Source organism: Ochotona curzoniae, unplaced genomic scaffold, assembly GCF_017591425.1.
Source record: "Ochotona curzoniae isolate NIBS_2020 unplaced genomic scaffold, NIBS_Ocur_1.0 contig_46, whole genome shotgun sequence".
NCBI classification, from domain to species: Eukaryota; Metazoa; Chordata; class Mammalia; order Lagomorpha; family Ochotonidae; genus Ochotona; species Ochotona curzoniae.
This window is the reverse complement of record NW_024466340.1, coordinates 4,853,200-5,090,618: the sequence shown is the minus strand read 5'-3', so window position 1 is coordinate 5,090,618 and position 237,419 is coordinate 4,853,200. Positions and strand designations below refer to the sequence as shown.

Below are 237,419 nucleotides of genomic sequence, written 5' to 3'. Positions count from 1 at the left end.
ATTGGGGAGACTTTCTTGTTGTCACCTGAGTAAGATTTGGGGGTGGGCATTCTAACAAAACACAGGATATGCAAGCAAGGACTATGGAGGGATGCTCCCTGGCCTTTACCGCCTTTCCACCCTCTCAGCCTATGCCTTCAGACTGCCAGCTGCTGGCACCACATGTCATTGCAAGGTTACCTGTGTCTGCTGGTCTTGCCCCCTCACCCACAGACATCTGGGAGGGCTAGGGATTTTATACCCTCTAGCACAGCAGTTGGCACACAAATGCCCAACTCGCTCATTCCTTGGATGTATTAACACTGAGTACCTGGCCTGCAAGGGTTTTTCCATATAGTAAACTCCAGTTTGATTGCATGTGGTGGTGAATGGGTTGATAAGTCATTTTTTAAAAATTGTTTGTTTTTATTGGAAAAGTAGAAGAGAGAAGGAGAGACAGAAAGATCTTCCATCTGCTGGTTCACTCCCCAAGTGGCCACAACGGCTGACCAGGAGTTTCTTCTAAGTCTACCATGCAGCTGATGGCTTTGGGCCATCCTCTATTTCCTTCTCAGGCCACAAGCAGAGAGCTGGATTGGAAGTGGAGCAGCTGAGACATGAACTGGTGCCCATATGGGATGCTGGCATTTAAAAGTGGAGTATTAGCCAGTTGAGCTAAAGTGCTGGCCCCAGTAAGTGATTTTTAAATGGGCTTTTCCCCCCACTACTTTTCTTAAGTCTCCTAAGAACAAACTACTTGCATTTGAATCCTCTTTTGGGCTTTGCTAGTTGGGATTTTCAAACTGGAGACAGTAGGTGAGGATGGCCTGCTGCAGAGTGAAGATGGAGGAGGAGAGAGAGGTAAGGAAAAGTGGGAGTGCAGAGAAGGAGAAAAAGGAGAGAGGCAGGACCCTGTGTCCTGTTCATCTCCACGTCCCCTTCTCATGAGGCTGACCTAGACCCACAGCACATTACCTGCAATTCCCAAATCCTCATATCATTGGAGTTAGAGGGATTTTGTTTTGTGTTTGACAGGAAGGCTGACTGGGCCTGGTACAGTGTACAGACTTATTTAAAGCCCTGCTTGATGTAAGCAATGGCACACTTGTGACAGAAACATAAGAATGCTACCCAATCCCTTCACACCTCACACAGTTCACAATCTCCCAGAAATCTAGACTGTTCCGGATCCTTAAAAGCATCTGGTCCCAGGAGTTCTGGGTAAAGTGGGTGATGATTGTTGTCACTCCATTTTACAATTTCTCAGGAAGATGAGACTCAGGTAAGGCAGGTGGCTTGTCCAAGTTTCTGTGGAGAGAATGGCAGGGATCTCAACTTCATGTCAAAGCCAAGGCCACTGCCCAACACAGTCCTCCAATTCTCCCACCACTGCCAACTCCAGGTGTTGTTTCTGCTATTGTTCACTTAGCTTTTTCTCTAACGTGGCTCATTCTTTACTATTACACATGCATATTTTGGTAGAAGCACACTTTCTGTGGTCTTGCTAAGCAGGGAAATATATCCCTTGCCAGGAACAAAAGGAGCTGAGGCGGAAATCTGCTGTTTGTTTAAGAAAATATTTGAGAGCTCAAGAAGCATGGCTGCACTAGCACTTACCTTAACCTTGTGATTGGGTACGATTAAGATAATTTAAAGACACTTGAGATATGGCTGTAGGAAGTGGGGGCATCAGACTAGTTGCCATCAAATGGCCCATCATTCCACAGAGTGTGAAGTGGAAATCCCACTGGTTTAAGGTTGTACCTCTTGTACACCTGGTCTGTGGGCTGAGATTTAGACCTACTTTTTTTTTTTTTTTTTTTTTTTTTTGCACTAAAATAAACTTACTTTTTAGCTCCCTTTTCCATGGACATTTTAAAGTCCCCTGGCAAACAAAGAACATACAGCTTGCAGGCAGGTTTCTGCATCCACTTTAGATCTGACCAGTCTTGCTCCAAGGAGTCCCTTGGCAGTCCCTTGGCAGGAGGCTCCAGTCAGCAAAGAACAGGACCCACCCTTTCTCCAGACTGTCCCTGCCTGAGGACGGGAGGACTTCCAGAAAGGTCTGCATGTGTTGACACCCTAAGAATTTCTTTAATCAAGGACTTCTGTGCTTGTGAAGAGCAGGCGAATTGCTGATCTTATCCTGACTTAACTATCAGGCTCATGCAAGCAGCCACCATCCCAGAGCTCAGGCTGGTGTTAGGGATGCCAGCTTCCATGTCCTCCCAGCCCTGCTCCAGTGTATGGTGGGAAGGGACTCATGTCCCTGAGGCTGGGTGTGCCTGGGACACCTGCTCTGGTCGAGGCGTCAGAGATGCCAGCCTCCGTGTCTTCCCCAGGTATGATCTGCTGTGGCTGATGAGACATGAGGGAGTGAGCTGTGCCCTTTCTACTGTGCTCCTGTTTGTCTTGCCATGACACCTTGGGGTGATGGCTCTGTCTTCCGGGGGGCCTCAGTGAGCTGATGGGACAGAGCTTCTCTCATTGAGCACCAGCCATCCTCAGATACTTTCATGCATCTGCCACTCATGGGACATGTTCACTGTGAGATTTCAGAACTTCTGGGCTCTATAAGGAACCTGAGGTCCACAAGCACTGCATGACTCCTGCATTTCCATTTCCGTGAGAGACAGCAACTTTCCTATTCTCCTGGAGCATTTTGACGTTTCTTTTATTCCTCTCATGGGTGAGAAGACAAAGAATAACAGCATTTGAATAACTGCCACCCAGCTTCAGAATGAAACCCGCAACAAGGTCCCACTTCCTCCTGTCCCAGCTCTGTCTCCCCCATACCTGGCCGGCCCTTTTCATTCCCATTTTCCGTATTCACCATCTCTGTAGATCTGCCTTGGATTGAGTCTTAGGAACACATTTCCAAACATCATACAGTGCGGTGCTACCTCCTTTCAGGGTCATTATAAACAATGTTACCTCCCTGGTGCTCTTCTGCAGCTTTTGTATTTCACCCAGCAACACAGGTTAATACTGCTTCATGTGGACCTGGGTAGTTCCACCTCACTTACATCATCCTCTTAGAAAACCCTATTGTGTGAATACGGAAGAAATTATTTATCCAGTTTGCAGTTGGTGGACATTCACACTGTTGTGAATAGTTCTTTACAAACACCTTTATGTCTCCCATCCAAGTACTAACCAGGCTTGACCCTGCTTAGCCTCCAAGATCAGGCACATTCAGGGTGGTATGGCCGTAGACACAAACACCTGTATGTCAAGATACCAATCGTCTTCTGCCCTGGGACTGGGTGTACTCTAAGGAGTAGACTGCTTGAGCATACAGCAGGACCTGTATTACGTGGCTGGATCACACCCAGGTGCTTCCTAAGGGGGTTGTGCTAGTTGCATTCCCACCAGTGGCATTTGAGGATCTGGTTGCTCCAGCTACTTGCCAATGCTTGGTGTTATTAGGCTTTAAACTGGTGAGTGGAAAAAGATAGCTCGTTTTGGTTTCGGTTTGAATCATTCCCAATTACGAGTGAGGCTGAACCACCCTCTCCCAATGGTTTTGGTCCATTTGTTTCTGTGTTTGTAGATTGCCTGCTCATGGCCATGCTGTGAAGTTCTAGGGAGGGGCACTCTTCGCATTTGCGAGCCTTTGCTGCTTTGATTCATCCCAGTTTTCAAGAAAGAGAACAGAAGTGGGACAAAAGAATTGGGGGGACAAAGGCAGCAGGACTGTCCCCCTAGTTGTCCGATCTCCAACACCTCCCATTTCTGGAGAATCCCTTCGTTTCAAAGGTAGAACTCTTTAAGCCACCAGATATGGGCCAAGCAGGCCACAACACCACCCTTACAGATGTGAAAACTTAGGTCTCAGAGGGCTCAGCTGCTAGGGGACTTGGTCAAGGCTACGTGGCATTGTGACTCTAGCAGGCTGTGTGTAAGACTGGCAGGGAGCCCTGAGCCCAGAGCTGTGGGTGGGGCACCAGGAAGAAGGGCAGGAGCCCCAGAGAGCCTTACTCCCAGGCTGAGGCAGGTCCTGGCAGCACATTCAGATGGTACAAGGAAGGACTCAAGGAAAGAAGGGTTTCATGGCAAGGAGCCTGCCGACATGATGGTCAGGCTGTACGTCCCCCCAGACTACATCAGAAATGAAACTTCCTGCCCCCTAGGCAACTCAGGAGAAGGTGTGAGGTCCAGCTGCTGGCCACGGCTCAAGAGCCAATGGCTTCAGTGACAGGCCACAGCACAGAATGGCTCAGTACAAAACACGGGAGCTTCTCAGCCTCAGGGTAGATCTCAGCAGCCCATCCTGGCTGGCAGGGGTGTTCAGGAGCCCACACCCTTCCTTCCCTTGGGACTTGTCTCCTTCTGTGGGCCCAGTGGGTTAGACAAGGGCCTGTCCTTCAGGGCTCAGAATGGGCAGAGAGCACTTGGTCCTCATTCTGTTGACCAGAGCAAGTCACATGGTCTGGCTCAAGGTTGAGCGGCAGGAAAGGATGCTGTACCCACTGTGGGATGATCTGAGCATGAGCAGAGGGAGGATGCAGAGCGGAGCCAACAGCACTGTCGACACCAGGTGGGGGTCGTTCTTCCCATTTTCTTAAGGGGGAAGCTGATGTCTAGTAAGGTGAAGCAGCTGCGTTTAGAAGCCAGAGCCAGGTAGCTGCAGATTCAGGACTCAAACCCAGTAACTGTTGGAGCTACCAGGCCACATCAGCATGAGCCCATGGTGGCTGGCAGCACTGGGCAGCGATTTCCCAGTGACCGGCTGTTGAGTGAAGTTTGTAATGCAGTTTCCCATGCCTCGTCTCTCTTTTGCATTCGCCTCTTGTCTGAGCTGCCATCTGTCCCCTGCTCTGCAGTGTCACTTCAGCAGCGGGGTGAGGCCTCATCTCCAGGTTCCCTCTACTTCGGTGCCACTTGGCGACATCCAGCAGATGCACACTTTCTGACGCAGGCCCCCAAGATTAGCAGATGCTCTTTAATGAATGTAATTTTCATCACATTTATTGCCTTCCTGAGATTATCTTAATTCCATAGCCCTCTGGGACATACATGGTACTTATGTGGCCATTTGCCTCCTCCAGGATTGGCAGGAAGAGTGAGCCTGCCAGGGGAACTTGCGGCTGGGGGCTCACTTCTAAACCCGGACCTTGGCCCTAGAGAAGATTCCAGACTTAGAGAAGTTGAGAGATCAAAGCCAGCAGGACACTGCTGTGGGAGGAGGGAAAAGGAGAAATTCAGAGGACTCTGGAATTATCCTGCCTGGATTTTAATCTCCTGTATAGTTCCATATCCCCTCTGTGCCTCATGTCCTCCCCTGTAAAGCGGGCATAGGAACAGCGCCTGCCCAGGGTTGCTGTGCAGTTCAGTGAGTCGATCTTTAGTGCTTAGGGCAGTGCCTGGTACAGAGGGAGTCAGTTATGATTCTGAAGTTATCTTATTGGGCTCCTAAGGGTCAGCTCCCACCCACCCCTGCAGGTATCACTCATCCCCCAAACATCAGTCCTAACCCGGAAGCACTCCCTACTGCCGGGCTCTTTGCATGCATTGACTCAATTAATTCGCAGCACAGCCCTGAGATGGCCCTGCAGTGCAGGTAGGGGAACCTCGGTCAGAGAGGCAGGTGACTAAAAGGTAATAAGAGCCCAGATTCAAAGTGGAATTCCAACCAGGTGCTTCGGATGCCAGCCCTGCTTTCTGTCACCCTTACCCTGACTCTCAGTCCTCTTTATGGAAGTCCAGGCCCATGTTACAGTTGGTAATACCAGGTCTGGGAGACTTGTCCAGGATCACAGATGTGGGGAAAAGCAGAACCAGGCATCCTCACCGGAGGGAAGGGATAGGAGGAAAGGGGTATCCCAAAGTCTACTGTTGGGCCCTGCTCAGTGATCACCAGCCATTCTAGGGCTGCCCAGTAGCCACTCTGATCCCCGCAGCAGTGCTTAGAGCAGGATTGACATATACCCTGAGTGTCCACCAGGTGGGGCTTTCGCCCAAGGCCAGGCTTTGGAACGCCCCTAGAGAGGCCTAGCTGCCTCACCTGGGGAAGGTACACCTTGGCAGTCCCACTCCCCCTACACTGCACTTTCAATCTATGTGCTCACCCATGTACATTTGCAGGCTGTGTAGACATGTGTGAGAGCACGCAGGCATGTTTCAGAGAGCCTGCTTCAGATTTAGGTGCAAGCATGCAGAAAGGCAGGAGGGAGAGTATGCCTGTGTGTGTAAACGCACAAGTAGGTACACATGTCTGTAACTGCAGGTGGGAACAAGCCTAGTCAGGAGTGTGTGTGTGTGTGTGTGTGTATGTGTGTGTACTTGTGAGAGCAGATGTGTGGATTAGACACTAGCTTTGGGCCCTGAGGTTTGTTTTGCTCTCTTGTCCAAGGTGTAGGGGAATAGAACAGATGACCTGTTGAAGGAAGCCAAGGATGTGGAGCAAGAGGGTTCATGGTTGGAGATAGAGTGGATTCGCTTCTTGTGCCTGGGAGAGGTTGGATGTGCAGCTGTGCCCCCCTACACACTGAATTCTTTTTAAATATTTTATTTATTTTTATTTGAAAGGTATATTTTACAGAGAGAAGGAAAGAGAGATAGAGTGAGATTTTCCATTTGCTGATTCACTCCCCAAATGACTGCAATGGCCAGAGCTGAGCTGATCTAAAGCCAGGAACTTCTTCTGTGTTTCTTATGTGGGTGCAGAGTTCCAAGACCTTGGGTCATCCTCCACTGCTTTCTCAGGCCACAAGCAGGGAGTCTGAAGGGAAGTAGACTAGCTGGGACACAAATCGGCGCCCATATGAGATGCTGGTGCTTCAAGGATTAGCCTGCTGAGCCCTAACACACGTTGCGGTCTCACTCAGAGGTTTCTGAAGTGAGAAGAATGGAGACCCAAGAAAGCTTCTGGGACCTGCCTCCTGGATCTTCCAAGCTCTGGAGAGTGTGGCTGGACACTGTGGATGCAAGGGCCAGTTCTGGTACCAATCATGACTCAGCCCCTCCCAGGCTGTGAAGTGGCTTCCGTGCCCCAGGGAGGAGTTGGGGGCAGGCAAGAAAGTGAAGGCAGTGGAGTTAAAAGTCAGGAACATAAGCCTGGCACCAAACACCACAAGATTGGATCCATTCTGCTGCCTACAGGCTGGATGAATGGGCACATCAACTGTCCTCTCTGAAACCCATTTCCCGAGCTATTCAAGGGAGGTGATGGCAAGGTATACCTCCATGTGCTGTCACAAGAAGGACTCTGAGCCGTGGGCAAAGCGAGCCCACCTGTGCCTAGCAGGCCCTAAACTGTGCTCTTTTTCTGGTTTGTGGGAGTCAAGAGCTGGGAAGCCAGAAGCTTCAAGAAGACTGCAGGCAGCAGAGCCTCATCTGATGTGCCTGTTGGCATCCTTGTCCCCTTGCCTGCTGTGCCAGCCTGGCATTCCTTGTCCCCTCACCTGATGTGCCCACCTGGCATCCTTGATGTGAGAGGCAAGAAGAATGCTGGTGAAGTTCTGCTGCATTGGAGGCACCGTGATGACATTGTCAGGGACGAAGACAGTGATGATGACTGGACAGGGACAGGCAAGCAGGAGCTTTCGTGTCCTCCCCTCTCCCCAAAGAAGTAAAGGCATAGTTTCTTTCTGTTGGGCTTTGGCTCCTGACCCATGCTAGCTGACTCGATTAAATAGGAGAAGTTCAGGTTTGCAGAGGGAAGAGGAGAAGTGAGAAGGGAAGAAGCTAACAAATAAAGGGAGAGGGAGACACAGAGAAGGAGCTGGGGAGAAAATGGAAGTGAGCACTGGGTGAGAAGATGGACGAACAGTTTGTAGGGAGAGAAATTAAAAAGAGAGGCCTGAGTGGCCACTTCAATGAAGGGAATTTTGGGGAAAGAGAGTAGGCTGAGGCAGCAAGCCACAGTGCCCTGCCCCTCTGGAAAACCTGCTCTCCGTGGGGAATTGAGGGACGTGTGTGTGTGTGTGTGTTTGTGTGTGTGTGTGTGTGTGTGTGTGTGTGTGTGTGTGTGTGTGTGTGTAGGAGGTGGGGGGCTGGGAGGCTCAGTTCTCAGAGTGGAGAAAGTACCCACAGCTACTCTGGGGGCTCGGGTGCGGAGGCTTACAGAGGAATGGGTGGCCGCTGGGTCCATATGTGTGTAGTAATAATGGAGGAATGGGTGGGCACTGAGCCCAGATGTGCACATTACAGGTGAGATGGAGATGGATGCTCTGAAGCCCCTGGCGGCTGCTGAGGACTTGGGTCTCTTCTTACTGTGCACACTCAACTGCTACAGTAGACATGCAGAACTGGAGATGGGTCCCTGCCCCAGGACGGGCACCACTGGGACTGGGAAATCCTTGTGTTGGAGCAAAGGCATGTGCCAGAGCCCAGCGGAAACTCTTCTCCAGCTGGGGTTCCTGTGTCTTCCAGGAATTGCCAAGTGCCGAGTGATATTTCGTCCTGGGATGCTCAGAGAATATCCAGCTGGTTCTGGCTGCAGAGCTAGCGCTGGGAGGGTTCCTGGGCCATTGCATGGCCAGAGCACTCAGCTTGCTTTTTAAGAAACAGACAGGACAGAGTCAGCTTGCAAAGGCTATAGACGGTTTTCAGACTGAATGGTTGTGCTGTTGGAAGAAGGAATAAGTTGTTTCCTTTTCTGAACTGTGGGATGCAGACCCCTCACCTAAAGTTGCTTTGTGTGTGGTGGGAGGTGGTGATCTGAGCGTGTTTTTTTCCCAGATGGATGGACAGTTGGCCCAGTGTCACACCGCAAGTGAAATTCAGTCCTTTCTTATGAATTTATAATGTCAGCACTGCCATCTCTGAGGCCGTGTCAGAGAGCTCATGGAAAAAAGCACCAAAAAGATACACTTGGAAGGTTTTTTTTTTTTTTTTTTTTAAGATTTGTTTATTTTGGGCCCAGTGCGGTGGCACAAGTGGTTAAAGTCCTCACCTTGCACACCAGGGATCCCATATGGGCGCCGGTTCTAATCCCCGCAGCCCCGCTTCCCTTCCAGCTCCCTGCCTGTGGCCCGGGAAAGCAGTCGAGGACAGCCCAAACTTTGGGACCCTGCACCCGCGAGGGAGACCCGGAAGAGGCTCCTGGCTTCGGATCGGCATAGCATTGGCCATTGTGCTCACTTGGGGAGTGAATCACCAGATGGAAGACCTTCGTCTCTGTCTCTCCTTTCTGTATATCTGCCTTTCCAATAAAAAAAATAATAAAAATAAATCTAAAAAAAAAAGATTTGTTTATTTTGTTTGAAAGGCAGAGTTACAGAAAGGGAGTGAGAGAGAGAATAAGATTTTCCATTTGCTAATATACTGTCAGATCTCTCACGTGGGTGGCAAAGGCCCAAGCACTTGGGTCATCTTGTGCTGGTCTTCCAGATGTGTAAGCAGGAAGCCGGATTAGAAGTGGAGCAGCTGGTACTCAACCAATACTCCTACACTGGTGTCACAGGCAGCAGGTTAACCTACTGTACCACAGCACAGCCCCAAGATACCCTTTGCAAAAGATTATTTTGGTGCCAGAATACTTAGAACTCTATGCGTGCCTTTTCCCATACCACACGTTTTCTGCAACTTTCTGATTTTCGGCCCCTTTCTTGGCGTATTTCCTCTGTTCTTTGGCCTTGCTGTCCTTGTCACGAGTCGTGACCTCTGACAAAGTTCTCCCACCTGTGGTTCTTCACACTTGCCTCAGCTGTTGCATCTTCATAAAACTTTTGAAATGGGCTTGTCCGGTTCTGTGAACAGCCTGCCTGGGATTTTGACCGGAATGCCTCTAGAGGTGTGGATTGACACGAACAGAGGTGACGCCATCACCTTTCCTCCTCCTCCTACCTGTCAGTGTGGACTCTGGCTCTTCAGACCTTTTCTAGGCGTGGTGGGCTTTGGTCCCACCCCTGCGCTGTGCTGGTCTCAATGGGCTATAATATACAGATGGCATTGGTGGCCACAAGACTAGACATCCGGGCCTCTTGCAGCCCCAGAAAGAGGCCCGTAGATAGAGACTACCCCTTTGTAGACATTTCATGCTGAACAATACACCAGCTTTGGATTTAGGATGGCTACAGGCCCGGGCATCCTGTAGGGAAGTGGACTTGTGGCAAGCCTCAACTCACAGCGCCATCTAGTGGTGAGATGGTCAAAGTATCCATGGTCTCAGAGAGCACCAGCAGGCTGCTTAGAATTCCTGGGAAGATGTCCACGGACAGAGATTGTGAAGACTGGAACGAGACCACTAACCCTCAGGTACACAGAACATGTTGTGTACCAGAAGTCACTAGGAGTTTTCAGGGAGCTCTGAGCTCACCCAGTGAGCAAAACAGGTTGCCAGAACCCAGCTGGCTAGGAACTGACATTTACAAATGTTTGGATGAAGAATTCAAAATAGGTGTTTAAGGAAAAAGCTCAGCGTACTTCAAGAGCGCACAGAGAAACACTTTAATACCCTGCCAGAGAAACTCAAACTAGGGATGGAATTCATTTTAAAATATCGAATGGAAATCCTTTAACTGGAAGGTGTGATAAGTAAAACCACCAACAGAATGAAACAGAAGTGTCGAACAGAAGGGAAATTGAATAGGATATCTGAAAATACAGTTGAAGGAGAAACAAGAATGAAGGGAAAGAATAAGCTTACAAGAACCACGAAATAGCACCACAACGGCAAGTACTCTGCGGAGTTCCAGAGGGACTTGAGAATGCCAGGTGAGCAAACAGCATATTCAACGATACAGGAAGGAAAAGTCTCAAGTTCTAAAGACAGGTAAGGGAGGTCAGAGGTCACCCAGTCAGATTCAACTCAATCAAGACTACCTCAAATCATAATCAAACTCTGCAAGGCTAAATGTAAAGGGAGGATTCTCAGAGCTGCGGGAGAAAAGAAACAGACGACACATCCAGTGTCCCAACTTGCCTGGCTGCAGGCTTCTCTTACAAGTATTACAGACTAGGAGAGAGTGGGCTGAGACTTGCGCAGTACCCGCCAGGCTACTGCACCCAGAGAAGCTGTCCTCTACACAGACATGCCCAAAGATGAGAGAGGTTATCAACACCAGCCTTGTGTTACAAGAAATGCTGACAGGAATTCTTCAAACAGCAACAAAGAGATTTTTTAAAAAGATTTATTTATTTTTATTGTAAAGTCAGATATACTGAGAGGGGGAGAGACAGAGAGAAAGATCTTCCGTCCGATGATTCACTCCCAAAGTTACCACAATGGCCGATGCTGCACTGATCCGAAGTCAAGAGCCAGGAGCTTCTTCTGGGTCTCCCACGTGGGTGCAGGGTCCAGGCGTGGTCAAGGCAAGGACTTTAGCCACTAGGCCATGGTGTCAGGCCCAATAAGGAGATTTTTTTAACAAGAAACTATGACAAGGTATGAGGCCCAGCGCAGTAGCCTAGTGACTCAAGTCCTCGCCTTGCATGCGCCGTGATCTGATGTGACCGCTGGTTCTAGTCCCACTTCCTATCCAGCTCCCTGCCTGTGGCCTGGGAAAGCAGTAGAGGATGGCCCAAACTTTGGCACCCTGTGCCCATGTGGGGGACCTGGAAGAAGCTCCTGGCTTCAGATAGGCTCAGCTCCAGCCATTGCGGCCACTTGGGGAGTGAATCATCGGATGGAAGATCTTCCTCTCTGTCTCTCCTCCTCTCTGTATACCTGACTTTCCAAGAAAAAAATAAATAAATCTTGAAAAGAAATTATCACAAGGTAGAAAACCCCACTGGTAGGAGTACCAGCACTTCAGAATGCTCTAGTATTGTAAGTGTGGCACATAAGCCACTCTTATCTTCTGTATCAAAACAAAAACAGAAGCAGTTTTAATGTCAGAACTACATTAGCATGTTAAGAAATAGGCACTATAGAAAGAAGTCAAATGAGGCATCAACGATTCAAACTGGGGGATGTAGAATTCTACACAAGGTAGGGATCCGAACAGGGATAGATAGAAGGAATGTATAAAGGAACTCAGATAACTCAATAGCAAATAACCAAACAATCCAATTCAAAATTTGTTTTTTAATTCCTCCCCCATCTTTTTACCAATGTCAAGTTTCTGTCATTTCAAAAATAGCATGTTATAATGAAATGTATTTTTGTATGCCTCATGGTAGCCATAAAGCAAAAATATATGATAGCCTCATCAAAAATAAAAGAAAGGCGTCAAAACACTACTGGAGAAAAAGCACTAAACTACAAAGAAAGATTAAGAGAAGGAAAAAGAAAAAAAAAAAAGGAAGGAAATACATTAAAACTAGAAAATAAGTGTCACAGGGCCAGTAGTGAGACTATAACTATTTTAAATGTAAAAAGGTTGAATTCTTCTTCAACTAAAAGTCACAAACTGACTGAGTAATCACAGAATAATAATAGTAAAAAAAAAAAAAAAAGGAGAGCAAGGCCCAACTATTTTCTGCTTATGAGAAACTTGCTTCACCTCTGACAACATGTACAGGCTAGAAATGAAACGAAGGAATAAGATATTTTATGAAAATGGAACCTAAAAGAAAACAGGGGTAGCCATACTTCTGTCAGAAATAAATAAATCTTTAAGATAAGTAGGATTTTGTTCACCTAAAGAGGTCCTGCACGGCAAACAGTCAACAGAGTGAAGAGGCAGCCTAAAAAATGGGAGAAAATATCTGCAAGTTAGGCATCTGAGAAGGGGTTGATACAACGAGTACATAAAGGGACTCAAACAACTCGCTAGCAAATAACCAAGTAATCTAATTTACAAATGGGCTGAACTAAAGAGACGTTTCTGGAAGACATAGAGATACTCAGCGTGTCATGGAAATACAAAGCCACAAGTAGGTGTCACGTCATGGCAGTCAGATAAAAGGTGACAAGCACCGACGAGGGCGTGGAGGAAAAGGGACTCCTGCAGAGTTGGCCACTGTTGGTGGGACTGTGGATTGGTACAGTTGTGGAAAACAGCGCAGAGGCACCTCACAGGACTCAAAGTTGCTGCAGAACCCAGCAGTCCCACGACTGGGGACATACCCAATGGAAATGAAACCCCTCTGTTGAAGAGAAATGTGCGTTTCCCCAGTTATCATAGCACTGTTCACACAGCCAAGCAGTGGAAACATTTTTTGAGTGTCCATCAGTGATGAATGGGTGAAGAATGTGGGTTATTGGGCCAAGCCTGATTGCTCAACTGGCTTATCCTTTCTTTGCAAGCTCTGGGATCCCATATGGGCACTGGTTCATATTGTAACTGCTCTACTTCCCATCTTGCTCCCTGCTTGTGGCCTGGAAAAGCAGCAGAGGATGGCCCAGATCCTTGGGACTCTGCAGCCATGCGGGAGACTGGGAAGAAGCTCCTGGTTCCTTTACAATAAAAATAAATAAATCTTTAAAAAATGGGGTACATATGCATAATGGAATACTATTCAGCCAAATCAAAGGATGAATGTTTTTGTTATTTGCACTAAAAAGGATAGAAGTGGAGATCATTTTTAAGTGAAATAAGCCAAGCACAGAAAGACAAAAGAGCAGGTGATTTTACATATGGAATGGAAAAAGGCTAATCTCATGAAACTCAGGAGTGTAGTGAGGGTTACCAGAGGTGGGGAGGAGAGCAGGGAAGAGGCTCCTTAATGGGACAAAGTTACAGTTAGGGAGAAGGAAGAAGTTCTGGGGTTCTGCAGCACCGTAGACCAAGTAACGACAGTATGCTGTGTATTTCTCTAAAAAAACCAACAGGTGAGTTTGATTGTTTTCACCAAAAATAAATATTATATGTTAGTGGAATGGCATTATGTTTACCCTGAGTGAACAGTACACGCTGTTATACATGCATTGTAGCATGTGTACAGTTTTATGTAGAAGCTAATTTTTAAAACTTTAAGATTTTAATGTGGAGTTCTATAAACCCATTTTTCAGAATTAGTGTTCATTAAAGATTTGATGGAAACATGCTACAGTGATATCTGAGGATTCTTAGAACAAAACTGGCTTTGTGGCTGGGATGGAGGCACTACTGCAGAGGGGTGAGCAGAGAAATGTTGAGGCATGTCAGTGTTAGCAAGAAGGGGGAACCATTTGCAGCCCACACCTGAAGGGGCAAGGATCCAGTCAGAGCAAGAGAGAAGCAGCTGGTGGTACTGTGACTGTACCAGTGCCCACTCGCTGCGACAGCAGCCGGGAACTAGGGAAGGAGCCAGGGAATAGATGTCCTGATGATGCTTCTCCGCTCTCACCTCTCACGGCCTCCCCATTGGCCGAAGCAGGTGCAAGTCAGAGGACAAGGGGACCTGGGAGATGTAGTCCGTGGAGGTTAGCATCCTGGAGGTCTTGAGCAGGTGGAAGGAGAATGGGAGAAAGGAAGCAAAGGAACACACAGCACAGTCTGTCCAGCTGGAAGGGTCGGCCCAGGACAGCACACTCCTTTTGTGTTGTTCCTCTGGGCTTGGTTGTCCACTGCCCATGATTAAGACAGCAGCTGTGGCTTCCGGGCAGTTTACTTTCCCATCGGCTTTTCCTCCCCAGGAGGGGCTCAAGTGCAAAGAGCCTTAGCTTGCTCTGACTCACCCTGGGTGTCAGTTCTGGTCCTGTATCTTGGCAACCGTGTGGCCATGGATAAGCCATTTCTTTTAGGGTCTCAGTCTTTCCAGCCGCAGTGTGGGAATACCCATTCCTGCCCTGTCCACCGGGAGGCCAATGACAATGAAACCCTAAAGCAGAGTTGCTGTGGCATTTACCAATGATGACTGGGCAAAGCACTGGGTAAATGCTCTGACTCACCCACGTTGTCTAGTTAAGTAGCACCTTGTGCTGGCAAAGAAAGCCAGGCATAAAGAGGTAAATTGCTCGGCCAGGGTGGCAGAGCTTATAAGCAGCAAAGTTGAAACCCATGCCCAGACCTTGTGGCTCCAGAGGACCCCCATTCCCTAACCGCTGTGTTATGCTAATGGCTTATTTATAAAGCATTCAACAAGGAGTAGGTGCTTAATAATGGTAATGGTTGACCGTGTTGGGTGTAGGAGCCTGCCAGCTTGGTCCCTGAGGCATCATTCCAGCCACTGGAACCTGGACCTGACCCTGGGTCAGCCTCTTGGATCCTAGCCTGTAGGTGTCCAAGACATCCTAGAACCACTGCTGTTGTACTTCCCGTTGAACTGGGAGTCTGCCCTCGTTTTTCCCACCTGCCTGGCAGCTGCAATGCAATACTGAGCTGCCAAGGGACATTTTCTTTTGTTTCTGCTTTGTTGGTGGATTTTGTGTATCATTATGTTGGTGCCTGAGGACCTGCCATGTTCTTCCTTGAGATTCTCGCGTCCTCATTTCTGAAGTTCCTAACGGATCCTGGCTCTTGGACTGCTTCTGCTGTCAGGGCAGGCGGCCTAAGCTACGTTCTGCTTCCTCTGGTCTTGTTTCCATTATGTGTGTGTGTGTGTTTAAATATACACCGTGATGTGTGAGTCTTTGGGAATCAGGAATAAATCAGGAAGCTGTTTAAGTTTTTGTTATCAGTGTGTTTATGGCAGAGTGAGTGTGATAAGAACATGAGAAACAGCTTTATTCAAAAATATTTAAAATTTTAGTGCTGTAGTTCCAAATCCAAGGCTGTTGTCTGTGGAGAAGTCTGAATTTCCTGGCTCACCATCTTGTATTAAGGACCACCTATAATAACATTTCCCCAGCTAAATCTGTTTAGGAGGTAAATATTTAACTGCCTGCTAATTCATTTTTGTGGAGCCTGAGACGGCCACAGGTGCCTTTGGAAAATAAGCCCCCCACGACCAAGGAGGGCCGGGCTCATGATGCGCTGGGAATACGGTGGGGAGAGACAGCTGAAATTTATTTTGTGAATAAAGCAATAAGCCACTAAGCAAAGCTAATATGTTTCAGCCAAGACAGAGAGACACCATCATTCAGTATTTATGTAGCAGCCTGTTCCTCAGTGGGACTGCAAGTTTCTAGCATTAAAATTGTCGGAATTCTTCAGAGACCTACTGCATTAAGTCATTTAAAAATATCACAGACTTAAAACAATCTGAATTATTGGATTTTCTTGCTGCTCCTCGGTAAGCATGTTTGCTGTGGTAATTTCCCGCTCGGTCAAAGGTGCCGTCTGCCTCCATCAGGAAGGTAGGAAAGCTCTGTGCAGAATATTTATTTGGAACCCAAACAAAATCTGACCTTGATTTAGTGGATTTTATTTGTCTTTTAATCTTGGCCTAAGTTCTGATCGCCAGACCGGCTGCAAGGGAAACACAAAGACTTTGTATACCCCTCAGCCGGAGTCCCCCAGTGTTAACAGTTCGCTACATTTGCTTATCATTCTCTCTGCATAAAGATAAATAAATAAATACATATTACTTTCATCTACATCGTTTGAGAGTCAGTTGCAGACATGCTGTCTGCCAGTCAGTCTCTAAATATTTCTGTGGGTTCTCTGAAAACAAGGATATTTTGTTACATAGCCACAATGTCGTGATCAAAATCAGGAAATTACCATTGATACAATACTGTTACTTAATGGGTTTTTTTTTTTGTTGTTGTTGTTGTTGTTGTTGTTACCTAATGTATTGACTTAATTCTAAGTTTGCCGGTGGCTCCAATTAATACACTTTGTAGTCAGACATCATCCCGATCCTAAGTCCCTGGCCAAGTCTCTTTAGCTTCCTTTAAAGTGGAATAGCTCCTGAGTCTTCCTGCACTTCATGCAACACTGACACTTTAGAAAGAGAACAGGCTGTGTATTCTGCAGGCTGGCCCCTCTGTTTGGGGTTGTCTGGAATTTTTCACAGATGAGGCTGCGTGCTTTGGTTAGGACGACTGCGTAAATGGCTTGTACTTCTCGGTACATTACATCAGGCAGGGTACACTGTAGTGTGCAAAGTCAGACATAACCTTAGAATTATCTTTTGTCCAAACCTGGCTTGGAAGGGTTTCTCACTCAAGCCAGATTTTTTTTTCCCCTTCAGTCGGCACTTCCTGTCAGTGATTGCATCACAGCAAAAGACTTTTTAAAATTATTATAACAGACCTTTTATAAACAGAGACCAACTTTATAGCTATGCAGGAGAAAATGTATCGATTAAAAAAATTGTAGTGAGATAGTTATGAAATTTCCTTAAGTTCATTTTGCAGAGTGAGAGCTGTAATTTACATGTGATGTTGTCCAGAGCTGAGATAAACCACACCTCTCATGCAATTTAATCTGGCAGGGAACCAGGCCCCTCAGAATGGCTAACCAGGCCTAATTCATTACGTCTTGGTGAACACTGTACTTTTGATCTTTTGAGTTGCTCGGCTGCTGCATTAATAGATTACCCAGACCTCATGGAAAATGTATGGGGATGTTAACAGAAATACTGTATCCTTGTTTAAATCACATTAAATTTTTTAAACAGCTTGAATGATTGCTCAGAAAGATCACACCTTCTTCCGAAGCATTTATGGAACGATTATTTACATTACATTAAAAACTTTAATTGCCTTGGAGCACGTGCTCTGAGACACAAATATTGGAAAATCATCAAAAATATTCATCATGGTTCTCTCTCCTTTACAACTCTTCTAAACTTTATCTTTTTTATAACCCACTGTATTGATCTATTGTCCCAGACCAAGAGTGATGTCAGAAGTCCAAGCTGGGTTATAAAAAGCGAATATAATTTCCATTTGCTCTGTGTAAAAGCAAATCTTTTAGTCTGAGAAGTAGGTGGGAAATACCCCTTTTCTTATTGTACGGGGAAGAGAGTGGGTTGGTGTGTGGCAAGGGTCATGCAAGGCTGGGAAGATGCCCTCAAGAATGGTGGGAAGGCCGGATGGATGACAGATTGGGAGAGGGGCTGGGAGAAATCTGCCCCTCCCTGTTCAGATCTGAGGAATTTCAAAAGACCAGAAGCTCCCTCTGACCAGGCTAAAGACCCGTTCCCACAAGACAGTCCCAATAAAGGAAGCGTACACGGGAAAGTCAGGGCGGCGGTGACAGTAGTGCAAACCTCCACAGCGCTTGAACTGGACCACTCCCTGCAGCCCCCCACCCCACCACACCCCACCCCACCCCGGTTTCTCCACAGATCATAAAAATAACACCAGCTCTGCTGGAAAGGGCCAGTGCAGGGGTCTATCTAAGAATCCACTCCCAAAATAACCATAACAGTAAAAGGGCCTTGCATGGCTAAGTTGTGGGGAGACCCTGAAATCGATTTAAAATTACTCTCAATGTTGACAATAAGGAGTTCCCCTTGCAAAGGACTTAAACGTTGCGTCCAGGCCGGTAAGGCTGAATTACAGCTAAGACGAGTGCTCGCTGCTATCCCCCGCCCCCCGCCCAATAACAGCATTTAACGGCGTGAAACCCGCGCGACGTGACATGTTGCACTACTCAGTGGCGCCCCCAGGCGGCTCCCACCCGCCCGCTGCCAGGAGCCTCTGAGCAGCCCCAAGTGCGGGTTGTGACCCCCAATCCCAAGCATCGTGGGCGGAGGAGCGGCGGAAACCGAAGGCACGTGTTGTGTGTATGCCTATTGCAAAAGGGAAAAAAATGCATCGCAAACTATTAACTTTTCTTTTTAAGTATGCAATGTTGAGAGCAGGTATTAGGCAGGTGCAGGGGGAGGGGTGGGGCTGGCGCCCCGCATGTCCGCCTCTTGCAGCGCCCCCCAAACTTCCCTTTGCATTGATCAGCACGTTACGTCAGTATTGATAAGTTTGCAAAAAAGCCAAAGTCAAGTGCAATCGCGCGGCACACCGACCCCAGACTTGGGGGGTGGGGGGAGATGCGGCGAGTGTTCCGCGGGCCCAGGAGCCGGCTGCAGGCAGGGCAGCGGCGGCGCCGGCGCCTCTCGGAGAACCTGCCTCCCCCCCACCCCCCTCCCACCTCATCCCCGGCCGCCTCCCCCGGGCGGGCGCCGAGCTCCCAGCCCGGCGCGCTCCGCCCGCGCCCTCCGGGGGTCGGGGGGACGCACGGCTCCCGGGCCCGGCGGCGGCTGCGGCGGCGCGGCGGCGCCGAGGGGCAGCCGGTGGCGGGAGGCTGGGGGCATCCGAGGGGCCCCGGGCGGCTGCGCGCAGGGCCCGGGCGGCCAGAGGCGGCCCCGGGGCTGGGGGGAGTCCAGCCCGGATATTGAGTGCAGCCATTGAGAAAAGCCAAACTCTTGTGTGTGTGCGTCTCGAATAGCCCCCAAGATGGCCGCCAATGTGGGATCGATGTTTCAATATTGGAAGCGATTTGATCTACGGCGACTCCAGGTTAGTGCGGGCAGCGCCGGCCCCGCGACCGTGGGGAGCCCCCGGGCGCGCCCTAGGCGCATTGGGGAGGTCCCGGGGCAGGCGGGCGGGCATCCCGGGGCGGCGGGCGGCGGCTACCGGGGCTCACTGGGGCTCGGCTGCCCGCTGCCCATCGATAGGTATTAGGAATTGATCTCGCCGCTGCTCTTTGTTCGGTTCAATCATCGATTAGCCGACGCGACCATGGAGAAGCGCTAGTGAGCCCGTGGCCGGGGCAGCAAGCCGGCGGGCGAGGCGCGGGGAAGGAAGGCACAGCGGCCCCGAGCCAGGGGTGCGGGCAGGACCCCCGGGGCCCCCCTCGTGCCACACTTTGCGCGCCTCCCAACTTCGCGGCGCCGGGGGAGGCCGCGGAGCGCGCCGCGTGCCTGTCCGCGCCCGGCTGGGGCTCGGGCAAGGGAGGGAGGGAGGGAACTGGCGGGCAGGGAGGAGGAGGCGAGAGGAGGAGGCAGCCGGGGTTGGCGAAGAGGCAGCTCCGCGCCCGGCCGCTCGCCGGCACCTCTGCCGCCGCTCGCCTGGCTGTGTAACCCGGACACGCCACCACCCGGGGGCCACCGCTGTCACCGAGCCTCCGCCGCCGGACTGGCCACCTGCGCCGGGAGACCTTGCCTTCTCGGGCAGGGGTCTTGGGGTTCGTCTTTGCTTCTTGTCTTTCCCCTTTCCCACCCCTTCCCTAGCCTGGATGCAGGCGAGTGGCGGTGCCGGCCGGGCGCGCGCAAGTTTGCGCTTCTGCCTCCGGGGCCGTGAGGAGCCGGGAGCAACGCGAAGCAGGTGACTCGCGGCTCTGGGCCCAGGGGAACTTTTAAATGGGAGATTGCCTTGCTCCGTTCTGCTCCAGCGTTCCCTCCCTGCCACCCCCTGCTTCTCACCTCTCTCCCATCTTCCCTCGAAAAGCCTCTTCCTCTCCTTCGCGACGGCGACTCTCTCCCAGACCCCTGGCCCTTTCTCTCCACTGGGTCTTTCTGGGAGTCTCTGTCCCCCGCCCGGATTTTGGGTGTTATGTGCCGACTCCTTAGGCGCCAGGGGCAGGAATCTCAGGGTTATGGTGCACAGCTCAGCCTCTGATCTTTCCTGGGTGCCCATGAAGCCCCTCGACAAGACCCTAAGCCCTGGCGCCTGGCAAAGTGGCTGCCCGTGTGGCAGGAATAGGGGCGGAGAAATGATGCGGATAACGGGTTGATTAGAACATCCTGCCTGGGCCGCTCACCCTCTGGGTAGAGAGGGCATCAGTCCAGGGTTAAGGAGACCCACTTAAAAATATATATTAAAACCTGACAGCAGATCTCGTTAAGTTTGTTCTGATAAGTGGTGCCGCTGGCACCTGCCTCCTTTGGCGGCTTCCCAGTACCCCTCCTTCTTAGCTCCCTACTCTTTCTCCCCTCCTCCCCCCAAAGCCACTGAGCTGGAGAGAAAATCGGGGCACTCAGGCATGCTGTTAATAACTGCCAGTGCCCTGCAATTCCAGGTCCTCACTCGAGTTGGGGCTACAGTTTGGTGGCCGGCTGTGGCAGGCAGGCTGTGAGCTGTGCTTGCTGATTTAAATGGTGCTCAAGTGGCCTCTCTCTAAGAGTGGGGGTTGTGTGTGTGTGTGTGTGTGTGGAGGGGGGGGAGTTGGGCAGCCACATTGGGCTTGGCACGAAGGCCAATGGTAATCGTATTCCCTGCTAATGTTTGTAAATGAGACCGGAGCACGGCTGGGGGACAGCGTCTTTATTTATGATTGATGTTCTGTAACATAAGGAATGACAAGAACGTGGCAGACAAGAGGAGAGGAACCAGAAGGGCCAGTGAGGGCCCTGTGCACGGTCCTATTGTTATTCTGGGCTGGAGGAAATTTCCGCGGCGAGATTTACAGCACTGGTATTTGCTCCCAGTCGGCGGGAGAATGTCCGTTAACACAATTTTCATTAGATAACTCGTTTTCCATCCAGGCAGCTCCGGCTGCTGTAAGGAGCTGTTGGGCTGGGTGTAGTGTCCCGGGGGGGCTGATTTCTGACTGGGGGGCCATGGACCCTCACTCTCTTCATTCTCCTGCTCAGGGTCTTTTGTGGAGCTGCTGAGGTCACCCAAATCCTGATTCCAGCTGGACTCCCGTGGAGCCAGGAACCCTTTGTTAGGGCCTTCCATGATGCTGAGATGGAAAAGCAGATTGAGTCCAGAGAGGCTGAAGGTGGGGGTGGTGGAGTGGCTGGTCCAGGTGACCAGGATCTGGGGCCAAGGCCTCTCCCCCTGCAGGGGGCTGAGGTGGGGCTCGATCATGAAGACAATGGCAGTATGTCTGGCACAGAACTAGAAAGCTCTCAGGGAAGGGGGTGAGCTCATTTACATCGATATTAAGTGGAAGGGGTGTCCCCGAGGGAGTTTGAAAGGCTGCACACTTGCAGAGAGCAGAGACGTAAACGTGGCAGAGGCAGCATATAGATGTTCAGGTCCACATAGCTGCCGTGGTCCCCAGCCCCGGCCTGACGTCGTCCCTTGCCCCCTGCCCGTGGGCACTCACCTCTTCCCACCTCCTCATTTGCACCCGTGGCGGTTTTTGTTGGAAATGGATTGTGCCCTGGGATTTTCTCTGACCCATGATGCTAATGACTGTGCCGTACTTTCATTTTCTCTCACCGCTTCCCTCTTTGGGGGAAATAAGCAGAAAGGAAAACTTGTGAGATACAGGTGGGAGAGGCAGGAGCCCACCCCCAGGGCTTGAGCTGGTGCTGTGGCAGCTTTGGCCCACTGGCCCCCTGGAGCAACTGAACTGCCTGTGCCTGAGTGTGCTGCTTCTGTTCTGGGCTGTTCAGGTTGAGTGTTTTTTCGCAGCTTGGTTGCTGAGTATTCAAGTGGCTGGGGCAGCAAAGACAACCCCCTGTCCCCAGACCATACCATTCCATTGCGGCCACTCCAATCCTGGATAGAAAGGTGACCTTGTGCCAGCCGGCTGGGGCCCTCAGGAGTCTGTGGTCCCCCCAACGCACACACACAGAAGCAGTCCCTCTCATTGCCCCAGCTCGAGCTCCAAGCACAGCAGGAGCTGTCTCCTCACAGATGCCAGTGAGTCTGCAGCCTTCAGGACTGGGGTTGACAATGGAGGGACGGCCCAGGGTCTTCCACTCTAGCCCCATGGCCATGGCTTCTTCCTCCTTTCCTTTCTTCCTCTGCTGCTGGAAGCTCAGGAAACAAAATCAAATTCCATCCGAAGATAATGCTGGGCATATTTCACTTGGTTATAAGATTGCTTTATGGCGAACATTACTAATGCAGTATTTTTTTATGGCTTTTCAGTGTATAATCGTCGTAGCCGGATTCATACCTTTATGATTTTCTTTTTCTCCGGTACCTTGCCACTGTGTTTTTAAACGATGCTGTGGGTCCAATCTCCCAGGCTTTTTTCTCCCTCACCATGAGGAAGGTTAATTAAGCTAACGAGAGTTCAGAGCACCTGGTCCGAAGGAGGGCGCTCGGCCCAAACGCACAGCTGTGTTTGGGTGGGATGTAGAGAGGCTGGCTGACAGGGTGTCCATCCCGGAGGAAGAGGCAAAACCTGCCAGAGCCGGAGCTGGAGGCATCAGCTTTAGGGTTGGGGATCTGACGGGCGAGCAGGAGCAGCTGGGCTCTTCCAGGGAGTGTCTAGAAACTTCCATCAAGCTCAGTCTCTTGGCATAGGCGATTGAGGTGGAGCTTGATGGAATGTTTTTACCTACTCAAAGTTTAGAAAAGAGCGTGGATGTGATTAAAATATTATAACCTTATGATATTCTGAAGTGCATAAATTTTACATATCAGCCACAGAGAGTTTAGACATCCATTAGAGCCTCTGACAGCTTGACTTACCTAAATGTGCTATCATTTAACAATGTGTCAAAATTCCTCTTTCTATGGATGACAGCAGTAAATAACTATCAGCCTTGTTGGCGGATTCCTAACTTCGGAAACTTTGCTGTGATAGAGTCGCTGCGGGAATGGGTACCATGAGTGGCTGAGGCGTGGAGATAGCCTGTGAGATGGGTGCTCTGTGGGAGGGTCACAGAGGAGCTCGGGGAAGGGAGAGGGTGGGGTGGAGAAGACTTCTCGTAGCTTCTTCGTAGAATAAGACCAAGTAGTTGTCTCCACCTTTGTCTGGCAGTCCAGCCAGCAGGTGACCCCATTCCGTGTGCATCCCACTCTCTTAGAAACACACCCCCAGGGCCTTCTCGGCGGCAGGAGCTGGGAACAGGTGCGCAGCGTTCATGTGAAGGGTGCAGCACTCTTTCGGGGCAGATCCGCCGTTCTCACTCCCCCCACCCCCATTCTTCCTGTGGATGGGCACCACCCCCACCCTCACCCCATGGCTGGAAGGAAAGTGGGCAGTGCCTTATTCTTCACCGGTTTTGCTGCTGGCAATCTTGAAATTTCTCTTATTAGAACCTGAATTCTCCGTAGAGAATCGAGATGCCATGGACAAGCCTAAGGAAGTGAACTGGCATCTCGGCGGGTTGTTTCAGATGAGTGCAGTGCTATTTTGACTCCAGGGAACAGCTTTTCTGATGCTGCTGCTGACTTTTTTTTTTCCCCCTCTCCCCCTCTTTTCTTTCTTTTTCTTATTTTAAAAAACCCTCCTGTTAAAAAGAGAATTCTATCTTCAAACTTGACATTCCTTCGCGGTAACCTTTCTCACGGCAGATGGATTTCAAACGTGAGCACCTTCACTGCTGCTAAATTTGGTCCCGACTGATGGTGGACGGGGCTGCCCAGGCCCTGTGGTTTGTTGTGCTGCTTTTGGAAAGAGCTGCATTTCCAGCAGCTTTCTGGGTATCTGATTCCAAGGCCAGCCTGGCAGAGGTCCCAGGAGATTCCTCCTTTGACTCCTGACTTAAGAGTGGGGGTCTGGGCCCGGTGTGATAGCCTAGCAGCTCAAGGCCTCTCCTTGCACGTGCCGGGATCTCATATGAATGCCAGTTCTAATCCTGGCAGCCTCACTTCCCATCCAGCTCCCTCCCTGCTTGTAGCCTGGGAAAGCAGTTGAGGATGGGCCAAAGCCTTGGGACCCTGCATGCACGTGGGAGACCCAGAAGAGGCTCCTGGCTCCTGGCATCGGATTGGTGCAGCTCTGGCCATTGTGGTTGCTTGGGGAGTGAATCAACGGATAGAATATCTTCCTCTTTGTCTCTCTTTTCTGTGTATCTGATTTAACAACAACAAAAAAAAGAGTGGGGGTCCGACCGTAGGGTACATTTTTCTCTGTAGGGAGGCTGTTCTTTGTGATCAAGGCTTGTGTTGAAGGTGTCAGGTGAGGTGGAGGTGTTTGGTGGGGGCAGCACCCCGAGGGCTGTGGCTTTCCACACTCCAGGTGAGACATCTCCTGGCCCAGGCCTTTTGTGTCTTAGCCCATCACCTTGGCTGACGTGTTGCCTCGCGGTAAAGGTGAGGGATGTTGAAGTACTTTGTAGGTCATTTCAGTGTGTTGTCTTCTGGTGACCTTGGTACAAGCCCCGATCCCGCACGGTTGGTGGGCCTTTTAAAAAGGCCTTTCAGAAGACTTCTTAAAAAGCATGAGGGCCATACTATATCATATGCCTACCCTGAAGTCGCTTGTTTCTTAAGCTTTATTGAGCCCTTTACAAACAAAACAAAAACCAACTTGAAGTTTGTAGGATGTGGACTCTTTCTCTGTCTTGCACAAAAACCCCCAGTGTCTCCGCACTGACTTTCCCCCCCTCACCTGCTTCCCTGTCATTTCTCTGGCTCCTTCTCCAACCTCTCTCCCCTGTCCCAGCTGCACAGCCTTCTCTCTGTCCCTCCAACTCAGGGCACACTGGCAGTCACCCCTGCCTGGGATGAGTTCCCTCCAGGTTTTCCTGACTGGCCATTCAGCTCCTCCTTCTGTGCCAGTCTGCCTGTGGTGGCCACTCTGCCCTGGGGAAGCTGAGGACGCCTCCCTCGTTCTTCCCCTCTGGGCTGCTCACACATGCTGCCGCATCATGAAGGACACGGCGGTGTTTCCAGGGGGCTGGACCTTGGAACCCTCCCTTGGGTGTGGCGCCTCCCTGGACGTGCCAGGCGATGTTGGCCCCATCCCTCCCAGTTGTGGCACGTTCTTTCTGTGAAGAGTCACAGACTTTGTAGACCAGCCAGCCTCCACGTTGCCATCACACCGCTGTCACAGCTGGGAGGCAGCCATAGGCTGTGTAAGGATGAGTGAGTGTGGCTGTACCCCAATAAATATTTATTTATAAAAACATACTGAGGGCTGGATATGGCCTGAGTGCCATAGTTTGTTGTCCCTGGTTTACAGGTCATTGTCATGGTTGTCACGCACAACATGGAGTAACTCAGTGTCCGCTTGGCAGTGTGAACGCTCGGGGGCTCAGACTCGGTTGCAGAGATGCGTTCTTGACGGCTTCCCACAAGAGGAAAGCGCAAAGAACCAGGACGGGGAGGCTCTTTTCTGGCTCCACCCTCTGCCAGGCATGTGACCCAGGATGGATCGTTTAACCTCTCTGAACCTCACTTTCCTGGTCTTTAAGGGGAGCACTGGTGATAGCCTCCACCTTCTATTTGTTCAAGAAGGTTAAACCACTTCACGGTGTGTGACAGACTGCTAATGCTCGGTATGTACCTTACCTCCCAGTGCTTTGAAAGCGTGGGTGGGGGAGGGCACAAGCATCGTAGTGCAGTGAGCTAAGCTATTTGCGCCGTCAGCAAATAGCAGTCCCTTGGAGTGTTGGTTTGAGTCTCGGCTGCTCCTCTTCTCATTCAGCTGGCTGCTTGTGTGCCGAAGGCAGCGGCAGGTGGCTCATGTGTGACACCATGTGTGGGAGACATCGGTGGAGCCTCAGGCTCCTGGCTTCTGCCTGGCCCTGCTCTCTTTGTTGTAGTTGTTTGGGGGCTGAGCCCAAAGATTTGTCTTTCTGTTGCTCTTCAGATAAGCAAACAAATAAGCACATTTTAGAAATAAAAAAAAAAAAAAGAAAGAAAGAAGAAGGGAATGAGAAAGCCAAAGGAACAGCAGCAGCCGCACCCTGCAGGCCATGCAGTTGGTTTTGGAGACTGCACAAGTATTCTCCCTCTTCCTGCGCTGGTGCTGCACTCTGTTCGCACACTGCTGGCAGTGATGTCACCACCTGGGGTTTGGGAACCCTGAGCACAGGAGTTACAGACGGGGAGCTCTGTCTGCCCATGGATGTGTCCGGATGTGTCTGTCACAGTCGAAACTGTTTTTGTGTAAGTTGTCAGTATTTAAAAACATGAGAGATTTTACTTAGGAAGTCCAGATATTCAGAGTCCCTTACAAATCAGGAGCTCTGGAGACTGGGAACGGCATTGCAAAGAGAGAGCAGCCCCTGCAGAGGTCCCCACTGCCAGGGTGCCAGGGACGGCTCAGCTCTTTTTCTGAAGCCATCAAGGTTACTGGCTGGCCTTCTCCAAGTACCCACCTGCAGAAGAGATTGGATTTCTGGAACAGGAAGGGCCTGACCAGTTCCACAAAGCAATATAGCTCAGAGGGCACAATGCTTACTGCCCTCCCCGCTAGCAGCTTGCTCATACCTGTCCCCACCCCCAATCCCGAGCCTCAGCCATCCTTCAGTTTGACCCAGTGAAACGACAGTTCCCAGATATGCATTTATCATTAAAAAGAAAGAAAAACAGAAGAAAAATCAATTCTTCCCCCTCCTGGCCTGAGCTGGTCATCTGCCTGAGCTGCCTGGAGGCCAGTGGTGCTTAAGGCTTTGCATGTTGCCACTGCTCTAGCCAGATGGGCTGGATGGCTCCCCAGCAGCCATTATTGTGGTCAAATTGACTTGTCCAGTCGCCTGCTTGGAGGTGGGTGCTATAGACAGGGAGACCACAGGGGTCACTGGGGCCGCCTGCTGGAGGTAGGGTTCACTGAGCGGGGAAGTGGCTAAGAGGCTGGACACTGCCGGGGACCCTCTGGGGTGCCGGTGGTCTCTATGAGCATTACTCACCCACCCACCATGGGTCTGGGTGTGTGCCAGGTGTGATGTGGACTGCAGAATCAAGCATCACCAGAATGTTTGGTTGGACTCTGGAACCTGGTGGCCTAAGTTCAAGCCACAGCTCTGCCACTTGCCAGCTGTGACCTTGGTGGAGTCACTTAACCTCTGAGCAGTGACCTTCTCTTATGTAAAACGGGAATAACGATAGCAACCACCTCTTCAGAAAGCTTATGGAAAATTAGGATTAAAAGAAAAGGGTTGTTTTTTTGTGCAGATTTTTTTTAAAACCAACGCTATAAAATGTTATATATATTGCAAATATACACAATATTGTATTTTTAAATGTACATATATTTTAGAATATATATATTACAATATGTATTTCCATGGGCTTTTAAAAATAATAAGATCATTTTAGTTTTGATGATATTTACATGGTTGTATAGCATAGATGCATGCCCTTGTGGGCCACTGATTTGGGTGGGGAAGGTCGAGGAATGGGAGAAGTGGATGAGACAACTGCCTCCAATCTCCTTTTTTCTTCCTGCATCTGGGGAAAGTGGGGAGAGAAGGAGAGAGGTCTGTTCCAAGTAGCCCAGTCTCATCAATACTTGGGAATGGGGGATGGCCACCCCATGTGGAGCACGTTCTGAGGATACTGCTTAAAGTGGTTTTGATAGTTCTGAGGGGTTGTTGATTTCATTGCTCCAAGGTTGAGGAAATCCTTCCATTTGCTGATATAGTCACCTCAGAGTCTCAATTCACCCAGATGCTTGTCCAGGAGAGCTGTCCAATTTGTTCTGCCCTCCATGGTACTAGATGTCCTCTGTAGGTCTCAATGAACTGGTTGTCATTTCCCCCATGAGCATCTAGGCGTGCCGTCCACTGGCTAGGCCTCAACAACTGTGGAGACTGGATTCTGACTCATGCACTCCATGATCAGACCACAGATCCTGTGATTTTTTTTTACTGTGGTTGGAGTTCTGAGTCCAGTGATTCACTTGGGAGGTCCCCAAAGAAACCTTGTTAGAGGTGACCCCAACCTAGCTCTTGTGTGTACCAGCTAGTGCAAGATCCGGCTCAGTTCATCACCCACATCAGCCTTTACACACATTGGAGGCTGTAATTACCTGCCCCATCTCATATGCAAACCGATGGACGCTCTGGCCCAGTCTAATCCTGCTCACCACACTCATCTTCACTCACACGGGCAGGAACAACAGCTTTGTTGGAGTGACCCTCAATAACCCTACACGGCTCACCCTCAGCCCTGGTTCCTGCACACGCCGGTATGTGCAGCAGACTGATCCTGTCTGTTCTGCATCCCATTTGGCTATTGTAACATCAGTGGGCATTGGAGCCTGTCTCTGCTATACCAACCCCATTATGCAGCCCACACTCATGCCATCGGATGGCACCACCTGTCCAGCCAGTCCCGCCCCCAGCCTTAGTTCTCATGCTCACCAGTGGAAGCTATTGCCCCTCAGAGGGATGCCCACAATTTCCCATCTAAGCCCACTCCTAGCCTTGGATCTTGCATTTCCAGGTGGTTCTATGGTTTAGCTTGACAGGACTTGCCCCCAGTCCCAGCACCTGCCAGCTGATGCTGTGGCAAAGCCCAGCCAGCCTGCACTTACTCTGGCTCATGCATGCACCAGTAGTTATCGTTGCTTAGTCTAACCTGGCTTTCCCTTAACCCAGCTCATATACAGGCCAGTGGGCTTTATAGCCCTGGCCAGCCTGGTCTTCCCGCAGTCCCAGCTCTCAGGCTCACCAGTGGGAGCAGTGGCCCAGCAGGGGAGACCTGCAGCTCCCTTACTGGGCTTATCCCCCATCCCAGGTCTCACATGTGCTGGTGGGAGCTGCAACCCAGGCTGGCATGTCTTGCTGTCATCTCAACATTCACCAATAGGTGCTAAAGCTTGGCTCAGCCTGGCCTGCTCCTAGTTCTAGCTCATGCTAGTAAGTGCTGCAGCCCAGTTCAGCCCATTCAGCTCCCAGTCCCGGCCCTAATGCGAACTGGTTGGTGTTGTAGCTCAGCCTGGCCTGTCTTTCACCTGTCCTGATTCTCAGGTCTTCCAGGGGGTGTTATGAACTGTCCCAGCCTGGCCTGCCCCTATACCTGTGCCACATGTGTGCTGGTAGATAACTGTAACCTGATTTGGTCTGGGCTGTTCCATGGACTTTTAAAAGTACCCTTGTAAAATGCAGCTGTTTAACCAACCCCTCACCTCACTGTCATACATGTGAACTGCAAGCACAGATAAAGGATCAAACAGAATGTCACATGCTTGGCTCTGACTGAAGGCCTCTTTATGAGCACTCTGTTAATGGTCAAACTCTATAAAGGCCTTAAAGAGGAAAAAAAAAAAAGGTGAAGAAAGCTGAAGAAGCAGCAGCAGCTACAGCCTCACAGGCCGCACCTCGCAGGCTTTGCAGGTGGTTTCGGAGAGACCGAGCAGGTGTTCTCCCTCTTCCTGCACTCTGTTCGCACACTGCTGGCAGTGATGTCACCACGTGGGTTTTTGGAACTCTGACCACAGGAGTTGCAGATGGGGATGTATCTGCCTAGTTTAGTGCACTGTGTCACCTAGGGAGTTGATCTGTTGGAAAATGCCTTTCCCCCATTCCTCGTTCCTGTCCTGTGGCTGTGCACAAATCCTAGTTCTGCTCCGTCCCAGTCATGTGGCCTTGAGCAGGCTATGTCCCTCTTGGAGTCTCGGTGCCCTCGTCTGAAAGGTGGCCGTGATGATGTCTGAGGATGTTTTCCCTGCAGAGTGCCAGGCCCTGCAGGCTCAGCCCCCAAACTCACTCCTCAGCTGCCCCAGCCAGGGACTGAGTGCAGCAGGGATCCTATGCAGGGCCAGCTCTTGGGGCATTTGGAACGCCTCTGCCAGCTCCACAGTCTAGAGGCTTTCTCCGCTGCCTCCCTCCGTCCTTCTCTGTCTTGCTCCTGCAGGCTAACTCTGCGGGGTGCATGTGTTGACCCTGATAAGTCTCTGCCTGCAGACCCGTGCTCTGCTTTCCAGAGAAGCATGCTCTCCCATAGGAAAGGTGAAATGAGGTTCAGACTTCTGCATAAGTTGCCTGTTAAATGCTTGCTTGGGGTGCCCATCATGCCATTGCTGAGAGGTTGGGGAACTGTCACCCCAAGCAGCCCTCTTCCTTGGTGGCCTTGCTTACTTGGTCTCTGGGTCTTGTGTGATTAGACGTCCCTTCCCTTTACTATACCCCCTGTCTTTATCCCTCTCATCTCCTACCATTCTGTATCCCTGTTGAAGCCGTTCTGGCCTCCTCACTGTTCCTCAGACACTCCAAGCACACTCCCATCCAGGGCCTTTGCACTTACTGCATGTTGCCTGGTTCACTCCTCTAGATATCTCAGTACTTGCCTCAGTGCGTCCAGTCCTCACCTCTCAGAGGGGTTCTCCCTGAATAGCCTCCCTTCTGCTCCTGACCCTGCTTTGGTTAATGGGATGTTGTATTTATTCCTTCAGTCCTTGGTTTACTGTCTGCTTCCCTCCCTGGGGAGAGCAAGGACATGGTAAGTCCTCAGAACATGGTTCCATGATGGAGTGATACATGCCACAGCAAGGAGATCCCCTGCACTGTACCTTGGAAGGTGGCCTTGGGGGCTCCTGGACCCCCAGCAGCTTCACCCCCCCTTGGCCCTCAAAAGTCCCTCACCCCATGCTTGAGAATCAGGCCCAGGCCCCAGGCCTTTGGCGAATGAGGGTTTATCTTTAGCTCTGTCAGTCTTGCTTTAGAAACTGGTGACCCCAATTCCAGCCAGGGAGGTGGCTCCCATCCTAATTAATAAATCCGTTAATTAATTGCTGGCAGGCTGCAAACCATTAGCAATGGTTTGGTGGCTGCAGCAGAGAGCTGGTCCTTGCAGTCTGTGGGGACAACTGTCGTGGGGGACACAGCCAGGGAGCATTTTCAAACCAGATGACCCTCCTGTGTTTCTTGGGCCCACCGGAGCAGCTCAGCACGAGGGAGAAAGGGTCTGGGTGCTGCGCCCTGTTCACCATCAAGTAGAGACCAGATTGTGGTTTTGATGTTCTTTTACAGTTTGCATTTATTTATTTTTAGTGACTTGAAGGGCAGGGGAAGGGGATGCAGAGAGATATCTTCTGTCCTCTATTCACCTCTCAAATGGCAGCAATAGCTGAGGCTGAATTGGGCTGAAGCCAGGAGCCAGGAGCTCCATCATGGGCTCCTATGTGGAGGCTGGGACTCAAGTACTGGAGCCATCTGCTGCCTGCCAGGGTGCATGTTACTGGAGTCCTGAGTGAGCTGGAACTCCACCCCAGGCTCTTCAGTTGGGATGCGGGGGTCCTACGTAACATCTTAACCACAATGCCAGATGCGGGCCCTGAGATCAGGATTTAAGCCCTGACTTGCTTTTGTGCAGGGTGCTTCCCTGGCTTGCTTTTCTGTCCAAAGTGTAGCCTCCCTGGTAGTGAAATCGACTTGCTCGTTTGAATATTGAGCATGGTAGACGCTGCTTGGGGCTCTGAGAGAGCAGCTGCCGGCGAGCCCAGAGGGCTGTCCATCCTCAGAAAGCTTTTGTTTCTTGTGGTTTGAAGATTAGTTGAGGGGGCAGTGGGTCCAGAAAGTTTCAGTGGGATTAAAAGATAAGTGTATTGTGTTGCAAAAAAAAAAGATGTTGGAGCACCACACATGGGAGGGTCTTCAAAAAATATGTGGAAAATATATGCTATGAGGAAACTGTATGTAATAGATTTTTTTTCTTTTTTTGGCACCAGAATGCACTTACCTTTCAAATCCACTTCAGGTCCCCTTTATGGAATACATTTCAGAGTTGCAGGGAGTACAGAGTGCCAGCCCAATGTGGACCCTGGGCCTGGGCCGGGCACCCTGGAAGCCTGCTGCACCCAGCGACCAGCAGTGTTGCTTCTCAGCGTCCTGCACGGTAACTTGTGATGTTCTCAGTGCAATGGAAGCATGCTTCCTGGAGAACCCCAGGTCCTCGGGCCCAGCCTGTGAGATACCGCGAGCAGGCACCCGTGGCACATCCGCTTCCTACCTGCGAGGTTTGGGGCTGTCTACTGCCCTCTCCCAGGGTTCGGTTTCCTCATCTGTGAAATGGGGATTCGATACAGCACATGCCTCCCAGAAGCATGTTGAGGATGGTGAGACACGGAGAGCTCTAAGCATGCAGTCAGGAACCTGTCATGCCCAGTCACCTAGGGCCACTGTTACCAGCTTTGTTTCTGTCATCTGTGCTGCTGATTCTCCCTCGCTGTTTGCGCCTCCTGGCAGCTTGGAGGTGAAGCTGGTTGGAGCCTGCTGTGATTGCATGGATGAGAGAATCTCTCCTGAACGTCTCGGTACCCCGCAAACACAAGACTCTTCCCCACTGGCCTTCCCTAGGAGGTGCCAGAGGCTGCCAGCTCTGTATGCCAGGGGCCAGCAGCCAGATGGGCCAGCTCTGTGCTCAGGAGCTCAGAACAGGAGGTCAGGCATGCTTTTGCAGGTTGAGCCTGTATTCTGTTCCAAACGGAGTGCAGAGCCAATCAGAGACCATCTCTAATTTGAACAACACTGGGAAGACTGCTAGTGTGCCTGTCTTACAAATGAGTAGACTGAGGCACAGCGGCTACACTGCCTGGACTTGAACACAGGATCAGGTCTGTGGGCCACTCTTTTTCTTTTTAATTTAATTTTTAAAATTCTGTTTTTTTATAATTGTTTACATAGTTGAGAGGGATATATGCCCATGAGGACCACAGATTAGGGTGGGGAGGGTAGAAGCATGGGGGAAGGTGGGTGGGACCAATGCTTCCAATTTTTTTTTCCTTTTCTCCTATATCTGGAGGGAGAGAGGAGGCTGTTTCTAGCTGCCAAACTACATCAGCTCCCCGGGATGGGGGATGACCACTTGATGTCATCTTAGAAACACCGACGTGAAGAAAAATGTCCCAAGGTTATTACTTGAGTGGTTTTGATAGTTCTGAGATGCCATTGGTTTTGTTGTTCCAGGGTTGAAAAAAATTTTTCCAAGGTCTCTTGGCTGACAGAGTCCACCTTAGCGCCCAGTCCTGATACATGCACCCCGTGGTCAGACCACAGATGTAGTGATTTTCCCTGTGGTTGGAGTTTTGAGTCCAGTAGTCCAGGTTGAGGGTCCCCCAGGAAATCTCGCCCAGGGTGACTTCAGACCTGATTATTGTAAGCACCAACTAGTGAGGGGTCTGGTTCAGTCCATCACCAGCATTGGCTTACACAAGTACTGGTGATTGCATTGCCTGGTCAGTTCTGTCCCTGGCCCTATGTCCTATGAAAACAATGAATATTGTGGCCAAGGCCAACGCAGCCTGCCACAAACTTGACCTTTATGCACACCAACAGGAGCCTAGTTGGGGTGACCCCTAATAACCACTACCAGCCAGGCCTATCCCAACTCCGGTTCCTGCACATGCTGGTATGTGCAGCAAACTAGTCTGGTCTGTCCTGTATCCCATCTGGCTCTTGTACACATCCATGGCTGCTACAGCTTAGCTGAGTCCACCCCAACCCATGACCCAGCTTAGATATATGCCAACAGGTGCTGCTACCTTGTCCAGTCCTGGCTTTCTCACCAGCAGGAGCTGCAGCCCAGCAGAGGGGTACCTGCAGCTTCCCTACTAAGCCCACTCCCAGCCCTGGATTTTACGTTTTCTAGGGAGAACTGCCATCTAGCCTGATGTGACTTATACCCAGTCCTGGCACTTGCCAGTGGATGCTGTGGTAAAGCCCAGCCAACATGCACTTATCCTGACTCTTGCATGTGCCAGTGGATGCTATGGCCTGGCCTATCCCATCCCTCCTCCAAACCCAACCCACATAGCAGTTGTTGCAACACTGCCCAGCTTGGCCAGCCTCCAGTCCCAGGTCTCACGCTCACCAGTAGGGGCAGTGGCCCTGCAGGGCAGGCCCTGAAGTCCCTTTACCAGGTTCACCTCTGACCTGTGGTCTTGTGTGTGCTGGTGGGTGCTGCAACTCAGACTGGCCTAGCCTGCCTTACCTCGACATTCAGCATCAGATGCTTCAATCTAGCTCCTTTTGGCCTGCCCCCCAGTCCCAGCTCAAGCTGGTGGGTGCCGCAGCATAACCCAGCTTGGCCAGCCCCCAGTCCTGGCGCTTATGTGAACTGGCAGGTATTATAGCCCAACTCTGCCTCATCTGCACTGTCATGGTTCTCATACCTGCCAGTGGGTGCTGTGGACTAGCCCAGCCTGGCCTACCATTAGGCCTGATATACATGTGTGCTAATGGGCACTGTAGCCCAGTCTGGCCCGGGCTGCCCTCAGCCTTGACTTTTGCACCCACCAGCAGGGGCTGTGTCCTAACAGGGAACTTCCCCAAGCTCCCCTGTCATACTATCATACTAGCTCCCAGTCTTGGATTTTGTGCACACCACTGGGTGCTTGACCTAGCTTGACTTGCCCTGTATCCAGGCCTGGCATTCATTGGCAAGTACTGAGGCTTTGAGTAGACCACCCTTGACCCTGCCTCTTGAGCCACTAGTGATGTGAGGGACCTCTTCTAGGGGTGTTGTCACCATGCTTGGTCCTCTGGGTTTTCCTCGCTAGTCTCTGTAATTGGATATTTCCCTTCATTTTTTTTTTTAAAGCCTCTTTTGACATCTCACTTACCCATGAAACTGAACCCAGGCCTAAGAGCCTGAGCAGCAAGGGGCAGGTGAAGTTTATTCATGACAAGGAAGGATTCCTGTCTCAGCCTGGAGAATGGGTGCCACCTGCCCATCCATCTCTGGCCCGCCCGATTGCAGAGCCACGTGGCGCGCCCTGTCGTTGGGCCCGTGTTCCGCAAGATGGAATTCTCGGCTTGGACTGATAATAAGCAGGTATTGATTGCTGCTGTGGTCATTATCAAGATTTATTTAGTCAATATGGCCTCCCTGGTCAATAAATCGTGTCGTTGATAAAGAAGGAAGGAGATAGACTTGTAGGCTTTATTAAAAAGTTTTTTAGGTTTTTTTTTAAACATCCAAGTTCACCCTTCCATGGCTGCACCAGCCACACTGTACATTTTGTGATTCGCCTTGTAAGCTCTTTCCTTTCATAGCACGGTTTTGCTCCGGCTTATGGGAACAAAAAGACTGGTGGGCAGGGCTGGGTCTGGAACAACCTCTGGGTCTTGATATCTTCTCATTTTTCTGTACTGCCCACTCCTCCCACACAGGGCTGGAAGTCCCCACCTGTCATATCACGTTCCCGCCTTTAATTCACACGGTGACCCTTCGGGGCAGGCGTGGACATGAGTCTACCTTGCAGATGTGGAAGCAGAGACCCCCCCTGTCATCCAGTCTGGCTGGTGGCTCAGCTCTGACTCTGGCCTTCACTCAGCAGACAGCGTGTGTTTACTGAGCACGGGCCGGGGATGTAGAGGGGCAAGCTAAATACATAAGTGGGCATTGACAGAACCAGAAGACAGGTGCTGAGACTGGGATGGAGGGGCACCCATTGATGTACTGGGCTCACACAAGGTCACCCTAAGTAGGTGACAAGCTGTAAGAGCTGGACTGTGAGAAGGAGCCACTCAGATAAGTTCAGGCCAAAGAGAGTTTGTAGCCATAGGAACAACTTGTGTGAAGGCCCTGAAGTGAGACTTGGTTTGGCACGTGAAGGAACTGTGGGGGAAGCCAGTGTGGCTAGGTAGGATGGGCAGGCAGAGGAGGTAAGGGGATGAGGTCAGGATGGAAGGTAGGGTGTCATGGCCCCGGCCCTTGCAGACCACAGGAGCCATCAGTCAGTTGGGTCCTGGTCTCGGAGAAATGGGAAGACATCGAGAGTTTGAAGCAGAGGTGAAGCCAAGATCCAGTTGATGTTTGGGTTGTGGTGGGTTCAGCCTGGCAGGAGGGGTCGTTTGGAGAAACAGGTGAAAAGGAGCTACTGTGAAGAACTGGGTAGTGTCTGCCCAGAGAGGGCCCTTAGTTGAGGGGAAGTCTTGGACCCATAGTGTTTATGACCAGTGTCTTTTGGTCTGGGCAGGTAGAGGGGTGTCCATGACAACATACTGAGTGACCCCAGCAGGGTGACCAGAGGGTCCCCTTGCAAGAGTCATCTGGGTTGCATGTGGAAGCCGACAGCTGCAGGTGGGCAAGGGGTACTGTGTCCCCTCTGCTGAAGACTAGTGGAGTGCAGGGTTAAGTTCTGAGAAGGGCTCTGGACCCAGTGGTTTCCAGTGTGTACTTAGGTGCTACGTGTCACCTAGCACATGAATAGATGGTGGGCAAGATGGTGCGACTGTTGGGACCCAGACCGCATGGGGGTGCTGTGCCCTGGGACCACGTCCTGGATTCATAGGTGGGGCTGATGCTGGGCCTCAGAGTGGTTAGATGGTGGCTGATGGGGGAGGGGGAGGTCCAGATGAGGTGGGCAGGAGCGAAGAATGAAGAAATTTTTCTCCCTTGAGTTGGTCCAGGCTGTGAGCGCTCATGGACTGCAAGTGCAGCAGGGGCTGAATGCTTTCCTATCTACCCAGGCATTCGATGAGCCTTCATCTGTTCAATTGTAAATCTGCCCTCTCCTCTACTTCTTGTTATTTTAAAGATTTATTTACTTATTTTGAAAGAGTTCCAGAGAGAGAGGGAGAAACAGAGAAAGAGAGAGGCCTTCTGTTCACTGGAAACTGGCTGCAAATGCCGGCGCCAGGTCGCTCCTAGGCGCCAAGAGCCTCTTCTGGACAAGGGTACTTGGACCATCCTCTCATCCTCTCCCAGGTGCATTAGTAGGGAGCTGGATCAGAAGTGAAGCAACCGGGGCATGAACCAGTGCCCATAAAGGAGACTGGCATCGTAGGTGACAATTTTGTCTGTTGGGTCACAATGCTGGCCCAGATCCACTTTTCAAATTATGGTCTATGTTTTTACTTACTGAAAAGCAGAGATAAAGAGCACCTATCTGCTGGTTTGCTTCCAGATTCACACAATAGCCAGAACTGGTTAAGTGGAAGCCAGGGACTCAGTCTGAGTCTCCCACATGGCAACCTAACTACTTGAACCATCACCACTGCCTCCAGGTACTGCACTAGCAGGAAGCTGGAATCCAGCGTGGGGACTCAGACCAGGGGCTGTGATGTGGACATGACCCCAGCTGCATCTTAATCATTGTGCCTGACACCAGCTCCTCATTTCTGCATCTTGATATCCGTATGCTCCGCAATTCCCCTACATGTCTACTTCCCCATTCCTGCAGACTTGAACGATCCCTTGGCGTGTGCGTTCACGTGTCAGCCCATCCATCCACTCAGCCACCCCGCAGTCTCCTGCATACTCATACACCCAATGTCCATCTCTTCATCTGTGCATGCGTATGTCCAGCACCTATCTGGACAACACCACGATTTCTGGGCGCTAATTCCTGGGGATTCTGCAGAATGGCAAGAGCTGACTCCACCCAGTGTCTTCAGCACAGTAATCAAACGGGGAGAGCTACTGGTCCTAGAGGCCTGTGAGCTTAATGGAGGGCTACTGGTGAGGGTGCAGAGCTCAGGGCATGTGGATCTATGGTCTAGATTCGGGATGTCCTCTTCCCAGCCTTTGGCAGTCTCCCTTCAGGGAGACAGAGAATCCGCTGTCACCAGACCTCTGAGTGGGCCCCAGAGGGGACAAGCTCTGTTCTGTAACAAGTTGGCGCCCAGCAAGTCTTTGAGAAAGTTTAGGAGGAGGGTAGTCTGTGGCCAATAGATGGACAAGACTGGTTGCCAGGTCTATTGCTTGAGTAGGTGGGGGCACAGCATCCTGGTTTCACTGGTCACCGTAGACGGGCTACACTTTACCCTACGTGGTACAGTTGTGTTTTTTTTTAAGATTTATTTTTATTATTTTTTTATTGGAAAGGCGGATATACAGAGAGGAGAGACAGAGAGGAAGATCTTCCATCCGATGATTCACTCCCCAAGTGAGCACAACAGTCAATGCTATGCCGATCCAAAGCCAGGAGCCTCTTCTGGGTCTCCCATGCGGGTGCAGGGTCCCAAGGCTTTGGGCCGTCCTCGACTGCTTTCCCAGGCCACAGGCAGGGAGCTGGAGGGGATGTGGAGCTGCCGGGATTAGAACTGGAACCCATAGGGATCATGGCACGTGCAAGGCGGGGCTTTAACCGCTAGGCTATTGTGTTGGGCCCCTACCTGGCCTCCTCCTTATTGATGACTCCACTTGAGTGTTCAGGATGGAAATTTGGGAACCATCCTATTTGTCTCTCTCTCCCCTAAAACCCCTCATGCTGAATCCATCATGAAACCCTAAGGAATTTTCCTCAGGATACCTCCTGCACCCTATGTCCGTTCCCATCTCGCCACCATTACATGTGGTCCGATGCTGACATCACCTTTTCCCTTCCTGTACTGACTCTGGCCTCTCCCACCCTGATGAGCATATTAAAATGTCTTCGGGGTAGCGGTTATCATAGCAGTTCAGGTGCCGGTGGGTGTGCCTGTGTCCTGCGTTTGCACCCAGCTTGGCGTCTGACTCCAGCTTTATGTCAGTGCAGACCCTGCGAAGCAGCACTGATGGCTCAAGAATTTCCTGCCATCACGTGGGAAGCCTGCATTGAGTTCCAGGCTCCTGGCTTCCGCCTGGCCCTGTCCTGGCTGTTGTGGACATCTGGAGAGGAGGCTGGCAGATGAGAGCTAGCACTTGTACTCCCCCTCTCTCTCTGCTTTTCAAATAAATACATGAAAAAGTTTTTTTTTTTTTTTTAAATCTGGGGCCTGGTGCTATAGCCTAGCAGTTAAAGCCCTTGCTCTGCACGCACCAGGATCCCCTATGGGCGCCGGTTCTAATCTCAACGGCCCCACTTCCCATCCAGCTCCCTGCCTGTGGCCTGGGGAAGCAGTCGAGAACAGCTCAGATCCTTGGGATCCTGCATCCGTGTGGGAGACCCGGAAGAGGCTTCTGGCTCCTGGTTTTGGAACAGCTCAGCTCTGGCCATTGCAGTCATTTGCGGGGTGAATCATCGGACCAAAGATCTTCCTCTCTGTCTCTCCTCCTCTCTGTACATCCGACCTTCCAATAAACATTTTAAAAATAAATCTTTTTTTAAAAAATTCCATTTACCGTTTCTAATGGCTCTTTGTGGACTTTGAGGCAGAAGCCCCAGCGTGATCTTCCGGGCTCAGACTGCGTGCTGTGCAGTGTTCAAGTTCCTCTGTTCACTGATGGAAGACATTAAGTCTTGATTGTTAGATTGTTGGTTTCTCCCTTCATTCCTATTGGTTTTTGCCTCATGTGTTAATCCTTATAAGGTGCGTGTATGTTTGTAATTGTTGTATCGTCCTGGTGGATTGGCCTTTGCCTCATATCTTTCTCCAGTAATATGGTTTTATCTTAAGGCCTATTTTGTTTGATATTTGCATAGCCAGCCTTACTTTCTATGTTTGTTGTTTCCATGATACAACTTTTTCCATCCTTTTGCAGTTAATCTATTTGTGTCTTTGAATCCAAAATATGTCTCTTGTATTTGAACCAGATGTTTTAAAAAATTACTTATCTGGGGTTCGGTGCAGTAGCCAGGCAGCTCAAGGCTTCGCCTTGTACATGCCAGGATCCCATATTGGCACCGGTTCTAATCCTGGCAGCTCTACTTCCCATCCAGCTCCCTGCTTGTGGCCTGGGAAAGCAGTCGAGGATGGCCCAAAGCCTTGGGAACCCACACCCACGTGGGAGACCTGGAGGGGGCTCCTGGCTTCTGGCTCCTGGCTTCGAATCGGCTCCAAAAAAAAAAACAAATCTTTAAAAAAATTACTTATTTGAAAGGAACATACAGAGAGACAGAGATAGGAATCTTCCATCTGCTGGTTCACTTCCCAGATGCTTGTAACAGCTGGTGCCAGGCCAGGCCAAAGCTACAAAGCTGGAATTCCATCTGGGTCTCCAACGGGGGTGGCAGGGATGCATGTGCCACAGCCATCATTAGCTTCCCTGGAATACACATCGAAGAAGCAGAGGTGGGACTTGAACCTAAGTACTCTGCTGTGACATGCAGGTGTCTGAATACCTGTCCCACCCTGCCCTTCGATTAGATTATTTATTGTTATTTACACTTTAAATATGTGATTGATGTAGTATTTATAGCTGTCATTTTTATTCTTGCTTCTGTATGTTTGTTATCATTTTTGTTCCTCTGTTCCTCCTTCACTGGTTTCTTTTGCATTGAGTGAATATTTTCCAATGTAACACCTTGTTTTCACAAGAATTTTTAAATTGTGTTTTTTTGAGTTTTTTTTTCTCAGTGGCTGTTCTAGGGTTTTGCCAGAGCCATGTGCATACTTATTTGATTCTAGTGTGCCCTCTGCATTTATTTATTTATGCATTTTTAAGAGGCAGAGTGACAGCTTACATCAACTGTTTCATACCCCACATGCCTAGGGCTGCACTGGGCTAAAGCTGGGGACGGTGAACTCCATCCAGGACTCCCACAGCGCCCTTCTTGGGTGGCAGGACCCCAACTCCATGATTTGAATCCAGCAGCTCCGATATGGGACAAGGGTGACTGAAGCACTTGACCAAACATCTGCTCCCTGCCTTCTGTTGCTGGTCTTGGGTTACACTCCCCGTGCCCTCCAATTCCAGCCATACACCTTGCTTCCGTTCTTCCCCTGCCACCGCTAGTGCATGTCCTGCTCCCTTAGTCAGAGTCTTCCCACACCTCCTCAGCTCCTTGTCAGCTCTCATAGTCAGCTCAGTGTCCCTTCCACCAGGTACTGCTGCACACCTGCTCTGGCCAAACAGCCTCCCCTGGGCAGGTCAGGCCCCTGCGGACTGTGAGCCAGCACCCTTGCTCCTTCTACGGACCTGAGGTTTTTGGTCCCCATCTCCATAGCACTGACCGCCATTTTTGTCCCATGTAGCCCTCAGGGTTACTGATTATTGCGTGCCTCCTTCTGTGGACTGCAGATTCCAGGAGAACACACAGCAGCTTGTCCCCAGTGTGTGCACACATAGTAGGACTTCAAAAATGAATACTCAAATGAATGATCCAACTGAGATGGGTGTGAGAGTAGTGCAGCTGCATCTTTGTGTCCCTGGGTAAACGCCCGTGTCACGTGTCCGCCTCTCTGAGTGTGTCTTTGTCCTTGTGTGTGTGCGTGTCTGTGTGTAGACTTTATGTGTTTCTGCAGGCATGTGTGTTGGCATCCACACAAGCATGTCCACGTGTTTCTGAGTGCATTGTGGTGTGGCTGTGTGGTTGCTGCAGGGTGCTCATGCTCCCAGGCACAGCTCCTTTCATTGTCTCCCTGCCATGCAATTATTTCTTGACCAGTTTGGTGTAGTGTTTAATGATTTCCCCAAAGCTAAGCACAGCCCCCCCGAGTATTGATCTTGCTGCAGTGGAGGTGACACAGGCTAATGCAGGGCCAGCCTACCACAATGCTTCCCCAGAATTTGCTGCTGCATCTCCCCCAGCCCAGGCTTGATCCCTGAGGGGGGCCCCTTGCCGAGGTTGGTAGCTCCTTCCAGATGAACCAGCTCCACTCCTGGCAGATGGGTGAGGCAGCCTTGTTTAGTGCCTCGGTTTTATAGTCTGTGATATGGGGGTGGCAGTCATAATCGGGCAGGGTCTCAGCATGGGGGAGCAGAAGGTGCTCCCTGCACAGGGCCCCCCGGGTGCCCCGTGGATGCTCTTCAGTCACTGCTTTTGCACTTGGCTTCTACTACTTGTTTCTTGGGCCTTGGGAGCAATGAGTGTAGGCTGTGTGGCATGGAGAGAAATGACCCCAAAGTTTCTCCTTCCTGGGGTCGTTATTACCCAAAGATTGCACCCCAGCTCTGGCCAGAGTAGCATTCCCAGACAACATTGGGCTTCCTATTGACACAGCATTGCTCCAACCCAGACACAGGACTTGAGTCCAAGTTCCATGGCCTCCACCCTCACTGCTACATAGCTACCCCTCACACTTCCCAGCCCTTGCACTATCTGTTCCCAGTGGACAGCACACTGTTCTTGTTTTGGTAAGCGTAGCTCCTTCCTCGCCAACCCTGTGCTGATTGGGTATCTCCTTCTACCTCCTACTTAGGCATCCCTGGCCTGAGCGGCTTTCCTGCTGCCAGATGATTCCCTGGTTCCTTGTTGGTCAGCAGATGGTGAACTCATCACTTTACATCAAATCTGCAGTATTTGGTGTGGTGGCTGGTGACCTGATCAGACATTCGGATTCCTGGCTTTCTCTCTTGTGGGAGAGTTGGCAACCATATACCTGCCCTTCTCACAGGCATCTTTTGTCCCCCCTCTCCCATGCTCCTCTCCGCACACGGGGCTTGGCTGTCCCTATGTGGCTCCCCAGGTGGCCCCTGTAATCCTGAGTGAGCAGCAGCCTCATGCCAGGGATCAGCCATGCCCTCTTTGTAACTGGCAAAAGGGGTGATTTGGATGTTTCTGTCGCCAGTGTAGTCAACTTCTGAAAACAGGCAGAATTGACATGCCCATTCAGAGCTGAGAACCGTGCTGATGTTTTCTTTTTAGATTTATTTACTATTCTTGTAACAAACACTTAGCAAGGGAAGCTGTGTGCTAGGCATGGGTCCAAGTACTGCCTAAATACCATCATTTAAATAATTCACCCCGCCCTCCTACCAACTCTCCTCATTTTTGGAGGAAGAAGATGAGGCACCGAGAGGCTTCAGATTTACCCAGTGTCTCAGCAGAGCTGGCCAGCCTGACCCTCCCTGTCAGGGCCTCTTCTGCCTCTTGTTCCTGCTGTTCTTAGTCAAATCTAAAACCCTGTGTGCTGATCCCCCACTTCTCCCTTCACACCCAAGAAGCCACTGGGCACAGGTTTGCCTCCCAGCAGTCTTAGGTGATGACTCTGGGTGGCTGGTAGGAATGGTGTAGACTGACAGAAGTGGGATTGGGGCCAGATTCTTGGCAGTGGGCCCTGGCAAGCAGCTAGCATGTCAGGGTTCCAGATGCCAAGGCCAGAGCCTTTCCGCACAGTGGGAGAGAGGAGCAAGGTTTATTTCCTCCTGTTCTTGTCCTGGGGTAGCTGGACCCTGGGCCTCTTGGGCCAGCACGTTGGGGAGCCTCTCAGCCAGTCGTGTTCCTCTCAGCGTGTCCTCTGCTGCCTCCACAGCAAGGGGCTTAGTCCCGCAGCCCGTGGCCTACTTTGTAAAACTCATCTCCAGCACGAAAACGATTCTGCGAGCAGTGTCTTGGCAGCTCGTGGTGGTGGCAGCCGGGAGAAGGGGAGGAGGACCCTCTAAGGTCTTTTGCCTCTCCAGAGCAGGAAGGAGAGAAACACAGGCCCAGCTCCTACTTTCTGCTTGGCTGCCCAGGCAGGGCGACCTGCGGCAGGCAGCCCCTGGTCCCAGGGTTGCAAATTAGCCCAGCTGCCTCTGTTGGCCGCTCTGTGCACATTTCCGGTTCCTTGCTCTGAATGGGCCCCTTCAGAGGCCTGGGTTGGCCCAGTGCCAGCAGGTGCAGAGCTGGGTCCAGAGCATCAGTTCTTGCTGGGAGAGGTTTTGACAAGCTGCCCTAGTGACAATCCAGCCACTTTACCGGGGGTCTGGATCCAAGCCACAGTCCTGGGTGGGCTACTCAGCTGCCTTAGCATGTTTTGTCTTCCACAGTGGGGGCTTGCAGAGTCCCCCTGTGTTGTCTGTGGAGTGTGTGCACGCTGAGGGGGAGTCTGAGTGGGCTCTTGGCCATTCTTTTGTCAGGCCCACCTCTTCCAAGGGGCTGAGAGGCACAAGGGACAATTCTCAGAAGGCAGGATCTCATGACGGGCCCTCAAAGAGTGTGGGAGGTGCATGGGTGCCCCAAAATTTCAGCACCAGGGTCTAAATATGTTTTAATCCCATTTCCATGAATTTTTGTTAGTCTCCTGGCATTGCCAAGTAGCAGAGCATTCCCAGCTTCATGGTGAGAAATGACGCAGTGATTCCTGAGTCAGGAACAGGATAGCCCAGCTGATGCAAATGGCCTACCCTCGGTAATGGCTGAGCTTCAGCTGGGGACTCTCCCAGTAGAGGATCTCAACATTTTTGCATGTGTTGTGGTGGGCATTCATTCCAGTTGCCTGTGCTCTTGTGGGCCACTCCGGGCTTCCTCACAGCTTGGCAGCATGTATCCCTAGGGAACAGGTGGCAAAGGTAGACACAGGTTCAAAGGGGAGGGCTGTCCATGCTGCCAATCATTGGCTGGGAGGAGCATCATCTCATGTGACATAAAAGAGTCCAAGCACATGGGGAGATGTAGTGGTACCCATCTTTGGGGAAGACCCTTAATGGCAAGAAGGGTGGGGACGTGGGCTGAGGGTGGTGGAGGTTGTGTGTGGGTGTACCTATGACAAGGGCGTATCTGCACAGGGTAAGTGGATATGACAAGGGGAAGTTAAGCAGGGCTCTCTCTGACTTTGCGTCGGCCCTGATGGGTGTGGACCCAACTGCAGCAATGACAGTACTCAAAATGCATCTGTTTTTGTTTTCCAAGCTGGACTGCTTGAGGGCCTTGGAATGATCAGATTGATTCCGCCACAGGGACCGGGCTTCAGCCAGGCCTGCACCCCGTTCCCTGCCCCAGCCTCCGCCATGTCTCTCTTGCGGGGGGGGGCACACTCCCCACTCCTGCCAGCAGCCTCCTCTTCTTCCAGAAACAGCGGCTCCCTCTTCCCCAGCCTGGAAGCATTCCAGCTACCGTACTTTTCTTCAAATAAAAGCAGCTAATTAACATTATTCTTTAATTATTGCCTTTATCAACAAGGGGTCTGATTTGTACCAGCAGGATAGTCGCTTTCCCTGAAACTACCCAAGTGAATGCTTCAGTTCCTGGTGCTTTTGAAATGAATTTGATGTCAGCTGCCCGGAGTCACTTAATGGGGACGCCTGGGTAATGACTGAGCGCGCTGGCTCCGTTAGCAGCCCTGGAAGCATGTAATTTGGCCCCTCAGGCAACAGCACTTTTGAAATCTCTGGATAGTTTTGAACTCTCTGTTCTTAATTAAATATGCAATTTTTCACGGTAACCAGGTTAATTCTTTTGTGTTGTGTTGTAATACTGTTAGGAATTTTCATAGTTCTTATTAAACATTATTCAGGCATTGTGAATTCCATAATTAAAAAAAATGAAAAGAACAAAGCTTGATTCACTCCTTTCTTTTCCCTGGCTAATTTATCAAATGAATTTTGCAAATTTTTCTCTCCGTCCCCAGACAGTGTGGCAAGTGTTTTAAAGGGGAAGGATTTAATTGCCCTGTAGGGATTGGCTGGTTATGAAGGATTTGCCTGTTTGATTAGTAAACCCAGTTGGGAACGGCCTAATGCGCCGTGATCTTAAAAAGTGTCTGATTGTGCCCTCTCCAAGGAGGCCTCTCTGTTCGCTCCAGAGAGCGTCCGCTTCACACGAGTGTGATTAGTAGGTAGTGAGGAAGGCAAAGAAAAGGATCTGACTCCGCTCCAAACTGGAGGTCTGGGGAGATTTGTACCCCCGATTCCCTGGCTGGGGAGCAAGGGAGAAGAGACACAGAGCATCAGTCAGAGGCAGGGTGATGCAGCGAGATAGTGAGAGACACCGGCACGCAGGGATGGAGATGGGCGGACAGATAAGCTGGGTCGAGAAAAGCAGAGATGGCAGCTCTCAGAGCTCAGGAGAAGGTGGAGGGCGGCCGAGCACGTGGGACTCTGAGGACTGCAGTTCGGCCTCTGTGCAGATTGTGTCACCTGTCCATAGTGCTGCTTGTAAGTCGAGGACACCCCACTTTGCAAGGATTCTGCGGCAGCGGGAGGAGAGAAGGGACCTGTCTCCTTTCTGGAATCGGACCTGAACTCCGCAGAATGTGTAGCTGCCCCAAGCCCTGGAGCATGCTGGGTGGTGGGCTAAGGGGGCTGTATCTCCCAAATAGCCTTGAGAAGGCCACAGCCTCCGTGTTAAGGCTGTGCTGGACCCTCCCAGTGAGGGGAGCAGGAGCCCTGCCAAATGTTAGACTTTTTTGCTTCCCCATTTCTCAAATGGGGCAAGTGATTTCCAACCTCTCTCTTGGGCTGTCACAGTCTTAGCTTTATGTATCCTGGGGGTGGGGATGTGGGGCATGAAGCAGAAGGGAGCAGGGCCAGGTCATGCAGGGTTGTTCATGGCTGTGGTGAGGAGCTGGTACAAAGCTCCCCAGACACTGAGGAAAAGGAGAGTGATTTTGGAGACAGGGTGTTTGGGGGCCCTCAGGTCTGGTTGGGGACAAGCAAGCAGAGGCCTGGGTGCCAGAGGGTGGGCTTTGCCCGGTGGCCCACTACCTCCCTGCCTGGCCCTGCCAGGCTGAGCATATGTATAGCTCTGGGCTCAGAAGCGCTTCTCCCACCTGGAATCCTGGTTGGTTCAGCCTTCCCAAGCCTCACTGCCTCTCTGGGAGTCAGGGCAGGAAGTTGGCTGTGACTTACATTAGCTTAAGCGGCAGCACCTCTGCTTCCTCCTGTGGTTGAAGTCGAGTCTCTGCCCCTGCACTGTGCTGAGTCAGGTCACCACACTGTGTCGCCCTGTCACTCACGGCCAGAGGTTGTGACTTGTACCTTGGTTCATGAGGCCTGTGCGGTCACCCCTTTTCCTCATTCGCCTCTATCCCTCATCTCTCCTCTACCTCCTTTCTGCCCGATCCCACAAGTACCCACCCTGCTTTACTTCCATGCCTTTCCATATGTTGGTTTCCTGCCGGAATTCCCTTCCTCGCTCCACATGGCAAACATTTTTCTTCCTCCATAGCTTAGCTGGAAGGCTATCTGGAACTCCCTGGTGGGTTAGAGTCTCCCGGTATCCCCTCCTGGTTGGGGCTGATGGCCGTGCCTCTCCGAGACTCATGAGGGCAGTGTTGGTGTCTGGATGACTTATACCACAGAGTTTGTTGGCATGTGTGAGAGTATCTGTTGATGACTTCTCACTTCCTGCTGCTCCCAGGGTTTTGGGAAAGCAAGGATCTTGTTCCTGAACTTCGTGGGGCCCAGCAGGAAGCAGAGATTTGGTTGAAGATTCTGTGGAGCAAATTCCATGTCCCTCAGGCCTGACCTAGCCCAGTCTACTAGGTGATGGGCTGACGATCGTGATCCCCAAATATGCACTTGTCACTGTCCCTCTAGAAGGTTCTGTGGAACTGACAGCCACCATGAAGTGATGGCAAGACAGAGAAGGTTTCTAAGAACCATGGAAGAACTTGGGCTGCTGTGGCTGCCCTTAGAAGCCGCAGGAGGAGAGACTTGGCCCTCTTCCCTCTGTTCTCCATATTATCAGTTGAATGATCTTCATGGTCAGGTGCAGGAGTGTGAGGCCTTTAGGAAAGACGCCAGCGTCAACTTGACACTTCCCGTCCTCGAGACACCAGGAGTTTGGGTACACTGCAGCCTCTCCCTGGAATTGGCCATGAGAAGTTTCCCAGCTATGGCAGTGGCCATCTGGATGCTGGCCCCTGACTGGTGAGGCTTGGTGATCCACAAGTCCTAAGCATCCTTGGGCTTACACACACACACACACACACACACACACACACACACGAGTGAGGGTGGGGTGTTCCCAGGATCCCTGCACACAGCCACACGCAGCGTCCTTTGCCTGCCCTACTCTGTTTTTTTTTCTGTTTTTATTCTTGCTTGAGTTGTTGGGGGATAAAGAGGCCCCCAGGAAGGGGTGGGGAGGTGCAGGTCACAGAAGGATTTGGGAGGAAGCTCAAGACTTCCAGGGAAAGAAGGGATTTGGGAAATCAAGTGCTGTCTTATACAAGGTTCTGTTGCCATGCAAATAGAGCAGAGGGAGCCCTGTTGTTTCAGGAGGCATTTCTGTCTCTTTCTTCTCCGCCCCATCAAGGCAGCCACTCACCTCCCAGTCTTTCCTTTTCACCACCCTGCCAGCCCCTTCTGTGTTCATTACGCTGACTAGAACAGGCATTTACTTGGGACATTAGAGTGCTTGTGTTCATGTCTCAACTCTTATTCAGCTCTATTTCTGAGTCCAGATTCCTGCTAATGCACTTAGGAGACCAAGTGATGGCTCAGATGTCTAGGTTATGGGCATCCATGTGTGAGACCCATGATGAGTTTTGGATCCTGGCTTCAGCCTGACCAGACCTGGTTATTGGGGGATTCTGGGGGGTGAGCCAGTGGATGAAAGGTCCTTATCTCTGTCTCTCTCTTCCGTTTAAATAAAAAAATGAAGATAAATACATTAAAAATGTCAATGAGTGGGTTTTTTTTTTTTTTTTGGTTTGTTTGTTTTGTCAATGAATGTTTTGTCAATGAGGGCAGAGTGGATCTGTTCCCCCTCAGCCTAGCCCCATCCCTGGGCATCTCTGGAATTTTTCTTTGTTTGCTTTCATAACTTTAAACACTGCTCTGATGGAAGTGCTATGCTTTTGGCTGTGTGTACTTGGCCCCATGCTCAGCAGGGAAGGCTTCATAGGCAAGAACCTAGAAGGAGAGTCAGGCCCACCTGGACTACATTCTGCCCCAGTCAGTGAGCCTTGGGCAGGTGCACCTGCTCTGTGCCTCAGGTTGCCTGTCTGTGAGGTGGGTGTCCTTGCAGTGTTGTAGGCCTGAATGAGTGAATTCTTTCGAGGTGTCTGACTCAGGATTTATACACATTGTAGGGGCCAAGTTAGCACTGGCGCCTCTTCTGTGGCCCAGGGTGATGTTTGCTCCACTTCCCCCAGGCGTGTTTCTCATCAGTAGCAGGTGCTCTCTTAGCCCAGGAATGCATGTGGATGGCATGAGTGCTTTCCTGTTAGGGACTCTTCTGTAGAGGAGCTAGTGTGTGTACGCACATACACACACGCACAGCTAACCCAACAGGAGTGCGCAGAGCTGTCATGGCTGAAGGTGCACGAGCATTTTACTATGATTAAATATTTATCTGGGGCTTGTAGTTGAGTATGGCACTTTGCAGCAGATAAAATGATGTTATGTTAACACACACACACACACACACACACACACACACACACACACACACACACACACACACACACACACAAAAGCCTGAAAAGCTCTGGGGCCAACCCAGTCTGGAAGCAGTGGGCACAAAGGATGCAGAAGGGAGAGGCCTCGGGTGAGAGATGCATTCATTCCATCTGTCCATCATCTACCCAAGAAGTGTTTTTCTAGCAGTTTCCCCATGCCAGTCCCAGGCCAGGTGGTGGGGAATGCCCTGGTGATCAAAACCGACATGCTCTCTGTCTTAACATGCTGTAGGTCTCCATGGTTTTAAAAGCAAAGTCCCTTAGGAAACTGTCTTTAATCAAATAATGACACACATTAGAAACTGCAGATCCTGCAGAGGAAACAAGTCAGGAATGATGAGTTTGTATAGCAGGGATAGGCTGAGTTTGGAAGTCAGGGAAGGCCTCCAGGGTTGCCAAGTGAAAAGGGGTTGTGGCAGTGCAGTCAGAGTGGAAACTGCATGGGCAAAGGCCCTGGGGTCAGAGAGCACGTCTCTGATTCTTGGAAGTGGCAGTTGGCCAATGCATCTGGAGCACACGGGGAGGCAGAGAGTGGTGTGGCTGGGAGGGCAACCAAGTGACTCGAGCAGGGATCGTTGGCATTGCTCACAGTTTTTATCATGAATAGAGGGGAGCCATGGCCGTTGGATGAGGGAGCGGGATGAGCGAGAAGGAGGATTGAAGGTATTTGAGGGCGTAGGGCCCAGGGTGGGTGGGACAAGCAGCCAGACAAGGAGGTTTAGCTTCTCCTGCCACCGTCTTATGGCTGGACATGAGATGCCTGGCTTCTCCAAGCATCTGGAATGTTCAGCCATCTATGGGTTGCAGCAGGTGAGGAAGGAACAGGAGTAAAGCCATTTCCCTGGGCAGATGGGGAGGGGTTGCGGTGTTCAAATGTTTCTGCCATTTCCTATTTACCTAGAGGCTTTTGAAAAAGAGAAAGAGCCAAAAAAAAAAAAAAAAAAAAACAGCAATCAAAAACTAGCCCAAATCCAACATTGCTGCAGGCGGCGCAAAGCCTGAGGGAACAAGCATTTTCTCCTCTTGTGTGTGTGTGTGTATGTATGTATGTATGAGAGAGAGACAGACACAGAGAGAAATGCTGCACCCACATCCAGGCCCCACCAACACAGCAGGCTCAGGGGAGGAGAGTGGGGAGGTGAGCAGCATACCCCAACACCCACAGAGAAAGTCGATCACAGGACCTGTGGTAGAGTGGGGGGCTCCTGCTCCTGCTCTGTGTTCCTCACATGCCTCAAGCGTGGCCTGTGTTGGTGTCTCTGGCAGGCTGGAGCCTGGAATGGTGAGACTCCCAGCTGGGAGGTTGGAATCCTGGGAGTCCAGGGGATTTGGCGGCCGCCCCTGCACAGCGATCTTCTGTGCCTCACACATTCTTATTAGCATCGTAATCGCTCCAAAATACTGATTCATTATCGCGCTCGAGCTGCAGACTGAAGCAATGGGGTTTAATAGTTCCATATGAGCCATTCTGGGTTGTTGAGTAAATATTGCTCATTCTGAAAAAATTGGGTAAATGTGTGTTTACGCTGTCGATAAGTGAAGCACCAGCCAAGTAGGTAGTTGATATCTGGGTCTGTGTCGGGAGAGGTGGGGGGATAGGCAGATGCAGCTGTCTGAGACATGTCCAGTTCTTGCGTTGCTGGCCCGAAAGACCCTTCTGCACATAGAGGCTGGGATTAGGAAAGTGGTGTCACCCTAAAGCTGGAATCAAATGAACCTCGTATTTCTTAAGCACATGGAAATGACTGTGGTAGGCAAGCAGCATACCCCAACATGGTGCCTTCTCACAGTGCGCAGACCAGTGACTGAACTCTGAACTGAAGCACTGGTTACCTGGGCTTTAGGAGGCAGAGTGATGCTGGTAGGTGTAATGTGAAACGATCCCTTTTCTTCCAGCTACTGAATGTGAGACCCTGGGAAGTTACCTGGCCCCTCTGCTACCTCAGTTTATTGTCTGTAAAGTGGGGATGATAAAAGCACTTGCATGTGCTGGTTGCTAGCCTCGGTTGGAGAGAAGACTTGCATTTGATCCGCCTATGTCAGGGGCTCCTGGACTTTGGGGATCTGACAAAAGCTGGGGGTCCTCTCCTCAGAGGGCAGATGGCAGTTTTCACATAACTGTCAGGGATGTCTGATCCCCAGGCTAGCCATGTCCCCTGAGCTAGGGCTCTTAATTTCTGTCTTGATCACCTTGTTCTGGAGGTGAAAGGGAAACAAGGGGTTTGGGACTTTCTAGAACTGGTTTTGAGCCCAAAGTCTGGATTTCCTCCTTGTTCTTCCTTGTGTTCACCATGTAAATTTGGCCAGCTGAACCCTACCTCTGAGGTCTAGTCTCAGGCCTCGTGTTGAGTGCTTCACTTGGAAAGGATCTGGCCTGCATGAAGCACTGGGCACACTGGCTGGCACGCAGTAGGCACACAGGATTGTCATTTTCATCATCACCCTGGGTTGGAGCCCCACGAATTCCCCATTGGAATCTCTTTATTGCCTTTATGGTGTGTGTCCGGTCATTCTCTGAACAGAAGTCCTGGGGCCTGCTGCTGTGCCTGTAGAGGCTTGGGTTTGGTAGACCAGTTCTGCATATGTTTTGTAATTTTAGGTTGAGCAAAGCCTTGGTAGGGTTATACTACTGTGTATTCTCTGTGACCTGGTGGAGCCAGGAGCAGAAGTCAGTCAGATGATAAACATTTTTGGCCGCACAGACTACAGGCTCTACCACAGTATTGTGCAAACGCAGCCATGAATGTACACAGAGTAATGGGAGAGGCTTGACTTGGCCCACGGCAAAAGGGATTTCACCTGAAGGTCATAGTTTGCTTACCCCTGTGCTAGAGAAAATTTGTATTTGCTTTTTGCTTCATTCCACCATTCCACGACCCCCGCCCCCCCGCCAGCGGTTCTCATTTCCAAGTGGGAATGATTTTTTTAAAGTTTGTTTCTTCTCTGGCAATGGGGAGGGGGAGGTGGTTCTCAAAGTGTGGTCCCTGGATTAACAGTACAGCACTCTGTGGAAATTTATTAGGCATGCAAGTTCCTGGGTTCCACCCAGATGAACTGAATCAGGAATCTTGGGGCTGGGTTGCCACCATCCCTGACTGAACACCATTTTAGTGATTCTGAAGTGCAGCTCTCTAGACCCATGGTGATAAATGCTTAGCCAGGGCTACTTCTTACAACCCTCTCTGGACAGTGACCCAAATGGTTGGGCCGCTACCACTCATGTGGGAGATCCAGATGAGGTTCCTGGCTTCAACCTGACCCAGCCCTGGCCATTGAAGCCATCTGTTTCTCAAATATTAAGGAAAACAAAACAAAAGGTAGGGCCCAATAAAAGGCAAGTTACTAGTCCTCCCATAACCCCTCCCTCCTGCAGGCTCTTATACCATGATGCCATATCCCATTATGTTGGGATGCAGATGGGGGCCCTCGCTTGAGCCAGTGCTATATGTTGCTTGAACTTTGTGAGCCAACCAAACCTCTTTTCTTTATGAAGTACGCAGCCCCCGGAGGAAACTAACTAATGCCCTCCCTCTGTCAGCCCTCCGCCAGTGGGAGAACAACAAATATTGTCTGAACTGGACTCAGGCTGTGGGCCGTGGAAAGGTGAACAGACCCCCGGGAGATGTTCAGCTCGGGTCTCTGTGAGTGACAAATGGGGTCCTGACCTCAGAGCATGTCACATGGCAAAGTTACAGAGAGTGGGAGTGACCAGACATGGTGAAGAAGCATTACAACAACCCACCCAGAGGGATGAGATCAAGTGTACCACCATCCCTTCAAACAAACAGCTGAGTGCCGTGAGAAAGGAACAGAAATGCTCAGGGACCAAAACCAGGACATGGATGGCAGTGCCATGCTCACCCTGGTGTTCACAAACACTAAAAGACATTTCTTTTCTGTGTGGGTCTCACCCACACAGATATCATCTGCATCTTGTCATGGCAGATGGTAGCATGGTGCAAGAGCCTGCAGGAGGGAGGGGTCACAGGACAGCCAGTAACCACCTCTGTTGGGGCCTGGTTCTTTCTGTTTTTGTTGTTTTGAAAGATTTATTTATTTATTTATTTGAAAGTCAAAGTTACAGATAGAGAGGAAGAAATAGAAAGAGATCTTCTATCTGCTGGTTCACTCCACAGGTGGTTGCAATGGCCAGGGCTGGTCCAGATTGAAGCCAGAAGCCATGAATTTTATCTGGGTCTCTCACATGGGTGCAGGGACCCAAATGCTTGGGCCATCTTCCGGTTGCTTTCCCAGGCACATAAGCAGGAAGCTGGATTGAAAGAGTGGAGAAGTAGGGACTTGAATCAGCGGTGTCTATATGGGATGTAGCCAGTAGCTTTACCTGTGCTGCCACAGTTCCAGTCCCTGGCCCACCTCTTAAGGTCTCACCACCTCTCAGCATTGACACGCTGAGGCCAGACTCCCAGCTCTAAGACAGTCCCCAAGCCAGAGTAGAAAGTTCACTGTGGACAGAGACACTGTGCCCAGTATTCCCAGACGTGTGCCTCCAAGCCACTCAGAGGCAATTTAAGCCTCATGAAGGGCTTTTTGCTTGAATTCACTGGGATTAGTTTTAACTTCCAGCTCTGCCTCTTACAAACTGAGTGATCCTGGATGAGTCCCATGCTTCTCTAAGTCTCTGCTTTTCTAACTGTGAGATGGGAAGGCAGGGCTGCTGTTAGGATCCAATGAGATCCTTCCTGAAAGTATTTGGCATGGCCTGCAGGTCATCATGCATGCTCAGTGCATGTGCCTGTTTGTGTCCAGGTGGCCGTGTGTGTCTGCCTCTGATGGTATGTTCCTGCTCATGGAATGAAGAAAGCAGACCAGTGTATTGCAATACATCTTGGCTGTCAGCCCTATAACTCCCATTTCTGTAGTGATTTTCTTAATACTTCCTATGCCTCTGCCCAGACATGTGACTCAGTCAGTGAGACATGGTCATAGTATCCCAACCCTTGGCTATACTTGTTCCTAAGGAAGTTATGTGACTCCAACTGGGTGAATCAGAGACTTCCCTGGGATGTTTGAGCTGGAACAGAGAGGAGAATATTTTTTCTCTGTAGCAGAGGTGCTGGAAGGATGGAAGCTCCGAGCTGCTCCCAGTCATAATTACAGACAGATTCATGGGGGACAGGGCAGGACCAAGCCTGCAGAGACAAGGCCAAGAGACAGAGAGCTCTGGCTTGAATCATCCATTGAGCCTCTTCCTCCTCCATATCCACAGCTTGCTTATTGGGGCCTACCGGATTTTTTTGTTTGATTAAATTTCTACCGCTCGTGATCAGAACACCACCCACAACATCTCCCCATGGAAAGTTCTGGGAACTATTGGCCACTTCATTCAGCCCATCCACATATCTGCAGAGGTGAGCCAGATATACGTCACATCTGCCACTGGCCGATGTTGACCCACTCGGAGGTGGTGCAGGATGTGCTTTGTTGTTTGAAGAACACGATGTTGCGCACGAGGGGACAGAGGGAGGCCACACGGCATGTCAGGACACAGCCCGGGCAGGAGCCTGTTTCACGGGACCCTTCGGACCATGACTCAGCCGCGGCCAGAGAAAGAAGGTCCAGTGCGGAGCTTCTGCCAGATCGATGCGTTGGCGCTTAAATGTTGGATTCTCCTCAGAGGAGCCCATGAGGACCCTCTAACTGGGGGTCCCTGGCTCCTCCCTGTCCCGTGCCAGCTCTGCCAGGTCCGATTCTCTGGGATGGATCCTGTCCATTTTGTAAGAGTGGTTCTTGAGCCCAGGCAAGGCTCTCCCGACTCCCTGGGCTGACCACACCTGTTCATGTTCAGCACAACTCTTCCCTCTGCACCACAGATGGCAAAAAGATCATCTTGGAAAAGGTTATTCTGTGTGCAGTTCATCTAAAGGCCGCCTTTTCCAGTTTTGTCAGGGTTGTGCTTCCCCTGCCTGCCCCCACCCCATCCTAGCTTCCGCTTCTTTCTTTATTGGGTTTGCATTGGGCTTCCTTTGCTTGAACCAAAATAACTATCACAATGTGCGGGGGAAAGTGCTTCCTGCACTTGAGTGACATGTGTATGAACAGCCAGCAAGCTGGCGAGTTCTGTCCTTTGAAGACGCTTGTCAGCGAGTGCCATGGCGAAGTGTCAGGCGTCACCCTGGGTGACTGGAGAGGCACCTGCCACACTGAGCCTTTTTCCAAAAAGCCTGCAGCCAAAACTTGGGGCTCTCCAGGGATGCAGCAGTTTCCAGATTCTGCAGAGATGAAAGGTGAGGTGAGTTTGAGCAGCTGGTACTTGTGACTGTGTTCCCAGCAGGCCCCTGCAGCAGCTCTGCTCTCCCAGGGCCACAAGCTCCCTTTCTGAGAGTACTGTACCTACTCCAGGATCTGCCAGCTCTGAACTGCTCCCTGGGAGGAGGCGGGGTTCTGGCAGTGCCCTTGTAGCTCTCCTTGGGAAGCGAGGGGGGAAATCTCATGGTTAAAAATGTGGCTGTGGGGCCATATGCAGTCTGAGTTCAGGATCGCTGCTCTGCCATCCTCACTGAGTCAGAGTCCTATCACTGGTGAGCCTCAGTTTCCCCATTTGCAGAACAGGTATATTGGGGCTAGTGGATTTGGCACAGGTAAAGCCTTTGTTTTGCTTGTGTGCTCAGTGAACTTGAGCTGCTGTGTTACCTCTACAGGAGTTTGACAGTGCATTTATTAGAAAGAAAGATGACAGCTTTCCCAGTCACTGGTTCACTCCCCGGATGGTCACAACAGCATGGGCTGGGCCATGTTAAAGCCAGAAACTTTCTGTGTCCATGAAGCCATCACTTCTGGTCCCCAGTGTATGCATTAGCAGGAAGCTGGGATGGAGCCAAGAGTCAAACTCAGGCCTTCCTGATATGGGAATCACGCATCTCAAGTAACATCCTAACCAACCAGGGCAAATGCCCACCCACTTTTGCAAAATTCTGTAAAGGGTTTGCATTTTATGCTTATGTCTGAACCACTGAGGTAGTTTTTGTAAAGGCCCTGTCTAGATTGTTCTGGATGTGGATGTCCAGGCAATCCAGCTCCGTTTGTTGGAGAAACGGGTATCTTGGCTTCTTTGTGCTGCCTTGGCTCTTTTTAGAGACTAGCTGACTCTATTTATGTGGAGCCATTTCTGAGCTCTCTGTTCTGTTGCATGGATCAATTTGTCCTTTCCCCAGTCATCACACTTGTCTTCATTACTGTAGCCCCAGAGTCTTGAAGTCTGGTAGTAAAAGTCCATTGCCTATTGCAGATCTTGTGTCTCTCTAAACACAGTTTAAAATCCATTGATCAGTATCCAGAATTCTAGTTAGGACCTTATTGAATCTATAGCTCAAGTTTAGGAGAATAGACATCTCGACAATATTGAGCTTTTATATCCATGAACATGGACTGCCTCCATCTTTGTTGTTTGTCCTTGATTTCATTCATTAGCATTTTATGATTTTTCTTACGTAGATCTTGTACATATCTTGTTAGAGTCAGCCTTGTTTTATTAATCAAGTGGTGTTTCATTCAAATCTTCATGTTCCTGTCATGAGAATGTCCCAGCCCTCCCTGGACCTCTTCACCCCACACAGGTTTGCTCTCTCCGAGTGTCTAACCCTGTGTCCATCTCTCACACAATCCATTATGGTCTGCAGTACCTAATTCAGGTATGGCAAATTCCCACAAGCACAAAGCAGGCAAGTAACCTTAGTGGTGGATCTGGCTCTGGGTAGAATAGGAGGAAGCTTGGGTATGAGAGGGCGTTGACACCAGACAACTGGGCAGACCTGGCCCTGCCAAAAAGGGAAATAAAACTGATTAAAACGCTGGGCTGTGTGACTGAATCTCCCACTGCTCAGTGGCTGGGATTCTTAGGCCTGCTTCTTTACGGCCCTGAGTTGTGTTTGCCTCCACAAATAGCTCTCTAGAACCATCCAGCATATGCTCTTGTGTATGACTTCTTTGACCCATCAGCATGTCCTCAAGATTCCTACATGTCATGGGGAGCTGCCATTCATGCATTCTCATGGCTGGCTGTTATACTGTCATGTGTACACACCACAATTCATTTACCTGTTCCCCTGTCAGTGGACATCTGGGTGGCCTCTAGTTTGCGGCTCTGATCAGAAGGACTGTCGGGAACAATGATGCATGACCAACTCTGGCTGCACACAGGCAAGCAGTTCTCTTGCATCTAAGTCACGGTTTCTTTTTTTCAAATATGTTTTTATTTTGAATTTTGAATTATGTGGTACAATTTTGTATAGGCTGGGATTCCCTCCCAAATTCCCACCCCCGACAGATTTTCCCCATTATACTACAATGGTGTAGTCCTTCTTATGGAATCATAATTCTATCAGTCTCTTATATAAGTGAAACCCGACATTGTTGGTACAGACAATGTCAAACAGTCCAGCATCCCATTGTCTACACATGTCCAACGGTTTCATTGGGAATCCATCTTTCATCTGAAAGCAGGGATGCGTGTTCCATTGTTCCCCCACATCTGTATATGATAGATCCCAGTACTACATCACTGCATTTCCATAATTGAGAAGCCATGAAACAAGGTCAACAACTTGTGACATTATTGACATTAAAGGTTGGATAATTCATTGTGGGAAGAGATGCCCTGTGCATGGTAGGATGCTTAGCAGCATCCCGGGTCTCTGCCCACCAGATACCAGTTATGACCATCAGAAGTGTTTTTAGGGATTTCCACAAATCTTCTAGGAGGTGGGCAGGTGCCCCTAACTAAGAATCACTGATGACAACTGGGAAATGATATTGCTGGGCTACAGGGAAGCAGGTGTTGTGTGTTAGTAAAAAATGTTGCCAGGTGGTTTCCCAAAGCCATGTGCCCCTTCCACTGGCTGGATGCCACCTTTCTAGTTCGGTTGTTTTTTTTTTAACTACTCTATGATTTATATCAGTTAAATTTTTTTTTAGTTTTAAAATTAGTTTTCATTTTCCTAAAAAGACAGAGAAAAACAGGGACAGAGTTCCCTACATGCCCACAACAACTGGGACAGAGCCAAACTGAAGACAAGAGCCAGGAACTCAACCCCGAGAGTGGCAGGGATCTAAGTCCCTGAGCCATCCCCTCAGCCTTCCAAGGTGTGTATTAGCAAGAAGGTAGAGTGAAAGCAGAGTTGAAACCTCAGCTTAGGCTCTGCCATGGGATGTGGGCACCCATGGCAGCATCTTCAGCACTGTGCCAAATGCCTGTACCCTGTTATATGAAGGTGACAGAGCGGAACTGTGCTGTGACAAGAGTCTGTGTGACTCCACAGTCAGCCTTCCTCACTTTCCTACCTGCTTCTGCCACCTCCTGGCTGTGTGTAGGTCAAGGCCTGGTGAAGACCTAGTGCTCTGTTGACCGTGTTGCCGCTTTTGGTGATTGTAGAGTCCTCCTGCGGCCATGAACTAGAGTTTAGTTCATAGCCGTTTGGTGCAGGGTGGCACGGGGCTTTCCAGTTATGCTGCCAGGTTTTGCCATAAATAAATAAATGAACAGTAATAATAGTAGAGGATGCTGTAATCAGGAACTGGTTCTCCAATTCCTGAGATGTCTCAGCCCCACAGTATGCTGCCTGCAGGAAGTGGGCATACCCCTGGCTGGAGGTCTTCCCTGAGGGGTGCTTTCTTAAGTCGCAGTCAGTCCAGCCACTGACTCTGCTCCTAGCTTGCTCTTGTCAGCCTTCCCCTGCCTTGGCCTGCCTAGCCGCTGACCTGGTCAGACTCCAGGCCAGTGGGGTTGCCTGGTTGTGAGTCATGAACCTCCAAGGCCACGGGCTGAAGTAGACCTTCTTCTGCCACTTTCCTGGTGACAGAAAACTAATGCAGATGCGCAGTTGAGTAGAAGTTGCAGCTAGCAATGCATAACCTCAGTGTAAGCACGTCCCCTGCGCCACGGGGATGTGCTCACACTGAAGCTTCATACCACTGCCTCTCAGGGCATGCAGGATGGTAGCTTGCAGTCCGGGATGGTAGCTTCCAGCCCTGAGCCCCGCCATGATGAGCAGCCCAGGAGCTAAGTCTTCGCACTCAAACTGTTCCTAAGCATGGTTTCTCATTTCAGCCACCTGGGGGATTTAGTGCCGCACAGAATCTCAGCCCCACCCAGTTCTCTTAAGATCCACCCTGGAGTCTGGCTTCAGACTGAACATATAACCAAGGTTCCATGTGACTGAAAGCCCAAACTCAAGGAAAATACTAGCTGTCACCCCTTGCCCTGCTGCCGCCTGGTTCCTGCTGCCTTATGTGGGAGTTGGGGTCAGGAAAATTTGACAGTTGTCACCTGTCTGCATTCTGCTGAGGTAACCCTTCTCCCTGAGATTTTGAGCTTGGACGGGGGCTGTGGACACCCCCACCCCCGACTGCCCCTCGACTCTACACAGCACATGCCTGGCCTTAACAGGAAGCAGCCGCTGAACTTTGGCAGCAGGAGGCAAGGGTGGGAGGTGTGGGCACCGGAGTCGGCTGCATTGATTTCTGCTTGCAGTTCTTGGAAGGCCTGTCGACAGATGAGCAAGGCAGGCAGCAGATCAGCAGTAGACAGCTGCTCAGCAGCCAAGAGGAGCCCATCTCCCCTCAAGACACCAGCCAGTTCTGGCCGCTGCAGTGGGGATACAGTACCCCATGGGCCTGAGCCTGAGGCTTCCTGGGACTTGCTGTATGGCAAGGTAAGCTTGGGTCTATACTTTTGGTTCATTTGATCCCTGCCCTGGGCCTTCTCGGGACCAGGCGGGCCGAGGCATTGTGGACAGTGGGGATGTCCTGCAGCGGCTTGCACCCTGCCCAGGGGCAGCCAGCCCTCCCAGCCTGGAAGGACAGCCCTGATCTCCGTTTTAGCCCCATTCCTGCCAGGCTGGAGCCGCCAGACCACAGGCAGCCGCAAAATTACAGCTCAGACAGGATCAATGGGACCAGGCCAGGGGCCTTCGATGGATGGTTTTGCTCTGAAGAGAGGTCAGACAGCTTCAGACTTGGAAATGCAGTATTACATAAGAGAGGACTCCCAGTGGGCTATAAGGCTTTGCAGGATGGGAAGTCTGGGCCCCTCTCTGGCCTCTGCAGTGCCCTCGAAGCCAGAGCCAGGGTCTGGGTGTTATAACTGGTGCCCAAGGGGTGTGCAGGTTGCGTCTGGGTGGTGAGAGGGAACTGTCCACTGGCCTGGAGTTTGTTGGCTGCCTGTGACTTATGCTGGATGTACGTGCTTTCTGCAGTGAACAAGTCATGTGGGGTGCCTTATTTCTTTGAGTGCACTTCATGGGCCAAGTCTAACAGGAGCCCCACAAGGCTGTGAGAATATTGGGTCTGGTCTTTGAATTGAGGTAGACATTTAGCAGGCTGATTTCTCTAAGTTGATCATTTTGTTTGCCCCTGGAATAGAGTCATAAATGCCCAAATAGTGACCAACAGGAAAAAAGTTCTCTACTCCTGGTAAACTGAGGGAGTTGATTTGTGACCAAGCTGGACACTTAGAGACTTCATTCTTTGCCCTCACTGGAGATGAGCACGGCCTCACAGAGGCCCCTGTGAGGCTCAACTCTGATTGCGGAGTGAACACAATCATGTCCGGTGGTTTGAGTGGGCAGCGGAGTCTGACCAGTAAGGGATATGCTGAAGGAGGCATCAGAGAGCTCATGTGTGTCAGGGACAGCTGGGATTCTTGAGCTTGTTCTACTTTAATATTGGGGCTCAAAGTGGTAAATTCACTTTCTTGGGATCTCACAGGTAGCTAGTGCAGAGCTGGGATTTGAACCCAGGACTTTGGCTGGCACTAGGATCTTTCCCTGAGGTCCCAGGTGCTAGAGAGGCACAGCAGAGCCCTCTTTCTACAGAGGGCTGTGCTTAGGCTGGAATTTGCCACTGGGGAGGCTGTCACAGTGGTAACCATGCCAACAGGGGCTGGCTGCTGAACGTTTGAGCAATTCCAAGTGCTTCTCACCTACAGACAGCCGAGAGAACTTAGAATACAGGCCGTTGTACCAATCCCATTTGATGAAGGAGAAAACCAAGCCTGGGAGAAGCTGAGCCACGTCTCTGAGCTGAAGTCACCTCTGCCTCTGTGGCTCACGGAGCGTGACTCTCCCAGCAGCTGTTTGAGGGGCTCACTATGGGATCTGCCCTCCTTCTGGGGTCTCCCACAGCATGGGCCAGTCAGAGGGAGGGACCGCCTTCAAGGTATAGGCTCATTCCAACCCTGCCTGGGACTCTGTGTTTTCCCTTCTGAATCTTTGCTAATCAGGTCAGCCGCCTGGTACGTCTGGCCCCAAATCCCCAAAGCGGAGTGCAGCCTGCCTTGTCTCTGAGTTTCCTGCTTGCTTATCGGGATGCGAGTGAGGGTGTGAGTGCATCTTTACAAACAAACAAACAAGCAAAAAACCCTATATTTACTCTGGTCTTGTTTTTATTAGATATGACTTTATAAGATAAGGCTTTAATTCAAGGTCAAAGAATCTAGAAGTTGGTGAGACAGTATGGCCCCGTGGGTCCTGCCAGGCACAGCCATAGCCAACGGATGGCTGTTCTCATCCCCTGCTTTCAACAGTCCCCTTGCAATAGAGCTGTGCCTTGAACGAGGAGGAAAAAAGATTTGAGCTGACTGTATTGTCTGTTCTTAACCATTTACAAAATGCAGCTGTGCCCCCTTGGTTTTATGTATCCCTTTCTTCTCTGTAGTTCAAGGGAAATAATTTATTAACTTAGGAATTTGAGATTTCATCTTGCCAAGACTTCACCCCTCCCAGGGTCGGAGCCAGGCCGTCTCCCATGCACAGGGAGTGGTGGAAGGCCCTGTCAGCAAAGGCGCAGCCTGGGCCGAGCCCAGGCAGCCGCGGGTAATGTATGCACAGTCATGACATGCATACCCCGAGTGTCTTGAACCCCAGCCTCCGGGGACTGGCAGGGCCATGCCATCGACCTGAACCCCCTGGACCGCTGCCCTCGTCTAAATCCATCAGGTTCACGGGCCCCAGTCGTGGCCCACTGAATAATTTACGGCCCCTCAGAGCAGCCAGGAGCGGGTCACTGGAGTTCATGGGTTAATAACAGGTTTGGTTTTCGATGTCAGCAGCTCTCTTGATAACGTATGAAAGAATCCTATTCTGTTGATTAGATTTTGAAATGGATCAATTTTTAATCAGCCAAACACCTGACTCACTCAATAAGAGTTGCATTGTGGAGACAGGATGGAGGCCGGCTTTATTTACAAGAGTGTTTGTTTTTTGGGGGCCGTACGCAAATTTTCATCCAGGTCCCTCCTCCTAGAAGAAATTGACCAGATTATCTCCCCCCATCCCTACAAAGGCCATGTTTGATTCGCCTTCTGATTAGTTGGGAAATCCATGGGTCTGTTTAAGAGATAAGAACAGCAGCTAAAGGTTTGATTTAGTCATCTGTGGTTATTGATGGGGAAAGCATTTATTTGCCAATGAAGAAATTTTGCTTAATATAGCAGCAGGGAGGAAATTAGGAGACAAAGGCCATTAGAGCAGTATCTGGGGGTGGCCAAGGCACTTCTGTCTTGGAGGTGGCCAGGCTTTCTTGTCCTGGGCCCCGACGTGGCCAGAACCTTGCTGTATGGATGATGGCTGGTGAGTCTGCTGCATCAGTAGGTTCATGGTAGCCAGTCCTGTATGTGTGTTCCTTCTGATTGTTCTGTTTATCCAACTCACAGATGGTTGAGCCTGCTCTGTGTGCCAGGTACTATGCTAGGCAGCAGGGATGAGGCAGTTCCTGAGAGAGAAAGAGAGAGGCCTCACCTCACCTCATACAGCTTCCATTCTGGTCAGGGAGCCATGCAGTAAGGAAAGGATGACGTGTCATCATGAAGCTTCTGAGTGTTGGGAGGAAGTGAGAGGCAGCTGGGAGGGCGAGGGTCCAGCGAGGGCTTGCTGAGTGTACAGCACTGCAGAGAGGCACTGGCTGAAGGGGCAGCAAATGTGAGGCCAGGAGGCCGGGGTGCTGGGCAAAAGAATAGGTATCTGTGTGCCTCAGGGGTGAGGAAGAACAGGCTAAAATGGGAAAGGGGGACAGGATTAGGTGAGAGAAGGAACCCTGGTTTTACAGATGGTGTTGTAAGGAGGCCCACCAAGGTGTGGAATAGGTGAGTGGCTTGTTAGGTCAATTGAGAAAGAGTGGGCTGGAGTGCTGGGAGATCACCGAGAGGCCCAGTGAGGAGGCTTGGGCCAGGGATGGCATGCGAAGGGCGAAGGGACAGACTCTGCAGTTCTGGGTCCATGGCCAAGCAGCTGTAGAGCACTAAGAGCATGTGGCTCTGCTTGGGGATAGCTGGGGTCCTGTGTAGGAGCAGAACCTGCTTCCCTGTGGACTCGCCTAAGAGTTCCTGCGACCAGAGCCAGTGGCCCTGCCTGGGATTGGACGCTGGGCTGTGGGAGCTTAGAATTTCAGCCCTGCCTTTTACAGCTGGGAACTTCAGACAATACTGTTTGGTATGGATGAGCAGATTAAAATAATTTTTGGTATATAACTTTCCAGAAAGAGTCATATGAGACTACCAACAGCCTTGAAGTAGGTCAGAGATTCCTTGCTGCTTTGTGCTGTATTTGTGCCGTAAGCTCGTGTGGTTGGATTGGTTTTGTCCACACCAGTTGTGACACACAGTGGCACACACCACTTCAATGTGTGGTGTTTGGAGAAGACTGATGTCCCCTACCTCTAGCCTGCCCCAGTTCATTTCATAGCCAAGACTCGGAGAGAGGCAATCGCCTGCCTGCAGTCACACAGCCTTATCTGCAGGGCTCTGACCCCTTCCTGGGCTCTGACCGCAGCCTCTCTTCCCTGCTCAGCCTGTTTTCTTCATTGCTGGTTGCTGAGGTCGTGGACTTGCTGCTGCTTGGACGAGCAGTGCTTTCCCCAGCTTCAGTAGCGATTTCTCATTCCCCGGTGCTCTGCTCCAAGAACCATCGATTGGGCCACTTTATTTATTAGCTTAATCTCTGCACATCCCTCTGCGACGCTGTTCTCTCACCTGCTTGATTGTGGGGCAGAAAGGCCTGGGTGCACACCTGTGTGTGGCTGTGTGGATTTGTGCAGATGATGGCCTGCCTGAGCCTGCCTTGGGGGTGGGGTGGAGGAGGGCTCACTCAGTGTAGCTCTCCTGTGGGACAAGCTGGGGAATAAGTGGGCTGCCCAGGCCTCTAATCCAGACATGCTCCCTGACTCTCTCCTGCCCCGAGCACTGCCAGGAAGGAACCTCAGTGGAAAGAGCTGTTGGATCTCCTACCAAGTCCCAGGTTCTTTTTCCAGTCTGTGGATTCATTTGTCGTGGGACCTGAGCCTCCATGTCTTGTCTGCAGAATGGGAATGATGGTAGTGTCCAGCCTTGCTCTTGAACAGGCTGAGCACACTGCAGTCTCAGGAGCCAGGACATGCGGGTCCCTCTTTCCTCACACATTGGCCTCCCCTACTCCTTCCGTTGGTCTGGTGCTTCCTGTTAAGTTACCTGCTCAGGGAAGCCTTCTGTGGCCACTGTGTCACAAAAATTTCATCACACTCACGAATCCACCACCCCTGCCCTTACCTGTATTCTTTTTTCTTCCTTAACAGTTAACCTGATTGAAATGGGCGTATTTTACCTGTTGGTCTTGCTCAGGAATTACTTCCATTGAAGCGTCCGCTGCAGTGGGGCAGGGACTTGCAGGTGCTTTGTTTAGCAACACTCAACAAATATGGAAGAAGGACTAAATTCCAGTGCAGGTATCCTAAGGTGGTTTAATCCTCTGAGCCATAGTGCCATCTCTGGTTTTGTAGGAAGTTTTTGTTTTCCGAGTGTAAGAGATTGTTTGGTATTTCTTGTCCCAAGGGAACGCCCCAGTGTGTGCTGTCGATTGGAGCCACTGCCAGGCTCAGTGCATTTTCTCCCCGTGAGGAGAACTCCCTGGCGCTTGGGGCGCTTGGGGCGCTTGGGGCGCTTGGGGTCCTAGGCCTGGTTCACAAGCCTCACTGCTCAAATGGGAGAGAAGGCACCTGTGGGGTTTCCATTGCAAACACTGGAAACAGACTCAGTGCAAGAAACTGAATGGAAAGCATGACCGCTGATCATGATAGTTGGAAGTGGCTGGTCGGGCACGAGTTTTAGTGCCCCCAACCCCTTCTCCCCTGAGTGGAGGGATTCTGAGGTGTGCTTTGTTTTTTGTTTAGGTTCTGGAGCTTATAATTTGCTTTTGGCTTTCTTTTGGAGGATTGATTTTAATGGAAGGCAGTTACAGTGAGAGACGGGAGGGGAAGGGAAGAAAGGAGAGGGATCTTTCTTCCATTAGTTCAGCTCCCCATATGGCCATGATGGCTGGGAGGCAGGGCTGAGCTGAACCCAGAAACCTGGAACTCCACCTGGGTCTCCTGCATGGTTGTCAGGGACCCAGGCACTTCGACCGTCTTCCTTTGCTTTCCCGAGTGTGCTAGCAGGCAGCTGGGGCAGGCAAGCCTCAGGATACAGTGTCACAGGTCACTCTGCCCCGGGCTTTTGGCTTTCTTAATTAAGAAGATTTTACTTTTTCAGCATTTGAAGTCAATCCACTACAAAAGGGTAGGAGTGTCCCCAGGAAGGTGATGGATGTCTGTGTGGGACAGCAAGGCAGCATGGTCACTTCTGGGTCTGTTCATATGATGCGTAGAACAGTTCAGGTTTCTTCACTGAGCCAAAGTGAAGAGGAAGGCGAAAAATAACCAGCCAGGCAGTGTTCCTCAACTCCAGATCCTGAATCCGAGTGCTCCTGAATCTTTTTGCAGGACAGCAGGAAACCTTCTAGTTTTTCAGCATTTGAGATGAGGGATGCTCAGCCAGCGAAGTCCACAGATCAACAATGGAGATCTGAAACGCTTCTGGTTGTGAGTGATGCCAGCTGTGCCGTGTGAGGTGAAGCTAAAGGAATTGGAGTCAAGGCACATTATTAGGTGGATGGCCTGAAGTGTTTTTGCATTGTTTTCTGGATTCAAACCCAGACTTGAATGAATTCTGCATCCCTTGGAACACCTGCTGTGTGCCAGGTGCTGTGCTGGGTAGTGGGGATATAGGGGGATAAAAGAGCCCAAGAGAACCATTTCAGAGCAGTAGCCCTGGTTGAGCAGAGGAGGCAAGTGACTGGCGCAGACTAAAGCCAGGATGTGTGAGCAAAAGGACAGTAGTGCGGTCAGTTAGGGAACTGGGAGAGGGGACTGGGCATTGGAAGCAGGCCTGGAAACCTGTCCTGATGCCCTCTTGGACGTTCAGGTGCCTCCTGTGGTGGGGCCGTCCCGTGCATTACAGGAAGCTGGGCAGCGTCTCCTGCTGTTGCCTACTGAGTAGCCTCCCCCAAAGTTGCAACAACCAAGAGATGGGGGCTTTATGCCGAGAACCACTGCATTAGGCTGTGTGGGAGCAGAGAGGCTAGCCAGTGGGCGGCCAGCACGAAGGTAACCCGTGGCACCATCCAGAGCCCAGGCAGGATTAGGGAGAAGGACACAGGTGCCAGGGGCCTTGCAGAATGAGCAGAGGACAGAGAGGGCCAACAGGACCTTGGAGGGCAGGAGTGCTGAGGCCACTCTGCCAGGGGTTCTTGGGGCCGGGACAGAGGGGAAAATGGAGAAACCATTTGGGTTTAGGGACCTAGGACACTGTGGTTGTTGCATCCTGACACAAAATGGTGTGATACAAAATAGGTCTTGGTGACAGGGAAGACGTTGATTGAATGACTGCATGAGTACCTGAGCCAGTAAGGCACTTAGGGGAAAGACCAAGGCTCAGGAGAGAATAGTGCTTTTGATGTCATTTAGTGAGCACCTACTATGTGCACCACACTGAAGCGGAAGACAGCAAAGCAGTTTCGTAGCATTTAGGGGTGGATAGTCAGGGAAAACCTTCCTGCAGAGATGACAGAAGAGTGAGTAGCTGTCTGCAGGGGGAAAGGCGAGGGAAGAGCCTGTGTAGACACTTCATAGCTGTGTTTGTCAGGGTCTAAAGTTTATCACGGCAGACCGAGCCTCAGCTTGCCTTCTTGAGCCTTATGGGTAAATGGGATTTTGTTGCTGCCCCTCCACAGCAAGGCCTGAACCAACAGGGGTGGAGAGGCTTGGAGGCCCCGGGGTGGCAAGTGCTCTCAGCACTACAAAGAGAGCAAATTTTCTGCCCCCTTTGTTGCCCCTTCCTGCCTAACACCGTTTGTGTTTGCAGGGGAGCAGATGGAGGGCCCCAGATATGCCCCCTGGCAGCTGACAACCTGCAGATATTCTGGGAGTGGCTTTCCGCGGCTTCATAAACCAGGAAAAACAACCGAACTTCTTTTTTAAAAAAAAGCTGATTCAAATGGGAAAAAGAATTGCTGCTTTGCAGCACAGGCCACCGGCTATTACAGAAATAGGAAACAGGAGTCAGAGTCTAAGTGGTCCGTTTTAATTAGAACATTAAAGTATTTTAACGCTTACACTTTATATTTTTGCGAACTTGATTATATAGCATTTTAAATACCTGTGAACGTTTTAAGGACTCTCAGCGATGAATTATTTGCAGTTTCACAGGAAACTTCTATTTTAAAAGCAAAGCGGTATGAGAGTGGCTGCAAAGGCTGACGGTGGCTGTGCTGTGTACCAAGGAGCCACGTGTTGTGGCTGGCAGACAGCCAGCCGTGCCATAACCACCCTGCTTCTGCAGAGACTCCGCGGGGCACAGGAGGATTGGGGTGGTCTTGAGGACAGCTAGAGACCCTAGCTCCTCCCCCCACATCCCTCCAAAATCTGATGATTCCCTTCCTTGAGTGGGAAGCTGCCTCCTGGGGCTCCCAGCTTCCATGTTTGCCTGCCCAGCACCCTCAGAGGTCTTCTGCAAAATGCAAATCTGTCTCCTGGTTCAGAAACCTCATGAGGTGGAGGGCACTTGGAAGCTGTCATGAGGGTCCCCCAGGCCTTGAGTATGTTCTGTCGCTGTCAGAAGAGACCAGTAGCCAGGCCCTGTACAAAGAAGAGAGCTTTGTTGCTCTCACGGTTTTGGATGCTGCAGTTCCAGGGTCAAGCAGCGAATCGGGTTGGCCTGCGGTGAGGGCCTTGTGGTGGAGTGGCTCACAGAGGCCTGAGTATGTGCAGGGGAGGTTGGGTGCGAAGCAGGGAGCCAGAGACAGCAGGGCCTGGCTTGCTCTTCTTATAGCTGTTCTTGAAAGAACTCACCAGGGTCCCGTGAGGATGGCATGAATCTGCTTTCTGAGGGCTGTGTGTGCCTGGTGACCTGAGCACATCCCGCTACCTCCCAGCGCCCTGGGGAGGCCTTGGGGGGCAAACCCGTCCAGTACTGGCCTCCCCTCAGCTCCGTCTCCTGCTCATCTCCCGCATGGACGCCCCCGTCTTCTTTTCCTCTCAGTGTTGATTAACAGCTACTATGTGGTTCTAGGTGCTGGTGAATCAGCAGGGAGTGAGCTCACAGACTCACCTGCCTTCATGGCAGGGGACAGGCAGTGAAGAAGACGAACAGACCTCGCATGTAATCGAGGAGGCAGAAAGTGGAAACGGGGCCAGGCTGGGATGAATGTGCTGTTTTGATGGTGGATTAGGAGATTTCTCTGAGGAGGTGACCTCTGAAACCCAAATGAAGTGAGGAAGTCAGCCAATAGCATGCCAGAGCTGGCTTGCATCAGCCAACCAGGCCAATTTGGTAAGTTGAAATCAGCTGTAATGGAAGGAATTCCACAAGGAGAAATTGTCAATTGCCCCAACTCAGGCCCTTGTCCCCATACAGTCCCTTGTTTAAAACTGTACCACTACACGGCTGGATCAAATCCCGTGGAAATCTCAGAGTGGCTGGGAAGGGTGCCCCAGGCATTCCCTGGGGTGGGAATGTATTCCTAGGGTTTGAGGAATATCATGGGAGCCAGAGTGCGTGGTGCAGAGTGAGTGAAGGAGGGAGTAGGAGACACGACCAGACCGGCACCTTGACAGACCCTCTGAGATTTGTGCCTCAGGGTCTTTGCACATGCTCTGTCTGCTCCCTGCACACTCGCTTCCTGCCTGCTGCCGAAAGCCCTGCCTGCCACAGAAAGGCTATCTCTGTCCATTGTTTCTGTCCCCAGTATTTGTATCAATTTGGGTTGGTGCTGGGTTGCTTCAGGCTAGAATCTGTCTCCCTCATGACAGTAGAAGTTCTGAGAGATCTTGTTCCCATTGTGCCCACACCTTCCAGCCAGGGCAGACCCCTGGTGTCTTGTCACGTCAGTGCTGGCGGGAGAGCTTATCCCATCTTCCTACTGGCTGTACAGAGATCGGAGACAAGCCTGGTCCATGCAACTTCTAGTGGCATAAAGCCCAGTCCCTCTGGTTAAGCTCCAGGCAGGGCAGTAGCAAGGTGCAGCTTCTCCTGGAACTCCCATCTCTGTCTACAGGAAGTGCTCCATCCAGTTCTGTCAGCTGCCCTGGAAATGCTAGGCAGCCTTCATGTGGCAGCTGCACTTGTACTGCCCCAAGAGCGGTGACCATGAGGAGTTGAGGCTCACAGCAGAGAAGGCCCCGGATGCCTTGAGGAGGCAAACATTGAATCAGAGAATGGCTCGCTGCCTGATTACTTTTTATATAACGAAGAGAGCTTACAACATATCGACTGAGGTGATCAGCATTTAGATCTTTCATAGTTAATGAGGAACTGTCTGATTGATATCGGACACAGTCAGTTCCCAGGCCTTTAATGAGGCATGCTGTGCCGGGGAGAGAAGGATGCTTTAACATCACAGCACTGGCTACCGAGTGGGAGAGGAAGGGTGCTTCATTTTCTGCCATCAGATCTACTTTCTCTGTCCTTGAAGGTTCAAATCCCAGCCACATGGCCTGTAGCCAGGTGCAGCCTCAGTGCCTTACTCTGTGAAATGGGGCTATGGTGCAGAGAGCTCAGCGAGTGCTTTGTGGATTGTGAGGTTTGTGGATTGTCAGGAGTCGAGCACAACCTGTTTGTGTGGCGCTGCATGCAGCAGACATGGGGCTGTGGGGTAAGGAGACTACATGAGGCCAGTTAGATGAGAACGCAGTCGGCTTGTGCCAATGAAACAAGAACGTCCTAAAGACCCTGGCTAAGAAATCCTCAGGGAGTTGGTGATTGGCAACTGGTTACTTCATCTGGAGACAACGAATGCTGGACCCCCAGGTGATGCTTCTCCATTAGTATCTGTAGCCAGGCACACGGCACTTGCCCTGGCCCATTGGTGCCTCTGCAATCCATGACATCAACGGGGACCTCTGCCTGGTTGTGTTCATTGCTGTCCAGTGGGCTTTGCCCTAACTTGTCCATCCAGTTTATTCATTCTTCTGTGTCATCTAAGAGCCAGAGGCTGTGTCTGCCTCATTAGCTGCTATATCCTGAGTCCCTGGAAGAGCTTCTGCACATAGGATTTACCCAGGCAGTGTCTGTCAAGCGAGTGAGGCAATGTGTCCACAGGGGTTAAGAATGAAAGGCCAGGGCCTGGAGAAGTGCAATGTGAAGGTCACACCAAAGCCTGCACATGAACATGCTCTGTGACTTGTTTCACCACAGTCAAAAAGGAGAAACAGCCCAGACGCTCTGCCCCAGGCCTGCTCTCATCCCGGGAACACTGCTCAGCTGGGACAAAGCCAGTCCTGGAAGCGTTCCAGGCCATGAAATGCCATTCACTGAGGTCTTGAACAAAGCCTGGTCCTCCTAGCCCAGCATCCTGTGGCTCTTGGATCTGTTGATTTGTCTCTTGGAGCTGCTATTCTCCGGGCAGCTTCTGGCCCCCGGCAGTGGTCATGGGCACTGGGCCTGGAGGCAGAGATCGCTGGAGACAGTGTTGGTGTTGAACCTTTGCTTTGTGGATGACCATCGGACCTGGGCCAAGTGCTTTCTCATCTTTAAGCTCTGACTTCCTCATTAGAGAAATGAGGATAAGAATGAGGATAGAATCAGAGAAAATTCACAGCACTAGCAACATCTGGATTTTGGACTAGGAACTCTGGTTCCTCTGCCTGTGGCCTGGGCTTGGGGCAGGAGCTGCTAAGAGCACGGGGCCTCCCCTGACCACAGTTGTCTTCCCTGGTGTGACTGCTTTGGCCTGTGCTTGGACCCAAGCTTCTCTTGTGTGATGGCTTCTTGCGTGGAGTGGCCTGTGTTGTGACAGGGATCGACCCAAGGGCCTGGGAGGCTTCACAAAGAAGGCAATACTATTGCTAGGATATGATAGATGACTGGACATGGCCAGATGATGGGAGGAAGGAGGAGGAAGGGACATTTGAAGAAGGAGCTGCAGGACAGAGACTCAGAGGTGAACCGGTGCAAGTATCCATAGGGAAGTGTTGGCTGGTGGTAGATTTGGGCAATAAACCACTACCAGGCAGAGCCAAGTCCCTTGGGCCCTGAGGCTAGAAGGGTTTCTCAGAGCTCATGGCCAGAAAATGCATTTGACCTTCATTTTGAGAGAGTAGGGAGCCTTGAAGGGTTTAGAGCAGAAGCATGCCACGGGTGAACCTGGGTGCCGTCAGACACTGACCATGCAGGCCGGAGAGAGCAGAGGTGAACCCATGGGGAGGAGGGGGACTGAGTTGCTGCAGCACATTGGAGAACCATGGCAGGGGACCCGGCCAGGGCTGTGGGAATGTGTCGGGCAGCAGGGCATGTGTTGGTATGGAACTGACAGAACATCTTGGAGGCAGTGCAGAAGAGGGAGCTTCTGGTGTGAGCTGGGCTTGGGACCAGCCAGAAGGGGAGCACCCTTTGCTTCTCTGTCCTTGCTGTCATCTGTAGGACAGGAGTGCTGCTCTGGACCCCCATCTGCTGACATCCTCCACTAGACAGGAGCCTCAGGACTTGCTCCCGAAGCCAGGACCTTGCAGTAAGCAGCAAGGAACAGCAGCCCCACCCAGAGGCCTTGAGAAAGCCTGGGGCACAGTGCTAAAGCCACTGACTCTCTCCTCTTGTGCAGTGCCGTCCGGTGTGCTGCACCTAACCAGGTCACCAAGGGCCCAGCTGTTTCTGCTCTCCCCTTTTTTAAGCATCAAGACTGGTTTGGGGCTGTCCTCCCTTCTGCTGCTTGTCTCAGGAGAAGTACTCAGAGGCCAGCAAGAATTCACATTCCTGTGACACCTGCCATATGCCCGAGATTCCCTGTGTTACCTTCTCGGTCTCCAGGATGGAGCATGAATGATGGACTTGAGTGCGTGTGTGGATGTGCCACGTGCTGGCTAAGTGGAACCCTAGGTGAGGACCCCCACCCCTTTTAGCCTGGGTTAGTGCATTTGTGTAAGGCATTGGCTCACTGAAGGTGTGTAGAAGGCATGAGCGAGGCAGTGGTGAGCAGGCTTGAGAGGTCAGCTTCCTTCCACCTGTCTGGAGAGAGGCACAGCCCCAGAGCTGCCCACTGCATTGCCTGACCCAGCCTTGCCCTTTCTGCAAAAGCCTGGAGACAGCAGCTGAGTTTGTGCTGGTGAATGTCAAATGTAACCTGGATGCTGTGGCGTTTCCCCATTCAGACTCCTCAGGATAGAGCAAACCTTAATGGAGCCATTGCGGGCTGTGGAATTGGACCACCATGTCCTGATGCCCAGCCTGGCCTGGAATCTTCTGAAAGTTTTAGCTCTGCACGCTTTTCATAAGACTGTTGTAAGACTGTTGTGTCCATTTCCCGAGGCTGCCATCACAAAATACCACAAACAGGGTGGCTGAGGATGAGGAGGTCAGAAATGCCCCAGTTAAGGGATCAGCAGGGCCCAGCCCCTCCGAAAGCTGCAGGGGAAGTTCTGCCTTGCCAGACTGTGGCAGCTCCCTTGGCTCGCAGCAGCCTTACAGCATTCTGCCACACCATCTCACAGGGCCGCCTTCCCTCACACGGCTGCCTTCCCGTGCAGGGCCGCCTTCCCTCACACGGCTGCCTTCCCGTGCAGGGCCGCCTTCCCTCACACGGCCGCCTTCCCTTGTGGCACATCAGGGGCTCCTGCCTCTGCACAGGGACAGCAGTGCTCACTCAGATTGAGGGGCCACCTTCATCCAGCATGATCTCGATGGATTCCCTGGATGAAGTCGCCCCAATTTCTGATTTCCCATAAGGTCACGCTCGAAGGTTGTGATGGAAATGCATCTCTAGAGCCACAGTTCTGCCCAGTATGAGCAGCTGTGGAAAAGGTCGGAGCAGGCTTGCGTGCTGAACTCACCCCCACCTGGGGATGTGTGGAGAAGACTGGCAGGAGGTGGGAGTGTGGGATGTGTGGCGGGGGTGCCCCAGTCCTGGGCAGGTGGAAGGGCTCAGGCATTTCCCCCTAAATGTGTCACTGCCCGGGAGCCCGACTTGCTGTTTTTTGGACAGAGGCAGAGGGATCGCTTCTCGGCCTTTTGGCTAAGATCAAGTGAACAGAGGCAGAGGTTTCTCTGCAAGGTGTCTTCGGTCTTCACTGCTTGCTTTTCCCAGGGCCTTGGTTCTCTCTGTGTGCCAGGGATAATAATGGCCCATTCCCCCTTAGCAGGTCGGAAGCCATCACCATGGACCTTGATGCCACAGGCTGCCTGGCCTGAGCTCATGGTTTGCACCAAGACTCTGAGGCTGGGGGAGGAGCTGTGAGTTGAAGTCATGGCTGAGAACCCGAGCTGATCTGCTTCTAAACCGATGGTCCTTCTTCTCCTCAGGTGTAGCCCTGGTCCTGTCCACAGCTGACCAAGAGGCTCCCAAGCCCTTTATCGTAAAGTGAAGGCTTGTCCTCAGAGCTCCCCAGAAGCTGTCGTTGTCCCCAGTTTACAGACATGGGAACTGAAGTTTCCAACCCCAATCTCCAGAGAGGTGATCACAGAGTTAGGATCCCAGTGCCACTACCTCCAAGTCCTCTGTGGGTTCGTTAGGCTCCTCTGTGCCTCGATTTCCCGATCTGTGCCCAGCTTCCAGAACCCTGCTCCATCAGAGCCCTGTAGTCCAGGGCTTACATAACCCTCAGCTTCCCCATTATCTATCCCTCACACCATGGCGGCTTGAGATCTTTACACAGACAGGAACTGGGTGGGGCAGGGGAGGGCAGGAGAGGGAGAGAGAGTATGTGTGTGTGTGTTTGCAACAAATATTTTATAATAGACAAGCTTGGTCTGTCACCTCTAAAAGTAGTGGGAAAAAAAAAAAAAACCTCACTTTGAGAAAAATAAAAATAACCCGAGGCCAAGTCACTGAAGTCAGTGAACCCGACTGGAACTGCCTGCTCCGGGCTGTGGCTGCGTTGGCTGACCCTGAGTGGGCTGGTGCAGGTGCTGGTCCAGGCTTCTGGGCGCAGACACCCAGGCTTTGAGGGGCGGGGCCAAGGGATTGGTCTGCAAGGGCAGCGACTGTGTGTGTACCTCTGCTTCTGGAAGCTGCCAGAGGAAGCATCACCCTGATGTGCCCTGTCTTCTTTCTCTTTGAAAAGTGTCTTGACAATTGATAATTCTGCCCTGGCGACGGACACCTTAGAGCTTTTATTTCTTGGAGGCCAAACATTGATGTTGTGTGAAATGGGAGCTTGGCGGAGCCTTTGTGCAGATCTCAAGCTTCCTGAAAAATTTATTTACTGTGACTGTGATCCGCAGGAGTGAATTGATGTTTATCTATAGCCGTGTGCACAGGCACGGAGGGCAAAACTGCATCGCTGCACTTTCTGCAGGAGCCTGTGAGGCTGTTTAAAGGAGTATCTAACAGTGAACTTTCAGCAGCAGACAGGAGGCTTGACAGACAAGGGGACAGCGTGTTATTAACTATGAGCCGGCTCAGGCCTTCCCCCACGCCTGCAAGGAAGCTTTATAATCTGGCCAAGGAATTCACGAGAACAGGTACATGAGGCTAAGCAAAATCATCTCAGCGGTTCCAGTGGCGGAATCGATTACTCATGGTGCCACCGGAGGGGAAGGGGGGAGAGAAGGCAGCAGAGGCTGTGGCTGAGTCTTGCGCAGGCCACCTCAGCATGGCCAAGGAGAAGTTAGCCAGGACTGGAGCTGGCAGCCAGAAGAGGGTTACCTGGGAGACGGTCTTTCTCCTGTGCGGGTGGCTTCTGCTGTCGCCTGAGCCCAAAGGGTCAGTGGGCATGTGCATTTTCCCTCTGTGCAGTAGTCCCCCAAACCTGGGACATCTATCTGGCAAAACCATGGAAACGGTGGATGTGGTTGCCCTGTGAGGAGTTGCCGTGCGGACCACACGCTGTGCACAGCAGGGAGCTACCTGGCTTCCTTGGTCTCCAGGACTCTCTTGGCTACAGGCACCATAGTTGCCTCTCTGATCATCATCACGCTCAGAAAGATGGAGACTTTAGCATGTGTGTCACCTTCTGTAAGATCAGCTGCAAGAGCCCTTCACCATGGTTCCCTGCCCTGAATATCCGTGGCACCTTTTGTGGGCTCTGTCAGCATTTTGTGGATTGATTGCCCCAGGTTCTCCCAGGCAGGAAACAGCTGTGGTTAAAACATGAAGGTCAAAGGAACTTGGAACCAAGTTCTGATCTGTTCCCTGCTGTGCATGCTCACACAAGTGACCTACCCTCTCTGAATCTTTGTGACCAGGTGTCTAAGACAGGAGGAAAGAAGTGACCTCACCTTGTTGAGGCTCAGTTTCCTCAGCAAGCCTTCCTGCCTCAGGTGGATCAACTAGAGGATGCTGTTGAGGCCTCAGCCTCGGACCAGCCCAGGGCTGGGACGCAGCGAGTCAGTTCAGCCCAGGGCTGGGACGCAGCGAGTCACTGCAGTTAGGAGGGACACCATTGCTGTCACTGGCGTTACCACTGTCCCTGTATGCTGGCCATAGCTTCTGTCCTTTTTGTCTGCTTCGGACACAGTCTTCTCCTTGCGTTGTGACAGGGACGTGCGTCACAGAAGCCAGGCAGGCACTCTGCGGTCCAGAAACCCTGAATCGGAGCGTATGACACAAGGGCTGCCCCAGGGCAAATGCCTGCACACAGGGCAGCTTTCGCGGGTCTGCTCGAAGCCTGCATGGATGCTGACCCAAGCCCAGGCCTCCTCTTCCTGCCCAGCTACAAGGTGCATTTGTCAGCGACCTTGGCCAAAGGAGGCTGGCTGAATGCAGCCGAGAGAAAAAGCCTGAAAGTGGCTCTCGCCAGCACATGGGGCAGAGCCCAACACGCCCAGGGCCCACCCAGGGCCCTCCCATCTCCACAGTCTAACCCTGTCTGGCTGTAGTTGGGAGCTTTGTCCAGGTGCACCCAGGGGGATGCTGGGGAGCCAAGGGAAATGTGAATGCTGCCTGAGACCACCAGGCATAGCCTTACAGTGAAGACCCCCCTGGGTTCTAAGCTTGGCACAGGGGTCTCAAGTTCTCAAGTACCTGTACTGGGGTGAAGCACCCTGCCACTCTCCACTTCCTGTTTAATTTCAAGGGCTCCCCTGCTGCTCACCCAGCAGTCTTTAAGCCCTGTCCTTCCAGCCTGCAGTGTGGGGAGTTGGGGAGGAAGCGCAGGAGCCTGGGTCTGGCTGGCTGTATTTATTAGCAACAAACTAATGTGAACACTTAGAGCAAGGCACCAGCAGCAGAGGGAGCTTAAAAATGATATTAATTACAGCCACAGTAACAGATACATATTCATATGTCTGCTCTGGACCAGATCTGGGGACCTTAGTTGAAGACGAGGGGCTCCTGCCATCTGGAGGGTCCTGAGGGGGAGAGAAGACCACCAAGGTGGTGGTTTCCACAGCAGTGAGTGCCTCCCTCGGCAAGTGCTGGGAGCTGGGAGCCGACACAGAGCCGCAGAGACCATGCGGCAGCAACCGTGGGGATGAGTTTGCCAGGCAGGGAGTTGGGGCTGCCGTCTTATACCCGGAATAGCATTGGCCACAGGGAATTGTTTGGGCATTGGCACAAAGGGTGAGAACCAGGATGTTGGGAGTCATTTTGTTGGGATTTGAGTAAGCCTGGAGTGGCCAGTTGGGTGTCAGACCTGAGACTTCCTGTGCCACTGGGTGGCACTTGGGCTCTTCCCTGAGACTCAGAGTCAAGATTGGGGATTAATTCCATGCATTCCAGGAAGCCATGTGGCCCTGAACAAGGGCCATGGAAGCAGGTCTGCTTACCTTCTGCAGAAAGCTCCTGGTTCACCAAGAGGAAGAAGGATTGTGGGAGTGATAGTTGGGAAGACAGGGCAGAGCAGTGCTGTTGGTCGGGCCTGAATTGGGGGTCGGGGGGCCTGTGTGGCCCTGGAGAGGTCTAGGAGGGTGCAGGGGCAGGGCTGGTTCAAGAGGCTGAAAGCAGGATATGAAGCTGCCGTATGCCATGCACTTTCGTCTCTTCTGTTCCCTGGCACAACCCTCATGGGTGATCCTATAGTGCATTGCTGGTTGGGAGCAGCTTGCAGGGGCCCACACCCCCAGCACAGCTCTGGTAGGAGCAGGGAGTCAGTGCCAGCCCCTTTGCTCCAGCAGGGACTCTCTTGACTCTCCATGCAAGTGTGGCTGTGCTGGAGGGATTTGCTTGCACCGGCACCAGCTGGCTGTTCATTTATTCATTGCTTTGGCAGCGGCCTGTTGGGCTGATGCTGTGCCCCGTGCAGGGCAGACAGGAAACACCACAGACTGCTGCTTCGCCTTGGGGAGCCTGTGGGCAGGGACAGACCTGGAATATTGCAGACAGACCCAGGCTGTTCCCAAAGTAGGAGCCCAGGCAGCTTGCAGGGCTAAAGAGATGAGCATCAGTCTAGCCTGGAAGGCCAGGGGAGCTTCCTGGAGGAGGCTGTCCTATTCCGCGAGGGATCCCAGGCCCCCCAGCACATGTGGTGAAGGGATTAGGAACTCAGGCCCAGAGGGTGAGCAGGCACAACTGTAGCAAAATGCAGGAGAGAGCGGAGGAAAACAGTGTGTGCAAAGGTGGAGGTAGGCTCCCTGCTCAGAGCACCTGAGACCTCCAGGACAAATAGGAAGTGGGAAGAGCTGAGGCTGCGGGCTCCAGGCAGTGCTGGACTCGTCTGGGGTGCAGACCTGAGCTTGCCCCACCTTCCCCAACAGTTGAGTGTTTTCCTGTTCCAGTCCTGAACTCCTTGTTGAGCCCAGAAACCCAGCTTGGGTCACTTACTGCTGGAAGTGAGAACTGAGAGTAGTAAGAGGCCCTCTGTTTCACACCCAAGCCATCCCTTGCCGGAGGTAGGCCTGCCGCTTGGAAGCCGCCTTCCTGGTATGCAGTGCTCACACCAGAGAGCAGCCAGACCACTATAGGTCGTGACGAGGTGGGATGGACTCTCCAGGGCAAGTTGAAGAGGATCTCTGCCGGGTTTGGGACTCCCAGACTCTCTTACCACGTGCCTGCTTTACCAGGTACTAAAACTGGGGAGTGTAGAATCAGGGCAGGTGGCCGGTGGTTCCCTGGGCCAATGCCCATCATGTAAGGTGTCCCTGCATCCCCTCCCTGCCCGGTGCAGCCGAGGGGAAGTCAAGGCGCAAAACCGACTGCCTGGTTGGGGAGGTAATGCTAATGTCTTTTAAAATTAGAATGAAAATGTTTATTGCCGAGCAGAACCTGCGTCAGCTCGGAGTCCTGTGGGAAGGGGACGGCGTTGTCGCCGCCTTTCGTTTGTATTTTTGCACATTTGCTTTTTCTTCGCCCGCGGAGCTGCTGCTGGGTCTCCGGAGCAGACTCTGTGGCCAGGCCGGGGTTGAGTCTGGACACGCCCAAGAGCCTCCTACAGCCCTGGACAGAGGCCAGGAGCTGCCCACAGTGAGTGAGGGGGGAATGAGAGTCAGAGGCTGTGGTCCTGTGTGTATGTCCTTGTCTCTGTGTGTGTGTCCAGCCTGGTGTGTGTGTTGCGTGTGGCTATCCAAGTGTCGTTTGTGGAGCTTGTCATGACCGTGAGAGTCAACCATGTGTGAAACTGGGTGTGGATCTTGTGTGTGTGTATGTGTAATTGCGAGTTGAGTGTGTCTCTCCATGTTCAGCCTGTGCTTGTCGTTGGAAGGTGGCCCTGGACATGCCTGAGTGTGAGTCTGGGAGTGTTTTTCTATGTGTAGATGGCTGTAGGGAGATGCACAGGTACAAATACCCATGTGCATGTGTGAGTGCATGTTAGAAGCCCGTGAGGATATGAGCATGTGTGTGCACTCGTGGGTGTGTGAGTGTGCTTTGAGACGCGTGAACATGCCCGGGGCGGGAAGTTTTGTGGGGAGCCATGTGCGGATCTGTTGCATGTGTGTGTGATGCAAGAGAGTGTGAGGCAGGAGCACACATTGTACCTGAGCTGGAACGGCGCTGTGTGTGTGCGTGCACACATCCGCTCGCCCAGTGCTCACGTGGGGAGCCCCCTGGATGGGCAGCCTGTCATAGAGCCCTGTGGCCAAGAGCATAGCTCAGACACTGTAGAAAGATGAGCAGCCTCCCCCATGCACACCCTGCCCTGGCCCCTGCAGATCCCTCTGGGGAGCCCACACCTGCCTGATCAAAAAAAATTTTGTCAAGGTTTGCTTTCTGTAGCTTGGGTGATAAAAGCAATGGGCGTTTAAGTTTTGGAGGGGGTGTTGCTTTCCAAATATAAAATTATTGTAGAATATAGAAAGTGCTTTGTCACACTCTGCCTGCCCCAGTAGTTGGAACTCCATTTGACATTTGCTATTGTGAGCGAAGAGGGCCAGAGCCCCTGGATTAACTGTTACAATGATCTCGCCTGCCTCTGGTTTTGGGGAAGGAGGGGGTCTGGCACCAGCCCTGGAGATGGCAGCATTACCTCCAAACTGCCACATCACAGCCCTGTGGTGGGACCCATCCCAGTGTTTTCCCCATGGTGGACAGCCACATCCTGCAGGAACCCTGGTGGTCCACGGGGCTCCTCCCTAGAGTCAAGGAACCTCTTGATCGTTGTACCTGTTAATTCACTGCACCTGTCATGTTGTGGCGTCAGCCTCAGCAGAACAGGGCTCTTGGGCTGGGGAGTCACGTTTTGCCAAAGAGAAACCAACGCCGTGCACAATATGGCACCATCAGGCCAGTGCCAAATGTAGGGGCAGAGCCTGCCTTGAAATGCTGTGTGTCTGTGAGCATGTAAGTCAAATTCTTTAAGCCTTGTCTGTTGTAAGATGGAGCTCAGGGCTGTGCCGGGCTCAGTCTGTCCCTTCTTACTGTGGATCTTGCTTGAACCATAGCCAGGTGGCCTGGGTTCTGTATGCCCTAGCTACAGGTCCTTTCTGCTGGATTATTCTATTTGTGCATCAATTTCTTGACTTGTAAAATTCAACTAATAGTAATAATACCTGTTGCAAGGCGATATTGTCAGGGTTAAATCCCTTACTTCATACAAAAGGTTATAGTGAGTGCTGTGGAGCCTGAGCTGTTATTGGTATTTCTGAAATGCCTGAACCCAGATTAAAACATCTGTCAGCACAAAAGAGCCTCCTTTCTCAAAGATATGATGTGTAACTCTCTTTGTGCAGTTTTGCCCACTCTGCCGTCAGGCATCTGCAGACTGCCCAGGGCACCATGACGGAGGTTATGGGGTGGCTTGCCTGCAAGGGTGGACCTTGTTGAATGTTGTCTGCCTGCTTCTCCTCCAGCCATCTGGCAAGATGGGTGGAGACTTGGGTGCAGACAGCCTGGGCAGCAGCCAGGGGCAGAAGCCAGCCGACAGGGGAACCACCTAGCAAACCTCTCTGCCCAGGGTGAGCCCTGGTGGCAGGTGGCAGAGTGGGGAGGTGTAGTGTTTCCTCATGTCGTGAGCCCACCCCACCTTACACCGTGGCATAACTGCTGGAGAGAAAGGACTCAGGCGTGCCCAGTGAAGCACTCTGTGTGGGCCTGGCTGGCACCCAAGCTTGTTGCATACAGTGTCTGGTCTAGTCTTCATAGAAACCTTCCAGAGTAACACCTGCTTCTTCCTGTTCACGTGGAGAAAGTGGAGGATTGGAGACATTTTGTGATCATCCAAAGCTGCGCAGAAATCCTAGTTCTTTGTTTTGCTGGGTGACTTTGGGCCAGACACTTAACCTCTCTGAGCCTCTGTTTACGCACTTCGTAAGATTATAGCAGAGAATTAATGCAGCTGACATTGTTAGTAATCAAAAAAGCAGTTCCTATTATTCCTGCTGTTACAGAATTGTGTTTTTGCAAGTACACATTCCATATCAGTTTAACAGAATACTGACAAGATTCAAAGTGAATGCCTTGATGTTTACAGAAAGCAAATGTCTTTTGGAGAAAAACATCCTACTGTTACTGGCAGCAGGTAGACTTGTAGGTTTTCTGTTGAGGAAGTCCCTGCGCTCATCTCGAAAGTATCACTGGAGAGCCAGCACTGTTGGTGCCGCCGATTAAGCCACCACTCGCAACATTGGCATCCCGTATGAGAGTACTGGTTCAAGTCTCAGCTGCTGCTCTACTTCTGAGCAAACTCCCTGACAGAGAATCTGGGAAAGCAGTGCAACATAGCCCAAGTGCTTGGGCCCCTGCCACCCATGTGGGTGACCTGGACAGCTTTGCAGATGCTCAGCTGCTTAAGCCATTCAAGGATTGGTCAGTTGATGGGAGGTGTGTGTGTGTGTGTGTGTGTGTATGTGTGTGTGTGTGTGTGTGTGTGTGAGAGAGAGAGAGAGAGAGAGAGAGAGAGAGGCTGACTCTACCTTTCAAGAAATAAGTTAGTCTTTTTAAAACATGGGTCTCATTGACTTATTAGTGGCAGTGCTCATCTACCTGATGAGAAAGGAATGTACCCTGGGTCCTAGTTCTTTAAGCAGGCTCACTCAGATTCTGTGAGTAGAAGGTCTGATATATCCATGGGCAGGCAAACAGTTGCTTCCCAGGTGATGGATGGATTGTGCTCCCAAGTTCACTGTTACTGAGGGGGTAAGTGGGTTCCAGAATAACCTGGCAGCTTCCAGGTCCACAACTCCCAACCCTGCAGAGCCGGTGGGTGCTAGGAACATTTCAGGGAGCTGGTCTCCCATTATGATTGTGGTGGCCGGAAGTAGAGAAATTGCTGGAAACTGAGACACTTACCACAGGACTCAAAGATGTGATAATACGTCACAGACATCAAGCATGACTTAGAGAGGCATGCACTGGCTGTGGGGGGACCTCACTCACTTACTGTGTGAATACTCCTATGCTCAATGCCCAGATACAAGGAGATAAAGTGTGGGACCCATGGAGAGAGAACCGGGTTGCCATCATGAATCAGATGGATGTTCCAGATACTGGGCAGGACTTTTAGGAGTCCGAGAGAGAAGCTTATCTTGAACCAACTTAAAGAGGATTTTTGTTGACTTATGTGACCCGAAATTTCCAAGTTAATATCTTTAGGCATGGCTATATCCAGCTGCGCAAATGATGTCATTTTATCCCATTTGTCTTCTGCTTGTGGGTGTGCTTTGTTCTCAGCCAAACTGTTTCATCAGCTTGGCAGTTCTCTCACTAGCTGTTCTCTGTGCAGACTGGGGTGCTGTTTTGACCAACTGGGGCAGGACTGGGGAACGCCTGGTTCATGGGCCCTGTAAGGCCTATGAGAGCATTTGTTCTGGCCCTGCCAAGGGCTGCCAGCCAGAGGCAGGACTTGAAATTTAATACATCTACAGCAGGCTAATCTTTAAGTTGGTAAATTTTGTGTAACCCATGAATGATATTATGAATATCAAAAGGGCCCTGGGCAGAAAAAAAAAAAGATGTGCCCCACACTAACATCCCCTCCTCCTGCGGCCCCAGACCTTCCTGCATATGGAGCACTGCTTGTGATCCATAGCTGCCACATGGCTTCTTTGCTTCTTGCCTCTCTTTTGTAGTTCTCTCTTGGGGCACACTCATTAAAAAAAAAATATTTATTTATTGACTTGGAAATCAGAGAGAGAATCTTCCATCTGCTAGTTCACTCTCCAGATGGGCTCTGTGGCCAGAACAGGACCAGGCTGAAGCCAGGAGCTTCGTCTGGGTCTCCCAGTGGGTGGTAGGTGCCCAGGCACTTGGACCTTCTTCCACTGCTTATCCCAGGCCATTAGCAGGAAACTGGATTGGAAATGGAGGAGCCAGGACACAAAGTGGCAACTGTGTAGAATTCCAGCATTGCAGGTGGCAGCTTTGCATGCTACACCACAATGTCAGCCCCATGATTGTCTCTTTTATGACTTACAGCCCATCTGCCATGTCTTGCTGGGCTGTGTTTGTAGCACCCAGTGACACGATAATCCTGAGCTTCATTTTTCCCTCCATGTGCAGAATAAAAGACATGGTAGGTGCTTATTGAGTGAGTATTGATGGATGTGGAGTGTTAAGAAGGATTTAATCTAGAAGTCAAATCTTAACACTGCCCAGGGAGGACCATGGACCAAAAGTCCAGAGCAGGTGCAAGGCATTCTCCTGCAGAGCCCCCTCAGAGATGGCTCACATAGTCTCCTTATGTGGCCTTTCCCGGGCTCAACCCCAACTCCTTCCTGACTGTGTGACATGGGGCAAGTAGCTGCAGCTGTCAGGGCCACCAGCTTCTCTGCTGTAAAATGACATCATTCACAGGACACATTTAAGTGCCTCTGAGCTGCTAGCCATTGTCCTGACTGCTGGGAGGCGGCACTGTGCCGAGGCACGTGAGTGATACCCGCGAGGACACAACCTGTCTGGACCCCCAGCTCAGCTCTTGCTTTCCACCTTGGCTGTCTTTTTTGGGACCACCTGTGCTTGCAGCCCACTGTGGCTCTCCGAGAAGGCTGCTTTTGAGGAAAAGACGGGGTGGGTGGGGTACTGCCATGGCTTCTTCATAGGATAAATAGGATAGCTGCCTTCCAGCTATGTTTTTTTTTTTTTTTTGGTTGTTTGTTTTTTGCTGCCAGGTCCTAGGGCCTGCCCACCTCTAAGCAACCTTCCTTGACTGATCCATTTGGTAAGCAATGCCCACCACTGCCCCCTGGAATAGATGTAGGAGCTGTGCCAGGCACTGGGCAAGGGCCATTGCCCTGCTCGCTGAGCCTGTGTCCTTCAGGAAAAAGATACAACGTCCAGCTTGCTCCCTGGGCAGTTACACTTATTTTTCCCTCCTCAGACGTGTTGGAGGGTGACTGAAAGGAAGTGTTCTTTGAACTGAAATGAAATGAGTTTTGGGTGTTTGGGAATGGCCGGCCCTGCCTCAGGGCCCAATACCCATCAATTTGATAGCTGAGTTGATAGGCAATGAGTATTGATTCCTCCTGCTCCCAGGAAGGGGATGGCCGAGACGGTGACTCAGCACAGGGAGATGATTGGAAATTCAGGAGAGGGCTGCTATGGGCATGCGCACTGGGCCCCTGCCTCCAGAACCTATCACTTGGACTCCAGGACATGATGGGGTGTGGATTCCTACCTCTTCAACTCCCTTTTCTTTCTTGGCATACATCCAAGAAGAGAAAGACCTTCAAAGCTTCACAGGAGCCTGACTCTGTCACTTGCAGCTTGATGTCCTTGTGCAAATGTCCTTGTGTTTGCTTGTCTGTAAAGTGGGTAAGCAGTAGCCCCTGAGAGGGTTAGTTGAATCTCTGTCTTACTGCTCCTCAGCAGCAGCTCTGCAGGGATCTCAACCACTTTCTGTGGCTTTCCAAGGTGCATTAGCAGGATGCTGGTATCACAGACAGCAGCTTAACGTGCTGTACTGCAGCTCTGGCCCCTAAAGTCTCACTTTTCCCACCACTTATAATTGAGAAAATTTCTTCGAAGATATATGTAGCTGGACCCGGCGCGATACCGTAGTGTTTAAAGTCCTCGCTTTGCACACCCCAGGATCCCATATGGTCGCCGGTTCGAATCCCGGAGGCCCCACTTCCCATCAAGTTCCCTGCTTTTGGCCTGGGAAAGCAGTGTAAGACGGCCCAAAGCCTTGGGACTCTGCGCCTGTGTGGGAGACTTGGAAGAGCTCCTGGCTTCGGATTGGCTCAGCTCCAGCCATTGCTGCCACTTGGGGAGTGAATCATCAGATGGAGGATCTTCCTCTCTGTACATCTGCCTTTCCAAATAAATAAATGAATCTTTTTTTAAAAAGAAATATTTAGTTTTATTAGAAAGGCAGATCAGATTTATGGAGAGGAGAGGCAAAGAGAGAAAGATATTCCATCTACTGGTTCACTCCACAAATGGCTGCAATAACTGGAGTTGAGCTGATCTGAAGCCAGGAGCTTCTTCTGGGTCTCCCACACAGGTGCAGGATCCCAAGGCCTTGGGCCATCTTCCACTGCTTTCCCAGGCCACAATCAGGGACCTGCAAGGGAAGTGAAGCAGTCAGGACATGAACTGACACCCATATAGGATCCTGGTACGTGCAAGGCGAGGTTTTAGCTACTGAGCCATTGTGCTGCGACCTGAGATAATTTCAAAAATATTTTTAAGAAATTACAAAAAAAAGTTATAAAGATTTCTTCAGATGCCTTAGTTGAGAAAATTTCAAAAAGATTTATTAAAAATTGCAAAAAAGAGTTATAAAGAATTCTGCAGAAAAGTCGCAAAATTAACATGTACCAGTTATGTAGTGGACTGATTAGCTTACTCCGATTTTGCCAGCTGTCCCACCAGTGTGCGTTTTTGTAGTCCAGGTCCAATTCTAGGTTTTGCATCGTATTAGTTTTCATGGCATTGGAACAGCTCTTGGCTCTTCCTTTGTCCTTCATGACCTTGCCATATTTGTGGAGAACTCAGTAAGACTGTCATGAACTTGCTTTAGAGAATACCCCTTCATTTGAGAATGCAGGATGATCACTTGCGGTCAGACTTGGGCTGGGCATTATTGGCAGAAATGCTGGGATGGCGATGCTGTGTCCTTGGTGCCTGGTATGACAGGTGTTATCTTTGGCTACTGGCTCAAGGTGATGTCTAAGGGGACCCTCTGCTGTGAGTGGGGCAATGTTCCAAGATAGTGTAACACTCTGTTCCCCCATCATACTTTTCCGTCCCCTATTTTAGCATTGTTCAGGGCTTCTTGCCTGAAATGTTGCTATCATGTTTACCAAACGGTGGCTTCCTGTTCCCACCGTTATCTTTTCTTGGTTGAAGAGCTTTTTCTTACCTACTGTTGATCATTTGGTTATTTATTTACATCGCTGCAGACTCATACCCTGGCTTCCTCTCTTGTCCTCTCCCTCGTCTCTGCACCGTCTCCTTTCTCCCTCTGCTTTTCCCTGTCCCTCTCAGCTCTGTGCCCTACCTCCCCTTCTCCCTCCCATTTCTCCTTAGACTTATTTTTTTTTCCTGCCAGAGAAGCCAGACTGTTTGTCCTGTACAGTTTCCCTGTATTGGCTTTGGGCAAGTACCTCGCTGTGTTGCCATTTAACGCCTTCCTCCATGCCTTGGGCTTCTCATATGCTGGCAGTAGACCCCCCAGTGCTTGATCACATGCCGGCTGGATCAATATTTTTGGCAAGACCACTTGGCAGGTGGCTGTGTGCCCTTCCGGGAGGAGGCACATTAGGGTCTGGCGGTCTCCCTGTCTTCATGTTGTGATTGATTAGTGGGTTCAGGATCCACCAGCCAGGTTCGTCCGTTGTCAGCTTCCCTGTCGGCTTCCCCTCTGCTGGGTGTTTAAAAATGGGGATATATGTAATATGTATTTTAATTAGGGGGATGATAAGCGATGATGAGCGCGCGCTAGGTTTATATATATATGAAATGATTGTATGATATGTGTTTGAAAAAAGATCTTGGGTGGGATGTAAAATAAAGAAATGTGTGTAATGGTTTTTTTGGTTTGGTTGGAAGGTTTGAAGGATTTGATTTGGTTATGAGGGATGTGGGAGGATTTTGGAATTGTGAGGGTTTGAAGAGTGTTGTAGTTGAAGTATTATATGAAAAATTTTTGGGGTGGAGGTGTGGTGATAAAGGGGATTGGAGAGGAGTCTGTTTGGATGTAGAATTGTATATTTGAAAAGGGATGTAAGAGGTGTGAGTAGGAATTTATAAGGAGATAGGAGAAATAGAAGAAAGAAAGGGTTAAGGTTATGGGAGGATTGAATATGGAATCAATTGTTATATATATATATATAAAATTATTTTTAGTTGGGGGGGAGGGTGTTGGATTTTGATTGTGTAGGGTTGGGTTGGAATGAGGGATATAATGGTGATAAATAGTGGTAGACGGAAAATTAGGTAGAGATAATTTTTATTGGAAAGGAAAATTAGGATAAGAATGAAGGGTTTGAAAGGTTTATATGATTTAATTGAATAGGAGACAGAGTTGCTGTATGGATGCAGCCCTGCTCTGTTTGGCTGTTCTGTGCCATCAGTTCTGAAGGGGGCGGGCGCTCATCCCTGCCCCTTGCCTCTTTCCTTCTTTAGGGTTAGGAGCAGCCCAAGAGTCCCCAGGGCCTCCAGCTCCCCTCTCAGCTCCAGGCCTGACAAATGATGGATAATGTCCCTTCACCAGAGCAACTTAAAAATTCATACTGGTCTCTGTGTGCTACCCGCCTTTATCTGAGCAGTCTGCATTCTACATTTGAGATTAAAACTCACATTTCATTTTTATATGCTGTGCTTAATCCAATAATGATTTCATGTTACAAACAGCAATAATATCTTTCAGCATAGTTAATCAGAATAGACTTAATGCTGTCACTATTTATTAACCTTTGTTGAAAAGCAAGAAGTTTCTTTCTAATCTGTGATTGTTGGTCTTGTCAGGCTCCATCAGCGAAGAAATGGTTTTGGCATTCATTAAAACGGTGCAAATCCTGAAATGACAATTGGAGCCAGATGGTATTTGGTGCATGAAATCTTCATCGTGTTCACCAGGATAACCGAGAAGGCCAGGGAGGTGCAGACGGGAACCCACAGGTTCACTAGGCTTAGTGTCCCATCCCTGAGATGCCACTGGATGAGGAAGCTGCCCTTAGGAACTAGGAAAGGGGAGTCTGAGGGGTGAGCCACTTGGTGCCTCTTGCCAAAGAGCCAGCCTTAGCTCTAGGCAGTGGCCTTGAACTTGGATCTCAGATGCCTCACCTCCTTACCAACCCCTTTGCAGGTTAGTGACGCCCAGGGAATCACTTCCTCCTCATTTAGAAAACAAGATGGATCTCCCCTATCTCCAGCACTCCTGTAGCCAGCTAAAAGGAATCCATCCCAACAACGTGGTTGACATCAAATGGCCAAATGGCAGATTTCCCCGTGGCAGAATTCCTGTCCTCAGACTTTGTCATGCAGAAATCCCCTCCCTTTGGAGAATCTTCTGATTCCTGGGAGCGTAGAGGCCCTGGAATATCTTGGGAGTGTGTGTCCCTTCCCGGTTTCCAGGCACTGCTGATGTAATCAGTGTGGGGACACCCAGTGTTTAGTAGTTCAGGGGTTTCTGAATCATGCTGGGACATCATTGCTGGCCCAGTGGCAGATTCTGTAAACAGGTATATGGTGGCTCTTGGGGTGGCAAATCTGGGGGGATCCCAGTTTGGGGCTTCCAAACAGAAAGTGTCCTTGTCATTCTCCCAGGGGAGATGCGAGAGATTTCATTTAAATGGGGATTTTGATTGTTTGGGACTGGGTGACACCCAACACTGCATTCTAGCAGACTTCCTAGCTGTGCTGGTGCTGCCTCCAGAGGCCGCTGAGTGGCGAAGCTTTGTTGAGTAGCAGGAGAGCCCGGCAGGACAGCTGGCCTATTGCCGGACCTTCTGGGACTGGAATGACAATGCTAGAGCCTTGCTGACTGCTTCGACCCCCCTCAAGGGGAATTTGTCTTTAAAATAATCATGAGAGGTCTCAGCTTCTCCCAAGGGCTCGACCCCTCCCTCACTTGCCTCACAGCCTTTAGGCTGAGTCTCAGGAAGTCCCAGGTGGGTCTTCACCTGCAAAGGCGATTCAGGGAACTCCAGTAAAGGAGTCCCTGTGCTAAGACAGGAAAAGGACCCTGGGCAGGATAAGTGCTTGTGGGAGTGGGGTGGGGTGGCTTGGCAGTGGCCAGTTGATCTTTGTTCGCTCGAGGAGGGTCCAGCAGGGCGGTGAGTAAACGGGGAGGTGAGCAGGTGCTGTTAATTATTTAGGAAGAATTAAGCAGTCTGGGTGGGTGGGTTTTATGCTCTGTTTGGTAATAAAGGTTGCTGTGGAAGGGAATTTTAAAATTCAGTATTCTCATTTGCCTCATATTGCAAAGAAGCCCGGCCTGGGTTTGACTGGTGGGAGCATCTGGAATTAATGAACCGGCTTCTTACAGAGCAGAAATCAATGTTTGCTGCATTAATTGCATGACGCCAAAACCCCTCTTTTTATTTCTGACTCGCAGAGCCGCGGCCTAAGAAATCTCTCTTAAGCAGTGTTCTGGGGCCTCGATACTGCCTTAATCCGGCTGGGCGTGGGGAAGGAATTGCTCCTTCATCACAGAGGTGTGATTTAGGAAGCCTTGTGGAGGTCTCAAGACAAGCTGTGTGCCACGCAGGGCCTAAAGGCCAGACCTTCGGATTGGTGCCATCTTCAGTGGCTATGTTGTAGTCTGACTTCCATCTCCTGCCAGCTTCTTTGGGTTAAAATAAGCCTTATTAAGGAAGTACATGTTTTTCTGCTGGACATACATCCCTTGCCTCTCCTGCGTTTTCCACCAAATCCTTCCTGTGGAATGTGGATACTGACACTGGAGACGTAGCTGGGGCACTATGTCCTCAAATGATGGAACATTGGACGGTGTCAGCCTCCTCCTCTCCAACACCTGGGAACCATTGACCTGTTGCCTGTCCCACGAGCTTTGCCTTTTCCCAGGCATCATGGGAAATAGAATAATACAGTATGCCGGATATTGCTTGGTGTGCCCAGCTTCTTTACCGCAGTGTGACTGAGACACACTGTTGAGTTCATGCATAGCCTGCTCCTTTTTACTGCTGAGTCATATTCCATGTCCTTTCTTACTGCTGAGTTGTATTCCATTGTGGGGTGAGATCACTGTTTACCCTTTCACCCATCCCAGAGGCCCTTGAATTGTTGGCAGTTTTTAGCACTTATGTTGAAAGCTGCTTTAGGCCTTTGTACACAGGCTCATCTGTGACTGCAGCTTCTTTTTTTTTTTTTAAGGTTTATTTATTTTCTAATTTGAAAGATTATACAGAGAGAAGGAGAAATAAAGGGATGGATCTTCCACCTGCTGTTTCAGTCTCCAGATAACCGCAACAGCTGGAGCTGGACTGTTCAGAAGCCTGGAGCCTGGAACTTTTGGGTCTCTCACATGTGTGCCGTGGCCCAGGGACTTCAGCCATCCTGCCACTGTTTTCCAAGGCATGTTAGTAGGGAGCCGCTTGGAAGTAGAGCAAGCAGAACTTGAAGTTGGTGCCTGCTCCAGCTTTTATTTTTCTGGAGAAAATACCCAGGAGTGAGCCATTTGATAAGTGCATCATCAATATTTCAAGAAACTTCTTTCTTCTTGTTGAGTTTGGAGAGCTCTTTGTATATGCTTGGGATTAATCCTGTGCCCAGATAATGTAATTTGAAAGTGTCTCCTCCTGGTCTGTGACACATCTTCATTCTCTTAGAATACAGATTTTTTTTTATAAAATCCCTGTAGCAGTCAGTGTCGGATTCTACCACTCCCTTCTGCACTTACTACACTCCCTCCGGAGTGGATTTCTTTTAGTACCTCACAAACTGTCAGATCCTTCTCCAGAGCCTTTGCCCATATTATTGCCATGTTATGCTCAAATACTCTTACCCTGGTCTTTGGTTTTAAGAAACCTTTTCCTGCCCCTCAAATCATGAATTTTTTTTTTCAAGAGCTGTGGTGTTTAGGTCTGTGGTCTGTCTCAGTTAATATTTGTCTTTGGTGTGAGGTAAGAATTTGAGGATAATTTTGCTCTATATGAGTATCCAGTGCCATTAGTTTAAAATTTTTTTTCCTTTTAGATTGCTTTGTTTTCTTAACTCAAAACTCAAATGAACATATATGTATGGGTCTATTTCTGCAGTCTTCATTGTTATTCGTTGATCACTGTGTGTATCCTTACCACAATACCACTCTGTATTGATTACTATATCTTCTCATTAGATTTTGAATTTAAATAGGTTAAATAACTCCTGGGATTTTGATTTGGATTGCACATGACTTACGGGTCAATTTGGAGAGAATACAATGTTTTCAATGATAGTCTTCTAATCCATGGACATTGTATATCTCCATTTATTTTCCCTCCACTCTTCCCTTTAGTCCATTCTCGGGTACAGCTAAAGTATTAGCTCTTCAAGGAGGTGTTGGTTGCCCTCAGACTAGATTATGTGGCGCCTCTTATACTCTCAGGTGCCCCTCTTTTTCTTTCTGGCACCAATCCCATGGTGAAAGTTACGTAGGCGATTATCTCTTATATTTGTCTCCCCTCCCCCCACCCCCGGACTATATTTCTGTAAGGGCAAGGACCAGGTCTGCCTTACTCACTAGCAGCACACAGCAAGTTCTCGGCGAGGACTGTCACGTGAGTGAAGGAGCATGCTCCCGCTCCTTTGGATAGCTCTGCAGGTGCTGGTTGCTTCTCGCAGTCTGATGAACGCCTTGATCACTGCTTGCTGATGGAGGAACCAAGGCCTCATCCTCCTTCCCCTTTCTTGGCCTCTGCCTGGTGCTTAGCTCCTGCTGACATACATTATATGTTGAAAATTCCTATTCATTTGACAGGTAGATGTGTGTAATTATGACTTTAAAAAGCAAAAATTGTGCATCTACAGAGAATTCTTAGATAATGATTATAATACAGAGGTTTAATTTATTTGGAGGGGGAAAAGGTGTTGCTTTCATATCACCAGTCAGAGCATTAGAGAAAACCAGTGGTGGAATCTTGACTGAATTAGGCTGTGCTCATAATTAGGGAATGCCAAGGCCTGCAAAATGTTGAGAAGCAGTGAGGACAGAGTGATGAAATTAGTCTCTCTCTCTCTCTCTCTCTCTTCCTCTCTCTGGTTTTGGGAGTTAGCAGTTTAGGACATTTTGTTGTTAACTAATTGGTTTGTGGAAGCTACTTGACTATATAGATTTAATTCTATATTTTGATCCTCAGTCAATATGTAGGTCCCAGTGTTAATTAAATCCCCAGGGTAGGTATTTCTAAGAAAGACTATAGGAAGAACTTTTTGAGAAGGAGAAATTGTTGGAACAAGTTGTCAAGGTGTCCTGCAGGACACTGGGGATTCAGAATGAGATGAGAGGAAAAAAGGAGGGTATGCTGAGTGGGTGGGGCAAGGATGGGGCGAGAGAGACTGTTGACTCTGAATGACCTAGAGCTGGTTACTATGCACAAAACAAAACTCAACCAGAATTTCTAGGGGAATGAGATGAAGAGCAATGGACAGAACCGCAGTTTTCTCACATCCAGAGAACCCCATTTCTCTAAACAATTATGACCTGTGTTTCTTAAAGCATAGGCTCTCATCTGAGCTACAGAGCAGCCTGGTGAAGACGAGCACATCTGTTCAACATTTTTATTCCCATGTCACAGATCAACACACTGAAGTTCAGGGAACTGAGTTTACGGAGCTAGCAAGTAGAACATTCAAGTACGGATCTCTGGACAGGAAATGCCATGTTCAGTTTCCTGTACCTTGCCAGGGAGTCCAAACTAAAGTTTCTTCTAACTGGTGAGAAGAAATGCCATGTGCTTGGCAATGTAACAGTATAGGACATGCCATCTGCAGTAACAAAAGACCTCTAGGTTTCCATGGCTGAACACAGCAAAGGTATATTTCTCACTCACATGACATGTCTAACTCTATGTGTCCATCATGCGTGAAGGGTGGCCTCTGTCCATCATAGTTACTTGGGGTCCCAGGCGGATGGAACCACTACCAGTTCTACTATGGCATTCACCAGGCTAGAAATGCAGAGATCTCTGGAGGATCTTGTCCCAGCAACAAAATGCTCCATCCCAAAAGTGACCCATCACTTTGGCTTTTGGTGCTCACATGGTCTCACTCAAGCACAAAGAAGCAGGAAGTGCTAAGCTGCCTCATGCGTGGCAGTGAGAAAGCCAGGAATATTTGACACATAGTTCATCCTACCACAGACCTATAAGATAATAGCAAGAGTGTGAGGCATTGGTCATTTACCACCTTGCACATGCTGTTATTCACCGATAGCAGCCACATCAGGCAGATTCTGTAATTATTTCCATTTTACAGATGAAAAAGCCAGGGTTCAGAGAGGTGAAGGTGCTTGCCACAGGTTACAAGGCTAGGAAGTGATGGAGACAGTGTTTGAACCCAGGCCGTCTTGCCTGAAAAGCCCATATTATAACTACCCTATTAACAGTTGGGGAGTCAGAGTCACAGGGAGGCATTTACACACAGCCGAAGGCACAGAACCTCGAAGGAGGAAGCCCCACTTCCTCAGCAGTGTTTCCCATGCGGAGGTTTGGTTTGGCTGGTAACTGTATCCATCCCCTCTCTGTTCCTCCCTGGGCCTTTGAGTCCCTGATGTGAGTACCATTGCCAGACCCAGCTCATAACAGCTAACAGGAGCCAAATGTTCCATTTCCAGGACTCGTGCAAACCAGTTGTTAAACATAGACATTATTAAAAATTAAATTATGCAGTTACTACAGTTAAATAAATTATATTTCAAACCAAGATAATAAATACTCAGAAGTCATCACTGCCTAATTATTTTATCGTTGTACACTCTTGAGGTCATTGACATCTACCCCGTCTGTCCTGAGGGGGAAGTACTGCATGCTGTGTGCGTCTGCGCAGCTCCCCCAGCGCCGTGTTCACTGACAGTCGGCTGGTGGGTGGAAGGTGACTGGGGTGGGAGTATTGGTAAGCACCACCCATCAGGGCATTTTCCCCCAAGAACCAGCACACCGTTGCCTAAGGCTGCCACCGTTGGGCTGTCCCATCAGTCTCGATTCAGTACCAGCTGCTCTCCTTAAAGACCCAGTTGACTACGTGGTCAGCTTCCCTGAGGCAGCTCCGCTGGACTAACAGCCTGCACTCATCTTTGAAGCCATAATGCCGGAATGATGCCCTTCCTGTAAACCACTGGTCTTCCACCTTGGCCGCCCACACAACTGCCTAAGAGGGCTTAAAAATATTAAATTGTTTATGGGACCCACCACCAGAGGTTCTGACTTACCTGATTTGAGGTGTGGTCTGGACATCCAGGTTTTCTCCAGCATTGCAGCTGTAATTCCAGGCAAACTCCATGTGTGAGAAACCTGAGCTCTACCAAAGAAGGTGGAAGGAAGGACTGGTGATCTCCACAGCAAACTTTCTCAGTTCCCCTGTGATACTAGTGGTCTTCCAGAAGTTTATGAAAGGCATGTGTTATGAAAAGCAATGCATAAGCTTTCACTTTTTTTTTTTTACCAAAATAAATGTATGTTTGAATTCTATTTTCCATGAACTTGTTGAAGTCCCCTCTGTAGAGAAATACTGAGATTCAGATAGTGCTGCTGTTTGGCATTGGGGGCTACCTGGTCTCCGTTGCAGGCACTCAGTTCTGCCATGGCCATGCAAAAGCGACCACAGATGTGCCTCAAGGAATACACAGAACTGGATTCTAATAAGTCTTTATTTACAGGCTGAGGTAGACTGGCTTTGGCTGGTTTACCAGTCCCTATCTATGGTATTCCTTTAAATGGTGGCCATGCCTGCCAGAGATTATTCTTAAAAGTTTATGCATATGATCACCCTAACCGTTCCCAGGAGGCTGACAGATTGGGTGGTCTGTGGAGACCTCTTCCCACCACCAGACTCTTGAGACAGTTTTAACTGTTCTCATTTTTGCAAGGCAAAAGTGCTGACTTGAGCCTAAATAGCCAGGAAGCTCCTTGAAGGTAGTGGAGCCCCTTGGCCTTGTCCTCTCCAGACCTTCCCACTGCTCCCACCACACACACAATTCCACAGGATGTTGGCCTTTGGACCTCACTTAACAAATATGTGTTAGATGAATAGACTAACAAATCATATTTGCTGATTTTTGAAAGAAGCTTCATCCTGGAGGCAGAGGGTGTCACCACTTGAAATGCTCACATCCCGTACATGCACGCCTAGGATCAGATCCCACCTCAGCTTCCGGTCCAGCTTCCTGCTAATGCCTATCATGGGAAACAGCAGATAATCCAGGTATTTGGGTCACTGTTACCCAGGACTGAGACCTGGCTCCTGGCTTTGGACTAGCCCAGCCATGCTGTTGTGGGTATTTGGGTTGGGAACCAGCAGGTGGAAGGTTTCACTTCTGTTCTTGCTCTGCCTTTCAAACAAATAAAAATAAACATTTCTAAACACCTTGATTATGGGAGAGTTTCAGAGGGTCACATGGTAGGAATGGCATGGAGAATCTCCGTGGACTGCCACCCAGCTCCAGCACTGAATGGAGCCACTTGTCTAGGTGTGTTTCTCTGAATTTTCCAAGGACAGGGTCTCTGTGTGATACCTCACAGTAGGTGCTCATGAGTAGGGCATGTAATAGGTGCTTGGTAAGCCTGTGTTGGAACGTGAAAGAACAAGTCAGTGAGAAGCTGGTGCACTGAGCGCTGATTAGCAAACCTCCTGGAGGGTTCACTGGCTGCTCAGAGAGATTTGGGACCATTGTGGGTTGAGTCTGTGATCCTGCCATGCGTAGGCATGTGCCATGGGTGGCTCACTCCCTGAGAACCTTTAGCCCCAGGTTGGTCCCCAGGCTCGTTCCTCCCTGGAGCTGGGCTATGTGGGAGCCAGGATGAAGGAAGGCATGGCTGTGCAGGGTGAGAAGGATGCTGTGGCCCTGACCGCCTTGGACATTTTCTCTCTGGAGTCCTAGTGAGGAAGGAGGGGGAGTGGCCACACACACACACACACACAAAATCTGGTCTGATTTAAACCCCTTTAAAGTTACCAGGCTGCTGGAGATTAGTTTTAGAAAGTATGTCGGAGGCTGCTTTGATTTGCAATTTGAGATAAATGCGGGAAACGTGTTTCGGCTTCCGAGGAGAGGATTATGTTGCCTTGTGAGTTGGGTCATTGTCACTTTTGATTTTAGAACACTTACTTGTGCCTCCAGTAATGAACAAAAGCCAAACCACCCTGAAACGAGCCTGGAAGCCCTGCTGTCTCCAAAGCCCAGTGTGTGCTGGTTCCCCTGAGTGCGTGCCTACTCCAGACCCCTGCCTGGCTCTCGCCAGAATCCAGAGGGCCCTGCCCACGGGCTGCATCTGCACTGCTGCCTTGCTCCGGACATGAACTTTTCCCGGCAGAGCTGTTAGCCCCCATCCACAAGAATTAAGCAGGCATTTTATATTTTGGGGTGATTACACTATCCTTCCCCACACTGGTTTCATGTGTAATTAAAGGCCCTCTGCCACATTACCTTGACACACCACCTATTCATCCCCAACCACGGTAGCTGTGAATTCACATCCATTTGACCTAATTTATTCTTTGTAATTTGGAATTTGTTTGAGAAGCAGAGAGAGACAGAATGAGGACTTGCATCCACTGACTCGGTCCCCAAACACTGGCAACATTCTAGTCCGAGCCAAGACTGAAGCTAGGAGCCAGAAATGCTTTCCAGGTCCCAGTTGGATGTCAGAGACTCAACTACCTGAGCCATCTCAACAGCCTCCCAGCGTCTGCCAAAGCTGGAGTCCACAGCCAGAAACTAAATCTACAAATTCTAACACGAGGATGCAGGTGTCCTACACTAGGCAAATGCGTGGTAACACAGCCAAATGTTAGATGCATTAAATTTGATCATGGAGCTTAAATTGGGAGGCAGACAAAGAAACAAAATTTCCTATAAATAGTACCTTGCTTTCCTTTATCTGCTAATTGATATAAGAAAGGCAGCATTTTAGCATAATTTTTCTGATTCCAAAAAAGACTGTAAGTCAGAAGCCATAGGTGCCTTCATGGAAGGTGTCATTATAAGCGTGAATCTTATTGTTCTTGCATGGGAGGGGCTTTGGGATAAGGTCCTGCTTTCCCAAACTCTTAGGATTACTTAACCCTCTTGCCCTGATACGTAAAATGCAAGGATACTTCAGTGTGTTTGTGGGGAAAACAGAATTTGTGTGAGTTTATTTTGGTGCAAAAATGTTTTGAAATCTAGGGCAGGCATTTAGTGAAGGCAGTTCAGCTGCAGTTTTCCTGTTTGCCTGGGTTCAAATCCCACCTCTGCTTCCTCTCCACTTTCCTCCTGAGGCATACCCTGGTAGGTACCAGGTAACAGTGGCTCAAGTACCTGGAGACCCAGATAAACTTTCTAGCTTTTACCTTTGGCCTGGCCCAGGCCCCACTGTCTGAGGCGTTTGAAGAACGAACTAGTGGATAGACAATATCTCTCTCTCCTTTTTTTTTTTTTCTATTCTCTCTCTCTCCTCCCCACCCCCAGCCCTTTCAAATAAGGGCTTTGAAACCATGCCTAGTATGTATTTCCCATGAACTTTTTGAAGACTGTCCCAAAGTAAACTTTGATTCCACTTTCCATGATTTTTGTTGAAGCACCCGGGCACGTGTGCTCTTTGCAGGTGCTCTAAGTTCCTCAAAAACAAATCACCTCTAGGAGGCTCAGTTCCCTGTGCATGGCCAGTATCCAGACACCCTCCCCATCCTCCCGCAGTCCCCTGCTGGAAGTTTCTGGTTGGAATGGCTGAGTGCTCTGTGGTCTAAATATAGCCATTTAAAAAGAAGATTACAACCCGTCCACTTGGGACTGCTAAAAAGCCTTTCACGATAACTCTTGAAAGCCTGATGCCTTTAATCCTTAACTTTAATTTAAAATAAAGAAATCTGCTCAGCTCATGTTCCATTCTCTACAATCTCCCCCCTCCTCCCCACCCCACCTTACGTTCTTGAGGAAATAAGACGCTTGCCAAGTAGCTTCTGGAGCGAGGCTGGGCTAAGCTGTTTTAATTTCTTGCAAGGATGTTTTGAGAGAAGAAAATCAAGTCAACACTCGAGAGTATACACGGCCCTTCATGAGGATGGGAGAATTAATCAGGCCAGAAAGTTCGGGGTGTGAAGGGGGAGGGGGAGGGGAAGGACGTTTCATCAAACCGACTGCTCTGGGAGATGCCGAGATAAAAGGATTTCCCTCTCCCCGCGCCTGAAATATTGGCAGGCACTAGGGTCAAGATTTCTCCTTTTGTTGTTCTGGAAAGCCATACAGATAATTAATGCTGTTGAAAGAAGATTGTTCTGTTGGCGTCTGTGAGGCTGGCCCCCAGTCTGGGACCTTCTAGAAAGAAACAAGTCTGGGGGGGAAAAAGTTATGCACTGGGTGGGGGGGGGGGGTACAGGGGAAGATCCTGCTCGTTCATGCACGCAGTAAATAATGGCCGGAGAGCAGCCATCCACCAGCCATCTCCCCGTGGCCGTGGAAACGGCCGAGGAGGCAGGTCAGTGCCCCCCTCCCAGCCTGCCCCGTCACAGGCGGCTTCGTTTAGACAATAATTATTAAAGAAAGGAATTTGCAGCAGGCGCCCGGGAAGGCTATGCATCAGCTTTGATATTTACAGTTTTTATTTCTTCTCAGATGGATGGCTCCTGTCTCGTTTTTCATGGACAGGAAATATTTGATCCCTTACTTGGTTGTCAGATGTAGCCACAGATCCTGGGAGTCCTAGCCAGGCCTGCTGGACCCCCGCCCCAGGAGCCTTCTGTGCCTGTGGTTGACCCAAGTTTGAAGGAAGGAGAATGAATACACAGAGAAAACTCTGGACACCCCTAAGTAATAAAAATAGCTGTGCCCCATCCCCTCCCCCCCCCCCCCCCCGCCACTTACCGTGTCCGGCACACTTTGTGCATGTCAGCTCGCTTAGTCTTCAGCACTTACTGAGGATAACAGTCCCATTATATAAATATGAAAACTGAGGCTCAGGAGTGGTAAAAGTCACATAACCAGCAAATATCAGAACCAGGGTTTGAAACTGTGCTGTCTGGCTCTGAAGACGATTCTTCTTAAAAATTGCAGAGCTGGGATTGTGACAGGGTGGGCTTAAGTCACCACCTGCGGTGCCAGCATTCCTATTTGAGCACAACTGGAGTCCCAGCCACTGCATCCAGCTCCTTGCTGATGCACTTGGGAAACCTACCCTGGACGATGGCCCATGCACCCATCTAGGAGATCCAGAAGAAGCTCCTGGCTTCTGGTTTCAGTCTGGCCCAGCCTGAGCTATTGCAGCCTTTTGGGGAGTGAACGAGAACGTGAAAGATTGATCGATATCTGTGTTTGTCTCTCCTTCTTTCTCTAACTCTACCTTTCGAATAAATTTCTTTCATATAATATAAAACTACCATTTCAAAGTAAACAATTCAGTGGTGGTTAGTACTCGTATTAGTTGGTACTCGCTAGTACTCGTATGGATTTCAGAATTTTTTTGTACCGAAATAAATTTCAATTGTGTTTCCTACCAACTTTTTGGAAGTATTTTAGACACAGAAAACTAGAGACAGATAGAGCCCCCATCTGCTGGCTCACTCCCCAAATGCCTGCTGCAATGATTAGGCCTGGGCCAGCCCAGAGTTGGGAGCTGTATCCTCTATCCAGGTCTTCCATGTGGTTGTCAGAAACCCAATCAAGGAACAGTTACCTGCTGCCTCCCAGGGCTGAGCCTGGCAGAAATCTTGCACTAAGAGCAGCCAGAGCCGGAAATCAAATCAGGGCTCTGATGGGACTCGGGCATCCTCAGTGCTGAGCCTCAGGCCTGGCCCTCCATGAGCTCTGAGAAGCACTCTGGTATGTACCCAGCGGTGTGCTTCCATCTCCTCTGTCTGGTTCCAAACAGCCTCGTGTCCTTCCCATTCAGTTTCACAAGAGGAAACTCTGGACCCACTGCTCTTCTGTTGCTCTAAAGAGTCCCCAGTCTATTTTTTTGCCTCTGCATGTTCTGGAAGTTTCCTCTAACTGGAACCATACATGCACTAATAAGTGGCCTTTCTACCTGCTGCTGCTTTCACTTAGCCTGTGTTCAAGGTCCGCCCCTGGTGTACACGTGCCAGAGATCCTTTCCTCCCTGGTATGGCTGGGTAACAGTCCTTGCAGGGCTAGATCACATTTTATTTATCTGAACATCCAGGGCTGAGTGTGTGAGTTATCCCCTCCTTTTGGCTTTTGCGACTAATGTTGCCATGCACATTCTGATCCATGCGTGCAAACACCTGTTTACAGTTCTTTGGGGGTAGACAGTTAAGTGTGGAATTGCTGGGTCATGTAGTAATTTTCACACTTTTGGGAAATCTGCCAGAATTGTCAGAGCTGGCAGTCTTCACTACCCACTCTACTGTGGCTGAATTCCCAATACCCAAGGTGCACTGGGTGTTTCTGAAACAATGCTGCTGTGGCCTTGTCTTGGAGACAATTGCAACTGTTTGTCAGTGTCATCTTTGTAACAGAGGTGAGGAGTGCATTTGGTGAACAAAGACCTTGTCCTTGCGTTTCTAAGCCATGGTCTACATCATACCCCTCTAGAATCTCACTGTGGCACAAGGCACTGCACTGTTGTTACATTTGTCTCTCATTCTGTGGCACAACCATGTCTTGCCAGTAAGCCCAGAGCAAATGCTGTCTCTCAGCCCCTGGGTTCAGCCAGCAAACCGTTGTTATGTCCTGTGGAAGCCAGAGTTGGTTAGGAGCCTCCCAAACTGGCCAGAGATGGAGCCCGCAGAGCCAGTGCCCTCTGGGGGTGGAGCGTGCAGGTGTGATGCTGGTTCTCAGCTGAGACTCCCTTCTGCTGGGGCCTGTGTGCAGGCATGCAGGAAACGCCCTTAGCCAGATTCGTAGCCATGTGCCAGATACTGGGGGTGTGAATTTGTTCAAGCAGGGAAACCACATCTGGCACAGCAGCTGCAATTGGAGTCACCACCTGTTTATGCTTCTGACGGTCCATTGTCATTTTCTAAGACCTTATGCCTTTTGCACCAGCCATGTGGTTGTCACCACCTCTGTCTCTCCCAAGGGCTTGTAGGTGGCCTGAGCCCTGCACTTCCTCCAACGATGCAGTGTGGCTTTGTCTGGGCAGAGGCAACTCAAATGACTTCAGTTCAGTCTTCCCTCCATAACAATCCTTCTTGCACGTAGGACACCCTCTGTAGGGCTTCTCCCGGCTGCCATGTCTGTCTGTCGGTCCTGATGATGCATCTGGAACAGGGTGGGTGGTAGAGAACCACAGGATGGATTTTGGGATCCACAGGGAGAAGACTTGACCCAAAGCTCAATTGTTCATCTGACTTCTGTGAGCCCCCGCTTGAACTGGTTGATCACAATGGTTTTTCCGATCCCCTGGAATCAGTGTCAGATAAAACATGTATTCAGCAGCACCCGTACAGCCTCAATATTTCCTCTCTCCGGTACTTGGTCTCTCTGGTTAAAAGCCATAGGTCCTGGGCCCAGCACAGTAGCCTAGTGGCTGAAGTCCTCCCCTTGCATGCCCAGGATCCCATATGGGTGCCTGTTCTAATCCCAGCAGCTCCACTTCCCATCCAGCTCCCTGCTTGTGGCCTGCAAAAGCAGTTGAGGACAGCCCAAAGCCTTGGGACCCTGCACCCATGTGTGAAACCCAGAAGAGGCTCCTGGCTCCTTGTTTCGGATCAGATTGGCTCAGCTCTGGCTGTTGTGGCTACTTGGGGAGTGAACCAGCAGACAGAAGATCTTTCTCTGTCTCTCCTCCTCTCTGTAAATCTGACTTTCTGATTTAAAAAATAATAAAAATAAAAAAGCTATAGATCCCTTTCCTGCTTACACAGATCAAGGAAGAATCCTCTGTGTTTATTTCTAGGAGTGCTGTAATCAACAGATTGATGCCCTGAGCCAGGGTGAGTCGGGCTGTCCTGGCTTCCCTGCCCATTATGGTAGAAAATGCCCACCTTGCTTGTAGCAATTGTCACCCCTTGACCTTGCCACCGTGCAGTTGCTCAGTGACCCTTGGGCAGTTAGTCTGGGCTGCTCTCAGCCTCATTGTCCCTTAGCGTCCATGTCCATACACGTGTCTGGCTGCTGCCAGTGTGGATTAGGAAACTCAAATGGGGACAGATATTTGTTCCAGCAGTTGAAGCTGCTTGGGATACCTACATCCCATGGAGGAGTGCCTAGTTGAAATTCTGGCTGCCCTGCTTCTGCCCCAGCTTCCTGCTAAGACCACTCAAGGATCAAGTTCATGGGTCGCTGGCACCCACATAGGAGATAGAGATGGAGTTCTGGGCTTGCTGGTTTTGGGTTGGTCCAGATGTGGACATCTGGGGAGTGAACCAACAGGCACAAGTACTCTACCTTTGCTCTTGCTCTCACTCTCCCTTTCAAATAAAATGAAACTTGTTTTCTATTAAAAAGGAACAGAGAGTCAAGTAACTCTTTTGGAGTGTGGCATATCTTCTTGTGAGTCATATTTTGTTTCTGACCTCAGGGTCCTGCTGTGGTTGAGCTCTAGAACAAGGGAGTGGGTGGGTGGTAGATTCTAGAAGAATCCACTCATCAGAACCTAGGAGCCCAGTGTCCCCAGAATTAGGCTCTTCTCATTTGTCCCCATCCTGATGTTCAGGCTCCGTCTTCCCAGTGAGTGCCCCCATGTTAAGAGTGGACACCACACAGGGCTCTGCGCTCTGCCTGTGCTGAGGTTCAGCCAGCTGCCAGATGAGATTCTGGGTCAACTCTGCAGCCATCTAGCCGCTGCAGGACACACCAAGGAGTTCCCTGGTCTTTTATTCCCATGTCCACTGAATTGGAAATTCAGCACTCAGGACACATGCTTTTCTTTCCCCTATTTTGTCTGGAAGCATTAGGTGCAGCCAATCTCCTGATGTTTATTCGTTTGCCCCAAATGTTCTAAAGTGGCATAGGCCTGGCCACTCAGACCCCTGCAAGTGGTTGACCAGAAATGTCCACACACAATGCCACGTTCATGCTGTGCTTGAGCGTCCTCAAATCTGTCAACCCCAGAAATCCCCAAAGCACGTCGGAAACCTCCCTAAAACTCTGGTCCCCTGAAACTGCTGGTCTTGCCAGAACTTACGTTAGTTGGGGCTGTGCAGAGAGACCTGAGTGGCCAGCTCCCTGCTGCTCAGCTCTCACAGCGTTCCCTTCCCATCTCCCCTTCTGTCCCGCCTTCAGTAGTCAGAGCACTTAGAAGACCCAGAGGTACTGCTCTTGTGTCGAGGGGATTCGCAGTGCTTGTGCTCTTCACCTCATTCAGACTTCCTGGTTGGTATGCAAAGATGTGTAGTTCACTTTTTGGTTTAACTCTTCACCATTTTTGCCCTTCTGAGGTTCCTAAGCTGTGGACATGCCTCACGGGCCCCCTTCCCTAAAATGCTGCTTATGGCACCTGTGTGGCATAGCTGTTGCTATCTTTTAAATTTTTTTCAAGAAAAGGATTTATTCAAAGATTCATTTATTTTAATTTGGAAGGCAGAATTATAGAGAAAGAGGGATAGACAGCGATCTTCCATTCATTGGTTCACTCCTCAGTTGGCTGCAATGTCTAGAGCTGGGCTGATCCGAAGCCAGGAGCCTAGAGCTTCTTCCAAGTTTCCCATAAAAGGTGCAGGGGCCCACGCATTTGGGCCATCTTCCACTGCTTTCCCAGGCTAATTACCAGGGAGCTGGATGATAAGTGGAATGCCTGGGACTCAAACTGGTCTCCATACAGGGTGCTGACACTGCAGGCAGAGGCTTAACATACTACACCATGGCGCCAGCCCCTTTTTAACATAAAAATATATACATATATATTGGAAAGAAAGAGAGGTGAAGAATTCTTACTGCTGGCCCACTCCCAGATGCCCACAGTAGGGCTGGGCCCAAATCCAGGAGCCAAGACCACAATCCAGGTCTCCTGGTACTCAAGCTGTTACCTGCTGCAGGAATCTGGAGTCAGGAGTGGATCCTGGTGCCAGACCCAAGCCCTTTGACGTGGAGTGCAGGCATCTTAACTTCTGAAGCCAACTGCCTGCCCTTTGTCATTGTGGTTAATGGGGTGTGAACTTTGAGGTGTGGATTGTGCCTCTGGAGTGCCTACAGTCTGGTCTTCCCAACGTGACCAGTGAGGTTCCTGGACCGCCAGCTGGGAGCTTCCAGGGCACAGGCTGCACATTCTTGCCCACACTTTGAGCTGCTCACCTCAGACCGGCTGTCACCTCCTACCCCTCTCATGCAGCTGTAGGATGCAGAGCCCAGGCTCTCTGTGAGAAGGCGCCTACCCTCTTCAAGCCTCAATTCCCACTCCTGTAGGGTCTGTATTGTCAGGGTAGAGGGACATTTATAGTGCAGGGTGAGCTAGTGTGAAGAAAGGTGCAGGGCAGTGCATGTTATGCAGTAAGTGCCCAATAATTGTTCACTGGCACCTTCTCTCCAGATGAGATGAGCACAGGGCAGGCATGAGGTATTGGACCATTGTCTCCCCCAGTCTTGGCCCCGGGGAAGTGGGACAAGTCAGGTCACCTCAGGCTCGCCCTGCCTGCAATATGGAGGCCTTGGGCACACATCCTACCCTCTCTGTTTATCTAGAAAAGGACAGTGTAGGTCAGCTATTTGAAAGGCTCTGGCCTGGGCTGCTGCGTGGGAGTCCAGCTGTCGGGACCCTTCCCCCACACCGTTTTGCCCCTCCCCAAGCGGCAGCCGCTGCCAGGCCAGCTCATGGGAGGGGCTTGGCATGAGGACCAGCAGATGCCAGTCTCGCTCTGTGCACAGATGTAGCTGCCAGTTTCTGATGGGGAGAAGCGATCTGGGAGTCGCTCACTTCATTGATAATTAAATTCAAATTAAGAGAGATTTGCATTTATCAGAAGCCTGTTTGACAAGGTGTCACTGCTCCCCTCCAACACCCGGGCGCTGGGGAGCTGACGGGGGTGGGGGAAGTGCGGTGCCATGGGGGCAGCCGATGGAGAGGCTGCCTGCCAGCCCCTCACTGTCACCAAGAGCTTTGGCCCCATGGGAAATGGGACAGAACCCTGGGTGGCCTTGGGCATGCTGCCCGGGTTCTCTGAGCCCCCAGGGTATTCCTCCAAGTAGTGGGACAGCCACCATTTGGCTTTGAGCTAGACAAGGAGTCCCCATGCCTACCGCCCCTCTGTGCTGAATGCTAGCAAGAGGGAGAACCACAGATGCTCTGGAGGATGCTGGTGGTGGCTCAGCCAGGTCCCTTTGCCCTGCAGTACACCTGCCCTGGCCTCTGTGAGCAGCCCCTTCTCCTGCTCTACCCTGGGAACGGCCCATGACTGCTGACTGCTGACTCCAGGGGAGAATGAAAGCCTAACCCGTTCGCTCCAGGTGGGCCCACCTGGGTCCCATCTGCCCTCCTCAATGTCCCCAAAGCCAGGGAGAGTTGGAACCTGCCAAGCCACGGTTTTCCTCTGCTCATTCCTGCCCAGCCTGTTCCCTCACTTGCTCTGGCTTCCTGCTGACGTCACATCCTCCACCCCCAGGAGGCCCCAGCACAGACACACCTGTTTCAGGTTCCACTCTGGCGTCCTGAGCTCCAGGCAGGATCCAGGCTGGGCACGAGCCCAGGTGAGGTTGTGATGAGATCTCCAGTCAGTTGTTGACCTCCGGGACCTCCACGCCTTCTCAAGTGCGACACCCTCCTGATAACTAGGCCATCTGCCAGGTGAAGCCGGGGGCTGCCTTTGTAGAGGAATCTTGGTGACCCAGGCGGCCCTCAGTGTGGTAGAGCAGAAGAGGGGTGTGTGGAGAGATGAGGGTGCCCTGCACAAGGCGGCTGTACCCCTTCCCTAGGGCAAGATGTCAGGGGGCGACTCTTCCCATTGCCAGTGTAGAACGGGCTGAGACTGCTTTCCCCCCAAACAGGGATTCTTTCCCTGTTGTGCCTTGAACTAGCTTGTGACCCTGGGTGGGTCACTTAGCCTCTCTGAGCCACCATTTCTGTGTCTGTGAAGCAGGGCCATGAATGTAGCAGCTGGGAGCAGCTGCACGATGACTATAGGGCTGCGACCAGTATGAATGCACTGGGGCATTTCTCTTTCTTCCTCTTCCTGTTCCCAACTTGCTAGACTCAGCTTCCTGTCCTACCCTCTACTCCACCGAGGCATGGTTCCCAGTGCTGAGACCTCTCTGTCAACTGCACTTGCAAAAATGGAGGAAGACTTGGAGCCTGTTGTGGGGACAGTCAACTTGAGGCCCAATCTCTCTTTTTCATCAGACACAGACTGAGTTAGCAGCAAGGAATCCTGGGCTGTTGCTGAGGGGCTTTCTTGAGAGTTGGAACCCCGCCTCCCAACCCCAGATACAGAGCGAAGGATGACAGAGGCTGCAACCACCTGCAGCCACCCAGCCACACACCTGTGAACTGTCCCCGCACACTTGTAGGTGCAGACACTGCCGTTAGGGACAGCCCTGCACAGGCACGAGAGGGGGTCTGAGGTTGGAGGGACGAGGGGGTGTGTTGGCAGGACTAGATGGAGACGGGTCTGTAGCCCATGGCACACTGTGGTTGAGGTTCCGGGGTCCTCACAGACTGTGTAGCCCACACCCCCTCTCTGACCTCATGTCCCCTCTGTAAAGTGTCCTCATGTCCCCTTGTGAGGTCTGATTTCTGTGACTCAGTTTCCCCACTTGAGGACAATGCCCAAGAAGAGGGTGGGGAACCTTGGGCGACCACCTCCCTCCCCCAGAGCTCACTTCTGTGGCCTTGTCAAGCCACGAGAGGAGAGGAGATGGTGCAGGAGGGGAGATGTGCTTTGCTGCTGACCAAACCTTGATCTCATAGGCTCTCAGAATCATAATTACAATTTAAATTCGTATATTAGATGTAAATAAGGGGCTCGGTGCTTAACTCAACACCCCCCACATACCCAGTTTACATACAGGAGCATACAGAAAGACATCCACACACAGACGCATGTAAGTATGCCCACACAGACACATACCCTCCCACACACAGCATGCCTCCCCACACACATATACATAGGCATGACCACACTCACAGTGACACAGACACACATGCATATAGACATGGCCACATGAGGCACACATGTACACAGACATGTTCACGCACATAAATGTGCCCCCCAGAACATGCACACAGACATGCTTGTTGGTGAGGTGCCCCTCTTGCCCTTCAGAGGGGGTGACCAGCACCCGCTGAGTGATTGCCAGGTGTCCGGTTCCCTAGGAAGCATCATCCAAGTATCTTGAGCATCCAAGAAGTGCCCTGTAGGTATCAGTATTACCCCCATGGCACAGGTGGGGAGGGAGAACTGAGGCTCAGGGACGAAGTGTCTTTCCCAAGGCCACAGAGCAAGTAGAAGGGCCAGTCTTAGCCCCAATCCTGGTACACAGTAGGTGCTCAGTCAATTTGGACTATAGCAGCCAGTGCTTGGAGTACCACTGCTGGGGTGGGAATGGGCAGCGGGGGGTGGAAGGGGAAGATGATGGGATGGAGGGAACATTTCCCAGCATATTCTATCATGGATTCACAGATTTCCATTCCAAATAGGAGGGATCATGCTGAAATCAGCCACATGCGAAAAGCAGCCTTCCCCTTCTGAAGAAAAGGAGGCATTTATATATATACACGCTCCCATCCTGGGATCTCAGAACCAGGCAGAATATTCTAAAGCAGCATACAATGGCATAAAATATCGTCCCAATTTAATCCATCTATCTAGTGTTCCATCTAATTACTATATTAGAAAAGTCTTCAGACCATGTATTGAACATTATAAATGGGAATAAAATGATTCTGGTAATGGCTTAATAAAACAGGTGAGGTAGCTCCGTCTGTCTGCCTGTATCCTTGGACCATGGCCAGATTGATTTGTCAGGGAAGCACACAAAAAAAAGAAAGAAAAGAAAAGAAAAGAAATGGGCTTGTGCTGTTGCACTTTGGAGATTGTCTCCATTAGGGGCCTTTGATTTTATTCTTGTTTTTCCTTATGAGAAGTGGTTATCGGTTCCTTTTGTTAACAGCAAAATATGTAGAACTGATGGAAAAACCTGCCAGCAGCCGTTTCATATTTTATAAACCCGCTCCTGGCTTGTCTTCTGCTGGCCGGGCTGAATCCAGCCCAGATCCCCGAGTCTCACAGTTTTTTTGGTGGTTGACGACTACAGCCCCCTCTGAGGGAGGGTGTGGCAACCACCAGGATCTCAGGATGCAGCCTGAGGAAGTCGGGGAGCCCCGAAACAAGAAGCTTTGATCCTTTGGGGCTGGTGACATAAGCTCTTTGTGCTTCGGATCACCTTTTCCCAAAGCCCCAGTGGGCATTTGCTGTCTTGGAGCCCCTGCAGCTTTCTGCACAAATCAGAAAAGACCCTGCCTATGTGTGCCCCTCTGCAGCCACTGCCGGAGACAGACCTTGTGCATCTCTGCCTCAGCTGCCTCCCACCTTCGGAGCGGGCCTCCAGCCCTTTGCTCAAAGCAGCCATACCCCTGCCCCATTGCCACCACGCCCCAGTGCCTTGCCACGTTCTAAACTCATTTCTCGCTCCCTTTCGACTCTCATGGGCATGTTGGAGGTCAAATTCCAACACCTCCAGGAGGTGCCCATTTCCCCCTGAGCCCTGGCATGCATGCCCACATAGTCCACGTTGTCATGGCTACGCAAGTCCGGGACCCCAGAGATGGGTGCGCAGAATTAATGGCAGTCCCGGATAAAGGATTCCTGTCTTGGCGAGGTTGATGGATTACATTGATGCCCCATTTGTCATACTGTAATTGTTCTGGCAAATGTAATACCCACCAGTATAAACATTGTACTGCTTTGCTAATAAAACCCAAAATAGGAAGCGAAAGGATGATACAGTGTTGGGCTCACTTAAAGAGACAATGCCTCCTTTCTAAGTTGGAGCTCACTTTCTGAAGGCCCTGGAGCTGCCAACTTCTCCATCTACGTGCATGACCCACTAAGAGGCTGTTGGCCACTCTCCTTCCCAGCATACCAAGCGTAGACTACCTGCTGTGTGTGGGCAGGAGTTTGCTTGATTACATGAGAGGGACTCAATTTCCCTCCCAGTCAGCATCTCTCTTGATGAGTCCTCTTGGGAGTAGTCATTCCCCAGAACCTCTTTGCATGTCCTTGGTACCTGCCTGGCATCCCCAGATGTGACATTTGTATTCCTGTTCAGTTGTGACATTACCTCCAGGAAGCCTTCCCTAACTACCAAACACTTCTCCAGACTCTCACATTGCTCAAACCTGTGTGACACACGGGAGACCCACCACTGCAGGCATCTGTGCTGCCTCAGATTCCTTGCCCTGTTAGGTCATAGATGCTCAGAGGCCAAAACTGGGCTCTAAACATCTGCTTCCCCACCTCCTCTAGCCACAGGATGCCCAGGGTGATTTAATGTGTATCTGATGGGTGTCTAACCCTACTGGCAAGCCACCCGCTGGCCCATGTCAGTATGTCAGGACCCAGACACTGCCTTGCCACCCGTGGAGGTATTGGTGTGGTACCTGCTGTCTCCCTGTCTTGTCTCTGGCCCAGCCCTTGTGCCTGCACTTCCCATCATTGAGTTTGTCCCCTCACAGCCCTGACCCTGACACACTCTCAACTCAAATGGTACCTCTTTAGGACAGCCTCTTCAGGATAGCCTCCCCGCTTGCCTGTGCTGACTTCCAGCTTCCGAGGCTTCATCCTTCCAGGGACTCAACACATACACTGTGAGCACACACACTCACGTCCCCCCGCTATGATCGCTTCTGGGGTCCCCACTCCAGGATCCGTGTTGCTGAGATCATGAAAGAATGAAAGAATGTGCGAACAAGCTCCTGGCCTTGGCCTGTAGCCCCTGGGATGAGTTCTGCTTGAGTCTTGACAAGTGTAGAGCTGTCCCAGGCTGCAGCTGGGGATCTGTCCAGGTACAGCCATGTGGCTGGCATGGGTGTGTGCTGTGTGGGCTGTGTAGGCCGGGGAACAGCCCTTTCCCCTCTGGGTGGAGCTCCCTGGCTGCACCATTCCCACGAGGGAGTGTGGGAAAAGCAGACCCAAATCCCTTGCTGAGAACCTGGGTTGACTTCAAGCCAGGCTGCCAGCTGTGTTTAAGTTCTGGCTTCCCCCAGGAAGTCTTCTAAGCCATAAGCCTTTGTATCTTTGACACCCAAACACTGCCCGGAGCAACCTTCCCCTGGCCTGTGACCACTATGAGGGCTAAAGGACCTACTCAGGATCTATGGTCCTATACAGAGTTAGCCCAGGCTCTGCCTAACTTCCCCATGTTAGCATGCAGGTTCTCATTACGCTGTCCAAACTTCCCTACCCTGTGGACCCAGATGTTAGCCCCATAAGGAACGCCTCCAGCTACAAACAGCTGGAGATTCCGCCAGCCAGCAGTGCCATAAACTCACATTGGCTTGCCTATTTCTATTTTAAAATTATTTTACATTTAGAACAGTTTTAGGTTCACAGAAAACCCGGACAGGAAGTACAAATCATTCTGTGTCATCAAGGAGGCTTCACCCTCATGAGCCCTGCCGTCTACATGCAAATGTGGGAATTAAGGTTCCAACACACACCCTCCTCCACCCACATGCCACACCAGAGTGGTGTCTTTGTTGCAGTAGGCATGCCTGCACTGATATGTCATCACCCGGAGTCTAGAGCTACTGTTAGGGTTTCCACTGGCCAAGTTTAACACGCGTGCCAGTATATGTCGACCACTGGCCATGTGGAGTAACTCTGCCATCGCCGAGTCCTCCACCCCTCCCATCTGTGGGTCTGCTGGCTCCATGAGCTTTGCTCCTTCTAGGATGTCGTGTAGCTGGAACCTTAATTCCCACATTGGCATGTAGATGGCAGGGCTCATGAGGGTGAAGCCTCCTTGATGACCCATAAGAGGAGAGGAGACTTGGCGGACCATGACTTCCTCCAAGACACAACACAGCAGGGAGGCCTTAGCCCAGTGCAGGTGCCTTCCCACACTCAGCCCTGTGGGCCAAACAAACCCATATCCTTGAAAAAAAATCACCTGGCCTCAGGCATTTTGTTTGGAGCAACATGAAATGGACAAAGATGCCAGCTACACGACATCCTAGAAAAAGCAAAGGTCATGGAGACACACTGCAGGCACAGCAGCTGCAGTGGCCAGGGAGACCCTTTCTAGCTCCTCCAAGGTGATTTGTGGCTTGCCAGCTCATTTCCTGTTAGCATGGAAGAGGCTTGCTTGTCTGTTGGCACCATCAGACAGGGTTGTGCATCCTCAACCCTGATGTCTGGCATCCATGGGAGGAGCGTCCTCGGGCCTCCCCCTTCCCATTTCAGCTCTCACCATCCTGTCTTGGGATGCCATATGGGCTGGCAAGGGGTGGGAGGAAAGGATGGAGAGCAGAGGGCTTGACGTCTTTGCTCGGGGTACCTCCTCTGGGACTTCATCTCATCCACAGCAGGCTGCTTCCAGCCTGGAGCTTTGGATGTTATAGGCTGCATTGTGACCCCTAAACTTCACATGTGGAAGTCCTGATTCCCCTCCAGAAGACACTATCTGCAGGCCCAGGAGGGGTGCCTCGGCAAAAACCAGCTCTGCCTCACCTTCTGTGTGTACCTGAAGTCCCCAGAACTGCGAGTCAGTGTCAGCTATTGAGGTCACTCAGTCTGGTATGGCAGCCGCGGAAGCCAATGGAGAGAGTAGAGAGAGGGGACTCGGAATGGCTCTCAGGGGCCCGTCTGTAGTATCTGCCACGTGTGTGTTCTGTCATTACCCCACTTTACAGAAGAGAAAGTGGGGTCCGTTAAGAGCAGGCCCATGCCTCGGTGACAGTCTAGCAAAAAGGAAGGAGTTGGGGCTTCAGAGTCTGGTCCGCTGGCTCCAAACCCAGCCTTACTGGCAGCGGTGAGTGTAGCTCTGGCCAAGGTGTCTGTTTCCTGTTGTGCAATGTGCTGGTGGTAGGAGTAGCTCTGATCTCTTGGGACTCCTGGGAACATGAGGTGAGATGAACTGTGGGAAGGTTTTCCCCAAAACTCTAAGAGCCACATCTGTCAGCTTCCCAGGCCTGGCAGCGGGAGGGGAGAGTGGAGGGTCCCGGCATCAACCCTGCTCCCCTGGGAAGGCAGCCAGCTCTGAGCTGCACAAAAAAGCTGAGATTTATGACCCCACAACCGACTGCTGGGCTCCTGCTGTCTCCTTCTCCCTGTTCTCTGCCAAAGGAAGCCCTGTTCTTCCCTGGCACCTCCACAGGCTGGGAATGAGGGGTCACTCCCAGAGCCAGGCTCTGGCTCCCAGGACCCACCACTTTGGCCGAAGGCCCTGACTGACTGCTCATAGGGAGCTGACTATGATAACAGGCACTGGCTTGTGGAGGTGACAGGATGATGGTGTTCACGGGCACGGCACTGGCCAAGATAGCACAGTAGTTCCTGAGAAAATACAAATAGAGTGACCATGTGATCCAGCAGTTCTGCTTCTGGCTATGCACCCAGGGGAATAGAAAACGTGGGGTTGAACCAGTACTCATGAACCTGTGCCCCCAGAAGCACTGGCTGTGTTTGCAGAGGGTAGAAATAGTGCACATGCCTGTCAGTGTGTGCAAAGATCAACAAACAGCAGTCTGGACAGCAGAGAAGTCTCCAGCCCTAAGAAGGAATCATTTCTGACACCTGCTGTCATATGGACAAACCTTGAGGACATTGTACTTACTAAGCTAGCCACAAAACCCAAACACCGTATGAGTCCACATGGAGGAAGTCCAAACATGGTGGCAGGCAGGAGAGTGGTGCCAGGGACTGGGGTGTTTCCCGGGGATCAGTTTGGGAGAATGAGCATTTCTGGAAACATGGTGATGACAGCAGACAGTCCATTTGCTTCATGCCTCTAAGTTGCTCTCTTGATATAACTGGAACGGTCAAGCTCGTGTTACTTAGGTGCTTTAAAAAATTTTTTTATTTGTTTTTATTAGAAAGTCAAATTTAGAATGAAGGAGAGACAGAGAGAAAGATTTTCCATCCGCTGGTTAACTCCCCAAGTGGCCGCAATGGTCAGCACTAATGCAATCTGAAGCTGGGATCCAGGAGCCTCTTCTGGGTCTCCTCTGGGTCTCCCAAGGCTTTGGGTCATCCTCAGTTACTTTCCCAGGCCACAAGCAAGGAGCTGGAAGGGAAGTGGAGCAGCTGGGATACAAACTGGTGCCGTCTTTAGCCACTAGACTAGTGCACTGGGACCCCAAGTTACTTAGGTTTTACAAGACAAATAACACTGTGCTTCTCATTGCTGTAGCTCCTTACAGTCCTGCTCCACTGCTGCATGGTGCTGTGGTGCTGCGCTGTTCACTAGACACAGATGAGTTCACGTCGTCCTTCCAGTTAGCTGCCATGGAGGCTCTACTGTGGGTGGTAGACACTGACCTGTCGTACGTAGCAGTGCTGCGCTTCAGAGAAGTCAAAACCTTTGTCCAGTGTCACATGACCAGCAAGTGGCAGGCTGAGCCTTGAACATGGGGTGTCTGTCCAGCAGCCACAGCCTCAACCACCTCTCCCTAGACCAGCCAGACCGAGCAATGAACTCCTGGCATGTGGGCTGGGCAAGCCTGTGGATGGTGACTGTATATGCTAGGTGTTACCATCTCTGGCTTGTTGATGCCAGTTGCTCAGCTTTTGACCCCAAAATGAAGTGACCCCAGTGTCTGCAGACACTACCAGATGTCCCCAGTGGTGGGGAAAGGGGCGTTTGGCCAGGGTCTTCCAGCAGTGCATTTTGTTTCATTCCGAAACCTTATCTCAATAGAAAGTGGCTGTTTTATAAGAAAGTTGGAGGGAGGGTGAGTTTTTTTCCCTGTTGGAAAGCTTTCCCCCAGGAGCGCTGCAGCTCCCCAAACCCTCTTTAGGCGTCAAGTGCCACGAAACTTTGCACATCTGTTTTGGTGTAAGCCTGGGCTCACCCGTGCTCACAGCTTGAATGAATGGTGTCCATTTGTAAGACGGCTATCCTAGCAAACAAACGGTCCATTTTGAGTGTGGACCAGTGTGTGGTCGGCAGTGGAATTGTGGTCTTTTAGTTGATGACATCCAGGACATGGTTTTGGGTAGGAGTAGTGTGCAATTCCATTTTGTACAAGAGATTTGTTTATTAATTTGTAAGCCAACTTTATAGTTAGAAAGGGAGCAAGCGAGAGAGAGAGAGAGAGAGGGGGAGAGATATCTTGTGTCTGCTCTTGCACTACCCAAATAGCCACAGTCCCCAGGGTTAGGCCAGACCAAAGCCAGTAGCCCAGAACTCCATCTAGTTCTCTCGCATGGGTGACAGGGACCCAAGGAATTGGGCCATCATTCATTGTTTTCCCCAAAATTAGTAGGGAGCTGGATGGGAAGCAGAGCAGCTTGGACGCGAAGCAGCGCTCCACTTAGGGCACATTCCTAGTGGCAGCTTAGCCCTCTGTACCACAGTGCTGGCACCATGATCCCATTTTTGAGGAAAGTTCTACCTTTGTATGCACATGCAAGTGGCATATAGAGAAAAGCCCAGGACTATGCCATGGACAGTGCCCTGGCACATAGTAGGTGCCTCATTGTTTAGAACTAAATGCAAAGTGGCAAACAGTACCGTTAGCTTTTTTTCGTTGTATGCTTCTGCCTCGTTTGAATTGTTTATAACAAGGCTATATTAACTTGGTGGTTTAATTTTTTTTTTAACAAAAAGAAACTCTTCTCCAACAAAACAAAACAAAAACCTCATGCCTTGATCTTGAGCTTACCTAACTCTTCTGTCTGTAAAGCCAAAATGCACATGGTCATCTTGCCAAAACCACTCAGAGCAATGAGGCCAGTGTTTTATGGTCTCTGTGCAGCCATGCGGTACTAACACTGGACTCCTGAGGAAGGCTGCTGCTTCATTCATTTCTCTTGCTTTGGTTTTCCCTTTGGGCCTTGGGCGGGGAGTGGGGGGTAGGAAGGACAGCCAAGGCGGAAGGGCATGGGCAGGAAGAACGTTCAGGCCTGGAAGCTTCTGAATTGCTTCTGCTGGAGACCGAGGACTGAACCACATAACATCTTGGTGGATAGCGAGTGCCCACTCTGAGACTTCCTCCTTTTGTACCTTCCAGGAGCTTCCAGAGCTTCCCAGATGCTAAGAAAGATTTAGGATAATCAGAGGTCCCAGGCAAAAAAAAAAAAAAAAAAAGGGAGCTGCCATCTTTGGAGGCCAATTTCTAGACCACAAGGATGTGGGAGCTTTTTTTTTTTTTTTTTGGCATTGTGGTCAGGGCAGAAGAGACCCTCCAGCTTTCCAATTCCCAGATATCCCAGATCCCTTTGAGTTTGTACAATTGCATCTCAAATGTTTTTTAAAGTTTACGGCTGACCTGACTCAGAGGAAAAGATAAACACCCTTCCTGTGTTTGGAGTCCTATGTAATTTTTATCTCTTGACCTTTAAATGTAAGCAGCAGTGAAATGAAGAACTATTGCAGTCATTTAACACTCCGGCTGTACTAACTGGTTCCTGCCTGAGAAGCGTGGTTTTAAATTGGCTAATGCAGAATACTTGCAGAGCTAATAATAATTCAGATTATTCCTGTCAGCTATTCCGGTTTCATGGGTAATTTAGTAGTTGAATAAATTTTTAAAAAAATTCATTCGTTACCATGCGCTGTTATGAATCAGTAGATGGTTTACCATTGGCAGCAGTAACTGTAAGAAGATTTAAATTGCGACTGAAAAGGATTTGAGTGAAGGTAATGTTTTATAATGTTCTAAGCCATATGCACTACTTTCAGGCCTCATCAGTTTTACATTGATTCCTAGTGAAGTGTTTAATTGCATCATGAATGCAATATAATTCAGTTCTTTCTGCTAATATGGTATATATCTCAAAGTGATATACAGCGCTGACAGGGAGAATTCGCAGTTTTGTCTGGATTTGGGAAGGCCGCGAGAATTGGGTGCCTCCTGGATGTGGGGTGGGCAGGCGGCAGTGAGGGCCCTGGCTCAGGCCCATCTTGCTGACACTGGAGGGGTCCTGGGCACGTGTGGGAGGGGCCCACTGTGTCTGTCACGGGCTCCCAGTGCTGGTGGACAGCCAGAGATGGACCGGGTGTGGCTGGTGTCTCCCAGGAGCACAGGGACATCCTCCGCTGGCCACGAATCTGCTGAAAGCTGCTCAGGCCCGTTCTGCCATCACCCAGGCATCTCATCGGCCACTTCCAAGCAAGGTCTGAGGACTGGGCTTTCTGTTGCTCTCTGTTCAGTCACTTGATGAATACTGAGGGCATACTATGTGCCAGGGCAGCCAGCAACCCAGGAGTGGCTGATGGGCCTGCATCCCGAGTCTTGTTGCTTGTAGCAGAAGCACCATGAACTCCAAAGCAAAGGTTTAAAAAGGGGGTGAGCCTCATGTCCCTACTGGCACCATGGGTAGCGGGCAGACACTGTGACCCAAGCTTACATACCCAGCTGGGGCATATGGAACTGGCCCATGGCTCCAGCCAGCTATCTCCAAGACCTGGTGTTGTCAGGGTTTTAATTCTCAAGAGAAGCTATGCGTCAGGATTTGTATGTAAAGCCACCCGTTTTTGAGGAGAAATTAAAATGTATACACAGTGCAGGCCAAGCTAAATACAGGATGTCTGCGGACATAGTCTGCCCAGCGCCACCTGTTTGCGATGTCTGTTAACGTGCCTGACTCTGCTGTTAAAGCAAAAAAAAAAATTTGCTCCCAAGGGCCGACCAAAAAATAGGCACATTCGAGGGAACAGAGCGGGCAGGGCCCTGCCAGGCAGGGAATGCAGATCTGCCAAGAGTGATGGACATGGCATGGAGGAGGAAGAGAAGAGGTGTTGGCTTCCCCTAGGTCACTGGGGGTCGGGGTGGGGGTGCGTGAGTGGCTCTGGTCAGGATGTAGCTGCCAGAAATAGAGAAGAAGCACCTTCTTGGAGTCAGAATGGAGATGGGAGGCAAAGTGGTGTGGCCTGGGAACTTTGATCCGGGAGACTCGAACCATGCTAAGTGTTAGGTGTGCCTCACAGGCACCCCCAAAGATGATGGTGGAGGGGGCGAGGTGGTCAGAGTTGGAGCAGAGCTCTCCCCAGATGCAGGACTTCCCGCTGCATCTTCCAAATAACAGCTTGGGGACGCTAAGCTCAGGCCTCTTGATGTTCACAGAACAAACGTGTTATAAGCCAGGCATTGTTCTGCCGCTTGGACATGGAGTCGTACCCAGGCAGACGGACCTGCTCTTCTGCAGCTTCTATTCCAGTGCGGACAGACAGGTTGTGAGTGAGTGGACAGTGAAGAACCCATGCTAGCTCCAGGGGTCACCAAGGACCGCACCCCCCCCCTCCCCCGCACTCACTATAGCACACCACAGCAGGGGGCCCTTGATGTGTAGATCCGGGTGCTGGCTTGCTCCTCCCTCTGGGCACTGGGGAACCCTCACAACAGGAATTGGTTTTCTCACGGTTCTGGAGGCCACACATCAGAATTGAGGCAGTTTCCTCCAGACCCCTCTCGTCGGCTTTTGTATTCATAGCGTGTTCTTCCTTGACACTTCCACGTCCGAAGTCCCCTCCTGTTACAAGGACGTCAGTCAAACTGCATTAGGACCATCTTCCTGACCTCATTGTAGCTTGGAGCCCTTATAAGGACCCTGTCACCAAATAAGACGTGTTTCCAGATGCCCCGGGTTAGGACCTCAGCGGTGGGATCCCTGAGGGTCTGCAGTTCAGCCTGTGACCTCCCTAGCTGTGTGTGTGATGACAGCCACTAGGTGGGGCTCCCAGGCGGTTGGGGAGGGGAGACAGGAACACAGGGCTATGGGTGCTGTCAGTGGAAACCTGTTCTGTCCAGCTCTGGGAGTGATGCTGGTCACGTCCATCCCTCCCAGAGCAGACCTTCGAATCAGAGTTCATGCAGTCTCAGCTATCAGATCGTCGCCGTCACAAAACAGAAGCCCAGGCCCCGCGGCTGCGGCCTCAGCCTGGCGCCACGATGTCATCAGAGCCTCCTTTTTATCCCCACTCTTAAGGAAGGCCAGCCGGGCCACCTTTTTGATCATCGTAACCTTGACGCACAAGAATAATTTATCCATTCCCCAGGACAAGGAAATTGCACAGTATTATTTATGAGGCGAGCCGACACGTCGTAATTCTGGCCCTGCGTTTCTGGAGGTGGCTGGGGTAATATGGGTAATGTTTAATGGTAAAATGGGACATCGCACTGTGGAGATGAGTGTGGGGGTGCAACAGAGAATCACGGGTACCCTAGAAGATCCCAGGGACAGAAATTGACCCAGGTGGACCCCCAGGTCAGCAGTGGGGACACATTCTCTGCCAAAGTGCTGGGAGACTGGGATGCAGATAGGCACTAAGCATGTGTTTGGAGTGGGAGAGGTGTGGGGCCTTTCTTCTGACAGTCATAGCCTTAGTCTGGGGGACCTGGAAGGTTGTGTAGCACACCAATGCTGAGCCCTGGTTTGGGGGCCGGCCCTGGGCGTGGCTTATTGCAAGGTGTGCAGCATGTCAGAGGCTGAGTGAGTTTCCTGCACCTCGGATCTCTCATCTGTACGATGGGAACAGGAAAAGGTCTATGCCAAGGATTGCTCTAAGATTAACCAGAAATGAGGCAGGTTATGTTTCATTGTCTGGTCCATGGGCCTGACTTCTTACCCAGTAGCAATGAATCTGAAGGATGAAAAACAAAACCCTCAGAGCCACACAGTGTGGCCTGACATCTCAACCTGTGCCTTCCAGCTGTGTGATCCTGAGCAAGTTGCTTTACTTCTCTGTGCCTCCATTTGTCTCATCTGCCAAATGGGTGTGAAAAGGGTTCCAATCTCATTGAGTAGCCTTGAAAGTGCAATGACTCAAGGAAGGACCGAGTGTAAACCAGGCCCATGTCTTCCTGAATGCTCAGTAAATGCCAGCCAGCCAGCGGACGTGACAGTGCGCACCAGCCCTGACAACACCTGCGCCCGCTCTCACACCTGGCCAGAAAGTTCGGCCCCCAAGTGTTTGCGGCCTCTCCATGATCTGTGGTTCTCCTAAATTAGCATTTGGTATTAAATTAGTCTTCATGTTCTCTAATATGATATAAAAGTATAATCACATTAGTGACTTTTATAGCACATTAGATTATACATTTGGAACACGTCCCTGCCTGAAATGGCTTAAAAAAAAAAAATCAGCCAACCAACAACAATAACAAGAAAACCAGTTTCCGTCCTCACTCACGAGCCCTGGTTTTTCCAGCTGGACTCCAGCAACCTGGAAAGAAAATTCTATGCTCTCGGCCCCCGGTCCCCACAGAGAAAGAATTTTCATTCCGCCGCCCTGATTTGTGAAGCATTGAATTTAAGACCTTAATAGTTGTTCCAAATGAATGTTTCTCTAATCCCGGGGCAGAAACGTGGGCTGTGGTTGAGATGTAATTAATAGCACTAATTACTCTTCTCTTGTTCCATCTCCTTCTCCTCCTGCCCTCGACCCCGTTCCCCAAGAAACCTGGTGGCACTGGGACTGTTCATTCGCCTTCTGCTCCAGGACGGCCCCCTCAGCGAGCTCAGAGCTTCCTTCCCCCACACCCCCACTGTGGACTCCCACTTTCTAGTATTTTCCCTCTGTCTGCCAATGATCCCTCCAGTTCTGGGACTCCTGAGCCTTTCAGAAGCTTCCATTTTCTGGAACTGGTTTCCGGCTGTCATGGTGCCTCAGCCATGATTGGAGGTATCATGAGGAAGCGTCAGCCCAGGGCCTGGCTTAGCTGGGTACATGTGTCTGGGGAATATCCCTGACAGACTGGTGTGAAGATGCAAGCTACTCCTCCCAGCAGGCTCCCCCCCCATGTCCCACCACCAGACCCCCCAGAACCAAGCAGCCCCATCAGCAGCCCTGCAAAGCACCCCTCTGCCCACAGAGTAAAAGACTTGAAGGTGGGGGTGCGTGGAGTGTTTCAGGTGTACCCTGCCTAATTCCCAGACAGCTGCCCGTGAACAGAGCCCTGCAGTGCTAGCAAACGCTTCACAGTGGGCTGTACTCTACAGTGTCTCTGAGTGCAGTGCCCCGCCCTGAGGCGTTACACTGGGAAGGGCTCTCGGGGCCACGCTCTCACACAGCATGAGACACACATTGGAGCATCTGCCACTAGGGGACTTCAAAAAGATTGTGGAAAAATGGAATTAGAAGATAAATGGGAGGTTGGCACACTGATTAAGATTCTGCCTGGGACTCCACTTTACCTGTCAGAGTGGATATTTGGAGTGTCACCTTACTTCCAAACCAGTGCCTGCAGGTGCACACATCCTGGGAGAGAGCAGGTGATGGCTCAAGTGTCAGGGTCCCCAGCACCCACATCAGATTGAGTTTCAGGCTCTTGGCTTTGGCCTGGCTAGCCCTGGCTATTGTGGCATTTGGAGAGTAAATCAGTAAATGGGAAATGTATCTGCCCCCTCTCTGCTTCTGTATCTTCCAAACAGATTAAAGATAAATAGCTTTCTGAAAAAATACAGACTCCATTAAAAATGCCTCTTTTTGTACAAGAAATTTTGAAACTCCTGTATAGTTTCTTCATAACACATTTTTCATGAACTTGCTGAGAGTCTGGTATTAGCAATAGTATACATGGCTGTTGTTGAGACACAGCCTTCTAACCCGCAGTGACAGTCCCTTCTCGTGAAGGAACTCATACTATGGTGAGGAGCATGGGACAATTAGGTCCTCTCAAAGCCAATTATTACAGGGCTTGAGCACAGTATAGAGTTGGCATCAACCCCTCTGCACGCGCACACACACACACTGGGAAGCACTGGAGGACTTTCCATAGAAAAGTGCTAAGATCTGCTACCATCTGCTGGTTCACTCCCCAAATGCCCACAATGACCAGGGCTGGGGCAGGCCCAAGCCAGGATCTAGAAACTCCATCCAGGTCTCCCACATGAGTGACAAGGACCCAAGCACTTGGACTGTCATCTACTGCTTTCCTAGAGCCATTAGCAGGGAGCTGACTAGAAAGTGGGACAGCCAGAACTCAAATACTCTCCAACTTGCTTGCTGTCACAAGAGGCAGCTTAACCTGTGCTGACACAACACTGGAATAAAGCTTTTTTTTTTTTTAAAGTTATTCATGGTTGTATATAGAGAATTACTGGAAATGAGAAGCTTAAAAACCTAGATTCAAGATCATTGCAGATGTCTGAGCAAGGAAGATGGAGCATGAGCATGAAATGATTCGTTGATAGGTTGGATTACAGCATGAGAGTAGAGCTCTGTTAATAATGTCTTCCACAGACATCGGAGGTGACAGTGACATAGGCATGCTACATATTGGCATCTCTGCACTAGCCATTGTTCTTAGGTTGATGGCAATGAGCTAGGGAAAATACAAGGTCATTCAGAGAGAGTAAGTTGTAGCTTTCACAACAGCTCCAATATTCTAAGAGGTGCACTGGAGAGGAATATTCACCAGTTGTTCATTGAGGCCCTAACAAAGAGATATGCCAGCTCAAGGAATGTGTGAGATGCCATGTCATCTCAACCTGAGATTGTCTATGATACCTCATGTGGGCAGATAAGACTCTGGGAGAATGTGGCAGTTAAACCCAGTCCCCGGAGAGGTGTGCAACAGGCCAGCTGTGGAAATGTGAGCAGAGGTGCTCAGAAAAGGGGTGAAGCAGCGGCTACCCACGGAGCAGGCAGTGGAGGAGCATCTTGAGTTATAGCAGGTGCATGCAGAGAACCAGAGACAGTCTCCTACCACCTAGCATGGGGTTGGGGACAGGGTTTAACAGCTGGTGACCAGCCACTGCTGGTAGCACCTTCTGTTTGCACTCGTGGTTTTCTCATCTCTACGAAGCTGAGCCATCATTGGGTGCTTGGAGAAAGTGTGTCATACTTCTGTGGATGGCCAGAATAGATGGTCCAGAAAGAGGCAGGGACCAGCCTCCCAGGGGGAAGGGCTTTTTGCACAGCCAGGCGCACCTTCCTGAGATAGGCAACAAGAGCAGCGGCAGGGTCTGATTCTTGCTCTGTGTTTTTTCAGAAAGCCATCAAGGTAAGAAAAATGTGAGAGTATAATGTTGAATCAGGCCGGACGCACAATGTCTTACTTTCTGTTAGGGAAGAAAAGCAAGATGATACAAGGATGGCCCTTGTGGTGGCATTGGAGCCCCGTTAGCTCAGTCTCAATCCTGGGAAGAAGCTAGGAAAAGCCACTCCAGTGAGTCGCCCCCTCTGCCATCGCATGTCGGCTCCCACAGCAGCAGTGTGGCTGCGGGAACCACATTCCACCCCAGGAAAACATCATTTCCATCATTGCCCATCTGCAGGGCACGGAGAGTCAGTGACACCGGAGGCCCCAGAAAGAAGCCTTACCCTAACTGAGAAGGTGTGGCAGTCCCTCCCAGGAACCCTGGTCATATCTCCTGCCAGAATTTGAGCAGTGCTCCCAAGGACTCTGCTGCTGGCCAGATTGTAACACATCTGCACTAGCCCATTTTAAATGCTAACTCTTCCAAGTTGCGTGTTTCTATGCACAGCATACACAGCATACATTGTAGAAATGAGGACATGAAAGATGAGTGCAGGGCAAGCCAGGAGTCTCCCAGCTATCCCAATGGCCCTCCAACCAAAGATGGCACTACTCAGGACTGTTGAATTCCCATGGGCGCAGAATGATGTGTGTTCAGTGGAAACCAGATCATCTCCCAAGCCAGCCAGGTGATTCACCCCTTCAGCATAAGGCAGCTCACAAGGGGAATGGCTGAGCCTCTGCAGTGGGTTTGCCCTGTGCAGCCACTCAGCATGATTTTATTAGCAAGCCAGCCAGGTGCGCTCCATGGCAGGTTGAGGTCCGAGTGGCTGGACCACACTGTAATGTTTGCTAGGTTAGCTGTGTTAATTGGTTTCCACTACTCCCAGTGACTTTATCAAAATGTAACCCAGTTTAAGTGGAGGAACACATATATCTCTTATTATTCCCAGATGTTTCAACTCATAGACAAACATGTAAGTGCAGACCCTAGGGGAACACTCTTTCATTTAACATATATTGAATACCTACTGTGTGCTGGGGGCTGGGAACAGAGCAATGAACAGAAGGAGCCAGACCTCCTGGCACAGGGGGTGATTTTGCAGAGAAACTAAGCAGCATGCAATAAGCAGTTCCCCCAACCGCCAAGGGAGAGCCACGGACGGGTGTAAGCCTGTGTGTCTGGTTGCCTGTGTGTGAGATGTGCATGGATGGGTGCTATAGGCAGGTGGGAGTGGGCAGATGAGTGTCTGGCTGTGTGCAGGCTGTGCTCTTCCTTCCCTGTGGGAACATGTGGAGTGTGTGACACAGAGGGCTGCTGGGGTCTGTGAGCTGCCCATGGGACAAGGGTGAGTACAGAGTGCAGGGCATGGAGTCAGAGCTCTGGGTCTTCCTCGTGGGTGGCAGGTCCTAATCACTGGAGCCTCACCAGAGTACACAGTGGCAGGAAGCTGGAGTCAGAAGCAGAGCTGCCTCAAACCCAAGGGTGTTGGGATAGGAAAACAGTGTCCCAGGTGCCTTAGGACCAGGCCAGAGTTGAGTTTGTGGCATTCATCTTAACACTTGGGACCATTTCTGCTAATCCTCTGGTTCCCACTTTGTCCGTGAGTTCTGGAATAACAGAGTACTATTAGTGGAAATATCTTAAACTAACCTGGATTTAGTACAAGCCAGAATCCCAAGCACTGGGGAAGCATCACCTCCATGGCCTCACTTAATATCATAACATCTCTATGAGGCAGAGACCCCCAGAGGCCCAGAGAATTTAGGGGACCTGCCCTGAGTTAAGCAGCGAAGGAGGCCAGGCTTTGAACTTTTGCCTTTTGGCCCATGAGCCTGTGCCCTCATCAGGGGACTCCACAGAGTTTGAACACGCTGGAACAAGTGTTGGGGTCCTCAGAGTATGGACCTTCTTTGCTGGGAGCTTTGGGGAGGGTGTGGACAATAGGTAGGACCCCGAAGTCCTGACCACATCCTCTGCCTGGCAGCCAGCAGCAAGGCACTTTCCTAGCGGTATGTGGCTGCCTTTCGACTGTCGAGGGGATGTCTCTGTTGGAAGGGAACTTTGGCCGCATGCCTCTTGGCAGGCGCCTCTTGGCTGAGTGCTTGGAGTGCTGTTTGGAAGCAGCAGGCATTACTCGGCAGCCTTGCTGGGATAGCTTGGAGTGGAGCGCACAGTGGCGGGTGGGGGGGGAATGGAGTGCGGGGGGCCTCTGCCCATCTCCCAGACAGGCTGGCAGGGGAGCTGGAGAACAGGCACTGTCACTGAGCCTCCCCACTCCCCTCCCTGCCTCTGTCTGTCTCTTTCTGTCCCTCAAACTCTTTGCGCCAGGACTCTAGAGCCAGGGAAATGACAGGTGGTTTGGCAGCATAGAAAGCAGCCATCTCCTGTTCCTTCGACTGTCCTAAAGCTTGAGCTTTCACTGCTATCATTTCCAGTTTCTCAAGTTCAGCTTCCTCTTCATTTTGCCTCAAAAGCCTACTGTGTTATGACCCCCTATCTTCTGATCCTGTGTAGGGCCCCTGTAAGGACAGTGTGCAACTGCCTAAGAAGACACTGTAGCATCCTTGACTTCTTTCTCTGCAGTACTCCCTCAGAACATGTGGGTGAACTTGAAGAGCAAGCGGGGGGCAGGGCACCAGCCCTTAGTCTTAGTGATGGAGGTGCCACTGCTGTCCTGGAAGGCCCTGGTTGACCACCTGCCAGGTGTTGGGCAAGACCCTCGTCTCGCTTAATCCTCACAGCAATCCTGTCAGGTGAGCCCTATTTTAGCCCATTTTACAGGGTAGAAGACTGAGGCCCAGAGAGAATAAAGTATCTGCCCAAGACTACCAGCTAGGCTATCGCCGTAACGAAATTTGAACTCGAGATTCAGGCTGGCTTGCATGAGGTCTTCCCTCAACCACCCCTAAAAGCCTGTGCCGGGTCAGTATCACCCCCCCGCCCCCCCCTACACACACTCCATGACACTTTCCTGTGGCCTCATCAGCACAGCATGTGGTTTCCAGGCTCCACCCATCACCCTAGCTCGGCCACCTGTACACGTTCTTGATGAATTGACCTTAGCAATGTCAGCCCCACTTGTCACACCAATAAGAGAAGAACCACGGAAAGCTGAGCTATGGAAGGGGCAGTGGTCCCCTCTCCCTGCCTGTCGTCTTCCCTTGCAGACTCCTGGGGTGCCCAGTGTTTGGGAGCAGGAGGGAAGAGCTAAGACCTCATCTCTTAGGCGGGACCATGAGGTGGGGTGTTGAAAATGGGGCAGATCCCTTAGGTTGGCTTTATTCGAGGGAAACCTCCTATATCCCAAAACTTTATCCCATGCTTTAGGTGGCCACATGGTTTTGCTTGCCAGGAACTAGCAGCTTAGCGATCCCTGGTGTTGCCCAGGTCAAGGAGAGTCACGTTGCGTTAGCCGTTCTCACTCAGGCTCTGTCATGTTCCGATTGCTCAGTATTAGCAGTTGTTTCCACTAATGTGATACGAAAGTTACTAATCCAAGGAGACTTCTGCATTGTATCAGGGAAAACAAATATTAATGTGAGTCGATGGAAGTGGCTAATAAGAGATTCTAGCTGCTAATATGACATGATGGATTGCTGGGAGGAATTTGGGTCAGGTACTTGAACTTTTCCAAAGGTGGGAGATACAAAGTGGCAGGAGCTCCATGTTATAATTACTCAGTTAAATTCCAGCCCCCTTCTACCTGCTGCCATCAGTGCAATTCACACACCCTCACTCCTGGTTGAATCATGGCCTTCCCAAGTCTGTGTCTACCCAGAACCTTGGGCTCTCACTTTACTTGGAAATAGGGCCTTGGCAAGCATCGTTGATTAAATGATGTCGCAGTGGGTTGAGATACGCCCTGCATCCAGCAACTGGCCTCCTTGTAAGCCCAGGACCAACCTCGAGAGAGAGCTGTGGGGAAATGGAGACACAAGCCAGGGAAACCCAAGACCTTCCAAGAGGCCAGAGCCCAAGAGCCTTTTTAGGAGCTTGGATCTGCACCCCTCACCTTGACTTATCCAGGCCCCCACAACTATCAGGGAATCAGTCTCTGGTAGTCATTTATCCTAAAAAATTAATAACCACCCATCCCCGTCATGCAGAGAGAAGCCAGGAGCGGTCACGACAGTGCTCCTGTCTCCCACCCTGCTGGCTGGCCTAGGTGCTTATCCAAATCCGAGTGTCAGGCCTTACTCTCTGCCTCTGCTTGGGTCTGGTGAAAGAGAAGGGCCTCCTCCATGGAGGGGCGGTTGGCATATGGGCTCTGCAGCCTGCTCTGCGTCACATTAATGTATGATTAAAGGGATCTTAAAACGCCCATTAGTCCCCCTCTGGTATCTAATAGCGCTTTTGGATTTAGAACAGAATATTATTTACTCATTAGCTGATAATAGACCCTGAGTACATGCCATATGTATTGGGACAATTATTAGAGTCAATTACAGAGACGCGGTGCTGCCGGGTGGCAGGGCAGGGTGGTCCTAAGGGCATGGAGGTGGCACGAGGTGACTGCCAGAGCCACGTGGAAAGCAAGGAGCAGCCGTGGGGGACCACTTGCCATGGAAGGAAGTGCATTTAGGTGCAAATCAGCCCTGTGTGTAGCCAAGGGAAGGAGTTTTGAGGAATGGGATTTGGGGTTACTGCCTCCAAGCATGACACCCCCTTGCAGTGCTAAGGGATTGCTTCCCATCTCTGCCCAAACCTCCCAGGATGAGAGTGTGGATTAGTGATATGGTTGCTGCCACTCCCATCACAGGGAGGGGAACTGAGGGATGCATGTGGCCAGTGAGCAACCCCGTGCAGGCAGCTCTTCAACCGATGGGTCCTGGGTTGTGGTCAGCACCCCACCCTCCCCACTGCAGACCCTTCATGCTGAGTCGGGTTTTCCCTTCCTCCTGTGTGAATGGAGCCTTCAACATCATTTCCTCTTGGGTTTGGATTGTTGCAAAGATGACAAGAGCCAGATCACGCCCCTCCATGGAGCTACTGCCAGGCCCAACATGCTGGGAAGAACAATGGGGAGGGAATTCACCATGCCGTGGGAGTGCCTGGGTTAGGCCTGTGTCTGGGGTCAGTGCCCCTCATCAGGGCACGTAGGACTCAGAGTGGGGAATGGGGAAGAGATTTCCTGGGAAATCCTTGCAGGTCTGAGCCAGGGAGGGCTTTGGAATCCACAGGAGGGAATAGCTGGTGGAGACGTCCAGGATGCACTTTATAGGTGTCAGTGGCCAGTTCCACTTGGGGACGATGATGATGATAGAGAAACTGGAAAGCCCCAGTTTGGTTGGCAGCAGAGTGTGGCAGAAGTATCAAGTTTGACTTTGTACATGCCCTCACCTTAGTTGACCCAATTCCAAGCCATCAGTTTGCAGTGGTTTTAAGTGAAAGCTAGGTCTTTTAATACAGATGATATGTGATTTAGGATGGGCCAGGAATCCATCGCCTGTTGGCAACACACTGAGTCCTCCCCCACAGCCTTCCCAGCTCACAGCACAACACACCCTGGGATGTTGGTGGATCCCCCTCAAGAGCTGGCATAGAGCCATGCTCACGGCCTGCGACTGCTCAGCATTGCAGGGAGGATGGACCACATGGCAGTAGTGGGGGAAGGTCTGAATTCCTAGTGCTAAATGGAGTTCCTACATGATGCCTATGACTTTTGCCCAACCACAAAGTGGAAATATCCTAAGTTACCCAGTGTGAGTTGCATAGCAATGGTGAGCACACACACGTGAGCTCAGGAAAGCACTGGCACCCACAGCTTGTCTTTGTGTTTGGTCTCGTCTGGGCTGTTCTGAGGTGAGCCAGAGGATAGATCAGGTATGTAAATGGGGCTGAAACTGGGTCTCTGTGGCCAGGGAGAAGCAGCCAGTTCCTGTGATGTGTAGGGAAAAACCCAGACCTATGTCCGTGCCATGCACAGGTAGCCTGCTAGCTCCATGGTCTTAGGGGGCTGGATGGACACACAGAGGGTCAGGCAGGAAAGGCATAGCCATTCCAGCCCAGGCAGAGCCAAAGGTGCTCATGGGAGTACCTGGAGACCCAACATCACCCTTGGCTGCTGCCTCAGCTAAGAACAAGGCTCCCTGCATCCAGGGAGGGGCCAAAAGGAAGGCATGGCTTGATGAGTTTGTCCTCAGTCCTTCCAGTCCAAAGATGCAGGTTCCACGACCCAGCCTGGCCAAATAAAGCAGTTTCCCCATGGGCAAACAGAATATGTGTATGTGTGTGTGTTTATGTGTGCATGTGTGTTTTAATAAAGCTCACCAGGAGCCAGATATCAATTTCTGTTGTAGAGATACAGAGCATCTGAACCAGAACTAAATAAAAATAAACATTAAACAATTATTGGAATTTAGGTTTATTTTAAAAATCAGCAGGGTTGAGGGAACAAGCCACCCATTAACAAGGCAGAACTATTGGGCCTTTTAACAACCCGCTGGTTCCTGGCTGCCAAGGAGATCTGGGCCGTCCAAGCCGTGGAAACTCCAAATCTTATTGATTAAAGATGACGCGGTAACAGGCCAATTATAGCACCATGGCCGCTGGCAGTTCTGGCCAGCGCCTACTACCCATTTGCCTTATGGAAATGGCTTTGTTTGGGGAGCCGTGAGAGAGAGGCTCAGAATCCCCTGCCTGGCAAAGCTTTCCATCTTCTGCGATCCTTGAGTCAGGCCAGGGGAGAGACTGCGAATCCTGAAGAGTGCCAAACACTTGTGTTTTCTCCTCCATGTCCCCTCCATGGACAGTCACAGTTCAAAGGAACCCACCCGTGTCTTGTCAGCCAAATCAATGCAAAGAATCGCAGAGTGAGTCTTGACTTTTCAGTAATAATTGATCTTCCCAGAACTGGTACCGTTTGGAGGACGCCAGGAAGGGAAGCAGCAGCAAGCTGTATGCTGGTGTTATAGGAAAAGAGATGATTTCTCTCCCCAGTTTTAGCTCAGAGAGGAGCTGAGCAAACTGCCATGGAGCGTCTAGAAGCTTCAGTAAATTCTGGGCTTAGCACAGCCTGTCTCTGCACAGGAAGATCGGGGCCACTGTCGGGATGGAACCTTGTGAGCGATGGGCAGAGTTCCTGCCTACAGTTTGCAAGTCTCCAGGTTTGTATTTGGAAGCTTTCTCAAAGCTGATCCTGGTCAGGGAGGGAGGCGGGGCTGGTTTGCTCATCATAGTTTACATGGGACTCTGCTGTTTGTTTCATCGGATTTCTCCTTGCAGCGATAGGTATATCCCTGTACTGCTGTGAGTGGCTTCTGACTCCACCACGATGCTATACATTTGGGTGTGGTCAGGGACAGGCCATGTCCTGGTTGATGGGTACGGGACAGGATGGCCAGGAGCACTTTGTAGTGAGCAGCCATTGTCATTCTTCCAGGACTCACTCACTTATTCATTCAATGCACAGTTCACTCTGCACCGGGTAAGAACAAGTGCATGGCACACAGGGGCACCTGCCCGCATGGAGCCTTTTGTTTAGCTGTGAGGGTTTGCAGGCGTGAAACCGTTCATGAGTCCCTCACACTCACCACAGTGGTTCATCCAAGTGAGGAGGGGACAGGGATGGCCCATGGCAGTAGACACCTGACCCGGTCCTGGGACGTGGGTCTCGTGGAGGCAACATCTCAGCTGAAACCTGACTAAAGGGTAGGACTGAGCTGGGCCGTGAGCCACAGACTTGTGTATGCACTGGAACCACCTGGAGGCTTCCCCAAAAAAGATTGCCAGGCCCCACCTCCAGGATACCCATTGTGGAGGTCTGGGCCTGCCCTGAGAAGCTACATCCCTAAGTTCTTGGTGGCCCTGCTACCGCTGGTCCACGGACCACTGAACTGGGTGAAGACTTGGGAGGCAAAGGCATCTGGGTAGCAGAAACGTGCAATCCAAGGCTCTGGGGCTGGCATGAGCTTGGCAGCTTACAAAGACAGAAGGAAGGGCCAGGTGGCAGTCCACAAAGGTGGCAGGACTGGAGAAGTAAACAGGACTCTGACCTGGGCAGAAGAATTTGAATGTCATCTGAAATGGGACGGGGAGTCCAGGGAGGATGAAACCAGGGAGCCCCTGGGGAGGCTACTGTGGGCATCAAGCAGTAACGGGCAGTGGCTGATGGCCAAGGGCGTTGTAAAGCGTGAGGCATGTGTGAGTGTTTGAGTCCCTGGAAAGGAGTTCTGCTTTCCAGGATACGTCCAGTTCCTGAGCCCGTGCTCCTTTCCAAGCCTGTTGGCAAGGATGTGGTCGGCCCTTTGTGCGGACAGGGCTGTGTGTCGTGGCAGACTCAGGTGGCCCACCTGCTGCTGCATAATGCTTTGTCATCGTTAGTTGGTTGAAACACAGTACCAGTTATTGTCACATCTGTGATCTGATTCAGTTTTCCAAATACTCTGCTGGGGTGGGGGCAGGGAGATAGGAAATGAGGTTGTCTCTGTTTTGCGGGTTTAGGGAAAAGAGATCAGAAAACTCACACAGCTGAGCTGAAGGAAAGCTAGGCTTCCCAGCCTGGAGAGCACAGGGACCTGTGCTGCCCACACCACGAGCCTCAGGCAGTACCTGAACTTCTCCATAGCTTCTGGAGACTTCCCTGGGATGCTGCCAGAATCATTAAAGAAATGTAGAAGTGGTCAGAAATGGTGTTTTCCTACAGTTCAAACTATACGAAAGAGTTGAGGGAGTAGGAGTGGCGGGGAGGAGGGCCGGCACGCTTCCAGAAAATTCTACCATAGCATGAGGAAGAGGAGTAGGCTAAATTGTCTCCGCAAGCAGTTTCCCCCGCATGGAAGCCGATGAGGGGCCTTACAGGGATGCGGCCTCTCAGAATCAGTCTATAATGCAATCAATTTTGTATATCCCTGGTGAAACAGCAACATTTATTTAACGTCTTTTATAGAGCAGCTGAGTTTTATCACAAATCACATTCCATTTCTATTCATCTGGGACTCCTTGAAGGCTAAAATGCACTTACTTTTCTCGGAGGAAATTTACCAATTCCTCAATAAAGACCCATTTGCCTCTGTATGTAAAATTGACACATTTATTGAATATTAAACATTTAAGGGTTCCTTTTTCCGGCTCCCCTAGCCCTTCATCCACACCTTCTACTTTCCCACGAAGCCCCACAGTCATTAGGAAGATTGGTCAAGGCGGTGAGAAACAGCTAATGTGGGACTCTGGGCTTTCTTACCACCGAGTGATGGCCACATGACGTCACAGGCTTTTGGGGCAGGCAGGCACCTCAGAATGGTCTCCTTAAGCCATATGCATTTCTGGCACCTTGAGGCAGACTGAGTCACACGGCACTGCTGTGTTGGGCTCATGACAAAAGTCCTTTTGTCCACAAGGCCTGCCATGTCCACAATAAACCATGCTAATTAGCATAAGGGGCTATTAATAAAGTGCACTTTCTTTCATGCATGTGGGTGAATGGTCAGGGGCATCAATTAGCGTGTGTGCCCAGGATAATGCCTTTCCCCACCCCCCAACACCTCCCACCCCTTCCAGTTGCAATAGTTTTTGTTGAAAGAACTAAGGAAGGGCTGACTGGGACATGTTTTGTTTCCTTAACGTGAGAGGGGGCTGAACTGTTGACCTGAGGCCGCAGTTTTCCGGGGGGCCGGATTTCCTGACCGTGTTCTCAAAGCAAAGGTGGCGGGGTTGGGGAGGGGGGCGGTGACAGATGTCCTCCTGCCACGTGGCTTTGTTGTCTATCGGGATGGAGCGAGCTGAGCGAGTTGCATGGGCCTCACCAGTTTTGTGATCTCAGACCAGCAAGTTTGCCTCTTGGAATCCCAGTTTCCTGTTCTATAAAATAAAAATAATCATGGTGCCCTTGTCATGGGCTGGGATTTTGAATTTTTAAAAAAAAAGGTAATCCATGGAAAGTTCTGGAAGGAACCTCAAATGTCCTTCACTGTTCCAAGGACTCATGAGATATGGGTGGGTAAAGAAATGTCGTTGGATGCACCCCTCCGGGCCCCCCACCTCCGTTCCAGGCTTACTCCTATGCTGGGCTGCCTTCAGGGACTGGGGACCTGTTTCTGATCACAAGGCTGACTCCTGGAGCCTGTTTGTGTTTCTTCCTTGGCCCATACAGTCCCCTTCTTTCCCTTCTTGGCCCCCCCTGTCCAAGTCTCCTTTACCCGGGGTAAATGCCTGCTGCTCTTGGTAAATCTGATTTTTCAACTTCATGTGTTACTGACCTTCTGGACCACGTCACTGCTGTGGGAGGCTGTCCCCTGCATAGGAGAGTGTCTGGCAGCATCCCTGGCCACTGCCCGCTCATTGCCAGTGGCAGCCTCGTGTGGAAGTCAGCAGTTTGTAGCCAGGCACAGTCTCCCTGGAATGCAAAATGTCATTCCTGAATTCCAGGGTCCTCCCCACACTGGACTCCTGCAGCTGCTCACCTCTGTGGGGTTCACTTTCACCTCCATCTCTTCTCTGCCATGCCCACATCCCTGTGCCTTGTGCACCCAAGGCATTTTTGGGTGCCCACTTGGAAGCAGGGCCCACATTTACCCCTGGCACCAGTGAAACCTGCCCTGGATCCTGAGACCCCAGGAGCAACTCTCACGAGGCTCCAAGTCAAATAGATGGTCCACTTCCTGTTCCCTGCAGCTGCCTCCACCCAAAGCAGACCCTTCCAGTGCTGGGGTGCCTTGTTGGAGCGCCCACCTGGGGAACAGAAACTGCGAGCTCTGGATACTGACTTTGCCCAGAGCAGAAGTGCAGTGGCTGGGGAAGGTTTCTGATTAGGGGTGATCCAAGCTCTGGACCTTCTTCAGGTTTTGCCACTGACCATCTAAGCACCTATACCTGTCTGAGCTTCAATCTCGTTATCTAAGGAATGGCATAAAAGTAGTCGCTGGCTGAATCCAGGGTTATTTCCATGATTCAAACCACTACCATATGCACAAGTGCCTAGCATGTCATGACACTCAGTAAATCACAGCTGTTACTGTTTGTTGTTACTGTTTGCCAGTAAGAAACCAGGGAGAGGAGTTTACCCTGGTCACCTGTAGGTCAGAACAGGAACCGTCGTTCCAGAGTCTTTTTCTAGGACCCCAGGGTTTTCTGCAAAGATCTGCACATGCATACTGAGACAAGGACTCGGGGGGTGATGTGTTTCCTGTGATTCTCACCCTGTTAACAGCCCATGGTTTTGCCAGAATATCCTCTCTCCACTTTCATTTTAAAAACCAGCCGGTGTCATAAATCTTGCCCCAGGATCTCGGCAGCACATCTAGGCTGCGGCATATGATAAGCCTCATACACGGCGGCGTCTCCTGCCGCCCAGACCCTGGCACGTAGCCGTACTTGGGGCCGACAGCCTCGTGGCCTGACAGAATAATTGGCTCTCAGAGCCCCAAGGGTGGACTTGGGGCCCCACATGCTCCTTAGCCACCTCTCCCCACATGCAGAGTGTAGCATTAGAGCCTGGACCAAAGTGGAAGGGCCAGGCTGAGAAAGGAAAGAAAAGGAAGGGGCTATGGGGCACGGGTTGTGGACATGGGGCCTTGGGGGACTCTGGCAGGGGTCCTACCACTCTGTTCAAATGTTTCTTCACCTCCTGTGTGCCTGGCCCAGGACCTGGCACTGGGTTTATAGAGCCAAATGATACCTAGCTGGACCTTAAGGGAGGGGGACTCATTTATGGTGTGAGTATCAGACATCATCCAGCATTGATACCTGCCAAGCATAGGGGCCGTGGGTGCCCTCAGAATGTCCTCACTCATCTACCTCTGTATGAAAACTGACACTTTGAGAATATTGAACAATGAGAGTTGAACTGGAGAACAGCGAGCATTGAGCAGGCTTAGGAGTGAGCCCCAACCCTGGACTAGGAAGGGACAGCGCAGAGGTGAGCAGCCAGCAGAGGGGACGGGCTGCTGCGAGGGGCAGGGAGCAGTCCTTGCAGCACCCTCTTGGGCCTTTGCTTGGGCCCAGGAGCACCCTGAGGTCAGGGGCAGGGGTGGAGGAACAGAGCACAGACTGGATGACATGCAAGGAACTGAGAGTCCCACGAGGGGCCAAGGACTCTCCTCATCTTGGAGCCCCACAGGGAACCCAGCAAGGCACCTGGGAGGCCAGGAAAGCGTCCCAAAGGGCTCAGGGATTTGGGAGTGGGTTTCAGTGCCCATTGCATCTCTCACAGACCAGCCTAAGTCACTTGCCCTCTCTGAGCCTCAGATTGATCACCTGCAGAATGGAAGTAATAAGCAATCTCAACCATAGAGGAGTGTTCACACAACAGATCAAGAAAACGCGTTGCAGGTGCACAGAGCAGGGGCCCAGTGATTGTGCTGACAGTCCATTTGACCTAGGAAGGCTCACTTGACTTCTCAGGGCCTCAGTTACTGAATCCACAAATGGTTCAGTGATTCTTCCCTGCAGTATGCCTGAGAGGATTGAAGGAGTCAGGGCAGTGCCTTGTGGGGGTGGAGCTGTGGGGTAGAAGCTGCCTGTGCTGCTGTTCTGCCTGCTTTCCCCCCATTTCCTTGTCCCCCATGGCTGCTGAGCAGCGGCTGTGGGCTTTAACCTTTGCTGTGAGTTCACCCCATTAGCCAGTCTTTCCACTTTCCTGCCACCCTGCCCTCCACTTGCCCTCTCCCCAGAGTCCCCAGTGCTCCCCGGAATCCCCAGGCCCTCTCTCAGGCCTGCTGCCCACTCCACCAGCTGTGCCATAACCCACCGACTCTCCTTGCTCACTGGGACATCCTCAGGACCCCCTGTTGTCCATGACGGGGGGGTCCCGTCCACTCCCTCCTGTAGAAGTGCCCGTGCACCCTCCTTCCACGACCACCTACCTGCAGCTCATGCTTCTGAAGGGCGACCTCGGGGCGTGAGATGACCTCTCCACTGCTGCTGTGCCTGCCCAGGAGGGCCTGGCTTTGGCAACAGCTGTGCCCTGGATTTCAGGTCAGAGTCTGCCTGGCAGAGTAAAAGTCCACAAGACTCCCAGTTTAGAAAACACTGGCTTTGAGCAGTGTCTTCCTGACTGCCTTAATTCTGGAACTTTCTCTGTCCCTTTGGAGCCAGAACAATGCCTGTGAGGGCCTACAGTCCTCTTAGCTCCTGCAGCTGAGGCTGCCCACACCGACATTCCCCAGCTCTAGCCGCCCTGGGCCCCTGCTGCCACCTCTCTACATTGTTGAGGAAAGAAATACAGCCTGGATCCCTTTCTGGAAGAATACCTTCCTCAGCTCTTCCTGATGGGCAAGAGAAAGTGCTTCACATGCTTAGAAGGAATAAACAGCTTTTAATGAAGTTACATTGCCACATAATGGGTATCATAAAATTGCCTTCATACTACAGGGTCCCAGGATGGCATTTATTATCGACTGCGCCAAGATAGTCTTTGCAGAGCTCCGGCAGCTGCAGAGAGAAGAATGCAGAAGTCTCCTTAAATTACCTGATTGAAATAACCGGTGGAATATTCCACGGGGCCGCCGCGTGCCAGGGCAGCCGCCTTTGGGGTGGTCTGTCAGAGGCGGTTTGCGCGTTCTGAAGAACGCAGGAGTTTCATTGCAGCAAAACAGATGTTCATCTTGTTTCTCCATCGGCTGTTTGATGAGAAATTTATTGCTCTTCCGCTGGGCAGGAGGCCCCTCTCGGCTGCGGAGTCTATTAGGCAAGCCAGCAGCTGGCGGGAAGCCAAGGTGAGGCTGTTCTGATGAAATCCATGAAAAGCTTTGGCTTCGAGGCGCCGGGAATAATGCACTGGCTAGACTCTCCTGATTGGGCGATTGATTGGCCTGATTTGATTTATTGATCAATACCCTCAAATTTGGCGTCTGAGAAGCTGCACTAATCTTTAACTGTTGTGAACATCTCTACCTGCTGGAGAATTAGACCCTGATAAGGAATGTATGAAAGGAATCGGGGCTTATCTTAATCACACACCAGGCCCCAGCGCCGCCCGAGCCGGCAAGGGCCTCCGTGCGCCGGCCCCAGCGCCGGGCAGGCCTGCACAGATCTATAAATTGATGGAATTCAAAGCCTCCAGCATCGATTACCGTTATAACAAACAGTGGTGCACAGAATGTCTGATTATTTTTAGACAAAGATTCTGTTCTCTCAGCAGCAATTTTGCTGAGGCTGTCACTGTGTCAGATGTCTACTGTTGATTGCAATTAGATGCAATACAAAAAAAAAAATTAAACTATCTGCATCCTTACTCTTATTTCCAGTTATTCAATCGCTTTCTTTGTTTGCCATTTCCTCATGATATCTACAGCTGGATGAAATATTTGGCTGGTAGGAGAAACCCTTAGAATTTGGTATGGGGACTGTGCCCACCTGCTAGGGTGGGGTGGTTGGGGGTTTATCTCTGTTGGGGTGTGCCGGATCCTGGGTATACAGGAAGGCACTGTTGGGCATCTGGTTAGCAGCATGCAATGGGGAACTGCTTGATGCAGAAATATTTCAAGGTGGAGTTGCGGATAAACGTGGATCCCTTAGGCATCTTACCTGGGGAGTCTTCTTGGTCCCCTTCATGTTAGGCAGGCCATAGGCGGGGATGAGTCCCGTGCTGGGGACCCACGGATCTGACTGCCACTGCCGCAGCTCAGAGGTTGGCGCCGCTTGGAATAATGAATTCCTCCAGAGACGCCACTTGGGACCGCTGTCGCACTACATCATGCCCAAGAAGCAGGCTGCAGGTAGCTGTGCTTATGAACAGTTTAGGCATCCCTTTTACATCCCCATGTAGACAGCCCCATCCATCATCCCAACGCCCTCTAGTTGATCTGTCTTCTCAGAGACATTAGCCCCAGTGTCCTTGACGGGGGAACAGCTGTAAACCCTAGACCATCCGTAGGGTGGCCGTGGATGACAATTCATTATGGTCAGGTGGAGGAGGAGGCTCAGTGACAACACCAAGGCCTCCCCGCTCCAGGAAGCCAGCTCCGCTGGGGATTGGCGACCACCAGCTACTTTTAGAATGTTCTAAGTTGGTGATGGAGGAGGACTTTGGGGTCAGCTGAATGGATCCTGTGGAAGTGGCCAAACTCAGTGGCCAAACTCAGGCATCGATCGCCAGACTAAGAATAGGCACAGCTCTTCCAGTGGGCATGCCGCAGCCAGAGGCAAATGCTCCAGAAGGACACTGCAAGAGACTAGTTGGTGAGGCCCTGTCCCCTGGGCAGCAAAGGGGTCAGTCCCAGTAAGGATCGGCACAACACCACGGTGTGTTTACCATCCACCTGCCCAGGTCCTGTGCCAAGCTGTTGGGTGTCCCCTCTCTGGCTGCTCTCTGAAGGGTTTTGGTGTAGATACAGTGAAATAATATACCTCCTCCCATCGCAGTACCCGGCACCTGACGTTTGGTGACCATGGTACTTGTCTGAGGCACTTGGGGACACCCACACCCCTGTTGGACATTTATGATCAACAAGCTGCTTTGGTCCAAAGAAAATTGCAGACCAAAGCTCAAAAGAGATGGCAAGTGACCTCGAAGACACAGAGCAAGTGGCTGGCCAGCACCGTCCTTGTCACCTGTTGCCACCCCACTAGTGGAGATCAGTTGCCTGTGTTTCTGTCTTTTCCCTGTCATGTCCCCAGTAGTCCTGACCGCTGTGAGACTCATGCTATCAGCCTGGCTGTGGGGAAGGAGGCAGTCCTTCATGGGGATGGTGGGAAACGATGAGTGCAGCCCCAAGGGAGAACAAGCTGGCCATGTCTCACATTGACAAATAAGCCTGCCTTGTGAGCAGGCTGTTGTCCCCAAAGGAGCACTACAATCCATGTCTCAGTAGAAGTAACCCATGCGTCCCTGAGTGGGGCCCTGATACCTAAGATGAGGCCTCAGCCACCCAGAACATTCTGCAGCTGTAGAAAAGAAGGAAGATGTTGTCTGTGTGCCCATTCAGAAAGCAGTAGGCAGGATGAGTGCCGTGAAGGCGGCATGACACATTCTGCAGTGCGTGGACATGCCGTGAGAGGACCGTCCCATTCCTGTACCCCAAGGAGTGTGGTGGAGTGACTTGGGAAGGACACAGCACACTGGGGAGGGGGCCCCCTGGGAAGAGAAGGCTTGCAAAATCCTGCTAGGCATGTGTTAGTGTCAGTCACTGACGTCTGGTGCGTTGCAGGAGCCAATGTGTTACTGTTCCTATAAGCTGCTGTTGTGAAAAGACCCCAGACTCTCAGTGTCAGATTTGGGCACAGACTCTGGCTCCCTGACTCACTGGCCGAGTAGCCTTTATGAGCCACTGCAGCTACCCTAGTTCTATCCACAGTCCAGGGGCACTGACCGTTATGGCTGAGAAGGGTCGTCAAAGTCACCCAATCACTGTGTCCCCCACAGTTGTTAACAATTATCATTACCCTCTCAGCTCTGAGCAAATGCACTGTTCATAGCAGTGCTGAGCCCAAGCCTTTTTCAGGGCCACCCAGTCCTGGTCTCATGGGCAGGGACCCCTCAGGCACTTGGTGCAGCCCCGGGCCCCATTAGCTCACAAGGCTCAGTAATGGATCCCTCCCCAGAGGCTGACTCCTGCCGGCCACAGCTCCTGTAATGGAGCCTGGTTCTGGCAGAGAGGGGCACAGGCCCACAGCACACAGGTCAGGCAGCTGTCCGCTTACTTTTCACTCTCCTCCCCACCCCTCAGCCCTCTTTCTCCATTCTTCTCTCAGTCCTTCTCTGAATTTCTCTTTCATGGCCTGTATCTTCTACTTCACACTCTCCCTTTCTTTCCTCATCATGTCTATAGTCCCTGTCCTCCCTTCCCCACATCAGCAATCCAAGGACTGCTGTGGCTGTCACATTGAAGGACTTAATTTAATTGACTGACACTGTGTGTGCTAAGCTGGGACTTGGGGTAGAAAGAGGGGATGTGGCAGACCCACATGCGGTCTTGGGGTTAGGGAGGACATGTCCTTGGGGACCTAAGTGCAGAGAAAGCATCAGCTCAATGGGGAAAGGCAGATCTCTGGGAGGTCTCAGGAAACTCCCTACGGGGATGGGAGTCCCCAGAGGCCCACAGCATGGACCAAGCAGTGCGCTCGGGGCAAGGAGGGGGCACAGCAGAGAGCCTGCAGTGGGTGAGACAGCTTGAGTTGAGCCTGTCCCAGCCTAGTCACCTGGCAGACGTGGTCCCTCAGAGAGAGAAGGCTCACTCTGTGGAGGGAGCCTCATGGCTCTGCAGAATAAGATCTGGACCTTGGTGTTTGGAGCCCTGCTGGCTCCACCTGCTGGCTGTGTCACCTTACCTCTCTAACCTTGTATAACCTCCACTCCCCTCAGTGTAGCAGCATTGGTAGTACCCTCCCTTAGTTGCTGTGTGGTGGACACAGCTGTGCTCCGATCATGCCAGGCCCAGGCCCAGACCCAGACCATCAAGGCGCTGGCCCACGTTATAGCATTAGCTGTGTCCCTGCTCCCTGGTGCCAGTGGCTAGACTCTGGACATGGCAGTCAGTGGGATTCTGCAAAACCCATGTCACCACTGATGTTTCTGTCACTCACAGACCTGCTCCTGCTGCCTCCAGGCCTTTGCACCGACTATATCCTCTTCCTCCTCCCAGATAGCCCCGTGGCTTGATTCTCAAAAGTCCTCTTGTCTGGACCCTGCCTCTGGCTGCTCTGGGTAAGATGGTAGCTCTCTCCACACTCCTGCCACTCCTGACCGCCCTGCTCAAGCCCTCTCCCCATCTCTGCACTCAGAAGTACTTCACTGCCTGCCACCCCCATTGCTCTCAGTAGACAACCTGTTGTGTTTCTCAGGTCAGTGGTGCCTGGGGTTGGCCCTGTCTGCCAAGTTCAGACTAGCTGGATCACCTGAGGGTCCACACACAGCTTCTCCACACAGTGTTGGACCACACGGGGTTCCAGCCAAGTGGTTTCTCTCCCACAGCCCTCCTGTCTAGCAGATGGCAGCCTGGCCCACTAGCTGACTTCAGCCCACATGTGTTCTTCCCTAGGACATCCTGAACTGTGACCTGGTGCTGGCCGCTCCCTCTCTGAGCCTTCCATTGCTTCATCCTCCCTTCCCCCAGATCATTGATTGAGATAGTTAAGGTCCTAGGCATGACTAATCATCCCCATGGGACCAGAATGGAGCACCAGAAACAAAACCTTCCCACCCAGCAAGCCACCTCCCTCATACCCATTCTTGCACAGGGATACAAACAGAGCCACCCTCCTGACGTCCAATGCAGACAGCCTCTGCCCATTGCCATGCCCTGTGCAGCCCATCCTGCTGTTTGGGCTCAGCCTTGCCCTGTGAGTTGTGTTGGCACTGCCTGCCGCTGTCATTCATGTGTGGGATGAGTCTTGAGCCAGCCTGCTGATCGTGGGCACTTGGGTTGTTGCCAGTTATGGATGGTGTTTCTACCAACACTCCAGACCACTGCTGTTCAACCTTTAAAGTACTCATGAATCGCCTCGGGAGCGTGTTCAAACACTCAGATTCCGTAGGTCTGGCAGTCCTGAGTGTGTGCACTGCACACAGGTTCTCGTGTGATACCTGTGCTGGTGGTCCACAGCCATGCTGCGGCTAGTGAGACTCCGTGTCGATGAACACATCCTTGGAGTCTGTCGCCAGGAGACTTGCTGTGTGGCAGGGAGGCCTAATGTGAGCTTTGCTGGGCACAGAACGTGGTTGTTGCAGGTATCAGTGACATCTCCTCTACCATTTTATGGCACTCCAGTTGCTCCACATCCTTGTCAGCACTTGGTATTGTCTGTCTTCCTTTTTAGCCATTCTGGTGGATAAGTAGCTATATCTTTTTGTGGTTTAAGTTTGCCTTTCCTGATAATTGATGAGGTTCAGCATCTTTTTTGTTTATTTCCTACTCCTCTTTTTTTTTAAGATTTATTTCTATTACAAAGACAGATATACAGAGAGGAGGAGAGAGGAAGATCTTCTGTCCGATGATTCACTCCCCAAGTGAGCCCAACGGCCGGTGCTGTGCCGATCAGGAGCCAGGAACTTCTTCCAGGTCTCCCACATGGGTACAGGTTCCCAAGGCTTTGGGCTGTCCTTGACTGCTTTCCCAGGCCACAAGCAGGGAGCTGGATGGGAAGTGGGGCCGCTGGGATTAGAACTGGCACCCACATGGGATACCAGCGCGTTCAAGGCAAGGACTTTAGCCTCTAGGCCACTACGACGGACCCTCCTACTCCTCTTTCGTGAGATGTGGGTTTGAGTCTCTTGCCTGGTTGTCTCTTTGGTCAACTCTCCTTTCCTTGTAGATTTTTAGAGCTCTCAACTCTGGACAAGGCCATTTATCAGATGACTTTAACAAGCCTTCCGTCATGCTGTAGCCTTTGCGCTCTTATTTCACCTGCTGTTCTTAAATCAGCAATTGCTGTTTAGGACTTGAGGAAGATGGTACAGAAAACCCCCCTTTCGGCCCGTGATCACCAGCTTACAGTGGCCTTCATCCCTGAGCCTCTCCCATACTCACCCAGCACACTGTCTGACCGCTGCCCTCCCCAAGGGTCCTCAAATTCCTGGTGGGTATTCCTCCCCCTTCCCCGCTCTGCGCTGTCCATGCTGTTAGTGCCAAGGCATCCACTGACCTTGATTGGCCTTTGCCATTTTCCCACCTCCTGATGCTTTGAACTCCTCGCTGCAGAGGGACGCCTGAGAAGATGAGCATGCTGACAGCCCCTCTGTGGCCAGATAGAGACATAGACAAAGACAGTCAGTCCTCGCATGTGAGTGAAGAAACAAGAGGGCAGGTATGCTTTGGACCACCCTGATTTGGAGAGATCCTGCCATGGGATTGACCTCCTGCAACATCTTCCATCACACTGGCCTCTGGCCACCTTCACTCTCTACCCAGCAGCTCACAGACCCCACAGAGCAGGAAAGTCCCCTGCTGTCCTGGGAACCCACTGCCCACTGGCAGCCCCTGACAGAGAGGTATAGTGGAGTGGGCTGAGTGAAGCCTGCTGCCTCTGACGTTTGCCTCTGGGAGGTTGAACTGCAACTGTTACCCTACCACTGCTGCTAGCCTTCATTCTCCCTGAGCCTCACTTTTCCCAGGTACAAACCAAGAACACTGTGGCAGGGAGGAGGGCTAACGGAAGTAGTGCAACCATGGTAGGCCCCTTCTGGCTGCTGCTGTCCTTAGGAAGTGTCCAGACACTCGCCTCATCCCCCTTACCTTGTCCACACCTGTTACGTCTGCCTATCTCTTCATCTCCTCTCACTCCGAGGCTTTGGGATGTTACTCCTTCTGCCCGGACACTGCCTCCCCCACCCCGCTTTCCCTCTGGGGACCTGTGCTTGTTTATGCCCCCACCTGCTTCTGGCACCTCTCCTGCTGGTCCAGTGTTGGTGCATAGCTGGAGCTGGAGTCCTGTAATGCTGGGAATAGAAGAGAATGCTTCCTGATCACTAGTGTCCAGGGAATATTTTCTCTGCACTCTTCCCCTGTGGAAGCCCACACTTCCCCAGCAGGAAGGGACTGAGCAGAGTTCCATGCCGTGCTGGGCTTGGCTGGCCCCTTCTGCTGTGTCAGCTGCACCTCTCCTCTGAGCACCAAGCCGTCTCTGATAACTCCCCAAGTCCCCATCAGGGTAGGCTCCCCCTGAGACTACTAGAGACAGAGAAAGGAGGGCAGGTCTGTTCTGCTGGCCTCCTGTCCCCTGGCCATGACCGAGGCTTTTGTGGGGTCTGCAGTCTCAAAACAACCCAAAGTTGGACTTGCCCCTTCTGCTCTTACTTTCTCATGATAGAATCTTCCAGAAGCTACCCAAGGTGTGCTGATGACTTTGCTCTGATGACTGAAATGGAGCTTGTCCTCTTGTGTTCTAAGATCGCTGTCACCTATACAGATAGGGCTGCTTTCGGGGGCATCCTAGTCATGGTGAAATGTTTAAAGGGGTCCTGAAGCCCACAGTTGGAGTACTGCTCTGCCGGGCAATGCAAGAATGGGTGAGTGAAAGAAGGAGTGAGTGGAGCAAGTGATAGGAGTTCAGCCCCAGTTGTGATAGTTTGGGACAGCAGCTTGGTGGCCACGTGGAGAGTAGGATCAAGGGAGGGAGGGGCAGCCCAGGAGAGAGGGCCGTGGATTACCCGGTCCCGCTCACCTGGACACAGGCTAGCTGGACCTCTCTGCAGCCTCTGGCCTGGTACCAGCGTGCCCAGAACAGCCACCGGCTGACCGAGCGAGGTGTTTTCCACAACGAAACAATTTGAAATAATTAGAACTTTACAGAATGTCTTTAAACACGCTGGTAATGGGCATAAGAAAGCCTAGCAGAGTATAATCAGTTATTAGCAGCTGATCAATTATCCTCATGGATAGCGGTGGAAGGGGGGAGAGGAGACGCGATAATAAGCCCCTTGATTAACTAATTTGAATATCTTTGGAGAAGAAATTCTGAAATTTCTTTCTATTTTCTCGCCTGCTATTGTACTGGGCCGCACATCTGCTGGATCGAGGCGGGACGGAAATGGTAATGAGTGCTGCGCTGTGAACAGGCCCTTGTTCGGCACCCAAAGAGGGGGGGCTGAAGGGTGCAGCCAGCCTGGCCCGGGACTTTGAGGTGGCTGGAGGGAGACAGCAGGAAGCTGCAATCAGCTCCACCCTGCTGCCTGACCTCCCTTTCCCTGAGGAGAGTCAAGGTCAGGGGAAGCTGGTTCTGGAGGGCGGATAGTCCTAACAGGTGTCCCAGAGCAGCTCGGCCTGGGGCAGTACCAGGATGGAGCCAATAGCCAAGACACCACTCCCAGCCTGGGACCCCTCCCCATTGCCCTGTGAACAGGTTTATAAATCTCTTCCCCATCCCCTGGAATCTCTTAGGACCCTGTGGCTGTATTACCCCAGTGACCAGCCAGCTTGTAACTGCCTTGCGGTTAAAGCAAATCTGGGCCAGAGTGTCTGGTGGTGTGTGTTGGAGGGGGAGGAATATTAGCTGTGTGATCTTAGGCAAGTCACTCCACCCTTCTGAGCCTCAGTTTGCCCCTCCTTGGAAAGGGAAACGGTAATCAGCGCAGCCCAGCGCCATCTGCACAGTAAGCGCAGTGACAGCCTCCTGCGTCCCATGCCGTTCACAGGCTGGGCCCGGTTTGCAAACTGGCAGACCAGCCTCCAAATCTCCCCAATAAGTCTGTTTAATTTGGCAAGAATTGCATTGTTAAAATGTTTCCGTGTTTGTTGCCAGCCATTAAGGTTTGGGAGATTCTCGCATCACAGATCTGGATGGGAGGGTTTTCTGGAGACTCAGGTCCCCTGGCCCCTGGTCCTCCAGGGGTGCAGCACTGTGACACGAGGTAAGCCACTCAGCTCAGCATGCCCTGTCCTGGACCCTTGTCACATCCCCTGCTGCACCCTGCCTCACCTGTGAGTCTGGGAAATGTGCTAGGAACAGGTTGCCCCCTACCCCAACCGCCCTGTCTGTGATCGGGCTGTGACCTGTAACATGGACACAGCAGGAGAGTGTGTCCCAGTGATACACGCTGGCCTCACAGGGCAGGCCTGCATCCTGAAGGAAGGGCCTTGTCTGAGGGAGCAGCCAGCTCCAGCCTGGTTACAGGCTCTTGGGGTCCCTCAGCCTCTCACTCCTGTTTCCCAAATTCTTCTTCTCATATGTTCTCAAGAGACATTCTGGAGCCTCCGCACCAGGGTCCCCTGTGCATGTCCCAGTCCAAGCCCCATCCCCGCCCCAGCAGTGCATAGTGTGTGTTGCCCCCCCCCCCACACACACACACATAGCTCTTTTATCTTCAGTCTGAGGCTGCTCAGAAAACAGCCTCCAAAGCCTCACTTAAACCTCCCCTCCCTCCTCTTGACCGTTCCATTGCTTAAAAATGGCTTAACCAATTTGGGCTATTTTTAGTAAAATGCCTGGCATGTTGGCTGACAACCTGTATTCTAAATTTCAACCTGATGTGGAAAAAAACAGAGTTTATAAACCTCCAGGAGGTGGGGGAAAAGGAAAAATATACAAAACATCACCTTAGAATAGAAATCACCTGAAACCGAGCCCATGGGTCCTGGCGAGCGGCGCTCAAGGGCACACAGAGTCTGTGCCTCTGAGCTTCCAGTGTCTTGCAGGATGAGAAGCAGGATAAATAGACGTGGTTTGAACCCAGTTAGGTTCCACCATGTCTCCGGGTCCCCACTCTAGGGAAGGCTCTTTTCTGAGCCCTCAGTTTTGCCCTCTGTGGTATGGGAATGCTGATAACCACCCAGATAAGATCCAGAGCCTGGTGCCAATGAAGGGTCCTCGTACCTCTACTGTCATGGTGACCTGAGGCAGAAAGCAGAGGGACTCTGAGAAGAAAACTTGAATGACCCCTTCGGGTCAGGGCAAACACAGCATGTGGCTGCCCTTGCCTACTGGTGTCTTCTGAGGTTTTTAAAAATAGCCCAATTGAGATATAATTTGCATACTATAATCTTCATCTATACATATGTATATTCATATATAAGCACAATTCATCATAGATGAGCCATGGGGCAGTGAGGTCCTAGGTCAGATCCCAGGCTGGTCACAGACTGAGTCTGCGGCCTAACACAAGGACACAGCTGTTGAGCCCCAGTTTCCTCATCTGAAAAGTGGGAGCAGCAACGCCACTCTATGGAGCTGGTAGCATCCCTCTGAGAGTGCAGCTCAGAGTCGCAAGGCCATTTTCCCTATGTCCTAGCTGCAGGAAAGGCCTGATCTCATTCCTTCCCATCATTAGGAGTAGGGCCAAAACCCTGTGACAGAGACAGGCTGACAAGAGATAAGCTGGACAGATCCACCTGATCATACTTGTACCACCACAAGAGCCTTCAGATTGTAGACCCAGAGACTCGGCCAGGAGTCAGGGGCCAGGGCATGACTCGCTACTTTTGGTTTTGACAAACCAGTGGAAGGGAAGGGGTGAGCCAAGGAGAGTGGACAGGACCAGTGGGAGTGGATGGGGCCAATGGAGTGGCTGGAGGCAAACCCAGAAAAACCTGGGGCAGATCCTTCTCAGCCCCTCTGGCTAATCTTCTTTGCATGAGACTGGGCCCTTTCTGGAAGGGAGGTCTTACGGCCAACAACCAAACTAGAGAGACAGAGAGCCTGTCTAAGACCATGGTGCCCCCAGAGAGGTGGGGGAGGGCAGAGCCAGACAGTTAGGTTTCACAGCTGCTTTGCAAACAAGGGCTCTGGTGCTTGCAACTATATCTTGTGAAGAGGAGCCCGAATTTCTCTGAGTCTGGGAGAGAGAGAATGAGGGGCAGGAGACAGGGAGCCACTTCGTTTCCCAGGCCTTCTCTTTGGGCTGTCAGTTTCAAAGTTGCCTCCCCACTGATGCTGGAGTCAGAGGCCAAGTGTCACCTTCTCTGTCATCTTCAATGTTGTTGGGCCTCATTTCATGGCCGAAGTCCCACATCATCATCATCCAGAAAAGCTTAGACACTGGACTGTTAGCCCCACGTGGCAGAGACCTTGTCTGCTGGGCCCCCAGCATGTGCAGCAGCACCTGACCCAGAGCAGTGACACTGTACATGTTTGTGGACTAACTGGATGCCATTGGCTTGTTGGCATGCAGGGTGTAAGTGGTGTCGAGTTGCTGGAGAGAACAACATTGTCTTCAGACGTTGTGGCCGGGAAACAGCCCTGGGGTCCATGCTGTGTTTTGTGGGAGGGCAAAGACAGCTTCCTCTAGGCAGGAACGTGCCTGCATTATGAGCCAGTCTGAGGCCCCCAAGGTGGGCATGGAGTGGACAGGGGTTATGAGGGTTAACACAGCCACCCACTCCCAGCACCAGCCCTCTGAGGTCCACATGGTGCACATATTGCCCCCAGCAGACATAGACTTGCAGTTGGCAATTCTCCAATGCCCTGAAGCGCCAGGATTGCTGGCATTCCTGGCAGAAAGTCCTTCCTCAGGTTGCCTGGGCCAAGGCCAGCTCTGGCACACCCGTCCTAAAAGCCCCAACCCTTGCTCTCTTCCTCCCCGGGTTCCTGGTCTTACTCTCAGCACACTGCCCCCTAAGGGAGCAGGGTGTTTCCAAACCTGCAGATTCTTAGCCTCCTTTCCGGTGGGCAGCAAAACCTTTGCAGAGTCATTGTTCTCATCTGATACTGGTTTAGCAGATGTTCATTCCACAAAGGTCTGTTGTGCTTTCATCCAGCCTGGGTCCAAATGCCAGGGACCCAATCATAGACCCCATAGATGGTAGTACCCAGCCTCCTGGAGCTTTTAGGTATAGGGAGGGGGCTGGCAGTTCATTGTGTGAACAGCTTGATCCTTGCAGATGACCCTGGATGCTCTGTGGAAAAAGAGGCGGAGGGCATGCAGATTGGAGTGGAGGGTGGCTCCACTGAGACGGATGTCTGTGTTGTGAGGATGGAGAGGGGCTGCAAGTAGAAAAAAATGTATGTACAAATGTCCTGGGGTGGGAGTAAGGACCAGAAGCAGTCGCTGTGGCTGGAGCACCTAGAGTTGGAGAAGAGGGCCTTGCTGGAGCCACGTGCAGTAGCCAGCTCCACCAGGCCCAATAAGGAGTCTGATTCTAATCTTAGGCAGTAGCAGATAAATCATGGCCGAGTTTTGGGCCAAGGGGAGAGGCACTGGTTCACGTTTGGACAGCTTACTCCATCTGCCATGTGGAGAGTGTAGGCAAAGTGGGCGCTGAGAGAGAAGGGAGGAGGCCCCGAAAATAGGCCTGGTCGGGGATGATGGCAGCTTGGACAAAGGCGGCGATGGGGGTGGCTGCTATTCCTGGGCGGTTAAAGAGACGTGGCTGCGACTTGCTGAGGATTAACTCCCGCCACAGTGAGGGAGACTGAGGCTCAAAGAGGGGCAGTGACATCAGAGCTGGCAAGTGTGGCAGGTGAGGGAGAAACCCAGGCCCACCTGATTTGGCTGCTGGGCGCCCACATTACAGATCACCACTTCCTGCAGGGCTCCTGGAGGCACAACTGGATGTCTCCTCTGCACTCTGCCTGCTAAAATGCTGGCTGCCAAGATCATCCCCATTTCACAGGTCAGGCAGCTGAGACTCAGTGGCAGAATTGGAACAGCCCGTGCACATCATCTGTGTGTGTCTCCACACGGGGCGCTGCATCTGCATCTTTGTCAGTGTTTCTGTGCATTCTGTGTCCAAGTGTGTCTGCACATGTCCACGCGCCCACCCATACTGACAGAGAAAAAGCCTGGAGGGAAGGCTCCACCCTAATGCCCTCTGCCTTCCCTCTTCCCCCTTCACCTCCCTCGCTGCCATTCCTCATCTGCCGTGATGAACGCATGTTCTTTTTATAATCAGCGCTGGGTATGGAGGAGGGCAAGGACAAGGATGCCTCCAAGTACAGAGATGAAGTCTCAGTGAAAGGTCTTGTCTGTGTTGACTTTGGAATGGCATTGTCTGATTGGGAAGTGGAAGGGCACCCCCTCCTCTGCCCTGCCCACATTCAGAAAGGACCTAAGCTGCACCCAAATTCTTCCTGACCAAGTCCAGGCCTGCTCTATGCAGCCCTGTGCCCCCACTTTATGTATGTCACAGGGAAGCTGGCGGAGGGTCTCAAGTGTCAACTCAGGTCTTCAAAGCTGGATGGGGACTTTACACGAATGTCTTCAAACAGAGTCGTATTACATCATAGGTAAATCTAAAGGAATGTTGATTCCCCAACAAAGATGTTCTTCCTCCCTCTCTCCCTCTGCCCTTCCAGGAAGTGGCAAGATTTGTGTGTCTGGAAGCTGCTGTTCAGCTTGATGGCAGCTACATCTACACCCTGGACAGGAAGCCAGCTACTTATCCAGGTGTCCCAGGGAAGCTGGGCGGAGTTCCATCTTGGGTCACTGGAGGAGGGGAGTCTTGCGGGGAGGAGGCTCCCAGGTCACCCTGCAAGGCCAGCCCTGTTCCAGGCCTCCTGAGGTATCAACATGTGGGAAACTGTCTTCCAGTCCTGAAAAAAAAAACAGCTGCAGCCAAGTAAGGGGTAGCCCTGGGAGGCAGGAGCACCTGCAGGATTGGAGGGGGTCTGACTCATTCTTCCTCCCTATAGCAAAATCTTCCTCTTTGAAACTGTCTGGACATACTCTGCTCCATGGGACCAGTAATTAACAATCGTGTAAATAACAAAGTGAGTGTGTACCCTTCTCCTGGTCCTTAGGAGGCCACTCCCCATATTCTTATCCTATTTCACAGTGAGGCGGCAGGGGCGGGTCAGACAGTAAGCCAAAGTCAACAGCAACCTGGGAACCTACTGGCCACCCCCTTCCGGCCTTCTCTCTCAGTGTTGCCTTCAGCCCTGCCTGCCAGGGCTCTCAGTTGCAGTGATCCCAGTTCCCCCAGAGGGAGGTGGTACCTAAAATCCTCTACCTCTAGCTCCTTTCTGTTGACTGCACTTGCCTTTCCCCACCACGCCAGTAGCAGGAGACAAACCTCCAAACCTCAGCTCTCCAAACCTCCAGACTTCATCTCCTGCCTGCCTGGCTTCCCCCAGCTACCTGCAAGCCAGTGCTCCTCCTCTGTTCATTCCCCTCCAGCTCCCAGCTACCCCTGGCTGTGGTCCCACGACTCCCCGACCCCACATACCCCAGTCTGCAGAATCTGTGGTCCCACGACTCCCCGACCCCACATACCCCAGTCTGCAGAGTCCCTCCTCTGTTGGGCGTTTCTCCTACAGTACTTGCCTTAGGATGATACCTGTGCATTTGTGCTACTGTCTTCGTTCCACTGAACTGCTTGGGGCTCTTAGAACCCCATCTAGCCCATAGCAGGTGCACAGGCACTGACCAAAGTCTATAGGAAGTCAGGGCCTGAGCCTAATGCCTCCTACTCTGCCTGGAGTGTGTGCCTGCCTGCCTGCCCTCTGAAACCCTGCACAGCAGTGAACTTCTTCCAGAGGGTCCTGAGATTCCTACAGACCTTCACCTCCCCCTAGTTCTCCCACAAACTCAGAAAAGAGACTGCTCAGGGAAACGATTTGGAAAAGAAGCATGGGTGTAACACACAGACTTCAGAGATGGCACAGTGGTTTGGACCAGACTGGACAAGGGTTCAAAGCTCTTCCCTGCTTTGCTGACTGTGACCTTGGGTCAGTGACACTCTTTCTTGATTTATTTTCCTCAACTGCAAAAGGGGGTTATTAGAGCCCAAACTTCTGGAAGACATGGTGGTGTAAGGTGTGAAAAGTGCCGTCCAGTTCCTGTAGTGTGTGGTGACCCACCAGGGAGGCCCCAGCAGGTGCCTAGCGCATAGTAGGCATTCAGTAAATGCATAAGGAGGAAGTGCTTGGTTCCTTGATGTGAGAGAAGAGGACAGGGAGCCTAGGAAGGTGCTGCCAGGCCTGAACGGGTCTGTGGGGGTCCCCAGCCCCTCCATCAGAGTGGGAGCTACTTGTTTCCCCCGTGTTTGTGGGGGTTTTTACTTCCGAGATCTCCAGAATAGAAAGCCGCAATCAAGGCCAAGAGGAAGTGATCGGATGTGGCTCCCGGGTTTCAGGGAGCTGTGAGATAATTAGAGGTTTGATTGGCATCCGTTGCCAAGGACAGCCACCTCCAGGTCCCACCCACAGGAGAAGCAGGCTGTGTGTCTGCCTAATGCTCAGGGCATGGTGGCTGGAGGGAGACAAGGCCCTGAGGCAGGAGAGCTCCTGATGGGAGCAGGGGTGGGAGACAGAATTCAGCAAGTGTTAGCTAAATGCCGAACACCTACTGTGTGCAGGGCATCAAGGATATGGCAGTAATTCAGAATCATTGTCCTTCTGAAGGGGACACCAGAAAGGGCAGTCAGCAGAAGCAGGCTGCTCACTCATAGAGTGACTCCATGAATGTGTCAACAAAGAGAATCATGGAGAAAAGAGCAGAGCATAGGGGAAGTCAGGAGGAGGCTTACACAGGATGTCGGCACAGGTTCTGGGGGGAAATGGCTATAAGAGCTGAGACCCTGAGGAGGTGAGGAAAAGACCCGTGGAGCAAACAAAGCAGCCAGAGGGAGCTAGAGGCAGCCACCGGTGCAAAAGTCCTGGGCCAGGAATGTGCATGAAACCTTATAAAGAGCCAACCAGGGTCCCCAGCGGCCATATCAGAGTGAGTAATGGGACACAACAGGAAGTGAAATCCGAGACCAAGTAGGTGATGAACCCGTGGGGGACTGGAGGGGCATGGAGTGGTTTTAAGCAAGGAGGGGCAGTGAATGAGTGAGTGAATGAGTGCATGGGTGCCAGGGAAGGAAAACGTGGGCAAGGATGAGAGCAGAGAGCTCCGTGGTCACTGTGGGATGATGGTAGCTTACCCGCAGGGGTAGCAGCAACGAGGGGGAAAATGGTGAAGAAGCGCTATTTGCCGGATGACATCCCAGGGCAGGGAAAGTAGCTCACACTCCTCCTAGTGGCTTCAGGATTGACAGTAGCCCCAGCCGGAGAACCAACCTTGGCCCTGAGCCCCCAGCCCTTCCCAGAGCTGCCAGGAGCTTGGACCCTGGAGCAGTACCCCTAAGGGATGTCCGACTCCCAGCCTCTCTCAGACTGACAGCACACGGCTGCCTGGATCTGCAAGAAGACAGAACTGGGAGCTGCTCTGAGGGCTCGTGGCCTGCAGCTTCCTTGGCTGGTAACCTGTTTCCCAGATGCTCCACAGAGCAGGGCCTGGGCCTCTTTTGCCCTAGTAACATTGTAGGCACCGCAGATGTAATGGGTGGATAGATGGATGTGATGGATAGACAGTAAGCAGATAGATAGATGGACCGAGCAGGCCCTGCCATACTGGCTGGTCTTTAGCTGTGTGATTCTTGGTCTGTCAGTATGTGGGCTGCAGCTGCCAGAAAACACCCATAAGAAAGGACCCAAAACTCAAAGGTTGGCATTGCTATGATGCCATTTCACAGTGGTGACTTGGGCCAGTAGCACCGTGTGTCACATGGTATCTGCATCCCAGGACCATTGGTTTGCTCCATCAACAGACATTCCTAGAGGCTCTCCTGTGCTCTGGGCACTGCAGGTTATGAGAGCAGAGGAATGTGGTGAGCTCCTGTGTGCCAGCAGGCCCTCTCTGGGCAGCCGTTGCACCAGGCTGGTCACCACTTTGGAAACTTGCCTTACAGTCATTGCCAGCCTCTCAGCTCACAACCAGGCCCCAAAGCTTGGCACCATTCCCCTCCAGGGCTTTCTGAGCCTGAACTGTCCATCACCCATCACCCTGAGGCTGGTGGAAGGCAGCAAAGCCAGCCTGGCTGAGACCCATTCAGTGTAGGCGCCGCCCCTTGCCCCGGCCTCCGATAATTGGCCCAATACATCTTGGTGTTGGAATTTACATACGGTGCAGCCGTTGATGGATGGCTCTGGGAACCCAGGCTGTCTCTCAGCCACCGTGCAGTTATCCATCTCGGCGGGCTGCAGAGCCATCTGTCTTGTCGCGTCTCCTTGCTGGTGGCAGGCCGGTATGTGCCCTCCATCCTAGGTCGTCCCCAACTCTCCCCACCCAGAACCCACTGAAGTCCCTCTGGAGGCACCACTTCCTGGCTGCCGCACTGCAGACAGCAGCAGTCCCTTTGCTCTGAGCATCCTGAGACTCCCTGCTCTTGGGACAGTCCCTGCACTGGAGGACCGCCCTCTGCTGGGGGTGACTACCAGACACTGCTGCTCTTACCTTCTGGTTGTTAAGAAGCTTTCATAAGGGGTCAGCACTGTGGTACACTGGGTCAAACCGCGGACTGCCATACAAGCACCCCATGATGAAATGTCAATCTCAATCTAGGCTGTTCTACCTTTTTTTTTTTTAAGTTTTTAGTTTTATTTTCGATAATGTTTATAGTTGATCAGGGTGGAAAGGATCAAGGGTTAGGGGAAAGTGGGTGAGACCATTGTTTCCAAATTTTCTTTTTCTTCTTCCTGTATCTAGAGGAAGGGGGAGACAAGTAGAGAAGCCACACCCAGCCTCCCAACTGCCCCAGTACCTGGGGATGAAAAACAGCATCAATCCAGGATCCCTGATATAGAACATGATCTGAGGGTTCTGCTTAACTGGTTTGATAGTTCTGAAATGCTGTCTGTCTCACTGATACAACAATGAAGAAACCCTTCCGAGTTCCACTGGCTGACCTAGTCCACCTTAGAGTCTCCATTTGCCCAGATATTTGCCGTCAATGCCTGGCTGGGGTAGTTGACCAATTTGTTCTGCCCTCCACCCTCTGTTATGGTATAAAATGTCCTCTGTTGGCCCCAGTGGACTGCCATAGCCTCCATGTACATCTGGGCATATCGTCCACTGCTCCATGTAAGCCACTGAGGAGGCTCAGCTCTGACATGTGCACTCCACAGTCAGATCACAGATCCTGCAGTCTAGTTTGTTAGGTTTTGCCTCAAGTCCCAGTACTTGCCAGCCAGTGCTATGGCAAAACCCAACCAGCCTTTGCTTAATCTGGCTTATGCATGCACTAGTGACTACAGTCAGCCCAGCCTGGCTCTCTCCCGAAACCAAATCACATGCAGGCCAACAGGTGTAGCCCTGCCCAGCCTGGTCTGCCCCCAGTCCCACTTATTATGCTTCCAGTAGGAACAGTGACCCAGCAGGAGATAGGTTGCTTTACTTCTTCTGATCCAACTCCCTGCTAATGCCTCTAGAAAGGCAGTAGATGGTGTTTGGTCCTACCATCCACATGGGAGACCTGGACAGAGTTCTCTGGCTCATGGCTTTGACCTGGTCTTTCCCTGGCTGTTGCAGGCATTCAGAGAGTGAACCAAAGAATGGAAGAACTAACTAGCTCTCTCTCTCTCCCTGTGCCAATCTCTATGTCACTCTGCCTTTCAAATAAGTAACTAAATCTTGAGGGGTCAAAGTTCTCACAATAGCACTATAAGCATGAATTTTTATCCCCATATTACAGACACAGAAACTGACGCTCAGTTAATAAAGAGAAAGAACAGGCACATTTAACTGTGATGCTAGGACCAGAAACATGGTTGTTTTTATTGGGGTAGGGAGTAGCTAGAAGGGGACACAAAGGTGCCAGAAACATGAACAGTCCCTGTCTCCATTTGGCCAGTGGTGAAAATTCATTGAGCTTAACAGTGAGCCTAAAACTGGGCATATCTTGGTTACAAATAAAACACTGGGAGTCCATATGAGGATGCACAATAATAGAACTGTAGTGAGATGGAATGTCAACATGGCAAAATTCACACAAAGGGCTTGTGCATCTCAAGTTTGGGCAGCAAAGCCAGGCTACCTCGAAGGTTTCCTCTGGCTCCTGTTTTCAAAGTGACTTAAGTCCTGAGTGCCAGGATCACTCAGCTCTTGGGTTGCAGACCCTCTCAGGCTTGGGGCACATGCTGGGCCCTGGGTACTGCCAGTGCCATTGAGCACCCCTTCCTCAGAGCCCCGTTTCTTCCTGCACGGCTCATCCTGGGTGCAGCTCAGGCCTGGCTCGCTGGCTCTGCACACGTTGGCCTGAGCCTCAGCTGCATCTATCATCTGCTTCAAGCTCATTAAAATTATTTCTTTTTAGTTGCAAATGGGCTGTTTATGATGATCATTATTTGAATGGTCTGCGCCGGGCTCCGGGCTGTCTGTCTGCTGCTGCTGGCCGGTTAATCAGATGATCGGCTGCCCGCCTGGAGTCTGGGGCTGTGTGAAGCAAGGCTCCCCCCACCGGGCTGGGGGCGGGGAGCCGAGGACCCAGGGTATAGGAGCATCCTGATTTCTGTGTGATTTTCAAATGCCTTGCTAGCTCTGTGTGTGTCTTTTAACTCTAGACCCATGAAGAATTTTTGTTTCTTCATAACAATGTACATTACCATGAGCTTTTTTATTTTAAATGTTCCAGTTTCATCCTTGTCCTTACTTGGCTGACATCCAGGTGTCTGTTTTTAACAGGCACAAACCGGTGCAGTTTAGCATCTTTGACTATTTCAGTCAAACGTGGCATTACTCTTTTTGCACTCTTCTCCCCCTGCCCCCACCCAGCACACACCATTTCCAGTTAGACTTTTACTGATTCGTGAAATCCAGAAACTCTTGGAATCATTTGTCTAGTGGGGTGTTGTCTGAGCTCCAAGTTTATCTAACTGTAAAATTAATATCACCCAGCATTTATTAAACTCTTGTTACCATGCTATAATGTTTTACACATTTGTGTTGTGTCCTTTAAAACAAGCACTGAACACATACCAGGTAATGGGGAAGTAGAGCAGGTTATTTGAAATTTGGCTTTATAAGAGCTAGCATTGTGATTGTAGTAATTTAAGCCACCACCTGTGACACTAGCATCCTATATGGGCACAGGTTTAAGTCCTGGCTGTTCTCCTTCCAACCCAGCTTTCTGCTATTGCGTCCGGGGAAGCAGTGGAATGTGGCCCAAGAAACCCTGTACCCCCAAACATGGGAGACCTGGATGGAGTTCCTGGCTCTTGGCTTCAGCCTGGCCCAGCCGAGCTGTGGCATTCATTTGGGGAATAAACCAGTAGATGGAAGATCTCTTTCTCTCTCTCTAACTCTGCCTTTGAATCTATAAAATAAATCCTTTTTTTAAAAAAGTTGCTTTTATAATCTATCAAGAAGATAATGCACACATGAATTATTGGGATTGACGGTTTCCCTTACAGACATTTAATATGTCTGTCAGATGATGTATGATAGGAGCTTAGCACAGTACCTGATCCATGTAAGCACTAAGTGGGAATTAGATTTTTTAAAATACTTTTATAAGTGTTTATTTACATAAGAAGAATAGAGAGACAGAGCTTCCATCTACTATTTCACTTCTCGAATGCCCTCACCAGCAGGGACAGAACCAAAGCTGAAAGCTGAGAACTGAATCCATACTGCTTCCCAGGGTCTGCATTAGCAGGGAGCTGGTGTCAACCCCAGACACACCACTGTGAGATGCTGCTGTTTAACTGGCACCTTAGCTGGTAGACCAAATGCCTATCAGCATTCTTTACTCTTGTTATCACTCACTGGTGTTTACCATAGAAATGCAGCAAGAACTTAGGATATCAAAAGATAAGGATAGGGTTAGCAAAGCTGAGAAGAACGCAAATATCTGTGACATTTTCTGCCTCTCTGATCTGAACAGGAAAAGCACCACAAGCTTTGGTTGCAGTAAGGCCTGCTCAAGTCCCCTGCCTTGCCTGGCTCTGTTCTCCCTGGTGCAGGATGCAACAGACATGCTGCACCCCCCAGCAGCCTGGGAGGTGCAGGCAGGGAGTCACACATGGAATGGTTTGGGGCAGCACATCACAGAGTTGGCCTTCCCCTGCCCTAGACTTCCTTGCAGAGCCCATGTTGGGTGTATTTCATGCGAGTCAAACCCAGCCCCACCACATGTCTCAGTTGTGGTGGAGGTACAATGTCCCTCAGACAAGAGCAAAGTGTCACACTCACCCCAAAACCAAGGCGTTTAAAACCCAACTCTCAATTTTGTCTGTCCAACAGCAGTGTGCAGATCACATCTTTGTCTTCAAGAGAGACAAGAAACATAATTGTTTTCTCTCCTGCCAAGCAAGCTCTATCCATTGGGCTGCACCAACTGCTGATTGTTCCACTGTTACCCTCTGAACACCCACCTCTTCCAAGTCACCCAATACTGTGCTGGTGGGCAGTTGTGGTTTGCATATTAGAAATTAAGGTTAGCTTTAAAGAAAGATAACCAACCATCCATATTTTTCTCAAAAAAAAAAAGAAAATTCTGTGGAGTTTTTCAGCCGGCAGCCCCATCTCCCAACAGACCAGTGCTCCAACAGGGATTGGTTTCAGAACCATGGACAGCACCTGTTCCCTGGTACTGCCTCATTGAACAGCAACTTTTGTATCTCCCGTTTCTCCTTTCTGCCCTCATGATTCTCTGGAGATCTTAGACATTTCCTAGGTATAGAACTTCCTCCCCGTATTGCTCTAGAAGGCCCCATGGGGCAGAGACACTCGTCCCAGGCTCACAACACCAGGCTTGCAGTGCTAGGGTGAGCTGCTGTTGAGCAGATTTACCGACTCTGAAACATGATCTAAGACAATTGCCACGCGTCCCATCTCTTAGAGGGAAAAGGATTTGCAGCAGGTTAATAGTACTTTTATTTCATTATCTAATGGTAAAAGTGTTTCATTGTGTGTGCAAGATGAATGTGTATTAGCAATGACAAATGGGGTCTTTCAACACAGTGCCAGGCCTCCTCATACATATGTTAGATTAAAGAGTTCACCCAAGAAACACACTCCCGCATCTGCGTGTGTGTTTTTAATAAATCTGATTGCAGAAATTTATTGCACCACCGGATTTAGGAAATTATAGGGCTTGATTGCTGCAAATATAATCGGGTGATATATACAGAAATACTCCTCGAGTTATGGTCCAGAAAAAAAGCCCATCTCAGGACGGCGCAAGAAAGCAGCGGACCACATAAACAGAGCGTTTCTTGAATTATGCAAATGAAATCTCTGACAACTTGTGGTGAATTGTACTCTCCTTGTGCGACTGCCGCCGTTAAGTGAAGAAAGCCCCAGGGGCGATCAGACACATACGTTCAGTAGGCAAGTAGGCATATTGAGAGGAGTTGGGGGGTATAGCCCCTTCTGTCCCTCACTTTTTATCCCCTCATAACTCTATCCAGCGAAGAACCCCCTGCTACCGTCCCCACCGCCCTCACCACTCCCACCACCATTGCACACAGGCAGGGCCAGAGCTTTCCAACCCATTTCTTCTGAATCCAGGAATCTTCAGTGAAATATTTCTTATACTTGAAGTGAACCTTAAATGATTTACTGCAGGGTACACAAAAGGTCAGTGTGCTTCTTATTGGCACCTTCATTTTTCCAAAATCCACTGAAATTAAAAAGCCATCTATATCTTAAAAGGCGTATTTATGAACCTTTAAGTGTAAGTAAGTCATAGTTGGAAGCGTTCCCACAGCTGATATATGAAAGCTGTCGACAGCACTTTCTTGCTCTATAATATGGCCATACAATATGCCACACTTTACTATTTTGACACGGTTCGGAGATGTTTTCTACAGTTACTGACAAGCTTATGCCATCACTCCTTTGAAGATTTAAGAGGTGGAGCAGGGGATGGGGAAGAGATAGAAAGAAAAACTCCACCCAACTCCTCGAGAAATTGTTCTTTTTTTTTGAAAAAAAATAAAGATTTATTTATTTTTATTACAAAGTCAGATATATATAGAGAGAGGACAAGAGATAGAGAGAAAGATCTTCCATTCAATGATTCACTCCCCAAGTGAGCGCAACGGGTGCAGGATCCCAAAGCATTGGGCCCTTGACTGCTTTCCCAGGCCACAGCAGGGAGCTGGATGGGAAGTGGAACTGCCGGGCTCCAAATTGGTGTGTTCGAGGCAAGGACTTTAGCCGCTAGGCCACGCAGCTGGGCCCGAGAGATGGTTCTTCTGATCTAACTGCCCTTGTGCGGGAGAACTATCCTGGAATTGGGTTTTGCTTGTTTTGTTGTTGTTGTTTTGTTTTTGTTACGTATCCAGTTTTGTAAATTTTTCATTTGTGCCAGTAGTCAATATTCTGTCTTTTCTCAGCTTTATAAGTTAAGAAAACTTGTTCAGGATGCTGTTTTGTGTGATGATTTTAAAATGGAAAAGAAGAAAAAAAAAACTCTTTTCTTTCTCCCCCTCTCTTTCTTTCTCTATTTTATTGTTCCAGAAGGAGCTTAATTCCGTCGCTTCTGAGCTGTCTGCGCGGCAGGAGGAGAGTGAACATTCTCATAAACATTTAATTGAACTCCGCCGGGAATTTAAGAAAAATGTACCTGAGGTACAGTATATTTGCTGTTATAGAATTAACTCAGTAGGAATGCACATTTTTCTCTGTTCAAACTATATTTTGAAAACTGTCGACATAAGTGACTAACAAGAAAAGAAGCTAATTAGCCACAAGGAGAAACTACCGCCCCGAATCCTCCAGTGCTTCCTGGCGCAGTGGCGCCCGGTGCTCAGGCACAGCCAGGGCGGACCGTTTCTCCAGGAAAGCCATTGTTGCCGAGAGCTCCAGGCAGCATCCACTTCTCCCCAGTTCATCTCTCAGTCAAACACTTGGCCTTGGTGGCAGACACGAACTGTCTGGCGGTCTTGATTTTGTTTTGCTTTTCTTGCCGGCGTCTAGCAGAGGGCAGCTGTGGCCTTCCTTGGCTCGCAGATCCAAAAAGACTGTCTCATCCCCCTTCCCCCTCCCCCGGCCCTCACCCTCGCACAAGGCACCCATTCCTCTGGATTCCTGAGGAATGAACAGTTCCGGTTCCTGGCTTCTTCTCCCGCCCCCTGGTGCTGCTCAAGTTAAAGACAGCAGGAGCCGTGACGGGAATAATTAACACAAAGAGGAAAAGTAAAGCCCCCTGCCCCCTACGATGCTGACAGGGCGTGGCCCCTAGAGCTCTTATGGGGACACAGCCCTCTGCGATCTCCAAAGTCCCCTGTCTCCCTCGTGTCAGCAGAGGTTGGCGCTGGAGTTTTCTGCCCTTCTGACCTGGCCCAGATGTGCCGGGTCGGCATCCAGGCATCCACCAGTTCGATCCACCTGTGCACATCCCCGGGAGGCTGGCGCTGCTGTCCTGCTGAGGGAGGGGCAGTCATGGAGAGTCGGAGGAGAGGCGGGAAGCGGCCATGAGCACAGCAGGGTTGAGCTGACAGGTTCCCCTTGGTCTCTCAACTATGAAATCTTCTCCCAGCAGTCATAGAAGCCTGTGGTTCTTCCAGTGCAAGCGACGGGACTAGGAACCAGCTGAAACTTATCCTTGGAGTAAATGTAGAAGGAATTTGAGCTAGTGACTCAGAGAGGTGATTAAAAAAAAAAAAAAAGTGTGAGCCTCAGATCTGAGGGCTCCGAAAAGCCTAAGCAGGCATTTGGCTGGACTCTGAGACTGCTCAGGGCCCTCCCTGCCCCTTGAGAAAAGAGCATGGCTTGGCCTTCAGGCTCATGTTTCTCTCTGGGAATGAGGGTACCTCGGATGCTCTTGTCTCCAGGAAGCAGAGCTGAGTCTGCCCTCACATCCCCACAGCTTCACCAGCCCTCTCCCTCTGCTCCATTCAGACCCTCCGTCTCATCCTCCTTCCCCCACGCCCCCCGGGACCCACACAGGAACCCCCAGGTAATGAGAAAAATCCAGGCCAGGTTTTAAGCCTCCAACTTCAGCTTACATAATTTTAATACTGCATAATTATGCAATTATGTAATTAGAAGGAATAAGTTTCCACTTCTATTATAGTCGTACATCTGAAAAATCCTCATTTTTGGAACTCTTTTCTCCTGGTGGAAGAGTCATGCCAAGGCTGTATTTAAGAGCATCTGGCTGGTGCCACTCACCTGCTGCCGCTGCCTTTGCCCAGCTGCTGCCAACAGGAAGCAGGCAAGGCAGTGGGCTTCTGGAAGTGGTGCCAATACCACCTCCACCCTTCCCCCCATGGCTCTCAGAATTGAATCCTTAGTTCTCCTGAATGAAGGATTGTGAAAGAAACCCCATGCTTATGTTTTGATCTATTTTTGCACCAAAATAAACATATCTTTTAATTACATTTTTCTCAAAGTGCTTCCAGGCTAATGTCTCCTGAATCTGGGTAATCTGATGTATCACCCAGAGCTCTCCTGCGACATAGCTTTCATTTGCAAACTTTCCAGGAAGTGGCCAATCTGTGACCCCTCCAGGCCAGCTTCCCAGCATCATCTGAAACCTCTGGAGGCTCTCACAGGTCCCCACCCAGGTGTCCAGGTGGCGCTCATCAGCTCCAGCTGTGCAGGTGTTAGGCAGCTCTGTGCCCTCCAGGCCGCCCCCTGGGGCCTCCTGCCTGCCTGACCTTGGTAGGCACTTGTTCATAGCTGCAACCTAAGGGCTCATAGGTTTCCTTTTCCATTGCTAAGTCTTGTGGTCCCTATGACCATGTGCACTATGAATGGCCCCCTAAAGGCCCCAACATGTGTCAGTGCAGCAATGACTCTCCGAAACCTGGGAGCAGACATTGGGCAGGGGAAGGGAAAGGTACCTCTGGCCCAAAAGAGGGGGCTTTTCCAGGGCCAGACAACCTTATCTTCATAACTAATGAGTTTATATTCTTTATCAGAATGTATGTCCATCTGTCCCTTCTTCCTTTCCAGTTTCTCTGCCACCCTCCCCCACCTAGGCTCCCTCCATCCCCCCCTTGGGGACTTCCTGTACCATGGCTGGTTGTGGTTGGCAAGTCCCTGGTGGGTCTCAAAAGAAGTTGAAGAGATTTAAGGTTGAGTCTTGGGTTCTCAGAGACTTTCCCCTAGCTTGCTGAGGAAAACTCATTTGAGTGCACCCTTGGGGCTGGGAGCCTCCAGGTCACGGAGGGAGGTCAGATCAGAATCTGGCAGTAGAAGACAACCAGGGCCATCCTCTGAGCAGGGAGAATGCAGCTAAGCGCCCAGAGCCTGCACACACTGGAGTGGAAGGAGAGAGGCAGAGCCATGATGTTGCTCAGACACAGAGAACAGCCTTTGCAGGAGGGAGGCAGCCTAAGAGACATGCTGAAGGATGGGAGATTCTGTTGTCGTCTTACTCAGTGTGGGGAATGGGGAGCCACCTCCTGCATCCCCAGCCCAGGGAGCCCTGTGATGGGCCACCTGTTCACATCACACCGCCAGCAGGACTGTTCCACCGCCAGACCCATTTGGGAAGCACCATCCCCCACCCCGCTGCAGCGATTCCCAGGGTGTGCTGCATTGGCAACTGCAAGGTCCTACAGAACAGCAACCTTGGACGTGATCATCCCAGCCGATTGGGCTTAGCACCCCTGGGTGTGGGAGTCCAGTTTTCCAGAACAGAATCCCTCTTAGGAAATCCCACAGCAGGCAGGTCACACAGAACATGCTAGGTAGGGTAAGACTGACCACGAGACAAGAATGAGCAGGGCCATGGGTGTGTTCCTCCCAGTGCTGTGGTGAATTCTTCGCTGATCTCTTTTTCAGGAAATCAGAGAGATGGTGGCTCCTGTACTAAAAAGCTTCCAAGCTGAGGTAAGACCCAAGGCCACGGCAGCATATCAGAAAAGTACACCAGCTCCCTATCTTGTCCCACCAGCGGTTGCCAGGACAAGCCCAGCAGCCCCTGAGAGCTTTGGAGAAGCTGCCCTGCCCCCATGCCAGCTCTGCCCCCTTCCCTATGTGTCCCTTCCTAGGGTGTTGGCACACAGGTGGGCCGTCAGTTGAGTCTGGTGGATCTCCAGAGATTCGCTCATCCCATGGAACCTCCCTGTCCCTGGTCTGCCCAGCGATAGCGACAGCTCTGCTGTGAGTCAGGCCTGCGACCTTGAGCAAACCACCTGGCCTTCCAGGGAGGTTTGTGCTAGGCAACCATGGCGTTCTGCTCTGCTTGGATCCTCTCAGACATCTTGGCGGCTAGGTCCAAATGAGTGCCACCCACTCTTCCAACTTGAAAGGCGTGTGGGTCACACCCTTTCCCACCAACCTGCAGCAGCAGTCGAAATCGCTTCCCATGCCTTGCTGGAGCCTGGTGCTTCCACCTGTTTCCCGTCCTCTGACCTCTAACCAGGATTCTGAGAATATCCACTTACCTGGCAGGCACAGGGACTAGGCCAGAAAGAGACTGGAATCTCCCTGGGTTGGGGAGTGGCAGGGAGGCTACTGATGAAATAGTCCATCTTGAGGGGCCTTTTCTGGGCCCAGTGGGCTCAGACAGACCCCCAGAAGAGCTTGACCTCAAGGCATGTTTTAAGTCTGGCGTCCTCCAAGCGCCACCTTCTCTTTATCTGCCCCTTTGGAGCCACGGTAAGTGCGCGAGGCAGTATGAAAGTAAACAATAACTGGGTTTACATAAATGTCGCTGATTTCCATATTTTTCATCCCTTCATTTTATTACCGAGTTGACTGATGTGCTTATTTATTCATAGGGCCATCCGGTATTGATTCATTTACTTGTAAGGTTTCCCAGGCGGGAGGGGGAAAAACAAAACAAAAAGAGGATGTATTTCCTTGGCTTTGTGTATTTAAAAAAAGAAAGTAAAACAAGGAACAGAGGCTCTAATCTACCAGCTCCAGTGCCAGGGGCTGCTCGTCACACAGGCTCTTGGGAAGCTGACCACCCATGCCAGGGTGTTTGTAGACTGCGTCCTTTTGTCATCTTTCCTCTGCCTAAGCAGAGCTTCTGTTAGCCTCTTCTAAGCTTGGTTTATCTGTCTGTTAAATGGGCTTAAAGACACTCCAGATCTTTGTGTTCTGAGAGCTAGAGAGAGTACAAGGAAAGAAATGAAGGTGGCATATGGCAAGAGGGTGCAAGGCTGGGTCTGGCTCAAGTCTGAAGGCTGCCGCTGTCACTCAGTGGCCGTGGGGCCTCAGGGAGTAACCTGGCCTCTGTGTGTGTGTTTCCTGATCGCACTCCCTTCTAAGGTTGAGGTTGAGGCAGAACATAGTTGGGACTAGCAAGTGATTCTGGAGGGAGAATGGGGGTTGAGGGAAGCTTGTGGTACTTGTCATCAGGGACCTGTTCAACAGCCAGGCTAGAGTCAGCTTCTGCTAACCAAGCATCTAAACCTTTGTTCTTCAAAGAACCAGGGGCTTTCTGTCCACACCTGAGCAGGCCTCACTTTGAGTCATCTTTTCGGGAGGGCAGAGAAGTTAAAGGTTTGTGGCAAGCATTGATCAGCAGAAGACCCAAGAGCAGGTGGGACAGCCCAGGCAGGTCGGTCCCCTGCAGGCTTGCCTAGAACCTCAGCCCTGACCCCAACACACGCTGTGTGGCTGGGGGAAGCTTCCTTAACTTCTCTGAGCTTTGGCTCAGAGTTCCGAGAACTAAGCAGCATGGAGGTGGTCTACAGGGTGTCTGGCACACTTGTGGGTGCTGAGGGAGTCTCAGGGGAGCTGAAAGGGAAGCCGAATCCTTGTGTCCCAACGTTTTGACATGTTGAAGACTGTTTTAATGGCCAGCATCTCCAAGTATCTCGCTCATGTTCTTAAGAGGGCTTTCCGTCGTCCCTTTAATGTGCTAAAAAGACTACATTTGTCTGGAATCTTATTCCAAAACCCCCTGCTTTGCTCATGATGTATTGACTAAGCCACTGTGGCCACTGTAGCCCTTCCTGTGCCGCAAGGGAGAAACAGCCGCCAAAGAAAGGTGTTAATAAAAAGCATCTTCATCCAGAACGAGCCGTGCACGCAAGGCTGTTTATAATCCAAATATGATTTTCATTTTAATTTTTTTAATGAGGGCTCATCCTTCACGCCGCTTCCCTCTCACCCTCTGCCAGACTCTGGGCTGGAGCTACGCATTCCCAAGTGAGCATTAATCACCTCCTGGAAACATTCCCCCGGGCAGCCGCCATCCTGCTGCCCATAAAGCAGCCTGTAAAATGCCAGGGCCCAACGTCCCGCCGCCACCCAGTCTTTGCAGGGGCCAGCCTCTCATTACAACTGACCCCATGTAAGTTTATTCTGGGATTCCATACCACCAGCGCCTGGGCATCCCTTTTGCCTTTGTTTGCTGGGGGAGCATTCGGGGTCTGGTTTTCCACATGCACCATGCCTGTGCCTGTCCACGTGGTGTGGGTGTGGGAGGAGCGGGAAGGACGCACACTTGCCCTGCTGTGAATCCAGGAAGCTCCCCGTGCTGACTGCCTGAAGGACCGCGATGATTTCCCTGCTCCGGCAAACAAAGACATCTGGGGAAGGTGGCTTCTCTCGGAGACAGCTTGAAATGGCCAAAGTTTGGATCTCCTTGCGCGGCAGAGAAAAGAGCAAGACGAAAGCCCCGCTAATTACAAAAGTTGCTTTATGAAAGATAATTCAAAGCAATAATTTAGCAAACATAATCAAGTCGCACAGATGGGGTTGTTGATGGATGGATTGCAACATGCAATTAGCAGTTCTCGCAGTTACATATCATTAACCCTCCGAGCACAAAAATTATTTTCTCATTATTAGTTGAAAAGGTAAAATTAAGCTGACTAGACAGTAAAGGAACAAACTACAATTAATTACCTTCATTTATTACAGTCATTATTTTAAACTTATTTTTACTTGGAGAGAGAGATGAAAACATCTAAATTAAAAGTTTTGTTATGCTAAATCCGAAGTGAAACTTATGCAGGCTGTGCGTGCTCCGGCCCAGCCATGAGGCCAGCCCAAATGGCCACAATGAAGATCTGCTTCCCCATGGTCGAGACACAGCCTGTGAGTTGGGGCCCCTTGGGGCTGGACCGGAAAGAAGATGTTCCTTGGGCCATCTGGGAAGCAGGAAGGCTGACATGGCCTGTTGACCCGCAGCAGGGGAAGACAGACCCAATGGTCAGATACAGTCCAAGTCCGCTCCTCCTCACTCGGAGGAGCCTGTGTGACCTCAGCCAGGGACTCCAGGTCTCTGAGCTATGGTCTTCTCATCTGTGAGCCTCAGTGAGATGCCATGCATGCGACCAGTGGCTGGCAGGCCCTGCATTCTTAGCATGGCAGGTGTCAGAATTTGCCAGGGGGTGAGATCACCCCTCTCCCCAGTCCAGGATCTGCAGAATGGCACTTGATGACCTCCTAGAACGTAGAGAGGGGGAGCTAGGACTCAATTCCCTTAAGTATTCCGTGAGTTTGAGCAGTTGTATATTCATTCAACCAAGATAAACTGAGTGCCTACAGCTACAAGGCTGTGCGATAGGTGCTGGTGTTCCTGTGGAGCCTCTTTGGGTGAGAGCTTTGGCTAGAAGGACTTTCCAAAGGCGTCAGGACCACCCTCGTGCTGGCACCATGCTAGTTCTCTCAGCAAATGTTAGTGCAGCACCAACTGAGTGCCAGGCTCTGTGAGGATCAGAGGTACACTGTCCGCATCCTCAAGAACGGCCCCAAATGTTGAGTCCCTGTGCTTGCAGTCATGTCCACGAACCCCAGAAAAGCCCCGCTGGGTTCCCTCCCAGAGGTTTCAACCTGTTTCTAGAGTGGCTTATCGACCTCATGCCCACAGCAGGCATAGCCACACCTCCCTTTCTGTGCACCTTGCATCTTAAATTCTTATCCAACAGAACATCAGTTGCCTGCCTGGTAGTTCTGCTTCCTACTTCTTCAAACCCAGCCAAAGGTTCCCCACTGGGTGAGGCCCTGGGGACTGAGACACCACAGGACATGTAGGAGTCAAGTCTACTGGACAGTCAGCCCACTTCAGCCCAGCTACCACCCATCATGACCACCTGAGAGATAAGAGAACTGCCCAGCTGAGCCCTGTCAAGCCACAGAACCAGGAATGATTGTGATTGTGACACTTCACTTTGGTGTGGTTGGTTACACAGCAGTGGGTGACCAGAGAACCCCAAATCCACAGTAGGCTTTTGCCTTCTCCCTGCTCTTCACCCTGCTCCTTCCCTTAGCCTTTTGCTAGATTTTAGCCTTGGGCACTCCAAACTTAAGAGGGACAGTGACAGGTGTTCTTAAGGAAGCCATTCCTGTCCAGTGCACCAGCATTTCTATCAGGAGGCAGGTCTGTACTTAGCCCTTAAGGGGAGCTGGAGGCCCAGACAGGGAATGGCTGGCATCCAACCAGGGCCACATCTGTGTTTGATGTCTGTGCCCTGCTCCGGCCCACTCCTACCTGCAGCCTCCTTCCTTCTCTTGGAGCTAACATTTTATCATAGGACTTTTCTTAGCAGGTATTGGGGGTTGCCATTTGACATCGTTTGCTCTCACTTCCTCAACTACCCTTTGTCTAGTCCTGGTGTAACCATCTGTTTGTACGTGGGGTCCTCTTAGAGCTGTGACCAGGGAGAAATGGCTCCCCCTGACAGCAGGACACACCTGAAGGGTTAGTAGAAGGTGCAGGTGTGGGCTCTGGAGCCAGTCGGCACAGGCTTGCACACCAGTGTGTTCTGTTCTAGGCTGCATGACCTTGGGCAAGTCACTTCACCTCACTGGGCCTCGATTTCCTGTGTTTTTACCTGGAGGTGACAGCAGGATCTACCTCAGTCACTTGTCACTCAGAGGGCCTGGGTCGAGGTCCAGCACCTGGTGCCTGCTTTGTGAATAGCAGTCGGCGTTCCCAGCACACAAGCTAAGACGCTGCATCCTGACAGTCCCTGACTCACATGCACATACACCAGGAGGGTCCCGTGTGCAGCCATTTCTCAGGCTCTGCCCCCTAGTGTGCGATGGTGAGTGGTGTGTCCAGCCCATAAGCCTGCCAATGCCGTTTATCATGGCCGTAGGACTACCTGTTAGACACTGTCATGAGGGAGGCTGCTGCTGGCATCATCCCCTTGGAGGGGCATCCCACTAGCGCTCAAGGGTGACCCTGCTGGCCCAAGCCCACCCAGTTCTACAGCAGCAGAGTGGAGGATGGAGACTGTGCCGCTCAGCTTGGTGGACTAACAGGGAGAAGCTGAGAACGTCACTTCTGAGTGGGAGAGACAAGAGGGACCCATGTGGAAATGTGCACCAAAGGAGGGCCAAGGGGAGGCCAGGCCTGAGAGTCATGTGGGAAGCTGTGCACCCAGTCCAGGACTTGACATGCCCAGGAAATAGAGCGTCCTTGTATCCTGGGCCAGACACAGGAAGAGAGAAAGATCTCTCATCCCCAACACACCCTGTCTGCTCCTCTCTGATGACCACGTAACTTTAATGGCCCTGGGTCTCCTTGGCCATTCAGCCTTGCCCTCTGGAGCCTGCCCTCCAGTGTAGGGTAGATCTTGCAGGGAACATGGCATCCTTCTGAATTTAGAATTAAGAGCAAGCCAAAGCGTCATTGAACCTGTCACGCCGTGTTACAACCAAATTAAGACCCCGCAGCAATCCTCCTTCCTTCGGCATCATATGCCTTATAAAGTAAATTATTAATGCTTTTCCCCCCAGTTAAGCAGCTATTTGCAGCTGTTCCGGGTATTTCTCATTAGAAATAACATCATCTCAAGAACGATATTGATTGATTTTTTTAATCTTGGAATCATGGACGTGAACCACATATTTATATGACATTCCCTTTAACTAGAATTCTCATGCTTTATTTTTATATTATTGATCTTTTTGACACGAATTGCTGGTTGGCCTTGTGCGAATGCTGTAAGCTTTCCTCCTGCAGAGGAATGGGCCTGGCTGGCCATCCCTGCAAAGACAGATTGCGCCGGCCGCGTGGCAGTAACATTCCCGCACATTTAACAACAATTAGTCTGTGCTGACGCCATGGTAGGCTTGCGCGTATGAAAATTTACAAGCCTTTTAATGGACTGCATTATGGAAGGCCGCGCGGGGCTGGTCGGTGAGGAGATAAGGCCACCGGGCACGCATCCATCTCTTGGCTCTGTCGGCCGACATCTCCCGGCGCCCACATCTGCCTCCCAGGGAATGGAGGGCCAGGAAGGGAGATGCGAGGTGGAAGCTACAGGCAGGATGCCTTGTCTCACACCCAAAGCCCCTGCCTTTTTCTCATGCTTCATTGCAAGCTTCAAACACTCGGCCTCAGGCCCTTTGCACCTACTTTCCTCTCTGCCTACCCATGCTGTCCCCTTAGTGTGGAAGTACCCGGCCTTGGTCCTGTTGCAGTCTAGGGTAGCTGACTCCTTGCTGTGGAGGTGACTGGGCACCCGTTTGTTGTGCATGTCCTTATTGGGGGTAGGTGAGGCAGAACTGAGATCCTTGCTGCCTTTTGTAGCTAGAGACAAAATCTGAAACCAGGCATCCTGGTGCCAGAGTCCTGGCCCTCAGCCATTGTCTATGGCATGCCTACTGTGTGCCAGGCACTGGCAGCATAGCAGTGAGCAAATGCCCTGGGGCCTCAGGCTTCGTGGCTGCTCACATTCACACCCCAAAGCCCACTCAGGTCCAGGAAGGTGGTTTTGCTGCCAGGTGCAGACTCTCAGGCTCAGAGACGCTGTGACACTGCAGAAGGTCACACAGCCAGTTGGCAGCAGAGCACGTCAGGTGTCATGTGCTTCTGACTCCACCCCATGTCCACACAGTGGGGACAACCAGTCAATTAGAATAACATTCTACCTAGTGTTTGAAAGGAAGATGCAGGAGCTGGCTGGCCATAGCATAAGCATAGCGGCTCCAAGGCTGGCCTGCCGTCGGTTATTAATTAGGCCATTATGCATTCCGCAGTGATAATTGCTTTGCCGTGGAGCCACCGAGCATGAAACAGACCAGCACAGAAGCGCAATCTATCAATCTGTGCGGTCGCAGCCCCGTCGCATGCTCTCACCTTGAGTCGGGCATTTGTCCTAGAGGGAAACACAAAGAAATTCATGACACATGGGCAGGTGCTTGGGAGGACTGCGTGTCGGGCCCAGAGCAGCCCAGCTGCAAGGCCAGTCTCTGAGCTGCGGGTGGAAATTGTTCCATCTCAGTCCCATCACCCTACCTCAAGATTCTGGGGAAAGAGCCGTCTGTCAGCCTCACCTGTGACCCTCCACAGTGATGGGGTACGGGTACAAGTGCCACCCTCCACTGTGTCTGTCTCCATCTTGGTTCTGTCCCTGGCCTTGGGGTTGTGGAGGGCATGAGACCTACGTGCACCCTTCTTCCAGGCGCCATCCTGGAGGTCCCCAAGTGAAGGTGTCAGTAACAAAAGTAACTGGAGACTCAGTTACTTTTAGAAGTCCCTCGGGAGCAGGACACACGTTTTCCCCCCCGCCGCCCCGAGCATGCGCAAAGGGACCTGGCTCCAGTCTCTGCTGGGTATGTCGCTTGTCTTCACAACATTCCTGGGAGAAAGGTGGGGTGCATCTGAGTGAGGTTCTGGTCCAGTTCCTGCAGCCCATGGCAGAGCTGCCGTTGGAGCCAAGCCCACAGATGCAGCACAGCCTGCAACTTGGGGTTACCCAGAGATAGCGGGGTGTTCGTCTTGCCTGGCCTGACCCTGGGAACCTGGCTGGACCCTCTCCAGCCTCTCATGCAATTCCCAGCAAGTGCCACCCTCAGGAGTGTGGCTTCCAGTCTCCGCTCCGCCACCTGCTGGCAGACTTTGGGGTGAGACATTGCCTCTAGGTGGGGTTTGCCACTTGACCTGTTCCTCTGTCCCCTATACCTGCTGTGTAGGGGCAGTCACACCCAGAGGCAGGGTCCACGTTTCCAGCCCATCTCCTCATGGGGGGCCCTGGGTACACACATTGGGAGGTACAAACCAGACTCCCTGGGTCTGGCTGCTTGGGGGACTCCTGATCCCCGCCCTCCCGTATGTCAGGGAGCCTGAGCCCGTGTCCTTAGATATTGGCGCTCATCATTAATAAAGGAAGCGGAAGCCAAAATTCGTAGCTGTGCAGGCTAATTAGATTACTCACAGGAGCCACTCACACTTGATTATTTCCACATTCCCCACCAAATGGATGGCTCTTGTTTGCTGGGCTCTCAGCTGGGCACCATGAGGTCCCCCAGGGGGTCTCACAGGGGCTTCCTGTTTTAGATAAAAAGGAAAAAAATAATAAAACAGAAAATAAACATGGGATTCGCTTGTCCTCGCCTGGCCCCCCCTGCTCCCAGCAGCACGGGGAGCACAATGATATTTGCGCCTGTCCCTAGGTCCTATTGTCTCTGGGTATTGGTGTAGGGGGTGACCTAAGGGGAGAAGGGGACCAGAGCAGCAGTTGGCAGAGAGACTGCCCCTGCTCTCCTGCCCATCAACAACCCACTTGGTCTTTCTGACCCACCTCTTCCCTGATGCCTTCCTGTAGTCTGAATACTGCACCCTCCCCTGCATTCCAGGGCTTGGTGGTGGGGTTGAGCTCAGTTTGTCTCAGCCCAGGGCTGTGTGCATTGCCAATCATAGTCTTTAAGACTCTCTTCAGCATCCATTGTGCCCCATCCGTGTGCCTGGCTATCTACTGAGTGCGTTTTACACATCCGCCCCTCTGTCAGGTACAGAGAGGACAGGTGGCTGCACGGGCCAGGATGGGCACTCCCAGGGTCCCCCAGACCAGCACCCATGCTACAGGTACACAGGTGGAGGGGCTGGAGGCACAAGTTCATGAGACGCCTTTGAACAACACAAGGACCTGCGCACATGCTCATCATGTTCATGCACCGTCTCACCTGCCAGGGTCTTTGGTATGTGGGGGCTGCTCTGGCGAGAACCTGATCCTTTGGCTCTGGAATGCAGGCTGGGAGTCCTTGCCCTGGCGCTCACTGTGTGGCTGTAAACCTCAAGTCTCACCTTCCCTTGGCTGATGGAAAAGGCAACACAGATTTCAGATGGGGTTCTGCAGGGTAAGCATTCCCAGAGTGCCCAGTACCTGATCAGGGCTTTCAAAGAGGTCACTCCTGTCCCTGTCTGTATATACGGATATACAGACAGGAGTGTGTATGTGTGTGTTAACAGAAACACCCCTGCTTTTTTTGTTTGTTTGTTTTGTTTTTTGGAGCAGTTTATATTCAGGAGGAATTAGAGCCAAAGGTGTAGAGTCTCCATACAGTGCCTCTCCTGCAACCCATCCCGCTTCCTCTGTCAGTAGCCAGTTGCCTTAGAATGATGCATTTCTGACTGGTTTGACAAGCCAATAGCAATGCAATTTGATAACTAAAATCCGTTGGTACATGAGGGCCCAGTCTCTGCCTCACACGGGCCTGTGGGTTTTGATGAATGTGCAGCATCTGGCCCTGTTGCTCACGGTTGCATCTGGAAGGACTTTGCTGCCATGAGGGACCTTTGTCAGTCTCACAGCCAGCACGGTGGCCGCTGCTGCCACTGAAAAAGCCACTGTAGTTTCTGAGCTCCTCACAGAGGCAGACCAGAGTCCACCTCCCTGCTCTGCCCTGGATAGCACAGCACCTAACGGGGAACCAGGGCCATTTCAGGGGTGGACTTGAGTAAGTGCTAACTTACCCTGAAGTGACCTCACCTTGGCCACTGTGGGTGGCCAAATTCCAGCCACAGATACCCTCCCTTTCCCTTTACGCCCCTGCCTCTCCTGTGTGACCTGGAGCCACCATCTCAGCCTCTCTGGGCCTCTAAAGCAAGCGCCCTCCTCTATGCCACCACCCATGCAAGAGCCAGTAGCTCAGATGCCCTGGTCCCCTTAAGAGGCCCTTGTAAGCCCTGAGATGCTCTCAACGGAATACGGAAGGCAGCTATCCTGTGGCCAGCTATGCAGGAATGCCAAGCTGTCAATGAGAGGCTGGCCCTCAGAGGCCAAGCACAGGAAGGCCACCTCGGTTGCCAGGGGGCTCCATGGTCTTTGTCCAGAGCTAGTCTCAGGGACGAGGGAAGCAGAAAGCTGGACACAGCAAGGCCCACCTCTGGCTGGGACAACGGTCACACCTGAGGCCTCGGCCCCTGGGAACTTTGCTCACGTGGTCTCAGACCACACACCAGTCAGCACAGAGCAGTGGCAATGGTTGTGGCAGCTTACGACACCCTGCCTCCCGCTTTGCGGATGTCCGTGTTGCAGCATCTCTGCTGGCCACATCCAGGGCCAGGCGGCACAGCCCCCTTCTGTCCCACCCTCGCTTGTCCACAGGCAGGACCTTGTGCAATCACTGATAGCTTTTTAGCTCATTGTATGTGCCCGGTGCTGGGGTGGTGTTTTTATTATTTTTTTTCTATTACCCCAAAGCAAAATGTGTTTGTAAGGCACTAAAGAAAGCCTTCTGTCCCTTTTATGCTGGGGGCCCTCAGAAGAGAAGTGAAATTGTGTATTCACTGCTAAAAAAAGCCTTGGCTTATACAATTTTAACAATAGAAAAATGATCTTTGTGCTTTGGCGCGTGGATGCTTAGAGGAAAACAGGCGGCCTGCTCAGGTGGCTGGCGAATTACAAATGAGCGGGGCGCCTTTGTTTTGAGTGACAAGCAATTTAAATGCAGTCTTTCGTGGCGGCCTGGAAAAATTCTTCCCCCCCACAAGAGAGCAGGAATAGGAGGAAAAGGGAAGAAAAGAGAAAGAAAGGGCCCCTTGGAGCTGAGGGGCTGTGTTCGCTGCCGCTGCGCAGAGGTGAGAAGCTGGTGCTTCACTTGGTAATTATGAAGCTGGTAGTTTGTGATTGGACATAATTGATGATTACACTGCCGCTAATAGCAAGCCTGCCAGCCTCGGCGTGCGGGGCACCACATTTCTGTACCACTCCCGAGCCCCTGGAGGCAGCCAGCCCTGAGTGCCGACTCAGCTCGCGGCGGGGCTGACGGCAGGACCGTGTTCCAGCCCACGTTGTGAGCCCTGTTTTGAGCCTGGGTGTGATTTCCAATGTTAGAACACAGGTGCATCTGTCCCTCTTTCCCACCTCTAGGCGTTCTGGCCTTGCAGAGCCTAGGCATGACCTGGCCTATGCAGAGGGCCCTGTGTACCAGAGAAGGCTTGCCAGTTGGCTGGCTGGTATGCCTGGGTAGAGTAGAATGAATACACATTTCCGCGGGAAGGAGCTATGGACAAGCACCCTGGGAACCCGAGGCTAGCGAGGGCGGTGACTGTCCTCAGGCCTCCAGCTGCAGGCAGCCCACCTCCTTCCCACTTCCTGTCGGCTCCACTTCAGGGTGGTCCCCTCCCCACCAGGAACTCCCCAGAGCTCAATGGAGATTGTTGTCTACTGTCCCTGCCTCACCTCCCTCCGAGCTCTGGGGTGGTTTGCAGTTGGGAAGGATCAGCCCCAGAATCGCCTTGGCCCCTTCCTTCAGTCTTCCAGCTCTTTCCTTTGATGGTGCTCCACAGCCTGCTCCAAAGAAGGCGGGTAGCACAGCCCTGGCTGATGGAGTTCGGTCAGTGACCGAGGCCCAAGCCTCAGAAGTCATCTTTGCACCTCTCTAGTCCCCGTCCCCGCTGTGTGCCCCTGCAGCAGGTCCTGGATTCCACCTCCCAAACCCATTCGAATCCAAATCCTCTCCCCATCGGTGGCCACTTCTTGCTGCTCCACCCAGGCCCCTCTGAGCCTGGTCCCCACCCTGCAGCCAGGGGGCCCTTGTCAGAGCCTGCCGATCAGGGGCCTCCTGTAGCTGCTCGCCCTTCGCAGGGAGAAAAGCCTCTTACCACCATGCCTCTGCCTCTTCACCCCCTCTTGCTGCATACCTCCTGCCACAGAGGCCTCTTCCAGGGATGTGTGCACCTTCTCGTGGGTCCCAGCTGTCTAGGGCGTGGCTGTGTCTCCCAATCCACAGGAAGGCCCCCAGGGGAGCTATATCTTGTCTACCTCAACAAAAATAAAATTTGGGGCAAGTTTTTCCTTTGCTTGGATTCTAGAATATTCTCTACCCCACCCTCATCCCATCCCGCCATCTTCCCCTACTCAGGGAAATGATTGCTAATGTGGGTCCCACCTAACTAGGTCAGCCCCTACTCCCCAGGGTCCTCTCAGGGACCGCTACTTTTCCTTCCAAGTGGTTAGCACTTGTGATAAATGAATCCTCTGGGACCCTGGCTCGGTGCTGATCTCCCTGGAGCCTCCATCCACGCATGGGGAACACAGTGTCCATCACACAGTGCTGAGCACAGAGCACCCGCTCAGGAGACATTTGCTGAGGGAGTGAGCAGCTGGGGAACTTCCCTTAACCCCTTGTTGAGCACGCATCGCACACTGCCCTCCACCTCGCCAATGTGTCTGGTTCTCTGTGACTTGTAACTCTGGTTTCACATTTTCTTGTAACCCCATTTTAAAATGGCAAAAGCAACTATGTTTGCTCACTTAATGGCATCATCAGTATTTTTCCTAAGCACATCTGGCTCTCATGGTGCATCTTGGTTTGGGCCTGCCACCTGCCCGGTGCTTAGCTCATGGCCATGGCTCGTGGCCACTGTTGGGGCGCCATGGACACCAACTCCTTGCTCCCAGCATACACGGATGTAGGTAACGTAGCGGGACCTGGCCCAGGTGCTCTTCGTAAGCCACCTGAGACAAGCACAGTGGAAGCAGGCAGGCTGCACAGGCCTGGTGCGTGCCAGGAGCTCGGCCAGGCACCTGCAGACTTACCTGTTCTGCCAGTGGAGAGATAGAGGCACAGGGATTGCTGGCACCTCCCTGCACAAGGACACGTGGCAGAGTGGACGAGCTGACGTCTGAGACCAGGCAGTGCACCTCCCAGGCTGTCACTCCCAGGGTGTGTCCCTCTTGCCCGAACCCCGAGCTTTCAGCAATGCCCCCCGATATCAAGAGGACACTGCGGTGGTGACAGAAGCTGTGTACCTGGCCCCATGGTCAGTGCTTCAGTACAGCTCCGCTCACTACCCACTCCAGGCCCCTCCCACACATGAGGAAACTGAGGGTTGAGGTGAGGCAGTGACTTGCTGAGGTCATATAGCCCACACAGTGGAGCTGGCTCCCAGCTGTCCTAACTCCAAAGCTTAGACTTAAAAAAAAAAAAAATCCATTTGTTTGAAAGGCAGAGTGACAAAATTCTTCCAACTACTGGTTCATTCACTCCCAAATGGCTACCCTGCCAGGGTTGGGCTGATCCAATACCAGGAACCAGAAACTCCATTCTGTTTTCCCACTGGAGTAGCAAGGATACCCCCACCCCAGCCATTGAGCTATCACCTCCCCAGGTACATTTGCAGGAAGCTGGACTGGAAGCGGAGCAGCCGGGACTCAAACTGGGCACTCCGATGTGGGATATGGACGTCGTGAGTGGTGGCTTAACTCTGCCGCAACAACACAGCCTCCAGTGCTCACACTTTGGGCCCTCATTCCCAGCCCCTTTGTACAGGAGGAAATGATCGTGCTTGCTTGCAAACTCGATGCCATGGTGACATGTGACTCTCTTGTCTCCAAAGGTGGTGGCCCTTAGTAAGAGAAGTCAAGAGGCGGAGGCCGCTTTTCTGAGTGTTTACAAGCAGTTGATTGAAGCACCAGGTAAGACACATGTGGGCTCTCAGCCTGAATCGTTCATGCCAAGAAAGGGCCTTGAGGCCTGTTTCACAGGAGGCCCCTTGTGGTCCACTACCCACACAGCGGGAACAGCCCCTGTGTTCTTCCACAGGGCAGTGGCTGAGCCATGGGCGGCCTTTCCTGTGGTGGAATATTATTCAGCTATGGAAAAGGTGTAGTGTTCTGGCATAACCTTGAAAACATGACACTGAGTGACAGATACCAATTGGAAAGGCCACATTGTGTGTGATCTGTGTCTATAAAGTGTCCAGGCCAGGCGGGTGCATGGGCAGAGGGAGGAAGGTGACCAGGGGCTTGGTGGGAAGGTGCAGGGTACCCTCACAGGGAGATGAAACATGCTAGCAAGGAGCGATGGTGGTGACAAAGCACATGCATGTGCTCACCTCGTTATCCCTGGACACTGGTGGATTTCCTATTAGGTGAATTTAAAAACGATAATAATAAATTTAACTTGTGCTGTTGGAGGTCATGGAGACTCGCCTTGTAGCAGGCAGGAGCTCCAAAGGACACCAGAGCCTGAGTGAGTGTGCTGAGTATGTGAGCACTCACTGGCACACCTGGCACCTGGCATGGCTGTGCCATTTGCCTATAAACGGTTGTGTTTTAGAAGTCATCCATCCCATGCCACCTTCTCAATGGCCAGCAATAGGAGCCCAGTGGTGGGACAGGGCAGAGGGACCCTGTGCCAACACCCTCTACCAGACATCCCCCAAGTCCTGGCTTAAAGCTATGGGAATCGGTGCCTGCCGGGCTGTTGGGATCAGGGGCGTATGAGAAGGAAAACGAGGTCCCATCTGAGCTGTGGAGATCAGAGATGTTTATAACTCTGCCTGCCTAGAGCTGCTTAAATGGGCTACAGTGGCCAGTGGAGTGTGGCTCCCAGAAGTCACGTCCACACGGCAGCATGAGGCATGACATTTTTGAAAGTAGGGTCTCCGCAGATGGAATTAACAAGCCATCTCCAGAGGTGATTGTCCTGGAGAAGGGTGGACCCTGAAGCCAGGATCCAGTGTCCTCAGAAGCAGAGACAAGGACAGACACAGGCTTGCTCCTGTCCCCCAGGGCCACACATGGGAACAGCCTGGACCTCAGCATGTGTTCTCTCACAGAGCTGCCGGCCCCCTGTTGCTAGGCTTGGGACCTGCCTGCAGGAGCCAGGGGGTGTCTCACCTTGAGACCATAACCCTGCCTTGCAGAACCCATCACAGGAAGTGACACTTGCAGGTTCAGACTGGAGTGTCTGGGAGGGTGGCCCTCAGTCTACACATGTGGCCACGTGGCTTTTCCCAGAGATGGCAGGATCCAGGTGACACACTCCCACAAGTTGTGTGTTTCCGACAAGGACCATGACCTGGGCCTCGAGGTACAGATAGGCCTATGCCCATAGTGTCATTGTCACCCTCACTGAGTGGCACTTTCCTGCAGTGTGTTTTGTTTGTTTTATTTTGTTGGTTTTTATTTTGTTGTTGTTGTTATTGGAAAGTTAGATCTATAGAGAGAAGGAGAGACAGAGAGGAAGATCTTCCGTCCAATGGCTCACTCCCCAGCCGGCCACAACGGCCAGAGCTGAGCTGACCCAAAGCCAGGAACCTGGAGCCTATTCTGGGTCTCCCACATGGGTACAGGGTCCCAAGGCTTTGGGCTGTCCTTGACTGCTTTCCCAGGCCACAAGTAGGGAGCTGGATGGGAAACAGGGCTGCCAGGGTTAGAACTGGCGCCCATATAGGATCCCTGCGCATGCAAGGAGAGGACTCTAGGCACTACACTACCTTGCCAGGCCCCCCGCAATTTCTTAAAACTGTCATCAGTGAAGCCTGGGAAAAACCTGGAAAAATGCACTGTCTTATTTCCCACTCTTAAGACTGATTTGGAAAGCAGAGTGACAAAGAGAGATCCACCATTCACTGGTTCACTTCCCAGATGGTCGCAACAGCCGGAACAGAGCCAGGTTGAAACCAGGAGCTGGAACTCCATCGGGGTCCTCATGAGGATCAAGCACATTCTCCACGTCCCTCTGCCTCCCCAGGCACATTAGCAGGAAGCTAGATTGAAAGAAGAGTGGCAGGGGCCTGGCGCAGTAGCCTAGTGGCTAAAGTCCTCACTTGCATGCGCCAGGATTCCATATGGGTGGCAGCTCCACTTCCCATCCAGCTCCCTGCTTGTGGCCTGGGAAAGCAATGGAGGACAGCCCAAAGCCTTGAGACCCTGCACTCTCATGGGGGACCCAGAAGATCCTGGCTTTGGATCGCTCAGTTTTGGCCATTGCAGCCACTTGGGAGTGAACCAGCAGATGGAAGATGTTTGTGTGTCCTTTTCTCTGTAAATGTGATGTTCCAATAAAAGTAAATAAATCTTGAAAGAAAGAGAGGAAAGAAAGAGAGAGAGAGAGAGAGAGAGAGAAAGAAAGAAAGAAAGAAAGAAAGAAAGAAAGAAAGAAAGAAAGAAAGAAAGAAAGAAAGAAAGAAAGAAAGAAAGAAAGAAAGAAAGAAAGAAAGAGAGAAAGAGAGAAAGAGAGAAAAGCAAGTGGAGTAGCAGCCCTCAACTAAAGCATCCGTACGAGGGCTGTAGGCTCCTGGTCGGCAGTAGGCTCTGAGTCGTGGCTCAGCACTCCCTCCCAGCTGTCCTAATCCTTCAGGTTTCATGGTCTCAGAGACAAGTGACGTTGGAGGGTTCCCTCCCGGGACCCCCGTACCTGGCTGCTCTGTGGAGCCCCGGAGTTCCCTTCCTGTAGCACCAGAGTAGCCCTGAGATAAATGTGTGCTTTCAAGTTCATTGCTAGGCCCAAGTTTAGATGACAGACTAATTCATTCACTTCTTCCATAAATTGAGGCTAGTATTCGCACCTGCTTCTCCTGATTGTAGGAGGTTTAAAGTACACAGTAGGTGTTTACTGTTGGCTACTGTCATCACTGTTGGACTCCCCTAGGAGATATGAGACGTGGAACTGACTGACTAGAACTGTACACACGGAGACAGTAGGCAGGTAATAATTGCATCAGAAATAAGATTCAACAGCAAGAGAAAAAAAAAAACTGTGCAAAGAGGTGCTTTTTTGACCATAGGTATCTATAATCACATGTTTATTTACTCAGCATGTATTGAGCACTCACTGTGTGCCTGGCTCTTGCTAGACACCGGGAACATGGCCAGGAACCCAGACGCAGGGCCGTGCCCTTTGCAACATGTGTTCTGACAACAGAAGTGACCACAGCATCACTCAGACCATGGCTAGGGAGCACCTGTGGGGGCAGACAGGCAGGGGGCGATGGGAGAGGGGTTCACTAGCCCTGTCCTTCCAGAGACAGGACTATTGGAACTGTCAGAGCCCTGGCTATGAGAGCCTGCAGTTAGTACCACAAGTTCTAGAGGGTTCCAGTCCGGCTCCCCAAACCCCAGGAACAGGAAGGTCTCCCCCTCCTGGTGCTGATTCCAGGCCTCTCACACCCCAGAAACAGAGGGGCGGGAGCACGAAGGGGGGCTGTCCCCAGCTGTCGCCGAGTTAGAGAACCAGGAGCTGTAACGGATGGAGCCGCAGCAGCCCAACAGCCCCTTTAGGGGCTCTAATTCATTTTCAAGACATTTAAGAATAACAAAATGTTTTAATGATTTCTTAGGGGAATTAGGAAGACATATTTTTGTTCTCATTAAATTTTATCCTCAGACACAAGAACCAAATGTCAGATGTATTGTTGGCGCTTCGAGCATCCCCGCTCGCCGCGCCGCCGCCCCAGCCCCTCCCCAGAATAAGGCAGAGCGCGGGCTTTGTGTGGCTGCCTCCCGACGGGCTCCCCCCACCCCAGCCCTGCAAAGCCACACAAGTCCTGATTCAACATTTCTGTTGGAGTGACTTCTGCCAGCCCGGATCCTTGGCAGCCAGCGCGCCGCGGCGTGATTGCTCAGCAAGTATTTTGATAAGTGTGCAGCCTGCATGTCTGTAATTACGACAGAAACCCGTAAATCTTTTGGATATTGTTCACACAGATGTGGCGTGAAGTGAGAAAAAAAAAAGCAGTAAAACGTGTTAAAAGCATAATTAATGTCATTGTTGTGCGGGATGATGTGATTTAAACCTCACTGACTTCCGTGGTGGTTTGACGGCTGATTTCTTTATCGGCGCTCATCGAGGCACTAGGTACCGACCCAGGCTTCAGAAAGCTAACTTGTTCACTGAGTGATGAGTTCAAGAGAAAAAACGGGGAAAACAAAGCCAGGAAAGAGCAGGTTCTGAGAAGGGAGAGGGAGGGCGGACAGGTGACCTGTGCTGCTGACCTGAGGAGAGAGGTAAGTGCCGTGCGGGTCCTGCTGCCTTTCTCTCGCTGTGCAGGAGCTGGCCCAGGACCCAGCGTCTCCCAGCAGGTGTCCACCCCCTTTCTGCATCTTTGAGGGGTGCAGCCTCACACGCTCCCGGGCGGGACTCTAGGCTCCATGCTCCCAAGCTGTGTGACCTCAGCCAGGGGCCTTAGCCTCTCTAAGCTCTGGCTGCTGTGGCTTCAGGAGAGGGGTGGTGCTAGAAGCTACTCCGCAGCCAGCACGAGGACTCGCTGTGCTGTGCAGGACAGCATCGGGCAGGCGTGCAGCAGGAAAGGCCGTCTACCCCAGAGCCCGAGAGCGACGAGGGTCCACCGTGTCTGTTGCTGCCCACCCAAGGTTCTGTCATCGTCAGGGACGCCAGGTGAGCCGTGAGGGCCCCTGGGTCCCTGGAATAGGAATATACTTTGCAATGTTTTAGGTTTTTGCATTTTTTTTTCTCCCTGGTGTAAAAATAGCACATGCGTACCATGAGCTTCAGAAACACGAAGTGGGAAGGAGGGGAGACTTCCAGCGGGCAAGCGGTTTGTTGTTTGTGGAGCTTTTTCCGCTGTGTTACTGATCCTGTGTGCTGCATCCGGCTTTCATGTCTGCCTGAGTGGCTTTGGCTCATTGTGTCTGACCGTCGCTCGTGTGGCTGTGTTATCTAGCACTGAGTCCCCCTCCACCCCTGGGCGTGGAGGGCACTTGTGAGCATGTAGCTAACTGGTTCCATGCTGCAGTTGCAAGCCCAGGGAAGGAAATTTAGCCTTGGAACCTGGGGTCAGTACTCAGGAAGAGTAAGAGTTCCTGCCGCCTCCTCCTTGCTGTTTTACTTTGCGGTCCTCATTTGCAAGTGTCGTAAATGGTTTTTTTCATATGTTACAACCCACTCATATTTATTCTTTTGCAAGGTGCTAGTTTGTGTATATCCCTAGCCTATTTTCCTGTTAGAGAATATGTTTTCTTATTCGTTTGTAGACACTGTTTGCATATTAAGGATCTTAGCCACTGTCCTCAGATGCATATTTCCTTGCATTTCCCTTAGTTTGCCTTTTGTTGCCTAAGTTTATTATGTCTCTTGTGTATGGTGCGTAACCAGCATTCACAAAGTACGTACAGAAAACAGGGAATCACCAAATCTTTGTTTAAACAGCTTCTGAAGTTTTTACCTACTTTCAAACCCCTCTTGCCTCAAGGTTTTACAGATTTCTTTAAGTACCCTTATGATATTAATTCCTAAACATTTAAATCTTTAAACCATCTCTGTATGTTGATGAAAGCAATGAGTGAGCATAAATATCATTTGGTTTTTTGTCCCAAACAGCTAGTTCCAGTGCCACCTAGTGGCCAAGCCACTTTTCACATGCGCAACATCATCAGAAACTGGTCTCTGCTGCCTCCTCCTCCTTCCCTTCCTCCTCCTCATCCATGCTTCACTTCTGGAGCTAGCGGAGCACTAGGAATAATGCACACGTTTTAGCCCATTGAAAAGAAAAGGCTTGCGGGTCAGCATTGTGGAGTAGGAGGCAGTCCCTGACAGTGGCACAGGCATCCCATATCGAGCAATGGTTCGAGTCCTGGCTGCTCCACTTCGGATGCAGCTCCTTGCTAACGACCTAGGAAAAGCAGCCTAAGAGAGCCTGAGGATTTGGGCCCCTGTCACCCACATGAGAGGCTTCAGAAGCAGCTTCTGGCCCTTAGCTTCAGCCTGGCCCAGTCCTAGCCATTGCAGATAGCTGAGGAGTAAACCAAATAAGTAAATAAATCTTACTTTAAAAAAAAAAAAAAAAAAGGCAAGGCTTAGAAATGGGCCCGTAGCTCATACAGGGGAAGCTGCCCACAGCAGAGTGTTCGGGTATGATTCCTGCCTCTGGCTCCCGTCTAACTTCTGCTAATCCTACGCTGGGACTCAGTGCTGAGGGCTCGAGTAACTGGACTCCCACCACTCACACAGGAGACCAGGCTGGGGTTTCTGACTCCTGGTTCTGGCCCTTGCCATGTCCTGAATGCTGCTGACATTCGAGGGCTTGCTCTTTCCTTCTCTCTCTGTTAACAGATATATACATGTATTATTACATCATATATATATACTTACGCACACAGGCTCAGGCTCCCTCAGGTGGTGTGGGCTGGCTTTAGCAGGCAGTGCCCTACTGCTTCCTACCCCGCCTTTGCCTGCTCCCAAGCACCCGCCGTGTGCCAGCCCCATCCAGCAGGGACAACAGTGTGACACAGACAGGTGCTCACAATGTGCACAGAGGGACAGCTGTGAGAGGCACCTCCAAGAGGGAGGGAGGGAGGGAGGCCTGCAAACGCGGTTACGGTGGCCGAGGGAGGGTTGTCTATGAGAGCCGCTATGTGCCCTCTGGAGTCAGGGTCCAGCCTTTGCCCTGCTTGGGCCATGGAGGAAGTGTAAGCTCAGGGAAGCCTTATTGGCCTCCTGCCTAAGGCCCCATAGCAGAGAATGACGGAACCTGAATGTAGACGCTCCTAGCTGCTGCCCTAGCCACAGGACTCATTTAATAGTGAAGGAGTTCAGACAAAACCACTGGACTGGAGCCCATGGATGAGGAGGTTCCGGGCGTTTCTGAATGCAGGCAGACTTGCTGTGCAGGAAGAGCCCGGAGTACCTGGGCTGTGGGCTGGGTCCCTGCACTACGGGGAACAGTCACAGGTTGCCAGGCAGCTCCTGCAGAGCCAGGCCTGTCCCTGTTCTTCCGTTCTGCTCCCAGTTTCACATCAGACTTCTCTGAGCCTCAACTTCCCCATGTGTAATGTGGACAGTGGCCTCCCTTAATTATGGGGCCATGGAAGGGTTCAGAGAACACCAAGCACGATGCCTGGCACAGCATCACTATCACAGGAAACCTGTTTGGCAGATATGGGGCACCTGCTGTCCACCAGGCACTCACTGTGCAGCAAGGCACCTGCTGAGCGACGCAGGCACCATGCCCTCTCTCCTGGAGCTGTGAGTGGCGCTCAGGTCATGTATGGGAATGGGCTGAACTACTCTGTCTTCAGGGCCCCCAGAAACTGGCTGTACCTCCCTGAAACCTCCTGCCATGCCTCCTGAGACTTCTAGAAGACTCAGGTGCAGGGATGAGTATCTGATGCATAATAAATGCTCAGTAAACAGTGCTGGCACTGCCATGGTCATTAGTGTTATTGTCCGTGCCAAGTGCCAGAAAGACACCCCTCATGATCCCACTCAAGCCAAGAGATTCCCCCCAAATCAGCTGGAACTGGCAGCCGTGGGGAAAGTGGGGAGAGGAATGAGCAGACACGTGGCTCCAGGCTGCGAATCAGGGCTGTGCACTCCATCTGCTATTGGAAAGTTGAGATTGAAGGATCAGAGTTAGTCTTGCTGCCACCATCAGTAGCCTGAGCCTCCCTCCCACACAGGCGCCTGGAGCCGGGGCCCAGATGGGAGCAGGCTTCTGTCTATGAGATATTTTGGAGGGGCGTACGCATACTTCTGCATATATGGTTTCTAAACAGCCTCTCGGACAGCCTTTCCTAAAAAAAGCTCCGAATGTCACTTTCCTTCAGATGGACACGGTGGGAGGACCAAGCCGCTCCGCCGAGTATCCGCCCCACCCCCGCCACATTCTTAAAACATTGCCGAGAACATCAGCTAGCGGCGGCAGGTGGAATCCGTGACATTTCACTCCTCCCTGACCGTTCCTTTGAAAAGCCTGGTGTGGCATTAAAGTCTTCCATTCCCAAGGGCTTTGTGTTCCAGGGACCAGATCCCACATACCCAAGATGAATTCTTGTTTCACTAAGCAGGGCTTGTGTAAAGGAAAGGTTGATGGCAGCAAAGCAAAGGCAGGCAATGTCCTGCTCTCTGTGCACCCCAGGAGGCAGGAGCCATTGTCTCTCACAGCTCACTCTCAGCCCATCAAACATGTCATCATTGTTGTGGGATTTGGGGCTCCCCGCTTGGCGCTTTCCTAAACCCAGATGCGTTCCTGCTGTCCTGACCCGTGAAGTGGCAGTCTGTACCAGGTGGAGTGAAGCAGCAAGAATCGGGCTCAGTCTGTGATATGGCAAGACAGCACCAGCAGCCCTGGCAGCTGCAGGTTGACTGGGATGTCCCCTGTGCCAAGAACTGAGCCCTGGGCACCAGGAAGCCAAAGTCAAGAGCCCGAGCCAGGCATCCTACCTCTAGGCTAAGCACCAGCTCCCCCTCTCCCCCCTTTTTAAGATTTGTTTTTTAGTTATTTGAAAGGCAGAGTTACAGAGAGGAGGAGAGACAGAGAAAAATCTTCCATCTGTTGGTTCATTCCCCAAATAGCCACAACGGCCGGAGCTGAGCTGTCCTAAAGCCAGGAGCCTTTTCTAGGTCTCCCACATGGGAACAAGGACCCAAGCAGTTGAGCCATCCTTCGCTGCTTTCCCAGGTACACTAGCAGGGAGCTGAGTCAGAAGTGTAGCAGCCTTGTGCCGCAATACCAGCTCCCCATTTTGCGCTTTTTAATGGAGGGAAGGCTCAGGGTCTTGAAGAGTCACAACAGTTCCTCTCTTTGTGCCTATCTTTATGGGTGAGGCGGCTCCTGCAAGTGCTAGAAGACCAGATGATTTTTCTCGACAATGGTGAAACACATTGTGAAGCTGAAAATCCCTTCTCCAAAATGCTTGGAAAAGAGGTGCTTCCAGTTTCCAGATCTGGAATATTTGCATGTTTGTACTGAGCTTTCTTAGGGTGAGACCCAAGCCTACACACAAAGTTCGTTTATATTTTATATACAATGTCTAGCCTGAAGGTAATTTTATGCAATTTTTTTTTTTGTAATCTTGTGCTTGAAACAAAGTTTCATGGTGTGGCGTTTTTTTGCCTGTGGCATCATGACAGCACTCAGAAAGTTGAAGATTTGGGAATTTCTCAGATTTTCAAATTAGGGAGGCTCAACTTGTATTCCTTTAAAATATGTTTAAGTCCTAAAGCTTTGAGTTTCCCCCAGGACAGACATTTGGTCTGTCACCTCAAGGGTGCCCGGGCGCGGCAGCCATCTTCAAATGAGTCTGCCAACCTCTGTGTTTTAGTACACACAGGCTTAGCAGGGAAACCTGACTTCAGATCCAGGCCTGCTCCTTGCTGGGTGACCCTGAGCAAGTGGTTTCCATTTTCAGGGCTTCGGAAAATGGGAAAATGGGAATGGGAATGGAAAATGGAAAATGGGAATGCAAGCAGAAGCCCACATGGTGGCGTCCACGGGCTCTCCTGTGGAGGTGGGACTCAGGAACACTGAAGGCGCTCACCTCTGTGCCTGGAGCTCAGAGGGCCCACCTTTGGCAGCTCCCTGCAGTCCTTGGTGTCCCCTGGCTTCTAGAAACATTGTTTCAGTCTTGACCTTCGTCCTGTATGTCCTCTCCTCTCCTGGGGACCCTGAACCCTGGAATAGGACCAATGACTGCCCCTAGGCTGGGTTACAGCTGTAGCACTGTCTCCACAGGGGGCTGCATGCTAGGTGCTCCAGCAGTTGACATTGTCCCACCATGTACTTCCTGGTTCTCCAACCTCAGCACCCCTCTCCCTGCCCCTCCCACCGGCGTGGCTGCTGGCTGGGTCCAGAAGCCTCTTGCCTGGCGACCTCCATAACACAGCAGGTGCTGAGCGTCCCAAGTGCCCAGCGCTAACCCCGGCATCCAGAAGTGGCTTTCAGCTTCCCCACCCACTTGTCCTTCCCACAGGACATGGCCTCCCAGCCTCAGAGATGGTAGTGTTTTATTCCTGTTTGCCCAATCTGGCCTGCCATCTAGAGCTCTCTCACCAGGTCTTCCCACTTCACAGACACCCTAAGGATCACCCCTTCCCTGGCCTCCTGTTTAGAGGGGTCTTTCCTAGCACCCACCCACGACACCCCTGGGGTATCTCTGTACAAACTTAGGGCTCTTGTCACTCTCATTCACTCTCACACATCCAGTAACTTCACACACAGAGTCCCAGGGGCCTGGTGAGTTCTGACTACCCACACCCCTCCCTGTAGAATGTGCTGGTGCCACCCCTGGGTTCTGTCCATAGATGCCACCACAAGACAGTGGAGTGGGGGGGCGGGGGGTTGGGGGGACAAACTGTTTATTCCCATTTCACAGACTGGGAAATCAAGGCTCTGAGAAACAAAGTGGTAGCCACATGAACCGGAGGAGACCGGCTACATACAGGAAGGAAGGGTGTCAGGGAGGAGCTGCCCTATAAGCCCGGCCTGCCATAATGGGGCCCCCACAGGCTGAGCCCACAGATGTATACAGCCCCAAGGTTGGAGCCCGAGATCAGGCTGCCACAGGACCAGTGTGTGAAGGGCATCTCTGCCAGCCCTCCCACTGTATCCTCATGTGGCCTTGCTGTACTCAGAGCCTCTACTCTCTAGAGACCTTCCCCTGCCTTGTTTGTGTAAGTTTTGTTTATGTGTGTGTGTGTGTGTGCATACACGCAGGTGTGTGTGTTGTGTCTATGTGCGTATTGTGTGAATGTGTATGTGTGTATGCATGTGTGTGTTGTGTATTTGAAGGGCAGAGAGACAGAGAAAAAGAAAGAGAGATGCTGCTTCCTTCTGCTGCTTTACTCCCTGCAGCAACAGTGACCAAGGCTGGTCCAGGGCTAGCCCAGGAGCCAGGAACTCCGTCTGGGCCTCCCACATGGGAGGCAGGGGCCCAGGTATTTGGGCCATCTTCTGCTGCTTCTCCGGTGCCTGAACAGGGGACTGGATCAGAAATGGGGGCGTAATTGGTGTCAGGCACTAAAATATGGAACACAGGTATCTCAAGTTTACCCCAGTGCATCACAGCACCTGCCCCATTGTCTTCCTGTAGCACACCAGTCCTCTTGGATTGGTGGAGGCCCCTTCATGACCTCACTTGACCTTGGCTGCTTCCTTGGAGACTCCTGGATACAGTGACATGGAAACCCTGACTTCAGCACCTGAAGGGCAGAGCAGGGTCACTGTCAGTCTGTGTGCAGTTCCCTCTTCCAGCAGCAAGGCAGGAGTGGCTAGGAGCAGCCCAGAGCCCTTGGTGGCAAGTGCAGGCACATAGAACTGAAGCTGTGGCCCCCGAGGCTTCACTACTTTCTTGGGAAGATTCTGAGCTGTGCTGTTCACGGCCTTCAAGTCCCAAAGGTCATAAGAGCCACACATGCTGAGAGTCTGTGGGGTACTGGGCCTGTCATGGGGCTCGTGGACTCACGCAGTCCCTGTTGGCCTCACTTAACTTGTGGGAAATCGAAGGCTCGGGGACCCTAAGAAGACTTTCCTGATGGTGTCACTACCAGGACTTGACCACTTGTACTCCAGCCACGCCCTGGACCCTCTCTCCAAGGGCGGCTTTGGGAATTAGGTTGTGAGCAGTGTGTATCGAGTTGAAATGTGAGAGTATAATAATCCCCTTCCCTGATCGTTGCAGCTCACAGGTCCAGGCCCCAGGCCTGAAGTGCTCCCCCCCCGGCAGGACCCTGTCCATCGGTGTTATTGCGTGTCCCCGTCATCCCACCCCTATCCCTGTGCTGAGGGCCTGCCTGTGATACACCTGGGTCAGAATGTGGATGCAAAGTCCAGAGAGGGCGGTGTGCTGTCCAAGGATGGAGTAAGCCAGGGTCAGGGCCAAGGGCATCCATTGTCATGTTTTTAGCCTTAGTGTAGGAACCCAGGGCCCTTCCATGCCCTGTCTCCAGGCAGCCCAGCACACTGGAGGAAAGAGTCAGAGAGCCCTGGACCAAACCCTACCTCTGTCATTTCTAGCTGGGTGCCATTTCCAGCTTGACACATGGCACCTCCTCTCTGAGCCTCATTTCCTTGTGTGGAAAATGGGGATACTAGTTAGCTTTGCAGGTGAAGAGAGAGAGAGAACACAAGTGAGCGAGTATGGGCATTCCCTGTAACAGTGTGACAGAGAGCAACAGTTCCTGCATGGTCGAGGGGCACAGGGCTGCCTGAGCTGGAAACTCCAGGAAACTGGTGCCCATTAGGGCAAGACTACAAGCAGGTCATTACCCTGTGCCCAAGGTTTTGGTGGCGAAAACCTAAGTCTACGACAGGAGTGTGGTTTCTGTGACAGCCCTGCGCTGTGTACATCCTGTGTTAGTGCCCGAGTACTCACACACTCAGTGTGATATGGCATCACTGTTCCTTCCAGGCACCCCCATCCCATGCCCACTGCCAGGGCACCCTTTACTGAGATCTGTTGCTAAGTCCTTGACTGCCTCTCCTTCCTTCTCAGCTTGCACAGATCTGCCCCAAGCACAGAACCCAGAGCCTGGCACCCTTGTCCCAGTCCCTCTACCTCCAGGGACCCTGTGGTAGCTCCCAGGGGTCTTTGCAGGGTTCCTGTCTCTGTAAGACTGCTCCACTTTTCCCTGTTCAACTCCCTTCCACTGCAGTCCTGTCTGAGCCAGGTGGTCTCACTCTTGTCCCCTGTCCCTGGGCTTCTGACACCCCTCCTGCCCAGCAGTTTTGCAGGATGGGGTTTCGGCAAGACACAAAAGTCCTGATGGCCACCTGGCTGAATAGTTCCAACAGGGGAGACTCAGAACTTCCTGGTCCTACATGTTTAGTTCAAGCTTGGGTCAAGCCTGGGCCCAGTCACACAGGGACTGAGTAGACCTGGGGAGTCCTGGATGATGAACCCCCCCAAAAACCTGCTACTTGAAAGAACTGGCTCTGACACACAGCCCAGGCACACAACAAGCTTCCAGACTGAGACCCGAGGTGTAGGCAGGTTCCCTGGGGGACTCAGATGTGCCCCCTCTGCCCAGCAAGGACTCTCGGGGGACTCTAGTTATTCTGCTTAGGTCCCAGCCTGGCCCCAACTGCCTCACCTCAGAGAGGTGACTTCAGCCTCATCCTCCCACTTTTCCCATCTCTGAAGTGGCGATGTGAAAACGCCTCCTCCACAGTGTGGTCAAGAGCAGATCCTAACAGATGCCAAGGATGTCAGCTATCAGAATTCAGGGACCAAGGCGTCTGGACATACCCACTGCCACCACGTTCTCCCTCAAATTAGAAGCCCAGGAGGATGCCCAGTGTGAGAGAAAGAGGGTCAAGGGCCTGTCCTTCCTGCTGACTCTAGAAAACATGCAGGATGTCCCCCAGCAGGTGGTGGGGCAGGAGTGGAGGGTAAAGTGATCTGGCTACAACTTTGGAACCTTAAGTCTGGGTCCCAGAGTGAAGCTCATGCCAATGGGGTCTGAGTCTCCTGGGGGCTGAAGTAAACTCATGAGGCTCCCCTGTCCAGGACCTGACCAGTTCCCAGCACCCACCTCTTGGTCCCATGCACCAAGTGGCAAGTGCTTCCCAGCCCCGTGCTGTGCCACCATTCTCACACCCTCTCCCTCCTGGGCCTCGCCGCCTCCCTCCATTTTAGACATGCAGAAATGGGGGATCCGGGTGACCCTGGTCGTCAGTCCTGCCATTCTTGGCTGCTTTGGTATTAGCCCCAGTTCCTGAGAGCTGTTGTGTTGTTTCTCACTTTATAAATGGGGAAACTGAGACTCAGGACTCTATGGGGCTCGGAACAGAGCTGAACTTCAGACTCTGTGAGCCTGATGGCTGTACCAACAGATAAAGGCAGGAGGTGGTGCCTGGAACCACAACTAAGAGTGCCCCTTCCCACCCCCTAAGCCCCTGTCAGGGCCAACTAGGGCCAGTTCCACAGCTAGAGGGCAGAGGCCAGAACAGTAACCCTCGGGGTTTCAGAGCCAAGTGTGACGTGTCAGTACGTAAGCCCCAGAAGCAAGCATCCATTCCCCTGGAGTGAGTTGACTGGGCTTGGGCAGGCCCTAGCGCAGACGGGCCCCTGGACCCCAAGCTACATCTTCCCCATCTTCTTGGAAGCAGAGTGTGCCCCCCATGACCCACTCAACCCTGCGTCCTCCCGTGTTTATCTGACTCCCCTGACCCTGGCCCGCACCAGGCGCTTTTCTCTCCCTTTCTCAGAAATCAGGACACAATAGGCAGCGTTTCCTTGAACTTATTAAAAAATCCAGACTTGTAAATTAATTTGTTCGTGTTGTACAAAGGCAGTGCAGATGGACTCATTAGCATGCACACAACAAATAATTATAGATGAATTTTTAGCTGGCCTGCCTAATGCGCTCGCTGGGTTAATTATGTCAATGTATAATTACATCAGCCCGGGGAGACATAATGGCGTACCCTGCTGAGCGGGCCTTGCCTAATGACAAGGCGTGGGGGTGCTGCTGACAGAGGGAAGCCACAACACCGTTGCCATGCACCTGCTTACCTCGGCCCAGGCACCCGTTGTCCGAGCCTCCCTTCACCTAAGCAGATAGGCGGCACCAGGAGCAGAACCAAGGTCACTTTGTTCCAGCTGCACCTGAAGGCCCCCATGCACAGGCACTGCTGCCCCTCCCTGTCAGCAGATGTTTGTGGGGTTGGACTGGGTGTCAGGCCATGTCATAGGTCCATGGGGTCCCATCAGAGAAGGGTAGGACAGGCAGTGGCACCAGCCCACCTCCGTGAGTGGCGGTGTTCACAGCTGGAGTGGCCTAGGTACACTCACCAAGCGAGTGTACCCTGCAGCTGTGGTGGGAAAGGAAGGGGGCGGGCAGCTGGGAGAGCTCATCTTGGAGGACTTCCTGGAAGTAGTGGCATGTCAGTTGTAGTATGGGTTGACTAGCTTAAAGGGGTAAGAGGGGAAAGACACCCTGTTTTAGGCCCTGTGGTGGGAGGGGCCGTCAAGGCCAGCATCAGTGGACCTGGGACCAGGGCAGGCAGGGTTCCCATTTGGACCAAGCTGACTATATGGCTTCCTTAACACAGACACGTGCCGTGGCTGCTTTTGTGCTGAAGCACAAAGAAATTGCTTCAACTACCAAGATCACACAGTGCCCCGGGGGAACGCGTGGTGGATTAGGGACCCATGACCTCAGAATCAATGCCCCATACCGCTACACATCCTCACCAGTGGAAGCTCTGAGGGAAGCAGAAGGAAGAGAGACTGCTAGAGACTGGCGCAAGCCTGATCCCTTGACCAGAGCACTGTGTGTGGCTGATGGTACAACACTGGGCCATGGTGACATCATCTCTCCTCACCAACACATCCCCTGGCCTCACAGAGCTTTAATTACTTCTGAGTGAACCTGAGCTGGACACGAGTTGGCCTCCAGGGAGGGCCCAGGAACCCTGAAGGTGCCATGTCATGTGCTCATCTGGACCAGGCAGTAGTGTGAGCACCTGCCTTGGCAGTGGAAGCAACCAGGGAGGAAGTGTGGCAGGAGTTGTGGGCAAAGGCAGAGGAAGTCCTTGGAGGTGGCAAGTGGTACCCTAAGAGAATGGGTAACATGAGTGGGTTCGGGTCCTGATATCCATGACAGTTGACCAGGCTGGACACCATGCTGAGAAGTGAAATTTTGTTCACGTAAGAGACCTCCAAATGGAGGGGCTGGTGGAAGAGCGAGCCTCTGGGGTCTTACCGCCCGGGATCTTGAGGTGTCTTCGGCTTATTGTCTCCAGGGAACCAGGGCCTCTGTGAGGACCAGGGCCATCTTGGGGGAGCCCTTCATTCCTTGTTTCTGTTGGAACCAGAATCCTGTTGTCCAGTGGCGGCTGTTTGTGACAAGAGGCCTGTTCCATCCTGCTCTGTTGAGGTTGTGCACACTGGGGTGGTTTTGTTCTGGCCTGCTTCCAGTCCCGGCTCCCTCAGTGGGAGATAGAGCCCAACTCCACCTATGTGTGCCTGGAAGGCACCCCACATGCAGGGCTGTTCCACCTCATTGAAGCCAACATTTCCTCAATCACATACTCCAAGTACTGGTGCTGCCTCCAGCTAGTTACTCATAAGTGACCCCTGAAGCTTCCAGTATACCAGGATGTCCCGGGGCGGGGGATTGGGAGGAGCTGAAGGTCCCAGACCAAGTGACAGCCGTGACCACCCGCCCCCCCAGCCCAAGAGGCAGGGAAGTTAGACGCATTGCCCACTACCACATTGTCCAGAGCACAGTGCCAGAATCCATCTTTGGTGATCTGCATGGCACAATCTCACAGCCACTAAAGGTGGCATCGTCAAGAAAATGTAGTAGTTATGACAGTTAGCCCTTTTATTGTTACTCCCAGCACAGGCACCCCCAAGCAGATGCCAGGAAGGCTGTTTCTCCATAAAGCAGTCAGACCCTGGCATCCCTAGCCGTCAGAGTGGTGCTGGGTGGCCTTTGTAGACCTCTGGGGGACCCACACATCCTGGGCCTCGGCACCTTCCTCATCGCCCACATCTCTATTTATGCAGAACCTGTGCCTGTGTTTGAAGCGCCGCGTGGCCCAGACGACAGACTGCAGCCCCCTAGCTTTGACCCCAGCGGGCAGCCCCGGCGAGATCTCCACAACTCGTGGAAGAGGCACCCAGAGCTCCTTGGACCCAAAGGTACCAACCAGGGTGGGAGGGGTGGGGGTGTGGTCCCATGGCAAGGCGAGGAGCAGTGGAGGCGACATGGCTGTGGGCCAGGACCCTGAGTCTGCGGCTCAGCCTGTTGAAGGGCTGGCGGGGTGGGGAGGGGCGGCACCAGGAGCACTCCTGGCCATCACTCAAGGGCCCATTGTCGCAAACATGTGATGTCCAGGGCCACAGGGAGTGTGGGGCTCACAGGGGCCATGTGGGTGCAGGCCTCTGAAGATGGGCATGTAGCCTTCACACCCACACCCTGCCAACCACATCCCTTATTGGGGTGCTGATCTGATCAAGTGGGGTGCTGATCTAATCAAGTTCCAGCTACTCAGCTTGTGATCCGACTTCCTGCTTGTAAGCCTGGGAAGCAGCGGGTGATGGCTCAAGTGCTTGGGCCCTGCTACTCCCGTGAGAGACCAGGATGGAGTTCCTGGCTCCTGCCTGCTCCAGCCCTGGCCGTTGAAGACATGTGGAAAATCAATCCTCTCTCTCTCTCTTTTTCTCTCTCCCCCCATTCCTGCCCTTCAAGTAGATGAAAATCAATAAGTACTTTTTAAAATGCACTTAATATCCCAGTAAGCCCACCGTAAAGGCAAAAATCATCATAAACTCAAAGCAACATAAGTCAGTCTCTGTATACAGGATTGCACCCTTGACCCTGTGAACTTGGGACTAGTGAAGAACTGGACTCAGGGGCCCCATGTCAGAGGTCAGAGCTGCATTCCTGCAACCCAAGACCACAGAGCCAGCCTGGGACCACCCGAGCTTTCTGGGGCAGCCCCGTACCCCAGGGAAGAAGGGGTGAGGCTTCAGCTGTAAGGGCCATAGCAGGGCTGATAAGGAGATCCTACACCCTCCCCCAGAGAGGTGGGCCTGCATCAGGGCCGCAGAGCAGGGCAACTGAGTGTAGGCAACCCGCTGCGAAGGAGCCAGACCCCCAAGGGGGTCCTGCCGGCCCCTCCTCCAAGCCCTCTGCCACAGAAGGCCCTAATGTGACACCGCCAAAGGCACACTCCAAAGGAAACAGGAAGCTCTCCCCAGTGACCCGCAAAGTGGGCACGGCAGTCCTCACCCAGGCACAGACACGAGGCACTGAAGCTAAGGGTGCACAGCATGGCAGGGATGTAGGGTGTGGGAGCCCCCGTCTACAGCAGCTGAGGCATGGGTGGGACAGCTGCAGCCTCGGAATGAGGCTAGTGAAGCATGCCTATGCTGCCCAAGAAGGGGTGAGAATGCCATCGGCCACAGTTTCTGTGGTTTCCCACAAAGCTGGAACGAGCTAGTGGTTCAGAACAGAGCCCGGAGTATGGCGGCATCCACGTGAACAAACGTAGGCCCGCCTAACAGCGCGGATACCTCTGCCTGGCTGCTGCGCGGCCCTAGACCCAGGCCTCACACACAGAGCTTGCAACGGGCGAAGCTGAAGCCCGGGGCTCCAGTGTGCACTGTCATGATAACAAGATGGCAGGATGACAAACACTGCAGTCAGGTGGCAACCTGTGCCAAGGGGGAGGAGCCCTGGGCAGTCACTGGGCTAAGTGCCAAGCCCCATGCCAGCCTTTGGGTGCACAGCTAAGACTCAGACCCACAGGAATCCTGCCCTTGTGCCCTGACCATCTAGAAAGAGTGTGAGTGAATGAATAGGTCAGGTGGTATACAAGCTTGGGGGCAGTGAGTGAGGGGCTGGTGACAGGTGGGAGATTGCTGTCTAAAGGAATGGGTGCACAGCCTTAACCCAAGGGCCACAGCTTTTTCTGGCAAGGGTCAGAGCATGAGCGTTTGAGCTGATATGGGCCACTCAATATCTACTGCTGAAGTATGGAAGCAGCCATGATAGAGGTATAAATGTGTAAGTGGGGCTATGCGCCAGTAAAACTATTTACAAAGCAGGTGAGGGCCAAGTCTGCCCCAAGGACTTCAATGTGAGCTCCATCCTGAAGCTGTCGGACAGGCAGTACAGACGGGCCAGTGCCCGCTGTCACACTCCGTGTCCCCTAGTTCAGTCTGTCAGTCATGTCCCAGTGAACACCTGCCCAAGCCCGACCAGTGGCCAAACCAGCACTTTGCCTATTCTCTTCCCACCCAGGAATGCTCTTCCAGTCACCGTCTTGGAGTAGGGGAAGCTCAAAGGGAGCAGGTGGCCAGCAGGGCTCCGCACCAGCTGCCTCTCATCCTGAGAATGCTTCTAACCCGGTGTCACCGTGCTCTGACTTCATATTGAGGCACCGCTATGCCCTTGGCCCTGACCCCCCGTCGGCTCCTCGGGAAGCTCTCCCTGCACGCTGTAGGCTCTGCAGCTGCCCTCCTAGCCGGGAACACAGTCAGAGATTAATAAGCAACACGGAGACAAACTCAGTCGGGCCCACGCCCAGGAGCCCAGCTGGTAGAATTCTCGAACCATCCCATATGAACCCTGTGGCATCTCACCAGGTCCTTGCCAGGCCTCATTCTGGAGAGCAGCTGAATGTTAGGCTCTGCAGGTCCTCCTGCCCGCTAACCCAGAAGTCACATCTGGGCCCTGCATTCCCCATCTGCTGGCCTCCCTACCTGGGCCTCACAGGTACACCTCCCATACCGCAGGCTCTGTCCTCAGTGGTCAGCCTCTAGCCATCATCCTCCCTAGCCAGTCCCCAGGAAGAGCATCCTGGGGGCCTGCTCATACTTGTACCTACAGTTGACAAGTGGGTACACTCCATAGTGAGGAGCAAAACCAGCCTTCTGCTCTCCCATAGGTTGATCAGGGTGAGGGTGCCATGTGGCCCAGCAACTCTCACTCGTAGAGCTGAACTCCCCTAAGAATCGACATCTAAAGCTCCCAGCGGCACCACGCTGGACAAGCAGAAGTGGAAGCCATGCTGGGATCGGCTCCCACCTTGGGGAGGAATGCAGCCGGAGCAGCTGCAGTGTGGGCAGCCCAGAGGGGAGCAGTGCGTGAAAGGTCTGAAACTGGAGCAGAGACCGAGGGCGGGTAGGCTGGTAGCAGCACAAGGCTGTGAGGGACCTGCAGAGGCCCTCGTCCCTGTGCAGCGGAACCAGGTACTGGCACCGGGGGTGATGGTGCTCAGTAGTGCATGTTTCATTCAGCATCTCTGCAGCGAGGCACCTGCTGTTAGAAAATCGCCAAGACGACAGGGAGCCTCCACGTGTGCGTGGTGGGAACATGACCAGTAACCAAAGTGTCCCTGGGGAGGCTGGGAAGTATACTGGAGTGGGTTGCCGTCAGCCAGTGGTTATGGCTCACGTGCTGCTCTCAGCGCCCAATGTCTGCCTCTTTCTCTCCCTGCAGAGCAGAGAGAGAGGACATCCCCTGCCGGGCCCACGCTGACCGAGGGGAGCCGCCTCCCTGGCCTTCCTGGCAAAGCCCTCCTGACAGAAACCTTGCTGCAAAGAAATGAGACGGAGAAACAGAAGTGAGGAGGGGGTGGAGGGGTGGAGGGGTGGAGGGGTAGAGGGGTAGAGGGGTGGAGGGGTGGGACTCCCTGCTGCCCCACTTGGCTGGGGGATGGAGAACCAACCCTGAGAACGCAGGCCAGGCATGCGGAGGCCAAAGGCAGAGGGCTCAGAGACTGGCCCTGAGCGGGCCACCTCACCATTCCGAGCCTCGGTTTCCCCACTGGATAACGGGTTAGCCTTTGTTCTGCTGGGACACAGATTGGCGGGAAGTTCTCCTTCCACTACGAGATGTCTTTTGAGGCTGCACTTCATGAAATGGAGTGAATGGGGCTGATCACCAGTCCGGCACAGGCCACTGGCTCTGCGGCTGCAGGCCAGGGTAGAGTCTCTCCCCTCCCTGCTGTGCTCGTAAGACCGTCCCCCGATCAGACAAGGCCCACCCACATCCCCTGGGATGTTCTCCTCTGCATGGGTCAGCTGATCATAAATGTGAACCCCACATATTTGCCCACCCTGAGTGGTGGCATTACTGGGCACGGTGCCCCAGCCACATGCACACTTGGCCTTGAGGTCACTGGCATGCCCACTCCAGGATTGTTGCAAATGTGAAATGAGACGGTGCCTGTGAGTAGGCGGTAGGGAAGGCTGCCCGATGGTCAGCAACTGGGACTCAGGGCATCAAGCTGGCTGCTCCCTCCCCGTCTCCATCATTTACCTGTTCCTCCTCCCTTCTTCATGTTTGTGGAGCCAGCCACTGGGCACCAGGCATTCACTATTCTAGGCACTGGAGACTCTGTCCTCCTGGGCGTGGCTCTGTGGTAAAGAAGGTGCGTGAATGAAGAAGATAAGTGAGAGAGGCTGTGATGAGGATGGGGCGGGCTGCAGAACCAGGGACAGGTATGAGGGGAAGCCCTCCCTTGCGGGGAGAAGCAGGTGCAGAGTGGAACCCATGAAGACAGGACGAAGGCCTGGCCTACTGGGCTGGCAAGAAAGTGAATGGGGCTAGAGGGGGAGGGGCAGGAGAGGAGACCACAGGTACCCTTCCCAGTCCTGCCGGGGCCCCTCTCTGCTGGGAAGCGTAGCTGGCCCTGAGCTCTGCCGCACAGGCTGCCACAGCAAAGGGGTGTGTGCCCCCGACAGCCTGCGTTACAGCACCCATGGAGGCAGGTACTGCAGAACGCCCCTTCACGGAGAAGGAAACCGAGGTCCCCTGCTGCTCTCAGTGTGTCCCCCTGAAAGTGCTGGCAGAAGCTCACCGGGCCAGCAGGGACGCCAGTGACCTGCACTGCAGTGGGACTGAAGGGAGCGGGAGCCAGGGCAGGGTAGGCTCAGTTGGCCCAGGCATGGCCGGTCCCCTGGCCAGAGTGAGCAGGCTTGGTCTCTCCGCAGGGGCCTTCAAGAAGTGCAGATCACTCTGGCAGCCCGACTGGGGGAGGCGGAGGAGAAAATCCGTGTCCTGCACTCAGGTGCGCATCCAGCACACATGGACATGGGCCACGGGCAGGACCGCTGTGCTCAGTGGCTCCAGAACCAGGAGGGAACGAGGAGAGGCTTGGAGGGGAGTGCGGGTGGGGACAGCCTTACCAGCAGGGGGTCCTCAGGGTCATTACTAAGTCCAGACAGAGGGCTGGAGATAGAATTAAAGCAGGCACACATGCCACCATGGTTAGGGTACGTACTGGGGAGGGGCCCCGTCTAGGGCAAACTGGGTGAGCCAGGCCTCACCTCCTGCTTTTCAGAAATCTCAGTTGCTGTGATACACCCAGAGCAGAATCCAGGGGGCAGGGAGGACCTGAGGGTGTTAAGGTTTACCCCAGACCAGGGGACACACAGCCACGTGCTCCCACCCCCGTGCAGCCCCCTGGACTCAGAGCTGAGTCACTGCACTGCCCAGACAGCCCCATGCGCTCCTGCCAGCGTGAAGCCCTTGGGGCCAGACCCACTCCCTGGTGCCAGTTCTGTCAAGAGAAAGAGTAGAGTACCTCCCTGCCCCGCCTACAATTGTGCTTTCTGGGGCTCTGGGGGCACGGCCTCTGCCCACCTGGGCACAGGGGTCTATCTCATCCTGGCATTTTACCACTTCCCAGCGCTAAAGGCCACCCAAACAGAGCTCCTGGAGCTGCGCCGAAAGTACGACGAGGAGGCAGCGTCCAAGTAAGTGAGTGCCCTGCCGAGGTGTACCTCCTCCTGACCCCACACGTGCCTCCTCCCTCTGACCTCCAGACTGTGTCTTCCTTCCGACTGCCAGTCATGACTCGTCCCTCCGACCCCCAGTGTGCCTCCTCCCTCCAGTCATCCAGGCTCCCACACATGCCTCCGACCCTCTGTCCATCCCACATGTGCCTCCTTCCTGACTGCCCCATGCCTGCCCTTTGTTCAGTAGCTCTGCTCCTCACACCCCTTCCCACCAGGCACACAGCTGCTTCTCCTCTGCAGCTAAGCACCCCGGGACCCGGGCTGAGGAGGCTGCTGGGAAGGGTCTGTTACCCACCCCCCGCAGAGCCCCCAGGCTGTCCCCACTCCCCCCTACAGAGTCCAACCCTTGGGGGCCAAGTAGCATTCACCTAAATACCTCTGGGCTCAAGCAATCTTCAGGCTCTAAGACGTCGGCTCAGCTCACACACACTTAGTGAGTACCGACTATTTACCCAGTGCTGTGCTGTGTCCAGGAGAAAATGCTGGAATACTGCCCTGCCATGGGTTGAAGAGACAGCCAGTAACTAGAGTACACTATGGCACACTTGCTGTGTGCCCAGCCCTTTCTCTGCAAATGGTGAATGCTGCGAGGGAGGAACCAGGGACAGGCAGACGGTAGCAAGGAGGGCTGGGTCCTTCACCGGGGGCCGGGAGGGGGAGCAGGCAGGGAGTGTCCCCAGAGGAGGTATCTCTCTGTGTGAGTCCTGAGGGATGGAGTGGCCATGGGAGGGACCTGGGGTGATACTCTGGTTCATGCCAGGAAAAGTCCTGGGTGCACATGCAGCCCAGGTGGCAGCCCAAGACCCCCAAGGTCCGCTGGCTGGAGAGGGGTCCCTTCCTGAGCCCCTGAGGGCTGGCAGTCAGGAAGGGTGAGCCCCATTCTCAAGGAAGGCTGTCCAGGCAGGCGGCATCATGGGGGTGAAGGGCCAGCCAGCAGGGGTCTTCCTGGGGAGAAAGCCCTGGGAGGTGGCAGGCGTGGCTGCCTGGAAGGGGCGTACAGCCAGACCTGCTCCCGGCTCCCCAACCTGCATGCTCTCCGCAGGACAGAGGGCAGGGCAGCCTCCTCCACCCCATGCTGGGGGATCATGGGGTCCCGGGTGGGGCACGGGCCTGGCAACAGCCGGCAACCCCTCCTCAGGGCCTCATCTCTCTGTCTCAGGGCAGATGAAGTCGGCCTGATCATGACCAACCTGGAGAAAGCAAATCAGGTGAGGAGGTGCTGGGGCTCCTTGCCCGATGTCGGAGCTCAGCCTTCCCCTAACTCGGTGTGTCTTGTGCCTGCCATCGGCGGGGGCTGCGAGGGACCACGAGTCCCAGGTAGACAGGGTTAGGCAGGTGTGGGCAGCTCAGAACTACCTGGGAATAGAGCAAAAGTTAGGGAGGGGCACCTGTCTGCCTGGTCCAGGAAGATGTCCCAGAGGAAGGGACCTGTAGCCAGAGGACACAGAGGGGTGACTCCAGGGCAGCGGCCAGGCAGACCACGCTGAGCTGTGCAGCTGCCCCTGCCTGTGGCTCTGTGAGCTGTCCCAGGCCCAGGTGAGAATCTGACGAGCCCTGTCCTCCTCCTCCCTCAACCCCGCCATTCCTGCTAATCGCACCAGACCCTCTACCTTCCCTGGGGTGCCCTCTTCCAGTCCCGACCCTGTACAGACTCTTCCTGCACCCTGGCTTTCTCCAGCTCTAAAGGCATTGTCATCTGCTAGGCATGGGCATGGCTTGGAGGGTCCCCATTTGTCCCGTGTGCCACCCATACCTGCAGTGCCAGTGGCTGCTACCTACAAGGCAGGTCCTGGCTATCGCTGAGGGAGGCCTTTGGGTTCAGGAGACCTTGCAGCTGGGGCCCCACATCCATCCAGCAGCTGTTCCAGGAAGGACCTCCACGCTGGGCAGCATGGCAGGGCAAAGACCTGCAGACATGGGGAAGGGCAGGTGCTCTCCCCTGCAGAGCCATCTGGGACCAAAGGAAGGGCTTCGGCCTCTGTCTGCCACATAGTCACCAGCAGGTGCACCCACCCTGGCTGCCCCTGCTCCACTAGAACAGGATTCCAAGCTGACACTGCTGAGACCCGGGAGCCCTCACCCTGACCACAGCCATGCCGTGTGGGGGTACAAGAGCCCAGAGAAAGGACTGGGTGGCACTGCAGAGGTGGCCTCAGGCTGCCTGAGCTTACTCAGACCTGCGATTGAGTGTGGGTCGCAGGTCACAGAGCACTTTCACTGCATTGGTGAGCAGTCCTCAAAGAGGGGCTGAAGGGTACGGCCCAAGACCCAACTTCCCACTCGTGCCCCCTCTCTGCAGCTCCATGCACGAGCTGGCGAATGCATCGCTTTGGAATCTCTTCTTGAAATGGAAGGGGTGGTCTGCCTGCAACACCCGGTCCCTTAGCCCTGCATGTGTTGTAGCCCCTTCCTGAGGAGGGCTCCCTCCTGTCCCGCAGTTGTGCGCTGTGCCGGTCCTCAGCATGGATGCCCAAGCGCCACACCAGCCACCAGGAAGCTGGGTGGAGGGGTGGAGAGCGTTTTTCCACCTTGCAAGGCCTGTGGTCTCTGTGGTCTCTGTTGCCAGGATAGCATGGAAGCCGGGACAGCACAGGGATGAAAGCCTGGCTGGATTGCGTTGCGGCTTCAGCTGTCAGGACAGGCAGCAGGCTACAGGGTGCTGGGCAGATGAGTGAGGGGAGGGCGCCTGCTGCTCACCTCTGGACCACACTCACCCCTTCCCCTCTCCCAGCGAGCCGAGGCTGCCCAGCGCGAGGTGGAGAGTCTCCGAGAACAGCTGGCCTCTGTCAACAGTTCCATCCGCCTGGCCTGCTGCTCCCCCCAGGGACCCGGCGGGGTAAGGACGAACTCCCACAAGTGAGCAGGGAGGGCAGAGTGAGACTGGGAAAGGCCATGTAGGAGGGTGACTGGGCTGGCGTGTCATGTGTCGGTGGCATGTCTGAGTTTTCAGCGTGTGGGGTGACTGGGCTGGCGTGTGATGTGCCGGTTAATTATGAGCAGGCCCACATAGGGATCTCTGTGTGCACACAGAGGGCATTGTGTCTCTGCTGCCATGCTCAGCATGAAGTTTCAACTTCATTAGTGCTAGGGGATTGACTTTGTCCACTGAGATAAAAATACAGACAGCTCAGCTCTGTGACCGCGTCAGGCTCAAGCCTCCAGGTGTCCCGGGTCTCCCACGACAGTCCTCCCTCTTTCCCAGTCAGTCACCCAGGAATCTTCTGCATCCCAGGGGACAGCATGTGCCTGTGTGCGTGTGTGTGCAAGGACTAGAGAGTGCATGTCACGGTGTGAACACAAGAAAGGGACTGAAGAGATGGCGTAGGAAGACGAGGCCTCGAGAGGAGGCCTCAGCGTGACGCTCACCACTGGTTCCTAACTAACCTCCATGCAACCCAGCAAATGCCCAGGCACACCAGCCCCGGGGAGCTTGACTGGCCTGGGGGTGGCGAACTTTCCTGAACACAACAGTGGTGTTTGATGGTAAATAATTTAATGTATTAATGGCATCCAATTCCTGCTTTAATTGGCATTTCTCTCCATGGAAGAAAGCCAGGGCTAAGAGAGCTAGTTGGTAAATAAATAAATATAATTTCTACAGAAAAAGAGAGCTAGTTGGCAGGTGGCTTCTTGGCCCACTGCTCCTGAGACGGAGCTGTGGCTGAGCTTCCGATCAGCCTCACCTTGGCCTCCCCATATTCACCCAGAGGCAAAGGGACTGTTTCCTGAAGTCCTGCGCAGCCATGGGCCTGGGTACTGTCGGCAAACTGACAGAAGAGCTCCCTGGAACGTGGCTCGTGGCTGCGGCCCCTCTGGTGTTAACCTGAGGGTCCCCACAGCCTGGGACAGCAATGACCCTGTGAGAGAATGCCTGGGCCTGATTGGACCCCCCCGACCTTGGTTCACACTGTCTGTTGTGCCACCAACGGCTGGTGTGAGCCCCTCTTCCAGCTGCTAGTACCATGTTGAACCACCTATCTGTTCAAATGCAGCACACACCAGGGGGAGCATGCTTGTCCTAAGGAGGCAACACAGCGAGCCGCCTGCTGAGGACACACACCTTCTCCACCATCATCCGCTAGACCATGCCACCCTGCCTGGGATGCAGGGCTGGGGGATCCTGCCTGTTTCCCCCCAGCCCCTTAGAACTCCCCACCCTGTCCCCACCCCAGGACAAAGTGAACTTCCCGCTGTGCTCTGGTCCGCGGCTGGAGGCCGCACTTGCCTCCAAAGACCGGGAGATTGTGCGGCTGCTCAAGGACGTGCAGCAGCTCCAGAACTCGCTGCAGGAGCTGGAGGAGGCCTCTGCCAGTCAGATTGCTGACCTGGAGCGGCAACTCACGGCCAAGGCCGAGGCCATCCAGGTAGGCCCTGGGTGCCCAGGCAGCCCATCCCTGCCCCCAGCCAGGATGCCTGCCTCACTACCTTTGTTTCTGCAGAAGCTGGAAGAGAAGCTCCAGGCACAGTCAGACTATGAAGAAATTAAGACAGAACTGAGGTACGAGAATGGGGGCTAAGGGGTGGAGGGGGCCTGTGGAGCCCCATGCTTGTCCCTGGCTGGGCCCACCCGGCAGAGCCCCTCATCCCTCCCCAAAGCCCACCCTGCAGTGTCCTGGCAACTCCCTCAAGCAATACCCAGCCTTCTGGTCATGGGTGTGGTCCCTGAGGGATGCCCCCTGCAGCCTGACCCAGGGGATACAGCCACTCTTTAAGGCATACCAGGGCTGCTGCCTCACTGTACGGGGCACAAGATGGGGCCCAGCATCTATCTGTGTGTCATTACTGCATGTCCCCCACACCTGAGGCCACCTCCAGGTTACTGGTCACCCAGTCTCTTGTGTCCTTCATCCCCCTGGCAAGTTCAGATTGGGCAGGCAGCTTTTCCCCATTCTGTGATTGGCGGAAACCACAGATGCTGAAGCTGTGGACAAAGCAGGCTGCTGCTCCAGGGCCCGGAGCTGGTGGAGTGTGCCACCCCCTCCCGAGGTCCCACCCCTGGGGAAGGAAAGCAGATGGTAGGTAGCCCATGGGAGGCCCCACAGCAGCCTGGAGGTCCCGCTGACCTCAGCCCACCACCTTCTCCACAGCATCCTGAAAGCCATGAAGCTGGCCTCCAGCACCTGCAGCCTCCCCCAGGTAAGGGTCCCCACTGCAGGATGGGCCGCCCAGTGTCTCCCGCCAGCCCCTTCCCCTCACGTGTTCTCTGTCCCCCCAGGGCCTGGCCAAGCCTGAGGACTCACTGCTTATAGCAAAGGAGGCCTTCTTCCCTGCGCAGAAATTCCTTCTGGAAAAGCCCGGTCTCTTGGCCAGCCCTGGTAGGGGATGAAGGGTGTTCTCAGGGGCTGGTGTCAGGGGGCGGGGACAACCCAGCGTAAGTGGCCTGCTCCATGCTGGAGCTCAGCTGCCTTCCACACTAATTGGGCACCTGCTGTGTGCCTTCACTGCAGTGCATCCACCCACCTCCAGTCATCAAGCTCACAGCTCACCTGGGCCCCCAAAGGCCCCCAAAAGGCTCCATTCTCCCCAAGCCTCTGGAGCAGGCAGCAGGGAACGTTACCCGAGGGTGTTGCCGTGCACCCCACAGCTGTCCCCGACATCCCCCACGGTGGCTACATGACCTACAACCCTATGACCTCTGTCCCCCACCTATAACCTGGGGGGTGGGGGTTGCGTGGCAGTGGGGTCCTGTGCTGGGTGATACTCTTAATGCTAGGAGGGAGCCTCTCACACTGGGGTGCGGCTGGGGATTGGAGAATTGAGGGGCTTTGCTGCTGTCACATGCCTGTAGCACTCCCCCACCCCACTCCATTATCTGCTTTTCGGTCTCACCTGGCATTCTAGAGGAGGACCCTTCAGAGGACAACTCCATCAAGGACTCGCTGGGCCCAGAGCCGGCCTTCCCCTCCCCTCCACAGCTCCCCCCACCCCCAGGCCCGGAAGACCCCCTGTCGCCAAGCCCTGGGCAGCCCCTGATGGGACCTGGCCTGGGATCTGATGGCCCTAGGACTTTCTCCATGTCCCCCTTCCCCAACCTGGCCTCGGGGGAGAGACTGGCCGGGGACTTGCTACTGTCCAAGCACATGATGCCCCCGGCCACCTTCAAGGGAGAAGCAGGCGGCCTGCTGGTGTTCCCACCAGCCTTCTACGGCACCAAGCCCCCCACTGCCCCCGCCACCCCAGCCCCCGGCCTGGAGCCGCCCGGAGCCGCAGAGCCGTCGGATGGGGGTGGCACGGCAGGGACAGAGGAGGAGCAGCTGGACACGGCAGAGATCGCCTTCCAGGTGAAGGAGCAGCTGTTGAAGCACAACATCGGGCAGCGTGTGTTCGGCCACTACGTGCTGGGGCTATCACAGGGCTCGGTCAGCGAGATCCTGGCCCGGCCCAAGCCCTGGCGCAAGCTCACAGTGAAGGGCAAGGAGCCCTTCATCAAGATGAAGCAGTTCCTGTCAGACGAGCAGAACGTGCTGGCCCTAAGGACCATCCAGGTGCGGCAGCGAGGTGAGCATAGCTGAAGCCCAGATGAGGCCACTGTAGCCAAAGCCATGCCAGGGAGCCAGGGCTGCACCAACCCTGGGGGCACCAAGCCGGGCTCTGCCACCTCCAGCCACGTGGCCTGCGGCAAGTCACCTGGCCTTTGTAGGCCTCGCTTCCTCCACCTGTGGAGGGAAATATCTTAGCTCCTCCTCACTGGGCTTGGGGCAGTTCAGACTGACACCAGGAAGAGACAAAACTCCTGCCATGCCAGAGACTCCCGGGGCAACTCCAAGCCTGTCTACCCAGCTGTGCGGCCTAGGCAGATTAGATATTTAGGGGTATCATTGTGACGGGGCCCATTCTAGGCCCCACAGAGCCTCAGACCAGAATCTCAGCTCTGTCCTCCACGCACTGAGGTGACTTCAGACAACTCACCCCAGCGACCTGTGCCTCGGTTTCCCCATCTGTCGGTGGCGTTATGAGGATTCAGTGCGTAGAAGGCTGGAGTGCGGTGAGCCGTGGTGCTGGCTGTCAGGGACCTCACTGCTGGCGTTTCACTGCTGGTCCCGTTTCAAGTCGGAGTCGCCTGTACCCACAGTTTATCACAGGAACTAAGCGGTGCTTCTGCCACATGCACAGACCCGCTCCCTGGGCCCTAACCCGCAGCCCCTCGGGAGGAGAGGGAGCAGACGCTGCGGTTTACACCTCCTTGCCTTCCCAGGCAGCATCACCCCAAGGATCCGCACGCCAGAGACGGGCTCAGATGATGCCATCAAGAGCATCCTGGAGCAGGCCAAGAAGGAAATTGAATCCCAGAAGGGGGGTGAGTGTGACCATGGCCAGCAGGGTCACAGGCTACCTGTGTCCACCCTGGAGGTGTCTGTGTGGCTCAGGACCCCCAGGGCCCTCAGCACTGTGATGTCTGGCCCCTGCAGGCCTCCCCTCCTCATGACACTGTTGGCAGTTGGCAGCTGAACACTGACACTGTTCCCACACACCTGCTGTCACCTGTGCCTCCAATGCTATCCTTACCCAAGTATCCTTCTCACTTGTATTTTACCGCCCGCTTCCAAAGGCCCCTCCTCCAGGGCGCCTCCCACCCCTGTTTGGAACCACTCGTCCCTCCCATAATGGCCCTATGCTCAGGACGGTGTAGCCAGATGAGCCGCAGGTGCCAGCTCTGTTTGTAGCCATGGGGCCTTGGGGAACACTGCAGCTTCTCTCTGCTTGTGCTACCATGCTGCCCTTGAGGTCTTGTTACAGTCACCTGGCTGGTGTGCCCGTGTGGCTGCCCCTCAGCACAGCTGGTGGCACTGCTGGCAGTTCTGCAATGTTCCCAGTGACTGTCTGGGTCGTTCCCCCCAGAGGAGGGACCTGGGGTCTCTTGCCGGGGACCCTCAATTGGCATAGGGTTGTCCTTGGCTGCCCTGCCATCTGGATGCTTCCCTCAGCACTGCCCTCCACATTGCAGAGTCTGCTGCCTCCTGGAGGCCCTCAGAGCAGGCAGCCTGACTGCCAAGCCATTCCAGAAGGTTCTCAGTCCCTGCCTGGCCCCTAGTAAGGTGGGAGGAGACTTAACCTGCTGGGAGTCTACACTGCTCACTCAGGGAGTCCCCTGAGCCCCACCGTATACTTCTTTTTTGTTTGCATGTATGTATGTCTTTTAAGATGCATTTATTATTTGAGAAAGTGACCCAAGGAGGAGGGATCATGAGAAAGGGAGAAAGAGAACTTCCATCCACTGCTTCACTCCCCAAACACCACCAATAGCCAGGGCTGGGACAGCCCCAAGCCAGGAACCAGGAACTCCACTGGGGCCTGCTCGGTCTGCAGCAGGCCCCCAAGTCCTTGGACCATCTGCTGCCTCCCAAGCACATTAGCAGGAGTTAAGCTGCTGTAGCTGCTGCCTGCAAGCAGCACTGGGTAATGGGATGGTGGGGTGGGGCTCCTGTGGCTCCATGATGCACGCACCAGGTACCTCCACCGTGGTGTGGCTCAGCCCTTCTTAGCTGTGGGCCACAATGCAGCACAGCCAGAGGAGTTGTTCTGACAGGTGTGTGAGAGCACACGCCAGGAGCAGCTGTGTGCACCCAGCGGCTGCTCGGAGCACCGAGGGCAGCCCCTTCCAGCTTCCACACCCGGCCTGCAGCCCCGCACAGCACACAGCAGCAAGTCCCTGTTCACAATGCATTCTAGCGCCTGCCCATTCCCGTGGCCCACCATGAGTGTGTCCACACAGTCATGTAATCATAAAAAGAACACAGTGGCCTTGGCAAATATGTTGCCCTGAGGTGTAGAAGATTCTAGAAAGTCTAGCTCTTCTGGCATTTTCTTCCTCCACCTTAGGTTGCTGCTTTCCGTTTGATTCCTTCCACCTGCATCTCGGTTCTTTTGTCTGTGTTTGCCATTGGTGAAAAAGACCTGTTACTAAGCCGCACGGTGTTCATTTGACTTGTTTGGAGCTGTGTAGAAAGCAGGCTGCACTGCGTCTCATCTTGTGGAACTTGCTGCTCCCTCTCGCTGTCGTGGCATTAAGACTCACGCCTTGTGACACATGCATACCATATGGGTGCCAGTTCGAGACCCCACTTCCAGTCCAGCTCTCTGCTAATGCAGCTGGAAAAGCAGCAGCAGATGGCCCCAGCGCTTGGATCCTGCTCCCACATGGGAGACCCATATGGAGTTCCACACTCCTGGCTTGGCCTGATGAAACAACCTCGGCGTTTGGGGCCATTAGGGGAGTGAACCAGCAGGTCAAGGTTCCCTCTCTCTCCCCATCTCTTTCTTACTTTCCTTCTTTCTCTCTATTACTCTGCCTTTCAAATAAATTCATTAATGTTAAAAAAAAAAAAAAGAAAGAAACTCACACTTGGCTTGGTCGAGAGGCCTGGGATGAGTGCCTGGCTCCCAGGCCACCCAGGGTTGTGGTCAACTGCAAATGAACCAGGGGATAGGAGCTCATGCGTTCGCCCACTCTCCTTCCCAATTAAAAAAAAAAAAAAAAAACCACCCACGCAGGGGAGAGGCCTGCCGGAGCGTGCAAGCACTGGCTCTGGCTGCTGGAAGGAGTGGGGATTTTCTCCTCCAGACTTTGGCCATCTTCGTGGCTGGGTCCTACGGGACAGGCACATCTTGTGTTCCCCCATGGGAAGGGACTGGTTCCCAGCTCTGCCCAGTGCCCTGCCACACACCGCCATGCCCTGAGTGACTGCCCAGCCCCACTGTGGGACACAAGCTGGCACCACCCACTAAGCGAGCACAGCTCTGGTCGCACGCCTCTGGCCACCCTGTCGTCCTCCCCACAGGTGAGCCCAAGAACTCCACGTCCCCGTTGGGTGTCACCAACAGCTCAGCAGCCACCAGCACCTCGGAGGACGCCATCAAGAATATCCTGGAACAGGCACGCCGCGAGATGCAGGCCCAGCAGCAGGCTCTGCTGGAGATGGAGGCAGGCCCCCGGGGCCGCTCCCTGCCGCCCTCTCCCCCAGAGCGGCCCTCGCTGGCCGCTGTGAGCCAGAACGGGGCGCCAGCCTACGTCAAGCAGGAGGACGGCGGCACTGGTAGCAGCGGTGGGGGCAGCAGTGGCAGTGCCATGCAAGCCTCACTCACCGTGCTGTCCCCCGCCGCCTTCGTGCAGAGCATCATCCGCAAGGTCAAGTCGGAGATCGGCGACGCCGGCTACTTCGACCACCACTGGGCCTCGGACCGCGGCCTGCTCAGCCGCCCCTACCCTTCCGTCTCACCCTCACTTTCCTCCTCCTCCTCCAGCTACTCCAGCCAGCCCAATGGGAGGGCTTGGCCCCGTGGGGACGAGGTGACCGTGGCCCCTGAGGACGAGGCTGCCACGGGTGAAGATGAGCCCCCCCGGGTGGGCGAGCTCAAGTCTGAGGGGTCTGTGGCCGAAGCCGGCAGTGGCGGGCGGCTGGCCTATTACCCAGCCTATGTGCCTCGCACCCTGAAGCCCACCGTGCCACCCCTGACCCCCGAGCAGTACGAGCTGTACATGTACCGCGAGGTGGACACACTGGAGCTGACGCGCCAGGTCAAGGAGAAGTTGGCCAAGAACGGCATCTGCCAGCGGATCTTCGGGGAGAAGGTGAAGGCCCTGGCCCGGGCCAGGGGCCGGGGATGCCTGGGTCCAGCCAACGACTGCCTTGGGAGGAAGTGCATGCAAGAATGTGGCTCTTCTTTCTACATCCCACTGGCCCCAAGGCCATGGCTGCGTCAGCTTCATGCTTGCCAAAAGCCTGATGGGGAAGAGCACGCCATCTCCCCTCCCCCTCCCCAAGGCCTTCCAGGACTCCCCTGGCCCAGCCCAGCCCAGCTGCATGGCAACCAGCTGCATGGTGTCAGCCCTGTCCTTAGCAGATTCAGACAAGCTCTGGAGGAGGGGGTTAGTAACTCCGGTGGGAGACTCAGGAAGGCTTCCTGGAAGAAGGGGCATTCAGGTCTTCTTGTTTCAGGCCACCAGGAAGGGCACCGAGGGAAGGAGCCCCACACAGGTGCATGGCTGGCGCCAGGGATATAAAGGACTTTATGGGGCAGGAGGCTGGACAGTGTCCCTGAAGCCACTGATGGCCAGCCTGCCTGTCTACCCACAGGTGCTAGGTCTGTCACAGGGCAGCGTGAGCGACATGTTGTCACGGCCCAAGCCATGGAGCAAGCTGACACAGAAGGGGCGTGAACCCTTTATCCGCATGCAGCTATGGCTCTCGGACCAGCTGGGCCAGGCCGTGGGCCAACAGCCCAGTGCCTCCCAGGGTGAGTACAGAGTGGGAACTGCACCCCTGGGGCTGCAAGGCACCCTCAGTCTTCCTGTCTGAGCAGTGGGCTTCCGTCCCTGCCTATGAGCCACCACTGTCCAGCTCTAGCCTCTGTGTGGCCTCAGCTTCTTTCCCAAAGGTCAGTGTGCACCCCGGGGAGCCTTCCAGCTCAGCCTTTCCAAAGGCCGTGCTGCTGCAGTTCAAAGAGCAACAGCCAGTGTGAGGCCACCCAGACCGACGCGTCCTGCCCCACGGCCATGCCCCAGGACCCAGGCTCAGTCTGTTGCCCTCCTCTGTAAAGTAGGGTTGAGGAGAACAAATCATTCCCCAGGCCCACCGAAATGACCAGGCCACAGAGCAGCAGCCCGAACGTGGGGCAGAAACCAGGCCAAGGGACCGCCTGCTTCTGGTGCTGGATTTGGAAGGCAGCAGCCAGGGCATACAGAGCACGCCTTAGTGACTTATGGGCCAGAGCAGTGCCAGGGGCTGCCACGCTAGGGAAGGGCTTTGGCCAGGTCAGAGGGGACATTTGAACGGCAGAGTGTCCATGTCTGTTAAAGTGGTGGGCTTGAGGAGGGAAAAGGCAGTGGGCCTGGGGAGAAAAAAAGAAATGTGTGTGTTTTCTTTTGGGTGTTTCTCCACATCTTTGAAATTGTTCCTGACTGGCTGTGAGAACCCAGCGTGATCCCCGCTCGCCACTCACAGCGGCGCTAAGCCGCATGTCACACTCACCTGTGTCCACCAGAGGGAGCCCTTGCAACAGAGACGGCACCCATGGGGTGATGGTGGCCACTGCACTGAACCTGTCCTGCTCCTGGTGTCCCCATGCCTAGGTCCATCCTCTCCTCCATGCCAGCCCTGGCCACTGCCAGCCTGTCCCCTATTCCTGTGGGATCTGCCTGGCCTGGACATCTCACGCCCACGGCCTTTAATTACCAGCCTCATTCACCACAACCACCTCTGGCAGCAGCAGCTCCCGCATGTCCTGCCTGGACTCCTCAGAGCCAGCAAGCCCAGGCCATCTGGCCTCCTAGCTCCGCCTGCTGCTGATGACATCAGAGCTCTTGATGCTGCTCCTCCGTGTCCCAGGAGAGGGGCCTGGGGCAGGGGGCTTCACATGAACGGGAGGGGAGCTGTTTCCTGCTTTCCCTCTGCTTTGTCCTCATCGGTCCTACTGGACTGGACCTGGACCAGTGGCAGTGAAGGCACGGTGCAGCAGGTAGTTCTCCAGGCTGTCGAAGTCTCAGGTTCCTCCCCCTGCCTTCACCTCAAACCAGCTTGTGTCACACAGATGCACCTGGAAGGCCACGGTCAGCTTGCGGGGGGGAGGGGGGGCTGATAGGGACAGCATTCCCAGCCCCAAGGTGTGGGTCGCCAGCCACTTGGGCTGTGATGCTGTAGGCGGGAATTCAGGACCCTACTGTCTTCCTTTCAAGGGTGCTCAAGAGTCCTGGCCAAACCACCCTCCATCAGCAGGCACCAGCCCCGTGCCCCCCCCACCACCCAAGCCCCAGGGACCCCTGTAAGTGCCCCATTGAGGGCTCACGGTGGGGTGTGTGCAACCCTGCCCTCAGGCCTGGCTCTGTGCTGTCTTCCTGTATGCCCACGGACAGCTAGGCTGACCCCCCCCCCCAGTTGTGCTCACACTGAGCAACTCAACATCATAGGCCTTGACCATTAGAGGCCCCGCGGGGTCCCGCAGCACAACACTGGGCGTGCGTAGAGCAGGCACTTGGTGAATTATCATCTGTAAGGCTATGGCCCCAGCAAGTATGAGGAGTGAGTGTCCAGTGAATGTCCAGCAGGGGGCAGCCCGAGGATGAGGCACTGTTTCCCACTTTGCTAGGATTCCAAGTGACCATATTGGGTGTTGTGGACCCTGCCCTGTGCGGGGGTTCAGGTCACCTGGGCAAGCCTCAGGGAGGCGGAGCTCTTGACGCTGGGTTCTCAGAGCCTTGTCGAAGGCCATGAACCAACCAGCACTGCCTTCCCCAGGTGCACTCAGCAGATACAGCAGCCGAATCATCCCTGCTGACTCCCTCCTGCTGGTTCTGGGGTTCCGACGCCGTCACCTTGACACAGGAAACGTGGCCTAAACAGCTTGCGTTATGTGTGTTGTTACTCGCGGCAGATCAGTCTGCTGCTTTTTGTTTCTGGCATTTGGGCTCACGTGTTATTAGCCCATTTTTTGGAAAGATTTCTTTGTTTTTATTGGAAAGACAAAAATATCTTCCTTTTTTTTTTTTTTTTTAAGATCTTCTCTCTTTACAGAGAGAAGGAAAAAGAAAAAGATCTTCTATCCTCTGGTTTACTCCCCCAAATGGCCGCAACGGTCGGAACTGACCTGATCCAAAGCCAGGAGCTTCTTCTGGGTCCCCCATGCAGGTGCAGGCTCCCAAGGCTTTGGGGCGTCCTTGGCTACTTTCCCAGGCCATAAGCAGGGAGCTGAATAGGAAGTGGAGCAGCCAGGATACAAACAGGCAACTGTGTGGGATACCAGCACTTACAGACAGAGGATTAGCCAGTTGAGCTATCGCCCCAGCCCCTGTTAGCCCAGTAAAGTGTTGTGTGCGTGTTTGTGTATGTGTGTGCGTGTGTCTGTGTGTGTGTTGATTTCTGTTTTTGAAAAGCAGACTGACAGGGAGGGAGAGAGAGCGAGCTTCCATCTGCTCATTTATTCCCGAGTGGCCACACCAGCCAGGGCTGGGCCAGGTCCAAGCCAGGCGCTCGCTTGCTCTGGGCCGCCTGCCAGCTGCATTAGCTGGAAGCCGGATCTGAAGCAGAAGAGCAGGGACTGACTCCAGCTCTCTGACATGGGATGCTGGTGTCGCCGGAGCCTGCCTAACTTGCCACAGCATAATACCAGCCTCCAGTGGCCTTGGTTTATTCTTTTTTTTTTTTCTTACTATTTAACTTTTCATTTTGATACAATTTCCAATTTATAGAAAAGATGAAACACAGACAGCCACCTTGTCATGCTCCATACGCAGACTCACCAGCCGCTCGTTTTGCCATGACGTTGCTCCTTGTCTCCCATCTGGGGAGTTCATGGCGTGTGTCCCTCCGGCCCCAGGTTTCTCAACAGGCATTCCCCAGGGAGACCGTTGGGTGCAGCAGCCAAGGAACCACTTGGGCCACCCACAGCCCTCTCCAGAAAGCCTAGTTCAAGTCTTGGCCCCACTTCCAACTTCAGCTCCCGCTGCCGCACACCCTGGGGAACAGCAGCTGACAACACAAATATTCTACTTCCTGCTCCCACGTGGGAGATGCTGGTTCAGCCTGGCCCATGTGGAGAGTAAGCCAGATGAAAGACAGTTCCTCGTCGCTCTCCTCCTTTCAAATACAATGAAAATAATGTAAAGAGAGAAGCTTTATATTCCCACGTAACCTACCGTATGTTCAGAGTTCTTGAGTTCTCCCAGTAATCTGTGTATGTGTGTGCGTGTGAGAGAGAGAGATTTGTAGGAAGTGCCTTGGGGTGGGGACACCTGAGAGTTTGGGGAGTATCCATCCTCTTCCCCATCAGCCTTCCACGCAGTGGCTTAATGTCCAGGATCGTCCCTTCCTGGGATATTGCTGTGCTAGCTGCAGACTGGCTTGTCACCTGGACTTGGTGGTGACGGGCCAGCCGGGTCCATACCAGCTGGTGATAACTTCTAACTACTCTGTGCCTACAGCAAGCCCCGCTGAGCCCAGGTCCTCACCATCGCCACCCCCTAGCCCCATGGCACCTGAGAAGAGCTCCCAGGAGCCCTGGAGCCTGTCCCTGGAGAGCAGTAAGGAGAACCAGCAGCCCGAGGGCCGTTCTGGCTCCTCCACCGGCGGGAAGGTGCCCTCAGGAAGCCAGGCCATGGGAGGCATCCAGGAGATTGTGGCCATGTCCCCGGAGCTGGACACCTACTCCATCACCAAGAGGGTCAAGGAGGTCCTCACAGACAACAACCTAGGTACGGGCTGCAGGCCTTGGGGACAGGACCCCTGTGCTGCTCGGCTGTGGCTTGCCCCAAGCATTGTGCGGTATCAGGTGTCCCACAAGGCTTCTGATTGACATGTACCCCTGCAGGGGGAGGAAGGAAAGCTGGACAGAGGTCCAGGTCACCTGAGTCTGTGTAGGATACAATTCTCAAAGCTCCTTGGTAGGTGCTGGTCACCAGGAGCCCCACACCCTCGCTCACCCAGGGCACAGCCAAGCAGTATTTCCTAGGACTCTGAATCCTAGGTGCAGGTTACTCCCCTTGCTAAAAGGACCTCTGTAAACGCCAGCATTTTCACCAAGGTGCCTGTTATCAAAAAGAAGACACACTCATTGTTTTTAAAATACTAAGCAGTACAGGAAAGGATTAGTTTAAAAATCAGGAAATAGCCCCACCCTGTCCATCACACGGACACTTTGTGGACTCGCCCAAGAATGTGCAGACACCTGGGCCCCTCGCTCTTCTGCGCAGATGGAATTGTGCGCCTCATCTTGCGGCTTGCACTTTGGTGAACGCTGTTCCACATTGGAATGATCTCGTAGCTCGCTTCTCTCTCCTGTTGCGAGTATTTCCAGCTGTGGCTGCACTTGTTTTTTTCACCCAGGCATTTTCCAGATTCCTACTGCCTTTAAAAACATACGTGTGATTGTGTGCCCTGAGGCAGGTGTTGCTGTGGGATAAATGCCACGCAGTAGAGGTTATGCATGTTGAAGGAGTCTGCCATATCATTCTCCAGCAAAGCTGCACGCAGAAGGCTTGCCGCTAATTTCAGGGGTCCCTTAGGAATGAAAAACCTCTCTTCCCCCAGGCCTCTGGGCCCCAGCCCGAGTTGGTAGAGATGGCCCTGAGCCTGTCACCTGACCCCACCCTACCCTGTGGGTCTCTGGCTTGTTCCTTTTCTCTCCTGGGAGTGGTTTCCCTGCCTGGCCCAGGCTGACAGGCTGTCATCCTGCCTTGTCCCCAGGACAGCGGCTGTTCGGGGAGAGCATCCTAGGCCTGACCCAGGGCTCCGTGTCTGACCTGCTGTCCCGGCCCAAACCCTGGCACAAGCTGAGCCTGAAAGGGCGGGAGCCCTTTGTCCGCATGCAGCTCTGGCTCAGTGACCCCCATAACGTGGAAAAGCTAAGAGACATGAAGAAGCTGGAGAAGAAAGGTAAGATCTGGGCAGAGGATGGGCCCCAGCTCTGGTTGCTCTGGTTGCTCTGGTTCTGGCCTCAGAGTGTTTCCTTAGAGCGAAATGCAGGTGTAACCTGGCTGCTTCTGGATGCGGAGCTCGGTTTTCACCTGCCCCTTGTGCTGCATGGGGGACAACTGAGGCACACGGAGACACACTGACCACGCCTCCCAAATGAGTCCAGGCCCCACCTCTTGCTCTCCTCTGGCTTCTTCCGGCCCCTGCTGCCCCTCCCACAAATGCCACTTCCCTGGAAGTCTCTGTGCTTCCTAGGCCAAGCCGGCTCCCAGCCTGCTGAGGGGCAGTGAGCAGGAGGACATGCCTTGTCACCCTTCTCAGGTCCCTGGCAGACAGAGGGAACAGCCCTGAGCATCCGCGCATCCGTTACAGGCTGAGCACAGGCGTCTGCGAGCTGACAGCTGCGCCGCTCAGGCAGGGAGTGACAGGACAGGGGACAGGGGCTCTCCCTTGCCTGCTCTCAGCCTCCCCCTCCTCTACACCCAGCCTACTTGAAGCGCCGCTATGGCCTCGTCAGTACTGGCTCGGACAGCGAGCCACCGGCAGCGCATTCTGAGTGCCCTAGCCCGTGCCTGCAGCCCCAGGACGCGAGCCTGCTGCAGATGAAGAAGCCGCGTGTGGTGCTGGCACCTGAGGAGAAGGAGGCACTGCGCAAGGCCTACCAGCTGGAGCCCTACCCCTCGCAGCAGACCATCGAGCTCCTCTCCCTCCAGCTCAACCTCAAGACCAACACCGTCATCAACTGGTTTCACAACTACAGGTGGGCCCACCCAGGCCAGGGTGCCTCTGTTGGGGTCCAAGCTACCTCCCAGGGTGGGCTGTAGCATCTAGGGGCCAAGGCATTTGCCTAACACCTGGCTGGAGTGGGTGTGGTCACTCATATGGCTGGTGCTAGCGTTTGGGGAGGGGGTGATCTTTGGGGATCTTGGCTCTTCCCACTCTCTAGGCTCAACCTTCCCCTAGGAGCTACTCCCCCCCCCCCCCATGGCCAGGCCTGACTGGGGAGCTGCTGGCCTGCCAGGGTGGTACCAGGGCTGGCTCCAAGCTGGCTGGGTGGACCCCCTGAGGAGAGGGCCTTGTGGGTATGTGTCAGTTAATCCGGCCCCAGGCAGAGAGAAGGAGTAAGAGGACCCTGGGGTGGAGCTCTCTGGCCATATGGCTTTGGGCAAGGGGCCTGACTTCTAGGATCCCCGATGAGGACCCCAGTAGCTCCCCCAGTGATCAGATGGAGCAGGCTGGGGGTGAACACCTTGAGAAACGTTGCCCATTATCTGTTCCAGTCCCAAGCCCGCCAAACCACAGGCAATGCAGACTTTGCTGGCCCTCACCCCACCACCGTCCCCCTGTCCTCGATAGTACAGGAACATCTTCCTGCCTGTCATTCCCCACTATAACCCAGCACATTCATCCTTGTGAACCAGGGTCTAGAGAGAGAGGACTGGGGTTCCAAATCCATTGCCCCACCTCTGAACAGTCCACAGTCACCTCCCGGGTCGCATCCTTGTGGTTAGATAGGAAGGAGCCAGGAGTCCAGAGGAGAGGGAAGGCCTCTAGCAAAGGTAGCCTTGAACTTGAATCTGCAGGCTGAATAGGAGTTTGCACCAAGGAACAGAGTTAACTCTCGAGGGAAGTAACTCTTGCATGAGATTTTGTTGGGCAAATGTTTGTTAAACTCCAGATGCCACAGAAAACATAGCAAAGCCTCCCGCCCAACGTCTGTTGACTCAGCTGCCATTCCTGCCACTGCAGGCACAGGGAAGGGCACACAGAAGAATTCACCCAGAAGCCCCGCCCAAACTGTGGGAGTCACTGCAGGTAGTGTGCAGGGTCCAAGTGCCACCGTGTGATTGAGCCCAGACTCATGGCTGTCTCTGCCCCAGGTCCCGGATGCGCCGGGAGATGTTGGTGGAGGGGACCCTGGACGAGCCAGACCTTGACCCAAGTGGGGGTCCTGGCATCCTACCACCAGGCCACTCCCACCCGGACCCCACCCCGCAGAGCCCCAATTCTGAGGCTGAGGACCAGAAGCCACCCGTGAAGGAGCTGGAGCTTCCAGAGAGCTCTGAAGACAGCGCCACATCCCTCACCACCCAGGACAAGGCCCATGTGACGATTAAGCAAGAACAAATGGAGGAGGATGCTGAGGAAGGGCTAGACAGCCAGCCCCCAGATGTAGGGGAGCTGGACAAAGACCTGGGTTCTCCCAGAGAGGAGTGCCTCAGCGCCCCAGATAATGAGAGACTCCCAGAAGTGGCCTCGGGGCCCCTCCTTCCAGATGCCACCATTCCAGACTGTCCCTCACCACACCTGCAACAGGAGACCGAGGCTGGGGAGCGGCTTCACCCAGACCCCTTGAGTTTCAAGTCGGCCTCGGAGTCCTCGCACTGCAGTCTTGAGGTGTCACTGAACTCTCCCTCAGTGGCCTCCTCGCCAGGCCTTACGATGTCTTTGTCACCTGTGCCCTCCTCCTCAGCCCCTATCTCCCCATCCCCACCTGGCGCGCCCCCTGCCAAAGTGCCCAGTGCTAGCCCCACTGCCGACACAGCTGGAGCCTTGCACCCCAGCGCCAAGGTGAACCCCAATTTGCAGCGGCGGCATGAGAAAATGGCCAACCTGAACAGCATCATCTACCGGCTGGAGAGGGCTGCCAACAGGGAGGAGGCCCTGGAATGGGAATTCTGAAGGCAGGAGTGAGGGCAAGGGGACAGGCACATGATTGTGGTCACCTCCCTTCTTGATCTCTCATGCCCTGGTAGGGTGGAGCTGAGAGAAAGGAATCCAGCCTCCAAAATGTGGACAGCAATGTTATGCCGTTTATGTTTTTTGTTGTATCCTAATTCCATGAAGTTGTGAGCAAGCCGGTGGGGCACATGCCATTGCCTCCTTTTGCGGCACCCTCAGCTGTGGTGGGGGGTTAGGAGGTGCACCAGGAATCCTGCCCATCTTCTCCCCTCCTCAGCCCTCCAAGGAGGCAGGCACAACATGGCACCACATTTTCATCAGAAATCTCCAAACTCTTTTAGAAAAATAAATATTTATAGACCTCTTTTAGATATTTTAATAAAGGATCCTTTGGAATTTATTCCCAGCCAACGCTGTTTTGATATTACAGAGAGTTATAAAATCAGGATGCTGTCACAACTGTTGCGAAGTATACCTGGAAGTTGTGTCGTTTTTTTGCCACGAGATGAGATTAAAGAAGACAATTGTTCAAAGCCATCACAAGACGCTAAGAGACTGACCAAAACTGAGATACCCTTGGAACTGCGATTCTTGCCCACACCTGTCTGTGAGCACAGCGCATAGCCACTGCCCAGACAGAACCCATGCTGGTAGGACAAAGTCCAAAAGACTCTAAACAAGAACCACAGTGCTGTCCAGGATGCACTTCTCCCAGCAGGCTCTGTGGCCACCTCAGTCGCACGGAGCATCCAGCCCTGCCCCAGATGTTCTGGACATGGTGTGACCCACAAGGAACCATGAACACTCCCAAGTCAGAGCCCCGTGGCCTCACAATGACCCATGGTTCTGGATCTTCTGGAAAAGCTGGGCACTGGGGCAAGTGCTTAGAAAGCCCATCCCCTGACCTGCACCTTGGCCATAACCTGGGACGCATTCCCACTGGTGTCTGAATGTGAGCATCCCAGAGCAAGACTGGGGCCACCCTACTGCACCCCACCCCACCCTGCCATTCCACGCGCACTGAAGCTCAACTCGCCTCACAGCACCAAAAGATAAGATTCTTCAGAGTAGAATCTCCCTTCTCCTCAGCTGACCCTGGCGCTGTGCCTGGAGAGCACCTGCAGTCCAGATGCCAATTCCCAAGCAGCCACCTGCCCCTCACGTGGCCTGCATGGGCACCAAGGCCCTCCCCCCGCCCTCCCAGCATCAAGGTCTCCACTGTGGATGGAGTGGCTGCTCCATCAGCTGCTATGCCTCTCGTTCTCTTACTTTCATTTTTATTTCCTTTTTGAAGCCCTCTGGGAAGACTGACCCAGGTGGCTCCCAAGAAGAACAATGAAAAGGTGATTGAGCGTGGTGCCCGTCCAATGCCAGGAAGAGAGTGAGCCGATGGAGGTGAAGTAGCCCCTTGGTGAGGGGCCAAGCAAGGACCATTCCAGAAATCCCAGCTCCCAGCCCCCAACCCTGCTGCAGTCCCCGCGCTGACCAGTCAGCAACAGGCCCTGCAGGAGAACCTGCCCCTCCGTGCGCCCAGGCTATGCATTGCAGAGTTTTCCACTGTATACATTTTTACCCAGATGAAGGTATTTTTATATTCTGTCAGTAGGAACAGTGAGCAGTTCTCAGAGTGGTCAGGTCTGGAACAAACGAGACACCGTTGCCACCATGGCAGGTGGAGGGTGCAGGGGGAGACGCAGCACTTTTTATTTCTGAAACGACCCGGCGTCAGAGCCCAGGCCTCCATGCTGACAGCGCTGCCTGGTCAGCCACAGGGGGCTTTGGTGCAATGGGATTTGCTGAAGCACTTAGTCAAGTCTCAATCACATGAACCCCGTCGCACTTAAAGCCAGCAGACCCGTGAACGGCTCTGTCGCAGTCACATCCCATAGCAGTCAAAAACAAAAGCCCACACCAAACCATTTCTATGAGACTGACGAACTTTGTTTAAAATTAAAAAAAAAAAAAATGCGTTGTCACCGAGCCGCTAAATACAGAATTGTATAATACACCTGGCTGTGTCGCTTCTTTTCTTCTGAGGCTGAGGCGCAGCTCTGTCCGCAGTGGTGGCACTCTCAGAGCCAGAGGGGCAACTCTCAACCACTGCTCGGCACATCAAGTCCCACCATGGCTGCGGCTGGGCCAGGGCCAGAGCCTGGGCCAGAGCTCACCCCACGTCGCCCATGCCGGCCGTGGAGGACCCAGCTCCTTGTGCTGTCACCTGCTACCTCCGTGATGGGCAGCTGGGTGGGGACCCAGGGCTGGGTGAGTCTCAGCAGCCACTCCCACGGAACGGACTTGCTGTCACATGGTATGCCAATTCTACAACACAGGCCCATCCCCTGAACACCATGCCAACCACTTCCCTTGAAAACCACATTCTAATGGGATGGTAGGCAGAGCCGTGGCCGTCCTGAGCCATTGGTCCTTGCCCAGGCACTGTGGCACCCACATTGGCGCCAGTGCATCATGCTCAGGGCATGGGGGATATTGGTTGCTTCAGCTCAGGTGCCAGGCCCCTGACACCAGCTAAGCTGTAAGTCATGGGAGCGGCTGGCACCTTTGGTCTGCTGATGGGAAAATGCCAAAATGGACTTGCTTATAACCCACACAGAATGGACCCTCTTCCAACTAGGGCCTCACTTTACTCATCTGTGAAGTGGCTGTGTCTTAGCAGGCAGCTTAGAGGAGTGTTCCAAGTTCTGCTTGCAGGAGCCTGGGAGACAGCATGCACAAGGATGCCCGGAGCAGGAGCACTGCGACTACTGCTGTGACCGTGACCATGAGTCGAAGGTGGGTTCTGCAGCGGCCACAGGACAGCTCTCCTTGGAGACAGGAGGGTTGGCAGAGCCCCTGAAGTGCACTAACCACCTCTTGCCTGCTGGCCACAGCCCCTCCCGCCCACCCATCTTTCCGTCTTCTGCTCCACCTCAGGTAGAGATGGAAATGCCCGAAGCCCCATAGGACAAACCCAAGATGCCTGTGCGCTCCTGGGGAGCTAAGGTGGGGATGACATCAGATAAGGGCATGCCCTCCACCCACCTGGGGCTCCTGAGTGCCCAAGGGCACTGTTAGAACTCAGTGGGGGAGGAACCCAGCTATGTGCTCTGTCCCCCACTTGCCCCAGCTGTCGTGACATCGTGGCTCAGGGATGGCATCTTCCTTACAGAGTGGATGTAAAGATTGCAAGAAGCCCAAGAGGACTGGCCCTGGGACCCTCAGCCCACAGCTCCTGAGAAGGTCAGAAGTTAGGCCCACCCAGGGCCCCTAGGGAAGGCGCTATGGCGTGCAGGGAGGTGGTTGCTCTGGCAACAACTCCCCTTCAGGTCCCCAGCGTGGGTGTGGAGGCGTGGGTGTGGAGGCGTCGCTGCGGCCCTGGCCAGAAGCCTCCAGTGGTGCAGACATGGATCTGTGGGGTCTGAGCTGGGAGTGGAGGCTTCCAGGGGGAGTGCATTTGGTTTGGGAATAGACAGCAGAGAGCTGAGCTGGGGTAACTGCCCACCCTGCTTTTCAGCAGTTACTGAGAACCTACTGGGCATGCTCGGTGCTCCGACAAGGAAAACAGGACCGTGAGAGTGAGCAGTGAGGTCCAGGAAGGACATGGCGGGAGGGTCCACTCTACTGACTCCTGAAAGGGAAACGAGGATGCGAGCAGAGCAGATAGCAGGAAAGAGGTGGGATAGGCCTGGGACATGGAGGGAAGGACTGGAGAAAGATGGGATCTGGGCAGGAGGCCAGGTGGTGCAGCTCCTGGCAGGTGACCATGCACTGAGGACCACAGAGAGCCGGACAGGGAGTGAGGCAGCAGGTGCCTGGGGAGATGGGGTGCCCCTCCACATGAGCCCTAGCTCAGGGTGCACCCCCCTCAGGCTCCCAGGTCAGTTCTGCCCATGGAGCTAGCAGCCCCATACCTGTCACCTCCTGATGCATGAGCAAAGCCAAACCTCACCCAGGAGCTAGTCCAAGGCCACCAGGGCAGGAATGTTCTGGATGCCCAGCTCTCCAAAGCCAAGGTACCAGGTCTGTGTTGCTTTGGGCACTGGGCTTTCCTGGCAGGCCCCCAGGGCGTAGCAGCCTCTCAGGTCAGCTGGGCGAACCCGGCCAAGGTCACCCGTCCTGTTTCCCTGTGTGCACAGAGGATGAGGTTGTCGTGCTTGTGAGTGGTCTGTGACCTCTTGGCATGAGCATACAAGGACTATTGCATGCAGCCTGGTCAGCATTCAAGTCTCCAAGTCTCCACCAAATCTCAAGTTATGTGATAGCCTTGCCAGTTTCTGTATCCAAAGTGGACACGATTATAATCGTGTCACTTGCATTGTCAGTCACCGTGTAGCTCATGACACCAAAGCCCAGGATTGTCAGTGGAACCTGGGAATAACTTCCCTTGCTAGGACTGGGGGGCTGGGCTCTGGTACACAGCTCAGTCCTAGGGTGGCGGACTGGTACTGCCCACGGGTTGGGAGCCTCTCTATAGGGCCAGGTGGGAGTCCTCCCAGCACCAAGCTGACTTGCCCAGGAGATATGGAGGCTGCAGCACCCCCTGGTGCTGGCTGCACCAGCTGTGGACCCAGGGAGGCGGGCAGCAGAGCAGCTCTAGCCTGGCAGGGTATCATCCCACACTGCCCACCGCAATCCCTCTCCCCCTGGGCCCTGCCCCAATCCTCCTTCCCCAGGCCCAGGAATCTGCATTTCTACCTGCCTTGGGGATTCAGCTGCCAAACATGGCCACCCTGGGGAACAGTGAACTGGGTGGCCAGCCCTCCTCCAGTCTCAGTGTTCAGTGGGATGTCACCCATTTGATATGCAGGGGTCTCAGCCTCAGGCTGCAACATCCTGGTGGCTATACTCCCTGGACACAGAACGTGGTTTCCTGCTGGGGGGTCAGTGTGTGCCTCAGGGCTCCCTTCCCTCTCTCACAGGGCTGGCTGGATCCCCCATGGTGCCCCTGTCGTGGCTGCGGTCAAGGCCACAGACAGTGAGTGCCCTGACTCAGCCCACACGGGAGCCACTTCCCTAGCCCCCACTTGTCAGCTGCGGTCGCGGAAAAAATCACTCAGCATGCACAAGCTGCTCACAAGTAGCCGGAGTGCCAGCCGTGGCAGCCTCTCTCCCTGAACCTGAACAAGAGAGCCCCGTGTTCCTTAAACACGCAGCTTTCCAGCCTGGTAGGGAAGGCGGACACAGACAAGACCCAAGGTCACCCAGGGCCTCCTGTCCCCCACCCCATCCTTACACAGACCCAGGCTGGGAAGGGAGTGCCACAGCAGACATCACCCAATGCCTCCGGGCCTGGGCGTGCCAGAGTCCTAGTGAGGACCAGGTCCTGACCCTTCTCTGTTGTCATCCCCAACCTGGACGCTGGTCAGCACCACTCCCAACTCAGTCTTTGCCCACACTTGGCTTCAAATCCTTGCCTCCTACCGTCCATCTTGCCCTTTGTGCTCCACTAGCCCCACCTTCCTCCTGGAGGCCTGGTTGTGCCCATCCCTCCTCCGCTCCGCCATGGTGACTGTGGCTGACGTCCCCGTCTCTCTGAGCCTGCGCCCTCATCTGGAAGCTGGGGCAGGTGTTGGCCTCCAAAAGCCAGGAACGTGCCTGGCCAGCCCTCTGGCACACAGGACACACCCTGGGCCTGGCAAGCAGCCAAGCACTTGCTCGGTGAGGAGAAATACCACAAGCAGTGCTTCTGCATGAACGTTTATTAGAGCCCTCACGCCCTGCCCACCCCAGGCAGCCAGGCCACAGCTTGTACTCCAAGAAGAGGCACCCCCACTGCTGCCCAGGCCTTGGGAGACCAGGGCTGTTGTACCCTCAAGTCTGTAGATCCGTACCACAGTGGGAGCTAACATCCCACCAGCTAGCCCTGGCCAGCTCCTAAGAGATCTGGCAAGGGGGAAAGGGAGGGAAATGTACTACAACCCTAGAGGCACCTGCTAAGGAGGGGCCAGAGTGCCAGGCAGAGGCCCCCCGACCCCATCCTTGGGGAGCAGTGCCAGCCAATGGCTCCATCCCCCAGGGGAAAGGCCACCCCTGAGATTTAGAAATCAGAATCTCCCTGCAGCCCCCAGCCCCATGGCTCCCCAAATAAGAGGAAGGGGCAGCGAGGCAGGCATAGGCTAGGCAGCTGGCAGCATCCCCAGGGTTCCTGGGACTGTAAACATTCCAGGATGAGGGCCAGGCGTCCCAGCCCCTCCTGGATGAAGGGGCACTGCGGTGAGAGGAGACCGCCAGTGCTCAGCCTGGGCAGAGGAGCACAGGGTAGGCGGGGCTCAGGAGCTACGGCCCCACCCCCAGTCAGCACCTGCGCACTGCAGGGGGTAGTGAGTCAGCTCTGGCCTCACCTCCCTGGGGGACCCTGCCCATGGGTCAGTTCCGGCCTCCTGGGCCCAGCCAGTCTCTGGTGGTCAAGTGAGTTCCCAAGAGGCCCCGCCCTGGCTCAGGGTAGCCCAGCTGCTCCTGGAGAGGGACCAAAGGACACAGTCCCACAGCCTGTCTGAGGGCCCTGGGGACCAGGCACTGCGCACCGCAGTTGGGCTCTCTGTCCATACCCAGGGCCCACAAGCAGCTGCCAGGGCAGAGTGAGGACCATGTGTTTATCAGGCCCCAGCTGCAGCCGTGGGGTCTGGAGCACCCTGTAGCTGGGCCACTCCCAGCATGCAAGTCAACAGCATCTCCCAGTCAGGGCCCTGGGACCTCAGGGCTGGGCACGGTGACTGAGCCACTGGGCCCGCAGCGCCTGGATCTCCTGCCCGTACCCTTCATGCAGCTTTGCGAAGGACACTGCGTCAGAGGGCCCGAGGGGCGCGGAGGCCCGACGGCGTGGGGGTGGTTGCGGGGGTCTGGATCGGGTGCCCACAGGGACAGCTGTGGGAGCCTCAGTGTTCCAGACAGCACAGCCGTTTTCCTTGGGTGGGAGTGCGCTGGGCCGGCGGGGCAGGGCGGTGCCGCCCCCTGGTTGCATGGCAGCTAGTTGCTGCTCCAGCTCACGCACCACTAGGCGCAGGTAGTCGAAGCTGGCCCGTGACAAGGCCTTCACCCAACCCTCCAGGGCGGCCTGGCTCTCAGCAGCCAGCACATAGGCACGGGCCCGGGCGCCAGCGAAGCACACGGCAAAGGTGAAGTCCTTGGCAGCCTCCACCAGCTCCACGGTGCAGCCCTCCAAGACGATGACACCCAGTGGCTGGCGTGCCGCTGGCTCCTCAAAGTAGAAGAGCAGGTTGCCACGCAGTACGAACCAACGCCGCTGCGAGGCCGCCGGCCGGCCACCCTGTTTGTACAGGAAGCCCTCGTGGTCCACAGGCTCGTCACACGTGGCGTAGAAAGCCAGGCTGCGTTCATTCAGCTTCATGGCGCTGGCCTGGGGCGTACTGCAGCTCACCCGGGCCCCACAACCCTCACAACCCCAGTGTCAGTCAGCTTCCAAAGAGCCCTGTGGCCGGCCCCAGGACCCCTGAGGTTCACCTCGCAGCCTGCAGACATGCTCCAGTGGCCCAGCCAGGCCAGTCACTCACTCAGAGAGCAGGCAGTTGAGCTGAGCGGACACTCCCAGAATTAACCAGCTGCTTCCTGCATTCCCTACCAGCTCCCAGCAGCTTAGGAAGCAGCTTCCTATTGTTCATCCATGAAATGGGGCGATGGGCACCTACTGTGCGCTCGGGACCACCTCAGGCAAGAGGGACGCAGGGAGGCTGATGACCAGGGTCCCTGGCACAGCAGCTGGGCAGCAGACAGCCAACAACACATCCGACATCTGACTGGCATCCTACAAGACAGGGAGACAGGGAAGGGAGTGTTGGAGTCAGGAAGAACAATTGATTTCAGGCGGTTGGAGAGCCATGCAGGGAGATGACATATGAGCAGAAACCTGAGGGACAGAGCCATGGGGGGGCACCTGGGGAAGGGCAGCGGGATTAGCAGCCAGGAGGAGACAGAAGCCCCTCAGGTACTGACGGGGGGTGGGGGGGGCCAGGGTTTGGCCTACACGCCCAGGTATGAGAACAGGGGCGGAAGACAAGAGGTGCCTACCACACCCAAGCTGGAGGAAGCCAACCTTGCTTAGGCAGGGCTTCCAGAGCGGGCATGGGGCATTCCTGGGTCTTGCTCCAAACCCCGAGATGGGGTGTTTCTTTTTCTTTTTTTTTTTTTTTAAGGTTTACTTTATTTTTATTGGAAAAGCGGATATACAGAGAGGAGAGACAGAGAGGAAGATCTTCCGTCCGATGATTCACTCCCCAGGCGGCTGCAACGGCAGGAGCTGTGCCAATCTGGAGCCAGGAGCCTCTTCTGGGTTTCCCACACGGGTGCAGGGTCCCAAAGCTTTGGGCCGTCCTCGACTGCTTTCCCAGGCCACAAGCAGGGAGCTGGATGGGAAGCAGGGCTGCTGGGATTAGAACCAGCGCCCATATGGGATCCCAGGCGTGCAAGGCGAGGACCTTAGCCGCTGCGCCATCACGCCGGGCCCGAGATGGGGCATTTCTGCACAGGTCCAGTATGGCCAGGCGGGAGCTGTGTGAAAGGAGGCCCTCAGCTCACACTTTGGGCCAGGGGACTGAGGCCTGGGTGGGAACTCTCTTGGCGGTGGTGCCCACAGGGGACCCAGCCAGGCCTGCTGCCCTCCAGGAGGAGGTGACAACAGCTGCTTACTGAGTCCCATCTCGGGCCACCTGCCCAGGAGGTCAGGGGAGGCTTCCTGTCCAAGACAATTTGAGTGGTGGCCAAGCTCCGCTGGCCCTGATGTGGCGGCAGCACCAAGACCTAAGCCCCATGCTGCCTCCTGGAGCTGCCGACTCCACCCTGGCCAGCCCAGTGGAGCCCTGGCTTCTTTCCCTGTAGAGTAGGGATTCCCTGAGCCACCACGTGCACCTGCCAGGAGGCTCTGCTCAACCCCAGGCTCCCTCTGTTCCCAGGTCACACATCACCCCTGCAGTATCTGGGCTGGGCATCCCCAGGAAAGCCCTCAGCCTCTCTGGGCTTCTGCGTCTGCCCAGTGGGCCAGGGAATCACGGTAGCTGGGATGTTGAGGCTGCACGGGGGCCCTGAGGCCTTCCTCATCCACAACACACCCCACCCACCTCTGACCCCTCTAGACTCTTCCAGACCAGTGCCCATGGCACACAGCCCACCAGAGCGTGCCACCTGCACTGTCCACTTAGTGGGCCCATGAAGCCCACTCCCCAGCCAGGGGACAGGCAGGACAGAGCCCAGGGGAAACGCCCTTCTTGGCTCCTGTTGCCCTTGGGACAAACACCACCCTCGTCCCCCACTTCCCCGAGTGCCAGGTGCCTGCCCTCCCACCACCAGGCCTCTGCTTCAGGGTTACCTCCTGGCCCCTCCCTGCTCATGACTGCCCTTGGCCAACCCTCTACCTGGGACACACACAAACACACCCACACACACAGGCCAACCTGAAAGATGTCAACCTGGCCGAGGGCTGTCTATTCTCGGCTGGTTTTTGTCTTCAACAGGTATGTAACAGGTGCACAAATGCCTGTGGGGACTGTCTGCCTCTCCACAGTCCCTGTGTCACAACATGGTGACAGAGCAGATCGGGAGAGCAGCCTAGGTGGGGGAGACTCACCCCTGAGCTCGCGTCTGGAACCCCACCAAGGCCAAAGGAGCAGCAAGTCGGGCCCTTTACTCCTCCTCCTCCCAGACCCCACCCCATCCCAACTCCTGCCCTGGGCAGGGGAAGGCGGTTGCCGCACGCACCCAGGCTGCAGCTCTGCCAGCAGGGAGGGTCAGGGCCCCGGCTGATCTCCCCAGACTCTGCGGGTTCAGAGTCCGCCGTGGGCACAGCTGCTGATTCAACAGCACCAGGCCGCGCCGGACCGGGCTGGTTCCTTCCTCTGCCAGTCCCAGCGGGGTGGACTGTGGGAAGAACTCCACGGGTGCTCAGCCTGGCAGGGAGAGGGGGAAAGCAGCTCAAAAATGGGGGCGCCCGCGGGCAGCACTGCTCTCATGAATGCAGAGTCGGGTGGAGGTGGAATGGGAGTTCCATACGCGTTCGGACTGAAGCAGGACTCCGGGGAAACTGAGGCACGGGAGGCAGCCACACCCTCTGTCCTCACTCCACCCGAGCCGTGGCTCGTGGTTCGGAAAGGAGGGTGTGGCAGCCCCGGGCCAAGAAGCACGCGCGAGGGACCCCCGCCCCCGCAAGGCCGCGTGCCGGTGTGGCGGCCCCCGGTCTCCCTCGGTCCCCGACGCGTGCGGGTGCCGGGTGCGCTCTCGGGGCCCCTCCAAGGACAGCTGCGGCCCGGGGGTCCGCGTGCTCGGCAGCGGGGTCTCCCACGGGTGTGCCCCACGGAGCACGCCCGGATCTCGCGTCCACTCGCAGGTCCGCCCGCGGGTCCCCGCGCCAGGCTGGCCTTACCTAGCGGCACAGGCCTAGGACGGAGACGGCGGTCCCGAAAGACGGCCCGGCCAAGGCCCGGGAGCCGCTCGGCGGTGGCAGCTGCGGCGTCGCTTTGTCTCCCCCCCGGGAGGCCGGGCCGGCGCAGCCGCGGGAGAGGCCGGCCGGGACGGAAGGAGGCGGGGACAGCCGGGCGGCCGGCGACCCGCGGGGGACGCCCCTTTCACCCACCCGGCCAGCCCGCGCCAGGCCCGCCCCCGAGGCCCGCTCGACCCCCGATTGGCCAGCCCCGACCGGCCCGTCCCCGCACGTGGGCCCGCCCCCTCCCGCAGCCGCCGTTAAAGGGACCGCGAGGAGCCGGGGGTTTCCCCGTGAGGAGGAGGAGGAGAGGGTCCCGTGTGGTGCGTGCGGTCGCCACAGGGAAGGGGAGAGGCCCGGGGCGTTGGCAAGTCCGGGCCCTAAGTTGGAAACCCTGTAACGCCCCGTGTGTGAAGGACTAGGAAAGAGACGCCGTCCCGGCGGCGCCCACGAACTGGGCTGTCTGCGTGCGCCCCACGTACGGAGCCTCGCCTCACCGGGAGACCTTCGAGAACCCACTTTGTGCCGCTGCCCAGCCGCAGGCTGAGGACTCTGAGAGAAACTAGGCAGACCGGACTGCTCTGTGTCCCCTGTCCCATCGCTACCCCCACCTCGCAGCCTCCGCAGGGGCACCCGCTGTGGGCAGGCCGGCCGGGAAGCCCGCAGCAAGGGCCAGGGCGCCTTCTGGAGGCAGCCAGGGGCCAGGAGAGCCTCCCCGAGGAGCAGAGAGCTGAGGCCCGGGCCTTGGGGATATACCTGAGGGGGTCCAGGTGGAGGGCACGGAAGGGTGCAGGCGCCAAGGCGGCCCCCTGCCTCCCAGCCCCCAGCTCCAGGCGGACAGGCGTGTCCAGGGTGCACCAGGTTCACCCAGGGGCCCGAGCCACAGCTGCTGCCTAGCGAGAAGGCCTGGGTGCTTCTATCCAGCAGAGAAGCACCATTAAAGCCGAGAGGGAGGCTGGAGGGGGTGCGACCCCGAATGTCCTGCCCAAGTGGCCGTGAGCTGGGGAGGGGGAGTCCCCGGTCCAGCCTGGAGCACAGTGGCGCTCGGGGACTGGCAGGAGAGATGAGAGAACTGGTCGACCCCTACTTGTGCGCAGCAGCTGCCAAGTTCCTACAAGGAACAGACGGGCCTGGGGAGAGGGGCGGAGATGCCCCATGCCTCCCACAGCCCCTAGCCCAGTGCCTGGGTGTGACTCGCAGTGCCACCTCCCATTCCTGCTAAGGTGCACCTTAGGAGCGGGGTGCTGGTGGCTTGGGTCCCTGGCACTCATGTGGGAGACTTGGATGGAGTTCCAGCCTTCCTAAAGAGACAGGCAGCTTAGGGGTTTCGGGGCTTGGGTGAGACTAGCACCGCTTTACTGTTTGGTGTGGTGAGAAAGTTCTGGAAGCAAGAGAGGTGCTGGCTGGCTGCAAGGCAGAGTGAAGACACTGAACCTCTCCGAGTGGGGCTGTGAAAGGCAACTGTGTTCTGTCTCACGCAGGAGAGAAATGACTGTTAGATGCCACTGCGCTGGACCACTGGCCCTGTAGGAGAGGATGGCAACCCTGGAACAAGAGTGGAGGGTGGGGAGCAGCCCTGAGGAGTTGGGGTACGGCTGGAGAGCGGGAGCCTGAGGGGAAGGAGTGGAAGAAGAGCAGCGGACTGGGACCAGGACTCCTGACATGAGAAACTGAGTGTTATGAGATGGCCAACATTGCCTCTTCCAGGAAGGCCTCCTTGACCGCTTACCCCGTGGCCACTGCATCATCACCAGCCCTTGCTGACTCACATCACCTCTATGGCGCTCGTGGCCGCCCGGTAAGTGCCTTGCTGTTGATGGTGGATGCCATGTAAGGGCTGGTGGGAGGAGTAGAGCACCCCTGGAAATCTAAGACTGGTCTCAGCATGGCATGTAGTCAGCCCTCCTGGGGCCCCACAAGGTCAGTCCCAGCCTCCCCTGCTGAACTGGCCTGGCCCAGGTCACATGATCCCCCGCGAGCCCATCATGGCCAGGGGCAGGAGTCCTCTGAGGTGTGTGTGACCCCACAACATGAGGCATCCACATTGTACACAGAGGGCCCTGGCAGCGGGGGGACAGACGGGGACACACACACACCCCACCTCTCCCTGCCTTCCCAGCTGCTTTCCTAGAGAAATCTGCCACCCACTGGTTCATTCTCTCACTGCCCACGACAACTGAAAGCTGAATATGTCCAAAGCCAGGAACTAGGAACTCCAGCCGGTCTCCCACGTGGGTTTGGGGCCCAGCTGCAGGAACCTCCATCCTGCCTGCTCCCAGGGCACACATTACCAGGAAGCACCTGTGCTCCCCTACCAGCAACTTTTTAAAGACTTATTTATTTCTGTTGGAAAAGTAGAGCAGATTTATAGAGAGGAGAGAGAGAGAGAGAAATATCTTCCATCTGCTGGTTCACTCCCTAGTGGCATCAACAGCCAGAGCTGAGCCAATGCGAAGCCAGGAGCTTCTTCTGGGTCTCCCATGTGGGTGCAGGGTCCCAAGGCTTTGGGCCGTCCTCCACCCACCAGCAACATAAAAATATATACATATATACTTTTTTACATATTTGAATCTTCTGATTTGTAGTCAGACGCATTATCCATTGCACCGCTGGCCCGCACCTACTTTTTTACATATTTGAAAGACAGAATTACAGAGGGGGTAGGGAGAAAGACAATGAAAAAAAAAATTTTTTTTTTTATAATTTTGTTTGCTGGTTTGCTCCCCAAATGGCTGCAACAGCTAGAGTTGGAGCTTCCTCAGCCCTCAGCCAGGAGCCAGGAGCTTCCTCCAGGTCTCCCACGCAGGCACAGGGTCCCAGGGCTTTGAGCTGCCCTCTGCTGCTCTTCCAGGTTACAGTCAGGGAGCTAGATGAGGAATGGAGCAGCCAGGACAGGACCAGTGTTGTCATGCTATGGCACCATTGTAGAAGGTGAGCTAACCCACTAGGCCACAGAGCCAGCCTGCATTTTAACCACCACACCACACACTTACCCATACCGATCAGAGAGTGACCGTTGGGGGACACTTGGGACATTCAGTTTTTGGAAGCCACATGCTCCCTAGCTCCTAGTACTGCTGTCACCCAGGAGGGAGTCCCACCCAGTGGAGACAGCCAGCCCCATTCCTTCCTCCACCTGTGCCCATGCTGTGCTGCATGGTCACCCACAGAGCCATATGGTGGCCTCTGCGTGCTGCCTCCTCAGTTCTGAGCACCTCCACAGGCTGCACCCCACCCCCACCTTTGGGCCCCTGCGGCCAGCAGGTGCTGTGGGGAGGGGATAGTGAGTCACAAGAACTGGAAAGAGGAATTTGGGAACAGAAGTAGGATGTGCCCACCACGCCTGCCCGAGGATCCTACCTCCCAGCCTCCACTTCAAGCTACCACTTCCGCATCCCAGGCCCGGCATCTCCCCCTGCCCCAGGTCTCCCTCCTGCCAACCTGCAAAGAGAAGCCACTGAGCAGCCTGAGGGGTCCCCTAGGTTGGGTTACAGTGGGCTCTGGCTGGTGGCACCTTCCATGGCTCCCCTAGGCTGCACAGCCACCTGGCCTCCCTTCCTTCCTTCCACACCTGAGCTACCCCTGGCCACTGCTACCCAGAAGGCACCCCCACCCCCCCATCCCCAGGTGCAGTGCCTCAGGGTGATGGCTTTGAGCAGTCCTGCTCCCAGCCTTGTTGCAGGTGACAGAGCACATTGCCACCAGCTTTCCCGATGAAATGGAAATGGCCAGTGCAGGCAGTGGACACCCAGACCCTCATGCCGGCTCTGCTTCTGGTTCCCGCTTCTGGCTCATGTGTCCCTGAGGGGGAGCAAAAGGTGACCCTAGCACTGTGTCCCTGCCACCTGTATGGACCGCCTGGCTGGAGTTCCCAACCCTGGTGACCATGGACATTTCAGGGAGTAAACTGGCAGATTTGAGATCTCTCTCTTTCTCTCCCTCCTCTCTGCCTTCCAAATAAAATAAGTAGATAAAATGATAAGAAACCAGATACAGGGACTTCATGTTCATATGTCATTTTTTTAGGAAAAAGCTAAGTGACCCACCCTGGCTAGAGGCAAACACTGGGTAGGGGAGGGGGCAGGCAGCAGGTGCAGTGAGGGGTGGGTCCGAGCTGGAATCTGTATATGAGGACCCTGGCATTGCCAGAGGAGATGTTAAGATTCTTTAAGAATTATTATTACTTTTTTAAATTGCAAAGTCAAATATACAGAGAGGAGGAGAGATAGAGGAAGATCTCCCGTCCAATGATTCACTCCCCAAGTGACCACAGCGGCCGGTGCTGCACTGATCTGAAGCCAGGAACCAGGAACTTCCTCCAGGTCTCCTACGTGGGTGCAGGATCCAAGGCTTTGGGCTGTCCTCAACTGCTTTCCCAGGCCACAAGAAAGGGGCTGAATGGGAAGCAGGGCTGCCGGGATTAGAATAGGTGTCCATATGGGATCCCAGCATGTTCAAGGTAAGGACTTTAGCCGCTAGGCCACTGTGCTGAGATGTTAAGATTTTTTTTCTAAAGACTTATTTTTATTATTTTTTTATTGGAAAGGCAGATATACAGAGAGGAAGATCTTCCATTCGATGATTCACTCCCTAAGTGAGCGCAACAGGGCCAATGCTATGCTGATCCAAAGCCAGGAGCCTCCTCCAGGTCTCCCACGCGGGTGCAGGGTCCCAAAGCTTTGGGCCGTCCTCGACTGCTTTCCCGGGCCTCAAGCAGGGAGCTGGAAGGGAAGTGGGGCTGCCGGGATAGAACCAGTGCGCATATGGGATCCCGGGCATGCAAGGCGAGGACCTTAACCACTTGTGCCACCGCGCCAGGTCCGGAGATGTTAAGATTTTTAAGACAAGACCCAAAGTAAGCAAGTCTGAAGCATGTAGGTGGCCGGTGGCCAGTGGGCAGGGGAGGCGCAGGGGCTGTAGACCTGGAAACCAGGGGCTAAGGAAGGCTCAGAGCCTTGCTTGAGGGAGAAGGTGATGAGGGAGACCCACAGAAGAGATGCGAGGAGCAGATGAGCTGAAGGGAACTAGGGGTACTTCTGGGTGTGGTGACTCTGCCCCACCTACAGCAGGAGCACCACAGGTGTGACAAGGCCCTGAACCAGCGTTCCCTGCACGCTCAGTCCCAGCCTTTCCCATGACTCCCCTCCCCCTGAGCCGCAGCAGGTGGAGGACCAGGCCCAAGCTGGCACTGTAGGAAGAGGATTTCCTTCCCCTGTGGCTGCCCTGCCCCAGTGTGGGCTGCCCTAGCCACAAAGAAGGAACTGAAATTGTGTGCGTACATACTGGCCCGACCATACTGTGGGTGGGATCGGGGAGAGGAGTAAGGTGGAGTCCCCACCACAAGGACCTAACCCCCAGGGTATGCAGGAGAGGGGAGGTGGCGCCAATGTCCTGGATGGTGGGAATACCTTTTTTTTTTAGATTTATTTATTTTTATTGGAAAGGCAGATGTACAAAGAGGAGAGACAGACAGATCTTTCTGTCTGCTGGTTCACTCCCCAAGTGGCTGCAATGCCAGAGCTGAGCTGATGCGAAGCCAGGAGGTTCTTCCAGATCTCCCAGGCAGATGCAGGGTCCCAAGGTTTTGAGCTGTCATCCACTGCTTTCCGAGGCCACAGGCAGGGAGCTGGATGGGAAGTGGAGCTGTCAGGACACGAAGTCACTGGGATCCTGCACCTGGCATGAGGATATCTTTTTAGTTTAATGTTTCCTTTTTCTTTTCACGTACTTGAAAGTCACAGAAAGATAGACATGTGTCGTCCGCTGGTTCACTTCCCAAATGCCAGAATGCCCACTCAGCTGGGCCTGAACTGGGAAGAAGTCAGGAGCCTGGAATGCCATCTGGGGGTCCTCCGGTGGGCAGCAGGGCCCCGACGCATGGGCTGTCACCTGCCTCTCCTGGGCTCTTGTGAGCAGGAAGCTGGATGGGAAATGGGGCAGCCAGGGTGGAATTGATGCCCATGAGGGAGGGAGGTGTTGAAGCAGCAGCTTAGCCTGCAGTGCCACAGTGCAACTCCCTGCCTGCCCTGTGCCGTCCCCCAGCTCTTGGCATGTAGACCTAGAGGGTCTCGCCCCCTCACCCACGGCAGCCAGCTGGGACTCATGCGCTCTGCTTTAAGAGCTGACCCTGCCCCTCCTTTATGGGGCCTGCCCTAGGCCCCAGTCCCCACTGCTTCCTGACACTGTCCACCCCCAGCCCTGTGTAGATTTGCCACCTCTGGGCTCCAGCCTGGTCCAATCCTGATCATCACGGGCACCCAGCAGATGGCAGAGCTTTCTCTTTCAGTCTCTCTAATAAATTAATCTATCTCCACGCTTTGGTTCTAGACACAGGTTCTGGTCCTCTCACGGTCTGGCCAGCTGTGTGACCTTGGCCACAGATCCTGACTTTGCTGAATTCCAGCTTCCTCCTCTGGAAGAGAGCCCCCAGGCTTGTGGGTCAGGGAGCTCAGTCCTCACAGTGTGGTGTGCCCTGCCTGCCGGAGGCTTTGCCGGCTACTGGTCAGTCAGGTCACCATGTGGAGGGACTGCAGGTGTCTGAGGGGCTCATGTCTCCTCACCCCTGTGGGACCCCAGCCTCCTGGAGCTGCCTCCTAATCTCTGTCTCCAGGGCCTTCTGGCGTGGTGGTGGACAGGCACGGCTGGGTCTGGGTGTGCAGTCTCACTGCTTCAGTCTTCCCTCAGACTGGGTCTCCTCTTGGACAAGATGGTGGCACGGCTGCTGCTCAGAGCCCCCAGCCCCTGAAGGACATGGGGTCTCCCTAGCAGCACACTCCCCACAGCCCCATCCCTGCATCCCTGGGAGCTGCCTGTCCTGCTCTCGGCCTCGGCCTCTGGCTGCTCTCCCTCAGCATCAGGCTGTCGAGCCCTGCACACTGTGGCAGGTGGGCAGGGCTCGGTTCCTTTTTGTGGCGGCCTGCTGTGCTCCAGGATGGGTCCTTGCACTCAGCTGATTCAGCTGCCTTGCTAGGTCTCTTACGGCTCTGCCTGTTGCGAGCAGGTGCTCCTGCACCCATTCATGTCCCTGCGTCTGTGTGACACACTACGCTTCCAGTCACAGCTGGCTGGCCTTTCCCCACGGCTTTGAGCAGTGAGCGGACCCAGCACTCCCACCATGAGCCTGGTGTCTCCCTCCCTCTCAGTGTGGCACCTGTGGTCTCAAATTCTCTCAGCCATCCTCTTTTGCACATCTGACATGCCATCAGGATCAAGTAGACCTCCAGGGGTCCAGAGGTGAGCAGAACCCCAGCCCCGAGGCCAGGAGCTCTGTCCTGGACAGGCACTGCAGAAGGTAGAATTCAGGTAGGGATTTTGAAGGATGTGCAGGAGTTTGCCAGGCAGAAGACAAGGAAAGCAAACAGACACCAGCAGCTGCAGAAAGACAGAGGGCCACCAGATGCCTCTGTTCACCCCTGGGGAGCTGGCATGGTATTCAGAAGGTGGGAGGACCTGTGTGGGGCCTGCCTTGAGTAACCGACAGCAATCATGGAGCACCTGCTGTATGGCAGAAATTCTACCTGAATTGTCTGACTTTCCCCACAGTTGACCAGGCAGGTTGAGTCCTTTACTGCCATCTTGGAGAAGATGGAGACTCAGCCAGTGGAACCCAAGACTGGGGCAGGAGCTGTGACATAGTTGCTTTAGGATGCCCGCATCCTCCATCGGAGTGCCTGGGCCTGCGTCCACCCCTACCTACTTCCCATCCAGCTCCCAGCTAATGCACTTGGGAGGCAGCACATGAGGCTAGCGTGGTTGGGCTGCCTCCACCCACGTGGAACTGGGTGGACTTTCAGGAGCTGGCATGGACCTGGTCCAGCCTGGGCTTCCGAGGTCTTTCCCCCATGAGCACCAGGGGGCGCCCGCGCCGCGTGCAGGGCCGGGGCGGGGGCGGAGCGGTTGTAGGTTGTAGGGCCTGTAATTGCCAGGATTGGAAGTGAATAATTATCTGCGGGGCTTCAGGCCAGTGAGTCATTTCCCGCAGAAACCAGATTCCCCCAACCGGTGGCGGAAGAGGGGGCGTCACAGCTTCCCAGGCCGGCCGGGGATACGGTGAGGGGGGCCCTGCCATATGGGGGCTGGGAGCTTGGGGAAGAGAACCCCTGCTGCACCTGGGGGCAGGTCGCTTCACTGCCCACCACGTGCCTCAGTTTCCTGACCTCTGTCTCCTTCGATCCCGGGTGCTTAAGGGTTAGGGTTAGTGGCTATGGGGCTCAGCCTCCCACTCCTCAGTGCAGGTGGCGAGGAGGCACAGCCGGTTGGCAGGCAAACCTTGGAGAGGCATGTCCGAAACAGGAAGGAAGCGGAGGGAGGGGGCCGGGCAGCTGGGGCCCCTGCCCAGTGACTGGCCTGGGAGTCCTGCGCCCAGAGGAAAGCGGAAGGAAGGAGCCGGTGACGCGCCTCTCCTCGGACGGCCTTCCCAGCCCCCACCCCAACCCATTGTTAGAGGGAGTCAGCCCAGCCCAGGGGACAGGAACCAGGTGCCAAAGGTCTGTGCATATGGTCTACCTGCCGTGAACACCTGTCACCTGCACCTGTCACTCCCGCAGTGCCAGGAACACAATGGGGAGAGGGGAGTAGGGCAGCAGGTGCAGCCAAGGAGGTCAAGAGCTGCCGGAGTCCAGCTCCAGCTGAGTTCGGAACTCGAGAAGGGCGCGAGGATGAGGCGCAAAGAGGAAGGAAAGACGGACCACTAGGATTACATGATCATAATGGACAATGCAGGAAAGCTGTCCACTTTAGTTATACAAAATCAGTCAAACTCTGGCTCAGACTTTATGTCATGGTCAAGTTGGGAATTTCTAAGACTAATTCTGCCATTAGTTTTACCTAGAAACAATAGAAGTTCCTGCTACAATTCTTATCCTACAACTCAGTCTTGTATCACAAAGAAAAGGGTAATCTAAAGAATGAGGAAAGAATGAAAGCCTAAATGTAGGTCCCTTGATTAGCATAAGGTCAATGGGGACAGCCAAGACAGTAGGAATAATAGAAGGCCCTTGTGCAAGACGCTATCACCGACATTAACCTCCAAGCTCACACTGAGCAAAAGGCCAGCCCCACAGTAGCAAACAATGCCTGGATGGATTAGAATTCCCCGGCAGGGTGGTCCGGTGTCCATGACAAAGAAGGTGGAGCTGTATTCAGGTGGTTGTAGAGACTTCCGCGGGGCTCTGCCAAACAGCTGGAAGTTCCTTGCGACCCTGCCTGCAGTGGAATACTCTTCACACCTTCATGTCCCCTACATCCACTTAATGGACCCCAACAAAGAGCGGGGAAGGGTCTGCCTCAGGGCAGCAGAGACCCAGGGAGGGGAAGTGAGTTAGGAAGCCTCCCAGCATCCCAGTGGAGGGAACAGCCAGTGCAGCAATGAGCGAGGGATGAGAACACCATTCCTGCACCCCCACCCCACCAATGCATTCTATTTGAAAGGCACAGAGGGATTTCCCATTTTCTAGTTCACTTCCCAAATGCCCGCAGCAGCCAGGTCGGGGCCAAGCCATGACCACGAGCCTGGCACTCAGTCCAGGTCCTCTGTGTGGGTGTCAAGGAGTCAAGTGCCTGCTACCTTAGCAGGAAGGTGGGTGGGAAGCAGGGCAGTCAGGATGAGAGCCAGGTCCAGCAGAGTGGCCTGAGGGTGTCCTGCTGGAGCACACGGCCAGCCCAGGTGCTCAGGTGACCATGCACATGGGACTGCCAGGTGTCAGGACCCAGCTAGGGTTGTGGGTCACGTCCGTCTCACAGCCATCAGTCACATGCTCCATGAGAGCCACCCTCCCCCATGGAAGCTCCTGCATGAGTGCTGTCTCGGAGGGGAGAGGGGGGATCCTCAAGAGGCTGGGGCTCCCTGCCTCTTCCTGTCTCCTGGGCACCCCCTCCCCCACGTCCACCTGCCTTGTTCAGGGACATGAATGCATTGTACCCACGCTCGCTCACTCCAAGTCACAAGCCCAGGGCCTTCAAGCCTTGGGTGCCAAATGACATCATGCTGTCCCTTCTCCAGGCCTGCGGTTATCTCAGCAGTATCCTAGGCCGCGAAGAAGCGCCGTATTCAAATGTGAGTCCCCCGTTTGTCCCATGTTTGAGCTGCACCTGTTCAAGGTTGCTGACCCTTTGCACGCTGGGGTGGATCTTTGCTGTGAATCTGGTAATGACCGAGAGCATCTATTACTAATCAATCCGTTACTGTAGATGGGTGCGTTGTCTGGAGGACGGGCTCGTCGGCCACACCGACGGCCTGGGACCCTGTGGTGAGCCTGGGCCAGCTGTGACTGTGGACCCACTGATCCTGGCTGCTGCCTTACACCCCAGTGG

The 237,419-nt window shown here is 52.9% G+C and overlaps 2 protein-coding genes across 2 annotated transcripts; one reads left to right on the top strand and one right to left on the bottom strand.

Annotated features, from left to right (window-relative positions):
* Positions 1-19,078: 19,078 nt before the first annotated feature.
* CUX2 (cut like homeobox 2) lies at positions 19,079-216,685 on the top strand. Its single transcript, XM_040987002.1, has 22 exons — positions 19,079-19,141; positions 158,242-158,352; positions 161,518-161,565; positions 175,214-175,292; positions 191,856-191,990; positions 195,298-195,421; positions 196,794-196,870; positions 197,492-197,558; positions 198,760-198,808; positions 200,332-200,436; positions 201,773-201,964; positions 202,040-202,098; positions 202,688-202,736; positions 202,816-202,915; positions 203,442-204,098; positions 204,796-204,897; positions 207,380-208,170; positions 208,676-208,835; positions 212,515-212,784; positions 213,776-213,964; positions 214,490-214,763; positions 215,884-216,685. The coding sequence occupies exons 1-22, from the start codon at positions 19,079-19,081 to the stop codon at positions 216,683-216,685; spliced, it is 4,503 nt and encodes a 1,500-aa protein (XP_040842936.1).
* Positions 216,686-222,397: 5,712 nt separating this feature from the next.
* Positions 222,398-224,226, bottom strand: PHETA1 (PH domain containing endocytic trafficking adaptor 1). The gene has a single exon (XM_040987001.1). The coding sequence runs from the start codon at positions 224,028-224,030 to the stop codon at positions 223,377-223,379; it is 654 nt and encodes a 217-aa protein (XP_040842935.1). The 5' UTR covers positions 224,031-224,226; the 3' UTR covers positions 222,398-223,376.
* Positions 224,227-237,419: the final 13,193 nt, after the last annotated feature.

Bases quoted from the DNA above. Each gene is read 5' to 3' on its own strand.
- CUX2 (XM_040987002.1), top strand. From the start codon at position 19,079: ATGGCCGCCAATGTGGGATCGATGTTTCAATATTGGAAGCGATTTGAT. The intron at 198,809-200,331 runs GTGAGGAGGTGC...CCCCTCTCCCAG, and splicing joins ACCTGGAGAAAGCAAATCAG to CGAGCCGAGGCTGCCCAGCG. The intron at 208,171-208,675 runs GTGAAGGCCCTG...GTCTACCCACAG, and splicing joins AGCGGATCTTCGGGGAGAAG to GTGCTAGGTCTGTCACAGGG.
- PHETA1 (XM_040987001.1), bottom strand. From the start codon at position 224,030: ATGAAGCTGAATGAACGCAGCCTGGCTTTCTACGCCACGTGTGACGAG.